Raw genomic sequence first — 285,267 nt, 5'->3', positions numbered from 1 at the left:
GAAGAGCTAGAGATGGAGAAATACTGACAACAGCATTGCAGTTGCTGGATCAAACTGTACCTGAAGCCAAACATCCCCTGGACTTTTCAGTTACATAAGCCAATAAATTCCCTTCTTCTGCTTAAACCAATTGAGGCTGGGTTTTCTGTCACTTGCAATCAAAAGAGTCCTGACTAATATGTCTATCAAACACATTTATCTTTGTATTCAGGAGATATACTCCATGTGCAGCAAAGAGCTGATCATTGTGATGTCTAAGAGCATGAACTAGGAAACCAGATCTCATATGGAGCCATCAGAGACCAACCAGAGAAGCAGAAATCCCATTAGGTATTCAAATAGAGGGAATATAATACAAGGAACTGGTCACACAGATGATGGAAGTGAGAAGCCAAACGGCATGTTAGACAACTCAGTGCTGAACCAAGGCAGGAAGACGCTGCCATCTTCGTTGGGGGAGGAGCAGAGAACAGTTGGTGCTGCCATGCTGTGCAGTTGAAGCTGGGCCACCTGGTGGGAGACAGAATCTTGATGGCCTGCCCAGCCAGGGCCAGGATCACCAAGGGAAGGACTGTACAGCTGGATCTGCAGCCACAGATGAGGCACAGCAGCTGCTGCTGATGCCACTGGAGGCACAGAGAGAGCCAGCAAGAGAAAATACCCTGGATTCTCCCCTTCTTTCACCCTTTGGTCGACTGCAGTGTCTCTAAACTAGCCAAACCCACCCAGAAACCAGTGAGATTATATGTGTACCACAATCCCTCCCAGAGTCCTGGCACATAACAGGCCCTTCCTTGGGACGTATTGGTTGAATGTGAATGTGAAGAAGAGAAAGATGTTTACAGTTTCTTAATCTATGTAGGGAGGATGAGGGTAGAAACACCATGTGGGATGGGCTATGGGAGGAGGGGAGCTGATGCATGAAAGCATGAGCACGGCCACTGGCATCTAGTAAATGCTCAAGAAACGCCCTGGCTAGGTACAGGAGCTCACACCTGTAATCCCAGGGCTTTCGGAGGCTGAAGAAGGAGGAGGATGGAATGAGGCTGGGAGTTCGAGACCACCCTGGGCAACATAGTGAGACGCTCATCTCTACAAAAACATTTTTTAAAAATTAGCTGGGCATGGTGGCACGTGCTTGTAGTCTCGGCTACTCAGGAGGGTGAAGCAAGAGGATCGTGTGAACCCAGGAGGTCGAGGGTGCAGTGAGCCGTGATTGCACTACTGCACTCCAGCCTGGGTGACAAAGTGAGACCCTGTCTCTAAAAGTAAAGAAAGAAAGAGAAAAGGAAGGAAGGATGGAAGGAAGGAAGGAAGGAAGGAAGGAAGGAAGGAAGGAAGGAAGGAAGGCAGGCAGGCAGGCAAGCAGGCAGGCAGGCAATCCTCACAGCCACCATACAAGGCAGTATTACTATCATTGTTATCCCAATTTGACCAGGAAGGCTTAATTAGATTTAAAGCTGTAGTTCTCAACAGGGGATGATTTTGTGCCCCTGGGAACACTTGGCAATGTCTGAGGACGTTTTTTTAGTTGTCACAACTTGTGGGGAGGAGCTGCTCCTGACATCTAGTGTGTAGAGACTGTGCACACTGCTAAACATCCTGCAATACCCAGGACAGCCCCCACTGCAAACAGTGATCTGGCTCTCACTGTCCATAGAGCCATGGCTGAGAAGCTGTGCTTCAGAGACTTGCTCCAAGCCTGAGGCTCATAAGGGGCTTGAGCCAGCCAGGTCTGTCGGTGTCCCAGGCTATGTTCTTTTCAGTGCCCTATACCACTGCACACACCAGCACCTTGTTTTCCCGGCAAGGTGCGTCATCCCCAGCAGGCAGGAGTCTTCCCTGGGGAGAGCCCAGCACACTTCGCAGATGCAACTGAACAAAGCTTGTGTTTCCTTTGCCCCTTCAAGTCCCTTCTTCTTCTCACCCAACTCCAGATACTGCTTTCAATTCCCAACTGGTTTCTGGGAAGCACTTCTCCTTCTCCTCCTCCTCCTCCTCCTCCTTCTCCTCCTCCTCCTCCTCCTCCTCTTCCTCCTCCTCTTCCTCCTCCTCTTCCTCCTCCTCTTCCTCCTCCTCTTCCTCCTCCTTCTTCTTCCTTCTTCCTCTTCTTCTTCTTCCTCTTCTTCTTCTTCCTCCTCTTCCTCTTCCTCCTCTTCTTCCTTCTTCTTCCTTCTTCTTTCCTCCTCCTCCTCCTCCTCCTTCTTCTTCTTTCTTCTTTCTTCTTTTTTTTCAGATGCAGTTTTGCTGTCACCCAGGCTGGAGTGCAGTAGCATGATCTCGGCTCACTGCAACCTCCACCTCCCAGGTTCAAGCGACTCTCCTGCCTCAGCCTTCTGAATAGCTGGGATTACAGCCACGTGCTACCACGCCCGGCTAATTTTTGTATTTTTAGTAGAGACAGGGTTTCTTCATGTTGACCAGGCTGGTCTCGAACTGCTGACCTCAAGTGATCCACCTCGGCCTCCCAAAGTGCTGGGATTACAAGCATGAGCCACCGCACCTGGCCACATTTCTCCTTATTTATAGAATCTCAAGATTCCTGGGAGGGGCCTATTCAAGTGGCTTTGCTAGCAAGGCCCTTTGCAGGGAGCTTTGAAGATGCCATCTCAATTAATCCTTGCAACAACCCTGCAAGGCTCGTGCTGTTATTCCCTGCCCTTTACAAAGGTGGAGACAGAGGCTCACAATGGTTAAGTGAATTCCCACAGGCACACAGGTAGGAAGTGCTTGAGCTGGGATTCGAACCTAGGGCTATGTGATTGCAGAGGCTGGAGTCAATATCACCTGGCCAAGGACCAGGTGATATTTGCAATATCTCTTGAACACTTCCAGGAGATGGAGAACCAACCAACAAGAACGATCTCTTTCTCCGTTGCTGGCCACCAGACCAATAAGGAGAGTCAGTTTCCCGCACAGCCCAACTGGTAGATATTCTGGGATGCTGAGGGATTCAGCACCAAAGGGGCTGCAGAATTGGTTTCCTAAGTGCTGACGGGAGTTTGAGATTTTGGAGGGAATGGATCCAGAAGGCTTTGGATTGAGGGGTCAGAGTGCAGGGAGGAAATATGATATCGGATAAGGGAGAGTTTATCATTCGGGAACACTGTCCAGGGATACAGGCTCAAACACCCTGGCATTTCCCCAGGAGATGATGCTCACACGCTCCCAGGAGGGCAGCTTGGAAAAACGCTGGTGCAGACCAAGTGTGGTAGAAATGTCAGATCTGCCCCTGAAGCCCATGGACGAAGGAAGCAAAGACCCAGAGAGGCAGGTCTGCAAGAGTGAAGTGAAAAAATCCATCCAGCAAGTCCATTCTGCCAAAGAGCCCAGAAGATGCTCTATTTACCAAACCCGTAAGACGTGTGTGGGTGACAATTTCAGGGATGGGAGCTGGCCTCTGTAGACCTGGGCGAATGATGGGAGATGCTGCTATTGGCCTGGCTGGGCTCCCAGATAGGAAAAAGACTGCCATGGTTGGCTGAGAACCTAGTGTGGTTCCTTCCCTGGCATGGGGCACAGTGCCCCCCAGACAAAGTTGGGAATTATTAGCAAAGAAGAAGGCAATGACTGTTGGATAGTCGGCCAGTGAGAACTTCTTCAGTACTATTTTTTTTTCCTGGTTGTTTTTGCAAGCACAAGTGGCAATACACAGTGCATATGGCTCTACCACTTGCTTTTACACCCCAAAATTAATAGCATGATCTACCTTAAAAATAAACCCTGTAGCTTTTACTTCATAGAATATACTGTGGTTTATTGATCAGTTCCCTTTTTGAGGGGCATTTAGGGTGTTTCCAACTTGCTGCCATTCAGAGCAAAGTTTTGATAAATATCCTCATGCACATGCGTACATGTTCCTCTGGGGCAGACAAAAGTGGAATAGCTCAGCCAGTGAGTGTGTGCAATTTCAGTTTAATAGAGATCCTGAATTTCCCTCCAAAAAGGCTGTATCAGTTTATAATCAGTTTATAATCCCATTTCCTTACACTCTTACCAACCCTTGATAACATCACACTTCCAAATGTGTATTTCATAACCAGTGAGGCTGAAGTTTTTTTCATATGTTTACTGACCATCTGTTTTTCCTCTTTGGTGAACTGCCCATTTCTGTCCTTTGCCTGCTGTTGTATTGGGTAGTTTGTCTTTTTAAAAATGAATCTGTAGGAGTTCTTTATATATTTTGAGCACCAATCTTTTGCCTGTATAAGCTACAAATATTTTCTCCTGTCCTGTCACTTGCTTTTCAACTTGGTTTCTGATTTCTCTTCTTCTTGTTGTTGAGGCGACATGTATTTATAAAACTTTTAACAGCAATTCTTGGCATACAGTTAGCGTTCAACAAGTAGTGGGATGACAATAGCTAGTGTGTATTAAAGCCTTCCCCCATGCAAAGCAGGGCCAGGACTAGGGTGAAGCAAGCCAGGCAAAATATAAGGGAGCGTTAACAAACTTGGTAATTAAGATACAATATTTGTAATGCAATATTTACCAAAATCGAAATGAATACAAAAATCCATGATGAACAAAATGACATTTTTTTTTTTTTTTTTAGACAGGGTCTCACTCTGTTGCCCAGGCTGGAGTGTGATGGTGTGATCTCGGCTCACTTCAACCTCTGCCTCCTGGGTTCAAGAGATCCTCCCACCTCAGCCTCCCAAATAGTTGAGACTACAAGCATGTGCCACCATGCTTGGCTTTTTTTTTTTTTTTTTTTTTTTGAGATGGAGTTTCGCTCTGTCGCCTGACTGGAGTGCAGTGCTGCGGTCTTGGTTCACTGCAAACTCCACCTCCCAGCAAGCAATTATCTTGCCTCAGCTTTCTGAGTGGCTGAGACTACAGGAGCATGCCACCATGGCCAGCTAATTTTTGTATTTTTTTAGTAGCGATGGGATTTCACCATGTTGTCCAGGCTGATCTCAAACTCCTGGACTCAAGCTATCCACCTGCCTTAGCCTTCCAGAGTGTTGGGATTACAGTGTGATACGGTTTGGCTGTGTTCCCACCCAAATCTCAACTTGAATTGTATCTCCCAGAATTCCCACGTGTTGTGGGAGGGACCCAGAGGGAGGTAATTGAATCATGGGGGCCAGTCTTTCCTGTGCTATTCTCATGGTAGTGAATACGTCCCATGAGATCTCCTGGGTTTATCAGGGGTTTCTGCTTTTGCTTCTTCTCTCATTCTCTCTTGCTGCCACCATGTAAGAAGTGCCTTTTGCCCTCCGCTATGATTATGAGACCTTCTCCAGCCATGTGGAACTGTAAGTCCAATTAAACTGCTTTTTGTTCCCAGTTTTGGGTATGTCTTTATGAGCAGTGTGAAAATTAACTAATATAGCAAATTGGTACCAGTAGGGTGGGGCATTGCTGAAAAGATACCCAAAAATGTGGAAGCAACTTTGGAACTGGGTAACAGGCAGAGGTTGGAACAGTTTGGAGGGCTCAGAATAAGACAGGAAAATGTGGGAAAGTTTGGAACCTCCTAGAGATTCGTTGAATGGCTTTGACAAAAATGCTGATAAGTGATATGAACAACAAGATCCAGGCTGAGGTGGTCTCAGATGGAGATGAGGAACTTGTTGGGAACTGGAGCAAAGGTGTCTCTTGTTATGTTTTAGCAGAGAGACTGGTGGCGTTTTGCCCCTACCCTAGAGATTTGTGGAACTTTGAACTTGAGAGAGATGATTTAGGGTATCTGGTGGAATAAATTTCTAAGCAGCAAAACTTTCAAAATGTGACTTGGGTGCTGTTAAAAAGCATTCTGTTTTAAAAGGAAACAGAGCATAAAAATTCAGAAAATTTGCAGCTTGCTGATGCAGTAGAAAAGAAAAACCCATTTTTTGAGGAGAAGTTCAAGCCAGCTGTAGAAATTTGCATAAGCAGCAAGGAACCGAATGTTAATCCCCAAAGCCATGGGGAAAATGTCTCTAGGCCATGTCAGAGACCTTCATGGCAGCCCCTCCCATCACAGGCCCGGAGGCCCAGGAGGAAAAAGTGGTTTCGTGGGGTTGGCCCAGGGTCCCCATGCTGTGTGCAGCCTAGGGACTTGGTGCCCTGTGTCACAGCTGCTCCAGCCGTGGCTGAAAGGGGTCAATGTAGAGCTCAGGTTGTGGTGTCAGAGGGTGGAAGCCCGAAGCTTTGGCAGCTTCCATGTGGTGTTGAGCCTATGGGTGTACAGAAGTCAAGAATTGAGGTTTGGGAACCTCTGCCTAGATTTCGGAAGATACATGGAAATGCCTGGATGCCCAGGCAAAAGTTTGCTGCAGGGGTAGGGCCCTCATGGAGAACCCCTGCTAAGGCAATGTAGAAGGAAAACGTGGGGTCAGAGCCCCCACATAGAGTCCCTACTGAGGCACTGCCTAGTGGAGCTGTGAGAAGAGGGTTACCATCCTCCAGACCCCAGAATGGTAGATCCACTGGCAGCTTGTACCGTGTGCCTGGAAAAGCTGCAGACACTCAATGCCTAGGAGGATGTTGACCTCCTGACTGCCAGTACATGAAAGCAGTCAGGAGGGAGGCTGTACCCAGCAAAGCCACAGGGGCAGAGCTACCAAAGACTATGCAAACCCACCTTTTGCATCAGTGTGACCTGGATGTGAGACCTGGAGTCAAAGGAGATCATTTTAGAGTTTTAAAATTTGACTGCCCTGCTGGATTTCAGACTTGCACAGGCCCTGCAACCCCTTTGTTTTGGCCAATTTCTCCAGTGTGGAATGACTGTATTTACCCAATACGTGTACCCACATTGTATCTAGGAAGTAACTAGCTTGCTTTCGATTTTACAGGCTCATAGGCGGAAAGGATTTGCCTTGTCTCGGATGAGACTTTGGACTGTGGACTTCTGGGCTAATGCTGAAATGAGTTAAGACTTTGGGGGACTGTTGGGAAGGCATGATTGGTTTTGAAATGTGAGGACATGAGATTTGGAGGGACTGGGGCAGAATGATATGATTTGGCTGTGTCCCCCACCCAAATCCCAACTTGAATTGTATTTCCCAGAATCCCTACATATTGTGGGAGGGATCCAGAGGGAGGTGATTGAATCATGGGGGCAAGTCTTTCCCATGCTATTCTCGTGATAGTGAATAAGTCTCATGAGATCTGATGGGTTTATCAGGGGTTTCTGCTTTTGTTTCTTCTCTCATTCTTTCTTGCCGCCACCATGTAGAAAGTGCCTTTTGCCCTGCACCATAATTGTGAGAAATTCCCTAGCCATGTGGAACTGTAAGTCCAATTACAGTCCAGAACAACTCTTTTTGTTCCCAGTTTCAAGTATGTCTTTATCAGCAGTGTGAAAACAAACTAATACAACAGGCGTGACCCATAGTGCTTGGCCCGAAATACCAACATTTTATTATTTATTTATTTATTTTATTTATTTATTTTTTTGAGACAGAGTCTCACTCTGTCACCCAGGCTGAAGTGCAGTGGCATGATCTCAGCTCACTGCAAGCTCTGACTCCTGGGTTTACGCCATTCTCCCGCCTCAGCTTCCCCAGGAACTGGGACTACAGGCGCCTGCCACCAAGTCCGGCTAATTTTGTTTTTGTATTTTTAGTAGAGATGGAGTTTCACTGTGTTAGCCAGGATGGTCTCAATCTCCTGACATCGTGATCTGCCCACCTTGGCCTCCCAAAGTGCTGGGATTACAGGCGTGAACTACCTTGCCTGGCAAACAACATTTTATTTTTATTTATTTATACGTTTATTTATTATTTTGAGTTGGGGGTCTCACTCTGTCGCCCAGGCTGGAGTGCAGTGGTGTGATCTTGGCTCACTGCAACCTCTGCTTCCTGGGCTCAAGCGGTCTTTCAGCCTCAGTCTCCTAAGCAGCTGGGACCACAGGTGTGAGCCACCATGCCTGGCTAATTTTTGTATATTGTGTAGAGACAGGGTTTTGTCACGTTGGCCAGGTTTTGCCATGTTTTCCATGTTGACCAGTCTCCAACTCCTGAGCTCAAAGTGATCCGCATGCCTTGGCCTCCCAAAGTGCTGGGATTACAGGCATGACCCGCTGCTCCTGGCCACCAACATTTTAAATAAAGTGCTTTCCATGTATTGACTTGCTTAATCCTCATAAGAACTCTAAGAGAGAAGGGGAAACTGAGGCACAGATGTATGTATTAACTTGTTCAAGATTATGAGGCTGGTAAGTAATAGCTGGGATTTGAACCTATGCCACCTGCCTCCAGAGCCTTTGCTGTTTATTATGCAACTTTGGGCAAATCACCTACCTTCTCCGGGCTTCACCTTCCTTACTTGCTGTTCCCTCATTCCCTCATCTCTTAAAGATGGTGATACCTGTCCTACCTACCTCCAATGGTTGTTGTGAGGCTTAAATGAGATACTATATTGCTAAAGGGATTTTGCAAACTGTAAAGTATTGTGTACATGGAAGGGAGAACAACAGATGGATCAACTGGGTCTTGGAGCCAGCCTTCTTGGATTCACAACCCAGCTCTGACATCTTAACAGATTGATCGGTTTTATGGCTACTGACTTAGCCTTTCTGTGCCTCAATTTCTTCATCTGTAACATGGTGATAATACTAGTCCCTACCTTGTGGGATTGTGGCGAAAGTTAAGTGAACTTATGTTTGCAAAAGCTAAGAAGAGTGCAGACACAAACTAAATGCAATATAAATGTTTGCTCCTGTTTTTGTCATTTACTTACTTGTGAGACTGAGCGCCTTTGTCCCTTTGGGAACTGATTTTGTCTGGGCCTAGCTTCTGGGGGCTTTCTTTAAAAACGCCACCACAAGGCCTGGGGAGATTAGGCGTCTGGTCACACATAGAGGCAGAGAGTTTGTAAGTGCTTCTGGGTGGCCAGACCCAGCTGAGCAGTGGTTCCATGGGCGGGGGTTATTTGGCTCACTTAGGGTGGCCTGGCCAGTGCCTGGGGGTGTGCCAGGCTTCTGTTCTTAGTTTTGGCTGTGCAAGCGGCCCACTGCCAGGAGAAGGATGTGAGAAGCTCAATCTCTGGATGACCAGTGCTAGGGCACATCAGAGCACCTCCGTGTGACTGGCCTTACCACGGAGGCTTCCAGAATTTCTTCCACTAATGAATAAACTTTATTTTTAAGAGCAGTTTTAAATGCACAATAGAATTGGGTGGAAAGTAGAATTTCTGTAGAAATTTTCAACATACCCCCATCCCTACATATTACAACCTCCCCTACTACTGACACCCTGCACCACAATGATGTATTTGTTACAACTGGTGAACCTACATTGACATATTATTAACACCCGTCATTATCAGTTGAAGTCCATGGTTTACATTAAGGTTCGGGATTGCACATTCTATGGGTTTTGACAAATGTGTAATGACATGTATCCACCATTATGGTATCACACAGAACAATTTCACTGCCTTAAAAATCCTCTGTGCTCCACCTATTCATCTCTCCCTTTTCTCTAACCCTTGGCAACTACTGACCTTTTTACAGTCCCCATAGTTTTGCCTTTTCCAAAATGTCATATTGTTGAAATCAGACAGGATGTAACCTTTCAAACTGAAAGACTTCTTTTGCTTAGTAATATGCATTTAAGTTTCCTCCATGTCTTTTCATGGCTTGATAGTGTCCCCCCAGCCCACCCCCGTTTTTTAAGCTTCTGGTCTGAAGGTGTCACAGTTTATTCATCCATTCGCCTATTAGAGGACATCTTAGTTGCTTCCAAGATTTTGGCAACTATGAATAAAGCTGCTATAAACATTATGTACCAGTTTTTGTGTGGAAATATGTTTTCAATTCCTTTGGGTAAATACCAAAGAGTGTGATTGCTGGATCATATGGTAAGAGTAGGTTTAGTTTTGTAAGAAACTGCCAACCTGTCTTCAGAAGTGGCCGTGCCATTTTGTGTTACTACTAGCAGTGAATGAGAGTTTCTGTTGCTCAACATCCTTGCCAGCATTTGGTGTTGTCATCTTCCACTTTTAAACCAAAGCTCTACTGTACTCGTATTGTCTTCATCCATTCATTCACGTATTTGCTATCATGTACTTATTCAAGAGCTATTTATTAAGCACCTGCAATATGCCAAACATACTCTTTTAGGTGCTAGAGCTACGACAGTGAAACAGGACAATGTTTGTACCAGGGCTGTATCTATTAGATCCAAATGACCTATAGTGATGGTGATGATGATGATAGTGACTAGTGTTAGACTCCTTATTATGCTCTTCTTTATATGCATTAACTCTTTTACTCCTCAAACATCCCTAAAAGAGGTACTACTATAATTGTTTATAGATGAGATAACAAAAGCAGAGAGAGGTTGAGTAATTTGCCTGAGGTCACACAGCTAGGTATAATGGACCTGGGGGGTCCAACACAGGTGGTCAGGCTTTTTCATGCATGGCCATTATCCAGGTTTAAAACCCAAGATTTGGGCCGGGCATAGTGGTGTTGAACCCCTGGCCTCAAATGATCCATCCACCTCAGCCTCCCAAAGTGCTAGGATTACAGGCATGAGCCATCACACCCGGCCGGTTTATTTGTCTTTTTACTGTAGGGTTGTATTCTTTAGATATGCTGGATACAAGCCCTTTATCACATATGATTTGCAAATATTTCCTCCATTCTGTTGCTTGTCTTTTAACTTTCTTGATAGTTCTTTTGAAACACAAGTATTTAATTTTGATGAAGTCCAATGTATCTATTGTTTTTCTTTAGTCACTTGTGTTTTTTGGCATCATATGTAACAAGGCCTTGCTTTACCCAGAGTCACAAATATTTACTCCAATGTTTTCTTCTAAGAAGTTTATAGTTTTAGTTCTCATCCTCAGGTCTGTGACCCACTTTTAGTTATTGTTTGCATATGATGTGATGGAGTCCAAACTCATCGTTTGCATGTGACCACTTATTGAAAATATTATATTGTCACATCAAACTATTTTGGTTCCATTGTAGTAAGTCAACTGACTATAAATGTGTAAGTGTTTATTTCTGTCCTCTCAATCTGTTCCACTTATCTGTCTATCCTTATGCCAGCACCACACTGTCTTGATTATTGTGACTTTATAGTAAGTTTTTAAATCAGGAATTGTGAGTTCTCAAATTTTGTTCTTTGTCAAGGTTGTCTTGACTGTTCTGGGTTGCTTATATTTCCACAAGAATTTTAGGGTCAGCCAACTAAAAAGAAACCAGTGGGATTTTTTTTTTTTTTTTTTTTTTTGAGATGGAGTCTCGCTCTGTCCTCCAGGCTGGAGTGCAGTGACCTCGGCTCACTGCATGCTCTGCCTCCTGGGTTCACGCCATTCTCCTGCCTCAGCCTCCTGAGTAGCTGGGACTATAGGTGCCTGCCACCATGCCCGGCTATTTTTTTTGTATTTTTAGTAGAGACCGAGTTTCACCGTGTTAGCCAGGATGGTCTCGATCTTCCGACCTCATGATCCACTCGCCTTGGCCTCCCAAAGTGCTAGAATTACAGGTGTGAGCCACTGCACCTGGCCCCAGCTGGGATTTTTATAGGAATTGCTTAAAACCTGTAGATCAGTTTGGGGAATATAGCTGCATTGATAATATTAAGTCTCTCGGTCCATGAAAATGCAATGACTTTCCTTTTATTTCAGTCTTCTTTAATATTTCAACAGTGTTTTCAAGTCTTCACAGTACAAGTTTTGTACTTCTGTAAATTTATTCCTAAGTATTTTATCCTTTTTGATGCTATTGTAAAAGGAATTGTTTACTTAATTTTATTTTCAGATTTTTAATTGACACTTCGTAGAGATACATTTTTGTATGTTGATCTTATATCCTGCAACTTTGCTAAACTTGTTTATTAATTCTAACAATTTTTAGTGGATTCACTACTATTTATAATATACAGGATCATGCCATCTGAAAGTAGAATAAAATTTTATGTCTTCCTTTCTAAACTGGACGCCTTTTCACCCCCCTTATCTAATTGCCCTGGCTAGAATGTCCAGTACAATAGTTAATAGATGCAATGAGAGCAGACATCCTTGTCTTGTTGCTGATTTTAGGGGGAAAGCATTCATTCACCAAGGTGGACAGATCACCTGAGGTCAGGAGTTCAAGACCAGCCTGGCCAATATGGTGAAACCCCGTCTCCACTAAAAAAATACAAAAATTAGCTTGGTGTGGTGGCATGTGCCTGTAATCCCAGCTATCTGGGAGGCTGAGGGAAGAGAGTCGCTTGAACCTGGGGGGTTGAGAGGTTGCAGTGAGCTGAGATCACATCACCGCACTTTAGCCTAGGCGACAGAGCAAGACTTCATCTAAAAAAAAAAAAAGACAAACCAACTGAAGGGTGGACAAAGAATTTGAATAGACATTCCTTTAAAGAAGATATACAAATGACAATAAGCTTAAGAAAAGATGATTAAATTTATTCATCACTGGGAAAATGCAAATTAAAGCCACAATGAAATACCAGTCCATACCCACTAATGTGGATAAAATAAAAGACAGATAATAACAAGTATCGGTGAGGCTATGGAGAAGTTGCCATCCTTATATATTGCTGGCAAGAATGTAAGATACTGCAGCCACTTTGGAAAACAGTTTGGCAATTCCTCAAAATATTAGGCACAGAATTGCCATTTAACCCAGCAATTCTACTCCTAGGTATATATACCCAAGAGACACAAAAATATACATCCACATAGAAACTTGTACTTGTGCTCTCATTGCATCTATTAACTATTGTACTGGACATTCTAGCCAGGGCAATTAGATAAGGGGGGTGAAAAGGCGTCCAGTTTAGAAAGGAAGACATAAAATTTTATTCTACTTTCAGATGGCATGATCCTGTATATTATAAATAGTAGTGAATCCACTAAAAATGAAGATTCCTTTTTTTTTTTTTTTTTTTTGAGACGGAGTCTCGCTCTGTCGCCCAGGCTGGAGTGCAGTGGCGCGATCTCGGCTCACTGCAAGCTCCGCCTCCCGGGTTCACGCCATTCTCCTGCCTCAGCCTCCCGAGTAGCTGGGACTACAGGCGCCCACAACCGCGCCCGGCTAATTTTTTGTATTTTTAGTAGAGACGGGGTTTCACCGTGGTCTCGATCTCCTGACCTTGTGATCCGCCCGCCTCGGCCTCCCAAAGTGCTGGGATTACAGGCGTGAGCCACCGCGCCCGGCAAAATGAAGATTCTTAACAACATTATTCATAATACCCCAAACCTGGAAGCAATGCAAATGTCCCCCAATTGATGGTTGGATAATCAAAATGTATATAAAAATAACAGAATATTCTTTAGCTGTAAAAAGTTATAAAGAACTGATACATGCTGTAACATGGATGAAGCTTGAAGGCATCATGTTAAGTGGAAGAAGCGCATCACAAAAACATACTGTATGATGATCTGTATGATATATACAGAACAGGGGAATGCATAGAGACAGAAAGTAGATTAGTAGTTGCCTAGGGCTGGGGGTGGGGGTGGGGAAAAGAGCATGGGTAGAGATGGAGACGGAGTTTCTTTTGAGAGTGATGAAAACATTCCGAAATTAGATTGTAGTGATGGTTGCACAACTATGAGAAACCATTGAATTGTATTGTACACTTAAAGATGAATTGCAGGCCAGGTGCAGTGGCTCACGCCTATAATCCCAGCACTTTGGGATGCCAAGGCAGGCAGATCATAAGGTCAGGAGTTGGAGACCAGCCTGGCCAATAGGTTGAAACCTCATGTCTACTAAAAGTACAAAAATTAGCTGGGCATGGTGGTGGGTGCCTGTAGACCCAGCTACTCAGGAGTCTGAGGCAGGAGAATTTCTTGAACCTGGGAGGCAGAGGTTGCAGTGAGCTGAAATCGCACCACTGCATTCCAGTCTGGGTGACAGAGTGAAACCCCGTCTCAAAAAAAACAACAAAAAAAGATGAATTGTATAGTATGTAAATTCTATCTCAATAAAACTATTAAAAGTAAATTACTAAATAAGGAAAGTAGATACAAAGGCCAAAAATATGAGGGAGGAGTTATGATAAAAACCACTGGTCAATTGAACTTAAAAGCAAGTTTATTAAAAGGAGCATTTAAAAAAGGAATTGTTGGAAAGGATTTATTGCTGGGTTTAAATTCTTTTTTTATTATGGAAAAATGTTAAATATACACCACAGTAAAGGGAAACATATAACAAAGCAGTCTCCATCACCCAGTCCAACAACTATCAACTCATGGCCCATCTGGTTTTCGCTATACTCCTACCCACTCCCCCACGCTGAATATTTGAAGCAAATCCCAGAATCATGTTGTTTCATTATTGCAGAAATATTGTGAGGATATCGTCCACATGTCCCATGTCTTCCTCACAAAGACCTGTGAGTAGAGTTGCTTTTCAATCTCTGTATTGACAAAATAAGCTTTCTTTCTTTTTTTTTTTTTTTTTTGAGTAATGGTTGGCTTTCTTTGCTTAGATATTACACTTAGTATTTAGTCATGGATTCCCCTTCTGCTATCATTACTAGGATTGTCAGAGACAATTTGGCAGCTGGACACCTTAAATAAAGATCATTACAGTAGGCAGTTTTGTGAACCAGCTAAATGTCTCACATTATGTAGCAGAAATTACTAGTGGCCTACATATTATCCATTCGCCCCTCTTTCCTAGTAAACAAGCCCTGACTTTATTTAGGGTGGCATCAGAGACAGCTAAAAGATTACATTTGTCAGCCTCCTTTGTAGCTAGGACTACATTCTGGCCAATTATCTGTAAGCTGAAGTTTGGGGCTGGAAATTCCAAAATGATCCTTAAAGAAAACTGGGATTACAGGATTTTTTCCTTTCCTTCTTCTTGCTGCCTGAAATGCGGCTGCAATAGCTGGAGCTCCTGCAGTCATCTTGGAGCACGAGGTGGCCTTTAGGATGGAGGCCACATTCTAAGGATAGTGTGGCAGGATGATAGAAAGAGATCATATCCTCAATTTTGTGGAGCTACCACATCAGCCCTGGGTTTCCTCTCTCTAGATTTCATTTGTGTAAGAGAAAAATAAACATCTGTGGTGTTTATGCCACTGTTATTCCTGGTCTCTCTCACTGGCAGCTGAATACAATACCAATCAGATACACTACTCCTTATTTTTCCTTCTCCCTGACCGCCTCATGTATTGATTTCAAGGTGTATATGTTTGTATAAACCACTTTGAGTCCTTTATGGACTTAGAATCAGAATAAATAATTTATTAAACTACAACATTACACAATTGAGCACATGGGTTCTTATTTCAAAGAGCAGCAACAAAAAACATTTGCAGACAAAAAGTTAAACTGTGTCTTGTGATTCACAAAACTGAAGTCTGAATCAGGAAGGAAATCCGTGGCTTATTACCAGAAAGATGGGCACCACATGGAAATTCAATTTCCAGCAGAGTGAGTTTTTAACATTTGAAAAGCTGAACAAAAATGGACCATATGTCCCACCATGGAGGAAGGGTTAGGCCAGCCATAGTGTATTAAAACAAAGGAATATCAGATTGCGACTAGGAACGACAAATATGACCATGATGTAGAAATAAGGGTAGAGGCTCTGTAAAGTAACAGGAAGGGGAAAGATAGGACTTGGCCTGTTGCCCATGCCTGCTTTGTCACCACTGTGCATAATAATGGCGCTGGTATTTTCAGGATCAGAAGAGGTTACATAAGTTATCAATAATTGGTGATTTGGAGGGGAATAAGGGTCTTATTTCATGGAGCTATTGATAATTTAGTGTTTCCACTTAATACAGGCATATTGAGGAGTTGATAGATGTACCCAGAGGTGATATTAAAAATATGTAGCATGAATGAGACGCTAATCATAAACAGAGTACAAGAGGCCCTGCTAGACCTGGTGTTAACCTTTTAGGTGCTGGACTGCAGAATGGGCTAGAGAGTTCCAAGAGACGGGTTGGGTGCATTCTGGAGAGCCGGAGAGCACACGAGAGATTCAGAACAGTGCTGTTTATCAACTATTATGGATGTATTTCAGTATTTAAATAACCAGTATGGCCACACTGGTCCCAAGTGAATACCAGCTTTGATTATACATACGTTTAAACATTTTTTTCTTAAGTAAAAAATATAAAAGGGAAACCAGATTTAAATATGTGTATGGAAGATGAAACCATAAAATAATAATGACTTCTTCTTTTGGAGCACGTATTATACTAAACACTTCATATAATTCACCATCTCATTTAATCCTAGCAACAGCAGCCCTTCAAAATGGTCTCTTGGTTACAAGTGACTGCAATCCAAGTCTTATTGGCTTGAGCAAAGAAGGGTACCTACTACAATATGTAACTGAACAGTCTAGTGGGATTCAGGCATGGCTGAATCCAGGGGCTCAACGATATCACCGGAACTCAGTTTTCCTCTTCCTGCTTCACTGCTCTGCTTTCCCTGGCACTGATTTCACTCACAAGTGAGTTTTCTCTCCAGTGAGTGGCTCGGGAGCCTCAATACTTCCATTATCCTTCTAACAATATCAACATGCAGAAAGCTTTTTATTTCTAATCATCCCAGTAAAGGTTCAGGATTGAATCTCATTAGATTGAGTTGGGTCACATGCCCATCCCTGAACCACATGCTGTGAGTGGTTCTGAAACGCTGTTGTCACGAGGTCAGTAGATCGAGACCATCCTGGCTAACACGGTGAAACTCATCACTACTGAAAATACAAAAATTTAGCTGGGTGTGGTGGTGGGCGCCTGTAATCCCAGCTACTTGGGAGGCTGAGGCAGGAGAATCGCTTGAACCAGAGAGGCAGAGGTTGCAGTGAGCCAAGATCCGCCACTGTACTCCGGACACCATGATTCAGACACCATGATGGTTCTGACTGGGTCCTGGTTCCCAAAGAGCTCACGGTTAAGTGATAGAAATAGATAAAGACCCTGTAAAAATAAAATATGGTAAATATTGTGCCTCTTTACCTGCCTCCATTTATAGACTTGTTTTGAGCAATGATAGTCTTTTCCCGTTTTCATCTTCCCAAGAACATTTAGGCCACAATGGAGCTATTTGGGGAGTGCTCCCTAAATAGTGCCTAAGCATTTGCTTGAGGATGTGACTTCCAACAAGAAAATGTTAAAAATCCAGGGTGGCTGGGAAACCTACCTGCCTGCCAGGCCAGATTACACATCCAAGAGTCGTCCACAACCACCACCCATCCCACAGACCCCTTGGTGGCAATTAATCAGGAAGGAAAAAGAGAGAAAACAAGCAAAGCTCTATTCCCTTTCTTTGGTTCCAAGGAGCAGTTTGTTCGATAAGATAAGCAGTTGGCCACCTCTTGCCATCTTTTATGTTGCATTGGGTTTCGTTTGTGGCCTCCAAAGGGCGGATCCCACAGCCAGAACTGTCTCCAGAGGGCTCTGGTTGGCTTCCGTCCCGCCCACCTGAGGCCGGGTGCATGAGAAAAATACTTCTCCAGCCTCAGTCTTAACAGCAGGCTTGGGTGGGAGCCTGCCAGGGAAAGAACTTCCTGACCCCTGGATTGGAGATAGGATTACAGGATCTGTCACCCCCATCTGCCACCGTGGCCTCCCCAAAAGGCGTGTCTTTGTGTGGAGGGAGAGGGGGAAGGGCCCCAGTGACTCACTCAGGTCCCTTGGGGTGAGAGAGCACAGGAGGTGAATCTGCCATGTTATTTCGAACCATCTGATCGGGCCACTCCCTGGTTCCTATGTCAGGCATTGGAGGCTCTGCACAGCCAACCCCCAGGTGAATGGTCCAGCATTCCCCTATGCCTTTCTCCTCCAGGAGCCTGAGCTGGGATCCTTCCCACTCTCTTCTCCACACCAGCTGGGCATGTTCCAAACACCCCACCTTGGCCTTTGCTGTGCCCTCTGCCTGTCATCCCTTTCTTCCCAGCCTTGCTTAGCAATGTCCTATTTATTCAGCTCACCTGTCACCTTGTGACACCCTCCAAACCCAATCCCTCCCCACTTCTTCCCCTACCCTGCATTGAAACACGTCAGACTTCTCTCTTGTGCCTTTTTCAAACTCCATTAAAGGGCTTCTCAAGTTTTGCTATTTGAAACACGCTTTCGAGACCTTGAGGGTTTAGCTGCAGACTCAGACAGATTCCGTCCCCTCCAGAGTCATCACACAGTGTACACAATGCTGACCCCAGCCCTGCTTCTAAGCCACTTACTGTCCTGACTGTGCCCTCTTAGATGCCCAGGAAGCCACTCTTCTGTGGTCACTCTGGCACCAGCTTGTGGTCATGTCATACTTTTCCCTAAACAGCTTAGCTCAAGTCCCTCCATAGCCCAGGGCCTGCCAGCCGCTCAGCCTTCTCCTTCCCTCCCCACCGTCACCCTTACCCTGCTGGCCTCTTTGTGTGTCTACAATGCCCAGCCTTCTCCAGCTTCAAGGCTTTCGCACCTGCCGTTCCCTCTGCGGGGATCTCTCTTCCTCTGTTCTTCAGCTGCTTCCCACTCGGCCTTCAGGTTTTGGCTGGAATGTTCGTTCCCCAAGCAACTTTCCCCGACACCCAGTCTGAATGAAGCCCCCTGAGCGCACACTCATGTCACACCAGTTGCTGCTGGAAACTGTAGTATTTGTCACTGTTCCCACTTCATGTGAGAGTATGTTGTTTCTCCTTTCCCTCAGTCTTACCCATTTTCTGGGAAGATGGCTAAGACCTGTGTCCTCCCCAAACTCTGAGCAGGGATACTAGCTCCTGGCTGAGCTCTCTGTCAAGGGACAGCTTTGAGACAGACAGATAATAAAACTTCACATGGGTACCCAAGGCTTAAACTAGCACATCTTGCCATCTTTCCTTTCCTTTTCTTTCTTTTTTTTTTTTTTAGACACGGTTTCACTCCTGTTACCCAGGCTGGAGTACAGTGGTGTGATCTCGGCTCACTACAACCTCCCCCTCCCGGGTTCAAGTGATCCTCCTGCCTCAGCCTCCCCTGTAGCTGGGACTATAGCTGTGTGCCACCATGCCCAGCTAATTTTTGCATTTTTAGTAGAGACAGGGTTTTACCATGTTGGTCAGGCTGGTCTCGAACTCCTGACCTCAAGTGATCCGCCTACGTTGGCCTCCCAAAGTGCTGGGATTATAGGCGTGAGCCGCCATGCCTGGCCACATCCTGCCATCTTATTAAACTGTTTCAAGAGAGGCTCCTGGTTTCTTTGGCTTGAGGACTTGAGGGTGAGGGTCTTTCCTCCTCTTCATCGTGTCTCCCAAACTCCTGCCACAACACTGGTCATAGTGAACACTCTCCTAAATCACACGCCACCATCCACCCCCTAGAGACACACACACACACACACACACACACCCCTTCTCTGTGGTCCCAAAGGATAAATATAGGGGGCTGATAACAGCTTTTGTGGTGCAACTTCTTGTGCTTTTATAGAGGTAGTTCATTGTAAATCAAAAGAATATTTGGAAAGTTGTGGGTTTGAATTCTGGTTCAGCTATGTAAGAGGTGGGTGATCTTGGATAAGCATTTTAACCCCAGATTCCTCATTTATACAATGGTGACCCCAAATGCCTAATCGTAGAGTCCATATAATTAAATGACTAGGTGCTTATAATTGTCAGGTGCAAATACATGTAGAATGATCTCATTGTACAAAGTAAAAGTTTCTGAGCTGGGCTGGTGGCATGCCTGTAGTCCCAGCTACTCGGGAGGCTAAGATGGGAGGATTGCTTGAGCCTGGGAGGTAGAGGCTGCATGGGCTGTCGTTGCCTCACTGTAATCCAGCCTGGGTGATAGAGCAAGACTGTCTTGGCACCAAGGGGGCAAAAAAAAGCTTTCTCTGTGTGTAAATGCCTGGGAAAAGTGTTTACCTGTAGGGAGTGGGGGGAAGATGGTGGGATGAGAAGCATGGTAAAGTATTTTCTGCTGTTGTTGTGCTTTTATATATTCTTGCTGGAATTTTTTTTTTTTTTTTTTGAGACAGAGTGTCGCTTTTGTCATCCAGGCTGGAGTGCAGTGGCACAATCTTGGCTCACTGCAACGTCCACCTCCAATGTTCAAGCGATTCTCCTGCCTCAGCCTCCCAAGTAGCTAGGATTATATGCACCCGCCACCACACTGGCTAATTTTTTTTTTTTTTTTTTTTTTTGTATTTTTAGTAGAGACGGGGTTTCACCATGTTGGCCAGGCTGGTCTTGAACTCCTGACCTCAGGTGACCTGCCCATCTTGGCCTCCCAAAGTGCTGGGATTACAGGAGTGAGCCACTGCGCCCAGCCTCTTGCTTGAATTTTTAATAAGACCGCACTCCTGTGTTACGTTTGCTGTAGATTAGACTGCCGTAGAGCAAACATTTCCCTTTTCCCCTTCCATTTCCCTGGAATGAATGGACTTCTCCATCTCTTGTCTTTGGTCTTGGCCATGTGACTTGTTTTGGCCACTGAGATAGTAGTGGACATGAACTAAACAAAGCCTTGAAATGTACAGTGGAGTTGAACTTCTCCCTTGTATGCCTGGCTTTCATGATACTGAGAACATGCTGAGTAGCCCACAAGTCCCAAAGGATGAGTGACACGCAGGGCAGATCAGAGCCCAGTCCAGTGGCCAGAGGCCCTCCTGAGCTCATGAGACCAACAGCATCTCCTCAGAAAATCCACAGATCATGAGCAAGAAATAAATGAGAGTTTGTTATGTAGCCAAAGCTGATTGGTACACGGTGTTATTTTGAAAAGAGAAAAAAAATTAAACAGAAAAAAATAAAATCAGGAAACAGAGTGCCCAAATCGCTATTGAGTAAATGTTGCTTCCTCTTTCATCCTCTTACCCTCCTGAAAGGGCTGACTCAGGAGCCTCCAGAAACACACTTCTGGGGCTCCATTTGAATAGGATGTCCTTCCTCATGGCACTTTGTACCCATTGCTTATTTATTTATTTATTTATTTATTTATTTATTTATTGAGGCAGAGTCTCTCTCTGTTGTCCAGGCTGGAGTGCAATGACGTGATCTTGGCTCACTGCAACCTCTGCCTCCCAGGTTCAAGTGATTCTTCTGCCTCAGCCTCCTGAATAGTTGGAATTACAGGGCAGGGACCACGCCTGGCTAATTTTTTATATTTTTTAGTAGAGACGGGATTTCACCATGTTAGCGAGGCTGGTCTTGAACTCCTGACCTCTAGTGATCCACCTGCCTCGGCCTCCCCAAGTGCTGAGATTACAGGCATGAGCCACCAATCCCGGCCGCTTATCTTGTTCTATCTTGTAAAATACTTAGTTGATCTCAAGCCTGTCTTGCCAACTGGAAGACAATCCCCTCCTTCAAGGAGCGTACAATCTAGTTGCATGAACATAGCAAATATAGAAAGGAATTGCTTTACATGTGTATTCAGCTTACACATATCCTATGTGCTCAGTGAAAAAAAACCACACCATGGTGTAACGCGCATGGATGATTCTGCCTGCTGCTCTTGTCTCAATGAAGGTATGTCATGGAGGAGAACAAGTGAGAGAGGCGCCCTGCATCTTGTTGGTCTTTCATAGCCTGAGTAATGGTGAGCTGGACCTGACTCTAATGTTTAAAGGTATATATTTTGTGTCTGCTGTGATTACAAGCACAATTCACAGAAGAGACTGTTATTATCTCCATATTATAGTTGAGAAAACTGAAGCTTAAGAGGGACAAGTAAATTACCCCAAATCATACAGCTTGCAGGAGGTTGAGCCAGGACTGAGGCTCCAAGTCTGTCTGAATCCTAAGCTTCTTCAAGCACTTAGATGAAAGAACAGAAGTAAATATGATTTTTTTTTTTGAGACGGACTCTCACTCTGTCGCCCAGGCTAGAGTGCAGTGGCACAATCTCGGCTTGTTGCAACCTCTGCCGCTTGGGTTCAAGCGATTATCAGGCTTCAGTCTCCTGAGTAGCTGGGATTATAGGCACCTGCCACTGTACCCAGCTAATTTTTGTATTTTTCATAGTAGAGACAGGGTTTTGCCATGTTGCCCAGGCAGGTCTCGAATTCCTGACCTCAAGTGACCTGCCTGCCTTGGCCTCCCAAAGTACTGGGATCACAGGCGTGAGCCACCGTGCCCTGCCTAAATATGATTTTTATGGTTAGTTGTTACACAACACAAGCTGACATCTGAGAGCAGGGCACTTGTTGGATGCAGGGTGGCCCCATCCACAGGCACCACCCTCAAGTAAGATTGGAACTTTTTCAACCTTTTGAACTGACAAAGCCTCCACATGACTTTGCAGAAGCCACAGTTTCTCACTGCCAAAGTTGAGGGATCCCAGAAGTTAGTAGTCAGCTGGGAAGTGGATCAGGTGCAGCCATAGAAATCAGACAGTGCAGATTCAAGTCCTGGGTAACTTGAGGCGAGTCACTCAACATTCTGGGCTTTGAAGGGTTGGAGTTGGGAAAGCTGGGACCTACTGGCTTGATGTGGCCCACTGGCATGTTTGTTTGTATTGCACATTATTTTCATTTTGTTTTGTTTTAGTTTTTTTTTAATCAATATTAAGACAATAAGGTGTTTAATTGTGAAAAAAACAGTCCCTCATACATGGCTGTGGGAATGGATCTAGGTATAACCACTATGAGGGGACAAGTAGGCAAATTCCTTACGTATTAGAAATTCACAGGCCGGGCGCGGTGGCTCAAGCCTGTAATCCCAGCACTTTGGGAGGCCGAGATGGGCGGATCACGAGGTCAGGGGTTCGAGACCATCCTGGCTAACACGGTGAAACCCCGTCTCTACTAAAAAATACAAAAAACTAGCCGGGCGAGGTGGTGGGCGCCTGTAGTCCCGGCTACTCGGGAGGCTGAGGCAGGAGAATGGCGTAAAAACCCGGGAGGCAGAGCTTGCAGTGAGCTGAGATCCAGCCACTGCACTCCAGCCTGGGCGACACAGCGAGACTCCGTCTCAAAAAAAAAAAAAAAAAAAAAAAAAAAAAGAAATTCACATACAGAAATTCTAATTCGGAGAATTTAGTTACAGATACATTTGCATATGTGAAAAATATATATGTAGGAGGTTATTCAGGCACCATTGTTTATTTTATTCAACTTTTAAATTTTACATTAAGTTCTGGGATACATGTGCAGAGTGTGCGGGTTTGTTACATAGGTATACATGTGCCATCGTGGTTTGCTGCACCTATCAACCTGTCATCTAGGTTTTAAGCCCAGCACGCATTAGGTATTTGTCCTAATGCTCTCCCTCCCCTTACCCCACAACTCCCAAAGGGCCCTGGTGTGTGTTGTTCGCCTCCTGTATCCATGTGTTCTCGTTGTTCAACTCCCACTTATGAGTGAGAACATGCAGTGTTTGGTTTTTTGCGTTAGTTTGCTGTTTTCAGCAAACTAACTAGTTTTCAGTTTTCCTGCGTTAGTTTGCTGAGGATGATGGCTTCTAGCTTCAACCATGTCCCTGCAAAGGACATGATCTCATTCTTTTTTATGGCTGCATAGTATTCCATGGTGTATATGTGCCACCTTTTCTTTATCCTGTCTATCATTGATGGGCATTTGGGTTGGTTCCATGCCTTTGCTATTGTAAATAGTGCTCAACACTATCAATACCTATGCAGCATTGTTTAAAATGCAACAGTCTAGAAAAGCAATCTAAATGCGGGTGGGTTAAATCAAATATGGGTCATCCAACCAGGCAGGGTAGCTCACGCCTGTAATCCCAGCACTTTGGGAAGCTAAAGTAGGAGGATAGCTTGAGCCCAGGAGTTTAAGACTGCATTGAGCCATAATCACACCACTGCACTCCAGCCTGGGCAACAGAGTGAGATGCTGTCTAAAAAAAACAAAAAACAAAAAAAAAAACAAAAAAAAAAACACTGCAAAAAAAATAGATCATCCATATGGTGGAATACAGTTGTGCAACTGTAAAAATAATGAGGATACTGTCTATGTACTAATAAAGAAAATTCTCGGCTAGGTATGGTGGCTCACACCTGTAATTCCAGCATTTTAGGAGGCCAAAGCAGGAGGATCACCTGAGCCCAGCAGTTTGAGATCAGCCTGAGTGACATAGTGAGACCCCCATCTCTACAAATAAAAAAAATAGCCAGACACGATGGCACGTGCCTGTAGTCCCAGCTACTTGGGAGGCTGAGGTGAGAGGATCGCTTGAACCCCAGAGGTCGAGGCTGCAATGAGCTGTGTTTGCACCACTGCCCTCTGGCCTGGGTGACAGTGCAAAACTCTGTCTCAAAGAGAAAAAAAGAAAAAAAAAAAAGAATATTTAGGATAGGTTAATTAAAAAGCAAGGTGTAAAACAATGTGTTTGTTATGTTCTATTTTATGTAAAATGGGATAAAACACGGAAAAAAGGTATGTTTATGTTGCTATTTGTTTGTATAATTATAAAGACACTTTATCCACAATAAATCAGTAATTGTGGTTACCTGTGGAGTGAGAAACTGTAGTAGGAGGGAGACATTTTCTGTACCTTTTCAAGTGTTTTGAATTTTGAGTATTGAAAAGTTAAGTTTAAAAAATCAGGTTTTCCTTACTTTGGGAGGCTGAGGCGGGTGGATCACTTGAGGTCAGGAGTTTGAGACCAGCCTGACCAACATATTGAAACCCCGTCTCTACTAAAAATACACACACAAAAAAATTAGCCAGATATGGTGACACACACCTGTAATCCCAGCTACTTTGGATTTGGAGGCTGAGGCAGGACAATCCCTTGAACCCGGGAGGCGGAGGTTGCAGTGAGCCAAGATGACACCCATTGCACTCCAGCCTGGGTAACAAGAGTGAAACTCCGTCTCAAAAAAAAAAAAAAAATTGAGTGTTTTCATATATAGATGATGTAGCATTCCTGCAGGCAAAAGCAGATTGGAGCTGGTTAGTGACTGTCTCCTAGAAGGGGTTTGGGCTTTCCTGTTTGCCATAGTTTCCACCACTCCCTCTTGTCTCCCTGGCCCCAAGAACCAGTGTCTGTTACCATTTATCACTTTGTTCACTGTTGTTTTTCTTAGACAGGAGTATAAGACATGTTTCAGGAAACTTATGTTCATGACAGTGTGAACGTACTTAACGCTATTAAACTGTACACTTCAAACGGGTTAATGAATGGGCAGAGTGGCTCACGCCTGCAATCCCAGCACTTTGGGAGGCCAAGGTGGGAGGATCACTTGAGGCAAGGACTTCCAGACTAGCCTGGGCAACATGGTGAGACTCTGTCTGTACAGGAAAAAAAAAAAAAAAAAGTTAAGATGGTAAATTTTAGGTTATATGTATTGTATACAATTGTTTTTATTTATGTATTTGTTTGTTTGTTTGTTTGAGACAGAGTCTCGCTCTGTCACCCAGGCAGGAGTGCAGTGGCACAATCTTGGCTTACTGCAACCTCCACCTCCCCGGTTCAAGCGATTCTCCTGCCTCAGCCTCTCAAGCGATTCTCCTGCCTCAGCCTCTCAAGTAACTGGGATTACAGGCGCACGCCAACATGCCCAGCTAATTTTGTATACAATTATTTTTAAAAAGTGGCAGACTCTACACCTGTGGAGAGATGCAAAGATGGATGGCTCCTTTGACCAACAGAAGTTCTAGAATGGCTTCTCATCCGCCCAGCTTGGCTCAGGTGCCTGGCCCGTGGCCAGTGGAGAGGGAATAGCTGATCTGCGCCTCTTCTAGACATTCCCTGGGGGCCTGTGAGGGTGTAACTCTGAGGTAGGTGCTTTCAAGGTCTCTCCTGCCTCTAGGATTCTGGCCCTGCTTCTGCCCCTAACTTGCTGGGTGGCCTTGGACAAACCATGTCCGCTCTCCGAGCCTCTATTTTCTCACCTGTTATATGAGAAGCTTGAAGTGGATTGTCTTGCAGGCTCTTCAGCTCCAAGAGCTTCCCACTTGACTTTTCCTTGAACAATTCCTCTGTTGCTGTCTCCAAAGAGAGAATTAAGTGGGCTTGGGGCTGGGCTGGGGAGCAGGAGGCCTCCTTTTCTTGCTGGGGTTTTGTGGGTTGCAGTGGGAGGTTCCCTTTTCTTCCTTACTTTCCTTTTTAAAATTTCAACCAGAAAGTTATTTTAAACCCTAAGTGGGGAGCTGCTAAAAGTCACACTCCTAGATCTCATGTGCTCCAACCTCTTATGGAGGAAGAGCAAGCGATTCTTTTTTTTTTTTTTTTAGACAGGATCTCCCTCTGTTTCCCAGGCTGGAGTACAGTGGGGTGATCTTGGCTAACTGCAACCTCCACATCCCAGGCTCAAGTGATCCTCCCACCTTCGCCTCCTGAGTAGCCAGGACCATATGCACGTGCCACCATACCCAGCTAATTTTGTATTTTGGGGGGTAGAGATGGGTTTTGCCATGTTGCCCAGGCTGGTCTGTAGCACCCAGACTCAAGCGACCCGCCCACCTCTGCCTTCCAAAGTGCTGGGATTCCAGGTGTGAGCCACTGTGCCTGGCCAAGCAGTTCTTAATTCTTGCTGTTCTCTCTTCTCCCCGACCCCCACCCCATGGGAGGGGCAACCCATCCCATTCATCCTCTGCTGAGCTGAGTCAAAAAAACCGAAAAACACTCTGGTGGCCTCTATGACTGCAGTCCTCAGACCAGTACCTCTCCAACTTGCACCTGCTTGTGGCTCACCTGGACGGCACGTTAATACAGATTCTGCTCCAGGGGCCCTGGGCTGGGGTCCTGCACTTCTAACGGTCTCCTAGACAATGCCTGTGAGCAGCCAGGCCTTGAGCCATGGGGCCCAGGTTGCTGTTAGCTCAGAAAATCCATCTGGAAAATGGCCTAAAAATCGCTTACCTGCTCTTTCTCATTTTGATTTGGCCCCGCTACCCTATTTTAAATAATACTTTTTAAAAAACATTAAAACATGCACAAAGTGAAAAATTAAAAGTTTAGCCAGAGGATCCCTTGAGGCCAGAAGTTTGAGAGCAGCTTGGGCAACACAAAGAGAAGACCTTGTCTCTACAAAAACTTTAATAATTAGCCAGGTAGGGTGGCACACACTTGCAGTCCCAGCTTCTCAGGAGGCTGAGGTGGGAGAATTGCTTGAGCCCGGGAAGTTGAGGCTTTAGTGAATTACGATCTCACCATTGCACCCCAGAGGGACAACAGAGTGAGATCCTGTCTCAAAAAAAAAGTTTAACACTTCGAAAAGGGCATACACTGAAAAATTGGTCACCCCTTGTCCTATCTCCCAGTCTTCCCAGTGCCCAGATGTAATAGCCCATTATCCATGTTTTTGTGCCTTCTTCCAGGGAGAGTTTGTGCAGAATGATAATTATTATACAGCTATTCCTTATTGACCATTTCCTACATCCTAGGCACTGAGAAATGCCTCTTGTGTAGATGACTTTATTTAATTTTTCCATCAAGCCCAATTTTACAGTTGAGGAAACTGGAGCACAGAGAGGTTGAATACTTTGATCTTCATTGCACAGCAAGGGAGGGCCAGTACTGGGATGCCAGGTCTCAGGATGCTACAAGCTCTTGTGGAGGAACTCCCAGTTCAACACCTCTACAGACAGAGCCCCTGCCCACCTCTGTTTCTTTAATTTTGTTACCATCAGGACAGCATATAATGTTCCGGACCTTTCTTTTTCCCCCTTAACAGTTTATCTTGAAGAGGGCTCAATTGCAGTACGTGGAGACCCGTCTTCCTTTGAAGAGCTGCCGAAGATTTCTTTGCAAGCAAGGACCTGGTTTCTTTAACCAGGGACCTGTGTGGTGGGGGAGGGTAGAAGAAAGGGGTCATTCCAGTTCTTTCTACAAATTGATGTCAAGTGTAGCATTGCACATATCTCATTTTACACATGTGTGAAGTTATCTGTAGGATGAACCCCTAGGCCTGAAACTGCTGGTCAAAGGCTGTGTTTCTTTAAAACTAGGTAGCTGATGACAATTGTTTTCTAAAACTGCTCTGGCAGCTTCCACTCCCCAGGGGTGTATGGGCGTACCTATTTCCTCAGAGACTCCCCAGTACCATTTTATAAGCTTATGGCTTTTTCTGCTGCTGATTAGAATGATCCCACAGGAAGCAGGGTTAGGTAAGACCCCCCCACCCGACCTCCTTGCCTGATTGTCAAAAACTTTGCCTGAGGTGTGTGGCTTCTCTCTGCCCAGTGACTGTTCCCCTGGTCAGGTCAGCCTGCTCCTCTGAAGGGTAGCATGTGTCATCAGGGATTTCATGGCTTAAAAATAAAGGTGATCTGATTGCACACAGGTTTCTGGCCAGCCATGAGCTCCAAGCCCTTCCCCCTGGTCCCCAGGGACCACAGCTAAGCAACTGGAAGAAGCCACAAAGAACAATGAAGTTTGGCTTCTCAGAAACCTGAAAAACAAGTGTCCGACACAAAGGCGTAAGAAGGTGAAGGTCAGGGTTTTCCTGGGCTCTGTCCCCAACCCTCCATCCGAAATGATCTTCCCATATTTTAGAGCAGTGGTTAAGTGCATAGATGGGAGCGCCACGACCTGGGTTCAAATCTTGCTCCTCCAACTTCGATGAGCGATATGACCTTAGGTTCATGATTTCATCTCTCCGAAGTGTACGTTTCTTTCTGATCTGCAAAACTGAGATAACAGGCTTACTTCCCAGTGTGTTTGTGAAGACCAAATATCATAAAGTACACAAAGTTTTTCGAACAACGTTTGGCACAAAGAAAGCACACAATAAATATTAGCTGTGATTTCGTTACAAATATGATTCATTTATTTACTTGGTTATTGTCTGCCTGGAATACCAATCCCAGTAACAGACGTCTCTCTTGTTCCGAGTGGTGTCTCCTGTCCCAGCACAGTGCCTGAAGGTAATAGATTCTCTGTAAATATTCACTGGAGGAAGAAGTGAATGCATGAATGAATGAACAAGGGGAACCTGTCATTTCCTCTCCCTCAGCCTCAGTTTCTTTCCTTGTGAAATGGGAGATTGAAATTTCATTCTCTGTGTCCTCTTGTATTTTCCTAATCTGTAGTGATCTCATGTCATTGCTTTTTCCAATGGCAAGAAAAATTATGAAAAACATATGAGCCTTGGTTCATAATTGCCAAAACGTGGAAGCAATCAAGATATCCTTCAACAGATGAATGAAAAAGCAAACTGTGGTATGTCCAGACAAAGGAATACTATTCATTGATTAGAAAAAAAAGACCTATCAAGCCATGAAAAGACATGGAAGAATTTTAAATGCATATTGCTAAGTGAAATAAGACAGTATGGGCTGGGAGCAGTGGCTCACGCCTGTAATCTCAGCACTTTGGGAAGCCAAGGCAGGCAGATCTCCTGAGGTCAGGAGTTCGAGACCAGCCTGGCCAATAAAACCCCATCTCTACTAAAAATACAAAAATTAGCTGGACGTGGTGGTGTGCACCTGTAGTCGCAGCTACTCAGGAGGCTGAGACAGGAGAATGGCTTGAACCCGGAAGGTGGAGGTTGTAGTGAGCCAAGATCGTGCCACTGCACCCCAGCCTGATCAACAGAGCGAGACTGTCTCAAAAAAAAAAAAAAAAAAAGGACAATATGAAAAGGCTACACACCATATGGCTCCAACTATATGGTATTCTGGATAAACCAAAACTATAGAGAAAGTAAACAAAACAAAACAAACAAGAAAACCGTGGTTGCCAGGGGTTTGTGGAGAGCAAGCAGGGAGGGATGAAAAGGTGAAGCACAGGAGAATTTTGGGCAGTGATGTTCTGCATAATAAGGTAATGGCAGATGTATGTCATACCTTTGCCAAGACCTGCACACTACATAACACAGAGTCAACTCTAATATAAACTATGGGCCTTAGTTAATAATAAGGTACCCATATCAGCTCATCAATTGTAACAAATGTACTGCACTAATATAAGATTTAATAATGGGGAAAAGTAGGGGAGGGAGAGAGGGAGTATAAGGGAACTCTCCATACTTTCCTTTCAATTTTTCTGTAAACCTAAAATGCTCTGAAAAAATAAAGTTTAGCCAAGCACAGTGGCTTACGCCTGTAATCCTAGCACTTTGGGAGGCTAAGGTGGGAGGATCACTTGAGGTCAGGAGTTTGAGATCAGCCCAGGCAACATGGTGAGACCCCATCTCTACAAAGAAAAAATAAAAAATGAGTTGGGTGTGATGGTGTGTGCCTGTAGTCCCAGCTGTTACTCAGGAGGCTGAGGTGGGAGGATCATTTGAGCCTAGAAGATTGAGGCTGCAGTGTACTGTGCTCTAGCCTAGGCAACACAGTGAGGCCCTGTCTCAAAAAAATAAAATAATAATGTTTATTAGTTTATATATATATTTAGCCTTGGCTTTTAAAGTTTCACTAGTTGGCTTTTCAACCACACCCCCCCCCCCATACAGGTAGTGTTGTTTCCAATTTTTCATTCTTTTTTTTTTTGAGACGGAGTCTCACTCTGTCGCCCAGGTTGGAGAGCAGTGGCGCGATCTCAGCTCGCTGCAAGCTCTGCCTCCTGGGTTCTCGCCATTCTCCTGCCTCAGCCTCCCGAGTAGCTGGGACTACAGGAGCCTGCCACCATGCCCGGCTACTTTTTTGTATTTTTAGTAGTGACGGGGTTTCACCGTGTTAGCCAGGATGGTCTCAATCTCCTGACCTCGTGATCCCCCCACCTTGGCCTCCCAAAGTGCTGGGATTACAGGCGTGAGCCACTGTACCCGAACTTCTTCTTTTTTTTTTTTTTTAGTGTATGCTTTGATTTTTAGGAAAAGAGTTCAAAGACTAACAAGCTATTTAGACCAGAATGATGACCTTGTACAACTTAGAGATTGAAGCCTGGAGAGAGAAAGTGGCTTGTCCAAGGTCACGTGATGAGAGATGAGAAAGCTAAACTCTATCTCAGGCCTTCTCACCACCAATGTGCAGGTTCTGCCTCAGTTTTCTTCTCTGTAAAATGGGTTATAATAGTGCCTATCTCCTTGGATTGCTATGAGGATTCAATGAAATAATATGCATGGTGCTTAGAAGAAGGCATGGTACACAGTAAATGCTCAATAAAAGCTATCTTTGATTAGTATCAAATTATAGTGAGGAGGAGTTGGAAGGGATGATAATGTCAGTTCCTGTCTTTCCTGTCTGGGTTGTCATGAAGAATCACAAGGTTTTAATAAGGGCCTTTTTGGTTTTTGCTTTTTTATTTTGTTTTATTTTTTCTTTCGTTGAGACAGAGTCTCGCTCCATTGCCCAGAACAGAGTGCAGTGGGGCAATCTCGGCTCACTGCAACCTCCGCCTCCTGGGTTCAAGCAATTCTACTGCCTCAGCCTCCAGAGTAGCTGGGGCTATAGGAGTGTGCCACCACGCTTGGCTAACTTTTGTATTTTTAGTAGAGACAGGGTTTTGCCATGTTGGTCAGGCTGGTCTCAAACTCCTGACCTCAGGTAATCTGCCTGCCTCGGCCTCTCACAGTGCTGGGATTACAGGTGTGAGCCATCGCGCCCGGCCTGCTTTTTCATGTTGTCTATTTTTCAAGGGGAGGCAAGGGGGAGATTATCGTATGGAAGCCCCGCAAGCAGGCCTGGAGACTTCCTTTCCTGCTGGGAATCTCAACAAATTGAGAGGAAGTCATGTTGTGGGGTGCCGGTGGGGTTTACAGAGCCTCTTGTGGGGTCTCTCTATTTGGGAAACTGGTCTGAGGAATCCAGGGTTGGAGTTAAATAAGGAGAGGTCTCAGAGACGGTATGTCCCATGATTGAAAACCCCAAAATTTAGAAGAAATCTTCACCCACAAAACTCTGACCCAGCCGTCACTGAAGTTTGAGGCCCCTCCACTGTCATTTTGTCCAGGCTTTGCAAACTCAGCTGCCTGCAGAGTCCTGGCAGGGAAGGGTTGCGCCCGCGGCAGGGGGTGGAACTGAGGAGCATTGGCCCCATCCAAGGGGGAACCCCTCCAGACAGTGCACTTCCAGACTATGGTGACCTCGGAAAAACATAGCCCCAGGTGGCCGGACCTTCTAATGGGATATCTCTCAGCTTTTAAATCTTGTGATGGCCAAACACGTCTGGGGTCAGATATAATTCCTGGACAACTTCCAAAGTCCAACCTCCTCACTTGGAAAGATTGGGGAAACTGAGGTCCAGGGAGGTGGAGTGAATTGTTTAGGGTTCCCCAAAGTCAATGTCAGAACTCCAGCTCCGGCCGGGCGCGGTGGCTCAAGCCTGTAATCCCAGCACTTTGGGAGGCCGAGACGGGCGGATCACGAGGTCGGGAGATCGAGACCATCCTGGCTAACACGGTGAAACCCCGTCTCTACTAAAAAATACAAAAAACTAGCCGGGCGAAGTGGCGGGCGCCTGTAGTCCCAGCTACTTGGGAGGCTGAGGCAGGAGAATGGCGTGAACCTGGGAGGCAGAGCTTGCAGTGAGCTGAGATCCGGCCACTGCACTCCAGCCTGGGCGACAGAGCATGACTCCGTCTCAAAAAAAAAAAAAAGAACTCCAGCTCCATCTCACTCGACCTCCTTTCACTGTGATGATGTTCTGGGGCTAAAGAGTGTCACTAAAAGTCTGAGATGGCTTGTTTTGGGGTCACAAATATCTGCTCCAGGCCGTTAACATCTATAAAAGGAGCTGGGTGTGACTACAATGCTGCTGGGGGCCCAACCAAACCCTTTCCTTCTCATCAGAAAGTGAGATCTCTTTCTGGGCCCCAGGAAGGAGGCAGCGGCATCTTATTTTTTCTTATTAAATTTTTTTTTCTTTTCTTTTGTAGAGACATGGTTTGACTATGTTGACCAGAATGGTTTCAAACTCCTGGCCTCAAGCAATCCCAAAGTGCTGGAATTGCAGGCATGAGCCACTGCTGCACCTGGCCTTGTTTCTTTTTTCTTTTTTCTTTTTTTTTTTTTTGAGACAGAGTCTCACTTTGTCGCCCAGGCCGGAGTGCAGTGATGAGATCTCGGCTCACTGCAACCTCTGCCTCCCAGGTTCAAGCTGTTCTCCTGCTTCAGCCTCCCAAGTAGCTGGGACTACAGGCACATGCCACCACACCTGGCTAATTTTTTGTATTTTTATTAGAGATGGGGTTTCACCATGTCAGCCAGGATGGTCTCCATCTCCTGGCCTCGTGATCCACCTGCCTCGGCCTCCCAAAGTGCTAGGATTACAGGTGTGGCGCCTGGCCTTTTAAGGAATTTTTAATTGTGGTAAAATATACATAACATAAAATGTAACATCTTAACTGTTTCTGAATGTATGGTTCAGTGGCATAAAGTACATCCACATTGTTGCGCAACCTTCACCACCATCCAGCTCCAGAATTCTTTTCATCTTGCAAAGCTGAACTCCATGCCCATTAAACAACTCCCCATTCTGCCCTCCAGCCCCTGGCAGCTGCCATTTTACCTTCTGTCTCTATGATTTTGACTACTCTAGGGACCTCATCTCAGTGTAATTGTACAGTATTTGTCTTTTGGTGACTGGCTTGTTTCATTAGCGTAATATCCTCAAGATTCACCCATGTTGTGGCATACATCAGAATATCCTTCATTTTTAAGGCTGAAATCTATTTCGCTGTATGTAGATGCCACACTTGGTTAATCTATTCATCTGTGGTTGGACACTCGCATTGCGAATAATGTGAATATTGTGAATAATGCTGCTATGAACACTGGTACACAAATATCTGTTCAAGACCTTGACTTCTTTCTTTCTTTCTTTTCCTTTCTTTCTTTCTCTCTCTTTCTTTCTCTCTCCTTCCTTCCTTCCTTCCTTCCTTCCTTCCTTTCTTCCTTCCTTCCTTCCTTCCTTCCTTCTTTTCTTTCTTTTCTTTTTGTCGACAGAGTAATGCTGCTATGAACACTGGTACACAAATATCTGGTCAAGACCTTCGCTTCTTTCCTTCCTTCCTTTCTTCCTTCCCTCCCTCCCTCCCTCCCTCCTTCTTTCTTTCTTTCTTTTTTTTTTTTGACAGAGTCTCACTCTGTTGCCCAGGCTGGAATGCAGTGGCACGATCTCAGCTCACTGCAACCTCCACCTCCCGGGTTCAAACCATTCTCCTTCCTCAGCCCCTTGAGTAGCTGGGATTACAAGCGTGCGCCACCATGCCCAGCCAATTTTTGTATTTTTAGTAGAGACAGGGTTTCGCCACGTTAGCCAGGCTGGTCTCAAACTCCTGACCTCAGGTGATCTGTCCACCTAGGCCTCCCAAAGTGCTGGGATTACAGCCGTGAGCCACCGCGCCCGGTCAAGACCTTGCTTTCCATTCTTTTGGTTACATACCCAGAAGTGGAATTACTGGGTCATATGGTAATCCTATTTTTAATTTTTTGAGGAACTGCCATTCTGTTGTCCACAGCAGCTGTACCATTTTACATTCCCACCAATAATGCGTACAGGTTTGAATTTTTCCCACATCCTCACCAGCACTTGTTATTTTCTGTGTATTTTTGTTTTGTTTTACTTTTTGATAGTAGTCATCCTGATGGGTGTGAGGTGAGGCAGGAGCTTCCTGATTCGTGTCTGGAAGTTGTTCCTCAAGGGTAGCTCTAGAAGAGTCACATGGGAGAATCTTCACGGGGCATTTCGTGGGACTTGACTGGGTTTGTATTAAAGCAGCGTTGGCAGACAAACTCACTGGTTCTGTTTCTGGTATTGTTACAAGGTAGCCAGCCTGTTAACATTCACAGGAATCACCAAGTTTTCTAAGAACTTTTTTTTTTCCCATTTGATGTAGATGTATAAATGAGTTAAAATTCTAAAGTACTGGCCAAGTGCTGTGGCTCCCACCTGTAATCCTAGCACTTTGGGAGTTTGAGACAGGAGGATCGCTTGAGGTCAGGAGTTCAAAATCAGCCTGGGCAACATGACAAGACCTTGCTTCTACAAAAATATAAAAAAATAATTAGCTGGGTAGGGTGGCACAAGCCTGTAGTCTGGGCTACTCAGGAGGCTGAGCTGGGAGGATCGGTTGAGCCAAAGAGTTGGAGGTTGCAGCGAGCTATGATTCCACCACCCCACTCCAGCCTCGGTGGCAAAGCTAGACCCTATCTCTAAAAATAAATAAATTAATTAATTAAATTAAATACTCAGTACAGTGAGTAGCACACAGTAAGTGCTCAATAACAGTGAATTATTATTGTTAATCTCAGGACTTCAGCTGCCTACAATAAAGAAAGATAACACCAAGGAGCGTGGTCTGATGGTGATTTGGTGGTAGAGTTAGAACCTGCAAAGGACCACTAGAGGCTGCCCCTGCTGCCTATTTTCAGCCAGACTGACCCTGGGATCCTGTCTGTCACCTCTTAACACAGGAGTGAGGCCAGAGGAGAGAGCTCAGACCTGTGGGAGCCTGCACCCCAGGACAGAACTGATAAGCTCCTCAGGTTGTGTCTGGCCTGTGTTCTCTCTGCCTTCCTATCCAGTTTGCAGACTGATTTGCTCCTGAAAGGCCTCTCTGTTCTCTCTTTTCCCCATCCCCAATTTCTGCTGCTGTTGGAGATGGTGGGGGGAGATGCAAATTCATTTGCTAGGGCAAGGCTCCCAGAGAGTGTGACCTGGAGAAGCCGAGGAGAAGATCGGCCTGTGTGTGAGATGAGATTGATGCTGAGTGAGTTTGTGGGAAATCAGGGCTGTGGGAGTCACTTGACAGCCCAAGGCGGACATGACAGAGTCACATGTCCGGAGTATAACCAGGAACTTCCAGGGTTGACAGAGGAAGTACTGGGACGCATAGAAGGCCAAGGGGAGTTGCAGGCATGTAAGCCTTGGCTCTGAAGAATTAGATCTGGGTTTTAAGGCCCAGCTTTCCCACCAACCATGGAGGCCTCGACTGGCAGCCACTGCCCTTAGGATTAAATCCACATTTCTTACAGTGGCCAGGAAGGCCTGCGACATGGCTCCTGCTGCTGCCATCGGCCCGTACCCTCCCCAGGTCAGCTCTGCTCTGCTCCAGCCCCACTGGCCTTTCCTTTTTGCTGCTCCAAGGTCAAGCTTGCCCCTGCCGCAGGGCCTTTGTATTTGCCACCCCTTGGCCCAGACCCCTCTTTTATCTGGCTCTGGGCATGGCTGCTTATTTCTCAAGCTACAGGACCCACTCATATGTCAACTCCCCCAGGACCCTTCACTGATCACCCCTAAAGTAGTCCTGCCAGTCCTACTTTTTTTTTGTTTTGTTTTGACACGGGGTCTTACTCTGTCACCCAGGCTGGAGTGCAGTGGCGAAATCACAGCTCACTGCAACCTCCACCTTCTAGGTTCAAGTGATCCTGCCACCTCAGCCTCCTGAGAAGTTGGGAACACAGGCATGCACCACCACGCTTTGCTAATTTTTGAATTTTTGTAGAGATGAGGCAAGAGTTTTGCTATGTTGCCCAGGCTGGTCTCAAACTCCTGAGCTCAAGGCTGTTTTTTTTTCTGATTAATTAATTAATTAATTTTTTTATTTTTTATTTTTAGACAGGGTCTCACGCTGTCTCCCAGGCTGGAGTGCAGTGGTGTGATCATAGCTCATTGCAGCTTCAAACTCCTGGGCTCAAGTGATTTTCCTGCCATGGCATCTCAAAGGGCTGGGATTACAGGCACGAGCCACTGTGCCCAGCCGAGCTCTCTGGTTTATTTCATCCATAGCTGTTGGTGTCCTCTGAAATTGCCTTTCTCATTATGTTATCTTATACGGTTTATAGTCACTTCTTTCACAGAGAAGGTCAGCTCCTCACTGTGGAGCCTGTATGTCTCAGATGAGGTGTGTTTCACTACTCTGGGCCTCAGTTTCCTCATCTGTGGAAAGGGGCCAAAGAGCCTAATACCTTCTCTGACTCTTATGCACCATGGGCGGCAAGGACCTAAGAAATTTAGGGGTAGGCTGGGCACCATGGCTCATGCCTATAATCTCAGCCCTTGGGGAGGCCAAGGTGGGTGGATCACCTGAGGTTGGGAGTTCCAGACCAGCCTGGCCAACATGGTGAAACCCCATCTCTACTAAAATGCAAAAATTAGCCAGGCATGGTGGCGGGTGCCTGCAATCCCAGCTACTCAGGAGGCTGAGGCAGGAGAATTGCTTGAACCTGGTAGGCGGGGGTTGCAGTGAACCGAGATCACGCTACTGCATTCCCACCTGGGTGATAAAGCAAGACTCCATCACGAAACAAAACAAAAAAAGAAATTTAGGGGAATGTTTTGAAAACCACAAAGGAGAAGTTAAGAAGTCACTTGATGAGGGCAAAGAGACCCAACTGTGGGAGAAACTGGCCATTTAACGCATTTAATTGGCTTTGCCAACTGTTGTTCTTCCCAGCCCCACCACCCAGCAAAGAGTCTCATTCCCCCCTGGGGAAGTAACAATCTCTTAGGAAGGAAAGAAAAGTGATTTGACTTACTCTCATGTCACCTGGGAATGGGATGGTTCAGTATTTGCTCTGTCTTGAGCCTGATCCTGACCCTGGGACTCTGGCAGGAACTTGCAACGCGACCTTGGATGGTTCTCCTGCCCTCTCTAGGCCCTTCTTTTTCCATTCCTTGAAGGAGAGGATGGTAATGTTTGAAGCTTGGGCTCTCTCAGTGCTGGTATTTATGATAACAGGGACTCACCAGGAGGGAGGAGAAACCACTTTGTCCTATAGTGCCTCTGGCATGGGCCTCGTCCAGTGCCTCCATTAATAACGCTCCTACCGGACCCTGTGCAGCCTCTCAGAGCAATTTCCCATCCATTACCTCCCAGCAGCTCTGGGATGGATGTGGGCCAGCAGGCCGCTGTCCTCACCCTAGTTTGGCAGATAAGAAAGGAGGAGACAGCAGGGCCTTGTCTGCCGCTCCAGACTCATGCCCTACCACTGTCTCCCTTGGTTCTGCCTCAAAGCCTCTGCGCCTGCCACTCCCTGTCTCCACCTGCAATACTCTTTCCCCAGTTACATGCATTTCATTAGCTCTCCTCTGTCACGTCTCCAAGAGGCCTTCTCTGATCACCTTGGTTAAAACAACAGCCACTCCCTCGTCATTCTCCATCCCTTTACTCTGTTTTATTTTTCTTCATGGCATTTTTTGAAACTTAACATTAGATTATTTATTTATTTATTTAGAGACAGAGTCTGTCACTCTGTCGCCCAGGCTGGAGGGCAGTGGCGTGATCTTGGCTCACTGCAACAACCTCTGCCTCCTGGGTTCAAGTGATTCTCCTGCTTCAGCCTCCCGAGTAACTGGGATTACAGGCGCGTGCCACCACAACCGGCTAATTTTGTAGTTTTGGTAGAGATGGGGTTATGCCATGTTGGCCAGGCTGGTGTCGAACTCCTGTCCTCAAGTGATCCACCCTCCTCGGCCTCCCAAAGTGCTGGGATTACAGGCGTGAACCACCGCGCCTGGCCTCTTTCTTTACTTATTTTCTGTCTCCTCTGCCAGAGTGTCAGCTCCATGAGATGAAGAATGTCGTCTGCCTTGTTTGGTGCTGTGTCCCCAGTGCCTAATAGATGACTGGAACAGAGTGTGTGTTCACTAAATAATTGTGGGATTGAATGAGTCTCCCAAGGATGTGGAAGTGGAAGCAACTTTCAAAGAGAAATTTCATCAGTCCCCTGCCACCAGGATGGACTTGGTGCCTGCGTGGGTCTCTCTTCTGTGAGCGTCTCTCAGCAGAAATCAAGATTACTAAAACCAAAACCAAAATATAAAGTGGTTGAAATGATGACCAAGATATACGCACTTTCTTTTCTAGCCCTATCTTGCTTTCTTAGAAGGGTTGATGGAAACAGGAAGAAAAGGCAAGATATGTTGGTTACATGTCACTGATGAATGATATGGACAAACTGCTTAAGAAAGAGATTTTGATTCCTTCTTGCCCAGGATTAGGGGTTTTCTAGCTGTTTTTTACACCTTGCTCACTAGTACTGGGTAATAATCGGTATGATAATCATATTAACAAGGACTTGTGTGGAGGACGTTAAGTACCTTATTACTAACCCCTAAAACAGCCCTGAGAGGTGGATATGGTTGTGATGATCCTCATTTTAGGGGAGGAAAGTGAGGCTCTAAAATGTGAAGCACAGGAGGGAATCAGTTTGCCCAGGGTCACATAGCCAGGTGCAAACACGGTGGACTGTTTCCATCATTTCACTCACTGCGCTAGGCCGAATGACCTCTGGACACCCCCTTCAAGGAATGAAATTCCCTGTGGCTGAGAGGTTAAGAGCGGAGGCTCTGGAATCAGACCGTCTCTGAACCTGGGCTATATGACTGACCTTGGTAAAATTCATTACCTGTTTTGGGCCTCGGCCTCTTCATCTGGAGAGTGAGGATGATGATGATGGTGATGGTGATACTAGTATCAATGGAGATTCCATAAGTTTAATCTTCGAGGTGCTCAGGATAGAGGTTGGCATGTGGTAAGTGCTTAGTACATGTGGTTTTTTTAGTTTTTATTTTTTAGAGAGGGTGTCTCGCTCTGTTGCCCAGGCTGGAGTGCAGTGGTGTCATCATAGCTCACTATAGTCTCAAACTCCTGGGCTCAAGTGATCCTTCCACCTCAGCATCCCAAGTAGCAGGGATTATAGGCATGAGCCACAGGTGCCTGGCTAGTTATTTTTAGTATCATTCTTTTGTACACTCTCTGCCCCTCCCTCTGTCAGACACGCACACACATATACACATCCAGTGGACTTCCCGGAGGAAGAATTCTTCCAGACAGGCCAGGCAGCCACTTGAGTTCCGACCTAGAGTCAGGCTTAGATCTCCTCCCCTGGAGGGGAAATTTCCTACTAAGTGGGGAGTAATCACCTCCTGTGGTCTTTACTACCCTCCCCCAACCACTACACTCACACCAGCTCCACACACAAGTCATGTGCCTGTCCCTCGGCCTGCGTGTGACTCAGCCCAGCAGCTGGACCCGATGGTGGGAGGAGAGTTGGAGATTAGCACTGCCAGGGGTTGTTCGGAGCAGCTGCCTGGCTGCAAAGGTCAAGGGATTGGGTTTCCACCTCGCAGTGACATCCTGAGAGGTGTGCACGGGACCCCATGGAGACAAGGCTGGGGGTTGCCCCATCCGGCTCACCCACCCAGGTTCATATTATAATGAGTTTTTCATGTGTATGCTTGACAGCTTATGAAGTGTTTTCTCACCACCTAAGGTCTGCAGGGCAGCCAGGACTATTTTGATCATCCCCATTGAGGCTGAGTGTCTTGCTTGATGTCACTCAGCTGGTGGAGCTGGGATCCAGCTGAGGCTTGCAGAGTTTAAGCTCAGCAGGCTTTCAACACACTACTGACTGTCCTTAAAGGTATAGGCAAGTGTGTGTGTGTTCGTACGTGTGCATGTATATGGGATGTATGTGTGCATGGTGTACCAAGGCAGAAGGTAACCTACTGATATGGTTTGGCTCTGTGTCCCCATCCAAATCTCACCTTGAATTGTAATCTTCATAATCCCCACACGTCAAGGGCAGGACCAGGTGGAGGTAATTGAATCATGGGGGTGGCTCCCCCCAGGCTATCTCATGATAATGAGTGAGTCTCCTGAGATCTGATGGTTGTATAAGCCTCTGGCATTTCCCCTGCTTGCACGCACTCTCTCTCCTAATATCCTATGAAGAGGTGCCTTCCGCCACGATTGTAAGTTTCCTGAGGCTTCCTCAGCCACACAGAACTGTGAGTCAATTAAATCTCTTTTCTTTTTAAATTACCCAGTCTCGGGTATTCCTTCATAGCAGCATGAGAATGGAATAATACACCTACCATGTTACCTGCAGCTCAGCTTTTCTGATGGTCTAAATTAATGTCTGAGCATTAGAAGTATGTGGTGAGTCTTTCTATTTATGTATAATTATAATTTAAAATTTTTGCTTATTTTTAAACAGGTATCATATTCACGTAGTTCAAAATTCAAATGGGTACAGTAAAATGTCACCCTCCCTTCCCTGTCACCCATCCACTCAGTTTCCCTTTCCAGTTACTAGTGTCTCCTACCAGGCAATTCTGTGCATTTACAAGTGAATATAAACATAGATATCCCCCACGTACCCACCCAGCCAACACTCTTTATGTAAGTGGTTACCCACTCCACTCATTATTCTCCTCCTTGCTTTTTAAATAATATGCCCTGGAGATCATTCCATACCAGTACCTAAAGCACCGCCTTGATACTTTTCAAGGCTGTATAATGCTCCTCCTTTCTGGGATGCACCATAATTTATTTGGCTAGTCTCCTATTGATGAACAATTGGGTTATTTCGCATACTTGCAATTACATACTATGATACAATGCATCAACTTGTACATACGTCACTGGGTATGTGTGTGGGAGATCTAGGGCCTTGCTACTCAGAATGTTCCAGGACCATCAGCTGGGCATCAAATGGGAGCTTTGTTAGAACTGCAGCATTACAGGCTCCATCCCAGATCTGCTGCATCGAGATCTACATTTTAAAAAGATGACCGGAGGTGTGTATGCCCATTAAAGTTTAAAAAGCATTGGTTTAGAAGACAGATTCCCAGAAATGGAATTGCTAGGTCAAGAGATAGGTGCATTTATAATTTTGACAGGTCCAGCCAAATTGATATCTGCAGATATTGATTCAATACATATTCCCGTAATGGATAAGCATTTTAGGAGGATCTTGAAAAAAATTCCACTTCCAGCACCATGACCTATGGGAGAGTAGGTTTTGGTGGGTCTAGGTGGGTCTAGGGATCTGTGTTTTATACATTGCTTGAGTCATTTGATTTCACCAGGTTTTGGAACAACTGACCTAAATATATCCTTAACCTTTGACTGTAGAACCATTTTTGGGGTTCCTGGGTGACATGGTTGTAATGGTCTTTAACTCTCCATCCAGGAGTGGCAAACTCAAATGCCTGAAAGGGGCAGATAGATAGTACTGGTGACTAAAGTAGGCTGGGTTGCGTTTACATTGACATCTAAGTTAAAAAAAAAAAAAAAAAAAAAAAAAAAAAAAGGTGCAGACCCAGCAAAACACATTTGGGCTAAAACTTGGCCCACAGTCTGTGAATTTGTGGCTTATGGAATTCTCGAAAAGTCCTTTTAAATATTTTTGGCAAATAATCCCATACTGCCTGGTGAGGTCTTGGGTATCCTTCCTCCACACACTATTAGAAATCATAGGGACCAAGTTCAAGGCTCTCACAGATGAGAAAACTAGACTCAGAGTGATGAACGGGCGGCCTTCAATATTTAAATATTTAAAATATTTAAATCAATATTTACTGCCAATCAGGCAGTGTGCCCCAGGCTGGGGGACTGAAGCCTATGGGGCAAGGTTCAGGTCCTTCAGGACAGTGGGGACAAATGCATAACAAACAAGTGACAGCCAACCAGCACGCACCATGCCATACTATGACTTGGTTCTCAGTGCCAAAGGGGCTCACAGGACCAAGGGACGGTCATAAAGACAGAGGTAGTTTTTGTTCCTCTCAAGTAGAAATTTATTTATTTATTTATTTTTATTTATTTTGAGATGGAGTCTTGCTCTCTCACCCATGCTGGAATGCAATGGCGTGATCTGGTCTCACTGCAACCTCCACCTCTCAGGTTCAAGCAATTATCCTGCCTCAGCCTCCCACATAGCTGGGATTACAGGCACTTGCCACCATGCCCGGGTAATTTTTGTCATTTTAGTAGAGATGGGGTTTCACCATGTTGGCCAGGCTGGTCTTGAACTTCTAACCTCAAGAGATCCGCCCGCCTCAGCCTCCCAAAGTGCTGGGATTACAGGTGTGAACCAACATGCCCGGCCTCAAGTAGCGATTTAGACCAGGGATCAGCAAACGTTTCCTGTAAAAGGCCAGATAGGGAATTTTTCAGACTTTGCAGGATCCATGGTCTGTCACAACTGTTCCACTTTGCCACTGTAGCAAGAAAGCAGCCACAGACGATAGGTAAACAAAGGGGTGTGGCTGTGTGCCAATAAAACTTTATTTATGGAAGCTGAAATTTGAATTTCATATAATGTTCATGTGTCACGAAATAGTCTTCTTTTCATTCCCCCCGCCCCAGCCATTTAAAAATGTGAAAACCATTCTTAGCTCACAAGCTGTACAAAAGCAGGCGGGGGGCAGGGGGCCAGATTTGGCTGGTGGCTGGAGTTTGTCGACCCCTGATTTAGAAGATGAAGAGGAGGTTGCCAGGCAGACAGGGGAAGGGTGCTCCTGGCAGGGAGGTTGGCAGGTGCAGAGGCACGGAGGTGGCGGGGAAGAAAAGATTCAACAGAGACGTCAGGATCAAAATGCCGGGCTCTTGGCTCCCATTCCAGCCCCAGCTCCCCTCCTCTCAGATCCTGTAGTCATGGCTCTTGAAATAAGTTTCCCCTCTTAAACCTGCTCAGAGCTTCTTATCCTTAAAAAATCAAAATATTTTCTCTCTCTTTCAACATACAGTCCAATCTGGCCAGGTTTCTCAGAAGAGCAGTTGGCAGCTCCTGGATGACTCCCCAGCCCCGGCTCAGGCTCTGTCCCTGTCCCCGTCCCTCTGAAGCTGGCTTCTGCCCCAGTGTTTCCCCCAAAGGTCACCAGTGACTTCCCCGCTGCCAAACTGCAACCGCCTAATCTGGGTCCACACAGTTACTCCTCTGCTGGAGCTTTCGTTACTGTTTACCAGCCCCGGCTTCTGGAAACTCCTTTCTCTCTTGGTTCCTATAAAGCTGCTCCTCCCTGGGTTTCCTCCTCTCGGCCCTCCGCTTGCCCCGGATCACTCTCTACTCTGCAATAAAGGTTCTAGCTCAGTGGATGGGAAAGAACCTACCCGGGCCAGAAAGGTACAAAAAATGACTGAAGGGAGCTGGATATGTTCCTTAGACACAAACACCCTTTGGTTGTTGAATAATAACAGTAGATAACACTTGAAGAGTATTTAACAAGTGCCCATTGATGCTCGATAGACTTTTAATTCTCATCACAACCCTTGGAGGTTACTGTTATTATTCCCATCTTTCAGATGGAAAACTGATGCACAGAGAAGTTGAGTAACTTGTCCAAGGTCACACAGCATGACAGTGGTGGTCATGATTCGAACCCAGGACATCTGGCTCCAGAGTGAGCATAACCACCCCACTACAACTTTGATGCTACCTTTCTCCCCACTACCATCCCCACTTGCCAAATCATAAAGATTCTACCCACTTACTATGATTCCCCACCCGACCCCACCCCTGCCCCCGCCCCAAGTGGACAATGTGTTGAGCTCCTTGCAGTATGTGGTGGTAGAAATCCTGACCCTTTGGCTGATTTTACTAAAACCTACAGGCAGAGGGATGTAAAAGACATTTTTCACATTCCTATCACAGAATATGCTATGCGGCAGTTTACAGAGGGAAATAGAGCTGTTAAGTGCTGATGTGGAAAGTTCTATGAGTTATATTTATAGAGTGAAGCCAGCAAGTTGCAGAACAATACGTCCACTATCCTTTCATTCCACAGATACTGATGCAGCAGCCACTCTATGCTGGACACTGGGAATCCAGCAGTGAACGAAACAAACTCCCTGCCCCAGCTGAGCTAACATCCTAGGCAGGGAATCAGACAATACGGCCTGGGTGGTAAGTACCATGAAGAAACATATAATGCAAGATTTTTGTAGAAAGAATCACCACAAAACAATACTACATATATATCCGTAGAAGACATCTAGTATTGTTTTGTTTCTGGTATTGTATTTGTTTCTAGTATTGTTTTGTTTATTTCTATGGGGATATATGCATACATAATCACACATATATAGTGATGTGTACACATATATATATATATATATATCTCCATAGAAAACAGAGGAATACTCTCACATGTTAAGGGTGTTTATCTCTACATGGTGGAAATGGAGGTGATTTTCATTTTCTTCTATATGCTCCTCTGGGTTTCCAAGGTTTCAGCAATGCACAAACATTCCTTTTTTATTTTTATTTTTTGAGACAGAGTCTTCTTCTGTTTCCCAGGCTGGAGTGCAGTGGCACAGTCAATATATCACGCCAGGCACAGTGGCTCACGCCTGTAATCCCAGCACTTGTGGGAGGCCGAGGCAGGCGGATCACCTGAGATCAGGAGTTCGAGACCAGCCTGACCAATATGGAGAAACCCCGTCTCTACTAAAAATACAAAAATTAGCTGGGCATAGTGGTGTGCGCCTGTAGTCCCAGCTACTCAGGAGGGTGAGGCAGGAGAATTCCTTGAACCCCGGAGGTGGAGGTTGCAGTGAGCCAAGATCCTGCCACTGCACTCCAGCCTGAGCGATGGAGTGAGACTCCAACTCAAAAAAAAAAAGTTATATATCTATACATATAAATGCACAAGAAAAGGTCTGCAAAGGTCTGTGAAGCAGCATCCCAAACTGCTGATGGTAGTTATTCTGAGGGGGACCAGTGGGTCCCAGGTGGTTATCCAAAGGTATTTTAGCCTTGCAGGAGACTACTCATGTATTACTTGTGTAATTAATAAGTAATAATAGGCCGGGTGTGGTGGCCCACACCTGTAATCCTAGAACTTTGGGAGGCTGAGGTGGGCAGATTGCTTCAGGCCAGGAGACCAGCCTGCGCAACATGGCAAAATGCTGTCTCTACAAAAATATATATATATAAACTAGCTGGGCGTAATAGTGTATGCCTGTGGTCTCAGCTACTCGGGAGGCTGAGGTGGAAGGATCAATTGAACCTGGAAGGTCGAGGGTGCAGTGAGCCATGATTTTGCCACTGCACTCCAGCCTGGATGACAGAACGAAAGCTTGTCTCAAAAAGAAACAAAAAAAGAAGAAGAAGAAGAAGAAAAGTAATGATATCGAGAAATTGGAACCCTCATACAGTACTGGTGGAAATATAAAATGGTACAACCACCTTGGAAAACTGTTGACAATTTCTCATAAAAGTTAATCATATGACTCAGTTATCCCACTCTTAAGTATTTGCTCAGGAAAAATGAAAACCTACATCCATGCATAGACTTGACCAATATTTATAAGTGGCTCTTTCATAATAGCCCCAAAGTTCAGACAACCCAAAAGATTCTTGCAGGATGAACACATTGTGATTTACCCACACAATGGGACACTACTCAACAATGAAAAAGAACATGCTACTGATACATGGAGAAATCTAAAACCATTATTTATGTTGAGTGAAAGAAACCAGACACAAAAAAGCACATAGCACATGATTCCAATTACATGGCAGGCAAAACTAATTTATAGAAATCAGAAGGATGGGGGCTGACTGGAAGGGGACCCGAGGGAAATTTCTGGGGTGATGGGAATGTTCTAGATCTCGATTGGAAGGGTGTACACATTGGTGTAGACATTCGTCAAAATGCATTGAGTCATATATTCCAGACATGTGCATTTCACTGCAAGTAAATTTCACCTTAATAATAACATGAAAAAACACCACCAAAGCCTGGAAAGGAATACTCTGGTTGACATGTTAAGAGTGTTTTATCTCTACATGGTGGAAACAGAAGCAATTTTCATTTTTTTCTATATGTTCCTCTGGGTTTTCCAAAGTTTCCGTGATGCACACACATTCCTTTAGAGAGCAGAAAAGAGTTTCAAAAACAACACGGCCTCTACATTCATAGATAAAGAATATGTATCTCTTTTGTGTGTCTTTTATTTATTATTAGTCATTTGGGGAGGGTTTTTTTGGTTGTTTTGGTTTTTTTTTTAAGAAGAAAAAGAAGAGGGAGGGCAGGGCAAAAAAGGAATCCTCTCAGTTCTTTCAGAGCACTCTAAAAGGCCCCCTCCTCCACGAAGTATTCCTTGATCTCTCCCTCAAACCTCAAACCTCTACCTCTCCGTAACTCATCTTAACTCTGCTTTGACCCAGAAGGACAGGGTGCTTTCCTATTCTCTGAAAGCCTACAGCACAGAGCTTTGCACAAAGTGTCTTCTTGGTCTGGAATCCTAGCACTGACTTCTTAAGAAAGCCCCAAAGCAGGCCCCGGGCGTGGGTAGGTCCCTTACTGGTCATATTTTCCACCCACCGCTGAACCTATCCCAGGCTGATAAGGAACTGAGAGGGTGACCTCCTAGCCCCTGGAGGGTGGGAACACATACTTAGGGGACTCCCAGAGGCTTTGTAGAAACTCCTGCCTCCCCTTGAAAGGTCAAGCAGCCATCTCTGGCCTGTCCTCTCCTACTTTTGGGTTTTCTTCGCCTGGAGTGAGGCACGTGGGTGGGTGGGGGCTGCCGCCGGCTGCAGACAGGAGTGTCCAGCCGGCACATGTTGCTTCTCTCCTGGCCCTGTGGTCCCCGAGGGAGCTCTGTTAACACCCCCAGGCGCCCCATCCATGGGGCTGGGAGACTGTTTACTGGGGCCACATTTGGCCAGGGAGCAACTGGGCCACTGGCATTGTTTCTGTCTCCAGCAACACAATAGAAGTTTTGCTGGGGTCCAGGGAGCGTCTACAAAGTGCTCTCCTTTGACCGCCAGGAGCGGCTACCTGGCTTTAATCTCTGGTGTGGAGTGGGCAGGGCAAGACCAAGGTGGAGACTGTTGCACTGTAGCAGGGTCGGGCTGTTCTCAAGGAAAGGTGGTTGTGTGAGATGAACGAGGTGCCAGACAGCAGGATGGCGCAGGAGGGGACAGCAAGGACATCCTCATCTATTAATGTAAGGTGGGCTGGGAGACCACCAAGTCAGAAGTCAAGTTCAAAGACCTGCTGGAGAAAGGAGTGAGAATGGACAGAGGATACAGACCACCTGCAAGTTCTTTCCTCTCCACCGTGAAATTATATGTGGGATCCTCCCTTGTACTTCTCCCCTGGGCCAATGCAAGCCCCGCTGCCTGCAGCCCCCTTTCTGGACATGCACCATAGCCTGTAGCTAGTCTCCCTGTTTCCTCTAGGCCAGGCTCTGATTTATTGGCTATGTGACCCTAGGCAAGTTTCTATAATTCTCTGTGCCTCAGTTTCTTCATCAATAAAATGGGAATGATGATGGTGCTGACTTCATGGGGTTGTTGGGAGCACTTAATGAGTTAATATATATGGAATATGCTTAGAACAATGCCTGGCACACAATATCTACCATCAAAGTTTAACTGATCATTTTTATTATTATGGGCCATCATACACCCAATAGCCTATGAGACCATTTAAAAACCTAAGTCACGGCCAGGCGCGGTGGCTCAAGCCTGTAATCCCAGTACTTTGGGAGGCCGAGATGGGCGGACCACGAGGTCAGGAGATCGAGACCATCCTGGCTAACACGGTGAAACCCCGTCTCTACTAAAAAATACAAAAAACTAGCCGGGCGAGGTGGCAGGCGCCTGTAGTCCCAGCTACTCGGGAGGCTGAGGCAGGAGAATGGCGTGAACCCGGGAGGCGGAGCTTGCAGTGAGCTGAGATCCCGCCACTGCACTCCAGCCCCGGCCACAGAACCAGACGCCGTCTCAAAAAAAAAAAAAAAAAAAAAAAAAAACCTAAGTCACATCATGTTACATCCTTGTTTAAATTCCTCCGCTGGCTGCCCACTGCACTTAGCATAAAATCCACACATCACTTTTGAGACCCCACTGGATCTGCCTGTCTCCACATTACCATCTCACTGGCCTCCTGGCGACTTTTGGAAAGTTCAAGTTTGGTCCAGCCTCGGGGCCTTTGCACTTGCTATTTCCTCTGCCTAGAAAGCTCTTTTTTTTTTTTTTTTGAAAACAAGGTCTTGCTCTGTCACCAAGGCTGGAGTACAGTGGCACAATCATGGCTCATTACAACCTCAGCCTCCTGGGCTCAAGTCATCCTTCCACCTCAGCCTCCAGAGTAGCTGGGACTAAAGGCATGGACCATCACACCTGGCTAATTTTTTGTATTTTGTAGAGACAGTTTTCGTCATGTTGCTCAGGCTGGTCACAAACTCCTGGCCCCAAGCAGTCTTCCTGCCTTGGCCTCCCAAATTGCTGAGATTACAGCATGAGCCACTGTTCCCAGCCTAGAAAACTCTTCTCATGCTTTGCAGAGTTGGTTTTGGCTGTGCATTTAGATCTCAGCTTATTACCTCCCTATGGGAGCCTCCCCTGATCACCTTATTTAGGTGTGTGCCTCCCTGTATTTCTCTATGAGAACACCCTGTTTATTTCTTAGCTGCTGTCAGTTATGTGTTGTTTAATACCTCCCTCTAACCGGAATATAAGCTTCATGAGGGATGGAACTTTGTCTTAGTCACTGTGCCATCCCCTACATCTTGCATAATGCCGAGTGTATAGAGGAGCTTAGTAAATGAGAGTTGGTTACATGAATAAATAAAGGAATGGAAAAAAGACTTGAAGATCACTCATGACAGAAATCACATAGATGGCAATGCCCTTTATCTGGTGAATAAAAGTATTTTGGGGAATGTGGCAGACAATTGATTCAAGTTGGGACACATTTTTAAGATGCTTGTAGGACTGCTTGGGAAGATGTCCATTAAACATCCCACGTAGGTCTGGAGTGATGTGAGAAGGAAGGTTCTGGCTGGAGTCATGTTTCTGGAAGTTTTACCATACAAGTGGTATATCCATCAAGATGACTTTTGCTATAAGTAAATGAAGACTGAACTCAATGTGGTTTATGCAATGTGTCCTGAGATAGGACAGTCCCAGGGTTGGGTAATTCAGCTTAAGAGCAGCATTGAAGATCCAGGTTCCTTGCATCTTTCCATCTACCATGATGGCACAGTCTCCCCTCATGGGTCCAAGTTGCCTGCCATAGCCCTAGACGTTGTGCTGTCACAACAACATCCACAAGCCAGAAGGGCAGAACAAGTCACTTTCCGTTCCTGTATCTTGTTTTGAGAAGGAAGAAGACCTTCCCTGAAGCCTCCAACAGACATCTATCAAATCTTATTGGTTAGAAATGAGTCACACGCCTCTTCATGATTGGCTGAGTTTCATTATGATTTGCCTGCTGGGGGTGAGGAGGGGTTCATTCTCTCCAGAAGCCTATGGTGGCCAAACTTGGGGGTTCGATCGGGAGAAGGGGAAAATATTGCTGGTTTGCAACCAATGGTGTCTTCAATGGGTGTAGAAGATAGAGTCTGAGCACATATCTGCTGCCAGAGAAGGCCAGTAGAAAGTGGCTGTGCAAGGGAATGCGGGGGACAGGGCATCCCAAATATTTCCTGCAAAAAGCATGTTTTAAGAAGGAGAGAAATATCACTGTGCTGAGTGCTACTGAATAATTGAATAAGATAAGGATGGAGACACAGCTACTAGATTTTTTTTTGAGACAGGGTCTTGCTGTGTTGCCTAGGCTGGAGTGCAGTGGTGCAATCACAGTTCACTGCAGCCTCGACCTCCCAGGCTCAAGTGATCCTTCTACCTCAGCCTCTCAAGTAGCTGGGACTACAGTTGCATGCCACCATGCCTGGCTAACTTTTTTTAAATTAATTTTTTAGATAATATGTTGCCCAGGCTGGTCTTGAACTCCTAGTCTCAAGCAATCCTCCTGCCATGGCCTCCCAAAGTGCTGGGATTACAGGTATGAGCCACCATGCCAGGTCACAGTTACTAGATTTGGATGTGGCAGTCCAAATTTTTGACCTCAATGAGGGCAGTTTCAGTGAAATTACGGATTTCTCTGAAATCCACATCTGCATCCCCAGTCTTGCTGTCCAAACTCCATGCCTCACCATTGCTTGTCCAGATTCTTAGAACAGCTTTCTCACTGATCCCTCAGCCTGGAGAAGACAGGTATATTGCAAAGCACTTTCCATGCCACGCTGAGCAAACTATAATTACTTCAGTCAACAGCAGGGAGCCAGTGAAGGTGCTTGAGCACAGGGATAAGTAATTTGATTATGTTGATTATGCTTGCCCTTTATAGCATTAACCTGGCAGAGTGTGCAGGAGGGAATGTAGACTGGTGAGTCTGGAGGAGCCTCTCTCAATTCTTTGTTATTGCCTAGCCAGCATCTATTTCTCTTCTTGTAGTACTCGGGCTCCAGTTAACCTTTGGGGACCATTCCTCCCTTCCTTTCTAGTAGAAAATACATGACTCAGGCCTGGCCATTCAGAGTCATAGTGATTGAACACATAACCCAATCCTGACCAATCAGAGACAGCTTTCTGAGTTAGACTCTTGGGAAAGAAGCAGTCTTTGAGCACCTGGATTGAGCCATGCCCCAAGTTAGATAGGCTTAGATGACCCAATATATTCCCTATTTTCCCTGAACTGGTGTGAATTGGATTTCTGTCACTTACATCTTTAGGATCATTTAGTAATATGGAAACTAAGCAATTTGAGGAATTAGAATTCTAGAAACAGATAATACAAGAGTCAAGGTTGACCTTGGAGTCTCTTCCTGGGAGGATGGTGAGGTATCTTAAGATTAGGCAAGTATGGGAAAAATCCATTAATTCATTTATTCAAAAAATGTTTGTTGATTATCTACATGGTGCCAGGCTCTGTGCTAGCCCCGACCATACAGTAATGAGCAAAGTAGATGAAAAACCCTTGTTTATATTGAGCATATATTATGACTAGCGGCTCAGGAAACATTACCTACCTTTATTCTGTTATTATGATTATCATCATTTTCATCCTTATTTATAGATGCAAAAACTGAGGCCCCCAAGAAGTGAAGTCACATAGCCAGTGAGGGGCCAAGTGGAGGTTTCACTTCATCTCTTCATAATTCCCAAATCAAGTCTGTCTGATTTGGTGCAAAAAGCATATTTCAAGAAGGAGAGAGAGATCACTGTGCTGAGAACTACCAAATAATTGAATATGATAAGTATGGAGACACGGCTACTAGATTTTTATTTTGAGACAGTGTCTTGCTGTGTTGCCCAGGCTGGAGTGCAGTGGCGCAATCACGGTTCATAGCACTGTGCTAGACAGAGAGAACATACCCACGTGGAAATGACTTCACACTCCAGAAAGAAAGCTACAAATTTATCGAAAGGGGTAGAATAGGAATTTTCTACACAAAGGCTGCAGGAATACAGTGCAAGATAGAAATGAGATCAGAAGAGGGTGAGAATTCATTTGCAAATCATAGTGGTTTTAGAACTGCTCTGAGAGCTGGTCTTTGAGATTAATCAAGCTTTTCTGAAAGAAGAGGTGTGGCAGGGTCTTAAAAAATGGAAACGGTATTGGTAGGAAAATGTAGAAGTGTGTGGCTGTCTAAATCACTCTATGTGCCACATTCTTAATCAGACACTAAGTCCATTGTTTTTCTTTCCTTTTTATTTCTTTCATGCTGACAGGCATGGGGGAAAGAAGTCCTGGTTAGCATGACTTGACAGCTTTTGTTGTTGCTGCTGAAATTATTAGCTCCCTGTCAACAGTGCAGGCCGGAGATATACACACAATGATGCATTAAAAAAAATTCTCCAACAAGAGCTGTGACTCACACACATTTCTGCTGGGACAAATAAAAATACTGGGAATGAAAGATGGATTAGTCACTGGAACACTTTGCTGTTAAGAACTGAACCCCCCACCGTTGCCCTTGTTCCTCATTATCTTCTGAAATTCCGAAACTGAGCCCCTAAATGGATGCCCACTAGGGATGTGGGATAAAGCCAGGTAGGGTGGGCGGGGGGTTAGTTGTGAAGAAGGTAGTCTCCATGCAACAGCTGAAGGACAAAGAATGATACTCTGTACTCCCCTGGTTCTGTGGCACAGGTTGTCTACAGCCGGCTGCTGTTCTGATTGCTCTCTGCCTGGGTTGTTCATTGAGACCACCTCTGAATTAAGGCCATTCATTCATTCACTCATTCATTTATTCATTCAATCAGTCTATTGCAGGCAAGGTAATGTGTGGGGACCCCTCTGTGTGGATGAGAACAGGAGTTTACCAAGGAACTAAGATGAGGAAACATGGTGTAAATGTCTACATAGAGATTTAGAGAAAGGAGATGTTTCATTTTTATCTAGCTCAGGGATTAACAAGTTATGTCTTGTGGGCCATTGTTTTTATAAATAAAGTTTTATTGGAACACAGCCACACCCATTCATTTATATTGTCTTTGGCTGCTTTATTGCTACAATAGCAGAATTGAGAAGTTGAGAGGATACTGTATGACTTTCAAAGTCAAAACTATTTACTATTTGGCTCTTTACAGAAGAAGTTTGCCATCCCCTGAATCTAGCATATAAAAAGGGATTTACAGGCCTGGCGAGGTGGCTCCCATCTCCCAAGGACGAGGTGACTCCCCAAGTCCTTGGGGAGGCTGAGGCGTGGAAGATCCCTTGAGGCCAGGAGTTTGGGACCAGCCTGGGCAACATAGTGAAATCCCATATCTACAAAAAATAAAATTAGCTGGATGTGGTGGCATGTGCCTGTAGTCCTAGCTACTCAGGAGGCTAAGGCTTGAGCCTAGGAGTTCGAGACCAGTCTGGGCAACACAGTGAGACCTCCCTCTGCACAAATTTTTTTTTTCTTAATCAGCTACTAGCTACTTGGGAGGCTGAGGTGTGAGGATCATTTGAGCCCAGGAGTTTGAGGTCTCAGTGAGCCATGATCATGCCACTCACTCCAGCCTGGGCTACAGTGTGAGACCCTGTCTTTAAATGAATAAATACATAAGGGGATTTGCAATTGTAAGCAACAGAACTTGCTCTAATTTTATTAACAGCTGTGGGAGCTCACAGAATCTCAAGGATGCTTAGAAGGCCAGCCTTAAAGGCTGTGCCAAAAACAATGCCCAAAACACTCGGTGGGGTTCACCTAGCAATGAACCCTTGGTAGCCCCATTAAGCCTGCCCACCCCAACCAGCCATGCTGACTCTGGGTAGCTCAATACAAACATCTCTGCTGTCACTGCCTCACAAATCTGAATGTCTCTGCCATTGCTTTAGTAAGTTAAACAAAATATGTACAAACCCCATGGCGCAGGCATTCCATTTCTGTTAGATACCCTGAAAACGCTGGCTCACAGATGCATATGGAAATGTGTATGAGGAGGTTCATCATGGCATTGCTTCAAGGAGTTTGGACCAACAGTGTCTAGCACTAGGAAATTGATAAGTAGAATATGCTTTTTTTTTTTTTTTTTTTATTTAGGTTAATATTTGCCATTGTGGTCAGGAACGGTGGCTCACACCTGTAATCCTAGCACTTTGGGAGACCAAGGCAGGAAGATAACCTGAGCCCAGGAAATTGAGACCAGCATAGGGAACATAGTGAAACCCTGTCTTTACAAAAAATACAAAAATTAGCCTGATGTGGTGGCAAGCACCTGTAGTCTCAGTTACTCGAGAGGCTGAGGTGGGAGGATGGCTTGAGTCTGGGAGGTCAAGGCTGCAGTGAGCCATGATTGTGCCACTATACTCCAGCCTGGGCAACAGAATGAGACTCTGTCTCAAACACTAACAAATAAAAATAATTGCAATTGTAATAAAAAGGCCTTAAAGCATATAAAGGGTCAAATGTAATGGAAGTTTTATGACTCATAATAATCCAAGGGGACTGTTAGTGATCAGTAGTCTGGCTTTCCTCCAGGCAGACATTCAGATCCAGACTGAGAGTTGCTCTGCCACCTTCAACCGTGGCTTCCAAGGTCACTGTGGGGGACATCATCCCTATCAGCTATAAGGGAAAGGAACAAGGAGGAGCAGGTGTGGGAGAAGTTTCATGGGTCAGCACTGGAGGTGATGATGCACATCTCACCTAACAGCACCCACGAGTTAAAACTCAGTTACGGGGCTCTACCCACCTGCAAGAGGCCTGGAAAATGTAGTTCGCAGCCTCGACCAGGTAGCGCAAGCATGCGATGGAACACTGAGCATGAAGTTATATCTACAAAGAGCAACAAGGCACAATCTCAGAAACAGGATATTGAGTGAAAAAGGTAACATAGTATGAGATGCGTAACTCTGTACCACTTACGTAAACATTTGAAAACACACATAAAACACTACGTCTTTATCTCTGTATATATTTTCTACTATGCCTGTTTGAATACCCATAGATCCAAACAAAGGTATGGCAGATGGATCGAAAGAACAAACTTTAAATATATCCTAGTGGGTGTCTGTGGAGGAGAGGGAAACGGGAGGAGTAGAAGATGGGTGACAGAGGCAAAAATAAGAAGTGAAAATAAAACAAAACCTAGGCCATAGTCTAATGCAGTTGACGGTCAAATGGCCCAAGGGGTGCGATCAACTGATTCTGTGCATCTGGGGTTCAAATCAAAAGAGGGGGAAAAGCAGTGTAGTAAGGAATTAAAGCCATATACATCCATGGCAGAAAATGGGGGAAATGTGAAAAAAGTATGAAGAAAACAAACACTCATAATTCCACTCCCCAGATGTAACTACTCTTGTTATTTTAAAATATATTTCCTTGCTATCTTTTTTTTTTTTTTTTTTTTTTTTTGAGACAGAGTCTTGCTCTGTCACTCATGCTGGAGTGCCGTGGCGCGATCTTGGCTCACTGCAACCTCCGCCTCCTGGTTTCAAGCAATTCTCATGCCTCAGCCTCCCAAGTAGCTGGGATTACAGGCACCTGCCACCACACCCAGCTAATTTTTGTATTTTTAGTAGAGATGGGGTTTCACCATGTTGGCCAGGATGGTTGATGGTTCTGAACTCGACTTCAAGTGATCTGCCAGCCTCCACCTCCCAAAGTTCTGGGATTACAGGTGTGAGGCACTGTGCCTGGCCCTTGCTGTCATTTTCCTATGAATATGTAATACATGTTGACAATATTGGGATCCAGTCTGCATATAATTTATTTATTTATTGGAGGTACATGTTTAACTATCACATATAATTTATTTTCTGCTCTTTTCCTCCCCATTTATCTATCATGAGCATTTGTTTCTATTCTATTAAATATTCTTTGACATCAGACTTTTCAATGACTGAATAATTTTCTAAATTGTGGACATACTATATTTAACTATTTACTTACTTGTGAGAATTTAGGTTCTTTCAAATACAGGGCTATTATAAATGATGCTCCAATGCACATCTTTGTGCATCAAAGTTTCAGTGTGTGATTCTTCTCTGTGGTTTAGATGAACAGAATGGGAATAACTTGGTTAAAGGCTGTGAATGTAGGTGTATATATATTTATTTTTAAGGTTTTTGATGCATCTTTAAATTGGGAAACAGAGAACACATAGGGAAAGGTGCATAAGACATCAATGTAAAAAACAAATGATTACAGAGTGAATTCCTGTGAAGTCACCATGTGGGTTAAGAAATAGAACGTTTCGGCGGGGCGCGGTGGCTCAAGCCTGTAATCCCAGCACTTTGGGAGGCCGAGATGGGCGGATCACAAGGTCAGGAGATGGAGACCATCCTGGCTAACACGGTGAAACCCCGTCTCTACTAAAAAATAAAAAAAAAAAAACAAAACTAGCCGGGCGAGGTGGCAGGCGCCTGTAGTCCCAGCTACTCGGGAGGCTGAGGCAGGAGAATGGCGTGAACCCGGGAGGCGGAGCTTGCAGTGAGCTGAGATCCGGCCACTGCACTCCAGCCTGGGTGACAGAGCGAGACTCCGTCTCAAAAAAAAAAAAAAAAAAGAAATAGAACATTTGCAGCCCCGCTCAGGCTTTTGTGCCGCTCATCTGAATCCCAGACCCTTCCCAACCAGAGAGGAAACCGCTGCCTCACTTCTTTGTAGCTTTGCCATCCAGTGCTATATTCACACTGCATCCTCTGAGCACTGTAGTTCAATACTGCTTGCTTTTGAGCTCTGTATAAATGGAATCATACATACATCATGTATAATACTTTTTTGTATCTGGCTTCGTTGGCTCAATATCATGTTTCTAAAATTCATCCATATTATTGCATGGAGTTGTAAGTAGTTCTTTCTCTGCCACCACTCTTTTGTTTTTTCAATTTTTAAATTTCTTTCTCTCTCTCTGTCATTAAACTTTTATTTTAGGTTCAGCGGTACCTCTGCAGGTTTGTTATATAGGTAAACTTGTGTCACAGGGGTTTGTTGTGCAGACAACTTTATCACCCATAAACTAAGCCTAGTACCCAATAGTTATTTTTTCTACTCTTCTCCCTCCTCCCAATCTTCACCTTCAAGTAGGCCCTAGTGTCTGATACTCCCCTCTTTGTGTCCAAGTGTTCTCATCATTTAGCTCCCACTTATAAGTGAGAACATGAGGTATTTGGTTTTCTGTTCCTGCTTTAGATTGCTAAGGATAATGGCCTACAGCTCCGTTCATGTTCCTGCCAAGGACATGGTCTTGTTATTTTTTATGGCTTCGTGGTATTCACGGCAAATATGTGCCACATTGTCTTTATCCAGTCTGCCACTGATGGGCGTTCAGGTTGACTCCACGTCCTTGCTATTGTGAACAGTGCTGCAATGAACATGCATGTGCATGCGTCTTTATGGTGGAATGATTTATATTCCTTTGGGTAGTACCCCAGTAATGGCATTGCTGGGTCTAATGGTAGTTCTGTTTTTAGGTCTTTGAGGAATCGCCACACTGCTTCCCACAGTGGTCGAACTAATTTACGCTCTCACCAGCAGTGTATATGCATTCCCTTTTCTTCGCAACCTCACGGCATCGGTGATTTTTTTTGGCTTTTTAGTAACAGTCATTCTGATCAGTATGAGATGATATCTCATCGGCCACTACTTCTCTTTGGGTTTCTCTGAATCTATGTAAGTTTTTTCCTCTGCTTCAGTTTCACATTTCTGAGAGATTAAGGTTAGATGGTGGGAGAAGGAACTCCTTTTCACTTTTTCTAGCATTTTTGGGTCTGTAAGGTCTTTTTATGTCGCTGTGTCCCTCAGAGAGCTGGCAGAGCGAGATTCTCTTTTATTTTTATTTATTTTTATTTTTTGAGACAGAGTCTCACTCTGTCGCCCAGGTAGAATGCAGTGGTGCACTCTCGCTCCGCCTCCTGGGTTCAAGCGATTCTCCTGCCTTAGCCTCCAGAGCAGTTGGAATTACAAGCGTGTGCCACCACGACCTATTAATTTTTGTATTTATAGTAGAGATGGAGTTTCACCATGTTGACCAGGCTGGTCTTGAACTCCTGACCTCAAGTGATCTGCCCACCTTGGCCTCCCAAAGTGCTGGGATTACAGGCGTGAGCCACTGAGCCCAGCCAGAGTGGGGTTCTTAATGTCCTCATTTAGCAAAATAAGAAACCGAGGCTCAGGGCTCTGGAGGAAATGACAGAGCCATGGTCATGCCACTGCACTCCAGACTTTGCCCTCTGCCTATTTCACAGGGGAACATGAGATCACAGGAGAGTCCGTTGCTATGTCTAGTCTTAAAGGAGTCAGGAAACACATGTGAACAATTGGAACTGGGCTGTCCCTCACCTCTGTTCCAGCCTCCGTTCACTGGCTGCCCCACTCTGAATGCTGGTGTGACCCAGAGCTCTGTCCTTGTCCTGTTCTCCATCCACATACCCTCCCTGGGTGATCTCGCCTGACCCCAATGCTTTAACTATCACTTATATCCTGACAATGGCTACATTTCTATCTCCAGCCTGACTTCTCCCTGGAACCTCAGGATTGTGGATGTGACTGCCCACTCAACATCTGACCTGGGTATTTAATTTGACATTGAACATGGCCAAAACCAAACGCTCCATCTTCTCCACCAAAGCAGCCCCACCGACCCCGCCATCTTTCCCATCGCGGTTAATGCCAACTCCAAAAATCGTAGATTATAGGCGTGAGCCACGAACAGAGTAGTCATGTTTAACACTCTATTTCACCCCTAGTTCTTCTGCAAATCCTGCTGGCTCCATCTTTACAGCATATCCAGAATCAACTGTTTCTCTCCATCTCCTCTGGTATTACCCTGGCCCAAGTCATCAATGTCTCTTGCCTGGACTAGTGCAGTATCCTCCTCATAGGTCTTACTGCTTCTGACCTCACCCCCCTGTTCGTTTACTTCCCATAGAATGTCAGAGGGATCCTATTAGAACCTAAGTTAGGTCATAGCTCTTCTCTGTTTAGAACCTTCCATGGCTCCCAGTTCATTCAAAGAAGAAGCCAAAGTCCTGTGGTCAACTATATGGCTCATATATCTGGTTTTCCTCTCCTTTCTAACTGCATCTCAACTACCCTACCCCCTTGCTGTTCCTTGAACAAGCGGACGCACTCCTACCTCCAAGCCTTTGCACTTGCTGTTCCTGCTGCCTGGAACATAGGTGGGGCCCACTCCCTCACTTCTTTCAGCTCTTTGCTAAAATGTCACCTTCTCAGGGAGGCCTTCACCCGCTCCAGGCATGTGCTGGCCCCAGTGCTCCCTGTTGTTTAACCCATTTTGATTTTCTCCATAACTCTTACCACAATCTGGCAGACTCTGTCTTCAACTTATTGGGGGTCTTTATTTATTGTCTTTTCTGTCCCTAGAACACAAGCAACAGGAGGACACAGAGTTTCTCTTTGTTCACTATTCTAGTCCCAGTACCTAGAACAGTCCCAGGCATTCACGGTGAGGTTTCTTTCAACCTGGAGTCCAAAACATACTGGAGATATTGATTCATTCAACGATTATTTACATGTGCCTGGTGTTGTTTCAGCACAAGAAACCAAGACTCCCACAGCCCACCTGCAACACCTGGGCAGTGGCTTGGCATGACTTGGCAAAGAATCACAGAGCCATCTGGGTGGCAAGATCTGGCCAGTAGGGTGGGAGCAGAAGTGATGTATAAAATTTCCATCTCAGGGCCAGGCAGTGGCTCACGCCTGTAATCCCAGCACTTTGGGAGGCCGAGGCTGGTGGATCACCTAAGGTCAAGAGTTCAAGACCAGCCTGGCCAACATGGTGAAACCCCATCTCTACTAAAAAGACAAAAATTATCCGGGCATGGTGGCAGGTGCCTGTAATCCAACAGCGCCTGTCACAGAGTGAGCACTCAAAACATGGGTGTGGTGCCTCACACCTGTAATCCCAGAACTTTGGGAGGCCGAGGTGGGAGGGCTGCTTGAGGCCAGGAGTACAAGACCAGCCTGGCCAACATGGTGAAACCCCATCTCTACTAAAAAGACAAAAATTATCCGGGCATGGTGGCAGGTGCCTGTAATCCAACAGTGCCTGTCACAGAGTGAGCACTCAAAACATGGGTGTGGTGCCTCACACCTGTAATCCCAGCACTTTGGGAGGCCGAGGTAGGAGGACTGCTTGAGGCCAGGAGTTCAAGACCAGCCTGGCCAACATAATGGGATCCCCATCTCTACAAAAAAAATAATAATAAAATTAGTCAGTTATGGTGGCGTATTCCTGGGGTCCCAGCTACTTGGGAGGCGGAGATGGGAGGAGTGTTTGAGCCTGGAAGGCTGAGGCTGCAGTGAGCTGTGATTGCACCACTGCACTGTAGCCTGGGTGACAGAGTGAGACCCCGTCTCAAAAAAAAAAAAAAAAAAAGCCCAAGCTTTCCCCCTTCTCAACAAAGCCTCCAGGAATGGAATTTGCCCTGGAAATTTGGAAGGCAGGCAGCGGCTTAAATGGCATTTGGAGAGGGTGTGGCTGTTTGTGTTTCTGCTGGCTACAGAGGAAACCGACAGCTTTCAGTAAAAGTTACCACTGGGGTTGCCAGGTGTCTGGATTTGGACTGGGCAGCTTTATTTTCGAGCCTTCAGTTCTGGGGGAAAAAAAATAACCCAGACATATAAATGTGTGTCCAGTATGTCTGTTGAAACCATCTGGCATTCCTGGCTGCAAAATTTCAAGATATTTCATCCAGGTCGATCTCTGGCCTTGACGAAACTGCAGAATTTACCTTCTATGTACCAATCTCTTTCTGAATGCTTTTCTCAAGTTTTACTCCCAAACCAGCCTTCATGTTATAAACCTTAGGTCTCTGCTCCATTAGGAAAGCAATAGGGTGAAGATCAGCGCCCTTCTGAGGCATTTGCATTTAAAAAGTAGCAAGAAGTCAGGTCAATGCTTATTTGAAAGGATAGGGTCGACCAGGCCTGGGGCAGTGCTCATGCCTGTAATCCCAGCACTTTGGGAGGCCGAGGCGGGTGGATCATCTGAGATCAGGAGTTTGAGACCAGCCTGGCCAACATGGTGAAATCTTGTCTCTACTTAAAACACAAAAATTAGCTGGGCGTGGTGGCAGGCGCCTGTAATCCCAGCTACTTGGGAGGCTGAGGCAGGAGAATCACTTGAACTCAGGAGGCAGAGGTTGCAGTGAGCTGAGATCGTAGCATTGCATTCCAGCCTGGAATTCCAACTCAAAAAAAAGAAAAAAAAAAAAAAAAAAAAGAAATAGAAAGAAAAGATAGGGTGATCATATGGTCCAAAATGGGATGTTATACATTTTATTATCTTTCAATACAAGAAGTCTAGAGGAAGGGCGGTTCTGTGGTTGGTTAATTCAGGATCTCAATGACATCAAAGATCCAGATTCTTTCCATTTGTCATTCTGCACCTTCAGTTAGTCAGAAGTGTCCTCTGTCAGGGTCTCAAGATGGCTGCCATAGCTCCAGGCATCATGGCTTCATCCACTTACAGTAGCAAACACCCATCCAAGGATCAGACAGCATACTATGCACTTTGGATCTATTAAATATTTTAATCTGCACAACAACTCTGTGAGGTAGAAGCTCTTACTGACCCCATTTTACAGATACAGATATTGAAGCCCAGAGAGGTTAAGTCACTTCACAAAGTGACACAACTAGGAAGCAACAGGACTGGGATTTCAAGCCGAGAAGCTGGTCTCTGGTGCTACAGCAATGTCCAAAGGTTGGAGAAGAAGTCCTGCATGTTGGTGGCAGAGTGGGATTGGAACTGAGGGTCCTAGATGTTTTCCGCTCTGCTTCCTCAAAGCAGTGTCTCCAATGCCTCCTGGCACAAGTATGATTTGGCCAAGCTGTGGAGCCCTGACTTACTCTGATACCTATTATGCTTGAATCAGACCTTGAACCAGAGCCCTCTGGAGAATGTGCTTCCAACAGCAAGGCTTCCCTTGGAGACGTTTTGACTTGGGCAGCTGCGGGTAGCTCCACTATTAGGAAGACAATTATATTTTGGTCGGAAGAAGGGAACCCTGGGCTGTGTGTCCGGCGTTGGTTTGGGTTGTCCGGCTGCTCTAATTCCAAGGGTGGAGAGGCCTCCCTCTTCTTCTCAGACAGCTGCTCTTGGTTCTCAGAATGAGGAACAGCCCGGCTCTGGGCTGCTGGTCTGACTTTTGAGAACTCATTTGCATGTGGGAGATGATGGCACCCCCGGACAGTGCAGTAACTCACTTCTCGACTGGCTCATTCAACTTGGGACGGGGAAAAAAAATCACTTGTTGTTTTTCCTTGCTTTATCTTAATTAGTTTTCCTTTTAAACAGAGCTTGGGAAGGCGCCTTCAAATCCTCAGCCTGCAGAAGCTGACAGGGGCTTGTCAGGGAATAAGAAACTCTGATGTTTCCAAGCAGCAGAATCTTCTCCCCCGCAACCGTGAAACTTATGCAACAGAAACGAAATGGTATTTCCCACTATTTGCGAAGTACATGGCAACGGAAACTCTAAAATTGTCCCTGCAAAAGAGAATTTCCCTATCATTATCATCACTTTTTTTTTCCTTCCCCCTGAACTGCAGGTTTTTTTTTTTCTTCTTCTTCCTCCCTGTTCTTTTCGAGAATGTTACCCAGCTACCGGCTGCTTTAGGCCCTGCCCTGGCACATACGTGGGACACATGGGCTCCCCACTAGATATCCTGGACGGATGATGGGGAAGAAGGGAGCGGAGGTCAAAGTTGAAATGGGGATAGGAAGAGATCTTCTCCAGCCTGACTGCTTAGTCATGTTTGGTTCAGGGAGTTGTCTGTGCCAGGATTAGCTGGGAGCCAGCCAGGTTTTGAAGAGAGGGAGTCCCCACTAATCCCGCCAAGGCTGAGGCGCCTGGCTGAATCCTGACACCGGGGTAGTGACCTGAGGCAGAGTCCTGGAGGTGCCACCAGCCAATGGTGCTTCCCCAGGCCCATCCCTTGCAGGCCTTAAAGAAGCTGAAAGGATCTTGTTTATTCATTGTCCTTCTCTCCACGCTCTTGACTGGACACACCAGGAGGTCAGGGACCTTATCTGTTCTGTTCACTGCTGTAGCCCTGCCTGGCGCATAGGAGGCCCTCAGTATATACTTGTTGAATGAATGAGGGGTGGAACTTGTTGCCTTTATCCTTGTCCGTCCCCCTTGCTGGAATAATGCTGTCCCCCTTGCTGGAATAATGCTGTCCCCCTTGCTGAAATAATGCTGTCCCCCTTGCTGGAATAATGCCATCCCCCCTTGCTGGAATAATGCCATCCCCCCTTGCTGGAATAATGCTGGCACCACAAGGTCCTAAATTGTTGGGGTGCTCAGTGCTGCAATCTCAGGACCTTGCCCAATGCCCAGTGTGTAGCAGATGCTTGTGGCCAACACTTTTAGATGCCCACCTGTGCTAGCTCTTCTCTCGTGACAACAGATCCCCAAGTTGGCCGGGCAGCCTTGTGCCAGGGGACGAAGCAGGTCTTTTCTAAGTTGATAGTGACAATCTTGGTCAGGGGCTTTTCAAGGGTGACCAATGGTTTCCGTGTTGACCTGCTGGGAGCTTATGTTTATTCCCCCAAAGAGAGAAGCAGAGAGGAGACAGGGTCTTCTTCGTACTTTTCTTTCCTGCATTGGAGGTGTGTGAGGAGGCAATGTTGCTGTTTCAGCAGCCATTTTGTGCCTTTGAGGCCCTAAAGCTTGGGAGAAAAAGCTACCATGCTGAGGATAGGAGGGTCAAAGGTGCCATGATCCTTGATGGCATCATGAAGTCCTACACCAGCCTCAGGAACCAATTGCCTCTGGACCTCTTGCTAAATAAATAATGTCCTTATGCTTTAAGTCATCAATAGCCCAGTTTTCTTCTCCTTGCAGCCAAATGCATCCTATTAGATTCAGCACTCAATCCACGCATCGTAAAAGACTTTACTTATTGAGCACTTACTGTGTGCTCTAAGCACTCTCCACGTATGCACTCAGGAGCCTTGCAATGACTTTATGATGTAGGTACTGGTATTATTCTTAGTTCACAGATGAGGAAAGCAAGGCACAGAGAGCTTATGTATGTTACTAAAAGCTGTATCATCTTTTAGTGTCATAATCACCACTAGGGATGGGGATGGAAGGGGAAAAAGATTCCAGTAGAATCTGAGGAAGTAACGAAGTATAAAACATTGGGGTGGGCCAGGGATGGGACCGATCCACAATGTGGAAATGTTTTTTGGCAGTGTGGGCCAATTCTTGGGTGAAGTGTGGGATTTGTGTGTGAACTTGAGGCTAACCTTCCTTGGTCATGGGCTGAGAAGGGAATTAACATTTGTTGAGCACCTACTGTGTGCCAGCTATCTGTGTCAGGTACTTCACATGAATGGTTCTCAACAAGGGGCAATTCTGTCCCCAGGGATATCTGGCAATGTCTGGAGACATTGTTTCTGTTTGTTCATTTTTGAGGCAAGCATTATTCTGTTGTCCAGGTTGGAGTACAGTGGTGCCATCACAGCTCACTTGCAGCCCCCACCTCGTGGGCTCAAGCAAGCTTCCCACCTCAGCCACCCCAGTAGCTGGTACTACAGGTGTGCGCCACCATGCCCAGCTAATTTTTAAAAATTTTTTGTAGGGTCTTGCTATGTTGCCCAGGCTGGTCTTGAACTTCTGGGATCAAAAAATCCTTCCACTTGGGCCTCCTAAAATGCTGGGATTAGAGGCCTGAGCCACTGTGCCCAGCCTGGAGACATTTTCTGTTCTCAGATTGGGGAGGGAGAGGTACTGGCATCTAGTGGGTAGGGATGCTGCTAAACGTCCTGAAATGCACAGGACACGCCCCTCCCCCAACAAAGAGTTATCTGACTCCAAATGTCAATAGTCCCAAGGTTGAGAAAGTCTGTATTGCATAGATTTTGCTCTCACAAAGACTCCCCTTTTACAGATTAGACAACTGAGGCCCAGAGAAATGACGTATCTTGGCCAAGGTTACCTTGCCAGTTGGATTTGGACTGGGATACAAATGCAAGCCCGCTTCATTCCATGGTCCATTATGTTCCCACTATGTTCTCCCCTCGTGGTAGACAGAATTAATTTAAAGATGAGGAAACAGAGGCTGAGAGAGGTACTGTGACCAGTTTAAGGTCACAAAGCAGAGCTACTCCAGAGGCCTTTATTAGGAATAAAAATATAAATAAAAAACCAGCTACCTTTGGACACAAATGACTCCACTACCCAAGTGTGACAGGCTCACCTACCTCATGTCTTTTACTCCCTGCCCTGGGGAACTTCACTCAGCCCAAGGCCCAGATCAAATGCTACCTTACCCATGATCCCAAAGAAAGAAGTAAGAGAGGGCAGAAGCCACCTCATTCTCTTCCTGTGTCCTTAGGCACTTACAGTATTGAGAGGCCAGTATCCTAGGCTTTTGGAACAGCGATAAATAAGCAATAATGTTTCTGTCCATAAAATGACTATAGAAGCAGATACTATGTGAATCACTTCCTGCAGAGACAATACAATCTCTGCTCCGGAAATACAGGTGATTAGGGATTGTATGGGCCATTCGAGAGTGGGGCCAGGCCTAGAGGGCCATTCACACATGCAATAATAGTAAGAACAAACATTTACAGAGAACTTTCCAGGTGTTGGGCGTGTGCTAAGTACTTCCCATGGAACCCCGGGAAGGACCTTGGAGCTAGGTACCATGATCATTCCCATTATACTGATGAAAACACTGAGGATCTTGAGGCAAGGAAACCAGCCCAAGGCCACCCGGCCAGCAAGTGGGGAGCTAGGATTTGAACCTGAGCAGCTGACTCTAGGCCCCAGAGCTTCCTCCCGTCTCCATACCTTCCGATAAGGCGGGTGAGGACATTTGCCAAGCGGTTTGATGATGATCGACATCACCCAGAGCAACCTGACAAGAAGCTGGGTTTCCCAAGGCCTTATCCCAGAGGGTGGGTGGATGGAAGTGGGAGCAGGCAGGGTACCTGCCACTTGATCAATAACTCGGGAGCAGGTAATAATTTCTTCTGGGAAAGGTGGAAAGGGCAGGGTCGGGGGCAAAGAAGTTCAGAAAGGAAAGGAAGGAAGGAAAGAGATGGGAAAGGGAACGGGAAAGAGAAAAGTGAGAGCGAGCGCGCGCCACGCATATTCCTTCCCAAGGTCGTGGCAGCGCCGAGGGCACCGCGAGGGCCCGGCGCTCCCGGGAAGGGCCTTCACTGCCCAGGCAGCGGCCGCCCCCTCTTCCCGGGGCCGCGGGGGCGCGCGTGGCGGGGCTGGCTTGCCCCCCAGCGGCTCCGCCGCGAGCTTTCCCAGCCGGGTGTTTACTCCGCGCCGCTGCCGGACCTGCAAGCGGGAGCCTGCGCGCGGCGGGTGTCGCGTGTGCCGGGTGGGAGTGGCGTAGCCCGCGGTGGCGGCGGGCTGGGGGGCGCCACGCGTCCGGGTGCGGAGTTGGTGAACTCGGCTCGGCGTGCGCGCGGCCTGGGACTCCGGGCTCCGCGGGTCCCTTCCGGAGGTTCCCGCCAGACTCCCGAGCTTCCGACGGAGGCGCCGAGCGCCGCGCCGCGTCCCCAGGGGCCCCGTGCACGCGCAGAGCGCCTCTGCGGCCGAGCGCGGCGTGGCACTTGGCAGACGCTCCCTGGCGCGGGGGCGGGGGGCCCGCCGTCTGGGAGCCCCGAGGGCCGCCTCCTCCCGCCCCTCGCCCGGCCCCGCGCGCTGCCTCCGCCCCCGGCCCAGCCGCCCGGCCCCCAGTCCCGCCCGCCGCTCCGGGAGCCCGGCCCGCCGCTGAGCCCGGCCCGCCGGCGCGCCCCGTCCGGGATGGGGCGCCTGGACGCCTGAGCTGCCGCTCGGCGCGACCTCCGCGCGGGGGAAGGAGCCGGCGCCGCGCGGCCGCGCGAGAATGGAGGCGCCCAGCGGCAGCGAGCCCGGCGGTGACGGGGCCGGGGACTGCGCCCACCCGGACCCCAGGACCCCTGGCGCCGCGGCGCCCAGCTCCGGCCCCGGCCCCGGCCCGTGCTCGGCCGCCCGGGAGTCGGAGCGCCAGCTGCGCCTCCGCCTCTGCGTCCTCAACGAGATCTTGGGCACCGAGAGGGACTACGTGGGCACCTTGCGCTTCTTGCAGTCGGTTAGTGTCGCCCAGGAGCGCGGGGACAGCTTTCCCTCCAGCCGCTCGCCCCACTGTGTTCCCCACAACCTGTGGCTGTGGTCCCCGTGGGTGGAGAGAGTAGCCTCGGGGGCGCCCCGCGGGGCGCGCGGAAAGCGAGGGGGATCCAAGCTCCTCCAGAGCTGTCCCGTCGCCTCCTTCCCTGGGCGGCGCACGGTCCTGCTCCGACGGGGGCTCTCCCGCACTCCACTTCCCCGCGGCGCGCGCTGTCCTTTTGTCTTTTCTTGCCCCTCCTCGCCTTTCAAATAGTTTTAAAATTAGTTACATCCGCGATGCAGGGGCTTGGGGACTCCGGCGCCGGGAGCTGGTGCTCCTGCGTCTTTTTCCCAGGAATAACTTCGCGCCCGGTGCACCACTCGTCTAGGACAGACCATAGGAGCCCCAGAGCCCAGCGTCCCTGCGCGTTGATGGAGTAGGATATAACCTGAAGCTCAGAGGAGGGACGGGGATTGACAGAACCCCAGAGTAGAACCCGCCATGCACAGGTTTTTGCTGGAGTTCAGGGAGAGTGGGTTTCGAACTCACGACTCGGCAGTCCAGGCTCCCTAACTGCATCCACCCCCCAACTCCCCACCTCCAAGTGCAAAACCACGGCCTCAGACTTAGTAAAATAACAACCGAGCACTTACTATGTGCCAGGCACCTTAAATGTGTCATTAATTAGCAGGTTTAACCTTCACAGGCGTCCTATGAAGTAGGGATGAATATTTCCCCCATTTTTAATAAAAAAAAAATTTTTTTTTGAGACGGAGTCTCCCTCAGTCCCCCAGGCCAGAGTGCAGTGGCGCAATCTTGGTTCACTGCACCCTCCTCCTCCCGGGTTCAAGCAATTCTCGTGCCTCAGCCTCCGGAGTAGCTGGGATTACAGGCACGCGTCAGCTACCACTGCCGGCTAATTTTTGTGTTTTTAGCAGAGAGGGGGTTTCACCATGTTGGCCATGCTGGTGTCGGACGCCTGGCCTCAAGTGATCCGCCGACCTCTGCCTCCAAAGTGCTGGGATTACAGGCGTGAGCTACTGGGCCCTGCCTCCTTCTGTTTTTAAGATTGGGAAAGTTTAGCTCCAGAGAGGCCGAGTAGCTTGCCTGGGATCGCACAGCTGATTAAGTGGGGGTACTGGGCTTTGAACTGGGACGATCCCAGCTAGTGTTTTAAACCCCTATTCTATGCTGCCTTTTGCTTTTGCTTTTTTTTCTGTGAGAGGGAGGAAGGGGCCACTTCCCTACTCTCCTAGGAAGTGAGAAAAGTGGCCAGGGGGTGGAGGGGGTGGATGGGGGTGGGACAGGGCAGAGCCTTGGATGGAAGTTAGGAGACTATAAAGGCTTTAATCTCCGTGCCTCCTGCTGGGGCCTCATTTACTCCCCTTCTCTGCTCTAGGAAGTCTTTTAATCCTGGTTCAGGAAGGGCTGGTGTGGGGGTGGCTCTTTCAAAGACCCTAGAGCCAGGCTCTGTAGCTCCCAGTCTTTGGGAGAAAGAGGGAGACTCTGGGGTCCTCTGGGGCTCCCCATGGCTTAGGGGTGCAGCTGAGGCTGTGTGAGATCAGAGTTCCACCTCAGGAGGAAGAAAGCCCTAGACTAGAGCCCTTCTGCCTGTGAAAGGAGATGTACTGGGGGAAGGGAGGTGTGGGAGAGGGGGTTGTGCAGAAGCATTGAAAACCATTTGGCCAAAGGACGCTTCTAGAAAGGGCTGTAAGAATAAGGCAAGATTGGCTTTCTTTTCCATCCCTTCTTCTCTCATAGTTTCGGGGGCTGGGGCGGGGGGAAGAATTTGTTCAGTTAGAAGCTGGCAGTTTCTGAATTAAACGTGTAGATAACCCTGGTGTCTATGAGCAATGTCAAATTCTAGGGAACTCCTGACTTCTCCTTCTGAGCCACTCCCTGCTCCTCTGCTTGGAAGAGAAACAGGAAATACAAACCAATTTTTATATTAATGGGAAAGAAAATATACCTCTCCCTCCCACGCCCCTGCCCTAGATGGTTTATTTCATTTTAGAACAGATCTAGATTGTGTTTGAGTTAACTGTGGTTTTAAATCGTCCACGTGTAGAGTCGGAGGAAGCTGGAATAATGGAAATTGATTGGAGCCAACCATTCTTATTATTCAAGAAACAGGAAAAAAAAAGATTTCTCTACTTTCACATGATCTCTTTGACACTTTATATTTGCTGACTTCGTCACATTTTTCTTTTTGTATCTGATATGTTAGTTCTGAGATGAATTGATTCTGACTTGGATGTGTGTCTTGGACCAGTCATGCTACCTGTCCCGACCTCAGTTTCCACACCTGTGAAACAAGGAGGGGGAATCCGGGCTTCCTTTCTGCCTTGTCCTTCTGTGTGTCCCCAAGCTGGTGCCAGAAACAGACGGATTGTGTAACCTGACCAGCCATACGTTGTTTGTGAGCCACCAGGAATCCTTTCTCATCTTGGCCCGTCAGGAATGGCCCCTAAACATCCCAAGGCATTTTCGTTTTCAAAACTAACCTGGGGCTTAGAGCTTCTGGAACTGCTAATTACCAAGGCTTTCCATGGCTACAAGGCTGGCAGCCTCAGGTTGTGATTCTCTTCTGTCTTCCCACTCTCTCTTCTCAGCCTTTATATTTGCTAAGGGATTTTCTCCGCTGTCTCCTGGCTTGGAAGAATGCACGGTAATCCCTCCCTGCTTTTATTTCCATGTGGTTAGAGGCAGGCCTTAAAGGACCACCCTGGCCTCCGTGTGTCCCTGGTGTGAAGGCCCCATCAGCTCATGGAAACCGTGGAAACTAACCCCCGTGATAGGGGCCATGTGTGACTTCTGTCCTCAAGGAGAGGACAGTGTAATGGAGGTGGCCAAATGGGTGTTTTTAAAAAAGCAATCTAAGTACAAGGCTCTGGAGCCAGACTGCTTGAGGTTAAGTCCTTGGACTTGTGACCTTGGGCAAACACCTTAACCTGTTTGAGCCTTATTTGTAAAAAGAGGGATGGTAATAGGTACTATTTTATAGGTTTTTTAAAGAAGATAAATGAGTTATAGAAATTGATGTAAAGCACTTAGAACAGTGTCTGGCAGTAGGGTATATAAATATTTGTTATTATTGTTGTTATAGGAAAATTAAATAGTACAGATAGTTAGGGTTATGGAACTTCAGCATCCAGAGAGCAGAGGTGATCAGGGAGGGCTTCCTGGAGGAAGTGAGGTCTGAGTTAAGTCAGCACTGAGAGGAGGATGGGGGCTGTGAGTGAGTTTCCTTTTGACCCCCTAAACTCTGGCCACAGGAACCAGTGGTTTTGTTTGGTTCCAGGCTGAGGGCTTTGTGGTTCCTCCAGAATCTCTCCATCTTTCCCCATCTCCTTCAGGAACTGGGTTGCACTCCCTCCCTCATCTCCAGGGGGTCCTCTGAGTTTGGTGTTTTGTGTGTGTTTATTAAAGAATCATGAAGCGGCAAGGACAGCCCTTTCATAGAGATGCTGGATCAGTCTTGGGGGAAACAGTGCCCGGGGTTTTGACTCAGAACCTTGGCTCGAATCGTTTCGAAGCCCTGGCTATGTGGGGTACTCCCCGTGTGCTTTGGGCAACGTTAGTCATGATGAAAACAATGATAGTCATTGCTATGACTGCTTTGATTCATCACTTGCCATTCTAAGCACTTTGCGTGTGTCAGCTCATTTAATTTTCTCTATGAAGGGGATGCTGTTTTTATCCCCATTGAGAGGTGAGGAAACCGAGGCAAAGTGAATCTAAGTGAGCTGCCCTGGGTTAGGTGGACACCATTGCCAGGATTTGATCCTAGGCTGCCTGCCCCAGAACTCATGTGCCCAGCCACTTCATAGACTGCCTTTGGCTCATCCAAGAAGGGCTTGGCACATGATTTATTAAGGTGGCAGAACTGGGATTTGAACCCAGGTCTGTGTGATGTTTCACCTCTGCCTGCGCTTCCTCCTGTTATTTCCCCTCTGTCACCCCGTTCTTTTCTCCACTGAATGGGCAGAACTGTGGACGGATAGAAATGGCGGGCTGCCGAGTTCTTGCTCTGGGCTCCGGGTCTGTGCATGGCATGAGGGTTGAGTGAAGCTCTGAAGTCATGCTGCTGGTGTTCAAATGCAGGCTTTCCCCCACTGGGACTGTAGGTGACCTTGGGCTGATCACTGACTTGCTCGGTGTCTCAGTTCCCCATCTGTCCAATGGGCACAGTGTAGCATCTGCGTCACAGGGATGTGGTGAAGCTTGGATGAGCCTGAGGTCAAAGCTGTTAGAACAGTGCCGGGCGCACTGGGTGTTTGGAATGCTGTGCGGGTATTTTGGGGGATATGCAGCTCTTTGGAGCTCAAAGGCCCCCCCCACTCCGCTAGAAGAGGCTGAGTAGGCCTTGGGCCCACCTGCCAAGGGGAGGCACCTCAGGGGCAGGTGCCAGTCACTCCCATGATGGATGTATCAGCTGGGCAGTGGTCGGAAGAGAAGAGAGGGCCTGGGGGGGTGGGCAGAGGCCTGTGGGTGGGAGTCGGTCAGCAGCTCCTCAAAGGTCTCCCCGTGGCTGAGGACAGAGAGCTATAGAGACATAGAGGGTCTGCCCGGAACCGACCGGGATGGGGTCTCTGAGGAACAGGGATTGTGGGCAGAAAGCTCCCAGAACGCTTTCTGTGGTTCCGCTTTTTGGAGGGAGGAGACCAAAGTTTTTCTCTCATTGGAGCTCCGCTTGCCAAACAAGAAACTGTGGTTTTTTGTTGTCACTATTTTTTTCTGTTTTAAAAGATTCTGTACTCCTAGTCTTACACTGGGGAGAAATGCCACGGGTTGGGGGGGGTAGGGGCAGGTCTTTGATTCCACAGTCATTGAGGCAGAGGGATCTCCCCAGTGACTTGGGGGGATTTCCGCGTGGTCTTCGTATGAAAAGTAGGATGCTGAGAGGTATATGTAACACAGTTCTTTTGGAAAATAAACAATAACCATAATATACACATGCGTGTTGTATGTATAAGGTGACAGCAGGTTGGAGAAAAGGATGGAAGAATGCGTATCTTAGGGAGAAAGGCAACCAGGAAGATAAGGAAGTAAAATCCTGTTTATAATACCCTTTTCATATAAAATTATACATATGTATGTGAATATATTTTTTAAGAAGCTGACAGGAAGAATTGTATTTTCAACATGGTTTTTAGATTAATGCAATAGTAATAGTGGTAACAATTTGCTAATATTTATATACTTGCAAGCCCTGCTTATAGTTCCTTATGGATTAACTCAAAAGTTGCAGGTATTCTTATGCTTCCTGTTTTACAAATGAAACAGAGACACAGAGAGGCCGAGTCAGTTTCCCAGGGTTACACAGCCTGACAGAGCTGGCAGTTGGACCCAGGGAATGAGGCTGCCTGGCCCACATTCTTCACCACTATCCTGAATTGTGCCAACATGAGGCTGTGTTCATGAGCAAACTTACCAGCCCTGTGAGACCTCCGGGCTGCCCAGGTGGGCAAGAATTAAGTCAAAAAGTCCACCTTATTTCAGTTTTCAGATGCCAGAGAGCCTGGGACAGGCCACCTTGTGTTGGACTCATCATCGTCAGGAAGTCAGTGAAAAATCTTTTGATGATAAAAACCTGAGTGTCAGCAGGATTTAGATGGGTTACATTTTTTTTTAATGTATGGCAGACAGAGAGCTCTGTACAGGTAAAACCGTGAAGATATGAGACTGCTTTTCTCTGCGTGCAGGTATGTGTGGAGCATCTGCTGTATATCCTGGGCAGTGTTCTGGGTCACGAGAATGAAGTCATCAACAGGTCCTTGTCCTTATAAGAAGGACAACCCCATGGGGATTCTATGACTCATTCTTCAGACAAGCCTTCTGGAAGCCTACCTACTTTTATTCGGGTGTTTGCCCTGGTAGCAATTTAACTGTCACTTTAAGAAGAGGTGAATGGGGTTGGTGTCTCTGGCTTTTGAGACTTCAGGGCACCCCCTTCTTGGAGAGAAAGATACTCCTTTATCAGGCCAGAGAGCTGAGACCTGTTGGGCTTGGGGCCACTCCCTTTGATAAAGAAACCCACATCCTATTTGCTTCACAGCCACTCTCCCTTAAAGGTTTTGCAAGAGTTAAGTGTTTGAAGCAGGTCATGCCTGGCTGCAGGAGAACCTGACCTCTCAGATTTTGGGGGCGTCTTTTCCTTTTTTCCAACAGACGCAGGCGTGCTGGCTGGAACACTGGAGGGAGGTGGGCGACAGGGCGGGCTGCCCCTCAGACCGGTGTGCTGTGTCCCACAGCATCATTCCCCAGACATGGGGCCAGGTCAGAGCTGATTCCTGCCCTGCATTTCGGAGATCTTGAACAGAAGCCAGGTGGGTCATTGGGTCTCCTTGTTTTGCAGGTGACGTGAGTTGCATCCCCAGAGGGGAGGTGAGCTCCAGTTAAGGGCAGTAGCCACTCCGTTTGTTAGAGTTCCATCCCCAGAGACCTGGGAAGAGAGCTTGGTGGCCTACATCCTTTTTTGGGGTTTGTGTTTTAGCCGGGATCAAAAATCCCTCTTTTTTTTTTTTTTTTTAAAGATGGAGTCTTGCACTGTTGCCCAGGCTGGAGTGCAGTGGCATGATCTTGGCTCACTTCAACCTCTACCTCCCGGGTTCAAGCTGTTCTCTTGCCTCATCCTCCCAAGTAGCTGGGACTACAGGCACGTGCCACCATGCCCGGCTAATTTTTGTATTTTTTAGTAGAGACAGGGTTTCACCATGTTGGCCAGGCTGGTATCGAACTCCTGACCTCAAGTGTTCTGCCCGCCTTGGCCTCCCAAAGTGCTGGAATTATGGGCGTGAGCCACCGTGCCTGGCCAGAAGTCCCCCTTGAAGAGGTTTCACAGGGGTCATTTGTGGCCCTAGCAGTTGGTCTGGAGTAAATCCCACTAGTCTCTAAGCCTTCAGCACTATCGACGTACGGGGCTGATCATTCTTTGCTGTGGGGTTGGGGGGGGCTGTCCTGTGCATTGTAAGATGCTTAGCAGCATCCCTGGCCTCTACGTACCAGATGCCAGTAGGACCCCTCTTCCCCAGCTGTGATAACCACAGAAGTCTCCAGATATTCCAAGTATCCATTAGAGGTGGTTGGGCGTGAAGAATAGCCCCCAGTTGAGAACCACTGGGCTAAAAGCTCCTTTGACTACCACCTGTGCTCCCAGACTGTATGGGGGCATTAGCATGCCTGCGTGGAAATACGTGAGATGTGTTTACGTAAGTAGCATAATACGGTTTGCCCTTTTCACCCAGCAGAGTGTCTGGGAGGCTCCCTCTCTTGCGGTTCATGGTTTAGAGCGCAGACTCTTGAGCCACCTGGCCTGGGTTCAGTTCCTGGCTCTTCCCCTGTGTGACCTTGGGGATGTTGCTTTGCCTCTCTGAGCCCCGGTTTCCCCATCTGCGAAATGGGGATGACCCCAGACCTCCTAGGGTTCCTCTAGGGAGCGAGTGCAGTGATTGTGTGCGGGCTCACCCCTCCTCCCGGAGGAAGTCCCAAGGCAGAAGCGGAGCCCTGCAGCCTCCCAGCCCTGTGTGGATTTTTAAGCTTATTTTTATTTTCTTGGCTCCTTGAGGACCAGAAGGGTCTGTCTGCTCTTCTTTTGTCTTGTGGTTGGACACTCAATCTGTGTTTACCCGCTTGGTTCCTTCCCCAGGGTGGAACTGACAGACGATCCCTTGATTCTGGGCCAGGGGAGGCGAGGCTATTTCAGGCTGGCGGGACTGGGGCTGCTGAAAGCTGGTGCAGGCAGGTGGCCATCGGCCGTCAGGACCCAGGGTCTTGTGCTTCCCCGCTTGCCGGGAGGGTGGGTGGCTTCTGTAAGGAGCATCTCTCAGGAGGAGTGAGGCCAGGGTCGGGGTGTGGGCAGTTGATGCTTGCGTCCACTAATCGACTTATTCATTCAATAAATGGCTATTCAGCACCACTGTGTGCCAGGCACTGTGCTAGGTGCTGGCATGTGGCTGGAACAAGACAAGGTCCCTGCCCTCAGGGAATCTTCAGACATCGCAAAAAGAAATCCCTTGAGAAAAGGACCAGAGTTGTCATAATAAGGACACCCACTGAGGCCTTGCTGTGTTCCAGGTACCGTGCCACATGCTTCTTGAGCCCTTGCAACAACTCCCTGAGGTCAATTTTGCAGATGGGGAAACTAAAGCTGGGAGAGGTTGAGTAACTTGCTCAAGTCCACACAGCTGGGGAGTGGATGCAGACAGAAGGAAATAAAATGAGGTTATGTTTGTGACAGGGATGGTCGCATCTACTTTAGAGGGGATGGACAAGGAAGGCTTTTCTAGGGAGATGACATTTGACCAAGTCCTGAAGGAGGAGAAAGAGTCCCTGGTGGAAAGAGTGGAGAAAAGTGTGTTCCAGGCAGCGGGGGCAGCAGATGCAAAGGCCCTGAGGCAGGACTGTGCCAGGCTTGTTTGAGGAACAGAAAGAGGCCAGGGTGGCTGGAGGGGAGAGTAGGGGAGATGAGATTGGCATGTTACAGGGTCCAGGTTGCATGGGCCTCAGATGCATGGTGAGCAGTTTGGGTTTTATTCCTGGTGGTGTGAGGAGCCACCAGACTGCTTTCAGTTGGATATGGCATAGGTCATTTGGTGACGTGGAAACCAAGACTGTACAATGGTCTTACTAAGGTCTCAGAGGGGAATGGGTGTACCTTCCCCTCCCACAGCAGATCCCCTGCCTGTTTCCAGGCTGTTCTGTGACCTACGGCTGGTTCTGTCCTCTCTTTGGATGTCAGCTTTCCTGTGGGTACTGTGTCACCAAGTAACCAGGGCAGGCTTCCTGGAGGAGGCCAGTGGAGCCAACCATACCCAGAGAGGAGTCTGGGCCCCCATCTATGGCCAGAATGTGGATGAGATGTGAAGGCAGCTGCCTCTGGGCTGGGAGAGCTGTTGATGCGAGATGAACCTCTGCTTCCTGAGACAGAGGAAGGTGCCCCTTGTTTTCTGTTCAGGAAACTCATTTGCATAATTAACAACTGTTTGGCGGGATCGGTACTCCACCCTCCGGGCATAGGCATCTTAACAGCACTTCATCATCTGTTAGCTCTCTCACCTCTGCCCTGTGGGGGAGGGATTTTTCAGGCCCACTTCTTGGGTGAGGAAAACAGCTGCAGAGAGGGGAAGTGGCGTACCTGAGGACACGCAGCCGGGAATGGCCAGGACCATTGCAGTTGACTATTTTGATCTCTCCCTCGCCTCCCACATTCTGTTCTCCTTACGCAGTCAGAGGGATCCAGTGAGACCTTAATCAGTTACATCTCACTCAGTAAAAGCAGCCCTTAGTCTGGCCTGGAATGTCACACAAAACCTGCCTCTCGGCTCTCCCAGCTCTTCTTTCATTACTTCATTACTCCTTTTTCCCCATACAGTTTTAAAAACTGAGATATGATTCACACATCATAAACCTCACCCTTTCAAAGTGTACGATTCAGTGGTTGTGAGTATATTCACCAAGTTGCGCAGTCATCCCCACTATCCAATCCCAGAATCTTCTGGATAGCTCTTAACCCCCACGTCCACTTCCTCCAGGCGCATTTCCCTTTTCTCAAATGCACCAAGCATGCACCTGCCTCAGGGCCCTCGCACCTGTGCTATCTGGAATGTGCTCCCCTCCACCCCCCAGTGTCCCTGTGGCTCAACCCTCCCCCTCCTTCAGGCCTTTGCTGAAAATCCTGTTCTTGACTGGGACTTTTCTGACACCGCACATCCCCACCTCACCATTTCTTCCTTTTCTTGCATTGCTTTTTTCCTGCTAGCTAACACACTAGACAGTTTACTTATTTATTGCTTATCGTCTGCCTCCCTCACCAGCGTGTCATGCCACGGGCATGCCAAGAGGATAGAGATTTTGATCTCCAGCACCAGCAACAATGCCTGCCACATAGTAGATGCTCATTAAATATTTTTTGAATGAAAAAATTGCTTCTATACGTGCCTGTGTTTTGTTACATGATGTGATTGTTTTGAATTATGTAACTGCTAAGCATTTTTGTGCAGACTTCTGGGGACTAAGATGGCCTGGTGTCTTTTGACCATGTGGGTATGTGTGAGCTGGAGGATTTGGCACAGGAGAATTTTTTACTGTGTGGCATTGTGCTCAAGTGCCAGGGGCCTAGCCAGATTGTCTGGGTCTGAATCTTATCTCTGCCCCTCAGCAGCTCTGTGACCCTGGGCAAGAGACTTTCCCTCTCTGAACCTTGGTTTCCTCATCTATAAAATATATTGAGACACTTGGCTCACTGCCTGGCACCTGAGTAGGCCCCAGTAATTAGTAGAGGTTATTTTTAAGCATTCTGTTTTAGAATCTTAGTATTTCCCTACTTTTTGCACAGGGACAGTTATAGCATCTCATCTTGAGCACACTGCCTGAGATCCTTCCTGGGACTTGAAATAAGTAACTGAATTTATTTTGACCAAGTGGTCCCTTGCCCTGGACGTTGGTCTCTGCACTCTGAAGGCAGTTGGGAGTAACTGGGATGGCTGTAAGTTGGAGCTAGAAGATGCTGTTCACTCTTTTCTCCAAACAACCCATTCGAAGATTGAAAAAACAGATTGATGTCTCAAAAACACGACAGCACCTTCCATTCCCCTGCTGTGAAATCCCTCCATGAAGCTGAAAGGGCACAGAACATACTGCTCCCCACTTTCTGGGTGAGGCTGTTGCACATCCTGTTTCATTTACAGCCTTGCAGTTTTGCAGATGAGGAAACTGAGGCCCAGAGAGGGTGAGGTCACTTGCCTGGGATCACACAGAGATGGCATATTAGTTATCTGTTGCTGCCAAACAAGTTACCACACATTTAGTGGCTTAAAATAACACCTGTTAATTACCTCGAAGTTTCTGTGGGCCAGAAGTCTGGGTGCAGTGTAACTGGGTTTTCTGCTCAAGGTCTCTTGAGGCTGCCATCAGGGTGTTGACACGGGCTGTGATCTCATCTGATGCTTGGAGTGAGGAGGGGATGGGGGCATGGGAGGCATCTGCATGGGGTTGTTGGCAGAATTTAGTTCCACATGTTATGGAGCCGGGGTCACCATTTTTTGCAGGGTATTGGCTGGTGATCACCCTCACCTCCTAGAGGTGCCCTTGAGTCTTAGGGGTGTGGTCCTCCCACAACATAGCCACATCATGGCCAGCAGGTGAATCACTTGCTTTGAATCTCTTCCTTTAGGAAGGGCCTAGAAGTGTGCTTGTACTCTTCTCCCTGCTTTATCCCCCACAGGCATCTTTTAAGCCTTTGCCTGATTAGGTCAGGCCCGCTCAGTCAGCTGATTTTGGATCCTAATTATATCTGCAAAATCCCTTCGCCTCTTCATTTACCAAACACTCGCACTAACAGTCCCACTTACATGACTGTTAATGGGAAAGGATCCTCCAGGGCGCAGACACAGGGGACAGTAATCCTGGGGCCATCTCAGGGTTCCACACACCAGTGATGGTCAGTGGTGGGTTTGAACTCAGGATTATTCTACTCCAAAGCCCATATTCGTGACCACTGTGCTTTACTTTATTTACTCCTTCTCTGGCCCTGCCCAGAGTGACCCTTGAGTAAGGTGAACTGATTGGCTGTTGGCCTCATTCTGGCTCATTCTGAGTGAGGCAGGGCAGGTGGGCTGTATTCTGTGGTATGGTTTCCTCTTTGGTAAGACCTGGTCTCTCCAACACAGTACACAGACCCCCACCATCTCTCTTTTTTCTTTTTTTTTTCTTTTTTTTTTTTTTGAGACAGAGTCTTGCTCTGCCGCCCAGGCTGGAGTGCAGTGGCCGGATCTCTGCTCACTGCAAGCTCCGCCTCCCGGGTTCACGCCATTCTCCTGCCTCAGCCTCCCGAGTAGCTGGGATTACAGGCGCCCGCCACCGCGCCCGGCTAGTTTTTTGTATTTTTTAGTAGAGACGGGGTTTCACCATGTTAGCCAGGATGGTCTCGATCTCCTGACCTCGTGATCCGCCCGCCTCGGCCTCCCAAAGTGCTGGGATTACAGGCTTGAGCCACCGCGCCCGGCCCTCTTTTTTCTTTTTCTTGTTTTCTTTTTTTTGAGACAGAGTCTTACTCTGTTGCCAAGGCTGGAGTGCAGTGGTGCAATCTTGGCTCACTGCAGCCTCCGCCTCCCAGGTTCAAGCGATTCTCCTGCGTCAGCCTCCCGAGTAGCTGGGATTACAGGCGCATGCCAACATGTCTGGCTAATTTCTGTAATTTTAGTAGAGACAGTGTTTTGCCACATTGGCCAGGCTGGTCTCAAACCCCTGACCTCAGGTGATTTTGTCCACTCGGCCGACTCCCAAAGTGCGAGATTACAGGCATGAGCCACTGTGCCCGGCCGCCCCAGCATCTCTTGAAATGATTTGCCAGTTGGGTTGTTGAGGTTGAAGCCAGAGCATCTACTCCATCCTGGTACCCCCTTTACCTAGGAGTGTGGGCTTAGACCTGGCCATGAGACAGATGCCTAACTGCTTTCTCCCAGGGGACTTTTGCGCCAGATGTTGTCTGCGCTGTTTACTCTGAGGGTGGGGTGGGGAGTGAGGAAGCCATCTGATTGCATTGATCTCCACATTTTAGGGCTTTTCCAAATAACTCATTGTTTAGTGATTTCCAATTTAATTCTATTGTGCTCAGAGAATATATTCTGTGGGTTTTCAATCCTTTGAAATTGATTAAGACTTGGTTTATGACCCAGCAGGTAGTCTACCTTAGGGACCATTTCATGTACATTTGAAAAGAATGTGTCTTCTGCTATTTTGGGGTGCAGTGTTCTACACATGTCATTTGGATCAAGGTGGTTGGTAGTGTTGTTCAGATCTGTATATGCTTACTGATGCTTGGTCTCCTTGTTCTGGTAGTTATTGAGAGAAGGCTCTGGAAGTCTCCATCTGTGACTGTAGATTTATGTTTTTCTCCTTTGAGTTCTGTCAGTTATTACTTTTTGCATTTTAAAGTTCTGTTGCTGGAAATACGTGTTTATGATTATGTCTTCCTGGCGAATTGACCCTTTTATCATTATGAAATATTCCTTTTTATCTCTGATAATGCTCCTTGTCTTGAAGCCTATTTTGTCTGATATTGCTATAGCCATGTCACCTTTCTTCTGCTTACCGTTTTCCATTTTTTTCCTTTCTGCCTCTGTGTCTTTATATTCCAAGTGCATCTTTTACAGGCATCATATAGTTCGGTCTTGCTTTTCTAAATCCATTCTGACAGTCCCAGCCTTTTAATTAGACTGTTTAGCTTATGTATATTTAATGTAATTACTGACAGGGTTGGGTTTAGCTCCAACACCCTGCCATTTCATTCTGGTTTGTTTGCTGGGGACATGAACAAGCACAAGGAGTCCTCTTCCTCCCCCATCCTCGCTCTGCTGGAGGTGGAATTTGGAGGTTAATCGAATCCCAGCTCCTTATGATGGCTTAGAAGGTATCATGTGATCCAGCTTCAGCTCACTGTGTAGACCTTGTCTCCCTGCCTAGCTCGTTCTGTCCTGCCCCGACCAGATTTTTTTCTGTTCTTGCACTGTATTCAGCTGGTTCTAGCCTCTAAGCCTTTTCCTTTGCTGTTCCTATTACCTGGAGCTCTTGGAACCCTGATTTGTACCAAGGGCCCCCCTTTCTCTTTCAGCTCTCAGCTCAAGTGCCACCTCCTCAGATAACCTTCTAGTCCCTTTCTCTACACCACTGCACTGATTTTCTTCTTGACCCGTCACATCCTGGAATTATCTTGTTGATTTATTTGTTTAGTATCTCTCTCCCATTAGAATATAAGTCGCATGAGGTCACAGCCCTTGTCTGCTGTGTTCATGGCCAAGTCCCTGACGATTTTAATGGGGACTTTGTTAGCATTTGTGGAAGAAATGAATGCATGAGCAAAAGGGGCTGAATGGGGCCCACTCTGTGGCAGAGGCCTTCCTGGGCTTGACTCTGTCTTGGGAGCGTGAACCCCCGTGTGGGGGCAGCCACAGCCTGGGCTCCTTGGCCTCCTGCCCTTACCACACCAGCGAGGGCAGAGGGATTGGAAAGTTTTATTTGCCACGTCAGGGAGCTCTGGGTGGTCTCAGCCACCAGCCAGTGGCCCACCAGGATGTTGATTGGGTGGTTTTAAAGATTTATTTCCCCTTGAACACAAAGGTAGTAAATACAGTGGAAGTGTGAGTGTCAAAAGCACATTCCCTTATGTCTATTCAGCTACAGGCGCTCTTATGGAACTCAGTATGGTAAAATGATATTTTGTGTATATACCTGGCTGCATATATTATTCATTTCTACATACATATGGTGCTCTAGGCACAAAACCAAACATGTTGTATTTCTGGGCAATTTAATACATTTTTTTGGAGTTAAATTTTTTTTTTTTTTTTTTTTTTTTTGAGACGGAGTCTCGCTCTGTCGCCCAGGCTGGAGTGCAGTGGCCAGATCTCAGCTCACTGCAAGCTCCGCCTCCCGGGTTCCCGCCATTCTCCTGCCTCAGCCTCCCGAGTAGCTGGGACCACAGGCGCCGCCACCTCGCCCAGCTAATTTTTTGTGTTAACCCCGCGAGACGGGGTTTCGCGGTGTTAGCCAGGATGGTCTCGATCTCCTGACCTTGTGATCCGCCCGTCTCGGCCTCCCAAAGTGCTGGGATTACAGGCTTGAGCCACCGCGCCCGGCCTGGAGTTAAATTTTTGATAACTTTTTATTTGATCACTCCCCCTCTCCCTTTCCTTTCTTTTCCCCTCTCCCCTCATGCACACATGCATTATTATTATTTTGATCCATTTGAGAGTAATTGCAGAGAGGATGCCCCTACAAACTTTGGCATGCATCACTTAGGAAGACAGACATTCTCTTGTGTAACAACAGTGCCTTGAACAAAATCAGGCAAGTCAACGTTTATACTAAATGATACAATGCACAGTCTATATTCAGATTTCACCAGTTTCTCCCCAAGTGTTCCCCGTACCCATCTCCTCACCCATCCCCACCACCAGTCCAGGATCTAGTCCTGGATCACGTATTGTATTTGGTGGTCCAGCTCTGGTGATTTTGATTGTCCTTGGTAGAAAGTCTCCACTGAGATGTGCTCATGCTTGTCCCAGATCCAAGCTCCGTGACCAGCTCTGTGACCTTGGGAAGCTGATTCTTGGACATCAGTTTCTTCAGCTATAAAATGGGGAAATCTCTGTTCCTACCTCATAGACACGTTCCCTTGTTCCAACACATTGTATTAAGCACCTACTGTGTGCCTGGCCCAGATGCTGGGATACAGCAGGATGCAGGGCAGGCTGACATCTGGGCCCTTGGGGGTGGAGTAGAGTAGGTGAGTGCTGGGTGCGGAGCCGGCTCCCTGGGACGCCTGCCACGTCTGGCTGTGTTCGCAGTTACTGCGCTCATTTTAGAAAATTTGGGAAATAAAGATGAGTAAAAAGATCTCACCCTTCCAAATAGCTGTTTCACCTTTGGGTGTATTTCCTCTTTGTTCCTTGCATTTGGTTTGAGCCTGGTACACGACAGCAGATACTGCTTGTGCGTACTTCCTCGTGTCACTGCTAAACACTCTCCATCAGCAAGCCTTTGATGGCTTCGGAATGAAATGTGGGGGCTGTGTGATGGCCACTGTCCAGTTGAAATCCTGACTGCCTACCTGCTGTGTGGTGAGTGGCCAGCTGCTCCATCTGTGTGTGCCTCAGTTTCCTCATCTCCTAAAATAGCACCCCCATCTTAGATTGATGGGGAAATTAGGTGAATTAGGACCTGCAAAGCTATCAGAACAATGCGAGGTACATAGTAAGCATTCCATATATATTAGCTATACTTATAAGAATTATTATACCAATACATAATTTCATAATAGCATTCTAGTAAAATTATTATTACTTACCCGTTCCTCTTGTATTGGGGCATTTAGGTAGTTTGCAGTTTTTCACAATGACGGTCCATGTGCATCTTTGTTGATTGCTACCGGTTCTTTTGTCAGTTTAGTAACTGAGGGCTGAAGAAACCTGGGTTTAGGACCCTTTGGTCCTTTCTAGCCCAAATAAATTATTGGCACTAGAATCCTGGAAACAGGCTGTTAGAGCTGGAAGACACCGAGACATCATCTCATCCAATCATCTCACTTTTCAGAAAGGGGACATTGAGGCACAGAGCTGTTCAGTCACTTGGCCTGGGGTTCCCAAGTGAGTTTGTGGTTGAGATGGAACTGAAGCCCAGGTTTTCTGACTCCTATCCCATGATAGTCTGCTTTTATCCAACAGCTGAGACTCCTTGGAGGACAGGGAGGGAGGTTTAAGTTGTATCCAAATGAGTTGGATGAATCTTTTGTCCTAGGGGATTCCCTTGTCTCTGGGAAACTTTGCTTTCAGATTCTTTGACTTCAGTGATCAGTAGCGTGAGGGGTGTGTGTGTGTATCCAGGTCTGGTCAGTAGTGTGCATACACACGTGTGTGTGTGTGTGTGTATATCAGACTCTGGTCAGAAGTCATTGATTGCACCCTTGCTATGGGCCAGGCCTTGTACAAGCTACTGAGGCCACAGATGTGATGAAAGCAGAACCCCTCACTTTACTTATGATCAAAACCACTGGTTCAAAACCCGGGGGTCCTAAGGCCAGGTTAGGCCCATACGTGGGTTTTGTCAGCCTGCACAGGATAGGATTGTTTTAAAATTTTTTGTTTAGGCTGGGTATGGTGGCTCAGGTCTGTAATCCCAGCACTTTGGGAAGCCAAGGTGGGTGGATCATCTGAGGTCAGGAGTTCGTGACCAGCCTGGCAAACACGGTGAAATCCCATGTTTAATAAAAAACTAAAAATTGTTATTTAGCTGCCAACAATGAAAAATGAAGACATTTCATACAAAAATCTATTATTTCTGGCTTCTTAGTAATCAGAAGATGTGTCACTTGCACTTCTCCAGGCAATGCTTGGTTTGGCTGGACCTGAAGAGCAGCTGCCCCTTCTGCAGGGCACAGGGCTTCACTCTTCATTTAGCCACAGTCTCCACCCCTCCATAACATGTTCCTAGCACTGAGACCAAACATTGGTTGCCATTTATTATGGCACTTGCCCTATTGGTTCTTAATTTTTTTCTTTTTTTTTTTTTTTTTGAGGAGTCTGGCCCTGTTGTCCAGGCTGGAGTGCAGTGGTGCGATCTTGGCTCACTGCAGCCTCCGCCTCCTGAGTTCAAGTGATTCTTCTCCCTCAGCCTCCTGAGTAGCTGGGACTACAGGTGTGCACCACCACGCCTGGCTAATTTTTGTATTTTTAGTAGAGATGGGGTTTTGCCATGTTGGCTGGGCTGATCGCAAACTCTTGACCTCGGGTAATTCACCCACTTCGGCCTCCCAAAGTGCTGGGATTACAAGAGTGAACAACACCGCCCCTGCCTTTTTTTTTTTTTTTTAATTGAGGTGAGATCTTGCCTTGCTGCCCAGGCTGGAGTGCAGTGGTGTGATCATAGCTCACTACAGTCTCCAACCCCTGGGCTCATGTGACCTTCTCACCTCAGCCTCCTGAGTAGCTGTAACTACAGTTGTATGTCACCATGCCCAGCTAATTTAAAAAAAAGGTTTTTTTTTTTTAGAGATGGGGTCTCACTATGTTGCCCAGGCTGGTCTCGAACTCCTGGGCTTAAGTGATCCTCCTGCCTCAACCTCCCAAAGTGTTGGGATTACAGGCATGAGCCACTGTGCTAGGCCTGGTTTTTAATTTTTTTAAATTGTAGAGTTAAGAGGACAGAGGAATGTTTCTTCTAACCCTTGCGTATATCAGATGGAAAACTGAAAGACCAAGAGAATTACGTGTTTTAAGGCGAGTGGAGGGTAGCAGGTTTCTCTTTGGAAGAGAGGAGTATTCCTGTGTGTTTACTAGACAAATACACTCTCCTCTGTTAAAAGGATACAATAGTCATTGCTTTTGCTAAGGAGACACACACAGCATCCCCTGTCACCTGCCCAGCTCCTATAGGGGTTTTAAGTTGGAGACTTGTTTTTCAGTTTGTGGGTGGTCCTTCTTGTTCTTTGAGATGAAAAGGCGAGAAGGTGGGTCTCTCTTAGAGGGTGCGATTCTGTTACCCAGACTTCCACTTCCTGTGGCCTGTGGGCAATGGCTCCCTTCTCTTTTCTGCAACATCAGCTATTAAACAGGAGGTTCCCACATGGTCCGTCCTACTTCCTGCACTCATGCCACTTTGGGAGACCCTGGGAGGAAGTAGTGGGTTCCTCCAGGGGCGTAAGAGGGTCCCTGCCTGGGCCTCTTCTTGGGTTGCAGGACCCTGATACCATCCCGCTCGGGCTTGGTGTCTTCTGGCTGTTGGTGGCCTCTCCCCTGGCCTCGTTTGTCTCTCCTCTTGAAGATTCTGAAATAACAAGAACAATAATAAAGACAATGGCGTTGCTGCCGCTGCTGAGATCGGCAAGGGCCGGCTGGTTGTCAGGATCCTTTGGTTGCAAGTGACAGAAAACCCATCTCAGACCACCTTCAGTAAGAACGAGAATTACTCTGTTTCCCTGGGGTGGCTGCCTCCTGGGTGAGGGACCTAGCTCTGCCACATGGTAGTCAGGAGGGGAGTGGTTCCCAGAAGGAAGCCCCCAGAGTATTGGGACCAGAAGACAGGGAGGGATGCCAGGTGGGAGCATCTCTTCTCCCCTCTGCTGGTGCGTCGGTCCCAGATTGGAAGGCTTTGCCTTCCCCCAAGTCTTGGGCTCCCTCCCAGGGGAGCCCTGTTGGCCCATGGCCTGCTTGCAGTGGCTCTTGGCCTTTCCACGTCTGACCTCAGAATCCTTGCTCCTATCCTACCTCCTTGGGAGGCCTTCCTTGGCTATTCCAGCTCTCCCTGTGGATGTCATTATAACACTGGTGCCCACATGTGTGAGGAACTGTGCCCAGTGGAGACTTTCCAAGCACCATAGTCCCCAGGAACCTGGTGGGGAAGGTGTTCCTGCGTTGTCTGTTCATTGTGTCGATGCGGAAATAGAGGCTCCGAAAGGTTCCCTGACCTGCCCAGAGTCACACAGCATCCTTCTCTCTTATTGAAGACTCAGCTGTGTGCATTCTGTCTTCTCTGAATCCAGGCTCTGCCTCTTCTAGGGGTGTCACATCAGGAAAAGGACTTTGCCTCTGCCTTTATAGGGAGAGAATTCCAAGCATGGGAAATAGCAAGTGCCCTGAGGCAGGAGCCTGTTTCAGGATGCACAGGGAGGCTGGAGTGGCCAGGGGCAGAGCAATAGGAGATCAAGTCAGAGAGGTGGCAGTAGGAGTAGGGAGGCTGGTGGGCAGATCGCACAGGACCTTGAGGGCCATTATAAGGGCTTTGCTTTCTACGCTGAGTGAGGTGGTCGCCCTTGGAGCGTTTCAGCAGAGGAGGGGCAGATCTGACTCAGTTTTTGCAGGATCCCTCTGGCTACTTGTGGGGAGTAGATGATAGGAGATGGGGTGGAGGCTGAGGAGGAGGCCGCCACAGCAGCCTGGGCAGGAGAGCCTGTTCTGCAGGTGGCTAGATGGCAGTCCGCCGCCCTTGCTTTGTGCACGTGTGCTGCTCACGAGCTGTGTGACCTCGAGTCCTGGCTGCTTTTCTTGGAGGCTCTGTTTTCTCGTCTGCACAGTGGTGTTAACGATGTGACCTCGCTGATGGGGCTGTAGGGATGAACTGTGTGAGCTGATAAATGTAAAGTGCTCCCGGAGCGCCTGGCACAGCCCGAGCTCTCGGCAAATGTTTGCGGAGTGCGCCAGTGAGGGGATGGCAGGGAATTTGGGGCCGCTCCAGCTCTGCCCACAGTGCCTGTGCCTGAGGTCAGCCCCGGAGCAGGAAGCACCCCGTTGTTCCCCAACTCTGCCCTCCCCATCCCCACACACAGAGCTTTGAATGAACAGGATCCAGAATGTTCCAGCAACAGTGCCCCCCTCCCCTTTCCTACTGACAAAGCCATCTTTGTTACGCCCGGGTGTGAAATCCATTTCAGAAATGAGGATGGTGCAGGCTCAGGGGTTGGCTTGCAAGGCCAAGGATGGGGAGGAGCTTGGGAAGAAGTTGTCCCCATCTTGCTCAGGGCCTCCTAGGTGGACAGCCTGCTCCCCCACACCCCTCCAGCCTCATTTGGGTCCAGAATGCTCTGGAATTGGCAGTGTTTTTTGGAACCGTGTGGAGCTGCATTTCTGCTGAGAAACCATGTCAGTCAACATCACCTTCCATCCCTTACCATTGTCACATGTACACAAGAGGCACAATGCCCAGCGCTGGCATGGCTGCAGGCAAGCGAGCAGTCCCAGAGGACGCTGGTGGGAGTGTTCATGATGGCTCCCTTGGGGGAAAAATACATTGGCAATGTCTTTAAAAATGAAAACCCACGATACCCTTTGATTCAGTTCCTTTAGGAACTTCTCCTATAGAAATAAGAAAAAAGAAGTAGGTAAAGATGTTAGTTACAAAGATGTTTATTCCAGTTTTGTTTCTAATAGCAAAATAAATTGGCAACCCTGTGAGTGGCGATTAACAGGGGAAAGTCTCACTAGGATGGTTGTTGAGCCACATGTTGGGGTATCGGACAGCTGTTGGAGAGAATGAGGTTGGTCTCTATGGATGTGAGGGGCTGTACGTGCTTTACCTTTAAGAAAGGCTAAGTTGCTGAGTGAAATGTAGAGTGGGACCCCAATTTTGTAGGGAAAGAAACACAAAAAAGGCTCTGTCAGTGGGTATTTATGAGCGTGGAGAAAGATACTGCAGGATGCGCACCAGATGTTAGCCTTGGTAGCCTCAGGCTGAGAATGGGGAGGAGTGTAGAGAAAGATTTTTCACTTTATCTTTGTATACTTTTTTTGCATTGCTACATGAGTTCTAATTAACACAGTATTTTTTGAATTAATATAGACTAACAATAATTTAAAAAAGACAATTCCCTGCCAGTTGTCTTTTCCCTCATGTCAGCATGGCTCACTTCCATCTTCAGCCATGCTCTGTTGAGATGTTGCCTCCTTTAAGAGGCCTTCCCCTTTGGGAGGCCGAGACGGGCGGATCACGAGGTCAGGAGATCGAGACCATCCTGGCTAACACGGTGAAACCCCGTCTCTACTAAAAAATACAAAAAACTAGCCGGGCGAGGTGGTGGGCGCCTGTAGTCCCAGCTACTCGGGAGGCTGAGGCAGGAGAATGGCGTAAACAGGGAGGCGGAGCTTGCAGTGAGCTGAGATCCGGCCGCTGCACTCCAGCCCGGACAACAGAGTGAGACTCCATCTCAAAAAAAAAAAAAAAAAAAAGAGGCCTTCCCTGACTGTTCCATGAATGAATGGATATTGAATTCCTTTGAGCTGTCCCTCTACCTCCTCTGAGAAGCCATTCCTGCTACTCTCACGCATCTCTGACTTCCTTTCCCCCAGCCCCAGCCCTCCATGCTGGCACTGAGCGCGCTCCACCTTCTGCTTGCTGTTGGAGCTGCTTGGGGGCCACCTTGACCTTGGTATCCCTGATGCTGAGCCCAGTGCCTGGCACACAGTCAGTGCTCATTAAATGCTTGCTGCTTGCTTGTCAGGGAACTTACCAATCTGAAAGCCCAAAGTCTGAGAGGCCCTGGTATATTATCTTTCAGTCCCGGCTCCTCCTCTCATTGGGAGTGTGATCTGGGGCAAGTCATTTAACATGTTTGAACCTTAGTTTCGCCCTCAATAAAGTGTGAGTAATAGTAATCCCTTCCTTCTAGGATCATTGTACATCTGAAATGAGCCATGGTGTGCAAAAGACGTTTCATTTGGTACCTGGCACATAATAAATGCTTAATTAATGTTAGCTGTTATTAATAATAATGAAACAAGTCTGGAGTTTAGAATACACAAACAAAAATGACCATTTAGAGACACCTACTGTGGGCCAGACTTGTATGTAATATTGGGTCACGTAAACCCTCCCGTAGGCCTTTGAGAATCAGGATAGCAGGTGTCTGAGCAAATTGTGAAACCAGGTCCCTTAAGTTCAAATCCAGGCCCTAGATTTGATGAATGGACAAAGATTTTTGTCCTCCTGGAGCTGACGTTCTGGTGGTCGTAGAACAGTGGTTCTCAAGCAAGGGCAGTTTGCCCCTCCCCCAAAGGGGATATATGGCAATGTCTGGAGATATTTTTGGTTGTCACAACCGGGGCGGAAGAATGTCTGGACTCTTACCTGCTACTGTCATGTAGGGAGAAGTCCTGGTCTAGAGCAGTGTCTGGCACATCCTGAGAGCTCAGCACATGTTCACTGCTTTGACGACAGTGATGACGGAAGTGTTTCTGTATTTGCCACCTGTGTTACAGGTGAGGACATTGAAGCTTGGAGAGGTGTCACAGCTGGTTCTAAGTCTCATTGTCAGTTGGCATTGGAGCTGGGATTTGAACCTGGGTTTTGATCCCCGAGGCTGAGCCCTGTGGCCGAGGTGGGAGAAGGATGCCCCATCCCTGGTGTCTTTCTCGAGAGTTGGCGGCTGCTGGGGGGCACAGAGGGGTGAGGTGGGATTCTGGGCTTGGGGCTGGCCTGTAAGTCCAGAAAGAAGGGAGTCCCCCGTGCTGAGGGGACCCTGCAGAGCCAGCCCTGTGTGTGGTGCTGGCTGCCCCTCCTGGCTCCCTAGCTCGCTGCCAGCTCTTGTTGTCTGCCAGTCACTGCAACACTTTGGGCCAAGACATGTTCTCAGCCCCTCCCCATGTGTCAGGTCTTTGGCAGCCGCAGAAGGCAAGGTGGAGGGGGGTCTCTCTGTTTCTGCTCCTGAAGATCTGCACTTGGCAGAGAGCACATGGTGTCTGCAGCCTGGCCTTGGCCGGGTGGCTCAGCCAGCTGAGTTAGCCTGGATCACCGTGCACCCGCCTGCCCTTCTCTGACTGCGCCTCAGTTTCTTATCTGGGTGTTGGGGTGGGGTGAGGAATGCTCATTCCTGCCCTACATACCTCTTTGGAGCAGGCTAGACGGTGGATGTGAAACTCCATTGTCCACAGCAAGCTGTTCTAGAACAAGGAACTGATGTTCTGTTGCTGCTTATCACCCTTTCTTCTCCCCGGCACATAGCCAGGAGGCTGGTGGGCACTGGCAGCCCGGTGGTAAGGAGATGGGGACCATTTCTTCCCTCTCGTCCTCTGGTCACTTCATTATCATTCTGTGGTTGAGCTCATCTTGCTCAGTCATTTAAAATGCCCTCCCTTTGCCAACATTTCTCACATTTATATTCCTTGCCCTGACCTCTATCCTGACCTCTAGATCATGGCCTGACATCTCCATGAGGGCATTCAGCAGGCATCACAAACTCGCTGTCTCCTCCCCGCCACTCCTCTTGCAGCCCCCTCCTTCCAGTCACTCTGGCACCTCCTTGGGCCATCTCGACGCCACTCTTCCTCTTACATCCCACATCCAACCCATCAGGAAATCCTGTCCGCTCCAACTTGGACAAGCAGCCAGGATCTGGCCACTTCTCACCTCCCATGGGTAGCCCCAGGTCTCAGCCACCATGGCCTCCTGCTGGGACTCTTGCAGTCGCCTCCTCCCTGGTTCCATGCTTCCACCCTTGCCCCGATGGTTGGTTCTCCACATGAACCCTGTGTAAGTCAGGTCACATACCTCCTATCTGAGCCCCCGCTGGCTCCCACCTCACTCAGAGGAAATCCCAAGGCCCTGTAGTCTGTGGTCTTCTGACTCCATCCTCATATACGCCCAGCAGACTCTTGCCTCAGGGCCTTTGCACATGCTGTCCTGTTGGTCGGGAACATTCGCCAGGTATTCGTGTGCTCATGACCTCTTCAGGTCTCTGGCCTCTCCCTCTCAGCCCAGCCTTCCCTGGCCTCCCGTCGAAAGTCACCCTTCCTCCCATGCTCCCCCTCTCTCTGCCTGTTCTCCATGGCACTTGTATTTGATTCACTCCTCTGCTTATTGCCTGTTCTTCCGTCTCTAGAATTTAAGCTCCCAGAGGGCAGGGGGTTTTGTCTCTTGTTCCCTGTTGTGTCCCCACACCTAGAACAGTGCCTGGCACATAGTGGGTGCTCAGTAGATATTTGCAGAGTGAAAGAAGGATGAGCTATCCAGTCATTGTCGTGTATTTCCTGAAGATTTTATTATAACCCAGGCCTTCTTCTGGGCGTCAAAAATGCAGATGACTCAAATAGTGGTGTGTCCTCAAGGGCTCCAGTCCAGGGGAGAAAATGGGCACGTAAGTGAGACATTACAGGGTGATAGGTGCTGTAACAGATGTGTCACTCAGGACTGTTTGGGTTGTAAGTGACAGAAACCCTAACTTGAAGAGTCTGAAGCAAACAGACAAACAAAAAAAGACTTTCTGGGCTTACTTGACTCTGGAGTAATGGCCTCAGGCACAGTTGGATCCAGGTGCTCCCTGGCCTGACCCTGAGGTCATGGACCCATCCATGAACCAAGTATCACCTATGGAGAGGGCCCCAGAGCTCTTATTGCCCACGCCTGGGTCACAGGTTCGTCAGTGTAGGTGGGGTGAGATGCCGGCTACTCCACAACCGCATGCACCCAGAGCAGGACTCCAAGCGTGACCTCCAGGAGATCAGACCTCGGGAAGCCGCAGAAGGGGTGATGCTGTGTGGATCACAAGCCGTTTTTGGGGTGTGGGCCTGTGTGTTGCAGGTGGTGGGGAGGTGGAATTGGGGAGCTGCTGGTCTTGGTGACAGGTGGCCCTCCCTCTCCCTATACACACCTCTTTTGCCCCCTTACCCCACTCCTTGAAAATACTCCTGGCTCTCCCTCTATTCCCCTTCCCTTTATCACAGAGGGACTCCAGATGGCGCGGCTCTCGGGGAGTCTGCCACGCAAATCTGTTGGGTTCATCTCCCCGTTCTCCCTCCCCTACCCGCATATGCTGGCTCTGAGCTTCTTGGATCCCATTTTGGGTCTGAGGGAGGAAGGATGCTTGGGGTCCCTGGATGGGCCTCGATGGTCTGGCCTGTGCTGCTGGGAAGCCACGTTTTGCATGAGATTGGCCTCGTGGGCCTGCCATGAGCCTTTTGGTTCCCAGGGATGCCCTGAACCAGCCATGCCTGCTGTTACCTACTTATCTGGGGGTTTGAACCAGGATATCGCAAATCTGACTATACCTCTGAACTACCCGCGGATCTAGTTCCAATGCAGGTTTTGGATCAGCAGGTCTGGAGTGGGGCCTGAGATGCTGCGTTTCTAAGCAAGCTCCCAGGAGATGAGATACTGATGCCGTTGGTCCAGGGAGCACGCTGGGTGGTGGGGGTCTAAGGCACCTTCTCAGGAAAGCCCCCCTTGGCTTGCCCACTCCTCACTCCCCAGCTTGGGCCAGAGCCCCTGTTACAAGCTCGCAAAATGGCCTGGCTTTTCTCAGAGCCCTTGTTGCAAAGGGCATGTGGGATTCCCACACTGTGTCAGGCATGCTTAGAGCTCCAGGAATCTTGTTTTCTGCTGTCTTCATGCTGTCAGCAGATACTGACTAAGGTCCTACTGTGTGCCAGGCGTGGGGGAAACAGCAGTGATCAAAACAGACACAATCCCTGCTGTCATATCTCTGACCTTTGGGTCGGGGGAGATGAATAATGAACAAATAACAAATGAGAAAAATCTTGCAAGTGACAGGTGCTACGCAGACAGTAACGCAGAGATATGAATTAGAGTCGGGGGTGTTTTGGATCTGATGATCAGGGAAGGCCTGACTGTCTGATGAGGTGGCCTTTGAGCTGGGACCTGGATGCTGAGAAGACAGTCATGGGAATTAAGGCAGGAAGAGTAGCCTGTGCAAAGGCCCCGAGGCAGGGATGAGCTTGGCCAGTTTCAGCATCATCAAGGAGGCTGGTGTGTCTGGGTAGAGTGAGTGAGGGGTGAATGGGTGGGAGAAGAGGTCTGAGCACCATGTAGGGCCTGCCTTGGGCGGGGTCTTGGAGGCCACGGCAAGAGGTTGGGCTTTTATTGTAAGAGGTAGAGAAGCTGCAGGAGCTTAGGCCAGACAGTGACAGTGAATGACTTACCTTTTAAAAGAACCCCTCTGGGCCGGGCGCGGTGGCTCAAGCCTGTAATCCCAGCATTTTGGGAGGCCGAGACGGGTGGATCACGAGGTCAGGAGATCGAGACCATCCTGGCTAACACAGTGAAACCCCGTCTCTACTAAAAAAAAATACAAAAAACTAGCCGGGCGAGGTGGTGGGCACCTGTAGTCCCAGCTACTCGGGAGGCTGAGGCAGGAGAATGGCGTAAACCTGGGAGGTGGAGCTTGCAGTGAGCTGAGATCCGGCCACTGCACTCCAGCCTGGGCGACAGAGCGAGACTCCGTCTCAAAAAAAAAAAAAAGAACCCCTCTGGCTACTGTGAAGAAAGTAGACGGGATTGCCGGTGGGGTGGGGGTGGGCTTAGTTTTTTTTCTGCTGCTTATAACAGAACACCTGAAGCTGGGTAATTTACAAAGAAAAAAGATTGATTAGCTCACAGTTGCACAGGCTGGGAAGTTCAAGGGCATGGCCATGGTGTCTGATGAGGGCCTTCACGCTGCATCATGGCACGCCAGAGAAGGCCAAGGAGAAAGCAGACATGAGTGAAGAGACAAAACCCGAGGGGCATCCCGGCTTTATAACAACCCACTCTCGGGGAACTAATCCAGACTTCCCAGAGTGAGAGCTCACTACTGTGAGGACGGCACCAGCCCATTCATGAGGGGTCCGCCTCCATAACTCAGACACCTCCCACTCGACCCCGTCTCTCAACACCCCCTCACTGGGGACCAGATTTCAACATGAGTTTTGGTGGGGACAAATAAGCCATAGCTAAACCATAGCAGGGGACAAAGATAGGTGGGGAGACCAGTGAGGAGGTGACTGCAACAGCCCTGGGGAGAGACACGGGTGGCCTGGCCCAGGGTGGTGGTGGGAGGAGAGGAGTGGCCGGATGCAGGATGCAGGATGCAGGATGCAGGCTGGTTTCTCAACAAAAAGCCTGTTTCCACGGAGGTGAAACTGTGCCTTGGCCCTTACCTACTGAAGGATGGTGCTTTGGCCAGAAGGGACTCCATTACAGGATGGTTTTGGGAGGCTCCTTGGGTGTCTCCGCATGGTAGGGCTGGGCTTGCTTCAGGATGACTTAGGGCAGGCAGGTGTGTGGGTGTCAGGCCTGGTGTGGTCTCATTTTCTCAGCAAGAGGGAGAGCCCGGCTGGCCAACTTCTCAGAATTAGACCTTCAAGTGTCACTGATGCCTGAGGCATGGAGAGTTGCGGAAAGAGGAGATGTTCTTTGGTTCTTAGCCAGCTTCCTTGGTTTCCACAAAAGACCATGTTGCCTGTGATGGCGTAGATGCTAATGCCAGCGTGAATACTGCTGCTAGTAGCTGGTTTTTCACACAAGCTAGACCATGTCTTAAGCTCTTCAGTTGCACAGTCCTGTGGGATACTCACTGCAACCTGTGAGGGAAGGATTCTTATTATCCCCATTTTATCCTGGTGACAGGCAGGAACTCTCCAAAGATTACCCAGCTAGTAGCTGGCAGATTTTAAGCTAACATATTTTTAGAAATCCCATAATTATTTGCATCCACAGGCTGAGTGCAGTGGCCCACACCTGTAATCCCTGCACTTTGGGAGGCCGAGGCGGGAGGATTGCTTGAGGTTAAGAGTTCAAGACCAGCCTGGGCAACACAGTGAGATCCTGTCACTACAAAAAAAAAAAGAAAAAAAAAAATGAGATATTTGCATCCAGAGTGGTTTGATCATGTGTCATGTATGTTAAAGGCATTGGTCTCATTATAAAGGCCCATGTTCAGTATGTATCATGGTTCTTGGGGCCTTGTTTTAGCCCTGCCCGAGAGCCTCAGAACATGGACAGCTGGCTGCTCTTGCCATCTGAGAGGCTGTGCTTCCTTTTACGCTGTGTAGGTAAGTTCTGCAGCTTATGAGGAAACTGGTCCTCAGTTTCCTCGTCTGTGACATGAGGGAGGGAAAGAGGGAACAAAAACTCCTACCTCACAGGACCACTGTGTGGTGAGGCTTTGGGGTTTGCATGGAGCTGGGCACACATTGTAAGTGCTCAGGGATTGTTGACTGCTGTCACTATTATTATTATCATCTTTATTCTCACTGATAAGTCGAGTGGTAAATAGAGTGACCAAGTGCCCCGGTTTGCTTAGAACTGTCCTGGTTTTAAAATTAAGTCCCACATCTCAGGAAACCCCTCAGACCTCAGTAAACTGGGGCTGTTGGTTGTCCTGCTGATAATGGGCTTATCAATAAATCCAGGCCCTTAATGTCAGCTCAGCCTGCATTTGAATTAGCCCTGCCACTTCCCAGCGGTGTGACCATGAGCAGGCTACTTAGGCTCTCTGTGCCTCAGTTTCCCACTTGTAAAACGTGGGGTAATTATAGTACCTACCTTAAAGGTTGTTGTGAAGTTTGAAGGAGTATAAAGTTTGGTGAAATAGCTTTATTCAAATTGTCCAGAGTCCCACATGGATGGGAGAGAAGCTTAGACTGTTTTGACTGTTTTGAAGCCCCTCGGGCTCTCCCCTCCCCCACAGCTGGCCCACAAGTCAGACTGGCTCCATCCTCTACCACATCAAAGCCCCCCTTTATGGCAGGGGTCTGCTGGCCCCTGGCGCAGAGGCAGATTAGAGTAAGATCCTATCTGGATGGGTGGAGGTGCCCAGCCGGGGAGAGGCACTGGTGGCCACTGATAAGCAGGGCCCTGGTGCCCACAGCCCCTGCCCCCTCACCCAGGAGAACACTGCTCTCTTCCTGGGTTTCAGCCCAGCTGGCCCCTCTCTGGCCCTGTTGTGGGGGGACAGAAGCCTGCTTGCCTGCAGGACAACCTCTCTGTATCCCATTTTCTACCTATCTAAAATGGGGGTGGAAAACCCTCACCCATGGGGTGCACAGGAGGCCAAGGCCCCTCCAGTCTTGGGCTGTATTATTAACAAAATGCATGTAGGATAAGACTGGGGCCCCGGAGGGTGGCTTTTGAAATATTTAACTTTGAACCAGCTAACGCTTTTAGCACATGCAATCTCCAGGGTGATAGACGGTGCTGCTCGGGGCAGGGCCACAGGGTTTGTAGGAGTCGCTCTTCATTTTAGGATGCTACTGACAGTGTGCTTGAGTGGACACAGGCTCAGAGGGATGGCGTGCTTGAGTGGACACAGGCTCAGAGTGACAGCGTGCTTGGGTGGACACAGGCTCAGAGGGACAGCGTGCTTGAGTGGACACAGGCTCAGAGCGACAGCGTGCTTGGGTGGACACAGGCTCAGAGGGACATCTCGAACGTTTTCCTCTTCCAGGCCTGTCTGTGTGTCCTTGTGGTGGGCAGTGGGGATCTCACTTGGGGACTGTGAGGGGCTTCCATGCAGCAAGCCCCTGCCACCCTCAGCCAAGTATACAGGAGAGTCTTGAGAATCAAATGAAAGAAAACATGTGGGCACTCAAGAAATGATAGCTGTTATATTTTAAATTAAAATGCTATTTATTCAGGGCCAGGTGGGGTGGCTTAGGCCTGTAATTTCAGCGCTCTGGGAGGCTGAGGTAGGCGGATCACTTGATCAGGAGTTCAAGACCAGCCTGGCCAACATGATGAAACCCAGTCTCTACTAAAAATATAAAAATTAGCTGTGGGTGGTGGCGCATGCCTGTAATCTCAGCTACTCAGGAGAATTGCTTGAACTTGGGAGGTGGAGGTTTCAGTGAGCCGAGATCTCGCCATTGCACTCCAGCCTGGGTGACAGAGTGAGACTCTGTTTCAAAAAAAAAAGTTATTTAATTCATATTTACAGATTTAAGTCAGGGTCTTGCACGGATCTGAAGCGATGCCAATTTAATCCCAACAGGAGGGTCAGATACACAGTTCCTTATAAATTTAGCAGATGACTGTAACACCAGGAGATGAATTTTACTGAGCACCTGCTGCATTCCAAAGCTCCTCCAAGTGTGCTCCAGGGACTTGGCAGTATCACCGTGGGAGCTTGGGCTCACCCCACATCCACTGCAGCAGAATCTGCTTTTGACAAGGCCCCCAGGTGATTGACAGGTACACTTCAGTTTGCAAGTGCACAGGCTGGGAGGTGGGAAAGGACTTGGCAGAGTTTAAGTGCAGCGGGGAGGCTGGTGTGGAGGGAGGGAAGGCTGTGGGGTAAGGAGGGTAATGGGACACAGCATGCAGGGCCTTGCAGGAAGAGGTGAGGAGCAGGGACTTCCTCCTCGTGTGGCAGGGTGCCGGGGAGGGCTTTAAGCAGGGCAGAAGAGTGGTCTGATGGATGCTTTAAAAGGGACCCCCAGGTGCAGGTATGGAGGCTGGACCATAGGAGGAGCAAGATTGGTTAGGTGGCTGCCTCAGTGTCCAGTGAGGGTTGGTCGTGGCTTGGACCAGGAGGTGGATGGAGATAGAGCTGGGTTGGACTTGAATTGATAGTGGAGGAATGTGGGTGATGAGCTTTTTCAGTGGAGGTGGGGAAACTAGACCTTGACCCATATAACCTAGAAGGCTTCCTGGAGGAGGTGGAGACTTTCAGGATAGATGCAGCAGACTTGAGGACATTCCAGAGGTGGGAACCCTATGGGCAAGGGCAAAAGTGAGTTCATGCAAAAGGCAGGAGATTGACTTGTGTGACTTCTTCCCAACCCTTAAAGGTTACAGATGAGCTCAGCGTCATCCCTGGAATTGCAAAGTTAAGAGAAGAGATTAAGGGTCAAAGGCTTTGGGCACCCCCTTGAATGGGGACAAGAAGGCAGCTTAGGGAAAGTCACAGAATCCAGGCTGAGGGATCTTTAGGGTCTGAGCACTGGCTCTGTTAGGACTACAGGCCTGTCATCGACTCTCCCGGGCCTCAGCGTTCTCAGGCATCAGTGGGGTTACAGCGGGGTGCAAAGTGGGTGTGCTGCTGGCCTGGAAAGTCGGAACAGAGCTGCCATTGCAGGCCTGGCGCCCTGTGCCAGGGCCACGAGCAGCTTGCTTTGCCAGACTGTGCTTTCTGGGTGAGAACAGGGTTGTTTGAGGAAGGTGACAAGCGGGGACCGAAGGGGGTGTCGTTCTCTTTCTCTCTGGGGAAGATCATTGAGAAAGAGCGGGCACACAGAGGGGCAGTGAACAGAGACAGCGCTGTGGGCCTCTTTTTTGGGGGGATGGGGTGGGGAGAGAGAGCTAGGTCAGCTGTATGAGCCACTTAATACCCATGAACTTGCAATTAAATGCGGAAGTGAGAGACAAGAGGGGTGGTCAAAGGGTATATTGTTCCCAGCTCCTGAGGGGAGGGGGCTGGAGCCCTGGGGAAATGGCCAGCCTCCAACATGAATGGGCTTCAGTGTCCTGGGGGGGCCTGGGGGGAGCAGGGGGCCGGCATTTGGCCCTTTGTCCTGCTCTGCTGGACTCAACCACAAAGGCCAGCTTGATTCCCATTTGGCTTTTTTCTGGGGAAGAAGTTGAGAGAGGGGCTGGACCCTAGCTTGGCCATCTCTCGGGGACCCAAGCAAAGAGCTCCCTCTGGGAAAGGGTGGATGATATAATTTAGATAATTTCTGGAAATGCTTTCCACCATGATCAGTCCTTTTTCTTCCATTAAAAATTTTAAATCGTAATTATTTTAGGTATGTCTTATATGCAAAATGTACGATACACCAAGTATATGGCTTGGTGAGCTTATAATAAGATATATCTGAGTAACTGGCACTCAGACCAGATATTGCCAGCACCCTAGAGGGTGTCTTCTCCCAGGCAGTATCCCAAAAAGTCACCACTGTTCTGATTTCTATCTGCGAAGATTAGTTTTGCCTGTTTTTGAACTTTATGTAAAATGGAATTATATAGTATATGATCTTTTGTGTCTTTTAGATTAGTTTAAAATGTTACAACTATACATGTGTATATAACTATATATGTATATAACTGTATGTGTAACTATATATGTATGTATAACTAGGCATATGCATAAACTTTTATATACATTTTATATCACATCTGTTATATATACTGTATATGATATATGATACATATAACTGGATATGTATATATACTGCATATATGTGTCTGCATATATAGATATATAAATATACAAATGTGTAATCATTTTCATGGTTCAAATTAAAAAGCATACAGTGATGTAGAATGAAATGTCGGCCTCCAGATTCCCTCCCCAGAGGCAGCCACTGGCCCTGGTTTCATATAGGCCCCTTCAGATAGTCTGGGTGTACCCCTTTTGTTATACAAGTGGGGCCCACTGTACACATGTTTCTGCATTTTGCTTTGTGCCTGTATCATGGAGGTTGTTCCGTGATAGTACATGGAATTGCCTCATTTCAAAAACGATAGCTGCATAGAATTCTGTTGAATGGAAGTACTGTTTTTTTTTTTTTAATTATTATTAAATTAGTCCCCTGTTGATGGACACTGAGGTTGTACCCATCTTTTGCCATTACAAATCATGGTGGGACAGACACAGGCCACTTCATACCTGTAAGTTTATTCATTTCTGGGAATGGAATTTCTGGGTTAAAGAGTATATGTGTTTGTAATTTTTCGTTAATGTTTCATAACATGACAAATACAAATGCATTCTTCTTGTAGAAAATTAAAGTGTTGTGGATGAGGTAACCTAACCCTTGGTGTTCCTGGTTGCCTCCAGCCCCAGTTGCTCTTGTTACTAGGCTGGTGTGTAGCTTTCCAGATCTTTCCCTGTGTGTTGCTCATGTCGTTGCCATACGTCAATGTGAACCGGCAGCAATAACATAGCATACTTTCGAGCGTGTGCTTTTGTTTTGGTAAAAGATACAGAGCAGAGGCCGGTGGAGCAGGTGGTTACATCTGTAGGCTTGGGGCTGAGCCGCTGGGTTTGAATTCTAGGTCCTTGAGGGTCAACGTAGGATCACCTAGCATTCTGAGCTGGCTTTGCTCCTGGAATATGCATGTCTGGATAATCTTGTTATGTTGTTTTACACAGTTTCAGGCCCTTCTTTCTCACTTCTGTCTACCATTTTGCAGGGCGATTCTGCTGGGGTTTATGCATTCATTCCCTTCTTGATGGGCATCTTGGTGGTTCCTGCCTTTTTCTTTTTCTTCTGGATTTCTCAGCCTCAGCTCTAGTGACATTTGGAACTTTGTTGTGGGGGACTATCCTATCCTGTGCATTGTAGGATGTTTAGGAGCGTCCCTGGGTCTACCCACCAGCCCAAAACACCCTCCTCCTCAGTTGTGGCAACCAAAAATGTCTCCAGACAATGCCATATGTCCTCAGGGGTGGGGGGTGGGGGAAGCAAAATTGCGCTCATTTGAAAGTCACTGGTCTGTACTAAGCAGTGCTGCAGGGAGCATCCTTCTCTGAGCCTCTCTGTATGTGGGCAGGGTCATCATCGTTGTATTCCCATTCCACAGATAAGGACATGGAGGCTTGGAGAGGTTGAGTCATTTGCCTTGGGTCACACAGCAAATATGTGGCAGAACCAGCATCCCAGCTCACACTTCTTCCCATTTGTTGGGTACCCACCAACTGCCAGGTACAGTTCTAGGCTGAGCTGTTTAGTGGGAGATGGAACAGACTTGAGCCCCTGTCCTTATGGATCTAACCCTCTGGTAAGGGGCAGACAGTAAGCCAGTCATCAGATACATACATGACACATCAGGTGTCATGTTAGTGGGTGAGGATAAGGATACAAGAGAATTACATTAACAGTGTCACCTGACATTGTTACATTTTGCGATATGTTACATTTGCGATATTATCACCATTTTGCGATAATAGTTGACACGTGAGGGTTTCAGTACATTGGGAACTGTACTAAAGAGTTGCACTGGATCAACTCATAGACTAGTCACAAAAGCCCCTGTGAGATACTGCGGGGGCTCGCTTCTGTGCCTCAGTTTCTTCATCTGTAAAACAGCTTCCCCACAGGACTGGTGTCTCGCACCCAGCAAGCACTCGATAAATGTTAACTAGCACTGCTGTCTCCCCAGCATCCACGGCCCAGTCCCCAGGGACTGTAGGCAGCCGGGGCCCCTCTTAGGGACCCTGTCCCTGGGCCTCTCATCAGCCCCTCTCTTTGTCTCCGTGGCCATGGCAACCTGGCTCGGTGCTTGGCACTTCCCGGCCCAGCCCCCAGCCTGACCAGCGGGCTTCCTCCTCTGCGGAGGCTGCCCTGGCAGGCTCCGGCCTGGCTGGGAAGCCACCCCTCCACCCACTGGTGGGGGCTCCTGGGCAGTGCTGGGGCTGCCCTGCAGTGTGGGAAGGACCTCTAGCAAAGGCCCCTGCTGGGCCTCCTCTCTGCCTCCTGGCCTCTTTCCTTCTGGAGTGGAGAGCGAGCTCTTGTTTTCGTTGTCCTGGTTAGCTCTCTCTTCCCGGCTCTGCCTCCAGCTTCCTTTGGGACTCTCCGTCTGCCCCTTCCCTCTCTCTGGTTTTCTATCTCGGTCTCATTCTCTGTGCCCCTCTCTTCCTCTGTTTCTCCCTCTCACTGTCTGCCTTCTGATACTTCATGCACAGGCCGGTCCCTGCATCTGAGAATGAGGTGCAGGGCACCTTGAGGTCCCTTCCATGCTCAGAGACAGGGCCTTGGTTTAGAGGGGCTCGTTTGCAGCTCCCGGTAGCTCAGGGAGAGCCTGCTGCTCCAAATTATGGGGGTGTTCATAAGGGTTCCTCCCACTCTGTGGGGTGGGGGTCCTCTTGTCCCATGGGGGCTCCTAGTGAGTGAGGGGATGTCATCTTCTGCCTGGCGAGTAAGGGGTCCTCCTGGCCAGACACTTGGGAGGAGATGGGCTACTGAACCCCTTGCTCTGACATCTGAGCCAGCCATGTGAAGGGCTTGGGCCTAGAAAACCCAGAATGGTTTCTTCCCATTCCCCTGGGAGTGGACCACTGTGAGTCGTTAAAATCATCATTTATTAATGGCCAGAACTGACCCTATACATATGAATAAGTAATGCTTCCATGTAATGCTCCAGACTTGTAGGGTCCTTGGGGGACCTGAGAGGATCTAGATTAAGAAAAAAGCCACTCCTGTCTGGCCTTTGCCTCGGGCTCAGGGAGAGTAAATGATTTGCCCCGATAAGGGCTGCAATTCCAGATCCCTGTGGCTGTGACCAGTAAAGCAGCCAGGTGCAAGAAAAATCACTGAATCCTCTCCCCCGACTTTATCTCTCTACATAGACATGGATATAGAAGAACATCTCTTTACTCTTAATCGCTCTGTGCCTTGGTTTTCTCATTTGTAAAATGGGGATAACAAGTATACCTATCTCATAGGTGTTTCTCTTTTTAATTTTTTAATTGACATATAATTCACATGTCATAGATAATTCCCCAAAAGTGTCCACTCCAGTAGCTTTTAGTATATTCACAAGGTTGTGTAACTGTCACTATCTTCTAATTTCAGAACGTTTTAATCATGCCTGAAAAACAACCCAAACCCACTGGTAGTCACTCCCCATTATTCCACTCCCCCAACCCCTGGAACCATTAATCTATTTATTTATTTATTTGGAGACAGTGTCTTGCTCTGTTACCCAGGATGGAGTGCAGTGGCACATTATCAGCTCACTGTAGCCTCTGCCTCCTGGTTCAAGCAATTCTCGCCCTTCAGCCTTCCAAGTAGCTGGAACTCTAGGTGCATACTACCATGCTCGGCTAATTTTCATATTTTTAGTAGATACGGAGTTTTGCCATGTTGGCCAGGCTGATCTTGAACTCCTGACCTCAAGGGATCCACCCAACTTGGTCTCTCAAAGTGCTGGGATTACACGTGTGAGCTACCATGCCTGGCCCACTAATGTACTTGCTATCTCTACAGATTTGGACATTTCATATAAATGGAATCATACTATATATGGAATCATACTCTCTCTCTCTCTATATATATATTTTGTATCTGGCTTCTTCCACTTAGCATGACGTTTTCAGGGCTTATCCACATTGTAGCATGTGTCAGAATTTCATTCCTTTTTTATGGCTGTATCATATTCCATTATATGGATATACCACATTTTGTTTATCCATTCATTAGCTGATGGACATTTGGGTTTTGACTGTTTGGCTACTATGAATAATACTGCTATGCACATATTATTGTGTACAAGTTTTTGTATGGAGGTGGGTTTTTATTTCTCTTGGGCATTTACCTAGGAATGGTCTGACAGGTTTCTTGGGAAGATTGAGTGAGATCATGAGGTACCACTCTCAGAACAGAGCCTGGCACAGTGCGGGCGCTAGATGTGTGTTAGCTCTTGTTTTTTTGAGATGGAGTTTCGCTCTTGTTGCCCAGGCTGGAGTACAATGGCGCGATCTCGGCTCACAGCAACCTGTGCCTCCTGGGTTCACGTGATTCTCCTGCCTCAGCCTCCTGAGTAGCTGGGATTACAGGCATGCACCACCATGCCTGGCTAATTTTGTATTTTTAGTAAAGACCGGGTTTCTCCATATTGGCCAGGCTGGTCTTGAACTCCCGACCTCAGGTGATCCATCCACCTGGGCCTCCAAAAGTGCTGGGATTACAGGCACAAGCCACTGCGCCCAGACTTAGCTCTTATTTTTACAAAACAATGTCTCGAGCCCTGGGCCTTGGATGCTGGGGAGACAGCAGTGCTATTTAACATTTATTGAGTGCTTGCTGGGTGCCAGACACCAGTCCTGTGGGGAAGCTGTTTTACAGATGAAGAAACTGAGGCGCAGAAGTGAGCCCCTGCAGTGAGTCCCCTGACCCCAAAGCCTTCTGGAGCATATGTCCCATGTCAAGCGAGCAGCCGCCTCTCAGCCCCAGGCAGCAGTCCCCGTGCGGGAACTTGAGCCCCGTATTGCCAGATCTCTTGACTTCTTAAAGACATTTTCCAACAGCCGGAAATGTGGAGTTTTCGGTATGAAATCACTCGATTTTTAAAAGTTGGCAACTCAGTCACATTTTTAACAAACACTTCATGGGCCAAACCAAACATGACTGTGGGCCAAACCTGTGGGTTGCCAGTTTGCACGCTTTGCGCCCGGGTTGACTTGTTGCTGGTGGCGAGGGCTTTGCTGGACACTGAACTTGATTTCAGACATTTCTGAACCTTGGGCACCCCTCTTCCCTGGGGAGTTCTGGCTCATGTTCATTTCAGTCGTGCTGAAACCTGACCCGCCATTGGGACAGTGGGCTTGTTGAGGACCCCCATGGCAGCTGGTCATCTTGGGATTCCTCCCTGTCACTTCCCAGGGTCATAAAATGTGACTTGCTCAGGTTGGGTGCTTACTCTGTAGTCCTTGACTTTACCCCTCACCAACAGTGTGACCTTGGGGCAAATGACCTCTGTGCCTTGGTTTCCCCAGCTATGAAACAGGGGTGATAATAACACCTCCTCTGGGTTTGATGCAGCACTTAGGACAGCGTCCAGCACATGGTAGGAGCTCAGTAATGTCAGCCACCGTTATTATTACACACAAATGCACAGACGTGCAGACGCGGCAATTGCCAGGCTCTGCCATCTGGCAGCAACAGCGCTAAGGTAACAATTTATTTCTGTGTGCTTTGTCTCTCTGTGTTTACTGAAGGGAGTGATATTAATGTGTGTGTGTGTGCATGAATCTGAACAGTTCCAAGCCAGCTAGCTGGGTTGCTGTTTTCTGCATGCATACCTCCCTACATAGAGTGTATGCATTATTCGTGCACATGCGCACACTCTCACCCTCTCACACATTTCCAGGAATAAATACACGTTGAGGTTCTCGGGTGGTGACAGCAGCCACCTGAGCAGCCAGTAATGTTTCAACTGACTGAGGAGGGTGGGAGCTGATGGGGACAGGGTGGGTAGAGGTAGCAGATGTTCTGGAGAATCTGGGTGGTTGCTGCTGGGGACGTTGGGATGTGGCAGGGAAAGTGTTGAGTGCACTGAGGGCTGGGCTGTGGACTTGGATGCAACCCACAGCTTGTGGCTGTGGGGAAAGGTGCTGGGATTTGACTTTCACCGTCTTGGCATTCAGTGTTGGGGTGGACAGAACAGCCAGGCTTCCTCTAGGGTGTGCCTAACGGGCCGCTGATCCTTCCTCTGCCTCCCTTCACCTTCCCTTTCTTCTCTTCAGCATATTGCAGGCTCTAATTTAGGCAGAAACTCCTCAGTGTCTAAGAAAAGCTGAAGCATGCAGAATGAGCACAACAGAATTTAGCTATCTCGAGAGGTAGCCTGGACCATTGAATTTATCTTTTTTTTCCCCCCACTCCTGTTGAAGACTTTTTTCCCCTGTTAAACTTCTCACATTACCTCGCAGCCCTCCACCCTCTTTTTCCCGTAGAGCCTGGGGAAAGTGGAGCCTTTTGTTCCTCTGTTTCCTCTCTTCCCTTCCTACTGTCAGGGGAGGTCCGTGGAACTTGAGGTTGCTTCTGAAATAGAAAGGGGGTTAGACTGGGTCAGCCCTAGAATGGATTTAACAACTTACTCATCATACTGTTAGCTGACACTTATCAAGCACTTAGGATGCATCTGGCGGTGTCCCGAGCGTTCTGCATACATTAACTCACTTATTTCTTCTGGCTGCCTTGATGGAGGTGTTCCTATTGTCCCGTTTCACAGTCCAGGAGACTGGGGCCCAGAGAGGTTTTGTCACAAGCCTAGGGTTCCTCAGCAAGGAAAGGCTGAGCCAAGTCATGAACCAGCAGTCTGACTTCAAGACCCATACACTTAACTACAGCACTCTACTGCTTCTTTGCTAATGGGTTCATTCAGCATATTTGTTGAGCACCTACTACACGCCAGGCCCATTTTTCTCCTTCTTTCCTCCCCTTCAGTTCATTCTTTTTCTCCCTTCTTCTTTCCTCCTTATCCATCTGACCATCTACCCATCCATCCATCTACCTACCCACCCATCCGTCCATCCATCTGTCCATCCATGTGTTTGTCCGTCCGTCCATCTGTCCGTCCAGTGTTTCCTGCAATATACTTATTTCAGTATCAGTCTTATGTTTTGTGTCATATTCAAATCAAATACCAGTCACAACATTGTCTATTTAATATTTTTACTCAATCTGAACCTCCTCCCTTTTTAAAAACTTTATAGTCTCAGCTTAATAATGTTCATATATCATATCAAATCATGGATTTGATATGATAGCCATAGTTATTCATACCAACATAAAAATACTCATTTCAGGTGGCTGCGTGGGGGCTGGCTGATAGCCTGGCCCTGCCACAGACAAGCTGTGTGACTCTGGGCAGGTGACTCCGCTCCCTTATCTGTAGCATGGGGATACCCACTGCTAAGGTGTTGTATTAAATGAGATACCATATGAACGTGCTTAGAGCAAGCCCACTGGCCCATCCTGAGCTCTCAGGAAGCCCTGACTGTTGATGTTATTATTACCATCGTTATTATTCAGAAAAGCTCTGTGGTGAGGAGCAGAGTCAGGGCCTGAGGCTCTGCAGGTTGTCCTGTGATGAAGGTGGATGGAGATGTTGAGGAAGCAGATGGTAGATCGCACTGTGAGGTTGGGTGAAGCTGGGAACCTTCCATGACATTGGAGGAACTTGTTCCATTCTGAATTGGTGGTTATTTGGAAGGTGTAGACATGGCCGAACTTAGAAGGTTCTAGCTAAAATCAGGGTTTTATTTAATCCTTGCATGGTGGGCTCCCTGTGTGAATGAGTGTCTTAGTCTGTCTTCTGTTGCTCATAACAGAATACCCGAAACCGGGTAATTTGTAAAGAAAAGAAACTTTCTTCTTACAGTTATGGAAGCTGAGAAGTCCCAGGTGGAGGGGCCACGTCAGGTGAGAACGTTCTTGGAGGTTCTAAAGAGACTCGAGGCAGTTTAGGGAATCACGTGGCAGGGGGGCTGAGCACGCTAACATGCCAGCTCAGGTTTCTCTTCCTCTTCTTATAAAGCCACCAGTTCCACTCCCGTGTTACCCCATTCATCCATTAGCCCATTAATCCATGAATACATTAATTCATTCGTGAGGGCAGAGCCCCTTATGATCCAGTCACCTCTTACAGGCCCCACCTCTCAATCTTGCCACAGTGGGTATTTGTTTCCAACACGTGAATTGTGGGAGATACCTTCAAACCATAGCAGTGTGACTGAAAACCCAAACCAGTCAGACTCATATAAGAGAAGAAGTATAATAGCCCATGAAGCTAGACCTTCAGCTTCAGGTAGAGTTTGATCTAGGGGCTCCATGTACAAAGAATTGGCTTCATCCTGTGCTCTGTGTGCCTCAGGTCGGGGATGAGCAACACCTTTCAAGCAGCATCAGGGTGCTTTACTGTAAAATGAAGGAGTAGAAGCTGGTGGTCAAAGAGCTGAAGCCTGCCATCATCATCAGGGCCAGAGCTTCTTGGAGAGAGGGGAGCTTCCTGTCTGAGGGTGGTAGGTGGGCATTTGGGTCCAAGCTCTGTGTTCTGCCACTGAGATTTCTGAAGGACATTTGAGGGCTGCTTTCATGACTCATCGTTGAATGAATTCACTTCACCCAGGTTACATCATATCTCCAAACATCTGCCTGTATCCTGCAGAAGGCTCGAGGACACTGCCCGCCTGTTCCCTGGGTGGCGGGGCTTTCTTAGCAGCAAAATGTTCCCGGCTTACAGAAAACTTCCCACAGGCCTTTTAAATCCATCAAGTGAATTACAAGTTCAATTTGGGTTTGCACACATTCTCTCATGGTTCCCCGCTCTATGGCTAGATGTGGCTGATTCCTGGGTGTGTTCATCTCAAAGCCTCTGCCATCTGCAAGTGAAGTTTAGCCCCCCAGTCGGCAGTTTTCCTGCCTTGCCTTTGCTTGTGTATATGTGACTTCCCTAATTTTGAGGTTTCTTAAAAACAAAGAAAATAAAACAAACCACAGCCGTATTTCCCTCCTCCAGCATCTGGTGGCCACTTGTAATTTGTAATGTTTGGGGGAAAAAAAGTGTTTTGATCATTTTTCAAAATTAGACTTAAAAAAATGTATTATTGGGTGTTCCTGTGTTAAAAGTTTGTTTTTTCTTTTTAGAACATTTTGCAACCAGACTTCTTTAGGGGTTTCCTTAGACCTTCTCCTGTTCTCCAGGTCTGCTTTTAAAATTCTTTGCAAAAATGTTTTTTTTGTTTTGTTTTGTTTTTTGTTTTATGGTTGCTTTTATTTTTAATGTAAGGGGGACCCTCAAGTCTTCCCCCTTACATAAATCCATAATGTGGGGAGCAGCAGAAAGAGGAAATGAGCTCGAGAGTGCTCAGGCCTCTGAAACATTCTCTCGTGGACCCCGGCTGGGCGGGGGCTGTTTGCTACCAGTGGGCATTCGCTGTTCCTTCAAACACTTGGAACGTGTGATGTTTTGCAATCAGCCTATTTTCTTTCTTTCTTTTTTTTTTTTTGTTTATAAAGGACCTTTATGATGTCTTTGAACAGAAATCACTAGACAGAGCCAGCTTTTACATGATTATGAGATTTATGTATTCATAAGTGCTGTGTCGTCCTGGGATTGGGCGAAGCAGACACGAGTGTCAGGGTCTGTTTCTAGGGCTAGAAGGAAGAATCCTCCCCAGGCCTCCTCAGGGAGGGCCAGGGCTGAGGGGCGGTGGGCACCGGCACCCGTCACCATGGTGAGGAAGGAGGGTGTCAGGAATGGCCTTCCAGCCTGCTTCTTGCAGCCTTTGCTGGACATTTCTGGCCACCAGTGAGGGCGAGAGAATGTGTCCCCAGAGGGTCATCAGCATCTTATTCTCAAGGGGGCTCCTGAGAGGTTCTTGGAGTGTGTCGTGGTGGTGGTGGTGGGTGGCTGGGAGGGTCAGGAGTCGTATCCCTGTGACCTCTTGTCCTTCCCACACCTCTTGCTCTTTCCCTCCCCTCCACCTCTCCCTTTCCTCTCCTCCCCATCCTCTTTTCCTTTCTCTTTTCTTTTTTCTTTTCTTTTCCTTAGAGACAGAGTCTCACTTTGTGACCCAGGCTGGAGTGCAGTGGCATGATCTTGGCTCACTGCAACCTCTGCCTCCCGGGTTCAAGCGATTTTCCCACCCCAGCCTCCCGAGTAGCTGGGATTACAGGTGCCTGCCACCACACCCAGCTAATTTTTGTATTTTTAGTAGAGGTGGGGTTTTGCCATGTTGCCCAGGCTGGTCTCAAACTCCTGACCTCAGGTGATCCACCTGCCTCGGCCTCCCAAAGTGCTGGGATTATAGGTGTGAACCACCCTGCCCGGCCCCCACCCTCCTTTTTCTACCCAATCCCATTTCTCCCCCACTTTCTTTCTCTCCTGCTCTCCCTCTCTCCCCCTCCGCTTCCCGAGTCTCCCTGTTGGTCATGTCTTGGGCCCAGCTGCTAGGGTCTCTGTAGGATGGGTCCCCAAGGGGTAGGTTTGCCTCACCCTTTAGAAAGTCTGAAACCTCCATGCCCTGAAAGAAGGCAAATAGATTTGTTGCTTATTTGTCCTCCAAGGGGGTCCAGCTGCTTACCAGTCCCCAGCGCCCCCAGCATGGCACCAGGACCCTCCCAGGGAGTTTTGTTCAGGCCTAGATTCCAGGTTCAACCTCGCCTCCCTGACTCACCCCCTTTCTCTGCCCAGAGCCATCCTGGTCCCCTGGCTGCTCCTCAGATGCTCGGGTCCAGCCCAGCCCAGCCCCATTCTCTTCCTGCTGTGATCCGTGAGCCCGCTCAGGCCTCACTGTCTTCATGGACCCTCCTCATGGCCTTTCCTGACCCCCCATGCCGGAAGGCACCGGCCTGTCTATCCCGGCTCTTTCTGCCCTGTGGCTTTGCCTACTGGTGTGTTGTCTGTCTCCCTTTGCTAGATGTAAGCTCTGTCTTCCTGTGCCCTCTGTCTCCACCACCTGCCCCATGATGGGGCTCGTCAGTATTTGTGGAATGACATTGGTGCACTTTTTTTTTTCCCGCTGATGCCTTGGATCAGAACCCTCTGAGTGTGCAGGCTTTCTGAGGGAACGCAGAGGGGCTGCTGGCACTAGTGGAGGTGGTGACATCTTGAAGATTGGAGGTAAAAGCCCAAAGAGACTGGCCAGCTGGAACAGGCACTTCTGTGGGGTGAGAGGAGGTGTCCCCGGAATCCGAACATCAGCAGTGAGGCCTGAGTTCAACCCTGCCTGGCCACTCTGCTATCTGGTGCCAGGCTTTGTGGACGACTTTGGGGAGCCTTGGGTGGTAACAGTGGCTGGAACCAAGCCTCGGCACCACCAGGGGGTCCCACCCAAAGCCAGTTTCTTGGGTAGAGTGGACAGCAGTGGAGGCACCAGTGGCGCTCAGCGTCTCTGCAGCTTTGATGAGTGGGCCCTAAAGGTGCCCTCTGGGCTGGTGTTGGCCCCCACCCATCACAGTTGTGGGGGCAGGGAAGCCACTGCTGGTAACCCTCCTGCGGGCTTGTCAGAGGAGACCCCAGGCAGGAAGTAGGCTGACAGGCAGGTCAACACTTTAAAAAAATACGCTTCATCGAAATAGAAATTATATGTGGCTGGGTGTGGTGGCTCACGCCTGTAATCCCAGCACTTTGGGAGGCTGAGGCAGGCGAATCACCTGAAGTCAGGAGTTCCAGAGCAGCCTGGCCAACATGGTAAAACCCCGTCTCTACTAAAAATACAGAAATCTTAAAGTATAATAATAAAAAAAAATAAAAAAAAATACAGAAATTAGGTGGGCATGGTGGCAGGTGCCTGTAATCCCAGCTACTCGGGAGGCTGAAGGAGGAGAATCGTTTGAACCTGTGAGATGGAGGTTGCAGTGAGCTGTGATCATGCCATTGCACTCCAGCCTGGGCAACAAGAGTGAAACTCCATCTCAAAAAAAACCCACAGAAAAATAGAAATGATATCTAGAAAAACCTACCCGTTTTACGTATATACCTCGATGAGATTGCACAAGGGCAGGTCTGCTGGCTACACACGGGGAGCTGTGGCCGCTTCTGCCCAGCCAGTGGGGTGGGAAGGAGCTGCTGTGGGCTCAGGTGGGGTCAGGAGGACCCAGGACATTTCATTCCCAAGGTTTCATGCCCAGTCACCCACTTGCCTTTCTCTTCTGATGGGCTCCCAGTTCCTGTGGGCAGGTCAGCTTCATGCCCCCCAGAAGAGGGGCTTCTTTAGGGAAGAGGGGGAGGCCTTTCGGTCCAGTAATGTGCAGATCAGGACCGCCTCACTGTCACAGAATAATTGTCACCAAAACGAGGCCTGCTGCTGAGAACTCATTGAAAATGGGCCCTAATGTAGCAATATTGAGAATGTGGGGTGGCGGGGGTAGAGGCTAGATGAAGCCTTCACTTTGAAGAAGAAAACCACAATTCTAAAAATAGGTGGAATTTTATCCTGTCAGTAACTGTATTTAGAATGTAATAACAACATTATATGAATTCTTAGAATCAACAAGGAGGGAACCAAGTGTTATTTTTTACTATTGGGGGTATGTGTAATTTTTCTGATAAAATTAAATGATTACACGGTGCCACGTCATTCATGTAAGGTTTCACTTTATAGCATGATGATAAACAGTCATTTTGCAAAACCCCTGGAGCCTGTTTCTGGACTTCTTGTGCACTCTCTGATGGTCAGAGAAGTTCCTTTGGAACTTCTTATGTGGTCTTCCTGGGCTTTCTTCACTCTCATTGTGAGCCAGTGACTCCTGGGTCTTCATTTGTTTACAGCTTTGCCTGGCACCCAGCTGTGGTTCTCCAGCATCACTTTCGCCGATGTCATAAAACCCTGCATCTTTTGCAGGATTTGCACTTTCCCTTTGCAAGTGATTTGCTTTCCGTTCACCTTGTGTTATGACTGTGGTATGTTGAGGAGCGTGAGATCCATAAAGACATGGAGGGGTCATTAGCAGGTGAGCTGTTTGAGCAGGAATCACTTTAGAAGTGGCCAGCTTGTTTGGGGTATTTTGAAGACAATGGCTTTTCTTCCTTGGGGTACTTGGGTAACAGGTAGTGGTGAAGTGGATACTGAAGAAACATTTTAGGATGTGTCTTTGTTCTGGGAGACGTTGCTGAGTAGTCGAGACCAATCTCACTCCTGAGACAAGGGATGATTGAGACATGGTGCCAGGGTGCTGTGGGCTCTCGGTTTTCCTCCCGTGCCTCTGCTTAGTTCCTTTGTTATTTCTCCTCTGCCTCCTGGGCTCCGATGGTTTGGGGGTGCCAGCCCCCACCTGTGGGCCTCTTCTCTTCCTGGTGATGTCACTTGTGTCCTTTGTACCATCCCCAACTCTGGATTGCACCTGGGTATGGCCACTGTCTCTTTGCCATTGTTACTTGGATCTAAAATAACACCTGAAACTACACATACGCTGAACCAAATTCCTCATCTTGCCCCTGTAACTGGTTCCTCCCTATCTCTCCCATCTCAGCTAATGGCACCTCTGTTCTTCCACTTGCTCAGGCCAAAAACTTCAGAGTCACTTTCCATCCTCTGTTTCTGTCTCACCATCCCATCCAGTGGCCAGTCTCATTGGTCTGCCTTCCAAGCCGCTAATCCTCAGTACCCTCTCTGCCACCACCCCATCTAACAGACATTTCCTCTTTCACGCACTTTACAAATGGTATTTTCTTTAGTCTTCCTTCAACCATACCAGGCATGTATCCTTCTTTTTCATTTCACAAATGAGGATGTTGAAGTTCGGAGAGGTGAAGCCTCTTGCCCAAGATCACACAGCTGGTGAGTGGCAGTGCTGTGTAAACCCAGGCCACCTGGTTCCAGAGGCTGTGCTGTTAACCAGCACTCCGGTTTAAGGCCTTCTCCTCGTTTGCTTGGCCCGTTGCTATAGCCCCATCACCTCCTACAGTCCTTTTTGTCCACAGCAACCAGAGGGATCTTGCTAACCCCACCTTAGACTATGACACTCGCCTGCTCACCTCTTCTCCTTTGTGATGCCCCTCCTGGGGCTCCTCGTCACACCGCGGTGAGAGCGAGAATCCTTTATTGAGCCTGCTGCTCCATGGACCCTCTAAACACGACCCGGCCTGTAGGCTCTTGCCTGTGCTGTTTCCTCTACCTGGAAAGTCCTTTCCCCAGATCTGCCTATGGCTTGGTCTCCTCATCATGCTTTCAGTTCTGTGCTCAAATTTTCCCTTCTCAGAAGACCTTCCCTGGCCAGATATGATTTTAAGCCAGATCATCCCAAACCTACCCTCTATGTTTAATGAGACTTCCTCACCACTTTAACGGGATATGTTCATAGAAATGGATATATGGGTGTATGAGTCCATTTTCACGCTGCTGATAAAGACATACTCGAGACTGGGGAATTTATGAAGGTAAAGAGGTTTAATGGACTCATAGTTTCACGTGGCTGGGAAGGTCTCGCAATCATGGTGGAAGGCAAAAAGCATGTCTTAGGCGGGCAAGAGACAATGAGAACCAAGCAAAAGGGGTTTCCCCTTATGGATCTTGTAAGACTTATTCAATACCATGAGAACAGTATGGGGGAAACTGGCCCCATGATTTAATTATCTCCCACTGGATCCCTCCCACAATGCATGGGAATTATGAGAGCTACAATTCAAGATGAGATTTGGGTGGGGAAGCCAAACCATGTCAGTGAGCCAGCCTGACTTTCTCCTTTGCTAATTGTTGACTGAGTCACCTATGAGGACCCTGAGACTCAGCAGGAGAGGGGCTTGCCAGACATCTGTGGCCAGGTAAGGCACAGGTGGTCCCAGAGTCCAAATCTCCTGAGCATTGGCCCCCTTGATTTTTGTATAGTACGAATTCATCACCATCTATAATAGGGTAAGTCATTTCCTCAATTGTAACATGTTGCTATGGTTTGAATGTGTCCCCCAAGGTTCAATTGTTGGAAACTTAATCCCTCATGCAACAGTTTTGGGAGGTAGGGCCTAATAGGAGGTGACTGGGTCATGAGGGCATGCAAATTCGTAGCAAATTCACAGCCAGACATTCTCATCTGAGCTTCGTAGTAGCCCCTGGAGGTGGACCCTTACCCTGTTTTCAGAAGAGGAAGGGGGAGTCCCTTACCCAGGATTCCACAGTGAGTTTGTGGCAGGGCCTGGGTTCAAACCAGGCTGTGTCTTTTTCTCGATGTAGACTCTTGGTGTGGCCATGAAAAACAGATTAGGGGATGAGACATGGGTATCTGACTTGGGGACTCTTCTCTGCACCAAGTTCAAGGTGCTTCTTGAGTCTCCTTTGGGGAGGAGTGGGGTGTCAGCTGTAGACCAGGGGCTGCTTACTTGTGTCCCGTGAGTCACATTCCTCGTGTAGCTGTGCATTGTCTGGCCAGTAGGTGATTTGGCTTGGTCAGCACAGGGCTTTAAGAAACTTTTTTTTTTTTTTTTTTGAGACGGAGTCTCGCTGTGTCGCCCAGGCTGGAGTACAGTGGCCGGATCTCAGCTCACCGCAAGCCCCACCTCCCGGGTTTACGCCATTCTCCTGCCTCAGCCTCCCGAGTAGCTGGGACTACAGGCGCCCGCCACCTCGCCTGGCTAGTTTTTTGTATTTTTTAGTAGAGACGGGGTTTCACCGTGTTAGCCAGGATGGTCTCGATCTCCTGACCTCGTGATCCGCCCGTCTCGGCCTTCCAAAGTGCTGGGATTACAGGCTTGAGCCACCGCGCCTGGCCAAGAAACTTTTTACTTTGAAATAATTGTAGACTTACAGAAAACTTGCAGATATAGTACAGAGTTCCTGTGCATCCTTCACCCAGCTTCCCCTTACGTTGACATTTTATATTACTGTAGTATAATTACCTAAGTGCAAAGTACTTCTTTGTAGTAGAAAAAACTTAATCTTGATACAGTACTATTAAATAAACTATAAAATTCAGTAGAATTTTGTTAGTTTCCCTACAAATGTTCTTTTTGTTTTCAGGATCCAACCTAGGGCACCGTGTTGCGTTTAGTTAGATAGCATGGTTCCTGGGTCTCCTGTAATCTGTGAGAGTTCCTCAGTCTTTCTTTGCCTTTCATGATCTTGACACTGTTTTGAAGAGTCCTGGTCGGGTATTTTGTAGACTGTCTGCCACTTTGGACTTGAGCTTATGTGTGATTAGGAGGGGTACCCTAGGAGCGATGTGTCCCTCTCTGTGCGTTTTAATCAGGGAGCATGTGATATTGATATGTTCCAGGGGAGGTGTTAACACTTGGTTAAGATGGTGAAAGCCAGGATACTCCATGGTAAGGTTGCTGATTTTCCTTTGTAATTACTAGACATTTTGGGGGAGATTCTTTGAGACTATGGAAATACCCTGTTTTTGTTTGAACCTTTGCCCACTAGTTTTAGCATCCACTGGTGGGTCTGGCCTGTGGTAACTCTTACTGTGGTCTTCCAGTCGTGGCTTTCTATTTCTTTCACTCCTCCTACTTTTATTAACTAAAATCCTTGTGTAAAAACAAGTCTCCCTTATTCATTCCATTATTTTTATTATCATAAACCAGTATTGTCATTATTTATTTTGTTGTTCAAGTTGTCTCAACCTTGGCCACCAGGAATTCTTTCTGGTTGACCCTGTGCCCTTTTGACATGCCTTCTCTTTTTTTTTTTTTTTTAATTTCTTTCCCTTTTTTATGAACATTTAAAAAAAGTATTTTGTAGAGATGGTAGAGATGGGTCTCACTGTGTTGCCCAGGCTGGTCTTGAACTGTTGGCCTCAAGCAGTCTTCCTGCTTTGACCTCCCAAAGTGCTGGGATTATAGGTGTGAGCCACTGCACCTGGTCTCTTTTGAGCATTTCTTTACTAGTTGAAATCTTACCACAAGATATTCTGGCTCATCTTGTGTCTTCTCTGCCCCAGCCCTGAAATCAACCAGTTCTTTAAGGACCGCTAGCTCTTTTAATTGGAGATGGTATTTAGAAACCTAATCTGGGCACTAGTTATGCTCATTGTTACTGGATGCCATGGTATTCAGGAATAGATGTATAGATACTTATACACATCTATGTTTATTTCTGTATCTTTCTATCTGCACATATATTTAAAAAACCCAGTGTCCATACTGATACCCAGTGTGAAATTTTTCAAAGATTTAATTTGTCTTTTGAAGCTTACACAGAGTAAAAATGACTTTTTGGGGGTTTAGGGTTTTATGAATTTTAACACATATGTAGAGGTATATACTTACCACTACAATCTGGATAGAGAAGACTTCCATCACCCAAAACACACTCTCATGCCTCCTCTTAGAAGTCACACCCTCCCCCATCGTTACCCCTGACAACCACTCACCCGTTTTTTTTGTCCCTATATTTTTGCCTTTTCTGAAACATACACATTCCGTATACATGGAATCGTGCTGTACGCAGCCTTTTGAGACTGGCTTCTTTCAGTCAACATAAAGCCTTTGAGATTCATCTGCATTGCTGTGTGTATCAACAGTTCATTCCTTTTCATTACCGAGTAGTACTCCATTGTTTGGATGTACCACAATTTGTTTATCCATTCACATGTTGAATTGCTTGTTTCCAGTTTTTGGTGATTTTGAGTAGAGCTGCTATATAAATATTTATGTATGTTTTTTTGTGTGAACATACGTTTTCGTTTCTCTAGGGTAAACACCCAGGAGCAGGGTTGTTGGGCCATATGGTAAATAGATATTTGACTTTATGGGAAGCTGCCCAAAATCTTTGTGGGAAGTTTTCCAAAGATACTGCACTGATTTACTTTCCCCACAGCAGTATAGGAGAGATTCTGTGGTTCCGCATCCTCATCAGCACTTGGTATTGTCAGGTTTTTCAAAAGCCATTTAAGTAGAAGCATAGAGGTATCCCTTTGTTGTTTTAACTTACATTCTTCTAATCGCTAATAATGCCGCGTGTCTTTTCATGTGCATATTTACCATTTATGTACTTCTTGGGTGCAGAAAATGTTCAAGTTTTTTAATCCATTAAAAATTTTGGTTTGTTTCCTTTGTTAATTTAGGGTTGTATTCTGAATATAAATCCTTTGTCAGACATGTCATTTGTAAATGTTTTCCCCCCATCCATAGCTTGTCTTTTCATTCTCAGGACAGTGTATTTTGCATAGCAAAAGTTTTCATTTTTGGTCTAATTTATCCCTTTTCTTCTTTTACGGATCTTGCTTTTTTTAATGTCACATCTAAGAACTCTGCTTAATCTCAGGTCACAAGGATTTTCTCCTGTTTTCTTCTAAAATTTTATGTTTTGAATTTAGATCTGTGATCCATTTTGAGTTAACATTTGTGTAAAGTGTGTAGTTTGGGTTGAGGTTCATTAATTTGCATATTGTGTGTGGTTGTTCCAGGATCGTTTGTTTAAAGGACTATCCTTTCTCTCTGGAATTGCCTTTGCATCCTTGTTAAAAGTCAAATGGCCGTGCTTGTGTGGGTCAATTCCTGTACTATCTTTTCTGTTCCATTGATCCGTGTGTCTCCCCTTTCACCAGTACTATATCATCATAATTGTTGTAACTTTATAACAATTCTTTTTTTTTTTTTGAGATGGAGTCTCACTCTGTCACCCAGGCTGGAGTGCAGTGGCACCATCTCGGCTCACTGCAACCTCTGCGTCCCGGGTTCAAGCGATTGTCCCACCTCAGCCTCTGGAGTAGCTGGGATTACAGGCATGTGCTGCCATCCATGGTTAATTTTTTTTTTCAAATTTTTTGTTTTTAGTAGAGACGGGATTTCACCATGTTGGCCAGGCTGATCTTGAACTCCTGACCTCAAGTGATCTGCCCACCTTGACCTCCCAAAGTGCTGGGATTACAGGCATGAACCACTGTGCCTAGCTCTAATAATTCTCAAAACTGAATAATGTGAATCCTCCAACACTGTTCTTTTACAGAATTATTTTGGCTATTCTAGTTTCTTTGCCTTACCATGAACATATTAGAATTAACTAGCACAGGGTTTTAAAAGTAGAAAATTTTTTTGCCAAAGTATGGCTTTCCAATTTCTCTAGGGAAACAGAGATCTGGCCGTACTTTTGCCTGGCAACATTTGATTGGAGCACAGTCACAGCTTACCCTTTAGATGGATGTCTGCTCTCCAGTTTGCCACAGTCCCCACCCCTCCCTTTTGTGCTACTCCTGGCTCGCTTCAGTCACTCACTTTCCTTGCATGGCTTCTGTTGGCATTGTTGTTTGTAGCTCCTGGTGTAGACGTCTTGGGCACCTCTGGCTGTGGCATCTGAAATACTGATAATCCTGATGCTGCTGCTGCTGATGATGATAGCAACCCCAGTTCCAGTCAGAGCTGTGTTTTTGGCATTGATCTTAGTCCTTGATCCACAGCCTCTCTGCGGGTCTTTGTCACTACCGACTACTGCTGTCATTATACCCATTTTACAGATGTGGATGCAGAGTCTCAGAGTGGTACAATTGCTGGCCCCAGGCCATACAGCTTGGCTTAGCTGTGACCCTTAAGTCTTGTGGTCTTTATATCAGAGTCCATTATGTGTGGTTGTGGCTACCTTGAGACTGTTAACCTCTTGAGGGCAACAGCATTTCAGGTTCTTACCTCCCTGCCTGACTACTCCAGCTGTCAAGTTTTGTTCTCAGATATTTGTGATGTGACATTAGGGAGCCTTGGATTCCCCTGGAGGCCCTATCTGTAGGCACTTCTTGGTGGTAGGCATGGGATCACCATCAACCGTAATGGTCAGTTCTGAGGGTTGCTGGGGTTGAACAGCCTTCCGTTGACTGTCTGGGTTTGGGATTTGAGCCAAAGCCTTCACACCCTCAAGAGAATGGTGGTGTGTGGCCGGGGCCTCCTGGGCCTCACGCTGGAGGCTGGAGAGTTAGAGAATTGGGGGCATGACCAACTCATGTTGTTCAGACCTGGTCTGGTGATTGTGCTGGTGTGGTGTGGTGTTTTAGCATCAGAAAGCCTGTATTTGGGCTGCACTTCCCCCCTCCCCAGTGTGCCTTTGTGGGCCCCTTACCTCACTTCCTCATTGCTCATAAAAGTTAGCTCACTTCCCAGTTGCTAAATAGTTGCCAATAAACATTAGCAACTATTATTATTCATATTGATGAGTGGAAATACTTGTTGACTGGACCAAGGGGTGAGAGGAACCCCTCGGGCCCTTCCCACATCACAGGGTGATGGAGTGGTTACGGGCCGGAGCGGAGGTCAGTCTCTGGCTCTGACACTCGCTGTGTGTGATGCTTTACCTGTGAGTGTACCTCAGTTTTCTCATCTGTAAAATGGGATTAACAGTAATACCACTGACTCTAGGAGGAATACATAGCACAGAACCTGGCATGGGGTAGCTGCTTCCTGAATGCCTGCTGTTCTGATTTTTTGTGTTTAACACTGAATCCTCACTTGTGCCCACATGGTAGGCATTGGTCTCCCTTCCGGAGAGAAGATCGAGTGGCCATGGGAGCAAATCCCTCAGTGACTGGATGCTAAGTAGTTTCCAGGCAGAGAGCAAAGCAGAGGCCTCTAGCCCTACAAGCGGTGTTCTGGAATTCAGGGGCCTGCTGGGTTTTCTGAGGGCCTGTGAGTCATGTGCTTTAGAAAGGAGCCTGAGAAACTCTGTCCCCAGCCCCTCCCCTGTGGACTCCCCCTCTGAAGTGATGCCTGGCCTCCAGGCTCCAGCGGCTGGTTGCCAAGGAGTCCAGCTGCCATCCCCTCCCACAGCTGCTAGGCAGGCATCTGGTTGCCAGGTGCCACCTCCTCGGACACCTTGGCTCTCAGAGCGCCTGTCTCAGCTGTCTGAGGGGGGCTAGGTCTGTGGGGGACGTTGGACTTTAGAACCTGGGAGGCTCTTGGGGTGTAGGGGCCAGAGCAGCCCTGAGGTTGTGGTCCGGGATGACCCAGACTCCAGCTTCACTCTTTTAGCCATGTTCCTCATTAGACGCCCCTGCAGGAGGCTGGGCAGGACTTGTGTCCACATTTTATAGAGGGAGAAAATAAGCTTCAGGGGGTGAAGGGAGGGTCCGGCTGGGCCTTGGAGTCCTTTACGGTCCAGGGGAAAGGGCCCTGTGCTCACCTCCATTGGTGAGGATGTGATGCTTGTCTCTTCCCCCTGCTTGTCAGATGTGAGAGCCCTCCTTCCTGAGGGCCTTGCCTGCTGCGCTCACAACAGAACTCTGTCTCCTTACCTGCACCTCTGGCCCCTGCCTACCTTCTTGCCCAGATTTCCAAAACCCTTTGTAGTAGTCCATTTTCACACTGCTAATAAAGACATACCTGACACTGGGCAATTTACAAAAGAGGTTTAATGGACTTACAGTTCCACGTGGCTGGAGAGGCCTCACAATCGTGGTGGAAGGCAAGCAGGAGCAAGTCACATTTTTTTTTTTTGAGACGGAGTCTGGCTCTGTCGCCCGGGCTGGAGTGCAGTGGCCGGATCTCAGCTCACTGCAAGCTCCGCCCCCCGGGTTCCCGCCATTCTCCTGACTCAGCCTCCCGAGTAGCTGGGACTACAGGCGCCGCCACCACGCCCGGCTAGTTTTTTGTATTTTTTTTAGTAGAGACGGGGTTTCACCGTGTTCGCCAGGATGGTCTCGATCTCCTAACCTCGTGATCCGCCCGTCTCGGCCTCCCAAAGTGCTGGGATTACAGGCTTGAGCCACCGCGCCCGGCCGCAAGTCACATTTTACATGGATGGCGGTAGGCAAAGAGAGAGCTTGCGCAGGGAAACTCCACCTTATAAAGCCATCTGATCTCGTGAGACTTATTCACTATCACGAGAACAGCGTGGGAAAGACCTGCCCCCACTTAATTACCTCCCATCGTATCCCTCCTACAACGTGTGGGAACTCAAGATGAGATTTGGGTGGGGACACAGCCAAACCATATCACCCCCTGCCTGGGTTCCCTTTCCCAGTCCTTACTCTCACCTGTTCACTCTGCTTCAGCCACGGTGGTCTCCTTGTCCCTGTGCACCAAGCAGGCCCCTACTGCCAGGCCTTTGCACCTGCTGCCCCACTGCCCATGCTGTGCTCTCCCTTGGTAACCCATGACTCACCCCCTTACCTCATCTGGGTCTCATCTGGACATCTTCTTATCAGGGAGGCTTTCCCTGGCCACCACATTTAAAATAGCACCCGTCTCCTCGTTTCTGTCTCCCTTTCCTGCTTGATTTCCTCGTAAGGCTTCCGCAGTCTATTCTGGTGAATCTTCCTGGCTCCAGCCCTCACCCCTGTAGAATATCAGCTCCATGAGGGCAGGAACTTCGTCTCTTTTGTTCACGCTCGTCCCCAGGGCCTACAGCAGCGCCTGTCCTTCAGGATGTGCTGCATGCGTCATTTGCTGAGAGAACGAATGAGTGCCTGGCGTGGTCGGGATGCAGGAGCAGTGTGTGCAGTGGTGGAAACCGTGTGAGCAAGGGTGTGGTTCAGGTGTCTGTCTCCCCAAAGCTGAGGCCAGAAGCAGGTTCCTGTCTCCCACTGGCCAGTCTCCGCTTCTCTTTTCAGAGGGTAGTTGCCCCTGCCAGCCCGCAGAGCCATTTAACGCTGAATCCAGCCTGGCTCTGTGGAAAAACTCCTTGCCCCATGGCAGGCCGAGGCTGTGCGTTTCCATGCAGTTCCTGTTTTGACCTGATGGAAAATCTCTGTGAGCCACCGTGTGCCTGGCCAGGGCACCAGAGGGGCTGGAGACTCGCCTGGACCCGTGGCCTCAGCCAGTGGTTTCAGCCCTGCGGGTCCAGCCACTCCCTGCCCTGTCTCCTTCCAGCTTCCCTGACAAAGCAGCTTCTCACTGAGGCTGGAAGGAGGTGCCCAGGTTGGGGGAAGAGAGGTGGGCATCTTTATCTGGGTTTCTAGAGCCTGACACATCCGGAAAACGTGGCAGAATCACCCTCTTTTATGGATGTAGAAACTGAGGCAGGGAGTGGTGAAGGCACCAACTTCAGGCCATGCAACAAGAAAAGGGTAGGTCTGGAATTTGAACCTAGCTGTTTCTGACCCCAGAGCTCTGAACCCCAGAAACCACACTGCCTTCATTCTTGGGCTCTGTCCCCACTGGATGTGAAGTGGGACGTGAAGTGGCGAGGAAAGTGGAAGACCCACAGAGGTAGCAGCTTTCAACCCCTCCCTCGTGTGTCCCCAGCTCCTCAGCCTTCAGGCCTCCTCTCTGGTGTCCTCCTCCAGGCAGCCTTCCCTGAATGCCTCCACCTGGGTCACCCCGCCCAGCACTCAGCATGATTGTAGTTGAATCCACATTGTGCAAGGATTTGCTGACGGACGGTCTGTCTCCTTCACCAGACTGCCTTGCGTGAGGGCAGACTTAAAATGTCCCAGATTGAACTCTCTACCCCGCCCCCCAAACCACAGTCTTCCTGTCTCAATAAAAGTGGACTTCATCCTTGCCAGTGGTACAGGCCAGAAACCAGGGAGTCGGCCTCGACTTCCCTCTCTCTCATCCCCCATATCCCACCTCTCAGCAAATCCTGTGGGCTCTGTCTTGGAATACCTCTGGATTCTGACCACAGCTCACCACCACCCTGGTCAAATCTTCCATCACCTCCCTCCTGGACGATTGCGGGAGCCTCCTCCTGAGCTCCCCACTACAGTCTGTTGTTGACACACAGCCAGATGGCCCTTTAAAAACTCAGGTCAGATCCTGCCCCTCCCCTGCTCAGTGTGGCCCACGAGGCACTGCACGTTCTGGCTCCTGGTTAAGTCTCTCACCTCATTTCTTCCTGCTCTCGCCTCGCCCCCTCTCTGCTTTCCTTGTTGTTCTTTGAACACACCGGGCTCACTCCTGCCTCAGTTCCTCTGCAGGTGGTATTCTCGCTGTCTGGAACAATCTCCCCTAGATAGCCACATGTCCCCTCCACTTCATGTCAGTCTCAGCTCATCTGCTTCTCAGTAAGTACCTGCTGAATGAATGAATGAGCACCCAGAGATTCTGTCCTGAGACAGTTCCTTGCTGCTCTGTGTGGTGCATTGCTGGTACATCACATGCTTAGCGGTGATCAGGAAAGGGGCTGGTGTGGGGCATTTGGAGGCCAGAGGTGCCTCTGGTGGATGTGGTAGCTAGATGCCAGGATGAGAAGCTTGAACTTAATAATTGGTACGGACATTTCTTTTTCTTTCCTTTTTTGAGACCAAGTCTCACTGTGTCACCCAGGCTGGAGTGCAATGGTGTGATCTGGGCTCACTACAACCTTTGCCTCCAGGGTTCAAGCAATTCTTCTGCCTCAGCCTCCCGAGTAGCTGAGATTACAGGCACCTGCCACCTTGCACAGATAATTTTTGTGTTTTTAGTAGAGATGAGGTTTTGCCATGTTGGCGAGGCCAGTCTCGAACTCCTGACCTCAGGTGATTTGCCCGCCTTGGCCTCCTAAAGTGCTGGGATTACAGGCATGAGCTGCTGCACCTGACCAGTTATGGACATTTCTTGAGCACCTACTGTGTGCTGGGCCTTGTGCTGGTAAGCACTTTACAGGTCCTCTCTTACTTAAATCTTTTTAGTAGCTCTTGATGTGGATCCTGTTTTGCCCATTTTACAGATGAGTAAAACTGAGGTCAGCGAAGGTAGTGACCTGCCCAGGGATATGTGGTCCCTGAATACTTTTGTTTGGATTTCTCCAGACAACTTCACTGTCGGCCTTGGCGTTCAGCCATGCGGCCATCCTGGCTGGATGGCAGTGGACAGAGCGAGCCCTAGCCCAGCCTGCGCTGCCCCTTCCTCCTTCCTCTGCCCTCAGTTTCAGGGCAGTGAATTTCCTCAGCAGACATGAAGCGTTTTGTGTACTGTCGCCTTTCCTCCCGCTGAGCTGCCGACTTCCTTTTCAGCTTGATGTGGTGGGAAGTTCCGCAAAGAGAAAAAGGGAACTGCTGGGTCTGTGTTCTGTAATTGGTGGCTGGGGCAGCATTTGGGGCATTGGGGTGCTATCCTCCTATGGCACTGCTTGGGCTGTGGCATCTCTTCTGCAGGCATGGCCATGGACACGCCTCACCCAGTGTCACAGGGACAAGGGCTGGCCTGATCCACCAGAAACAGGGCTGCCACGGGCTGCGCACCTGAGCCTTCTTTGGGGCATGGGCACCCTGCTGGGCCATACCTGTGCCACCCAAGAAACCTGGCTCAGCTTTCTGGAACCCCAGTTTTGCTCAGTGATATGGCTGGACACATCATTTTAATTTTTTTAGTTTTTATTTATTTTATTTATTTATTTTGTGACAGAATCTCGCTCTGTCAACCAGGCTGGAATGCAGTGGCTTGATCTCAGCTCACTGCAACCTCCGCCTCCCAGGTTCGAACGATTCTCTTGCCTCAACTTCCTAAGTAGCTGGGACTACAGGTGCGTGCCACTACGCCTAGCTAATTTTTGTATTTTTAGTAGAGATGGGATTTCACCATGTTGGCCAGGCTGGTCTCGAACTCCTGAACTCAGGTGATCCGCCCACCTCAGCCTCCCAAAGTGCTGGGATTATAGATGTGAGCCACCGCACCCAGCCCTAGACACATCATTTTTAGAGGAAAATCAAATGCAAGTAATAATACTAGTAAAATGCGTGTGCTGAATGCTTCCTCTATGCTAGTGTGTGGCGTCACACCCTGCCCACAGGGCTGTGCTGAGGATTTATGGCTTTCTGTTGAGAAAGCACTTGGAACAGTGTCCAGCATGAAGGAATTCTTAAGTCGTCAGCTGGGCCTCGCCTTCCTCCTCTGCATGGTGATGGGGCTGCACGGCTGATAAGGCTTGAACTTGTTGCTTTTTTTTATTTTGAGGTGGAGTTTTGCTCTTGTCGCCCAGACTGGAGTGTGGTGGCACAATCTCGGCTCACTGTAACTTCTGCCTTCTGGGTTCAAGCCATTCACCTGCCTTGGCCTCCCAAAGTGTTGGGATTACAGGCGTGAGCCATCACACCCGGGTAGAACTTGTTGCCTTTGGCATCATTTTAGAGCAATAAATTGGTGCAAACCCTCTGGCAAAACACTTAGCAGAGACAGCAAGAGACTTCCCAACAGTGATTCCCCTGGAATTGCAGGGGATCCCACTGCTGAAAAAAATCCTAAGCATAGTGGGGGAATACCCCAGATACTTTTATGTACCAGGTTCCTCATTGAAACACCACTTTGAGTACTCAAAATCGGCAACAACCTAAAGGTCGGATAGGGAAATGGTTAGGGACATGAGCCACACCCATTTCCTTAGTCACTGTGGACCACTGGAAAGGTGACATGCAAAATTATGTGCAACCTGTAATGACAGCCATGCCTAAAAACTGCAGGAGACGCCATGGAAGGTGACATGTTGAAATATCGACAGTGGGCACTGTCAGAATGTGTGATTTCCAGTTTTCTTCCTGTGATTTTATTAATTTTCCTGATGAAAGGCAACGGTAGGTACTGAAACCAGAAGACTCAACCAGCACCTTCTAAACCTGGTGCCCCATCGCAGGCGCCTGGGGAAGCATGTTAACAATGCAGATGCCCAGGCTTCTCCCTGTCCCACTGCATTGGAGCCTCTCAGTCTTCAGGGCCCAGGAATCAGCATTTCTACTGAGTGCCCCAGGTGATTCCGACGCCTGCTGTAGTTACCTGAGAGGTCATGGATTAGGGGTTGCCATGGGGTTGCCTTGTAACTCCAAAGGTTTGCAAATCTGAGTCTCCAGTTTCCCTTCCTTCCTCACTTCTGCATGGCCAGATCTTTTTTTTTTTTTTTGAGATGGAGTCTTACTTTGTCACCCAGGCTGGAGTGCAGTGGAACAATCTTGGCTCACCGCAACCTCTGCATCCCAGGTTTAAGTGATTATCCTGCCTCACCCTCCCGAGTAGCTGGGATTACAGGCATGCACCACCGTGTCCGTCTAATTTTTGTATTTTTAGTAGAGACGAGGTTTTGCCATGTTGGCCAGGCTGGTCTCGAACTCATGACCTCAGGTAATCCACCCGCCTGGGCCTTCCAGAGTGCTGGGATTACAGCTGTGAGCCACCATGCCTGGCTGGCCAGATCTTGCCTGTTTGTCAAGGTCATGCTCAGGGTCCTCCCTGACCTCCTCCAGCTGCTTTTCTTGCCCTGCTGCCCATTCTTGGGTTCGTATACTTCCTGGAGCCCTTCAGGATTATCTGGGAGCTTTGGAAAAAATGCAGATTTCCTGACTTTTCCAGACCTGTTGAGTCAGACTAACATTTCCTGCTACACCTCCTGGGCAAAACATGTTTTTTGAAAAGCTTGACAGGTAATTCTTATGCCTGCTTCCTGGGCGTTGGACCCACTGACCTAGAGATGGCTCCCACCTGGCTTTTAAAACCAGATTTCTAATTGTGCTTTTTAATTGGTAAAGATAGCACACGTTCTTAGCAGATAATTGAAATCCTGAAGAAAATTGTAGAAAGTCCATTCCATAATAAACCTCACGTTTACCTCCTTGGGCTTACAAGTGATTTGTGGAGCACCTGCTGTGTACCGGGTGTCCAGGCTGCAGCAGTGCACAGTACAGACAAAAGCCCTCCCCCTCACCGTGTGTGCAGTGAAGACAGACAATGAAGGTGTCAGCCAAGGAAAATTCGTAGTGTTCTCAGGTGGTAAGTGCTATGGAAAAACATGAAGCAAAACTAGAGGTTGGGCTGCTGAGAAGATGTGGCAGTTTTCAATGGTGTGGGCAGGGCAGGCTTCACTGAGGAGGTGACGTTTGAGCAGAGACCTGAAGGAGCAGAGTGAATGAACCATGTGGTTACCTGGTGACAGGCGTTCCAGGCAGACGGGACAGCCAGTGCAAAGGTCCTGTGGCAAGAACATATCTCATGTGTTTCTGCACCTTCAAGGGTGCCAGTGTGGGAGGAGTTGAGGGAGAAGGGAGTTGGGTAGGAGGTGAGGTCACGGAGTGTGAGCTCATTCTGACAGCGCAGCCTCTGTTGGAGGGTTTTAAGCAGAAAGGCAACATGCAAAGGCTCTTTGAAGTATGAGTCCGGCCCCATGCCTGGTGGGTGCTGGGGCTCCTAGAGATACCTCATCGATGACTGCAGAGCAGATGTTTGTGGATGTCCCTGTGCCTGTGGTAGGCGGGGGGACACCTGTCACACACCCGGAGAGGATCCCCTCAGGATTCGAGGCATGTCTCATTCAATGGGGGAGCCCCCCGCCTCCCCTCCCCCGCACTACCAACCCTGGCCTCTTTGCTCTTTGCTTCAGAACCTGAGAGCAGACACAGGCTTCCTGTTGCCGAATCTTCTCAGAAGCAGGGTTGGGAGGCAGCGAGGGTGTGTGGGTGGAGGGTGGCTCGTCTCTTTGGCAGCGGACCTCACAGAAGCCAGGGCTTTGTGGATGTACGGTTGTAGAAGGAATGGGGATGGGGTCTGGCTCTGCCTGAAGCCAGAACAATGTATTGACCCTCAGGGCTTGAGCCGGAACAACCCATGCGTGGACAGTAGACAAACCAGGGTGGACGGTGACAATCTCCTTTTAAACCCTTTGCCGAAGAGAAATGGGAATAGTTTCTGTTGCAATAGAGTTACAAACAGTGAAGTGTACAAGCTTAAGTGCACAGCTCCATTAGTGATTATCTATGCATCACCACCAGGTGAAGATCTAGAACATTCTTTTTTTTTTTTTTTTTTGAGACGGAGTCTCGCTCTGTCGCCCAGGCTGGAGTGCGGTGGCAGTATCTCGGCTCACTGCAAGCTCTGCCTCCCGGGTTCATGCCATTCTCCTGCCTCAGCCTCCCGAGTAGCTGGGACTACAGGCGCCCGCCACCACACCTGGCTAATTTTTTGTATTTTTAGTAGAGACGGGGTTTCACCATGTTAGCCAGGATGGTCTCGATCTTCTGACCTCATGAACCGCCTGCCTCGGCTTCCCAAAGTGCTGGGATTACAGATGTGAGCCAGCGCGCCTGGCCTCTCTAGAACATTCTTTGCTTCCAGAGTCCCCTTGAGCCCCTTGCCAGTCATTATCCGGCCTTGAGTGACTACTTTTCTTTTTTTTTTTTTGAGACTGAGTCTCACTTTGTCACCCAGGCTGGAGTGCAGTGGCACGATCTCAGCTCACTGCAACCTCTGTCTCCTGGGTTCAAGCAATTCTCCTGCCTCAGCCTCCTGAGTAGCAACCACGCCTGGCTAATTTTTGTATTTTTAGCAAAGACAGGGTTTCATCATGTTGGCCAGGTTGGTCTCGAACTCCTGAGCTCAAGTGATCGCCCACCTCGGCCTCTCAAAGTGCTGGTACTACAGGTGTGAGCCACCACGCCTGGCCGAGTGAGGACTTTTCTGACCTCTGTCATCAAAGAAGGGTCTTGCCAGTCTTGGGACTTTGTAGATGTGGAATCCCACAGGTTGCTGCACCCTTTTGTGTCTGGCTTCTTTCCCTTGGGCCATGTTTTCGACGTGCGTCCAGTTTGCTGTGTGTGTGAGCAATTTTCTTTTGATTGTGGAATCATGTTCTATTGTGTGAAGACGCCACCATTTGTTCATCCATTCTCCTGTTGATGGACATTGGTGATTTTTAAAATTTGAGTTTTTATTGTGTGCCATTCTCTGTGCTAAGCACTTTATGTTTTGAGTAATGTTTCCTTGAATCCTCAAAAGAACCCTGAGAGACAGAGGCTCTGTGTTACATCCTGTGTTACAGATGTAGAAATGGAAGCTTGGAGGCTTATGGAACTCTCCCTCCTTTCCCCTCTTAACCAGTATTCATTCAGCATCTTGTGTCTACCTCAACCCGTGCTGTGGATTCAGCAGGAACCAAGCAGCCAGAGATCCCCGCCCTCATGGAGCTGGCAGTGCAGGGAGAGGAGGACTCTAAATTAGTGAAATGCACAAAAGAACTCTCTGTGTTACCTGCGTTACAGGGAATTAAAACAGATCGTTGAGGGTAGAGGGTGACTTGGGGGTGACTTGCAGCTTGGTGGAGGCCGCTTCAGCCAGGATGGTCAGGGGAGGCTCTCCATGGAAGTGATATTTGAGCATCCTGTGCGGTGACAATGAGGGACAGGGGGACAGCACGTGCAAAGTGCCTGAGGTAGGAAAGAGCCTGGGGTGACCTAGGAAGGGCAGATTAGGCAGTGGGGCTGCAGTGGAGTGAGACACATGACTCTGGGGAAATGTCAGGAAAGTACAGTGTGGTCTGTATGTTGGAGGGGGTTCTTTTATCTCGACGCACTGACAGATAAGAACCCCATCAGTGATGGTAACGTAAGTGTTGGCATTTCAGTCTGGTGCGACTCTGAAGTTGGGGTTCGTTATCTGTTTCCTCCTCTGAGTTAGGTGGAAACTGAGGTTCAGAGGCCCGCGTACTCTCCCTCGCTGACAGGTGGGGACATGAACCAGCTCTGTGTGACACCAGAACCTCCACCTTCCAGCTCTCAGCCATCCCCTCTTTGGGGCCCTCATTTGAGGGGGCTTCTCCTTGCCTCTCTGGTCCCATCATCTCCCCTCCCTCCTCGGGAGCTCTGTCCCATAGTCAGGTCCCCCAGGGAAGGAGCCATTGAAAGACTCCCTTGCAGAATCCCTGGTGGCCTATCTGTGGTGTGGCTGACTGTCACTGGTCTGGCTGGAAGGCAGGGCGTCGAGGTGGTTAGAATGTGTGGGCCTGACCCCCTAGCCCCAGAGCTGGGGGGCCCTTTGAGATCCTCTCATCTGACCACGGTTCCCTGTTTCACGGAAGAGGGAACAGAGTGTGGGAACAACTTCCTCCGGGTCCCACAGAGTCTGTGGCAGGGCTACATTTGGCAACCAGGTCAGCAGGTCCTGAGTGGTGGGCACTGTGCAGCTGGGGAAACTGAGGCCCAGAGAGGAGGACTCAGTCATCCGAAATCATCCAGCTAGTGTGCAGCATTTCTTGTACTCCTTATGGTAATCCATGAAGCTGGCAGTGTTATTACACAGTGTCTATTTTACAGATGAGGAACTTGCCCCAGAGAAAGGGGTCTCCCTCCGTCTAACCATCCATCCAGTCACTCTCCAGAAATGAGCATATATGAAAGAAGATGGAAACTGGGACTAAGTGGGGCCTCTGAGAGGTCTCAGGCTGGTGGGCAAGCCTCCTGTTAATTGAATCATCACATAAATCAAGGTTAAGTTATAGCCATGGTGGCACTAAGTATGGGAGCCTATGCATGGGTTTCCTGGGCCCTGACTGACCTTGGACCTCACTGGGGAGGGCAGGGAATGTGAGACTTGAAGCACCTGGCAGGAGGGAGATGAGTGTTGCAGGTGGAGGGAGTACCTGTGCTGAGGCCTAGGGGCAGGAGCAAGCTGGGTGTGTTTGAGGAACAGCTGAGGAGCCTGGAGGCTGGGCTGGCTGCAGCACAGCTTGGTAGGGGCTGAGGTCAGGTCTTGCAGAGCCCTTCTGGAGGGGGTTTTCAGAGAAGTGGGGAGCGGCTGATGGGCTGGGCAGGGCAGTGGGTGACCACATTTGCATTTTGTGACGATCCCTTGGTGTCACTCCACCCAGGGATGCCTAAGTGATCTAGGCCAGGGGTCCCCAGCCGTTTTGGCACCAGGGACTGGTTTCAAGGAAGACATTTTTTTCCCACGGACCTAGGGGTGGGGAAGGGATGATTTCAGGATGATTCAAGCTCATTACATTTATTGTGTACTTTGTTTCTATTATTATTACATTGTAACATATAATGAAATAATTGTTCAACTCACTATGATGTAGAACCAGTGGGAACCCTGAGCTTGTTTTCCTGCAACTAGATAGTCCCATCTGGGGTTGATGGGAGACAGTGACAGATCATCAGGCATTAGATTCTCATAAGGAGGGCGCAACCTAGATCCCTGGCCTGGGCAGTTTGCAGTAGGGTTTGTGCTTCTATGAGAATCTGATGCTGCTGCTGATGTGACAGGAGGCGGAGCTCAGGTGGTCATGCGGGCAATGGGGAGTGGCTGTAAATACAGATGAAGCTTTGCTTCTTGACAGCTGCTCACCTCCTGCTGTGCGGCCCGATTCCTAACAGCCCACTGCCCAGGGATTGGGAACCCTGATCTAGACCTCCCAACTCCTGGTCTTCCCACGAGGCTACGCTGTTCTCCTTCCCCTAATTCAATTCTCCCAATTTTTGAACTGAAGAAGCAGTATAGTCCCGTGGGAAAGAGACTTGGCTCTGAAGCCCCTGGGGCCTGCACTTAGATCTGGCTCCATCCTCCTTCTCTGCATGACTTTGAGCAAATAACTCTGTTCCTTGTCTGTGAAATGGGGATATAGGAGTTGCTTCCTCCTATACGCATGGTATTGGCATGCAGTAAGCACTTAATATGTGTTATGGCTGGTTGTCGTGCCCACGCTCCATTGGAAATGCAGGCATTATCTAGTTCTGACAACTTAGTATCCCAAGGTTTCCCTTATCTGATCTTTCTAAATGGCTTCTTGCTTTCTAAACTCAGGAACTGAATAGATCTGAATAGTGAAAGATACTTGATGTTGCTGTAATTATTATAGTAATTACTGTTATTAGACCATTTGTCCTTAATGAATATTTGTTTGTAGAGATTTGTGGGTGGGGAAAGAAAGCATTTTGCAGCTTACTAAACATATGCCAATGTATGAAATGTATAGCTAGACTGTATGATAATATCTGTTTTGTAGTAATCATAATAACAGAGTATTAGGATTGTGCTTGGCCATGATTAATGGAGATGCGACAGGTTTGCTTTTTTCTTCGTGTACATATTTCAAGCTAGCAGTCCTATTAGTTTCTTGTGACTTCTGTAATAAATCGCCACATATTTGGTGGCTTTAAACAGCACAGATTTATTATCTTACACTTCTGGAGGTCAGGAGTCCGAACTCGGTCTTACGGGGCTGAAATCAAGGTACCAGCAGGGCTGTGCTCCTTCTGGGGGATCTGGGGAGAATACGTTTCCTTGCCTTTTCTGGCTTCCAGAGTCCCCTGCATTCCTTGACTTGTGGCCTTGTCCATCTCCCAGCCAGCAGCATAGCATCTTCCAGTCTTCTTGTGACCCCTGACACTCACTCTCCTACCTCCCACTTTTTCTATTTTTTTTTTTTTTGAGACAGAGTCTTACTCTGTCTTCTCCCAAGTTGGAGTGCAGTGGCACGCTCTCGGCTCAGTGCAACCTCTGCTTCCTGTGTTCAAGCAATTTTCATGCCTCAGCCTTCCAAGAGCTGGGACCACAGGTGTGCACCACCATGTCTGGCTAATTTTTTTATTTTTACTAGAGATGGGGTTTTGCTTTGTTGGCCAGGCTGGTCTCAAAATCCTGACCTCAAGCGATCCACCCACCTTGGCCTCCCAAAGTGCTGGGATTACAGGCTTGAGCCACTGCACCCAGCCCCTCTTTTCCTTTTAAGGATCCTTGTGATTATGTTGGGCCCACCTCAGTAGCCCAGGATAATCCCCCCCCCGATTCCAAGATCCCTACCTTAATCACGTCTGTGGAGTCCCTTTTGCCATGGAAGGTGATGTATTCACAGGTTCCATGGATTAGGGCGTAGACATCTTTGAGGGATTATTGTTCAGCGCACCACAGTGGTCAAGGGCTGTTGGGGCCTCTCTGAGAGTCCTTTGATGTCTGCAAGCTCTGGGTCCCTTCTGTTGTGCAAGTTTTCCGTCCTTTCACGTTGGACCAGAAGGCCTGGCACTGTATTGGGCCCCAGGGACAGAGGTTTCTTCCCTTGTGGAGCTTGGGGGTCACAACTTCAATGATGTGGCCCCATCACTAGTGGGAAGTGAGTGGGTGGTCAGCGAAGCTGAGATGGCAAGAGAGGGTCAGAGTGGATGTGGCAGAAAGTCAGAGCCTGGACTCTGATGGCCCCGAGGTCAGAGGCCAACTTTGTCTGCTTAGCTGCATGCTCTGAGGCTGCCGCGTCAGCCACAGAGAACCTCCGTCTCCTTTTTTGTAAAATGGAGATGGGATTGTCGAGGATGAGGCAATTGTGGGAAGCATTGGGTACATAGTTGACCCGCCCTAAACTGAAGTCCCTAAGCTGCAGCCAAGCAGCAAGTGTCTGTGCTCCTAAGACTGGCCCTTCTGTTGCCAGAATTCCCTCCCTGGGGCCCGAGCAGGCGCTGGGAAAAATCAATGGGAGGAAACCTCCATGGCTGCACCTCCCTCCCCCAGGCCCAGGCCCTGAATGCCACTGTTTTTACATTCTCTCACTTTTGTGCATTGTTTCCTGACTCTGCAAATACAATCCTTCACCAGCTAAGGGGGGGACTGCTCACCCTCCAGCCCCAGGAACAATTGTTTGGGAAGATGGAAACAAAATAGTTGGACTGAGGAAAAAACAAAACCTCTCGAAAGTCATTGTCTTCAGATGTCAAGTGTCAGCCCCACAGAGAGGAGACCGCATTCCACTCATTGTCCTGCTGCAGACAGGCCCAAGGACCCCAGGACGTCCAGCCACCCCGCCCTGCATCCTGGGGCCCCGAGTGGCTTGGTTCTCTTTGTCCAGGACATTCCTGCGGGAAATGCCACCCAAAGCAGGGCCTGTTCCCAGCCACCACTGTCTCCGTCACTTGAGGCTTTTCCTTCCAGCCACACGCCCTTGCAGGCCCCAGATGGGCGAGGGCTGGTGCTGAGGATAAGGGCTACGGTTCGTACAGTGCTTCCTAGTGTCCTTTATCCTAACCCATCAGATTCTCACCATGCCTCTGTGATGCAGGTATCTATTTTTTTTTCTTCTTTTGGTGTAATAGTGTGACATATAATTCAGGTATCACTATATAGTTTACCCATTTGAAGTGTGCAGTTGAATGGTTTTAGGTATATTCATAGAGTTGTGCCACCATCTAATTTTAGGATCATTTCATCACCTCAGAAAGAAACTTTATATCGACTGGCCACGATGGCTTACGCCTGTAATCCCAGCACTTTGGGAAGCCAAGGCAGGTGCATCACCTGAGTCAGGAGTTCGAGACCAACCTGGCGAACATAGTGAAACCCTTTCTCTACTAAAAATACAAAAATTAGCCAGGTGTGGAGGCAAGTGCCTGTAATCCCAGCTACTTGGGAGGTTGAGGCAGAAGAATCACTTGAACCCAGGAGGCAGAGGTTGCAGTGAGCTGAGATTGTGCCACTGCACTCCAGCCTGGGTGACAGAGCGAGACTTGGTCTCAAGAAAAAAAGAAAAAGAAAAATAGAAAGAAACTTCATACTATTAGCAGTCAGGTACCATTTTTATATCCCTGTTTCATCGAGAAGGAAGCTGAGGCACAGAGAGGCTGCTTAGGGGCCACACGGCCAGCAAATGTCCAAACTAGGATTTGAACCCAGATACTTGGCTCTGTCTAGAGTCCATTTTCTTAGCTTTGCCATAATGCAGTGGTTCTTAACCAAGGATGATTTTGCCTCCAGGGGGACATGGGCAATGTCTGCAGACATTTTTGATTGTCACAACTGAGGAGAGGAGAGTTGTTATTTGTATCTAGAGGGTAGAAGGCAGGGAAGCTGCTGAGTGTCTTATAATACGCAGGACATCCCTCACAGCAAAGAACTATCCGCTTAACTGTCAAAGTACCAAGGTTGAGAATCTCTGCTGGAATCCCACTCTGATGAGCCCATTCTTCAGGAAAAAAATCAACAACTGAGGAGCCCAAAGGAGTAGGGAGAAGCTGGGATTTGAATGGGAAGGATTTTAGACCGTTTCTGACAACAGTGAAGGGAGATAAATTCTGAACGGTGTGGAGAAGGCTCAGCAGGAAAAAGATCTGCACTCCATTAGTGATGTCTGCCCTGGGTGAGGGTAAAGGTGAAGCAGCAGGTTTCAGGTTTGCCTTGCCTGTGTCTAGGACAGAGGTCTCATACTCGGGTGCTCACAGGATGCAGCAGTGGGTTGGGTGGTGGGAAATTGAGGAGCACTTGTCCTGGGTGAAGGTGATGGCTGTGTCTCTGCTCTATAGCACCTGCAGCCCTGTGGGCATTTGAGACCCATGTGTCAGTTTTTTCAAAAGAAGCAGGGCATTTGGATTTTAATGGGAAATCTGATATTCAAACTTAGGCCCAAGTTTCTCAAACTCCTGCAGGCCAAATGAACGATGCCTGTGAGTTACCAGTTTGTGACCCATGAGGTAGCCCTATCATGTAGAAGAGGCTCTGCATAAATCTCTGTTGAAGGAAGGATGGGTTGTTGGTGAACTCAGGGAAGATTGTAGGCCAGACCCCAGCCCCTCGATGGGGGCTGCAGGAAGAAAAGCGTTGGGTTCCTCTCAGTGTCCCCCACTGCCTTCCCCCGCTGTTGCATCAGACCTCTTCGTGACAGGTTATTGCAACTTGTTTTTTGCATCAACTTCCTCCCCCAATGTGGTGGGGAATGGGGCGGAGTGGAGTGAGAACTGGGCACCTTTTACCAGGGCCTAGAAGCTGGGTGGGGGTGGGAGTAGTCTACTCTAGATGATTGATTGACTAATTAATTAAACACATCATTTTCGAGGGTTTGCTGTGTGCTGGGTCTGATCCTGGGCTCTGGGTCACCACAGTGACCTAGACACACAAACATCCTTGCCTTCCTGGAGGTGAGATTCAGGTGGGCTAGATGGATAATAGACTGATAATGAACACACGTAATGTCCGTGGTGACACGTGCTGTGAGGAAAGCAGAACAAGGTTAGACGTTTTTGGTAAGATTGTCTTGGAAAGACTGAATGTGCCTCGGGGCCTTTGCCCCGGCTGTTGACCCTGCCCATGATGCTGTGTCCTCAGATACACGCAATGCTGTTTGCTGCTTGTGTCTGCTCAAATGCCATCTTCTCAGAATGACTTTCTCTGAACATCTTCTTGAAATAGCTTTCCCACCCTATCCTTCTCTGTTTTCTTACCCTGCTTTATGTTTCTCTGTAGCAATCATTCCTACCTGCCATTTTATTTTAAAATCAGTGTATAGTCTATCTCTGCCACTGCTTTGTGAAGATGTGGAGTTAGCCTGATTTGTTCATTCACTGATGTGTCATTGGCTGTTAGCACAGTGCCTGGCACCTAATAGGTGTGCAGTAAGTATTTGCTGACTAAATAGGTGAATGTAAGAATGCATAAGCCCTTCCATGGCACGGTCATGGCTTATATCTGTGTCTCTAGCACCCAGCTGGGTGCCTGGTGCATGGCAGGCCCTGGTTAACACTTGCTGGGATGGTTGGTACTTGGAGAGGGCTTGTCCACCTAGAAATCATCATAAGCAACTTCCTGCCCCCTTTCCTAGTCCAGCCTCCCTCTCCTGGCTAACCCTCTGTCACTTTTTCCAGGAAGCCTTTGTAGTTATGAAGTGTTCACCTGCATCATTTCACTTAAACCTCAACAACTCCTCCTCCCCCCTTTTTTGTTTGGTCCAGGAAATTGACTCAGAAGTGCGGTGACTTGCTGAGGTCATGTGGTTGGCAGTCAGCAAAGAGGATGGGGCAGGGCGGAGGGGCGCGCTGGTGGTAATGAGGATGTGGGGGGCTTTGCAGTTTATAAAGCCTTCCCCTTCTCATCTCACCTCAGGAGACTCGGAAGCAGTCCGTCTATAATAATAGAGCTGTTTGCAGGATGGAAAAAACTAACAACAATAAGTAAAAATAGTGTGGGATAAATGTGAGTGTGCTTGGTGCATGTACAAGCCCTACAGTTGTGGTTGATTCAAATCCAGGTTTCCTTAGGAAGCACCGTGGGTTCTGTCTGCCTACACCAGGGCTTGGACTCCCTGCAGACACTCTAGAAACTCAAGATGGGGAGATCATAATAGCCAATGCCTTTTTTTTTTTTTTTTTGGAGGCAGGGTCTCACTTTGTCATTCAGGCTGAAGTACAGTGGCGCGATCTCGGCTCACTGCAACATCTTCCTCTTGGGCTGAAGTGATCCTCTCACCTCAGCCTCCCAAGTAGCTTGCACTACAGGTGCGTGCCACCACACCTGGCTATTTATTTTTTATTTTTAGTAGAGAAGGGGTTTTGCCATGTTGGTTGATTGTTTGAACTCCTGGGGTCAAGCAGTCAGCCTGCTTCGGCCTACCACAGTGTTAGGATTATAGGTGTGAGCCACCGTGCCTGGCCAATAGTAGCGAATGTTTTTGAGCACCTACCATGCACCAGGGACCATTCAGGTGCTGGTTATGTGTGTTAGCTTCTGTAATTCTCATTGTAATCCTGTGTACTCATTTTGTCCCCTGCTATAGAGGAGGAAATGGAGGCAGAGAGAATAAATAATTTACTTCAGGTCTTACAGCTTGTAAGCAGCAGAGCTGGGATTTGAGCCCACTTAAATGCTTTACCTGTAGTATTTCTTTTTTTCTTTCTTTCTTTTTTCTTTTCTTTTCTTTTTTTTGAGATGGAGTCTTACTCTGTCGCCCAGGCTGGAGTGCAGTGGCGTAATTTCAGCTCACTGCAACCTCTGCCTCCCAAATTCAAATGATTCTCCTGTCTCAGCCTCCTGAGTAAGTGGGATTACAGATGTGAGCCACCATGCCTGGCTAATTTTTGTATTTTTAGTGGAGACAGGGTTTCACTATGTTGGTCAGGCCGGTCGCGAACCCCTGACCTCAGGTGATCCACCCATCTCAGCCTCCCAAAGTGCTGGGATTATCACTGCGCCTGGCCTGCCTGCAGTATTTCATATCAGCCTCACAGTAGTCCATGAAGTCAGCAGTTTTATGGTCCCTATCCATGTTATAGATGAGGCCCAGAGAGATGGAGTCAGTTGTCTAGGTCACAGAGCAGTAGGTGGCAGGGGCAGGATTTGAACCAGGTGGCTGGTTCTAGCCTTTGAGTCTCGTCTACTCTTACATTCTGCTTGCTTAGGAGATACAGTGCCCTTCTAGCAAGGAGAAGGGAGAGTTTCTAAGGGCAGGGAAGGCTTCTGAGAGTTAGGGCATGGGAGGAGGAGGTGGAATGCTGGCCATGTCTTTGGCCTCTGCAGGGGAGCGTGTGCGGGTTCCCCGCAGATGCAGCCTGGATTCAGGTAGGCTAAATGGATAATAGACTGATAATGCGCACACATAATGTCCATGGTGACAGGTGCTGTGAGGAAAACAGAACAGGGATAGACGTTTTCAATAGGATTGTCTTGGAGAGACTGAATGTGCCTCTGGGCCTTTGCCCTGGCTATTGACCCTGCCCATGATGCCGTATCCTCAGATACACGCAATGCTGTTTGCTCCCTGTGCCTGCTCGACGTGAAGCCTGTCTCCGTGTCTGACCGGGGACTGCCTGTGGTTCCACAGCCACCTCCGCTGACCTTCAGCCCTGTCCGTGTAGAGATTTTTCCCCATCAGCTCAGAAGTATTTTGGTGTTTTCACAGGCAGCGAGGTCGTCCTGGTGTGTATTAGGAGAACATCTGCTGGAGTGCCTGGCCTGTATGGCTGCAGTGCTGCAAAGCCCTGCCTTTCACCCCCCATGCTCGGGGGGCCCTACACCCTCTTTCTTTTTGAGGCTGCATTGCGACACCTCAACTACTCCAGGGCACACCAGATGGACGCTCCACTGCCAGCACCTGTGCTCCTCTGCCTGATGGCTTTGTCTGCTCTGAGCTGCTCTGTCACTTTCAGGGAAGATGGGGAGTGCCAGGATCACCCTCACTGCGCTTAAACCAGTGACAGACAGGACCGGTGTACAGACTCCCCGGCCTCCTTACTCTCTGAGGGTGGCTCTGAGGTGTGCATTTGACACTGTCTGGGGCCTCATGGTGGTAACTTGGTTGGTCTCATACCCTTCGTGGGCTGCCTCCCCTTCTTGGTTCCACCTCCCTGCTGGTGTTTCCAGGAACCATCTCCCACCTCCCACCTCCCACCTCCCGAAGAAACTACTTGTACTCCACTTCTTGCCTCAGGGTCTGCTGCATCTGGGGAACCACCCCAAGGCTCCTGTCATGGTAGACCTGCTAAGATGCACCCACGGCACATACTCCCTGCATTCTCTGTGCACATAACCACGGGCAGAGTTGATTGGTAATTTTGTAGACATTTAAATCAAGATTTATTCATTTTGACAATACAGTTTTCATTTTGTATTTGGAGCCAGTGCACATATTTTTAAAGGCCTCCAACATTTCTGTAGGTCCAAGGAATGTGCCCAGGGAAGGGGCCTGGTCTAAGCTGGTCCGGGGGCTACATGGAATTAAAAGTGCCCACCCCTTCACTGGACATTTACTGAGGACTTATGGGGCACCTTCTGTGATCCTGGCTGGATCCTGGGGGCTGGGCGCTCCCACCGTGGGGCAGAGGCAACAAGCGATTTACAAGCAGTGTCAGATTTAATCCTCGTGTCAGCAACTTGCAAGGTGAGGCTCCATTACACAGATTTTATAGATGAGGCAACTGAGGTGCGAGGCTGGGCTGACTCCAGAGCCGATCATGTGATTCATGCCTTGTTTTCCTCTTTCCTAAAAAGGGAATGCAGTAACCTGCCTCATGGGGTTGTTATGCAGGACAAACAAGCTGACCATCAGTCAGCTGCTGAACCCATTGTTACTGAGCATCTGCTCTGTGTCCAGCACGGATCTAGGTCCAGTGGGTGGACGCTGCCCAAACAAGCTGCCACCCTCCCGGGACTGACATTGTAGGGGACACAGGAACCATAAGTGAAGAAACAGCTCAGTGCAGGTGGAGGGCAGTGCTGTAGGGGATGGAGGAGGGTGAGATAGAGCGTGCAGGCGAATGGGTGTCTCTTTCAAATAGGGCAGTGGGGGAGGGCCTCAGAAGAACTGGCATTTGATTCTAGAGGGGCATTGATATGGTTTGGGTGTGTCCCCACCTAAATCTCATCTTGAATTGTAGCTCCCATAATTCCCATGTGTCATGGGAGGGACCTGGTGGGAGGTAATTGAATCATAGGGGTGGGTCTTTCCCATGCCATTCTCGTGATAGTGAATAAGTCTCACGAGATCCGATGGTTTTATAAAGGGGAGTTCCCCTACAGAAACTCTCTTGCCTGCTGCCATATAAGACATTACTTCTCATTTGCCTTCTGCCATGATCGTGAGGCCTCCTCAGCCATGTGGAACTGTGAGTCAATTAAACCTCTTTATAAATTACCCAGTCTCTGGTATATCTTTATTAGCAGCGTGAGAACAGACTGATACAGGAATGAATTGAGGTCAGGGCCCTGCAGATATCTGGAGAAAGAGTCTTCCAGGCAAAGGGAACAGCAAGTGCAAAGGCCCCGGGGTGGGTGGTGCCTTGGTATGTTCCCAGGGGATCTCAGTTGTAGGTTCTTTGTATGCTTTCAGGAAGACATTAGCCTGTTAAAGGTACAATTCAAAGCAATGTGTTTGTGCTATGGACTATATAATGACACGAATAATAGATACATATATGGACTTTGTAAAAGTGCCATGGGAGTAAAGAAGTAGTAAGTCTGACTTTGTTTAAAAAAAAAAGCTCTCTCTTCCCAGTCCTCTCAGAGTATGTCTGTGACTGAATGAGTCAGCAGTGGAATCCTTGGAGAGGATGTTTCAAATCCAAAATTTGGGCCTTTTGGGAAAGTCTCAGTTGGTTCTGAGCCAATGGCTCTCAGCTCCTAGCACGGACCTGATGAAGGAATGCTAGGTGGGAACACAGTGGAGAGGGTTTTAATCTCAGCCTGGGCAGTGGTGTGGGCTCTGGGTGGTGGACATTCTTGTGTTCTGGCCTAGGCTATGGAAGCTCCAGGCCAGCTTGTGGGGGTCCCCAAGTTTCCAGAGTTGACACAGAGAAGGAGGGCTGGTCAGCAGCTCAGAGGCTCTTCTGCAGAAGGAAAACCTTTCCGTCTCATATTTGCCTGGCCCCTGCTCTGTTCCCCACTGGCGGGTACTGCCTTCCCTGCATAGGGATACACATGCCCAAGGAGGAGAAGGGAGAAGCCGGGGGTCCTGATGATTGGGGTGGGCGATGGGGTGGGTGATGGGGTGGGCAAGAGAGAGCCTGGTGTGTTTAGTACCCCTCCCCTCCAGAAAAATAAAAACATGCATTTATGTTAAAAATGACTTTTGCTTAAAAAGTAGCATGTTCATTGTAGAAATCTGGAAAGGGAAATAAATGAAGAAAGAACATGGAAATTCTTTAGAATTCCCCTCTGTCAGTTAGGATTAGGTTCAGTGGCTTGTGATAAAACCCAAATAACAGTGTCTTAAATGTGATGAAAGTTTGTTTCCTTCTTCGGTAATTATAGGCGACCCAGGGCGGATATGTTGGCTGCACCATCACTAGGAACATAAGTGCCTACTGAATGCTGCTCTGTCTTCCCCAACATGTGGCTTCTACCTCATGGTACAAGATGTCTTCTTCACTTCCAGGCATCGCATTTGTGATCCAGTCAGTAGGAAGAGGGAATAGCAGAAGAGAATCCCTACCCATTCCTCCCCCAGCCCACAAGGATACTTCCAAGATGTCGTACATAATATGCCATGTATGCCGTACTGGCCTGAACTTAGTTGCGTGGCCACACATAGCTGCAAGGGATGCTGGGACATACAGTCCTTATTTTTAAATCGGGAGTTCTGGTTTCTAAAGGAAAAAGAGAGAACGATATTGGGAGACAGCTAGTAATTTTGGCTACATTCCTACATAGTTTAGGGTATTTCCTTCCATACTTCATTTTTCTATGCCTAGGGAGAGAGAATTTATTTAACCAAAGATGAGATTATATTTTACGTACTTGTCTGTAACTTGATTTTTTTCCTAGTTAAGGATACATCAATAGCCCTTTTCCATCTTATTAAATAGACTTCTGCAAACTATTTTTAGCATGATCATTCCTTGTTGAGCTGGATGGTAATTTATTTAACTAAACCCCCAGTGAATGGAATTGTAAATCAGATATTGAAGGTAAAGCTTCATGACGCGTATGAGATTTATTTTTCCCTGTAGGATAAATGCCCAGAACTTGGATGGATGGAGCATAGGATTTGGGCATTTGAAGGGGTCATTGGGCAATTGGGGAGCTCCCCAGACTCTGGGCTATGTGGGGCGGCTTGCAGCAGGCTGTGTAAGCCCCCTTCTGCTGTTACTATAGTGATTATTTTATCATCACTCCGATTCCAAGGCCCTTGCTGTTCCATGACACTTTGCTTCTGACTCCCCGCCACCCAGATCATGTTGGGGATGGGGTCCTCAGGGCACCCCCTTTTCTTTGTCTTTGCTGTGTTCTGAAGCTCCCTCCCACCTCCCCCCAAATCATCACTTCCCTTTGCTCCCAGCCCATCCCCTGGCCCTCTCAAGTTTCACCATATGTCTGGTGAGGTCACCCCAGCCAAGGCAGAGGTGTCCTTGGGGGCAGTCGGGCCCCTCCCCAAGCAGATCAGGTTGCCGGCATCAGTCTCAAGGAGTGACTTCAAGACCTCTTTCTGTCCTTTTTATCTCCAGGGAGAGATTTATCCTCCCCAGGCGACAGCAGCCATGGGTTCCAGGCAGATGGCAGCTCCCCAGGGGCACCCCTAAGGGCAGCTGCTACTTGTTTTAAAGGCTGATATGGTTCACTGTCCACAGTCTCTAACTGATGGTGTGTGACTGGGTGTGCTGGGGACACGTTACCAGGCCAGACTGTCTGGGTTCAAGGCCCAGCTCCTTCACTTACCAGCTGTGTGGCTTTAGATAAGGTCTTTACTGCGCTGGGCCTCAGGCTCCTCTGTGGAATGGACATCGTGATAACAATGCCTGCCTCCTGGAGTTTGAGGATTAAAACACCTAGAGCAGCACCTGCACATAAGGCCCAAAGATGTAGATAGTGAGTTTAAAAAAGTGTTCTTCTTCTAGTGGCCTCTCTCAGCTCGGTATCAGTTTACTTTGTGGAGCCTGTTCTCAGTTTCTCCCTGTCTCTCCCATCCTTCCTCCACAGACCAGTCTCTCTTGAGCACCGGCTGTGTGCCAGCCTCTGTTCTAGGCACTGCGTAGATGGCCAAGGAAACTGTCTTCTGCCCTGAGGGAGCTGATACTTTAGTGAGGGAGATGATGCTGAATGATCAAACCTATCCATACTTAATTGATAAGAGCACAGCCAATAGCGGTGACGTCTGTGAAGGGTAACGGGTTCAGGTGGCTATGTAGTGGGTGAGATCCTCTCTTATATGGGTCCAGAGGTGGCCTGTGAGAGGAGGGACCTCCCCTGCCAATTGAATGTCTTGGGAAAAGCTCTATAGGTAAAGAACAGCATGTGCCAAGGCCTGGATGATGGGGTCCTGGTATGTTCAAGAAATAAAAAGGAGACCAGTGTGCCTGTGGCTGAGCCAGTGGGGTGAGAAGAGCCCGCATTAGACAGTCTTTGGGCTGTGGAAGAGGTTGAATTTTTTCTAGGTTTTAATCAGAGCCTCTTCTAAGGCAAGGATTTCTTGACCTTGGCACAGTTGTTTGCGGTCAGCTGTGTCTTTGTGGGGCTGCCCTGTGCACTGGAGGGTGTTGAGCAGCATCCCTGGCCTCTGCATACTAGATGCCAGGAGCACCCCGTCCTCAGTTGTGACAACCCAAAATGTCTCTAGACATTGGCACATGTCTTCTAGGGGGCAAAATCGCCCCCAAGTTGAGAACCACTGGGCTCAGGCTAGGTGGGACTGGGGTGGGACTAGCCTGGCATTGGGAGACCTGGTTCTAATCTGTGTTTTGTCACCAGTTTGCTGTTTGACCTCAGACCAGTGTCTCATACTCTTGGTTTCTCCATCAACTGGGAGCTTGTTGGAGATGGCAAACTCATAATCCTTCCAACCCTCTCCCTGCCACATCCATGGCAGACATCACTAATCAATCATGATGTGGCTTCCTGCTAAGTCTAGAGCTCTGGGGACCATGGAGACACTCAGGCCGGGAGCTGAGTAAACAGCCCCTCTGGTCCTTCTCTTATGCCCCAGAAGACCTGGGTATATACTTAGAGGAACTTGAACGCCTGGGCTCGAGGAAACCTGTGCATCACCTAGAGGAACTTACCCCAGTCGACGTAAGTGTACAGCTGAAAGAACTTACACCTGAGCGCCATTGTTTACAGTAGGGATGCTTGAAACAAGTGTCTGCAGCATGGTAGTGATTACCTTATGCTATAATTTTGACTAGTAAGCAATGAAATGAACAACTTGAGGTCTGTCTTATTGTGGATTCTCCAAAGAACACGTCCTGAGGGCATGACCTCCCAAGTACGCTATTTCAAGGGCAAGTAGCGTACATGGGAGGTCACCCAGAAGGCATCAATAGGAGAGTCAGGGAGTGAGGCAGGGAGGAGAAGGCAGCCAAGAAGGGTGTGTCATCAAGCGGGTTACCATGGGGGCTGCCGGAGCTGAATCCTATCAAGGCACTCGGGGAGATAGTGTCCATCGAGTGCCTCGGTTTCCTCATCTTTCTTTTCATGCCAGGCCCTGCTGACCATCACTGAGGGCTGCTCCCAGGCAGTCTTACTTCTTCAGCACTTCCGGCCTGCCCTGTGCATGAGAGTGGGGCCGTCAGGCCCAGAGATGCGGGCACTGGCAGCTGGATATGGTGTGGGGTAAGGGTGGGGTCTGGATGGCAGATGCTGCCCGGTGTACATATCAACATGGGTAAATGTGGAAGACGTGATGTTGAGTGAGAAAATCAAGTTGTGGAAAGCAGGCTACTTATAAAAATGTTGTGAACATGCAAAGCAGTATTCTCCCTTGCTTATAGATGCACACGGGCTTGGTAAGTGGGCAGAGGCATGTGTGGGAATGAGGAGCACCAGCTCCAAGTACCTTGCAGGGAGAGAAGGTGCCTAGTGGCTCACGTCTCTCTGTAACAAGTCTTTTCTGCTTTTTCTATTTAATACATTGAGGTTTGATATTTGCATGGTACTGTGGGTCAACTGAACTAATCTCAAGTGCATACTGCTGGGGCTTTGCATATGCAGTGACCTGTGTCACCACTGCTCAGATCAAGATACGGAACGTTTCCAGCACCCCCGAGAGCCTCCTCATCCCCTTTCCAGTCTGTGCCTCCCCCAGACTTGCTGAATTTCTTTTTGCAAATGGTTTCAAGCAAATTTGGTGTAGTGTTAAGATTTGCCACAGCTGGGTAGTGATGAGTTTGTGGGTGTTTGTTGTTTCTCTCTATTCTCTATTCTTTTCTGTATCCTTGACGTACTTCATCATCATATTCATAAAATGAAGAGGAGGACTTGGGCAGATGTGAGGACAAGTGGTCCAGGCACGGGCAAAGCTTCTGAGGCTGAAGGAGTTTCTCAGGCAGCCCTGGAAATCCTGAGAACAGTATTGTGTCTAAGGGAGTCTTCGGAGATGAGAGCTGCTTTTGACCTGACTGTTTCAAAGCTGTCAAGCCTTGGACAAAGGAAGAGTCACCCTGGAGGGTCCCTTTCACCATTCCTGCCAGTGCAGGGGACGCCGGTGCTGCCTGGAAAAGCCAGTCGTGCCTTGGGCAGCAGGAGGGCTGGACCCAGAGCCCCTGCTGCCCATTCTTTCCAGGTCACGAGCTGCCCATTGTGGCCTTCACACCGGCTTGTTTGCAGTTCCTCAGTGGGTGGCCTGAGCCTCCCATTGTTGCGGCACAATAGCGGTGGCAGAGCTCGTGTGAAGAAACCAGGACAGGAAGCCCCAATCTAGGCCAGCAGAGTGTGGCACTCCCAGCTTCCTGCCCTCCTTGGCTGTGCTGGGCGAGGCTGTCTTTGTCTCCCTCTAGTCTGGGGAGGCTGGAGACATGACTTCCTGTCAGTATCCCAGGCCCTGTTAAAACATCCTCTAGGAACCTTGTCCCTGTCCCCCCCGCCCATTGTCATTTAAAAAACAGGATCCGCAGACTTCCAAGGAGCCTGAGTCCAGGTCTCTGCCATGTGTCAGGCACTGTGCCAGGCACATTCCATACCTTCCTTTGATTTTCAAGCACCTGCTATTTGCTGAGCACTACATTTGGCCCTGAAGACGTAGCTGTAAACAAGACAGGCAGGGTCCCTGCCTTCAGGGAGCTTCCATTCACTTTATCCCATGACATTCTAAAAGGTGCTGTATTCCTATGATCTCCACTGGCAAGAGTAAATGAAGACTCAGAGAGGCTAGTGCACTTTCCTGAAGTCACACAGCAGGAAGGACCCGTGGTTGAAACTCAAACTCACCAGTTTCCAAACCTGGCCTCTGTTGTTGGATTGGGGGTTATGGTTTCATCCCAGCCATGATCCCTGCTTGTCCTGGCCTTTCCCTTAGGATCTTGTATAGATTGCTTAACCTCAGTTTCCTCATCTGTCAAATGAGCTCTTAACGCAAGATGGGAAGATAGGAGTTTGCATTAAGAAGAGGAGGGCCTCTTGGTGGAGATGGCGTTTGAACTAAGGCCAGATGGATAAGGAGGCTGCTCAGGGCAGAATGGGGGAGAACATCTTGCCAATAGGAACAGCATATGCAAAGGTCGTGAGGCAGGAGTGTATTTGGCAGGTGGATAGAATCTAGAATGACAGTGTGGCTGAAGATTATTTATATTGAATTATGTGGGAGGATGAAGTACTAGAAGATGAGATCGGAGAGGTTAACAAGGACAAGGTCATGGGGACCATGGAAGGATTTGGATTTTAAGTGCAGTGGGAAGCCATGGAGCTTTTAAAGGCATGGATTAACTGATCTCTTGTACATATTTAAAGGGATCTCCCTGGCTGTGTGTGTAGAGAACAGACTTTTGGGAGGGTGAAGGGGACCAGGAGGGAAATGGCTGTGTTAGTCCAGGCAGGAGATGATGATGGCTTGGACTGGGGGGATGGCTATGGAGATGGGGACCAGTGGTTGTAGTGTTCAGGTAAAGCTGGTAACATTTGATGTACTGGAAATGGAGTGTCAGACAAGAGAGTTCTGTGGGTCAACTGGCTGGTGGGTTTTGGCTAGAGCCCTTGAAAGGCAGAGGTGCCATTAATCAAGTGGGGAAGAGCTTGGTATGAGTTTGGGGAAGGTCAGGAATTAAGTGTTGGACAGGCAGAGTTTGGACATCCCGGTGGAGACATTGAATCAGCAGCTGGAGATAACAGTCTGGGGTTTCAGGGGAGAAGTCCAGGCTGGGGATATAAACATGGGGGTCATCAAAAAAAGGGAATTTAACCCATTTATGCCAGAGGTTGCAATTTTTTTTTTAATAAAAAATCAGACCTTGGCAATGACCTTGAAGAGTAGGATATAAATAACTCCCACAAGCTTAGTGTTCCAGTAATGGAACTCTAGGCATAGATGGGTGAAAGCCCCAAGACTAGCTGAGATGGCTCTGCACTCTGTGTGGACAGAGACAAAGCTGCCTTCCTACGTCTTGCCTTTTTCTGTGACTCACCTTGTGGACTGTCATTGCGCCCCCTCCCAAGAGGCTTGAGTCTGGGCAGGTGGCCGGGCTCCTGGGGGCAGGCATGGACGTGTTGTGTCTCCGGGTGATGGAAAGGATCTGACAGCCGTGTGCGGAGGGTCACCCTCCTCTCTGCTTACCTGCCCCGCTTACCCTGACCCCAGCGCTATCTTGGGCTGTCCCCGCCATCTCTCAGAGATCTCCCCAGACAAGCGTGTGGGTGAGACAGGCTCTCGCAGCCCCTGTCTTAATCAGCCTGCACCTGGGTTCTGTGACAGGCAGACCATGTGCTCACCTGGACCAGCCCCCCTGGGGAGCCCCAAGCTGTCATCTGTCTTGGCAGGGCAGGTGACTGATAGGTCCCACAGCTCCCCATGGCCCTGCGGGTGTAACACCATGAATTCCTTTTCCCAGGGGTCTCCGTGTGGCTGCTTCCAGGTTAGGCTACAGCCAGATCCCACATCCTGGAGTTGGGGCAAACCAGGTGGAGGTGGCTGTGGGTACTGGGCCTCGGTCTCCCGTAGGTGCTGACTCTGCGTCTCTCCTTCCCCCAGCATTGATCGCTGTGACTCTCTCAGCCCATCCGTGTGAGCCCTTGGCAGCTCTTCTTTCTGCCACTTTTCCACCCACACCACCTGGTGCCAGGCCACCGTCATCTCTTGTTGGCACCACTGCACCCTACTGCCCTGGTCTCCCCACTTTTACACGCAACCCCTGAAATCTAGTTCCTTGCAATAACAGAGAGCTCTTTCACCAACATTTCAAAACTGGGAGACTTCTCTTTTTTAAAAAATTCTAATTTCTGGCTTCATTAAAAAAAAAAAACACCACCCCCCAAATCTGAACCTCTGGTGATCCCAGGCCTGCGGCCTCCCCACGTGGCCCCACGTGAATGGTGCACCCTCAGCTCCTGCAGCCCCTGTTGCTCCTGCCCTGGTATAGTCACACTCATCTGCTGCGTCTCATAGAGGAGAGACGTGATTTGTCTGTTCCAGGCTCCCGAAAGGGTGGTAGAAGGACTGTGGTCCATTCAAACAGTAGATTCCTGGCATCTGCAAGGAGGCTGTTTGTGAGATGATCTGGAAGGATCTCTGAGCTATATTAAGTAGAAAATCCAGGTGCAGGTCATCCGGTGTATGTTGCTATTTTTTGGTGTGTAGAGAAGTAAAAAAAAAAAAAAAAAGGAATAGATGTGTGTGTGTGTGTTTTTGCATAGATTTTTTGGAAAGATACCCAAGAAACTAGTAGCTGGGGTTCCTGTAGGGGTTGGAGAGGTGCTCGATGGTTTGGGACTGGGGTAAGGAGAGAGACTTTCTGTGTTTTTGCCATTTTATAGTTTTGACTTTTGAACCATGTGACTGTGTTATTATTCAGAAGTTAAATTGTAAAGCAAAGTAAAAAAAATTGAAAAGGGAAATGAATTAGAGTCTGGGAGCTGCCCCTGGGTGAGGAAGCAGGTGTGTATCTGTTGGGGCCGAAGGTTCCTCGAGGGCAGGGGCTTTGAGATTTTCTCTGCTGTTTCTTCAGGGCCCAGCGCGGGGCCTGGCGTCATAGGTGCACGGTACACCCCTGGTTTCCGTATGGGAGGGAGGGCTGTTCCGGTGTGTTTAAGGTGTAAGCAGAGCATGTTTTTCCTCATCCCCTGCCTGGGTCCCTGGACCCATGGTACCTCCCAGATCCTAGTTGGCATTTGAACTTGAGAGCCTTCTGTAGGGCCGTCCATGGGAGAGCTGGAGACGCAGACACTCACCTCTCTCTGCTTCTCTCCTCCAGGCATTCCTGCATCGCATCCGGCAGAACGTGGCTGACTCAGTGGAGAAGGGCCTCACGGAGGAGAATGTCAAGGTGTGGATGCTCGGACTGGCCCCTTTTCTAGAGCATCTGTGTTGCTCTATGCCTTGCTCTTCCCGTGTGGCAGTAGTCAGAGGGTGTGCATGCCGGCGGAGGCGTGTCACCCGCTGACTGCTGACCACCAGCTTTGCCCTGCCCCAGCTTGCTCCCTGTAGCCCCTGGAGGCCTCTTGTCCTGTGAGCAAGCTGTGCTTGGTGGACGTCAGCAGGAATCAGCCCTGGGCCCCACTTTCCAGCCCAAGACTTCCCCTCTGTGCTCAGTGTGACCCGCCCCCCGTCTTCCGGGCTCCTTGTGTCAGGCCCTCGGGCTTGGAGCCAGTGGAAAATCCTCTCCCAAGTGCCCCCGGGAGCCTGGCACCTCCAGTACCTCTTCTGGCAGCCCCAGCCCCCGCTCCTGCCCTGGGCATCCAGTGTCCAGGCAGGGCTGATGAGTAATTGGGTCCAGTTTGGCCTTGGCCGTGGCTCTGGGGAGTTTGAGGAGGAGATCAATAGGCCTTCTGTGTGCATGGCTCAGCTCCAGCCTGGCTCTCCAGGCCTGGTTTTCTGTGTGACCTCACTCTCTGAGCGCCTTTCAGGCTTCGGGGCTCTAAGGGTCCTGGTGTCCAAGGTGCCCAGTATTTACAGCACACAAAGGACTCGGTCATAGAAGACATTCCCCCCAAACGCCCTGGTTAATCTGGACGGTGGCCTTGCATGTTGACAACTCTACACCGAATTATTTGCATAAGAAAACTGAGTCTTAGAGATGTCAAGGACTTGCTCAAGGTCTCTGCATGGCTCGTCCTGGGGGTGGGGGGTGTGTGTTCACGCACTGGGATCCTGGGATCTAAACTCTACGCCTGCATTCATTTGTTCACTCATTCATTCGGCAAATATGACTGAGCACCTACTGTTGATTCCACTTCTTTATTATACTATTTATTATAGTTTAAAAATTATTCATTATAATTGTAAACTGCGACTTAGTACAGTTTTTAAAAAATTACCTTTCTTTTTTTAATGAGGTCGAAATGTCATACAGTAAAGGGTGCAAATCCTTAGTGCTGAATGCAGTGCGTGTCTCCATACACATGCACCAGTGTTAACCGTGACCCAAATGAAGGCAGAGAGCATTTCCCAGCTCCAGCTGCCCACTCTGGGCCCCCCTCAGTCAGTCTTCCCTCCCTAAAGGTAATCCCTGGTTTCTAGTACCATAGATTGATTTTGCCTGTTCTTGAAATTTATGTTAAAGTGAGCTCTTTTGAGTCCCTGCCTGCCTGTGGGATTTGCCCGTGATGTTGTGTGTAGCTGTGGTTCACTCTTTTTCCTTGCTGTATGCTGTATGGTGTTCCATTGTATGAATGCAACACAATTTACTGATCCATTCTCCTGGGGATGGATATTTGAGTTATTTCCAGTTTTTGGCTGTTACAACTATTCTTAAAAAAAAAAATAAATAAATAAAACGATCATGAGGGCTGGGCGAGGTGGCTCACGCCTGTAATCCTAGCACTTTGGGAGGCCAAGGCGGGCAGATTGCCTGAGCTCAGGAGTTCAAAACCAGCCTGGGAAACACGGTGAAACCTTGTCTCTACTAAAATACAAAAAAAGTTAGCAAGGCATGGCGGCATGCATCTGTATTCCCAGCTACTCGGGAGGCTGAGGCAGGAGAATTGCTTGAACCCTGGAGGTGGAGGTTACAGTGAGCCGAGTTCGCGCCACTGCACTTCACACTCCATCCTGGGCAACAGAGTGAGATTCCATCTCTAAAAAAGAAAATAATAATTAAAAAAATACAATCATATTGTATTTTTAAATAATTGCTCATTGCGGGGTCTGTCCTGTACATTGCAGGAAGGGTTAATAGTATCCCTGGCCTCTGTCTATGAAACACCCCTTTTCCTCCCAATTTGTGACAACCAAAAATGTCCCTTGACATTGGGACATATCCCATGTGTGTGTGGTGGGGGTGGTGGGTAAAATTGCCCCTAGTTGGGAACAACTGATCAGAAAGTTAAATTCTAAAATGTAGGATTGCTGGGTCAAATTGTACAGTGTTTTACACTTTCAGATTGATGTGGGGAAACAGGGAATCTCATATATTATCTGTGAGAGTTTAGGCAGCGTATTTCTAACCTCCTTCCTTATTGTGTTTTCTTCTACCACGTTGTTTTAATGGGTGCATGGAAATCTACTCGTAATTTCAACATCCATCCTGTGGCTGGACACAGCAGTTGTGTCTGACTGTGATGAATGCCTGCATACTGAATGTGGAACTGCTCGCAAGACTTCGACCTTGGGAATATTCTTTTATCTGAGCCTTACTTCTTCATCTGTAAACTGGGGATAATAATAGTTTCTATCTCATGGATTTACAGTGGGGATTAGATTCCGTGAATGCATGTAAAGTTCTTAACACAGGATTAGTCACTAATCCCGATGATAGTAAATAAATGTTGGCAATATTTCTGTGATTACGATGATTTCTATTAGTGGTAAACCAGTTCCGGTGGTTGAGAGTTCTTCTTTGACTACAGTGTCACCTGCACCGAGGTTTGTATTTTTTCAGTGCTTGGCTTTGCTCTCCCTCCGAGCCTTGATTCACGCTGTCCTCTGGCCCGTCTTTTCCTCACAGATCCTATTCTCGAACATCGAAGACATCCTGGAAGTTCATAAGGATTTCTTGGCCGCCTTGGAGTATTGTTTACACCCGGAACCACAGTCTCAGCATGAACTTGGGAACGTTTTCTTAAAATTCGTGAGTACCATGCCACTGCTCCTGGTGGACTCTAGCTTTTGAGAAGTGGGCTTCTCCCTGGATCCCTGCCCCATCCCCTTTCACCAGCTTCCTCTGTAGGTCTGTCTGGGAGATGGGGTAGCAAGTTGGGCAGGTGGGCCCAGTCTGCATCCCCAGAACTATGGGAGGTGGGTCAGGCCCAGCAGACTGTGGGCATTTTTAGTGGCTCTCCTTTCCCTCAGTTTCACATAGAGGGTGGGCCCTCACTGAATGCATGTGTCCTGGAGTCCTGTGACCTCCTGGCCTGGCGGGGCCCCTCTGCCACAGTGACCATCAGAGGTAGCTAGTGGCCAAGACTTGGCATCAGACAGACCTGGGTTTGAGCAGCTCAGGCGCCCACTGGTCAGTAAGGGTGTCTGATCCTCGGGTGCACCATTGGGCTGTTGGTCAGAGAGGCTGACGCTTGTTGCAGTAGCCTCTGTCTTCCTGCAGGATTACTAACGCATTTGGAATTGTGGGTGGTAGGCTGGAAGAAGGAAGGCAACTGCTTTTCCATAGCCTCTTTTTCTGTACTACCTGGGACCCCCCTCACAGATAGAAGAACTAGCCTCACGGGCACGAGATGTGAGCCAAACTCCTTTGCCCCTCTGAGCCTCTATTTCCTCCTGTGATTGCGAAGTAGGGATATTCCGCCTACCTCCTAGGGTTGATGGCAAGACTCAGAGGTAAAGCAATAGGATAGAGAGCCTAGAGCAGAACTTCTCAGCTGGGGCGATTCTGGCCCCAGGGGACATTGGACAATGTCCAGACACATTTTTGGTTGTACCAGTTCTGCGGTGCTACTGGTTTCTAGTAGGTAGAGGCCAGGGATGCCACCAAACATCCTGTAATGCACAGGACAGCCCCCACAACAGAGAATCATTTAACCTCAAATATCAATGGTGCTGAGGTGGAGAAACTTTGGTGTATCAGCACTCGGTCACTGTTCAAACTGTCATCACCATCATGATCATGATCGTCATCATCACTAACTCACTTCTCCAGGGGATCACATCTGAGTGACCAGAGCCTAAGATGATGGAGCTGTGTGACTCTGCCCTTAGAGGGCAGTGGGGGGCAAGTCTCATGTGCGATCAGGCATGCAGAGTACCCCAGGATGCAGTCATTCAGCCAAGGGCCAGCCTCTCTCTACGTGGAAGTGAGGGCAAGGAGAGCTTCTGGCCAGGCTGCTGAGCAACTGATGAACTGTGGTCCTCTCAGCAAGTTGACTGAACTTGTCTGTGCCTCAGTTTCCTTTTACCCATAAACGGGGTGTAAATCCGTGACATTGTGAGGATTAAGTGAGATAATACAAGGAGGCTGCTTGGTGCAGCGCCTGGCACAGTAAGTGCTCAATAAAGGTTGACATTATCTTCCTGTTCACATAGCGGATGCTCCTCCATCTTTGGAACTGGACAAATACGAGCACAGTGGGGCGCAGGTGGGCTGGGTGCTAGCGGAGGGCATTGGGCAGAGGAGGGACGCGGTCCACTTTGGGTTGCAGGGACCCTTTGGCTGCTATGAGGGGGAGCAGGTGTGGAGGGAGAGCCGGAAGCAAGGAGACATCTAAGAGGTTACCCTGCGAAGTGAGGTGACGGTGCCTCGGACCAGCATGGTAGCAGTGGAGGTGGTGAGAAGGGGCAGGTGGCCACAGTGGCTCAGTAAAGGTGTTTGAATAGGGAAATGAAAAGAATGGGAGGGACAGTCTCCCCTTCGGGTTCAGAGGAGACAGGAAGTGCTTTTTTCTCTGGAGCCAACAGCCAACGTTCAAATCCCTGTTCTACTGCTCACCAGCCCAGTGACCTTGGGCAAGTCCTTTCACCTCTCAGGGCCGCAGTCTCCAACTCTATAAAATGGGGGTAATGACAATACCTGCTGCAGGGGGCTGTCATGAGGATGAATGACCTGACTCAGCACCGAGCTAATGCTGCGTGTCAGCTGTGGGTGTTATTCCGGCCTGCTTCCTGGAGGGGGTGGCCTTGGGGCTGGCTGTGACGTGATGATCTGAGCTTGGGCAGGATTGTCTGTACTTAGCAAAAGTGGGAGAAAGGGTCCTCAAGATGCACTATCCAGTTTGCCAAAAGCCCCGGCCCTCCTCAGTCCTTTTGGCTTCTCTGCCTGAGTCCCAGAGGCTGTGGGGAAGTGGGTTTAACTCGCTTGTCAGCGAGGAGCCCTGGACCTTAGGACACAGTGGGGCTATTCTCACCTCTCTCTGCAGGATCCCTGCCTTGCTCAGAGATACAGCAGAGGGCTGGGGGGCTGGGGGTGGGAAGTTCAGTGTGCATGAAGCAACCTCTTTTCCATGTCCTCTCTTCTGCTACCTGGGACCTTCCTTATGTAGCCTCATCAAACTAGGTACCTGGTGAAGGCTGCACTTGCCATCAGAGTCGTGACATGTGGAAGGTGGACATTTAGGCCTTTGTGGGAGGTTGTTCTGGGCTGGGGCCTTGCTGGCGTCCTCCCTGGGCCTGGGAGATCAAGCATTCTAGAGCCCAGCTACCCGACTTTGCATCCTAGCTCTGCTACTTCCTTGCTCTGTAATCCTGGGAGAATGACCTTACCTTTCTGTGCCTCAGTTTTCTCATCTGTAAAGTGGGTATCACAAAACTCACCTTCTAGGGCGGTTGAGAGAATGAATGACGTTGGTAGAGCCTGGCACATAATAAGTGCTCAGGAATTGTTTCTCACTTGGGTTATGTGCACATCTGTTCATGTGATCCAGCGCTTTCTGGAACCTCCCAGTCTTCTCTGGAGTGTGACTTTGTGCAGGGTCCCCAGGCCTGGGATCACTGGACCCCATTCCAGGCGATTTATCGTGAGCCCCCCTGTACCTCAGCGGGGCTCCTGTCCTTCCAGCCTCACAAAGCTATGATGCCCAGGTGCAAGGATGCATGTAGGAGGCTTTGACAGAGATGAAGTATTTTGGAGATTGGTTCTCCCCTGAGCCACCAGAGAGACCTGCTGGAAACATCAATCAGGTCTCTTCAGCCCCCCTCCCGGCACCCTCCAAAGGTTCCTGCCTCATTGGAATAAAATCCCCACACCCCGCCATGCCCTGTCCGTTCCTTGGAACTCAGTCCCCTGGCTCCAGCCACACAGGACTCCTCGCTGTTCCAGAACATGGAGCCCATTCCCTCCCCAGGCCACTTCCTCTGCTGGAGCAGTTCCCTCAGACATCCCTGCGGCTCTCTCCCTCCTTGCCTTGAAAGCTTTTCAGAAATGCCATCTTCTCCGCGAAGGCCTCCATGCCCTCCTGTTTAAGTTGCTGCACTCCTGTCCTTCCGCGCCCCTCCCCTGCTCTTGTCATTCTCAACAGAATGGTCCGCACTGCCCTTTGACACGTCGGATCTTTTGCTCCTTTTTGCTTATTGTCTGTCTCTCCCTAGAATGTAAACAACACGAGGACAGGGACTCTGTCATGCCTGCTGTTCTGTCTCTGCATCAGAAATAGTCCAGCCCCTTAGCCGGGCATGGTGATGTGTGCCTGTGGTTCTGGGTACTTGGGAGGCTGCGGTGGGAGGATCCCTTGAGCCCAAGAGGTTGAGGCTGCAGTGAGTCGAGATCATGCCACTGCACTCCAGCCTGGGTGACAGGGTGAGACATTGTCTGAAAACAAAGAAAACAAAACAAAACAAAAAAAATCCAGCCCTGAGCTCACTTGTCCTCTGGACATGCGAGCAAACTGAGAGAAAGGTTAAGCTCAAGGTCACAACTGTGCCAGCCGCAGAAGTGGGCTTTCGACCTTCCTAAGGGCTAAGCCAGTGTTCCTCAGTTCATTAGCTTACGTGCTAAGTTTGGAATTTCAGCTATATCTGAGTATCCTTTGTAGTAGTATTTGTTTAATGCTTTAAAAAATTGATTCACTTAACAAAACTTCAATAAACTTATTTAAAAAGAGAAGTTTGCATCATCATTGAAAATAGAAAATGAGTGTGTAAATAGAAGGTCATTGTCAAAATAAATGCGGTAGAAACCAAACGGTGTTACCGCATTCTATCTAGAAACTCTTAACTACTTGAGCCTCTCAGCCTGAGGCTGGTTACATCACACCAGCTAAGACCCTCCTTGAGCTAACTGGACCTATTGAAAAAGGAGCCAGCGTTCTCAGTGTGTGATCCAGTGTTTTTTAATTTAAAATCATCTTTTTAATTAAAAATTAAAATCATCACACCTCTTCCTGCCTGCTCACGGAGGACAGGCTGAGTCAGTCTGTCTCAGGAGTTTTAGGGCCACCCCTCTGTAAGTTGGGTTTCTGGAAGCTGGCGATTTGCACACAGGTGGCCTTTTGGAAGCAGCTAAAGGAGAGGTTGCGGAGACTCCACCCCAGCTGCTGATAGTCCCATCTGGAAGGAACTCTGGAACTAGGATAGCTCTTCAGATTACGCACAATTGTAGCAAGTGGGCAAGGCCTTTGCACCCTCATTGCCCGGTGGGCTGTCCTTAGGAGTGGGTGTATCACCACAGACAGGCGGCCCTCTTAGGCTGAAGGCAACTCCAGGGGAGGGCCTTAGCTGAGGGCCATTGTCAGCCCCCACTCCCAGCACCTGGGGTAAGGGGCGTCTCTCTCTCTGAGACAGGCATTTGAGGAGTGCACCATGGCATCTACTGCAACCCCAAAGGAAAGGCACGTCTCAATTTTTCCTTTCCACTCTCCTTCCCAGGCTTGTTTACTCCATTTATTCCCTGCCTGGAAACGTTTTCCCATGGCCATGGCAGCATCTGGGCTGGTGAGATGCTAATTGGGAACAGAGCTCTGCAGACAGCCTCTCCAGGAGAGGAAGGGGCCCTGGCCCACAGTCCAGCCCACTCATGCCACCTAACTGAACAGATGGAGGAAGAGTCCCTTACCCGCTTTCCCCAAAACCCAACCAGTAACTACTGAGTTTATCATAAACTAGCACTGAGTGGACATTTTCTTTGCACTGGGACCTGTTCTCTGTGCCTTACAGATATGCATTCATTAAAACTTCACAACAGTCTTTAAAGGTGGTTACTATTATTGTACCCATTTTACAGATGAGGAAACCAAGGCCCAGAGAGATTAAGTTATAGTGCAAGCTTACCGAGCTAGGAAGCATCAGAGCCAAGATTTGAGCTGACACATTCAGGCTGTAGAGTCTGTGTTTTTCACTGTCTTATGTGATAAGGTCTCCTGAAATACATACTAAGCATCTCCTGTGTGCCAGGCACTGCGCTAGACCCTGTACTAAATAAGACAGACTTGCTCCCTGCTGCCACACTGCCTGTAGGTGGGAGAAACAGAGGGTAATTTAACTGATTAGGTCATTTCAGATGCCAGTGCAGACTGTGAAGAACATAAAATGCAGATGTGGTGAAGAGTGACTCTGCCTGAGGTTGCTTTCAATTGGGAGGTCAGGGCCAGGGCTGCCACATTTAGCAAATGAAAACAAAGGACACCCAGGGAAATCGGAATTTCAGGTAAACATCAAGTAATTTTTTAGTGGAAGCATGTCTTATGGAATATCTGAGACATACTAAAACAAACATGTATCTGAAATGAGCATTCACCTGGGTGTCCTGGGTTCTATTTTGTATCTGGCAACCCAAGGGTGGGATGGCCTTTCTGAGGCGGTGAAATGGGATGATTTTGGGGAGGGTGATCTGGACTGAGGGGAGAAAGGGCAGAAGCCTTGAGCTAGGAGCAAGCTTAGCTCATTTGAGAGAAGAAGGGAGACCAGTGTGACCAGAGCAGAGTGAGTGATGGAGAGAGTTTGAGGGTGTCATAGTGGGGGCAGGACAGATCCTGTAGGGCTTTGCGTGCCAAGGTGAGGACCATAGATCTTATTCTGAGTCAGTGGAAGCCATTGCAGGTTTTAAGCACAGAAGTAGTGTGGTCTGATTTATGTTTTAACCCCTCTCTCCCCGCAGCTGTGTGGATGGGTAAATAAGTTGGGGAGACTGTTGAAAAATTGAGACCTGACTCTCACTTCTCCCCTCCCCGCTGGAGGATATGTTTGCATGGGCCAGCTCCTTCCCTATTCTGGGTCTCAGTCTTGCTGGCTGTGAAATGAGTGGTTTGGAGCTGATGGTCCCTGTGGAACCACTGTCACCTGGGTATCGTGGACAGCAGCTGCCACCTCTCACAATCCTTGAGTCCTTCCTGGGGGAGAGCTCCCCTCCCCTGGCTGTCTCCAGCTGGCAGTTGTCCCCTTCTCCCCCTTCTCACCCCAAACCCACAACCACATGTTGCCCACCCACTACATCTGTGTATGCACAACTATTTGTCCGTTTCTTCCTGGCAAAGCAATCAGAGCCCCATGTGGGGCCCCTAGGAGGAAATGGAACACTTGGACTCTGAGCTGTCAAGAGCAGCGTTTCCATATTTGCAGAGTCTCGGGCCTGAGATGCAGCTGGGGTCAGGCCGGATGAAAGGACACAGGTGTGATTCAACTGGGCACGGTGCTGCAGAGGGGATGTTGTCCTTTGCTAAATTTAACTTCTCCAAGCCTCAAGCCCTGGGCCCCTGCTCTTCCCACAGGCTGAAGGAGAGGAAAACACTGCAGACTGTGTTGTAGAAGGAGCTCAGGGGATGAGGAATGACAAACCGGTGGTGAGCTTGTTACTTACTCCCTTTCCTGCACCTGTGGCAGACATCGCTAATCAATCACAGCATTCTGCCTCTGGGCTTCCTGTGGGACCCCAGAATCCTCCTCACTAGTGTTCCAGCTGGCACTGCCCAGTGACTGGGGTTGGCATGTGGGAAGAAACCAATTTGTCCCTGCTTTCTGGCCCAGTCCCTTCCCTTCATCTCTGTGGAGATGGACAGAGAGACCCTGTCACCTCACCAAGATTTGGGTCTATGTATTTCATTTTCTCCCTTTCAGAATGTGCACGTATCAAAACTGTCTTTGCTGTACGTCACAGAAACACCAGTTCAGATAGGCTTAAACAAATCAAGGACTTTACTGATGCATGTCAGTGAAATTGTTCAGGAGTGTAGGTCAGCTTCAGACATAGCTAGATCCAGGACTCCGTATGATGATTTCAGGACCAGGTCTTTCTCTGATCTCAGGCTCTGCTTTTATCTGTGCGGTGCTGATTTCACTCTTGGAGAATGGGAGGGGCTTATGGGGTGCGTGCCTCACATGGTGGCAGGGGTTCAATAGCAACTCAAAGAGAGTTTCTCTTCCCAGTGATTCTAGCACGAGTCCTTGCGGACTCTCGCGGCCCAGCTTGGGTCACATGGCCGCTGTTATTAGGACGGGGAATTCTGATTGGTTTTGCCTGGGTCATGTGCTCACTTGTGGTCCCTGGGGTGGGGTGGGACCAGCCTGGGAAGAAGCACGGAGCTGGTCTGAGGGGCCTTTGGCCTCTCTCAGTTCCTCCTTCTGTTTTCTTGCTTTCATTCATCAAATAGTCATGATACCTGCTCTCTGCCAGTGGCTGCTGACCCCATTGACATCACAGCAGTGACCTCAACAGATGCAAACGCTGTCCCCATGGAGCTGACAGTCCCAGGAGATTCAGGGGAGAAGGACAGTGCACAAATGAGAAGTAAAACATCCTGGGGTCAGGGACCATCATAATTCCCAAAATCTGCCTGGGACCCTCCCAAGGCTTTCCCTAAACCCAGAAGTCTATCCGCTGCCACCTTCCTCCTGACTCTGCCTGTCTTTTTTTTTTTTTTTTTTGCCGTCAAAACCTTCCCACCTACTGCCCTACCCTGTCACAGACCAGTTCAATGAAAAAGATAATGAATTTTCTGAAATAATCATGCTGGTGATAATAGCAACAACATTAATAAGCAATAATGATACTAATTAATATTTAGTGAACACTTACTATGCACCGTTGCAAGCACTTTAATATAAATTCACCTGCCAATCCCCACAACACCATTATGGTAATGATATCATTGTTGTCCGTACTTTATAGATGAGAATGCAGAGGCCAAGAAATGTTACTTGTCTTGACCAAGAGCTGGTGACCAGGAGACTTGGGCTATGAACCTAGATGGTCTGGCTGCAGAACTTCTCCTTGGCACTTACAAGGTTGATGCTGATAGTGGTTGGTGAGAGTGGTCATGGGGGCTTTAAACGTCAGCGCAGGTCTTCTCTGCAGGAGCAGGTTTCCAGACAGGCCAGTTCCTGTCACCTACAACAAAATAGTTGTTCTCTTTCTTCCTCTTCCTCTTCCCTGCAGCCTGCATCACCACAGTCTGCAGCTGAAACCCTGATTCCAGATGTGTCCAGCAGACCCTACTCACAAGGTTTTACCTATGGCTGGGTGATCCCCTGCAGCTCAGATGCCTCCTCACCCAGCCCTTTTGGCCTTGATGGCCCCTTAGACTCATTTGAGACAAATGGAAGTAGAAAAAGGTCTGCTTGGGCAGTGTTGGGGGTGCTGGGGGTCCCCTCTTCTCCTTCCTTGCCTTGTGTGTGTGTGTGTGTCTTTGTGTGTGTGTGTTGGCATCTCAGTGGACTGCAGATATTTGATGAGTGAATTGTGCTTTGTGACTCAGTGCATGTGTCCATGTGCATGCTGACATTGGTGGTGGTGTTTGGAGCCTGTAGCTTGCGTGCTGTGATGCTTGAGATCATTGGGTGGTTTCTTGGAGTATGCATCAAGATTGTTTGTCTTGTGGTATGTGTGTGTGTATGGGGGTGCACTGTGGGTAATTGTAACATGATTTGTCTGATATTTTCCCCCATTGATCCATGTTTGTTGAGTGTGTTTATGTTTGTAGTAATACTTGTAGAGTACTTTGAAGTATTGTATGGCGCTTATTGTGTGCCAGACACCGTTCTACTCATTTCACATATATTATTTAATCCTCCAGCAGCGTAAGTGTTGAAGGTCAGTTATGATGTCCGTTTTGCAGATGAGGAAACGAAGGCCTAGGGAGGTGAAGCACTTGCCCAAGGTCACCCTCTACTTAGGGAACATGGAACTGGGTTTCTGGAGTCACTCTGTGCCCTTCAGTATTCTGGTGCAGTACCCTTGGGATGCAGCTTAGTCCAGATTTGTGGCTTGAGATTTGTACCCTGGGTATTTGCCTCCCACTCCCATCCCTACCCTGTGCCATGACCTTGAGCTGACATTGTCACTGGGGTTAAGGGAGTTTGAGTCCTGGTTCTGCCACTGCACTAGCGGCGAGACCCTGGGGAAGTGACTTTTCCTTGGTTTTTTCATGGCTATGTGGGTTTCTTACAGTAGTTACCATGTAAGGCTGTCGTGGGGAGTGAGTAAGTTAACCCCCATTCCAGGAGAGCAGCGTGCAGCTTGTACTACGTGCTGGGCAGTCTGTGCTACGTGCTGGGTATGCATTCTGTGTTAGCCATCAGCACTGACCTGGGCACTTTGTGGCTCAGAGTGTCTGCTCAGACGATGCACAGGGAGCCCCCAGAGTGAGCTGGGGTGGGCTGGGGATGCCCGTTAATTCTAAACCCATCCTACCTTCTCTTTGGTTTCCTATTTCCTGCAGCCTCCCATCGGAAGGCCATCTGGGGGCTTGTTTAGAAACAAGATGAGCTGCTTGCTGTGCGGACCCACCTCTTCCTTCCTTAGCTTGTTCAGGTCTCTTGCACACTCCCACCCCTAGCCCAGGGTTGAGGCCTTGCAACCCTTCCTCCTCCAGTGACCTCACCCACGGCATCCTTGTTTAGGGTTTGGCGGGTTCCGTGAACCATTTGGAACCAAGAATGCTCAGTTGAGAGCTTCCTGCTAAGAAGGCTCCTGTCTCTTCCAGTTCCGGAAACCCTGACTGATGTTTCTGGAACTGGTGACCCACAGGTGACCTTTAGGCTGGAAAGAGTCCATCTTTGGGCTCAGGGGTGTCTGGAGGTCAACAGAGTTAGCCCCCAGCCATAACAACTCTGACTTAAGGACTTTCATTAATTCTACCTTACAGATGAGGAAACTGAGGCACTGGGAAGTCAGGTAACCTGCCCAGGTTCACGGGAAATACAGAGCCATGGTGCAAGCCCAGGCCACTCTTCTTGAGTCTATGCTCTTGACCCCCAAGCCACACTGCTTCCCAAAAGGTTATTCAGGCTCCTGGGTGCAGACCTGGGGCAAGAGTGGAGACTGGGAAGCTGGTAGTGAGTGAAGCCGCTTTACCCGAGATTCCTCTTGCTGTAGCCTCTCCTCGGTCAGGGTAGCCCTTTCCCACTACCCTGCCAGCCCAGCGGTAGGCACATGTCAGGGAACCTGCCTTCTACCATGACCTGCCTCCCACAGGCTCTGTCCTTGTCTTGCAGAAGGACAAGTTCTGCGTGTACGAGGAGTATTGCAGCAACCATGAGAAAGCGCTGAGGCTGCTGGTGGAGCTGAACAAGATCCCCACCGTGCGTGCCTTCCTTTTGGTAAGTTGACCCATCAGCCCTGGTGCTCCCTTGCACTCGGCCTCAGCCTTGGGCATCTGGGCACAAGGGGACTTCATGCTGCCCCATGGTGCCAAATCCCTTCCTTGGCTGGGGTGATCTCCTGCCTAAAGCAGGGATCGCCAAGCCTTTTCCATAAAGGGCCAGCTGGGGAATATTTTTGGCTCTGCGTACCATACAGTTCCTGTCACCACGACTCAGCCCATGCTGTTGTAGCATGAAAACAGCCATAGAGAATGTGTAGAGGAGTGGGTGTGGCTGTGTGGCAATAAAACTTTATTTATAGAAACAAGCAGAGGGCTGTATTAGGGTTGACTTTGCCCATTCCTGGTCTAAAGTAAGGGTTCTAATAAAAATGGCAGCAAGAGTAGTAATTATTAATACTATTGTCATTATTACAATGATTATTATTAGGATTACTAGTATTTTAAGGATTATTTAATTATAAGTGAAAGAAAATCCAATTAAAACTGGCTTAAGCGGCCAGGTACGGTGGCTCACGCCTGTAATCTCAGCACTTTGGGAGGCCGAGGTGGCTGGATCACTTGAGACCAGGAGTTTAAGACCAGCCTGGCCAACATGGTAAAACCCTGTCTCTGCTAAAAATACAAAAATAATTAGCTGGACATGGTGGCACGTGCCTCTAGTCCCAGCTGTTCAGCAGGCTGAAGCAGGAGAATTGCTTGAACCTGAGAAGCAGAGATTGCAATGAGCTGAGATCGTACCACTGTACTCCAGCCTGGGAGACAGAGCGAGATTTTGTCTCAAAAAAAACAAAAAACAAAACCTCAAAAACTGGCTGAAGCAAAACAACAAACAACAACAACAACACAAACTGAGGGATTCACTTTTCTGGGAAGTTTAAGACCTGAGAGGGCTGCAGACATGGCAGAGTCTGGGTGTTCAAATGATGTCATCAGGAATGTGTGTTGCTTGACTCTCCTTTTCTCTGCTGTGGCTTCATTCCGAGGCAGGCTCTCCCCAAGTGGTAACAGGGTGGTCCCTGGCAGCTCCAGGCTTATACCTCCAGGCTTATAGCTGAGCAGCTCCAGGATAGCTGAGAGACCTTCCCTTTCCCTATAGTAACAGCAAAAATCCTAGGTCTGATGCTCATTGGCTCAAAACCTTATCCCTGAACCAATTGCTGTAGACAGAGTAATTGGTGGTGGTGTTCTGATTGGTCACTTCTGGAGATGGAGGATGGGGTCAGGTCTACCCATACAGTAGAGCCTAAGGGTAGAGTGGATCCCTAAAGCAGTTGGTTTGCATTTGTGGGAATGCAGGTAAGTTGGGAATGGATGTTAGTCAGGAAAAACTGTAGACATCCATGATGGTGTTCCCTATACTTGTAGAGAGTCTTGCTTATGTGTAAAACGGATTCTTATTTGTGACCTCCTTTGAGCCTTTTAGACCACTATCTGTTGTGTATGAGTCAAGATAAACATTTGTCTGCTTTGTAGACATCTCAAAGGACAGTGATTTAAACAAGGTGGACTCTTACTTCTCCCTCTTGTTAACAGTGTGGGTGCAGACTGTCTGGGGCTGGTATAGTGGCTCCAGTGTCAGGGGCTAAGGCCCTAGGGTATGGTGCTCATTGACCTGGTCTCAGATGACCTTTGACTACATCCCAATTCCAGGTGGCGGGGTGGAGGGAGGGCGGGAAGGAGAGCATACCCTTCTCATTTTCAGGGTGCCACAGGAAGCTGCACACATCTCCTCCCCTCACGTCCCATTGGCCAGCACTCAGCCACACGGCCACCCCTAGATCCAAGGAACACTGGGAAATATAGGCTTTATTCTGGGCAGCCATGTGCCCAGCTAGAAATGTGATTGCTGTGGAAGAAGAATACATTAGGGGACACTGCATAGCCTTTGTCACAGGTGATTCTGATGACTTCACAATATTAAGTGACTTTCTAGGGGTCCATACTAGAAAAGTGGTTGAGCTTATCCTGGGTTTCAGTCCCAGTCTTTCACCTCTGAATCCCTTCTCATTTGGTCACAGACATCTCTTCCCCCATACCGTTTGTTCTCCCAACAGCACACAGCGAATTCAGCACATAAAAGTAGAACAATTAGCTAACATAGCGTACAGAGTGTGAACCACATTCCTATAGTGCTAAACTATAAAATAATATCCCTAATTGCACTTCTCCTTCACGCACAGTATCCAACAAAGTGTTTCCAGAATTTCGATTCCAAATGTATGTTTCCTTCACAAGTGAGTTCATGTTGCTTGGCCCAGCTCCAGTGAACATCTGAGGAAGGGCAAATTGGCGGACTGATTTACTGATTTCCATCTTTCTCTCAAGTGAATTAAGCTTTCAGCACTGTTGCTTTTCATAGCCGGTATCTACATCTTCACATTTCTGTGTTTGCACTTACATTCATAAAATAGTCTGGGCAGAATGCAAAGATGAAGTCATGTTAGTGCAAACCCCACATGGACAGAAATGGCCATGTCTGCAGTGACCTGTTGGCTTGCAGGCAGCACGACCCTGCGACAGTCCCTGCTGCCCAGGCTCTGGGCTCCCTGGCTGAGGGTCCCACCCTCTGAGGGTATTCCCTTAGGTTCAGCTGGGTCCTGGGAAGCAGGAAGATGTGGGAAGGGTGTGGGAAGGGAAGGGCTGAATTTTCTTTCTCTTTCTCTTGCTTTTCTTTTCTTTCTTTCTTTCTTTCTTTCTTTCTTTCTTTCTTTCTTTCTTTCTTTCTTTCTTTTTCTTTCTTTCTTTCGCTGAATTTTCTTTTTCTTTCTCTTTCTTTCTCTCTCTTCTTTCTTTCTTTCTTTCTTTCTTTCTTTCTTTCTTTCTTTCTTTCTCTTTCTTTCTTTCTCTCTCTCTCTCTCTCTCTCTCTCTCTCTCTCTTTTCTCTTTCCTTCCCCTCCCCTCCCCTCCCCTTCCTTCTTTCCTTTTTTTCCTTTCTTTCCTCCTCCCTCCCTCCCTCCCTCCCTCTCTCAAGCAGTCTTTCTGGTGGGTCACACTGCCCTGTTCGTAGCGGCAGCTGGGTGGGCCGGGCTGGGCAGGGGAGGATGCGTGGGGTGCCAGCACATGTGCCATCTGTCTCCCTCCTTACTGGCGTCTCCCAGCTTTTGGCCACCTGCAGAAGAGCTGTCTTGAGTCTGTTATGGGACATTAAGGCTTTGGAAACAGACAGAATCTGGCTTTCTATCCATGTTGTGCTGGGCACCAGCTGAGTGATGGAGACTAGTGGAGCAGTGACTTTCTTTTTCTCTGCCTCAGTTTTCTTGTGTGTAAAATGGGGATGATTTATTCATTTACTCATCCAACAACTTCTTACTAAGCACCTATCCTGTGGTAGGGATCATTCTAAGGTCTAAAGATCCGACAGTGAACAAGGCAAGAAAAGTCCCTGTTCTCATAGAGTGGCTATTCTAGTTGGGGGAACTTCAATGATAATGTGATGTTAAATTCTCTGGAGGATGTAAAATAAGGGTGACAGGATGTTTTGAGGGAGTTAGGGTGGTGGCTGCTGTTTTAGATTGGTCTTTGGGAAAACTGCATCTTATGTGACATGTAAGCAGAGACGTGGATGAAGTAAAGGAGAGAGAGAGGCAGGAGCTATGTAGCATTTCAGAGAGATAGACGACCTGCATGTGCAAAGGCCCTGCGGTAGGGTTGTGTTTGAAGAATTGCAGGAAAGCCAAGGGAGACCAGAATGAAGGCCGTAAGAGAAAAAGCAGGAGGAGATGAGGTCAGAGAGATTGAAAGAAGCCAGATGATGAAGGAGCATCTAGTCAATGGAAAGAGTCTGACATTTTTTGTTTTGTTTTGTTTTTGTTTTTTGAGATAGGATCTCACTGCATCACCCAGGCTGGAGTGCAATGGCACCATCATGGCCCACTGCAGCCTCGACCTCCTAGACTCAAGCCATCCTCCCATCTTAGCCTCCTGAGAAGCTGGGACTATAGTGTGCACCACCATGCCCAGCTAATTTTTAAAATTTTTTTGTGGAGATGGGGTCTTGCTATGCTACCCAGGCTGGTGTTGAACTCCTGGGCTAAAGTGCTTTGGCCTCCCAAAGTGCTGGGAGTATACTCCCAGGTGTGAGTCACTCTGCCCAGTCCAAGTATGAGATTTTAAAGAAGCTTTTTAATTAAAGTGTAGCATCCATGCAGTAAGTGCACCCCCAGGGTGACGAATGCTTACATATGTCTATAGCATGGAACCACCAAGATCGAAGAACATTCCCATCACTCCAGAAGGTTCCCTCTTGCCCCTTTCCAGTCATGGCCCCCAGACCTCCAGAATCTCTCTGCTGATTTCTCTTACCAAAGCTTAGTTTTGCCTATTCTAGCATCGTCTGTGAACGGCATCATTCAGGATACGTGTGTGTGTGGCTGCTTTTGTGCAGCGTGATGTCTGTGGGATCGCTCTGTGGGATCCCTTCATGTTGGAGCTCATGGCATTGCATTGCCTTACAGAATGTTCCGTTTTATTCTCAGTGGGTTGGGAAGCCGTGGGAGGGTTTTGAGCAGAGGCATGACTGGAACTAATTTGCATGGTGAAAGACCCCCCTGTCAGTATCTGGGTAGAAGTGCAGGTCCAGGGAGGGGCTTGTTTGCATTTCCTAGGGGACCGGGACAATTGCCACAGATGGGGTTGTTTAAAACAACAAAATTGATTCTCTCTCAGTTTTGGAGGCCAGAAGTCCGAAATCAAGGTGTCGGTGGGTGTTCCCTCTTGGGGCTCCAGGGAAGGATCCTGTCTAGCGGCTGCCAGTGCTCCTTGGCTTGTGGCAGCATCGCTCCAGTCTCTGCCTCTGTCTTCACATGGCCGCCTTTTGTGTCTTTCTCCCCTCATAAGGACATGAGTCATTGGATTTAGGGCTCCCCTCTAATCCAGCATCGCCTTATTTTAACTAATTACCATACATCTGTAAAGACCCAATTTCCAAATAAGGTTGCATTCTGAGGTTTTGTTGGGGGCCTGGCATTTTGGGGAACACCATTCAACCGACTGCAGGGCTATTGCAATGTCCGGGCAGGAAGCAATGGTGTCTGAGAACAGTGTGGTCATGGTGGGAAAGGTGGTTGGATTCACATAGAGCTTGAAGGCCTGAGCTGACACAATTTGCCTGATCATTGACTTTGGATATAAATGAATGAAAGGAGTCAAATGTGACTTGAGAGTTTTGTGCCCGAGCAGCTGGAAGAATGGAGTTGCATTTTCCCAAGAGGGTGCAGGCTAGGGTAGGACAGGGAAATAAACATTCCCTTTTGGATGCGTGAGGTTTAAGATACCTGCAGTACATCCAGGCAGGGTGTTGGGTGGGCAGCAGAGATTCTAGTCTGGAGTTTAGGGGCTGGAGAGATGAAACCTGAGTGTTTCCAATATAAGGAAAGATGGTGTTTAAAGCCAAGTCAGGCCAGGCACGGTGGCTCACACCTGTAATCCTAGTACTTTGGGAGGCCGAGGCAGGCAGATCACCTGAGGTCAGGAGTTCAAGACCAGCCTGGACAACATGGTGAAACCCTGTTTCTACTAAAAATACAAAAATTCGCTGGGTGTGGTGGTGGGCACCTGTAATCCCCGCTACTCAGGAGACTGAGGCAGGAGAATTGCTTGAACCTAGGAGGCGGAGGTTGTAGTGAGCTGAGATTGCACCAATGCACTCCAGCCTAGGCGACAGAATGAGATTCTGTCCAGGAAAAGAAAGAAAAAAAGCTGAGTCAGGGTGGGATCAGCCGGGGGGCAGCGTGGACAGAAAGGAGGACTCAGGACAGTCCAGGAACATGCTGCCATTAGGAGGTTGGGAAGACCATGAGGTTGACGCCTCACCTGAATCACTTCTGTGAATTTTGGGCATTTAAGGACTTCTCAGAAGTTCTTCCCATAGTGCCTGAAATGTAATGAGAATAGTGAATGCTAGCTCTGTGTGTGTTTGCCAGTTTTTTTTTTTTTTTTAAAGAAAATAAAGTGAAACAACAATCTAGAGTGTTTGTGGGGAAGTGTCATTGGTGGCTGTGAAAATCTTGTGAAAATTCCTTGATCCTGGACCCTTCTCCCGCCAAGCCCTGGGGGCTTCTAGAAAGCACTTCCCCACCCCCAGGCACCCTGCACTCTGTCCAGAGCTGACATCACCAGGGCAGCTTGTGGCAAGTGCTGGCTCCTAGGACAAAGGCCTGAGTGTGAGCAGCGTGGGGCCCGGCATCTCCCAGCTGCCGCAGCCTCAATCCCCCATCTGTGCCAGGGGTAAACACGGGTGGGGGCCATTCAGCTCAGCTAGAGCTGGGACCTGGGGTCCCCAGAATTCTGCTTTTCCAGGCAGGGCCTATTGTGATCCCTAAGAGGCAGTGGAGGTAGCTCTGAGACTTGGGCCAGCTCTTTGTGCCATGATTTCCCCGTGTGTGGTAGGGGACAGTGGTCCATGCTTATTTCCTTAGGCTTTTGGCATGAACTTTATGTGTATGTGAAGCACGAGGCACAGTGCCTGGCACATGGTGGGCACACGGTATGGGTTCTTATGGTCTTGTTTTCACTTGAATATAAGCAGGGAATTTGTTTCGTTGGGCAGTCCCCCGGTGCTTGGAGCTGTGCACAGCACACAATGTGTGTTTGTTGAATGAATGAATAAATGATAGGATGGGAATCCCTTTTCCTAAGAGTCTGGATTCATTTCCACTTTGCCAGGGTGGTGTCGAGGAGGAATGGCTAGATGTGCTGGTGGGTTGTTCCTTCATTAGTTAGTTGGTTAGTTCATTCACTTACACATCATGGGCACATAGTGAGCCCGAGGGACCCAGGACTGTGAGGGGCATGGCAGGGAAACACCGCAGAACTCATGGTTCCTGCCAAACAAAAACGGATTCTTCAGTTGGAGCAACAGTGCCTGTAATGTGATTGAGAGCCCCGTGGAACAAATAGCCACCTATGGAGGCTCCAGGAGGAAGAAGTCAGGTTGGGTGGCTGGGCTGGCCTTGGTGCATGGGTGGGCTTGGGGTAAGGGCACACGGGCATCATGATTTCAATCCCAGACTCTGTGTCAACCTGCCTGGCTCTAGGTCCCAGTGACTCACTTTTCTGGGGTCCTCTCATGCCCCAGGGGTCTAAGCTGTGAGAGGAGAATAATCATAGTTTTCAGTTCACAGGGTGGTTGGTGGTCGGGAGCCCTAGAGGCCTGCTGGAAACATGATTAGCTCTTGGTCAGTGTTCGTGATGGATGATGGCAGTATTATTATTATTATTTTTATTATTGGGGAAGAGAACACATTCCAGACAAGAGGCATGGAATGAGCCGAGAGAGGCAAGGGGGCTGCAGGGCAGAAGTACTGACATGGACGACACTGAATTGATTCATGCGGACAGGAGCTTGGGGGTGAGCGTGGGAGTTAGGGTAATGGTACTCCATTCCTAAGAGAGCTGCACTTTTTAACTCTGCAAGCCAGATTAGAGGTATGCATATGACAGAATCACGTACACTCCTCCCAGGTAAAGAACTAGAACATTTTCAGTAACAGTTGAAGATTCCCAGTTCTTTCCAACCCGAAACTCTCCCTCCACAGAGGGAACCCCCACTGGAATTGGGTGCATTCCTTTAACACGCATGTCTTTATATTTGACCTCATACATGCTTTCTATAAACAGCACCTAGTTTTATGTCTTTAAAATATTTCTATAAATGGTTTCATACTGTACATATCCTTCTTTCTTTTGCACAAGAGTACATTTTTGGGGTTCGCCCGTGTTGCTACTTGTGGCCCTGGTTATCTCATTTTCACTGCTGTATAGCTAGCTACCATTGTATAAATCTGCACAAACAGACTGAAACAAAAATACAGATGTTTCCATTCTCAGGTGATGGATATTTAGGTTGAGTCCCATTTTTTACTGTTGTAAACAAGGCATTTTTGAGTCTCCTGGTGTGTATATGTGAAAGCTTCTCTAGAAAAGGAATGGGTGAATTTTTCTGCAAAAGGCCAGATAGTCAATATTTTAGGTTTCGCCACTATACGGCCTTTTTTTCAACAACTCAGCTCTGCCTTTGTAGCTTGTAGGGGGCCACAGACAATGTGATGGATGTGACTGTGTTTCTAATAAAACTTTACCAAAATGGGGAGTAGGCAAGATTTGGCCCACTAGGCTTTGTGTTGCTTATAAATGATACACATTTTCACTTATCCTAGGGGGTGCTAAATCGCTTCCCAAGTGATTGTTGCCGTGCTCTGAGAGCGTTTCCCATGGTTGAGGGTGGCCATGTCCCTGTGCTCTCCTTGGTGGGTTTCATGAAGGTCTCCTGTCCCTTTGCAGAGCTGCATGCTTCTGGGAGGCCGGAAGACTACGGACATCCCTTTGGAAGGCTACCTGTTGTCTCCGATCCAGAGGATCTGCAAGTACCCGCTCCTCCTTAAGGTGAGACTTTCCCATATTTGAAGTGACAGAAAACGCGTTGACTTCAGCATAACATAAAATTTGTTAGTTCAAGTATCTGAGAAGTCTCGCAGCAGTGTCAGCTTTGGACTGGGCTGGATTTAAACCAGGACCCTGCCTCTTTCTCTCTTGTTCACTCTGCTTTCCACCGTTCAGGCTTATTTTCAGTGTGGCAGCAGATAGGTGGCTGTGGTTCTCCTGGCCTCACATCCTCTCAAGTTTAAGGTCAGTGGGGAAGAGTGAACCTCTCTACTAAGAGCTGAGGAAAGTGCTCAGATTCGTTCTGTCTTTGGCCATCTGCGGCCAGGGGAAGGTCATATGCCAAATGGTTTGGGCCCGAGTCATGTGCTTTGACCTGGACCAATCACATGAAGCCTTTGCATGTACCATTTATCATCCTCCAGTCAGCTTAGACCCGTGCTTTACCCCTGAACCAATCACTATTGCTGTGCTCTGATTAGCTGAGACATGTCCCACACTCCACTCTGATCCAATGACAGTGAGCAGGGCAATGTTGTGTTCTGATTGGCTGAAACCTGGGTCAGGTGCTGCACTCTTGAACCAATGATTCTGAGCAAGAGAATTCTAATTGGCTCAGACTTGGGTCATGTGCTCCAACCTTGAACCAATTACTGGGTCCCACAGGCCATGAGTGAGGACAGATGAACCCCACCTGCCCAACCTCTGAGCTGTTTGTGGAAGGCAGGGTGAGGGCAGGCATAGGCATTGACTGGGCAAATGCAGCCATCCATACACCTGCTGTTTCCTTCCCTGCCACCAGCCCTGGCTTCGTCTTGGCTCGGCAAAGCACGGAAGGTTTGCTGCTTGTGTGGGAATGGAGAAGTCTTGATTCTAGGCTTCGTGCTGGCTGCTGGACAGATCCTGAGCCCAGGGAATGGCTCTTCCACCTTCCTCTGTTCTCAGCCCGGAGTTTCAGGCCTTGGAAATGGCTGAACAAAATGGCTGTTGGCTGGAGCCTGTCCTGGCTCTGTCCTGAAGGCAGCTGTGTCTCGGGTTCCCCGGGGGATTAATTTGGCTGGTGGGGCCTCATTCACACACCTTCTCACAGGGGCCTGTGTATTTTTGCTCCATGAACTGGAAGCAAAAGGGGAGGGGAAGAGTACCAGGGCATTCTTCATCTTGGTTTTCTGCTGGAGAAGGTGGGTGATGCTGGAGCCTCTGAGCTGGGCCAGACCCTGGGGCCATCAGCTCTGCCCACGAACACACACCTTTGCCGTGCACAGCCACGGGGGTGGGCCAGACGCAGCTCTCCCATGCCTCTTGTGGTCTGCTCCTGCTGTTGATCTCCAGCAAACTCGAAAGGAGCTTCAGCACTTGTTCTTGCCATGGGTTTGATCCCTAAATAGGTCTTGGAAATGCTGTAGCTCAGGTCTTCACCTGGGTGTGGAAGAAGCTTCGGGTGAAACTTGTAAACTGGTAGCCTGTGGACCAAATCGGGCCTGCAGATGTGCTTCGTGTGATCTGTGTGGTGTGTCTTTCAAACTCGGATTAGCTGCCAGCATTAAGAGACAGTGTACTGTAGTGGTTAGAGACAGGGTTGACAAAACTGTGGCCTATGGGCCAAATACAGCCCATGGCCTGTTTTTGTACAGCCTGTGAGCTAAGAATGGTGTTTACTCTTTTTTAAAAAGGGTTGTTCAAACAAACAAGCAAAACCCCAGAAGAATATGTAGCAGAGAGTGGATGTGGCCAGCAGAGCCTACACTATTTACTATCTGGCCCTTTACAGCAAAAATGTGCTGACCCCTGGATGAGAGCCAGGCGTTGTAGCCGTAAGCAGTCTGGGTTTGGATTTCTCTGTCATTTACGAGTGTGTGACCTTGGGCAAGTCACTATCCTTTCCTGTGCCTCAGTTTCTCACTGAAACATAGGGTTTGTATTAATGGTACTTATGGGGTTGTTATGATAAGTAATCATGGACTTAGTTCTAACAGCAACTCAGCCAGGTAGGCACTGTGATTAGCCCCCTTTTGGAGATGGGGCAACTGAGGCACAGAGAAAGGAAGTGGCCTGTCCAAGGCCACATAGTAGATAAGCAGCAGAATCATGATTAGAACCCGGGCGTTCTGATTCCAGAGGGCCACCCCTACCCATATGGCTCTACTGCCTGTTGAGAGCATTTTGGGAAGTTAAACTGCCAAAGTGCTGGAGTATCAGCGATGCTGCCCCTTCTCAGTTCCCTAAATGGGGTCTAAGGTCGGTGGCCCTTTGTTTTGAGACTGGTCTCCTTCTTCTCTGGATTTCAAAATCTTGAACATCTGACCCATGAGAAGAACCAGCAGCCATAGTCCAGAGCCCGAACTGAGGTTTGGTTTCTGGATCTTGCGAAAGTCTGGGTTCCAGCAGGGACTTGGAACTGCAGCTTCTGTGACATATTTTAACACACGGTGTGGCTGGACCTGTGTGTACTGTGGACTCTAAGCTCGATGTGAGGCCCGGGCATTTCTGAGGCCTGTTCCCATCTCCCCAGGCGCCAGAGTTTGGTCTGGTGGGATTCCTGGGCTCTGGATTCCCGGGAGAACAGAGAGAGAGCAGGGGCAGAACCGCCCGGCGACCCGCGGAGGAAATGGCCCGCAGGAAATGGCGATGGGGTGGCCGCGGTTCGCTGTCCTGGCCAGATGGCTGTTTACACTGCCCACTTGCGCTCCGTGGGGGCATGCCTTGTTTCCTTGGTCTCTAGCTGTGTTTATCAAGTAGGAGATTGCAGGGTGGGGGGTGCTGTTTAGGAGAGAACAAGCAAGGCCTTAGACTCCCGTTGGGGCCATGCCTTGCTCCCTGCCTGACAGAACTGCTCAGTGTGCCCGGCGTTTGGCACCAGAGCGGGAATATTTGCATCAGCAAACACCCAGGGCTGAGGGGAGCGCTGTCCCCCGGCCTCCGGAGTTCCTCCTTTCTGTCACATTTTCCAGTGGATTTTCAAAGATGATCCCATGAACTTGAAGCAGCTGAGCTCAACCCCCCAGCCCACCCCCTCTGGCTTCTCCAGATTCCGACACCCTTGCAGGGGTCCCCGTGGCCCTCTGAGCCCCCTTGTTTGAGCTGAACTCCCACTTGGGGTGGGCACTCAAGGTTGAGGAGCCTGGGTAGGAAGAGGGAAGAGGCGAGAATAAAAGCCTTTTTGGGAACAGCCCCCAAATGCTGAACTTGAACGTTGCCTAAGAATAGCCGGAACATTCTATCTCGACTCTTCAGCCCAGGCGCGGGATAGACAGTTGGCATTTCAGGCTTTGTTGACTTTTCCATTCATGTTGCCAGGGAAATGATTCAGGTTTGGGGTGATGCCCCTGGTGCACAGCTGGCAGGTGCCCGGTGGGGGGCCCAACTGTCACTGATCCTCTTAGTTATTTCCTGGTGATGCGCACATCTGTGTTGCTGCTCGCTCTTCACAGCTGTGAACAAGACAGACCCGGACCCTGCCCCTTGGAGCTTCCAGCCTTGGGCTGGGCCCTGCAGGGACTTGGAGTGTGTGGCAGGGGCAGGGGCCATCCTGGGGCCGACTGCAGGGGACACATCCTGTCTCGGGGGCAGCTGCCACCTTTGCCCCCAGCTCTCTGGCCACTTGATCTTGGTCTCCTCTACTGCTTCCTCGTCTCTGGGGCCTCTGAGGAGAGATGGGCCCCAGGCTTAGTCCTTTGGCCGTTTACCCATCTAGACTTGCTCCTGTGGTGGCCTTATCCACTCTGTGGCCTTTTTAAAAAAAAGTATACTCAAGGGTTGCGCAACCATTACCACAATAATTTTAGAACATTTCCGTCACCCCCAAAAGAAACCCCAGACCTATAAACGCTCACGGCTCATCTGCCCCTCCTCTGGCCCCTGCTGACCACTCGTCTGCTTTGTGCCTCTGTCAGTTCTTCGCCTGTTCTGGATATTTCCTCCAAGTGGAATCACACAGTGCTGCTCTTTCGTGCCTGGCTGGCTTCACTTAGACTCATGTCCTCAAGGCTCAGCCACATTGGAGTGTGTCGGTGCCTCCTTCCTTTTTGTGGCTGAATCATCTTCCGTTGTGTGGCTGGACCACGTTGTGTTTATCCACTCATTAGCTGACGGACATTTGGGTCGTTTCCACTTTCTGGCTGTTGTGAGTCACGCTGCTCTGAAGGTTCATGTACGGGATTTGTGTGGATGTTCCCATGGCCTTAAAGTCCGTCTGCATGTGGATGACTTCAGCCTGGACCTCTCCTCTAGACCCTGGACTTGTCTTCCTGCCCGTTGAGTTTCTGCATTTGAGTGTCTGGCAGGCATCTCTTGTCGAGCATACTCATGCCTTTCCCCAGACCACCTCCCCACCCACCTTTCCATCCCCAGCTCAGCAGACAGTCCCTCTGTCCTTCTGGTTGCTCAGGCGAAACCTTGGGATTACGTTTGGTGTCCCTCTTTCCCTGCCCCCATGTCTCGCCATGAGGAGGTCCTGTCGGCTCTGCTCTCAGACTCTGTCCAGAGTCCAGCTGCTTCCGAATGCCTTCAGTCCCTACGTGCTGGGCCACTGCCACAGCCCCAGCCCCAGCGGGCCTCCCTGCCTCTTCTTGTCCTCTGCAGGCTGCTCCCAGCTCAGCAGCTAAACCGAAGTCAGTTCATGTCACTTCTCCCCAGACGACCCTCCCGGGGCTCTCTGCTCACTCCAGATAAGGTCCAAGTTCTTTGCCATTGCCATCTGCAAGGTCCTACACGGTCTCACCCATGATCCTCTCTGACCGTCTCTGCTCAGCCAGGCTTGCTTCCTGAAGCTCTGTGAACACAGCAAGCAGGTTTCTGCCTAAGGGCCTTGGCACTTGCCCTTTCTTCTGCCGGGACATTTTACCCCATGTCTCCTGAGACTCGTTCCTCATCTTTGTCAGGCTTCTGCTGCTCCAGTGCCTCCCGCCCGAGCCCTTTCCTGGCCACCTCTGCGATAGAGGAGCTGCCTCTGCCATTCTCTGTCCCCTTCACCTTGCTTTTATCTTTCTTCACAGCTGGCTCACATTCTGTCCTGGGACGCTTGGTGTCCTGATTGGTTTTGTGACGTCAGCTCCCCAAAGGCAGGGATTTGGGCCTGTTTCTCCAGTGCCTGGAATGGTGCCTGCACACGGTAGATACCCCTGGTCACTTAGTGAATGTGTGGAAAGGCCACCCCTGTCTTCTTGCCAACTGTTTCTGAATCCAGAAATTGGGACTTTTATGGTGAAAGTTACTTATGTCCAAGTATCAGCTTGATTCAGAACTTGTTAAACATTGTGGGCCCCAACAGGGCACATCCTGGGACCTGTCCGTTCAGAACAGCTGCTGTAGTGGGGTTGCGTCCAGGGATGTTTTCCGCAGAATAGCTGCTTGGGGTACAGCCTTGGGTCTGGTGCACAGCCGCTGGTGTCTCCTGCACCTCCCATGTCTGTCTGTGGGTGATGCAGCTGTCACCCAAGTGCAGCGCAAGGACCTTGTCATTCAGCTGCTACCTCTGTCTACTTAGCTGGGAGGAAAGTGGCCGATACTGAGGTCAGCACTCTTGGGATGGTGCTGCACTCAGGGAGGTGTTGACCTCAATTCTCAGTGAAGGGGGACAGCTGGGAGTGACATGTTTCGCAGAGCATGGACGTGTGCTACTCATAGCTTTCCAGAAGATTTTAGGTGGCACCAGAGCAAACTTTATGTGGGGTGGGTGGAGGAGGGAGGGGAGAAGCCAACATTAAAAAACAGTGACTCACGCACTAGAATACTACTCTGTTAGCAAATGCCTTTCTATCTTCCTAGTGTCCTCCAAGAGAGAGCCACAGTTGGTGCTGCAGTGTTTAGGGTTTTTGAAGCCATTCATTCATTCACCACCTATTTATTGAGCAACTATTATGTGTCAGGCACTGCTTGAGGTGCTAGGGGTACAAAGTGAACAAAACCAGCTTGAACCCCTGTCCCCTTGGAACGGGACATTCTTCTTGGGGGAGATGGTGGCAAATGAGTAAGAAATGTGTATGCTTGTTTAGATGGAATATTTGGATGCTGTGGAAAAAATAAATATCAGGTTCAGAAGATCACTAAGGACCAGGAGTCACTCAGGGGGTTGCAGGTTTAGATAATGTGGTCGGGGAAGGCTGGACTGAGAAGGAAACATTTGAGCAAAGACCTGAAAGAGGTGAGGGAGGAAGTCAAGCAGGTACTTCGGGGAAAATTGTTCCAGAGGGAACAGCCAGTTCAAAGGTCCTGGGGCAGAACTGTTCCTGGTGTGTCTGGGGAACAGTGAGGAGGCCAGGGTGACTGGAGAGGAGAGGATAGGGAGAGAGCGAGGGAGGAAGGTTAGAGAGGTAATGGAGCCAGGTCAGGGCCTTTGTGAGGTCTTTATTTTCCATCTGGGTAAGGCGGGAGCCATGGGAAGGTTCTGAGCAGGGAGGAACAGGATCTGCCTTAGTTCTAACAGGGTCCCTTTGGCTGGGTGTGGAGGATGGACCGTGGGGTGGTCAGGGTGGAGTCAGGGAGACCAGGAAGTACTTGGCTTCAGTGGTTCGGGTAGGAGATGTCTGGACCTGGTGGTGGCAGTGGAGGTGGGTGCATTTCATGAGAGTTGCCTTTTCACATCCTTTGCCAGTTTGCTATTGGACAGTTGTCCTTTTGATTTCCCAGAGTCCTTCTATTATTCTGGATACTTTGGGTTCTCTCTTTGGAGTTTTTGTCTGACTGATGTTACACAGTGAGCTCCTCATCTGCTGGGGATTGGGCATTGTCACCGTCCTGCTGAGAAAGTACAGGAAGTCAGAGATCTCTTCACTGCAGCCCCCTCTACCCTGACCCCATCCTTCCCCAACCACAGTGCCCACCCCTTCATCCTGTCTCTCGGGCCAAGCACCAACACCTCGCCCACAGCTGCTCCAGAGACTCAACCTGTGTCAGCCTGTGCTCAGGCTCTTTCCTGTGTGGTGAGCACTAACCTCGGGACACCCCTTGTTGGGGAGTTGGTCGGGGGGTGGTCCTGCCATCACCTCTTCCTTTCGAAGCCGTGCTCAGATGCCCCATCTTCGAAGGAGCCTTCCCAGATCACCTTTTGTGGGGTCCAGCCTGGATTCTAATTTCTCCTACACTGTGTGTGGTTAAGAGTGAATACAGAAATCCAAGTCTACCTCTTCTTAGCTGTGTGACCAAGAGCAAGTTGCTGAACCTCTCTGTGTTGTCTCCATTTTCCCATCTGTAAAATGGGCATGGTAGTTACCTCCTAGGCTTGCTGTGAAGATCAGATGAGACAATGCATGAGAAAACTCATGAAAGCATTTTGCATATTACTGAGTAAATGGTCATGTTTGTTCAATGTTGGTGACTCAAATATTGTAATGGTTTTTATGCTTATCAATCCTAGCTCCTGACCTTATTAGCATTGCCTCTTTGAAATCTGACTTAAACTCTGTATGCCTCAGTTTTCTCCTGTGAAATACTGCCCTAGTTACTGGTTATTATAACGATGAAATGAAAAATGTCTGTAAAAAGGTGAGATGTGCTTAATATTAGCTACTTTTATTGTTTCAGCGTCTGTTTTTTCCAATATTAATGTAGCTACATTAAGTTTCTTTTGACTAGTGTTTTCCTGAAATATCTTGTTTCTCCTTTTGTGGTTGACCTATCTGAATCCTTAGGCTCCAGGTGCTTTTTTTGTTAACTCCATAGAGTTCAATTTAAAATCTGATCTAATAATATCTTCTAACAGGAGCATTTAGTCCACTTATATTTATTGTGTTTATTAATATATTTGAACTTGGTTCTGCCGTCCTTCTTTTTGATTTCTATGTATCCTCTTTTTTTGATGCTTTTGCCTCTTTCCATGTTTTATTTTGGATTGTTTTAGTTTTTTGGGGCTTAGTTGCTCTTTTTCCTTTATTTCTTCTATTTTTATTTATTTTTGCTTCCACTAAGTTGGAATTTATAGCTGTCATCACCACTACCACCACCACCATTACCATCACCATCAATCACCACCATCTCTTACCATTTTACCCTTTTCTCTAGAGAAATGCCTGTATAGAGCCTGGAAGTGGGAACAAGAGGTATAGAACTTTATGGTGAGCCATGCTAGGGCCTCTTTGAAAGGTTGGATATAGAGCTCCTGAATGTCAGAGCCTGGAGGGTCAGTAGAGACCTACCAACCTAGGGTCACAAACACAGATACCTGCAGGGCAGGTGCAGGAAACAAGTGAGTAGCTTGGTTGTAATTTAGCGAGGTGGGTGGGAACTGTGGCAGACTAGAGGGCACTCGTCCCTTCTAAGGAGCAGCCACCGCTCAGCCCAGCCAACTGTTACTGTAAGGTGGAAACGCAAGCCCAGGGTGGCCAGAGCTTCTGCTTTGTTGACAGAGGCTGGCGATAGCATTTAGCTTAGTCTCATCACTACCTTGCATAGCCAGGAGGCATAGACACAGAAAGGGGAGGCAACTTGTCCAAGATCACACAGCACATCCTCATCAAAGCCAGAACAGGAACTTCCTGATAGAAGCCCACTTCCCACTCTACCCACCTTTCCTCTGAATAGAAGAAAGGAGTTTTTAAAACCCACAAGCATTGTTTCCTTTCTCCTGCTAATTCCTAATTGGTGGGACTACAGTTTCCTAGACATGCAGCAGAAGCTGAAATTGTTAAAATTGGAAATACATTTACATGAAATCTGCATATTATTTGCATGCATGGAGGGTGTTTGTGGTTTTTTTTGCAATGCTGGGCAGCTCTTCACTTCTGGGTTCTCTTGGACTTTTTTGGACAGATGTTTTTCGCTTCTTGTTTTCTTTTCCTTTTTTTTTTTTTTTTTTTTAAGTGGTGGTGGGTATCCTTAGCACCTCTTCATTTGCATTCTGCTGTCACCCTAGGTATGGCCGCAGGGGACTTCAGCACTGTGGGTACAGGAGCAAGCCAGGCTTCCTGAGCTTAGATGGCAGAGCCTTGGGCAGGCCTGTGTGACTGGAGGCAAGTCACTGAGTGTAGGATCAGCCCCTTCCTGGAGCTGGCTGAGGTGTCCCCAGAAAGTGGGTATTGTTCTGCTTGACACCACCTCCCTGCCTCCATGAGATGCCTTTTTCTGTTTGTGGAGAGGACAGTATGGCTTTCCAACCCCCACCAACCCCAACTCACAGGGAATGGTGGGTATTGTCACGTCTTCCAGTGACAGTCGCAGCTTTGTTTTCACACTGTGGGTTTATGGATTCATTTTCTGACAATTTCGCTTGCCAGTGACTGAAAATCTACTTTATTGTTTTTATGAACTTATTAATTAAACTTGCGTTTTAAAAAAGAATAGAAAACAGAAAAGACCGACGGTAGGTCTGACTTCAGGCACAGCTGCATCCAGGGCTCAGGCGATACTGTCCTGGCTCCATTTCTCCATGTCCTGCTGTGTTTCCCTCAGTGCCAGCCTTGTGCTCAGGAGGCTGCTTTCTCACAGTGGCATCGTTGGTCACCAGCAGCCTCAGGCCTGTGTGTGACCAGCGTGCCCACCCAGGAAGAGGAGAGCATGCCTTTCCCAGCATTTGCATAGGAAGTCCCAGCCTGAGGCCCACTGGCTCAGCATGGATCCCACACCCTCCTTGTGTGGCTGGGAGAATGGAAGGTCAGGCTTTAGTCACAGATCCGCACTGGGAGCTGGCTGGGGTGGCCTCTCCTGGACTCCATGGCCCAAGAGAGGAGCAGGTGGAAGCAGTAGGCCTCTGCAGCTCGTCCTCCTCGCTCCTTGCCACCTCCTCTTCCTCTGAGCCCTTTGTTCTTCTCCCAGTCCTCTCCTGGGCCTTGGGTTGAGGCTGAGTGATCTGGGCCTTGGGTGAGGCTGAGTGAGCCAGTAGGAGCTGGCCTTAGCCACGCTTGTTTTGTTGCCCTGGAATTTGAGGCCCTGCACCTCAGGCTGCCTCTTATGGCCATGCTGGGAGCTGAGTACACAGTTTTGGGGACATGAAGGGGCTGCTCAGAGCGGACACCTTTGGACATCCTTTGAGTAAATGTGATTGCAGGGGTGAGAGGGAGGTGAGGCATCTCGCGGAAGCCCAGGCTTCTCTGCGCCGACATCCTCTCTTCTAGGAAGCCTTTGCCTGGGGCCTCACTCGTGAAACCACATAGGGCTCGAGGGGCGGATGCTGGGGAAGGCAACTCAGCCTGGGTCCTGGAGGGGTTAATGCTGCTGGTTCACAGGGTAGCCCTGGCACACCCCTCCCTTCCCCACTCTCAGTTTTTCTGAAGGATCCCCAGGACCTGCCCTGCTCAGACATTTTGTATTCTAAGAGTCTGATTTGGGGGTGTTCATTTCCAGCTATTACTGTTTCTAGAGGGGCCTGTAGATGTGGTTGGCATCTGCCAAGTTCACTTCCGGTCTCTGTGGCCTTGGGCAAGAGGCTTTTAACCTCTCTGTGCCTCAGTTTCCTCATATATAGAGTTGGATGATAATAGTACCTACCTCACTGGGATGATTTGAGGATGAAATGACTTAATACACTTAAATTTCGAGCAGTGCTTGGTGCACAGTAAGTACTCGGTAGATGCTAGCTATTAGGACTATTACCACGACTTCTGTTTTCACTATTACTCCTTCTATACAGAAATCATAAGAAATAGTCACTATTACCACAGACATAACGATGATGATGATGATAAATATTGTGTCCTTTCTGGGTACCAAGATTTTTACATTCATCACTCCATTGGATCTTTACATTAGCCTTAGGGGGTGAGTCTTAGCCTCTTTCACGGATGTGCACACTTGGCTTTAGAGAAGTGAGGTCACTTGTGCAAGGCCACCCAGCTGAGATGTGGTGGAGGCGAAGTGGAGACCACGCCTCCCTTTTCCCAGCACCCATTCTCTTGACCACAGGGCTTTCCAATTTCATGATCTGATACTGGGTTTGAGCTAGAATAAAGCATTAGTGGGCGTGAATCTATCATTGATACCTCTATTGATGGGGAACTTACTACCTTACAAGGTAGCCCCCTCTCTTGTGAGAAAGCTCCAAGTGGTGTAAGAATGGGTTAATCCAAACAGTGGTCTCTTGCACAGATCCCGTAGGACTCCTTGAGGTCTTACAGATCCACTGGGCCTCTTCATCATGTAGTTCTCCCAAGATGCTTAGCGAGCAAGCAAGCATCTCTTGGGTTCCTTCCAGAAATACTCTTCTCTGGGCCAAGTCCTGGAAGTTCACGTATCTGTTCCACTTTGGATATGGATTCTGGGGTTTTCAGTACCATAGTATGTCTCTTTTGAACGTGACTCTATTCTAATTTATTAGGACAGTCTGTTCAGTTCTGAATTGGGCAGGAGCTCCTCACCTCCCTCCTTTCGCATGTTAGACCTTTGTTAGTATCGCTCAAGCTCTCGTTAGCTTTGAAGATACCCACATTTTATGCCTGTCTGAGACTAACTGGGACACCTTCGAGATTCCATATCTGTGCACTCTCTCTGAGACTCTGAAACAGTAGCAACGTTTTCAAATAAGAGATGGAAAAACTAGCCCACGCTGACTTACACAACATATATATGTAAAATATAAATAGGCTCACATAACTGAAAAGCCATGGATAGATGGCTTCAGGTATGGCTGGATCATGGTGTCGCAAGGGAATTGCCCAACTGCTTTCCTAAGCTGCTGCACCATTTTATATTTTTACCAGCAATGTAGGAGGGCTCTGTTTTTTTCATATCCCCACCGACAGTTGTTATTCATGTTTTGGATTATAGCTGTTCCAGTAGATGTGAAGTGGTATCTCAGTTTGGTTTTGTTTTGCATTTTCCCAAATGATGTTGAACATCTTTTCGTCTGCTTATTGGACATTTGTATATCTTCTTTGGAGAAATGTCTGTTCAAGTCCTACGCCTGTTTTTTACTTGTATTATTCATCTTTTTGTTGTTAAGTTGTAAGGGTTCTTTATATATTCTGGGTACAAGTTCCTCATCAGATGTGTAATTGATACTATTTTCCTGCATTATGCGGATTGTCTTTTCCCTTCCTTTTTAATTTTATTTATTTTTTGGCTTTCACAGTGGGATAGTATCATTTGAAGCACAAAAGTTTAAATTGTAATGAAATTCACTTTATCTATGTTTTTTTAAGTTGCTTGTGCATTTGGTCGTATCTCAGAGCACTTTGCCTACTAACCTGTGGTCACAAGTTTACCTCTATGTTTTCTCTGACAGTTTTGTAGTTTCAGCTCTTAACATTTAGGTCTGTGATCCATTTTTAGTCCATTTTTGTGTGTGCCGTGAGGAAGGGGCCAGCCTAATTTTGTTGCACATGGATATTCAGTTACATCACTTGTTGAAAAGATGGTTCTTTTGGCCATTTAATTGCCTTGGCATCCTTGTGGAAAATTAACTGACCATAAACATAAGGATTTATTTCTGGACTCTTATTTTTTTTTTGATATGCATTGATTTTTACTTTTGATTTTCTTTTTTTTTTAAGTTCTGGGCTACATGTGCAGAATGTGCAGGTTTGTTACATAGGTCTACATGTGCCGTGGTGGTTTGCTGCACCTATCAACCTCCCCCCTTTTTTTTTTTTAATTTAAAGAGATAATAGAGACAGGTTTGTTCTGTCTCTCAGGCTGGAGTGCAGTGGCCCGATTATAATTCACTGTAACCTGGAACTCCTGGGCCCAAGTGATCCTCCCTCCTCAGCCTCCCAAAAGCTGGAACTACAGGTACACATCACTGTGTCCGGCTAAGTTTTTAAAATTTTTTCGTAGAGATGGTGTCTTTCTGTGTTGCCCAGGCTGGTCTGGAACTGCTGCCCACCGGCTACAATTCTTTTCCATTGATCTCTAGGCCTATCTTTATACAGTACTATGTTGCCTCTTTTTTATTTTTATTTTTATTTTTATTTTTATGATGGAGTCTCACTGTATTGCCCAGGCTGGAGTGCAGGGGCATGATCTTGGCTCACTGCAACCTCTGCCTCCCGGGTTCAAGCGATTCTCCTGCCTCAGCCTCCCAAGTAGCTGAGATTACAGGTGTGCACCACCATGCCTGGGTAATTTTTATATTTTTAGTAGAAACGGGGTTTCACCGTGCTGGTCAGGCTGGTCTCGAATTCCTGATCTCGTGATCCACCCGCCTGGGCCTCCCAAAGTGCTGAGATTACAGGTATGAGCCACCATGCTTGGCTGTTACTTCTTCAGATCTTGAGAAGGAGTGTGCCGGGAGAGGAAGCAGCAAGTCCAAAGGCCTGGAGGCAGGAATGGGCCCTCATTTTTTGAAGCTCAACAGAGTGGAGCCAACACACCCCTGTGAACCAAGACACCAAAGCTAACACTTCCCTTGCGGGTTTGGTCCAGCCTTGGGCCTGGCCAGGCCTTGCTTGGTTTCAATTCCCTACCCCTACCACTGACCTAGAGCAAGAATAGAGATAGAGGCAGCCAGACAGAAAAGGGAAGCAGCCTTTTTTTTCACTTTTACTAACTACTGGGTGTCGGCAGCCCCACGGGGAACCCCTGGAGGAGAATCACTGAGATTCCAACATCCAGGGTTTGGGAGGAGCCGATGTGGTGGCAGTGCCCATCAGAGGGGTGCCGTGGGCCCGTCAGGTTTTAGTTTCAAGAATAAAAGTGGTGAGGGCTTCCTATTTGTTGGGGGAGGTGGGAAGTGGCCCAGGGCCTCAGGCTGGAGAATCACAGAATAGTGATTCAGAAATGTGAGCTCTGGAGCTGGACCGTGTAGCCATTTAGCTGTCCCTGACCTTGGGCAGTAGACCTTGCCTCTGTGTGAGCCTCAGCTTCCTCATCTGTCAGGTGGGGATAGTAGAAGCACCTGCCTGCTAGGGCCATTGGGAGGCAAAGTAATTTCACTGATGGCCAAGCTAAACAGAGCCAGCAGAAGGAAGAACGCGGTTTCGTGGTGAATTTATCCCAAGTGCCACAACACAGTGGGGTCTTTTGTGATAGGATATGTTGTAGCTGCAGTGGCAGAGCTCCGAAGCAACAGTGGCTTAAACAACCTAAGCTTCTTTTTGTCAAGGCAGTCCAGGGCAGTATGGTGGCTCCATGCTGACAGCGCCAAGTTCTGCCAGCCCTGAGGAGTGGCCCTCACCACCGGGGTTGCAGGTGCTTACACCATGCCCACATTCCAGCCAAGGAAGAGGGAAAGGAGAAGGGAAACTGCACCTGGCACTTCTGCTCACACTCCATCCACGAGAACCTAGTGTCCAGGCAGACTGGGCGTGTGGCCTTTATTCCAGGTGCCCTTATGCTCAACTAAGAATCAGTTCTGTTGCTTTTAACGAAGGGCCAGCAAACTTTTCCATTAAAGGACCAGCTAGTAAATATTTTAGGCCTTGGGATCCATACAGTCTGTCATTGTAGTGTAAAAGCAACCACTGACAATATGTCAATGAATGAGGATGCTGGGTTCCGATACAAGTTTTTTTTACAAAAACAAGTGATGGGCTGGACTGGGTCCTCGGACTGTCATTTGACCGCTGCTTTGGATGAAAGGGATGATGGGTAGAACCTGGGGCGGGGGTCTCACTAATTGGCAGCCTCTGTTCCTGCCCACCGGGAGCTGACTGGCCACATTCACTCCCTGGCCTTGGCTGGCCTCACAAAGGTCCAGATGCCAAAAACCACTTCAGGGAACCCGGGTCTGGGGTAGCTTTGCTGAATCGAATGGAATTACTGAATACGGTCATAAGATCGCGGTCTAGTATTGTAACTTTGTTGACATGCCTACAAGCAGGCTGACCACTCCAGGAGGGCTTAGGGGAGTGTCTGCCGTCATCTGTGCACAACAGAGAGCCCACATGGGGCCAGGTACACTGGAGCCTGGCTGAGTGGACACATGTGTGCACGGAGTGAATGAGGCACAGAGCTTCTGTGCCACCCTCTGCTCTTGCCTGGAAGTTGGCAGTAGCCATAACTGGTCTTCCCACTTTATATTCACTGCACATTCCATCCCGTGCATCTTCCTGTCAGCAGCCAGGGAGGTCCTTTAAAGGGTGAGAGGATGGTGTTAGGTCTCTGCTCATCCCCCCATCACCTCCCTGTGCTCATGGGAGGAAACCCAAACACCCCACTACGGCCTAACGTTATCTGGCCTTAGCATGCTTGTCTGAATCCATGGTCCATCCCTCTCTCTTGCTCGCTCCACTGCAGCTCCGCTGGCCTCCCTGCTGCTTCTCGCTGCCTCAAGGCCCTCGCACGTGCTCTTCTCCTTCCTGGAGTGCTATTCCTGCAGACGCGGTGCAGCCTGTGGCCTCACCTCATTCAAGCTTTGCTCGCAAGCCTGTCTTTCCAGAGAGATCTTCTCAGACCATGGCACTTCCCTCACTCATTGTCCCTTTAATTCATATAAATTATACATTTATTTGAGAGGAAAGTATTCATACTTCACTGTCTAAAAGTTGTAAATAGCGTGGGAATTTAGAGCACAAACTCTGGAGTTAGACTGGGTGGGCTCAGATGTGCTGTGTGACGTGTGACCTTGAACAAACAGCCTGACCTCTCTGTGCCTCAGGTCTTGGATCTGTCAAATGAGAAGAATAACGGTGCCTACCTAATAGGGTTGATGTGAGGATCAAACGAGCTTGACAGGTGCGTGAGGGCTCGCTGAATATTAGCTGTTGTTACTGTTGGTAGTAGTAATAGTCATTACCTTGTTGACTGGTCTACTCTTGACCATGAGCTCCCAGTGGACCGTCTTGTTCTCTCCCCAGCCTCCATGGCTCAGGCTCGCACCAGTTGCTCAGCCAGTATTTGCTGAGTGAAGAATGAGTTGAAATACACTCCGCATTAGCAGAGCTGGCCCTGGGTGCCCTGCCGGCTTTCGTGTTGCTTCCTCCTGAAGCCTTCCGGGCTTGCTTCTCTGATTGACCACTAGCGTTTTCAGCATATGGCGCTGCTGTCTGGGCCTCTCTCAAGCCCCCGGGGAAGTGCCTTTCCAGCCTCATTGCTGGGGCCTCCAGAGGAAGAGCAGGGCTCCATCTCCCTTGTTTTGCATCCTTTGGGCACATTGCCTGGGTGCATGGCAAGAGCTCAGCAAAGTCCCAGGGGCCTGATGATGCAGACCAGCTGGGCCTTGGGAATCTTAGGGCCTGGTCTTCAGAAAGGAGGACGTTTGTTTTCAGGCAGGGCAGAAAAGAAGTGAATGGAGAAGGGATGTGTTTGGAGTTTGTTTTCTCCAGGGAGTGCTCAGAACAACACCCTTTTGTGGCAGTTTGCTGCTCACAGTTACAGCTAGCCTGTTGTCATACGGCAAGGAGAATGCTAATGGCTCGCATATATTGAGTGCTTACTATATGTGTACTTGGTGCTTTTCCTATAGTGCCTCATTTATCCCTTACCACAACCATGAGAAGTACCAGACAGCCTGGGTTCAAAACCCAGTTCCTCCTTGTAGTTCTTGGAGGCCTAAGGCTTTCTTGCTGTGCCTCAAAACGGAAGCTACCTTAAAAACGTGGAGCAAAGGCTCAGTAGACATTAATTGCTGCCTTCGTCATCACCATCATCCTCATCATCACGGGTTTGCAGATAATGAAGCCGAGGCCCAGGATGGAGAGGGGACTGGCCCAAGGTCACCCAGACAGTGAGGGGTAGGGTCAGCACTTGAACCTACGTTTGTGCTCATAACTACGATATAAGAGTGTCACATCTGCGGGGACGTTATCTGGATCGTCAAGGGAGCAGAGAGAGAGGGCATAGGAGAGAGACTGGAGCTGTTAGGCGTGTTTCTGGGTCAGATGATTAAAGAAACTTATCTCTGCCAGCACAGTTCGGGATGAAAGGCTGGCAGGGGTGGTTGGGTGATTTGGGTAATTTGGCCTGAAAAATCTTCCCTGATATCTCAAGTCCCAGCTAATCCCTTCCTCCTCAGTTCCTCTCCCATCACACTTAGTAGCTGGAATCTTTGATTAAGACTGGCCTGGCCTTTGCAATGTCCCAGCCTGTGTCTGAATTTGGGGGTGAGCTGGCAGTGCGAAATGGTGGGGGCAGGGGGCTTCTCATGGATTAAGAGCCACTTTACATGCTCAGTCCCATATCCTTGTGAAGGTGGGGTATTTTTTATACCCATCTTACAGATAAGAAAACCGGGCCTGGGAAGGGGCAGTGTTGGGGCCACCTCTATGACCGTGGATCTCTGTTTTTCTCTCTCTCATTTACTCCACCCCAGACACACTGCCTCCTTTCTGTTCCTCATTACATACCAGACTTGTGCCCACCCTGGACTCTTTGCAGCACGGTGCCCCCTGCCCGTCAGGCCCTCCCCTCGGGTTTTTGCAGGGCTCTCTCTCTTGCTCTATCCAGGGTCTCTGCTCAAACATCACCTCCAGAGAGAGGCCTCCCCTGACCTCCCTGTGAAACAGTGCTTCCCTCTCCGTCATTCTGATTTGTCTTTCTAGTGTTTACCACTGCTTGACACTAGATTCCATACCTGAGTTTTCTTTGGCTCATCTCCTTTGCTAGAATATAATGTCCACCAGGCAGGGAGTTTTTGTCTGTTTTCTTGGGTTCAGCTCTGGCCTGGGTCTCCTCTGGACTGATGTCTTGCTTTCTTCTCCCCACCTCTGTTCTACCCCAGGAGCTGGCCAAGAGGACTCCTGGCAAGCACCCAGACCACCCTGCGGTCCAGAGTGCCCTGCAGGCCATGAAGACCGTTTGCTCCAACATCAATGAGACCAAGCGGCAGATGGAGAAGCTGGAAGCCCTGGAGCAGCTGCAGTCCCACATTGAAGGCTGGGAGGTGTGTACAGGACAGGAGGGGGCCTCCTGGGCTGCAGGAGGACAGGAGGGTGCCTCCTGGGCTGCAGGGGGCCAGGAGGTGCACAGCTGCAGGCATGAACTGAGGCCTGAGCACCTAGTTCAGTCTGCAGTGTATTTTGTTTGGCCTACAGAGTGTTTGCAAAAGATTGCTTAATTATTTTTCAATTAAATCCAAATAAAAAATCGCATTTCAAGTTTCTCTTAAAAACTTGGTGACACTGGGCCCCTATATCTCATGGAAATAGTCACTTTAGCTTCTAGTTTCCTTCAGTCCCCACTATCCCCTGTTATCTCCCTACCCCTTCTCTTTCATGCATTGCCTGGTATGTGGAGGCCTTTGAACTATTGATGCCTACGTCAAGGGTAGTGTTTTAGCGTCCACTCCAGGACAGAATTCTGGCTTTGACACTCGTTTGCTGGGTGACTTTAGGCAAATGGCATCACTTCTCTGAGCTTCAGTATCCTCATCTGTACTTGGTACATAGTAGGTACTCAATGAATGGTAGCTGTTGGTATTACTGTCATGATTATTAGGGGATAGGGTTCTTGAGATCATTGGATTTAAGTCCCCATGCCTTCCTTAGATTATTAGAGGTTTCCTGTGACTCCGTAGAAGGAAATGGAAAAATATGAATAAATGAAAAAATCTGTATCAGAGTAAATACAGCTGGAACGGGAGATTAAGAGGGAAGATGAAAGGCTCTCGGGCAGGGGTTGTTACGTGAATCATACGCCTCAGGCCCTTTGGATTTTCTGGCCTTTGGAGGCACTTGCCATATTTGGGATTTCTGGTTCTTTTCTCTGTGCTGGGGAATCCTAAATGTGAGGCTGTATTGCTGTGAGGTTATGGGTTTGGTTGCAGAGAGGAGAGGGGCTGTGTTCAGGGAGGGGTGGGCATTGTGGATCGGCCAATCCACTTGCCATGTCCCCCGCTCTCCTTCTGCTGGGCCTTCCTGCCCAGCTGAGGCTGGAGAGTAAAGAGCTCTATTTCCCAGCTTCAGTTTGGGATATGATTTGGGGTCTGGCCAAGAACAGATCCAGCTGCTTGAGATTTGGAAGGTGGAAGTGGGGCGGAGGCCACCCCTGTGCTATTTTTGCAGCAAAGCACAGCCATGGTTGTGTCTGGCTTTCCGTGGTAACATTAGGAGAGGGCCCGGGCGCCAGCTTCCTGCATGTCAGATGCATGGCATAGGCATTCCTTTTTTACTGTTGGTGGGACAGCAGCCATGGGACGGCTTTGCAGTTGACAGTTGAGGCAACAACTACTGAATCCTCAGTGCTGCCTGGGCCACCTTTTCCTGGAGCCTGAGCTTGGACAGGTGATGTTCTGATTTTCCTTTCCCACCTGAGGCAGGGGCAGTGGCTCCCCTGGTGGGTCAGTTCTGCAGTGAGGTTGGTTTTCTAGGGCCCTCGGCCTGGATTCCTGGCTCCCCTAGCCCCTTCAGTGAGTAAGTAAAGCCCCTCCTTCCTTTTTGCTTAAAAGTACACGGCTTGGTTTCTGTTTCCTGCATCTGAAAGTTGCCTGATCCTCAGGTGCGTCAGTTAGGATGCATCCTCTAAGACTCTCATCGCAGCCTCATGATGGCAGAGCTCTGATTTGGTCTCTGGTGATCCTCTTCTTCCCCTCCTGCTTCCATGAAGGCAGCAGCTCCAGGCACCATGTGTTCAAAACCGGAGGAGACAGGGGCATGGCCAGGGTAGTTAGTGGGGAGCTCTCTTCCCTGGTGGAGGAAAGCCTTTTCTAGAAGCCCCATGCAGGTGTCCCCTTTCATTACATTGGCCAGAAATGGGTCACATGGCCACTTTGAACCTCAAGAGCAAACAGAGGTGACTAATTTAAACATCTGTCTATTTGGGCTTTGAGTTTCCTGGAAGCCAAGGTGAAAAGAGCAACACACATAAGTTACCTAATATTGTCCAAAAAGGAAGAAGCAAAGCAGTTCTTCTGGGAGACAGAGTTTCCTGGCACTCAGTTGGAAAAGAAATTTCTCACATGGGCCCCGGAGGAGAGGGTATTGAGCAAGCTCTTTGGCAGCTGCACCAGAAGTGATTTCCAGATGCCTTTTTTTTCTGGTAAGGGCCTAGGGAAATGGGAACCAAGGGTCTTTAAAACCCTTTGTGACCCTGAACATGGACAGTTTGAGAACTCAGTGGCCCTCAGTGGCCGCTGTTTCTGGATGCAATAGGAAATAAAGTGACTTAAAATAAGAATTGCTGGCAGTTATTTAGCACCTGTTGTGAGCTTCCAACCCTACAAGGGAGGTGCTATCATCCCCATTTTACAGATGAGGCGGCTCAGGCACGGGGACTTGGTTTTGAGGCCCAGCCCTGTAACTTACAGACTGCCCTGCCTCAGGTAAGTTTGTCTTGCCTGGTGGGCCTTATTTTCTCCTATTTGTTTAATTTTAGTGATAATATCTCTGAAGTTATTTTTTGGTTTCATTTGGAAGATAAAGTGAGGTATAGAATATGAATGTCCTTTGAAAAACGTGAAATTGTTTCCTATGAAGTAGAAAGGTTTTTAAAATACAGTTTGTTCCTCAAGGTGACTTGTGAAAATAATACATTGTAGCTAGACAAATTAATATCTAATAGTGGAGCTGCTTCCATGCTATCTGTTAGTTGTTATAGTCTCTGAGGACAACATGACTTAGGGGGCAGTTCATGTTAATGACAGTGATTGCACGTCTTTATTTCAGATATTCTTCTTGGTTATTTCCCATCTTTCTGTGTGACCTCTTACTGATCTGATCCGATGGCTGTCATCTCTCTCTTGAAATATGTCTGACAAGGGGCTTGTTTTTGGAGCAAGGGGAGTCTTTTTTTTTTTTTTTTTTTTTTTTTTTGAGACAGAGTCTTGCTCTGTCGCCCAGGCTGGGGTGCAGTGGCCGGATCTCAGCTCACTGCAAGCTCCACCTCCCGGGTTTAGACCATTCTCCTGCCTCAGCCTCCCGAGTAGCTGGGACTACAGGCGCCCGCCACCTCGCCCGGCTAGTTTTTTGTATTTTTTAGTAGAGACGGGGTTTCACCGTGTTAGCCAGGATGGTCTCGATCTCCTGACCTCGTGATCCGCCCGTCTTGGCCTCCCAAAGTGCTGGGATTACAGGCTTGAGCCACCGCGCCCGGCCTAGGGGAGTCTTGTCTTGGCCACTTTCTTGCTGTTTGCTTGAGGTTGCATCATTCATGAGTTCGATCTCCCATATGTGTGTTTTTTAGCCCCTGATCCTTTGTGAGCCACTGTTTGTTGTGAGACTGGTTTAGTTAAAACCAGATAAGTTAATCTGCGAATCCATTTTGCTGAGCACAAGGAAATGGCAGTGTCACAAAACCTTGCAAGTGAGTGAATGAGACAACTGCCTCTGTGGGGAGAGATTTCTTTGCCTCAGTTTCCTCATCTGCGAAGTCGGGATCATGGGAGTACCCCCGTCATGGGTCACTTGAGGACGGGGGAGTTGATGCTTACAGAGTCCTCGGCAGTGGCTGGCTCAGAGAAAACGCCCAATACATGTCAGGAGGAGCCCCGGCAGCAAAGTGGGATCTCTTTATTTATTTATTTTAGATGGAAAAAGCATCCAAGAGCTTTGACTAGAACTTGTGCCCAGTGTGGGCTGCGCCTCCTCAGAGGCACACTGCAGATACAGCGTCATGGACTTCTCACAGTGATGAGAAGAAACTGTGTGCTCTCTTAATAAGAAAGAAACAGTCCTGGTGCAGTGGCTCACACCTGTAATCTCAGCACTGTAGGAGGCCGAGACGGGTGGATGACCTGAAGCCAGGAGTTTGAGACCAGCCTGGCCAACACGGCGAAAACCCATCTCTACTAAACAGAAAAATTAGCCAGGTGTGGTGGAGCACGCCTGTTAATTCCAGTTACTCGGGAGACTGAGGCTGGAGAATCGCTTGAACCCAGGAGGCGGAGGTTGCAGTGAGCTGAGATGGTGCCACTGCACTCCAGCCTGGTCGACAGAGTGAGACTCCATCAAAAAAAAAGAAAGGGAGGGAGGGAGGGAGGCAGGCAGGCAGGCGGGCACTCCACTTTCTGGCTCTGGATCTGGAAGCCCTGGTTTAGGAGATGATCAACTGTTCACTCACCCACATGGGGAGAGAAGGAAACAGGAGTGAGGAAACAAAATCACTACAAAGCTCTTACAGTTTTTTCCTACCCTCCCTGGGGTGCTTTGGGCTCCCAGTGGGACAGGGTCTCTCCCCTTGGGGACTCCTGCTGTAGACTAACGATTGCAAAGAAAACTCTTCAGGTTGTCCTCGAAGAGCGGCCTGAGTTAGAGGTGAGCGGGTGGGGGAGTAGAGGCTGCTTGTCTGGGTTCAAGTTCCACCTCACTGCCTTACCACCTATGCGACCATGAACAAGTCACTTTACCACGCTGTGCCTCAGTTTCCTCATCTGTAAAATGAGAATTGTCCTGAGGATTAGCCGAGTTTGTGCAAGATATTTAGAACAGTGCGTGGCATGTGGCCACCCCATGCATGTATTGGCTTTGCGTGTATAAGGTTTTGTCATCTCCATCTCCATCATGGTTGAGTGTGCATGTCTGGAAGGAAGGAGGTCTTGAGTCCTGACTGGTCCACATCTCTTGGTGCTTAGCCTCTTCCCTGTGCATCCAACCCCTAGCATCACCCTTGACCTGGATTCAAAGATTTCAGGGAGATTGAGAGTGCGGCTAGGCTTCTCAGCAGGGCTGGGATGGAGGGGGTATCGCCCTGTAGTGTGCTTGGCATTTCAGCTGCAGTTGGCTGGGTGGTGATTAGCCAAGGCTGGAGAGGCAGCTTCCCAGGCTGGGCGCACTTCCTCTCCTAGGACCCCCGAGATGGCCTTGGCAGCAGGGTTCAGGTCTAGGGCTGTGTGACCTTGGGGTTTGGCAGCTGGGCCAGGTACCAGATTCTTCTTCAACTGCCCCTTTGGAGCCTAGAAGGGTTGGTGGGTGGGCATGAGGGAGCCAAGGCAAAAGGAAGGGGAGGCACGTGGGCTCCAGGGACTACCGAACTGGTGTCTGCTCTGTGCTGCCCATGGGCCATGATGAAGCTCCAGGGAGTCCCTGTCACCCTGTTTGCGAGGATGCCTGGGGTCCCAGGGGCGCTTCCTCATGACAGCCCTGAGTCTTGGTGCAGCAGGCTGCTGCCTCGGTGGAAACCTGAGATCTGTCTGTGGGCATGCAGTCGTCCGTGCCCACCTGGCCCCTAGCCAAGCTGAAGGCCGTGATGTGTGATAATGAGTGCAGGCTCCTGTCCCGGCTGCACAGCTCTTCACCACAAGGAAGCTGCTTTCCCGGTCTCCAGAGGGGTCTCTGGCACTGTTGAGTGAAAGGGTTTGTTGTACCCAACTGGACCATGGGCACAGAGCAGACCAGCTCTAACACCAGCGAGAGAGTCCCTTGTAGGCCGTTAGCAGACAGCCTGGCTTCTCGGCTGCCAGAACCAGTTCCCCTTACTGGGTCTCAGAAAGAATTGAGTCAGCAGGTCCCAGTGGGGTAGGAACTCCATGTTGGTTCTGGGTGTTCAGTGTTTGGGGAAGGAGATTCTGTGAATAATTATTCCTCTCTCCCCAAGTTCATTTCCAGGCAGGGACAACATCACTTCTTGTTTCTTTCTTCAGTGTAATCTGCCGGTCTGTCACATGAAACTCCCTTAAAACACTGCTTTTGCATAATATTCCTTGGGCCTAAATGTCCGTGGCACCCTGTTGTCTGTACCTTATTGTATTAATTAAAGTCCGCGGTTGACTGCTATAGGGAAGCGATGCAGCGGCCTCAGGGAGGTGGCTCATTAGCATTGCACCGCAGTTCTCATTAGCAGCGCAGAGGTGGACAGCCAGGCTGGGGTGGGCAGCTCTGCTCTGCCGGGACCCAGTTTCCCTCCAGCTCCTTACCCCACCATCTGCTGCAGTGTATCCCACTACCCCAGCCTGTGGAAAGAGGAAAGGGAGGGAAGCCATTTTCTTTCAAGGATGTGCCCTGGCAGTGAGGCACATTGGTGATCGCTTAGTCATGTGACCACACCTGGCACAAGGGAGACTGGGAGATGTAGTCTGTGGCTGGGCAGCCAAGTACCAGGCAAGACTCCATTCCCCAAAATGACAGAAGAGGGACGTGGATTGAGGGGCTGCCTCATTTGGCATTCGGTGCCCACCAAGGTTTCTTTTCTTCTCTCTTTGGACTTTGGGATCTCTCTGCCCTTGCCTGGGTCCTCTCGGCTTCAGGGAGACCTATGTGATCCCAGGCTCTGAGGATCCCTCCCAACCAGGACCTTCCCATCCCTGCCCTCAGCCTCTTTTCCTATTTTTTTTTTTTTTTTTTTTAAGATAAGAGTTCTGCTCTGTCACCCAGGCTGGAGTGCAATGGTGTGATCTCGGCTCACTGCAACCTCTGCCTCCCAGGTTCAAGCGATTCTCTGCCTCACCCTCCTGAGTATCTAGGATTACAGGCACCCGCCATCATGCCCGGCTAATTTTTGTATTTTTGTAGAGATGGGGTTTCACCATGTTGGCCAGGCTGGTCTTGAACTCCTGACCTCAGGTAATCCTCCTGCCTCAGCCTCCCAAAGGATTACAGGCATGAGCCACCACGCCCAGCCAGCCTCTTTATGTTAATTTTTGTCTTCCAAGGTCTGCTGGCTCCTCCCTGATGCCTTTCCCAGCCACTCTGCCCGGATGCTCACTGATGTTCAGTGAACTTCATGCATTCAGTGAACTTTGTCACCCCTTCCCCTGCCTCTCAGCATAGGTGACCAGGTTTAGGATTGACATGTACATCTTTAACTTAGCTAGGTGGAATGCCCACAGGATCCTGCCCCTGATGTTTTACATATTGCATTTGTTGAGCACCTACTGTGTGCCAGAGAATGTTGTGGGTGCTGGGCATACACAGGGCACATAGTTGATTCAGGCCCTGTCCTTACAGAAGGGGCATTCAGATGAGGGATATATAGTAACAAGTCAAGACATAAATAGTGGGGAAGGAATAGGTGAAAAAAAAACCCACAATAAAAACTGAATGAGGTCAGGCGTGGTGGCTCATGTCTGTAATCCCTGCACTTTGGGAGGCCGAGGCGGTTGGATCACTTGAGGTCAGGAGTTCAAGACCAGCCTGACCAACATGGTGAAACCCTGTCTCTACTAAAAAAATACAAAATTAGCTGAGCATGGTAGTGCATGCCTGTAATTCCAGCTACTTGGGAGGCTGAGGCAGGAAGAATCCCTTGAACCCAAGAGGCGGAGCTTGCAGTGAGCTGAGATTGCGCCATTGCACTCCAGCCTGGGCGACAGAGTGAGACTCCGTCTCAAGAAAAAAAAAAAAAAAAAAAAAAAAAAATCCAAAAAACAAAACCTGAACCAAAACATACCCAGATGCTGACTAGGACCTATTAGCTGTATGAGCTGGATGAGTCATTCCTTCCTGAGCCCCAAGTCCCTCTCCTGTAAAAGGGACATGTGGTCACATCAGTGTGCCCTCCCCAGGATTTTCCTGGCATGCTCAGCAGATGGAAACCACTAATCACATCGTATTGATTTTCTGTCCATTGACAGGCTTGCTGGTGGAATTTTTGGCGTGCGGCAGGTGGTAGTGTAGTAGGTTCTATCTCTGGGAAAGGAAGGGGATGTTCCTGGGTAGGCTCATTCACTGCATCCTCATTGCTCTCCCAGGGTTCCAACCTCACCGACATCTGCACTCAGCTCCTCCTGCAAGGGACTTTGTTAAAGATCTCGGCGGGCAACATCCAGGAAAGGGCCTTCTTCCTCTTCGACAACCTCCTTGTCTACTGCAAGCGGAAATCCAGGTAAGTGGCCAGGACACTGAGATGGGGTCTAGCCTGCTACCTTCTCCAGGTGATGCCCTGGGCTTGTCACTCCCCTCTCTGGGCCTCCCTTTCCTGTGAGGTGAGGGATTTGTTCTAAATCAGTGCTGCTAGTAGAAATACGATGCGAGCCACATGTTATGTTAAATGTTCTAGTAGCCTTTAAAAAATGTAACAAGTCAAGACGTAAATAAAACAGTAAAAAAGTAAAAAAAAAAAAGTGAAAAAAATTTACTTTTTTACCTTTAAAAAGGTAAAAAGAAACAGGTAAAATGAATTTAAATAATATATTTTATTTAACCTAATAGATCCCCAAATACTGGAATATTATATTCGATTATAATTATACAAGTAATTATTATTTAAAAAATTATTAAAGAGATATTTTGTGTGGTGGGTTTTTTTTTTTTACACTAAGTCCTCAAAATCTGGTGTGTATGTCATACTCACAAAACACCTGAATTTGTCCTGGGCACGTTTGAAGTGCTCAGTAGCTGCCTGTGGCTCGTGGCTACCATATTGGATAGTGTAGGTCTAGATGACTGTGGAAACTGGGAGGTTCTTTGTGACACCAACATCCTGTAATTCTAAGATCTAAAAGTTGAGGGTTAGAGAGGAGTGAAGCTCTTTCACTGTTCAGTTTTCGGAGGGTCGGGATAGTTTCTTCAGCTTCTTTGTGTCTCTCACTGGTGCTTCTTGCAATCTGTAGAGTCTAGGAGTAAGTGGATGGATGACTGAGTAGGTAGACAGAGGCAGGTGTATGTGTGATGGAAAGTGTGGTGACGGGTTGTGTGGGCACACGGGATGAGGCACAGATGGTGGAGGTTTGGGAGGTGAATAGATGGTAGATAGGAGGAGGCAGGGAGGGAAGGAAGGAATGTGGATGGATGTTGGAATTGACGTGTGGGTGAGTGAATGAGTGTTTGAATGCTTGGAGGTTTAGGAGACTGCTGGATGGAAGAATAGATGGAAAGCTGGGGGCATGTGTGGATGTTCAGGCAGTTAGAGAAATGGATATGAAGATTGGCGGATATGTGTCTAGATGAATGGTAGATTGGGGTCTTCTGGTATGGTGTATTGAGTGATTGGGTAGATGGATGGATGGATGGGTGGTTATATAATTGGGAAGGTGGGTGGGTGACAGAGGTTTGGAGATTAGTGGATGGATGGCCAGTTGGTTGGCATGTTGGTGGATGGGTAGGTGTTTAGTTGATAGCTGCTGAGGTGGTTGGGCTCTGGAAGGGAAAGTGGGACAGTTGGATTACTGAGTGGATGGATGGGTGAATGATTGGAGAGAGGGGAAATTAGGAGGTGGATGCGGCCGGTGGATGCCTGTAGTAGTTGGTGGGAACTGATGGTTGGATGTGTGGGTGGGTGGGTGGATTGGCACAGAGAGATTCCTGACTTTACGTTTTCATGTTCAGCAGTTATAGGATGGTCTCAGCTGACCCCTGCAGCACTTTTCAGAATCTCTTTGCTGTTACTTTGTGTTAGGGACAAAATAGTGATGTTTCAGAGGCTTCTTAACTTCTCTCTCTCGCAAAGACTAGAGCTGAGGCCTGAGGTCCAGGCCCTAAGCCCTACCTTCAGCATTTCCTATAACTTGCTTTGTGGTCCAGGCCATGCCACTGATCATCTCTGAGCCTCAGTTTCCTTGTCTGTCTGTGCTGGGCTCCTAAGGTATAGTGAGAAACCTTACCACTGGATGAATAATGGATGCTCCATACCCATGTGTGGGCTTCCCAATGTCCTCCTCTTCCAGTGGGCCTCTCTGAGCCTTCGTTTTCTCTTCTGTAAAGTGGGGACGATCAGACCCTTCTTGTGGTAGTTTGGTTAAGAGCTAGGCCCCCCCCATTGGATCCCTGTTTAGCCGCCTTTGCAGCTCTGTGACTTTGCCTCTCTCTGTGCCTCAGTTTCCTCTTTGTAACACAGAGTCAATGATCGTATGTACCTCTTAGGACCGTTGAAGATCAGATATGTGAGTGTGCCTGGCATATAGTGGGTGCACAGCATAGTAGCTGCCAGCACCATTGTTGTTAACTTGGCTCTGGTGTGGTCACACAGGTACAGCTCCTGGTGCACAGGAGGCTCTGAAACCACGGGCCCTTCCCCACTGCCCTTTCCCCCCTGTTCTGGGCTTGGCCCTCCCTGTGAGGGCCTGGGCCTCCTGCTTCTGCTGTCTCCCAGTGGCTGGCTCAGCATGGCCCTTTCTCATTTGCTCCTTCATTCCCGTCCACTCCTTGAGGTCTGTCTGTCTCATGTCCTGCTGTCTGCTCATGAACGCCCCCTTCTCCTCTTTCCCTGCCTTCTCTGGGGCTGTCCTCAGAGTCCTCCTTGGTTAGTTTCAGGGCTGCTGCCAATGTCCGTCCTGAGCCCTGCCCCACCACTCTGCCCCGAGCAGTCTGGAGCAGGCACTTTTCCCAGAACACTGGGGTTTGGAAAACAGAACGTCCCTTTAGGCCTCTGTGACCTGCTCCCAACTTTTAGCTGAGTTTACTCAGCCTTTGGCTTCTGGGTGCAGGCTCTGCCTCCTCTGAGGCAGTCTCACCTGTGCAGGGACAGCAGCTGATTCTGATAGTACTGGATTCCAAGTGGGCTCCCTAGGGCCTTCCTTGTGGGTGCCCTGAGCCTTTCAAGGCCATTCCCCACCTCACTTCCACAAGCGAGCCAGGCTGGCTGCAGGGAAAGGGCGCATCTATCTGTCTCTTGAGAGAAGCTGGCAGGTGGCCAGCATTCCTGCTTTTGGATGGAGAGCCAAAGGGCTGAGCTCTGAGAGGCCCAGGAGATTGGGCAATGGTGAGTGGATCTCCCGGCCTGAGTCCGATGTGGGTGCAGGCAATGCCTGGAGTGGCTTGGTGACTGCTGCCTGTGTTTGTCTTTGTCTGGGTCATGCAGGGCACCACCCGTCCAGGACATGGGTCAGGGGAGGTCTCTGACTCACAGTGCTTCTGGGCGAATTCAAAAGCAGAGGCTCCTTGGGTGTCTGAAGTGGAAAATGGGAAGGAGTGTTTTAAAAACCCACCTCCCATCCTCCAGAAGGGGAAACCAAGACCCAGAAGAGCAAAGTTGCATGCATCTCAGCCCCCTGCTTAGCATCTTAGAGGCAGCAGTAGTGTGTCGCCGTTAAGAACACAGAGGGCCGGGCGCAGTGACTCACGCCTGTAATCCCAGCACTTTGGGAGACCGAGGCGGGCGGATCACAAGGTCAGAAGATCGAGGCCATCCAGGCTAACACGGTGAAAACCTGTCTCTACTGAAAATGCAAAGAAATTAGCCGGGTGTGGTGGCATGCGCATGTGATCCCAGCTACTCCGGCGGCTGAGGCAGGAGAATCACTTGAATCAGGGAGGTGGAGGTTGCAGTGAGCTGAGATGGCGCCACTGCACTCCAGCCTGGGGGACAGAGCGAGACTCTGTCTCAAAAAAAAAATAAGAAAAAGAAAAAAAGAACATAGGGGCTGTGCTTACTATCTGTGTGACCTTGAGCAAATTATGTCAGCTGTGTGTGCCTCTGTTTTCCTACCCGTTATATGGGGATAAAAGTAGTCCTCATTTCATGGGGTTGTTTTTACAGAGTAAAACATGTAAAGGGTAGACGTGTAATGTGGTTAGAATAAGGCCTGGTACGTGGTCAAGTGGAAGAAATAGAAATATGTATCTTTATTTGGGTGTCTCACACGTAGCTCACACTTCAGTTGTGTCTGAAAAGGGTTCTTCTTTTTTATCTTACTTCTGCCCCTTGGATCTTCCTCATTACCAGTAAATGGTACCAAAATTCGTATTAAGTCAAGGTTCTCCAGAGCGACAGACTCAATAGGGTGTGTGTGTGTGTGTGTGTGTGTGTGTGTGTGTGTGTGTGTGTGTGTAAAGAGATTTAAATAAGCAATTGACTCATGTGATTATGGAGGCTGACAGGTCCCAAGTTCTGTCGTCCACAAGCTGAAGACAAGCCAATAGTGTCGTTCTGATCCTAGGATTGGCAGGCTCAGGACCCAGGAAGAACGGGTATCTGCTTGAGTCTGGAGGCAGGAGAAGAAATTTGCTCAGGAGCTGAAGACAGAATCTTCTTGATTTTGAGCTAAACTTATCCCCATACCTACTTCATCAGCAAGTCCTTTCCATCCTGTCATCAAACTTTGTCCAGAACCTCAGTGCAATTCCAATAAACTCTAGGAGGGGGTTTGTGTACGTGTGTATGTATGTATGTGTGTGTGTGTATGATCAGCTGACGGTAAAATTTACAGGAAAATCCAGAGACAGAAATAGCAAAGACAATTATGAAGAAGGTCAAAGCTAAGGGACCATTATTACCAGATTCCAAGTCCTGCTGTAAGGTCATAGTAATTAAGATAGTGTGGTATTGGTATGAAAACAGATACGTAGAGTAATGGAATCAAATAATGAGTTAGAAATAGACCCACATGTAAGCAGTCATTTGAATTTCAACAAAAGCACTAATGCAGTACAATAAATGGTGCTTGGTCAGTTTGATATCCAGTGGGGGAAAAGGTGATTCTTGACCCTTACCTCATACCAAACACAAAAATCAACTTCAGCTGGATCATAGATTTAAATGTAAACGGTAGAACAATAAGGCTTCTAGAAGAAAGCAAAGGAGAGTATCTTCATGAGCTAGGGGTAAGCAAATGTCTTAAATAGGACAAAGAGTATAGTTGTGAAGGAGAACTAAATTCATTAGACTATGTTAAAATTAAGAATTTCATTTAAAAATACTGTGAGGAGAGTGAAAAGACAAGCCACAGACTGGGAAAAGGTTTTTATAGTCCGTATAATGGCTAGAGTGTTCACATCCAGAATATATAAAGAGGCCCTGTAGCCAGATTTGGCCCTGTGCCCATTTTTGTCAATAAAGTTTTATTGGAACACAGTTATACCCATTTGTTTATATACAGTCTTAGCTGCTTTGATGCCATAAGGGCAGAGTTGAGTAGTTGTAAAGAGACCGTATGGCCTACGAAACTGAAAATGTGTACTATTTGGCCCTTTTCAGAAAAAAACAATTGCCAACCTCTGCTTTAAATAATTAAGAAAATTCAACAATAAATGACAAGGGACAGTCATTTCACAAAAGAAGGCACCAGATCACTAATAAACATGCAGTGGTGTTTGAGGTTATTTACTTATCAGGGAACTACAGATGAAATGTTAATGAGCTACTACTATATACGTACCATAATGGCCAAAATGAGAAATAAAATACCAGTTATAGAGGATATGGAACAACCGGAATGTTCCTACACTGTTAGGCATGGGAAAATCGGTACAACTATTTTGGAAAACAGCTTGGCAGTATCTCCTAAAGCTAATCATGCACATTCCTTATCACTCAGTAATTCAGCTCCTCAGGTATCTAACCCAAAGAAATGTCTTTGTCAGGCACGTGCAGGAATCTCACAGCAGCACCACACTGGAAAGAAGCCCAGTGTGTGGCCACGTCACTCCACCCGGCAGCATCGGTAACTCTCACAGCCGTGAGGCTGAGTGAAGGAAGCTGAACACAAAAGCACACACTTATGATTCCATTTGTGTAAAGTTCAAAAACAGGCGAAGCAAATCTATGGGGTTAGACGTCAGGACAGTGGTTACCCTTGTCAGGGGAAGAGGGCAGGGATGGGAAAGGGGTGTAAGGGGGTGCTTATGGGGAGCTAAACATGTTGATACAGGTGTGTTCCCTTGCAAAAATTAATTGAGCCATATTAATGCTGCTTTGGGCATTTTTTTCTGTGTAGATTTTATACTTTAATACCAAGTTTACAAAAATATATGCACATATGTATGTATATGTTTATATGTATGTGTATACACACACAAACGCACACATACGCACTCTCATCCTTATCTCATCTTGATGATTGCAGTGGTCTCCTCTCTGGTTCTAGTCCCTTCTACACCAGCAGACAGAGGGAGTCTCTTGAAACCGAAGTCCATCCCATTCCGCCTGTGCTCCAACCCTCCATGGCTCCCATCTCACACACACAGCAGAAGCCCACATCTTCGCCCCTTACAACTTAGTTTTCAGAGAGATAAGTCTCTTCCACATTCCCGAATCCTCAGCTTATCTCGTATTTCATTTACCCACTTAGAGTAACAAGTACACATCAGCCAAGTCGGTGTGGGAACACACCCACTGGCTCTTGGTGAGCATACAGCCCACCTGCTGGAGCAGAGGCCTGTGCACACCACCAAGTGGCCGTTGAGCTCTGGGAGTTCATTTTCTGCCCTATCTTCACCAGAGCATTTATCTTCACCAGAGCCCTATCTTCCACCAGAGCCTCTGATCTAACATATGGTTTACCTTACTTAGGGACTGTCTCTGTGTCCCGCCTCCAACCCTACATTAGAAGTTGAGTTCCCAGAGATGTTGCTTTGTTCAGCCATGCAGCCCCAGTACCTAAAACAGTGCCTGGCACATTCTCCACGTGGCTTGTTGGTTACACAGATGAGTGACTCCCCATGGCTTCTGACTTGGTATCCTCCTCATAGGAAGCTCTGGCCAAATGTTTGTTGAGTGACTGTTTTAGTCCCTTCAGGCTGCTATAACAAAATACCAGAAACTGGAGGTTTTAAACAACAGAAATTCGGGCTGGGCGTGGTGGCTCATACCTGTAATCCCAACACTTTGGGAGGCCGAGGCGGGTGGATCACTTGAGGTCAGGAATTCAAGACCAGCCTGGCCAATGTAGTGAAACCCCGTCTCTACAAAAAATACAAAAATTAGCCGAGTGTGGTGGCACATGCCTGTAGTCCCACCTACTTGGGAGGCTGAGGCAGGAGAATCATTTGAACCTGGGAGGCAGAGGCTGCAGTGAGCTGAGATCATACTACTGCACTCCAGCCTGGACGTCAGAGCGAGGCTCCATCTCAAAAAAAAAAAATAAATAAATAAAATAAGGCCGGCACGGTGGCTCACACCTGTAATCCCAGCACTTTGGGAGGCCGAGGTGGGTGGATCATGAGGTCAGGAGATGGATGGAGACCTTCCTGGCTAACACAGTGAAACCCTGTCTCTACTAAAAATACAAAAAATTATCTGGGCATGGTGAGACATGCCTGTAGTCCCAGCTACTTGGGAGGCTGAGGCAGGAGAATCACTTGAAGCCGGGAGGCGGAGGTTGCAGTGAGCTAAGATCACGCCAGTGCACTCCAGCCAGGGCGACAGAGCGAGACTCTGTCTTAAAAATAATAAAAAAATAAATAAAATGAAATAAAGTAAAAACAGAAATGTATTTTGTACAGTTCTAGAGGCTGTGAAGTCCAAGATTAAAGGTGCTGGTAGACTCGGTGCTGGCAAGGGCCTGCTTTCTGCTTCATAGATGGTGCCTTCTTGCTGTGTCCTGCCACGGCAGAAGGGGCGAGCAAGCTCTCTGAGGCCTCTTTTATAAGGGCCTAATCTCATTCATGAGGTCCTTTTCCCCCTGACCTCATCATCTCTCAAAGGCTCTACCTCCTAATACCATTACCTTGGGGGTTAGGATATAACTTATGAATTTTGGAGGGACACCAACATTTAGACTATAGGAATGGGTGAATGATAGAATTCACTTGAGTGAATGATTGAACCATGGGAAGGTGGATGATGGATAGATGGATGGATGGATGAATGGACCACCAATTCCAAGCCTCCTTCCATTCTGGTCCTATTTCAGGAAGTTCCTGTCTTTGAGAAATTTAATAGGCCTGTCCCCATTTTCTAGCCAAGAAGATTGGGTTTCTGTTACCTCCTGTTGGTCTCCCATGTCTCCTCTTGGCTGAAAAGTAGCTCTGTGGAGTCAGGAAGGCTATTAGCCTGTTTTCCAGATGAGGAAGCTGTGGCTGGAAGAGAAGAGACTTGTTCAGGTTACCCCAGCACCAGCCAAACACGCCCGCTCCTGAACCCTGCCTGGGGCTCCTCTCTGTCTCCTGGTCTCCCCTCAGTGTTGCGTTCCCCTTTGTGCTATTGAAAACAGTTGCATCTGGGAGGTGACGTGCAGGGGACACTGACTTCTCACTGTCTTTCAGGGTCACCGGGAGCAAGAAGTCCACTAAGAGGACCAAATCCATCAATGGCTCCCTCTACATCTTCAGGGGCCGAATCAACACTGAAGTCATGGAGGTCGAGAACGTGGAAGATGGGACAGGTAGCCCCTCCCCCAGCCCTGCCTGCGCCCTCCCTGCTCCCTCGCACTCTCTCTGTTTCATTTAAATATATCTTTTTCTTTTATCATGGTACAGAAAAGTACCCAGAGCACAGATGCGTGAAGCGAGTATCTAGGTGGTTAGCATTCAAGTTAAGAAATAAAACACTGTACCCCAAATCCTTCCTCCTTGCAATACCTTCTTCCCCCTAAAAGTAACCACTGTCTGAATTTTGTGATGATCATTTTCTTGCTTTTTAAAAACATTTTTATCTCCTAAGCATTTATGACTAAACATTTTAATTAAAATTTGTTTTTGAACCTTATATAAGTGGTTATATGATTACATGTGTTTAAGTGGCTTTACATATAGTGATTATATATATATGTGTATATATATATATATATATACAACCCACCTGGTCATATAATGGTCATGACCATTTTACTTAAATCGTCATAAAATATGGTGGCTGGGTGTGGTGGCTCACGCCTGTAATCCTAGCACTTTGAGAGGTTGAGGTGGGCAGACTGCTTGAGCCCAGGAATTTGAGACCAGCCTGGGCAACATGGAGAAAACCTGTCTCTACAAAAAATACAAAAACTAGCCGGACATGGTGGCATGCAACTGTGGTCCCAGCTGCTGGGGAGGCTGAGGTGGGAGGATTGTCTGAACCCAGGAGGTCGAGGCTGCAGTGAGCCATGATTTCACCACTGCACTCCAGCCTGGGCGACAGAGTGACATCTTGTCTCCCCACCCCAAAAATATGGTCTACATTTTTTTAACAAACTGTTTATTTCACTCAGCACCACGTTGGTGGGGTTCATCCATGTCTCTGCACGTAGCTGTTTGCAGCCTGTTGGTTTCCGTTGCTGCAGAGTGTTCCACCACGTGAACGTTCCACGCTTCATGCATTCTTTGGGTGGTGGACATTTGGCCTGTTTCCACCGCTCACGGTCACGTACAGTGACGCTGTGAGGGCTCATGTGAGCATCTCCTAGTATGTGTGCTTTTGAGCTTGTCCAGAGCGGGGGTTCTTGCTTGGTTTTGAGCCATAAGCCCCTTTGGCAGTCTCATGAAGCCTGTGGAGCCCTCCTCAGATTCAGGCTTTCGCTTCCCTAGATCATGCTAACCTGTTTGAGCGGTTTTCCAGGTCCCATCCCAGCCAGCGTTGGGTAGGGGTCCCATGTTTAACTTGGCTTGTCAGTCTGGCACTAAAAGTTTTAAGTAACCTCAGTGCCCGAGTGAGATGGGAGGAGCCCAGGAAGCATTTTGGGGCTCCAGGTAAGTGTCTCCCCATGAGTCACTGCTGTGTTTGTGCCTAGAGACAAAGTCTTAAAATGAAGTCCTCTGTCATTGAGTGGTTGAGAGGGGTCTTTGTTTGCATAAGATCTTTCTTGTCCACTGGACAAGGATAAGAAGTGAGCGTTTGAAGGGCTGGAAGTCCAGTTCCCCATCCTGATGCAGGCGAGGACCCTGCCCTGTGCTGGGGTGGAAAGGCTTGGTAATGGGGAGTGTTGAGAGTCACGCGGCTGAGTGTCTGCTGTACCTTTGCCTCCTGCCCCCACCAGCGGATTACCACAGCAACGGCTATACCGTCACCAATGGCTGGAAGATCCACAACACGGCCAAGAACAAGTGGTTTGTCTGCATGGCCAAGACGGCAGAGGAGAAGCAGAAGTGGCTGGACGCCATCATCCGCGAGCGGGAGCAGCGCGAGAGTGAGCGGCAGCTTTGGGGGGCTCGCTTGGGACCCCTGAGCTATGCGTGGCTTCTTCTGAGTGGGGGCTGTGTCTAGGGAAGAGGCATAGGGTCCTTTTCAGGAGGATCGGAGCTGCAAGAAGCAGGTATTTGAAGGGACAGGGAGCTCTGGGACTGTTCCAACTCGGTAGTACCTCAGAGGTTGCCCACTAGACAAATGGGGAAACTGAGGCCCAATAGAAGGGTCTTCCCCTCAACTTCTGCATATCAGTCAGTGGCTCCTCCCTTTGCCCGACAGTTCCGAGTCAAACTGTGCATATCATCCCTGGTCTCCCCTGCAACACCTGCTCCCCAAATTCAATAGATCAACAAGTCCCTTTAACTCTGCCTTTCGCGTGTATATCATACCCATCCGCTTCTCCTCTCCTCTCCCTACTTCCACCCAAGACAAGCCGCCATCCTCTCTCAGGAATATGGGCCCAGCGGGGCCAAATCCATGGATTGTTTGTCTAGAGAAGCTAGACATCTGGATTTTTAGGTGACATTTTCTGATCCTAAATGTTGCATCAACATTTATTAAAATGATATTAGGCCAGATAAACCACTGAACTGGGGGCCTGGTTAGGCAGGGTTGTGACCTCTGAAATTGATCAGGGCTGAGTGTGTGTGTGGTCAGGACTGGGATGGGGTTCAGGGATGTGGCCTAGCTGAGGCCGATCAGTATCTCCGTGGTCTTTGTTGGGCACGTGGGATCATGGGTGGGGGTGTGGCGCAGGTGGGTCTTGGTGGTGAGAATTGGTTGTTGTCCACATCCTGAACTCAGGGCTGGGTTCACAGTGGTCACGAGCACGAATCTGGAACCAACTTCCTGGGTCTAAATTCTGGTTTCACCACTTCCAATTGGGCAACCTTAGGCAGAGAACTGAACTTCTCTGGACCTCAGTTTCTTCATCTGTAAAATGGGGATAATTATGGCACCTTATTACTATGGGTTTCTCATGAGGAGTACTGTCATGTAGTAGGTGCTATAAAAGCATTTGCTGTTGTCAACATTAGATGGGAGTCAAAATAGAAACATGTGGGCAGAGATTAGGGTCAGGTCCTGTGAGCGCTGGCTGGAAGAATGACCAGGCTTTTATCACTGGGCTGGAATGAAGATCCTGACAAGTTTTCTGATAACCTGTGAATCTGGAGACCCACCCTCGGGTTGGGGAGGCAGCATAGGAAAGTGATTAAGAACATAGCTGTAGAGCTTGTTTCCTGGGTTGAAGGCATGACCCCCTGTTATCCCAGGACTTAACCTCTGTGGGTCTCAGCTTTGCTGTCTGTAAAATGGTTGTTTTGAGGTGTCATTGGCAGGTGCCTAGGGCAGTAACAGTCGGTGCCTTCTAGCTGCCGCTGGCGTGGTGGTGGTGGTGGGGGGCAGGTTGGGGGGCAGGTGGCAGGCCGGCTTTTAGGAGCTGTGGGCCTGCCCCTTGTCTCCCCCCGACCCCTCCCTGCCCTGGGTCTGGTGCTCTCTCCAGTGCTGACCGTGCCCCTGTGCAGGCCTGAAGCTGGGCATGGAGCGTGACGCCTACGTCATGATTGCGGAGAAGGGGGAGAAGCTGTACCACATGATGATGAACAAGAAGGTGAACCTCATCAAGGACCGCCGGAGAAAGCTGAGCACTGTCCCCAAGTGCTTTCTTGGCAAGTGAGTGGCCTCACCCTGAACTCCCTGGTTCCCCGGGCTCTCAGCTGGAGGTGGGGCAGATCATCCCCATCCACCCATGCAGCCTGGCCCTGCCCAGGGGCCGTCCTGGCCAGAGCCCCAAAAGGACCTGAATCCTCATGGAGCAGCCCTCAGAGGTCAAGAAGGCTAGTGGGGTCCCTGAATCAGGTCTTTCAACCCACTGCCAGACATAAGTTTTCCACTGTGACCTGGTACAGCCATTCATATAATACTTGATTGAAGCGGAGGTTTCACAGAGCTTACTGTGCTTGATCCCACTCTGAGAATATCTGTTTCTATTCTGTTCTATTCCTTCTATTCTATTCAAGTTGCTTCTTCATTCATTTCAAAATTAATGCTGGCAAGACCCATGACATTGTTTCATAAAGCACTAACGGTTTGAAAAATGCTGCTTAGCACTTGGGAAAAGAGAAGCCACTCTAGGTATTTCAGGCAGGGAGGTATTGAACACAGGTAATTGATTACAAAGGTGTTTTAAGGGCTGGAAGAATAAAGGTAGGCACCCCCACCCCATTTTTTTTTGGCTGGGGCTGCCATGACAAAGTCGCACAAAACTGTGTGGCTTAAACAACAGAAATGTATTGCTTCGCAGTTCTGGAGGCTGGCAGTCCCAGGTCAGGGTGTCGGCAGGGAGGGTGTCTGGTGAGGCCTCTCTTCCTGAGTTACGTGTGAGGGGCAAGGGAAGCTTCTATAACCTTCTCAGTGCTCAGAGCCTCCACTTCCTCTGTTTGGGAAATACAGCCCCATTTTATAACTGGGGTTCAAAGGGGTTAGAACACAGGTGTGATAGGCTGGCTCTTACACTCAGGTCACCTGAGGGTGAGGGCTGGGGCACAGGAGAGGCAGAAGAAATCCAGTCCTTGTAAAATGACCAGGCTGTTTTGAGGCCCTACAACGTGCTAGACACTCCGGAAAGGACAGTGCCAAGGACTTGCAACCTCATGAAACTTGTGGTGCAGCTGGGGAGAGAAGTTTGCCGGCAATGCGGGAACTTTATTTAGAATGTAAGGACTTAAGCTGCCTCCACTTCCTAAAGCCTTTGCAGAGGCCTAGGGTAAAAGCTGCCGTGTTATCACAGTGTTGCGGACCAGGTGAGAGGTTGCGTGGGCCATGCTTGAGCCAGGATGGTCATTGTGGAGGCAGGGAGCAGTGGCTGTGTTTTGGATAACTTGGAAGGCAACAGCATTTGCTGATGGGGTGGAAAAATAAAGGGAGTTCAGGACTGCGAGGCGCTGGAAAGCTAGAGTTGCTCCTTTGAGAAGGGGAAGAAGACGGCGGGAGGAGCAGGCTGCAGGGGGCAGCGGGAAGCCCACCAGTGCAATTGTGGACGGGTTACGGTCAGACTGGTAGACACCCACGTGGAGATGTGGGCTTGTTGGTTGGATGCAAAATCTTGACTTGGGGAGAAAGGTCTGCACTGGGGACCTACACATGGGATATGGCGTTAAATGGTCTTTACAGCCACAAGATGGCCTGAACTGCGCAAGGGCACCTGGAGGGAGAGAAGAGGCAGGCCTGAGCCCTGGGGCCCGATGATGGCATTGGAAGGAGGAGGAGGCAGAGACCTCTGAGTGGAGCTGCTGGCGAGAAGGTGGTGCTCCTCCAGAAGACAGGGGGAGGAAGAGGCGGGGAGGCAGGAGCAGGTCCCTGGGAAGGAGCAGGAGCCCGGTGGAGACTGAAATGCTGATAGACATTCAGGGTGCAGTATGGATGTTGCGCAGGCCACGGAGGCCGAGTGTGGACTTGGGGACAGCTGCACTCATGGCCTGAGGTTTGTGGAGGGGCAGCAGGTGGGAGGGTTCAGACCCGCAGGGTGCCTTGGACTCAGTGCCCTGTTGCCCTCAAGGGTCGGGAACTCCAGCTCTGAGCTTCCATGGAGAGGAGAGTTTGGGCCCTGGAGTTCTGCTGGCTGGGGCGGGTGGGGCGGGGCGGCCTGGCTGGCCTTTTCAGCCAACTCCTAATCCCACAGGAAAGGAGGTTTTTCTCTCAGGAGGGCCTGCTTCCGGGCCCCCTGGGGCCGGAGAACCTTCCCATCTTCTGCCAAACTGCCCAGTCCGGACCGATGAGACAGCCTGTCTGTGATCAGAACTTCAGGAGTGTTCTGCCTCCTCAGGAAGGATTAGAGAGATTTCTTTTACTGCCCATTTGAAATGGAGCCAGGATTGCGGCTTGTTTTGTAACTGCAGGTCTGAAAGGGCCAGCCTTTCTGCAGGAGATTGTTCTGATAAACGCTTCTTCCTGCACGGCTTTGCTGTACGCACAGCCCTAGGGTTTGTGATCCTGCTACCCCCGCCAGGGTTCCACTACTGAGTCTTCTTGTCCAAAATGCCCCCCGGTCCTCCGGGGTGGAAGGACTTGGTAGCCACCGAGATATTGATCAAGCCCTTTGCTGCATGTAATGGCATTCAGCCCTGTCTTTTAATCCCCACACAACACCGTGAAACAGGCACTGCCATTTTCCCCATTTTAAAAGTGAGGAAACTGAGGCACAGAGAGGGGAAGGGTTCTGTACAAGATCACAAAGCCACACTGGTGCTGTCTCCCACTGTACTCTGCCTCGTCTATGCATTTTTATTTCTACTCAGCACATTTTATTTTTCCCTAGCAGTTCCTCTCTCTACATCTCTCTCCACCATTAGGGAACTGCATGAATATAAAAAGTGTCTGATTTATCTTTTGGTTTTTAGAGACAGGGTCTCGCTCTGTTGCCCAGGCTGGAGTACAGTGGTGTGATCATAACTTACTGCAGCCTCAAACTCCTGGGCTCAAGCGATCTTCCTGCCTCCTGAGTAGCTGAGACTACAGGTGCGTGCCACTGCGCCAGGCTTCTATAGCAAATTTTTTTTATTTTTTTTTGTACAGATGGGGGTCTTGCTTTGTTGCCCAGGCTGGTTTCAAACCCCTGGCTTCAAGCAATCCTCTTGCCTTGGCTTCCCAAGGTGCTGGGATTACAGGCCTGAACCACTGCACCCGGCCTGATTTGTCTTTATCACCCTCAAGGGTTGGGCCTTGAGTTAGATTTAGACTCAAGTTTTGGTTCTCTCACTTTCTAGCTGTGTGACATTGGGCAAGTTTCTTAACCTCTCTGAGCCTCAGTGAATGATCAGTTAAAGGAAGATAATAAAACGTGCCTCTGAGGACTGTCAGAGGATGCAGTGAGAGAACACACGTGACTTGTGCAGCACAGTGCTGGCGAGACACGTGGGAATTGTACTGGCTGTGCATGATGAGTGTATGAAGGAGGGGCCTCTCTGCCCTGCTCAGAGAAAAAACTCTTAGACGCCACATTTAAAAATCAAGGAAGAAAATCTGTGTATTAATGTGGAGGGTGTCCTGCGGGGGGCATGGCCTGTGCCCTCTGGTATCCTCAGATTAGCAGGGGAGACAAAACAGATTCACTCATTCATTCACCACTCAGTGTTACTGAGTCCCCGCTATGTGCCAGTTGGGAATAGGACAGATGAAGTTCCTGCCCTCATAGAGGTAAGTATCCAGTGGGGGAAATCAGACAACAGAAAAGGAGACAGATAGAAAGAAGGGAATTTCAGCCACTTGCTGAATACGCTAAGGAAATACTTAGAGTGAAGTCAGGACAAGAGGAAATGGGGCTAGTTCAGCAGGGTGGGCAGTCAGGACCTCTCAGGGGAAGTGACATTTAACCACGATCTGAAAGACAAGCAAGAGCCAGCCATGAGAGGGTGTGGGGAACGACATTCCTGGCTTAGGAAGCAGTAGGTGCAAAAGCCCTGAGGCTGGGGTGAGCTGTGAGTGATGGCGGAACAGCAGGAGGCCATTGTGGCTGGAGGTGAGTGGTCAGAGGGGCAGGAGATGTGGCCCCAGCAGTTAAAGGGGGTCACCTCAGGCAGGGCCTTGGCAAGCAGCTCACATTTCCTTCCTGGTGCTCTGGGAAGCCACTAGAGGAGTCTCGGTAGTGGAGTGAGTTGAGGATGTCACTTGTCACCCTGGCCTGGATTGAGGGTGCTGGTGGAGCTGTCGGAGCTCAGGGTGACCAGGTGTGGCAAGGCGTGTCTGGCAGGGGCCGTCAGGAAAAGCTTCTTGGAAAAAGAAGGCCTTGGGTTTCACCCTTGGCATAGATTAGATGCTGTTCGGTTATGGATGTCTGCCAGAGGGAAGGCTCCAAGGTGGAAGGGGCCTTGGTGTCTTGGTCACCTGTCCGCACAGGTGCAGGGTGTTAGCATGCAGAGAGGGTCGGTCAGGATTTGTCCAACATTGTCATCTCCAGGAGGCATCCCTGAGCTGTGGAGTCACAGGGATGGTTATTCCAGTGGGTACCCCCCAGTCCCTACCCTCTTGGAGCCCACAGCCCATGGAGGGATCAGGCAAGGAAAAGGGGATTCTTGTGCTGGGTCGTAAGTGGTACCTTGGGCCTGAGCTCAGGCAGCTTTGTTAGGAAGACTGCAGAGACATTTCCCTGTGCATTCCCTGTGCCTCGCCCTGGCCGTGGCCCATGGTAGGCTAAGTAGATGTTTACTGGGTGAATGATTCTAGGAGGAGGTAGGAAGGAAGGAGGGATGAAAGCTGACATATCCTAACTCTCAACTCACCCCGCCATCCCTGACTCTCAAACTCCCCATCAAGCTAGATTGCCTTCTCCCTGTGTCTCCAGCTCTCCTCACATTGTCCCGAGCTGCGTCTTTCTGGGAGCTTGGACCTAGCTGCCCTTTGCACTCCAGCGCCCCTCCTCACTGGCAGATCACTGGTTTCCTGACCTTACTTCTCAGGGCCTCTCTGCACACTGATCCCCCTGCCCAGAACACTCCCCTGTACCCCAGAGGTGGCTAGCGGTGCCCCACTGACCTGATACAGTTAGCAGACGTGTGTTCCTCAGCCCATGTAGTGCTTTCAGGAAATATTGGACTCAACATGAACATTTAATGATGGGGAGATTTCACAGGAAATGCTGGATTTCCTCACTCGCCTGAGAAGCTGTTAGATGCGTTCATCTTCTAACATAATGGGCCACGATGGGCTACACTGAAGAGTGACTGCCAGCTTTAGACACAGCAGGTGCTGGCTGGTTCCGCACAGTCTCCTCTTGGCCTGTTTTGCCCGTTTACAAGTTTGAGACCCCTGCCCTAGAGATGAATTTGATTGGGTTTTTGCATACTGCCTCCCAGCTCAGGATTTCATATGACTAGAAATTTTGCCTGCTAAATCATCCAGAAGGTGACTGAGCGAGCCACTTGCCAGGTGAGCCCTGATGAGGCCCAGAGAGATACAAGGACCTGCCCAGCTTTGCCCACCTCCTTGATCCACCAGAAGGTGGCACGACCCAGTTTGGGCGGAAACATAGGGCAGAGTTGCTGTCCTCTGGGCCGTCTTCTTCTGTCCCAGCAGCTGCTGTGGGATACTTCCTGGCCCCTAACCCTGGCCACAGAGTTGCTAATCAGTGCCAGATGCGGCCCCCAATTAGACAGCTGGTGGGCCACCGGACGCCGGGTCTCCAGCTTCCGAGAGTGGGCACTCAAACCTCTGTTCCCCTCCTTCAGCTGCTGGCAACATTCTCCCTGTCTCTGAGTTCCAAGACTTTGAGAATGGAACTGGGGGTGGACAGGACCCAGAACAATCCCTTCCCCACCCGGGGCCCCTGTCCCACAAAGCAGATGCATTTCTTCTGCACCCCACTCTGCCTCCAGCCAGGGCATTCTGAATGCTCCAGCACACACCGCTACCTACACACCCAGGCAGGTCTTTGCTCTGCCAAACGCTAGGAAGCTAAAAATAGCCCTGCCCCCCTCTGGCCCTGTAATTGGAGGCAGGACAGCTGGTTTCGATAAGCAGGGTGCTCAGGCTCTGGCCAGCTGCCACCTGCTTTCATTGAACACAGATTGCTTCGGCGGAAACAGTCCCATTCCAGGCTCTCCCTTTTCCTGCTGAGTTTTTGAGTGGATTGAGCTCTGGGCTGAGCCTGAGAAGCACCGGCAAGAACTAGGACCTGGGGCCCTGGCTGAGCCTCTCCCCACCGGGCAGTCATGTGGGAATTGGAAAAGCTGCCTATCTTCCTCTGGCCTGGGAGCACTTCTGTCTCCCCGAGAGCTTCTTGCTGACCTCAGAACATTGCTTTCTTTTTCTTTTTTTTTTGAGACAGAGTCTTGCTCTGTCGCCCAAGCTGGAGTGCAGTGGCTCAATCTCGGCTCACTGCAAGCTCTGCCTCCTGGGTTCACGCCATTCTCCTGCGTCAGCCTCCCGAGTAGCTGGGACTGCAGGCGCCCGCCACCACGCCTGGCTAATTTTTGTGTTTTTAGTAGAGACCTTGTTAGCCAGGATAGTCTTGATCTCCTGACCGCCTCGGCCTCCCAAAGTGCTGTGATTACAGGTGTGAGCCACCGCGCCTGGCCCAGAGCATTCCTTTCTGTTGGATGGTTTGTTCCTTCATTTGTTCCATAAATGATCATTGAGTCCCACTCTGCATCAGGCCCTCTGGTAGGTGCTGGGATAGTGCCATGAATAAGACAGAGAAAACGTTCTGTTCATGTCATTACATTCTGGTTGGGGGAGATGAAATAAATCTGTAAACAAGACCACTTCAGACAGTGAAAAGTGCGAAAAAGGAAGCAACACAGAGATGTGATGGATGGGATAGGGGTCGGGGACCATTTTAAATGAGGTAGTCAGAGAAGGCTTCTCTGAGGAGGTGGTGTTTGTGCTGAGACCTGAAGGATGAGAAGGAACAGTTGCATGAAGAGCTGAGGAAGGGCGTTTCCAGGCAGAAGGAACAGCAAGTGCAACAGCCCCGAGGCAGGGAGGAGTCTGGTATTTTTGAATAAGGGAAAGATGGTAGGTGTGGCTAAGGCGTAACTAGTGAGAGGTATTGGGGTTGAGATCAGTGGGTCATGCTGGGCCTTGTTTATGTCCATGTGGGAAGAGTTGGGATTTTTTTCTGAATAATGTGCCTGTGGGAGGCTTTTGAATATGGAAATGACATGGTTTCATCACTGTTAGCTCTCCTGACTCCCCACCATCATCTTTCTGGCCCCCCTATTATTTCTTCCTGCATGTTTGTCCATTCCCTCTGTTCATCTGTCCAGCCACCACCCCATCCAGCCATCTGTGCCTGTCCATCCATCCCTGACCCATCCACCCATCTACTCACTCTTCTTCTTCATCCACCCCATATCAAGTCATCTGTCTGTTCAATCATCCACTTACCCACTTAACTACCTGCCCATGTGCTGGGTGTCTGGCCAGACATCCATCCATCCATCCATCCATCCATCCATCCATCCAGTAATCCGTCTATCTAGTCACTCATTCACCAACCTGCCTATCCAGCCTCCCTCCCTCCTTCTCTCCCTCCCATCCATCCATCCATCTATCCATCCATCCATGCATCCATCCAGTGAGCCTGAGGCAGACCTGGAATCTGGTCACACTCTTCTCTCTGCTCTTGGTAATAAGAGAAGCATGAAGCCTCAGTACAACCCCAAGGGCTATAGACTCCTAAGCTCGGCTTCCCTGTGGGAAGGTCTAGCTGTCATTCCCAGGGGTGGATGTGGCCAGGCCAGCTTAGTGCTTGTCCCTGTGATCCCAGCATTGGGGAAATCCTCTCAACCACATATTGTGTTCCTGGCAGTGAGTTCGTTGCCTGGCTCCTAGAAATTGGCGAAATCAGCAAGACGGAAGAAGGAGTCAACTTGGGCCAAGCCCTGTTGGAGAATGGCATCATCCACCATGGTGAGTGGAGGACTGGGCCCAGCTGGGCCAAGGGGTAGGAACAGGTCCGACCCCAACTGTGCCACGTTTCCAATAACTCAGGCGGCTCCTACCCTTTCGTGCAGCCACCTTGTTTTCTGGGCACAGTGTGGCCCACAGGAACGTGGATGCCCTTGTAAAATTGCCTCTTAGGCACCAGCAAATCAGGGACACCTCAAAAAGCTGGGGACAGGGGAGTAGAATCTTTTATCTGTCCTTTCAAGAAATGTCAAGAACCTTTTGGTTAAGTTTTAGTTATTCAGCAAATATTTATTGAGTGCCTATAATGTGGCAGGCACTGTTCACACCACAGAATGGGAGGAGGACGTGCCTGTCATCATGGAGCCGACCTTGTAGTTGGAGGGGACGATAGGATCTTTACAAAGCAAGATAGTAAAACATGATAGGTGCTAGGGAAGGAGGGTAAAGAGTGTGGTGTTGGGGTTCACATTTGAATAGGGGAGATGGGGGAGGCCTCACTGAGAAGGTGACATTGGAACCAGGACCTGAGCCACCAGTGAGGGAGGGACCCAGGTGGGCAGCATGGTTCCAGGCAGAGGGAACAGCCAGTGCAAAGTCCTTAGGCAGAGTCTAAGTGGGTTGTGCAGGGAATAGCAGGGAGGGAGTGTGGCTGCCTCATAGTGAGGAGGGGGCATGGTAGGAGACGAGGTCAGAGGGCACAGGACTGATGGGAGAGTCCAGGAGGTGAGAGCAGATCCTATAGAAAATCGTAGGGTCTTTGGCTTTTACTCTGAGTGAGCTGTGAAGCTGTTGCTGACCTCTGCATAGAGGAAAGTCCTGCTCGGATGAACATGTTAACAGAATCCCTCTGGCTGCCCTGTGGAGACTGTTGGGACCAAGGGCGACAGCAGGGAGCCCAGCAGAGAGGCTGCTGTGATAGTCCAGGTGGGAGGCAGAGGCGGTTCGGGCCAGTGTAGGAGTGAGGTGATTGATATCTTGAGGGTTAGGGCCTTATAGGCATTGCTAATGGATCTGAAGCATCAAGGATGACTTTGTGGGATAGAGATGGCTCCCTAAATCTCAGCAGTGTGGTCTCAGGCCCCAGCACGCTTGTCCCCACCCATCCATTGGTGATCTAGATCCAAGGACATGCTCAGCCAGAGGGGTCCCAGTGCAGGCTGGATCAGGGGCATTTCTGGGTCCCTCAGCCCTGCAGATGCCCCATCCCAAGCTGTGAGTCTCAGCAGGGCCCTGCACGTAGCAGGAGGATGGGGTATCCTCATGTGCAAAATGGGGAAGTCATAGCGCCCACCTCGTGGGGTTTCGGTGAAACTGTGCCCAGCATAAAGCCTGGCCAGCAGTGAAGGCTGAGGCTGGTGGTTGTGGCTGGGAGGGGCCGAGGGTGCGTGGCCCGCTGTGAAGGCTGATGCTGGTAGGCGTGGCCGGGAGGGGCAGAGGGGGCGTGGCCGATAGAGTGAAGGCTGATTACTGGTGGGCGTGGCCAGGAGGGGCCGAGGGGGCGTGCCCGGCCTCACAGGTGCTCCTGTCTCTCCAGTTTCCGACAAGCACCAGTTCAAGAATGAACAGGTGATGTATCGTTTCCGCTACGACGATGGCACCTACAAGGCCCGAAGTGAGCTGGAGGATATCATGTCCAAGGTAGGGGCCCTCCGCCCCCATGACCCTGACTCAGCTGGCCTCGTTTACCTCCACCCCGAGTTCGCCTCGGAGCAGGACTGTGCCCCTTGGCTTGTTTGCCGCCTCCACTGGCCCCACCTCACCCTTGCCCTCATCACCCTGCCCTGCCCCGTCCTGGAAGCCATCTCTCCCATCAGCCTGGATTTGGAGGCTCATGAAGGATGTGGCCTGATCCCAGAATTCCTCCCCTTTTTTCTTTCAGGGTGTGAGGCTTTACTGCCGTCTTCACAGCCTCTACACCCCGGTGATCAAGTAAGTTACTCTTTCCAAGCTCCACTTTCACCTCTACCTCTTCACAGCTGTGTGGCCTTGGGCCGGCAACTTAACCTCTCAGAACTGCAGTCTCCTTCTCCATTAAATGGGGCTTGCAATGGCACCTATCCTTTAGGTTTGTCATTAGGATTAAGTGAATTAAATTATAGGAAGCACTGCAGTGCAGTGATGCAGGGTATCAGTTCTGGAGCCAGACAGACTGAACTTGAACCTGCCTCCTAGTTAGCAGCTGTGTGACCTTGGGCAGAGTTACGTAACCTCTCTGTGCCTCAACTGTTTCCTCTGTGAAATGGGGATAATAATGGGCTCCACCTCAGGGCCTTTGTGCCTGCTGTTCCCTCTGCTCAGGATGCTTTTCCTCTGCATACCTTCATGTTCATTCCCTCACTTCCTTCAAATGCCTGCATATCACAGGGGTCTTCCCTGCCCACCTTCATAAAGTGTCACCAACCTGGTACTTTATGTCCTCTGTGTTAGTCTGTTTTCATGCTGCTGATAGACATACCCAAGACTGGGTAATTTATGAAGAAAAAGAGGTTTAATGGATTCACAGTCCCACGTGGCTGGGGAGGCCTCTCAGTCATGGAGGTATGTGAAAGGCACGTCCTCCATGGCAGGCAAAAGGAAAATGACAGCCAAGTGAAAGAGGTTTCCTCTTATGAAACCATCAGATCTTGTGAGACTTACTACCACAGGAACAGTATGGGGGTTCTGCCCCCATGATTCAGTTGTTTCCCACTGGGTCCCTCCCACAATATGTGGGAATTATGAGAGCTGCAATTCAAGATGAGATTTGGGTGGGGACACAGTCAAACCATATCAGCTCCCTTTCTTCACTTTAATTTTCTTCTTTTTTCTTCTTCCTTCTTCTTCCTCCTCCTCCTCCTCTTCCTTCTTCTTCTTTTTTCTTTCTTCTTTCTTCTTCTTTTTTTTTTTTTTTTTTTGACAGGATCTTGCTCCCCAGGCTGGAATGCAGTGGTGCAATCACAGCTCACTGCAGCCTCAACCTCCGGGCTCAGGCAGTCCACCCACCTGAGCCTCCCAGGTAGCTGGGACTACAGGCATGCACCACCATGCCTAGCTAATTTTTTTTTTTTGGAGACAGAGCCTTGTTCTGTCCCCCAGGTTGGAGTGCAGTGGTGCAATCTTGGCTCACTGCAACTCCCACCTCCCGGGTTCAAGCAATTCTCATGCCTCAGCTGCGTGAGTGGCTGGGATTACAGGTGCCTGCCACCAGGCCTGGCTAATTTTTGTATTTTTAGTAGAGATTGGGTTTTGCCATGTTGACCAGGCTAGTCTCGAACTCCTGACTTGAAGTCATCCACCTGCCTTGGCCTCCCAAAGTGCTGAAATTATAGGCGTGAACCACTGCACCTGACACACACACACATATATATATATATATAATATATGTGTATGTATGTATGTATGTGTATATATATTTTTATATTTATATTTATATATACATATATTTATATATATGTATATATATATTTTTTGAAATGGAATCTTGCTCTGTTGCCCAGGCTGGCGTGCAGTGGCATGATCTTGGCTCACTGCAAACTCTGCCTCCTGAATTCAAGCGATTCTCCTACCTCAGCCTCCCAAGTAGCTGGGATTACAGGCGTGCACCACCATGCCTGGGTAATTTCCTTATTGTTAGTAGAGATGGGGTTTTACCATGTTGTCCAGGCTGGTCTCGAACTCCTGATCTCAAGTGATCTGCCTGCCTCAGCCTCCCAGAGTGCTGGGATTACAGGTGTGAGCCCCTGTGCCTGGCCTAATTGATTGAAATTTAAATTAAAATGGCTACCTATTGGAGAGTGGAGGCCTAGGGACTCAGTAAAAGCTTGTCAGTGAATGTTGAAAGATGATTAACTTCTTTTGCTTCTGTTTCTGCATCTGTTAAGTGGACATAAGAATAGCTCTCACCTCTTGGGTTGTTGTGAGGATTAAATTCACGGAAGGTGCTTTGAATGGCTCTTGGCATTGTATAATGAACGCCAGTGATTGGTTATTCTCTTTACCACAAAGCTCGTGGTTGTGGATGAAGGGAGAGAGGGTGACCTGATTCTTACCCAGCTGCAGATTTTTCTGTCCCTCTGACCTGATAGCTCTTATCACCTCTCAGAAGAGTGGAGAGGAAGGACCATTTCCTGGCATTTGCTGGCCCCGTGGGAGGTCAGGCCCTGGGAACCACTTTCATCTGCCATCCTGCCTCAACCCTCCCGGGCTCCTCTGCTGCTGCTCTTATGCAAGCCCCGGAAGGCAGGTGGGGCTCCTCTGCCAGCCTCAAAGAAGGGAGCGGCTGGGGAAGGTAGCAGACACCCACCAACTGCACGCGGGGCCTGTCCGACCCCCCCCAAGTCCTAAAGCCTGAGAGAAATCCTCCAACAAGACTTTATTAGCCTTGACATGGACTGGCCACAGAAGCTCGTTTTTGTCAGCTTCAGAGGCTGAGAAGTTGTTGCAGTTTGGCTGCAAGGTTAGCGGAACCCATGGGACCCAGGCTCGGCAGGGATTCAGATGCTGTCACAGGCCAGGGCAGTTACCTCAGGAAAGAACCGTGAAACTCACAGGCTTGTGCGCTGCTCGGCCCTGATAGACCACACCAGCCCCTTGCAGGGGCTTTCCATGTCGGTTTGGTTTAAACACATCAATGCCAAGCACAGAACAAAAGGAAAAAAGAAAAGGAAAGAATGGAGGGTCTCCCCTGCCACTCTGTGAGAGTCAACATGGCTCCCCAGCCTCGGCGCCGGTGGTATCTTAACCAGGATAAGTCTCTGTTGGGGGCTGTCCTGGCTTTGTAGGATCTTCAGCAGCATCCCCGGCCTCTGCACACGCACGGGATGCCAGCAGCACCCCTGCCCGAGCCCCTCCAGGTCATGACAGCCAAAAATGTCTCCAGACATACCCTGAGGGCAAAATCACCCCCAGCTGAGATCGCCTGGGCTAGAGACAGAAAGTTTCCGGAGCCCTGCGGCTGCTGCCTCCTGCCTCCCACTCTGTAGGTGGAAGGAGGCCTGGTTTGGAAGAGCCCTGCCCTCGGTCACACTGCAAGTGACGTGTGAAGTCTGGGCTGAGACTCGGACCCCTGCCCAGTGCCTAGAGAATCTGGAGATCCTTGATTCGTGGGCACGTCCAGCAGGGAAGTCGGGACCACCCCCACCTCTGTCCTCCCCGCCCTGCCCTGCTCACTGTGCGCTCACCTTCTCCACAGGGACCGTGATTACCACCTGAAGACCTACAAGTCGGTACTTCCCGGGAGCAAACTGGTGGACTGGCTGCTGGCTCAGGTGAGGGGCCTCCTCAGGGGTGTGTGACCAATGTTCTGCTTTGTCTGTCAGTGTGGGGCTTTTTGTTTTGTTTAAAAATTTTCTATTACTGCTTTTAATTGTGGCAAACTGCACAGAACATAAAATTTACCATCTTGATCTTTTTTTTTTTTCTTGAGACAGTCTTGCTCTGGCACCCAGGCTGGAGTGCAGTAGTGCAGTCTTAGCTCACTGCAACCTCTGCCTCCCAGGTTCAAGCAATTCTCCTGCCTCAGCCTCCCAAGTAGCTGATATTACAGGCGCCCACCACACTCAGCTGATTTTTGTATTTTTAGAGAGACGGGGTTTCACCATGTTGGCCAGGCTGGTCTCGAACTCCTGACCTCGTCATCCGCCCGCCTTGGTCTCCCAAAGTGCTGGGATTACAGGCGTGAGCCACCGCGCCCGGCCATCTTGATTGTTTTTAAGTGGATAGTTCATTGGCATTAAATTCACTGATAACATTGTGCAAGCGTCACCACCACCCATCCACGGAGCTCTTTTAATCTTCCCACACTGAAGTTCTGTTCCCATTCAACTCCCTACCCCCCCTCCTCCAGTCCTGATGCGTACCGTTCTACTTTCTGTCTCTATGAACTTGACTACTCTGGTTACCTCATATCAGTGGAATTGTGCAGTATTTGTCCTTTTGTGCCTGGCTCATTTTACTTAGCATTCATCCTAAAGGCTCATCCACGTTGTAGCGTATGTTGGAATCTCCTTCCTTTTTCAGGTTGAATAATATTCCATTGATTGTATGTTAGTCCATTTGTGCTGCTATAACAAAATACCTGAGACTGGGTAATTTATAAAGAACAGAAACTTACTTCTCACAGTTCGGGAGGTTGGGAGTTCCAGACCAAGGTGCCGGCAGGTTTGGCGTCTGTCAGAGGCTGCTGTCTGCTTCCAAGATGCTGCCTTGCTGCTGTGTCCTCCCGTGGGGAAAGGGATGGGAGGGGCAGACTCCCTGCCTCACACCCATTTCTAAGGGATGCCTAATGCCCTCCTGACTCAGTCCCCTCCTCATGGCCATACCTCTCAATACTGTTGCATTGGAAACAGTATCCCATTGGAAAGGGATGGGAGGGGCAGACTCCCTGCCTCACACCCATTTCTAAGGGATGCCTAATGCCCTCCTGACTCAGTCCCCTCCTCATGGCCATACCTCTCAATACTGTTGCATTGGGGATCACGTTTCAACATGAATTTTGGAAGGGGCAAAAACCATTCAAACCGTAGCAGTATGTCTGTACCACATTTTGTTTATCCATTCATCCCTCAGTAGACCCCAGCGTTGCTTCCACGCTAGGGCTTTCTTTCAGTTTTAAAACTGGGATGGTCTTGGGCAAACTAGGCCAAGATGGTTTTATCCTGATACCAAACTGGAGCCTCTGTTTGGAGTTGGCCAGGTTATTCCTTTCAAAAAAGTTCCCAGTGGGTAAGGGCTGACCAGAAGCTTAGAAAATCTATGCGTTAATTTTGGTGCAATATCCCAAAGGTGTTTGCTCCCTTCAGGTGCCGCATACAGGCCTGTTGCCTGTCTCTTCTCCTTTATTGCTCAGGATCATGGATGCTTACCTGGATAAGGCCCCAGCAGGCATTGTGCGTTATCCTATTGGGTCCTCTAACCTACTTGCAGATGGGGAACTGGGCCCAGAGAGGCAGAGTGCCTGGTCCAAGGGTGCACAGCTTCATGGTGGCGAAGCTGGGACTCACCCACTGTGCCTCGGTTCTGTGAAGTTTTCAGGGAGTCCTCAAGAATGTCCATTCGTGGGCTGTAAAAAGAACACATTGGCTCCCAAAGTTGAGAAGAAACCTGTGAAATAAAAATGGATAAATGTTTAAACATCTACAGAGTGCAGCTTTATGTTGGCCTCAATTGTTAAATTAAGCATTCGTAAAAACTTCATTCGAAAACAATTTGCTGACTGGATTTTCTCGTGTTGCACAAATTCCCGATATGTCTGATAAATCACAGCCAATTTTTAAAGTGAATGTTTTTCGGCACCAAATACCTTCAAAAGAAAGTTGAGAAACATCCTTGAAAATAAGTTGTCTAGCCCAAAGAGTATATCAAATGTGAAATATGGGTACATTTTAATATGTTTGCTATGATATGGGACCCTGTGTCCTGAGAGGTCTTGAAATATCTGGATTTGAATTCCAGTTTGCATGTCCGTGAAGCACAGAGCTGCTAACCATTGTACTGCACTCCCCAGCCCTCCTGAGAATCACATGCAGTCAGCCCAGAGCTCATGCTTTTAGAGCCGGACAGATGTGGGTTCAAGTCCTAGCCCTGCTACTTCCTAGCTCAGTGACCTTGGACAAGTTGCTCAGCCTCTCTGGGCCTCAGTTGTAGAATGAAGCTAAAACCAATACCTTCCCCTTTAGATTGTTTTGAGGTTTCGATGAGATAATTGTGTAAGCACTTAGAATGGTGCCTGGCAGAGAGTAATTGCTCAATAAACGTAACTATTGCTATGATTCCTCATCTCTTTCACAAAAGATTCAAGGTGGCCCATGATTACATGCAATATAGAAGACTAAAGAAATTGTGCAAGGATTCGGGGGCCACCAGACCAGTAAGACCAGGAAACAAACAGAGGTGGGGGGGGGTTGGCGACCTGCACAGAGTCCCGCCTTCTGAATGTGCTGCAAACAGGTGGCAGGGGTGCCACGTGGGAGTTTCATGGTTTAGGTGCTTCAGTCAGAGCCCAGAGGAGCCTGGGTTTCAGGGCTCTCAGAGCTGCCCACTTCTCACTGCTGTGGATGTCTCTGAGGCCTCTTATTTCTCAAGCTCCTTCAGTGCCCAGAGCTGCCTGTTGGTGTCAAAGCACAGGGGAGGCTTTGCTCCTGGGGTGAATCCCGTGCCTAACTCAGGGCGGGTGGGCTCACAGAGACAACAGGACATTGGGTCTGAGAGGTATTTGGAGATGGAAGAGACGGGCTGCACTGCTATAGGAGTGGCTGGGAATCAAGGATGAGCCCTGGGATTTGGGTGCAGTAGGCCGATGGAAATACTGTTTGTGGAGATGGGAAGATGGGCAAGAGTGTGTGGGGAAAATGACTTTCTCCTTGGGCACGCGAGATGCCGTGGGGATTTCCAGCGGATGGGCGGGGAAGAGGGTGGGCTTTATACACACACCCAGACCTCAGGCGGCCCCCACTGCAGAGTCCACTCCTTGTCAGCTTTTGGGTGACATTTGAAACAGGTTAGAAGAGAGTGTAGGGAAATTAGACAAGAAAGCTCATTAGTTAACTTTTTCTTTTTTTTTTTTTTAAATTATTTTTGAGCACCTGCCATGTATCAGGGGCTGTTTTTGGTTCTAGAGACACAGCAGGGAACAGGATAGACAAAAGCTCGTGTTCTCCCAGATCTTACATTCTTGTGAGGATAGGAGAGACACTTAATAAATAAGAAGTGGAATACATCACATGCCCACTCGTGCTACGTGCAGTGTGGTGGAGGGGACGGTGTGGGAGCGGGGGCAGGGGATCGCCCCCTCACATGGGCATGGTGGTGCAGTTCACGCAGAAGGTCAGGGACGGCTGTACTGAGCAGGGACATTTGAGCAGAGGGCTAAGGGAGGTGAGGAGCGAGCCCGGGCCACATCTGGGGAGCAGCAGCTCAGAAGCTCTGAGGCAGAGCGAACCGGGTATGTCTGGGGAGCAGAGAGAGGGCCAGGATGACTGGATGGAGTGAGAGGGGAGAGGAGTGGTGAGGAAGCCGCGTGGGCAGACCATGCCAGGCCGTGTCCACCCCTGGAAGGGTCCGGACCCCTGCAGGGCTCTGAGCACAGGAGCAGTGCATGTGGCTTTGGTTCATACAGACCCCCTGGCTCTGTGTGGAGACTTTAGGGATGAGGCTGGCAGCAGGGAGGGCAGGAGGAGGCAATGCTAGAATTTCAGGCAGGGGAGGATGCTGGCTGAGAACAGGGTGGTGGGGGTGGCGGGAGAAGTGATCAGATTCTGGATGTTTTGAAGGTGGACAAATGGGTTGCTCGTGGGTGAGTAGGGCGTTGGAGGTGAGAGACAGAAAGGAGCGGAGAATAACTCCAAAGCCTTTGGCTTGAGCTGCCGTTGAATGAGCTGGGAGGCTGTGAAAGAGGCAGGTATGCGAGAGGCTCAGGCCTTCACCCTGGAACACTCCAGCATTTAGAGACTAGAGGAGGAGGAACCAGTAAAAGCCACTTCCAGTGTTGGCGGCTGGTGCTGGGCATGTGGGGGGGCTTTCTCGGGGCCTGTGCTGACTGAGGAATTGTGGGCTTGGCCAAAGCACCCTCGGAGTAGCGTATCTCACTGTCACTGTCCTGAGCCTCCCAACCCCAGGCACCTGCATCTTGTTGCTAGTGGAGGCAGGGAGAGGATGTGTGGATCAAAGGCTGTAGCTGACCATGGAATGTGTCCATCCACTTCAGCAGCCTGTCTGTGGCTTGGCCTGGTGTGGGGACACAGGATGGGTAACTGGAGCCCACGCAGGTGGATGACTTCCAGGAGATGGTTGGAAAGGCAGCTGACCTTTGGCTTGGGTCAGGGAAAGGGGCGGAGGGTGTGCCTGTGTGGGTGTCTCTGTGCGGGAGAGATCTGTGACAAGGATGTGACCTTGGAGCATGGTGACAGCCTGTCTTGACTTCAGGAGGCACCCCCACCTTGTACCTTAGCAGGAAAGCAGGAAGAACCCATAATTGTGTACGGCAGGAGGGTATTTTTGCTTTGGACATGTCTTCATTTCTAACTCTAGGTTTTTCTACCCCTTAAAATAAAATGTGGATTGAATCCCTGCTGAATCAGTTACACATGCGTTCGGCTGCACATAACGGGAAATCTGACTTATTAATAAGATATTCTTCTCTCACATAATTCATTGTCTGGAGTTTGTGGTCCTAGAGCTCAACAATGCTGTCTGTACCCAGGCATCTCCTGCCTTTTTCTTTTGCTATCCTCGTATTTTCTCGTGAGTTGCCTCACAGTCACAGGTGGCAGCCATGGCTCCAGACATCACATCTGCACAGAACTATGGCCAAAGGCTGTCCTGTTGGAGAACATTTATTCTTTCTGTGTATTGGGGAGGAAAGTTCCTGCAGTCCTCCCTTCCCCTGCATGGTCTTTTCCTTAGGTCTCATTGGCCAGATGGGTCTGACATATACCCCTAAACCAGCCCTTGGGGAAGAGAACCGGGATTGCTGATAGTGGCTTAGAGTTCCTCAGGATTCATTTCTTGTGACTTCAGGAGGGAGCTTGCTAGGCATTATTCAGACAATCAGAGTTCTTTAAACGCTGAGGATGAGGTGGGCATTGGCCCTTGGAGAGACAACTTGCACTCTCTTATCAGCTCCGGATCGACTTGGTGCGTTATCTTATTTGATCCTCAGAACAACTTGAGACAAATGCAGTTGTTCCCATTTTACTGATGAGGAAACTGAGGCTTGGGTTATGTAACTTGCCCCAGGGCACACAGCCGTCAGGATCCTCTGTGTGTATGTGTGTTGTCCTGATGCCTTCATAGTCAGTAACGATCATAACGCTCTGTATTAATGATTGCTGATTGAGTCTGAGCAGAGACCACCTCTCAGGGGTGTCAGAGGCCTGGGAGAGTCCAGGGCAAATCTGAGAATGAAATAAAAATATGGATGAGGAAAGGAAGCTCAGAGAGCCTGAGGGATTGCCCAAGGACATGGCCAGGGCAGAGCGGGGCTTTGAACCGGGGGAAGCCAGTTCTGGAGTTTGCTCTCTTCACCTCTCCACTGGGTGATTTCTGGGTCTGTGTCACTTGGGCTCCAGGACGCCCCAGGCTGTGACTGTCACATGCAGGGCAGGGGGTCAGAGTGGGAGAGAGCAGAGGTGGGCCAAGGAGCCAGGTGTGGGGCGGGCACAGATTTGCAAGCTTCCATGCTGGCTCTGCAGAAATGTGCCTGGAATGCCCACCACGTGGACTTCTACGACCAGGCAGATGGCAGGTACTGATGGCAGCAGGGTTCTCAGCAGGGGCAGGGGCAGAGAGGGGTCGGGATAGGAGAGGCGGGGGTCAGGCTGGCAGCTTGAGGTACTGGGAGAAGAGACGCAGGAGAAATGGGAACAGGAAACTTGGCTGCAACCCTAGACAACTAACGTCCCCTGTCAGCCTCGGTTCCCCTCTCCATGGCATGGTGGTGGGGAGTGTCCAGCTCTGAGCGGCCTCCACTGTTACTGGGTAAGCTTGAGCAACTGCCAAGTCTGTCTGTGCCTCTGTTTCCTCCTCTGTCGAGTGGAGTTAATAAGAGTGATTGTCTCCAGGTCAACCGTACAGTCTGAGTGAAATCTCGCAGCGCCTTGCACGTGGTAGGTCAGTGAGAGGCATCCTTGGGCGGGCATCTTTATGGGGTCTTGGAATTCATGGGTAAAGAGGCTGTCTGGGGTCCTGTGTAACTCACACCTGTCTCCCCCATTACTCTGTCTCTCCTCCCCACTTTGCCTCCTCCATCTTCATTCCTCAGTGGTTCTCTCCAGTGAAAAAATAACTAATCAGGAACAGCTGACGTTTATCAAATGCTGCCTGTGTGCCAGGCTTTGGGCCGAGGGTCTTGCACAGAGCGTCTCACTCAATCCTCACGAGAACTCGGTGGGGTGGAGACCCTCTCCCCGCCACTTTAGAGAGACAGAGGCCGAGACGGGGAGGTGAGTTCAGAATCCGTTTCCAAACTAGGTCCTCTCTTCTCCCTTCTTTCTGTCCCTCCTCCCTTCTCCCATCAATCCCTTTTCTTCCCTTCCTTCCACTTTTTGTGACCCACCAAGTACTAGACTTTGGGTTTTGATGTGGGATGATGATGTGAACATGGCAGGCAGCGTCCCTGCCCGCATGGAGCTTACACCCGGTGGACAACAGACCTTAAGCAAAATGGATACATGGGTGAGGTAATTTCAGACTGCGACAGGTTGGCACAGATGCCTTGCCTGAGTGCGTGTGACCGGTGAACGTTTATTGAGAGGACGGGTGGAGGAAGGTTTGGGCGCTACTTTCGGGTAGTTAAGAATGGGACTCTCTGAGGAAGTGGCACGGCCCTGAGACCTGCAAAGCCGGGACAGGGCATTCCAGGTGTGCAGGAAAGGATGAGTGCAAAGGCCTTGAGGTGTGCAGAGGGCACCTGGGGGCGGGTGGGCAGGTGGGGGTGTCAAGGCAGGGAGGCATAGCGGTGGAGGTTGCAGGGGTCTTGTGTACGGTGGCTTCCTCTGAGGAGGGGAGAAATTGTATCCTTCCGAGAGGGCTGCAGGGAGGCTGCAGGGAGGTGGCAGGGCTTCCTGTTCAGGTGGCACTTCCAGGCCTTCTGTATCTCTGTTGACCTGAGAGTCCCTACTGGCCTTGCTCTAGGAACTCCAGGACCCTGTGGGGAGGCTGGGACTGTGAGCGCCTCAGAAGGCCAGGTGGCTCCAGCTGCCTGCCGGGCCTCCCATCTGCGGAGCTAGGCCTGCCTCTCTGCTCCCCCACCGCCCCCCTTCCCCCACCCCCGGGGCTGGCCCCTCACAGCGGGGGGGCGGCTGCTCTGGATATGGCCTGTCATAGCCACCTCCCCTGGCAGGGTTCCGAACCACTGGCTTGGGGTCCTGTGGGAGAAATGTGTCTTAATGGAGTCAGCCAGGGCAGGCAGTATGGTGAAATGCCAAGGCCAGAGGCCCTGCCCCAGGCCTTCTGCCCAGGGTCGGGTCCTACTGCCTCTGAATAGCACCCCTGTCTCCTCTGGTTGGAAAATCCCCTCTGACTGTGGACGGGAGGGGACAGGCGGGGCCTCTCAGGACTTCTCATTCTGGGAGGCATTTCAGTGAGAAGAGGTGGTGCCTGTGGCTGTCTCTCTGGAGTTCAAGCTCATTGACTTGGCTGCGAGCTCCTACACGATCTGGCCCCTGCTGACCACTCCTTTGTTCAATCAGCAGACAGCTACTGAGCAGGGACTCTAGGTCTACCCCGTTCCCAGCACTTAGGATTGAGCGGGGACACAGCAGTGCCGGCTCCTGGCCCTCATGGGCCTGACTCAGCTTGTCCTCCCCAGGCCGGCCATGCTGCCTTCTGGTTTTTCTGCGCTCCAAGCTTCTGCCCATTTCCAGACCTTTGCCCCTGCTGTTTCCTCTGCTTGACAATCCCTCCCACCTGCACATGCGTGTGCACACGCACAACACACGTGTCACACACTTGGTCTGGATGTGTTGAGAGTATTTGGTTTGCTAGCAACAGAAACAGGCCCTGGCTAATTGATGGGGGAATAAAAAAGATGACTCACTGAAGGGGGGTGGGGCACTCACAAAGTCAGGGCAGGCCTAGGAGGCCTTAGGAAGAACTGGCACCTGGAAATGCTGAGAAGCTAGCACGTGGGGGCTCTGTCCAGCACACCACTGTGGGGGACAATCAGCGCTGCTGTTCCTTGTCCTTGGGATCCTCCACTGAATTGTCATGTTCCTGGGGCAGGGAGCATCCCGTTGGCCTCAGCCTGACCTAGGAGGGCCGCAAACCTTGATCGACTGCCCCACCAAGATGATATCCCACCTGGGAGAGTTGGCCCCAAAGGCCAAACCTGCAGGGTCCAGCACATGGGCCGTGCCTGTTCATTCTTCATGTTTCAGGTTGGATGTCACTTCCTTGGGGAAGTCCTGAGATGAGTCAGATCACCTTGGTTCAGATTGAATCAGTTTGGAATATTTTCATTTGCCAGGATAACAAACCCAACTGAACAGTGGCTTACACAGACGCCATCTATCAGGAAGCATGGAGCTAGATGGTTCCAGGGCTGGTGTATGGGCTCAGTAGCAGACAGAAGAACCTTCCGTTCTTCACCCCACCATCCTCAGCATCTCAGCAGTGTCACTATCTTGCTTATCAGGGAGCCACTGCAGCCCCCAGCATCACTTCCTCATACGACTTCATCCCAGGCAGGGAGGGGTGGTGCTGCTTTTCCCTTTTACCTGGAGAGTGGGGGAAGGTGTTTTTCAGAAGCCCCTGGTAGGCTTCCCCAGTTGTCTTATTAACTGGTGCTTGGTCAGTTAGCAATTGAACTTGATTTCTAGTATTAGAGACACAATTATGGAGGCTGAGCCTAATTAGAGTTTGTGTTTCTGTGGCATGAGAGAAGTCCAGAGGTGGGTGGTTTTTGCTGCCAGAGTGTCTCCTGATATCTTTGGGGACCACACTCTGTGTGTCTTTCTGCTCTGCCTTCCTTAGTGAGTTTCCAGCCACCAGGGCGCCTTGTAGTCTAAAGTGACTGCAAGAATTCCAGCCATCACATCTTTGTTCCAGGCAGGAGGAAGAGAAAGAAAGGGCCAGGGACAAGGGGTTTTGCCAGAGCATCCCACCAGTGATTTCTGCTTATAGCTCATTGGCCACCTGTAGCTGCAAGGGAGGCTGGAGATGGATGAGGGCCTCCCATTCTCAGGGAGGAATGGGAAAGGTGTTGCTAGGCAACCAACATTGTCTGCCACTTAAAATCTCCGTGTTTTCTTTGCGGTGTTGATCACAGTACAATAAAATAGTCTTGTTTGGAGTTAATAATCACAAACGGGGCCGGATGTGGTGACTCAAGCCTGTAATCCCAGCACTTTGGGAGGCCAAGGTGGACGGATCACGAGGTCAGGAGATCAAAACCATTCTGGCTAACACGGTGAAATACCATCTCTACTAAAAAATACAAAAAATTAGCCAGGCGTGGTGGTGGGCGCCTGTAGTCCCAGCTACTCGGGAGGCTGAAGCAGGAGAATGGCGTGAACCTGGGAGGCGGAGCTTGCAGTGAGCTGAGATTGCACCACTGCACTCCAGCCTGGGCGACAGAGCGAGACTCTGTCTCAAAAATAATAATAATAATAAAAAAAAAAATCACAAACATGTTTTGGGGTTACTGCAGTAAACAAAACAGACAAACCCTGGCCCTCATGGAGCCTAGTTTCTTGGGTGGTCGTGGGCTTCTCGCTGGCCGTGCATGGCCTCTCGGATACTGCCCACCTAACAACCACCCCTTCTTGTTCCATTCCAGGGAGACTGCCAGACTCGGGAGGAGGCAGTGGCGCTCGGCGTGGGTCTGTGCAACAATGGCTTCATGCACCACGGTAACCGCCCCCACCTGCAGCCCAGCCCCCGGGACCTTGTTCCCTGGAGCTGATGGTTTTGGGGAGTACGGGAGGACTGAAGCCAGGTCTATGGCTCTCTAGACCCCCGGGGGTTTGGGGTGGCTCACGAATCCCACCTCCCTCCCCTTCTCGTTCTGAACCGATTGAGAAATGGTTTCTGGTGTCCACTGGGGACCAAAATGGCTGGAAGGACATGGGCTAGATTTGAAGTCCAATCCATGGATTTCCTGTGCCCTTCTTCCTGGGTGGGATGTGGCCTTCCAGGGTAGACAGCGAGGCCAGATGAGGCAGGCCTGGCCCGAAGGCCTCCGTGGGGAAGGAGGAGCTGTGCCCCTGTGGGACAGTGGGCAGGTGGGTTGTGAATGTGAGAGGCAGGAAGCCCTTCCTGGGATGTCTGCCTCTTTCCCCAGCCTCCTCCCTCAGATAAGTGGCCTTTCTTTCCACTGGGAGAGAGGCAGGTATTGTGGAGTGGGTTCTGAGATGTTCCTGAAGCAGGAAGGTGGCAAGAAGGAGGACGAAGTGGCTCCATGGACACTGGTTTAAATTACAACAAAAGTTAGTGTTCTGTGTGCCTGGGCTCTTTCTAGACACTTCACGTATATTTATTAGTTTAATACTTACAGCAACCCTTTGATACGGGTATTAACATCCTCCCCATTTTATAGATGAGGGGATAGAAGCTCAGATAGTTAAGAAACTTTCTCAAGGTTACATGGCAAGTAGAAGCCAGGATTAGAAGCAAAGCTATCTGGAGCCAGGATTAGAACTCAGGCTGTCTGGAGCCGGGATTAGAACCCAGGTCATCTGGCTTTACAGGCTACACACTCAACTGCTGTGCTATGTAGCATCTCCCCTTGAGGGCCCTGGGGGAGTCCTGAGTCTCCTGTCCTTTCAGCAGGACAGGTAAACCTTTAACCCCTGCCAAGGTGCCATTTTCCTGTTTCTAGAACATTCCTCAGAGCCTTTGCACTTGCAGTTTCTCTTGCCAGGGTGCCCTGCCTGCCTCATCCCTGCAGGTGACTCAGTGTTTCTGCTCAGTCAGCTCCTCCCCGGTGAGGGCCTCCCCACAACCCTGGCTAAAATAGTTCCTCCCCGCCATCACTCTGCTCCTAGCTCGGATTCTCTCTCTCCGTCTTTTTTTTTTTAGACGGAGTCTCGCTCTGTCGCCCGGGCTGGAGTGCAGTGGTGCGATCTCGGCTCACTGCAAGCTCTGCCTCCTGGGTTCATGCCATTCTTCTGCCTCAGCCTCCCAAGTAGCTGGGACTACAGGCGCCCTCCACCATGCCTGGCTAATTTTTTGGATTTTTTAGTAGAGATGGGGTTTCACCGTGTTAGCCAGGATGGTCTCGATCTCCTGACCTCGTGATCTGCCCGCCTTGGCCTCCCAAAGTGCTGGGATTACAGGCGTAAGCCACCACGCCCGGCCGGATTCTCTTTTTTTTAAGGGGCTGTTCTCTCCCTGTTAGGCGAATCCTATCCCTCCTTTCTGTCTTTGTTCATTCTGACATCATGTGTGGTGTCTTTGGTGTTCCAGGCACCGTGCCAGGCTCTGGGAGCAGAGTGATGACCAGGACAGATAACAGTCCTGTGTGTGTGTGTGTGTGTGTGTGTGTGTGCGCGCGCACGCACATGCATGTGCATGTAGTGTGTGCAGGGGAAGGAAACAGGGATGCCAGCGAGGAGGTGGTCATGATAGTCCAGGAGAAGGAGGATATGGTTGGGATCTGGTGGTTGCAAGGGGTTAGAAGTGGTCAGATTCAGAAAACCCTGAGCCACAGGAAGGCCTTTTGGCCATTTCTCCTTTCTGATGTTGGCTTTTTTAGTTCTAACTCAGAGATCTACAAACTCTGTCACAGCTGCTTAACTGTAAGCACAAAAGCAGCTACAGACAGTATGTAACAAATGGGCATGGTTCTGTGCCAATAAAACTTTATTTAGAAAAGCCGGTGGTGAGCCATAGTTTGTTTTTTGAGACAAAGTCTCAAAATCTCTCGCTTTTGTCACCCAGGCTGGAGTGCAATGGCGTGATCTCGGCTCACCGCAACCTCTGTCTCCTGGGTTCAAGTGATTCTCCTGCCTCAGCCTCCTGAGTAGCTAGGATTACAGGCATGGGCCACCACACCCAGCCGGGCCATAGTTTTTTGAGCCCTGGTTGGCCTGCTGGATTTACGGTTCCCTTGGCAGAGTGAGCCACGTGCTGGAGAGCTGAGAGGCCTTTGGGTCTATCCCCTGCCTTGTGGCCAGCAGGTCCCTGACTCAACTGACTCCCAATAGGCCCATGTGTCTCTCTGGGTCTCAGTTTCTCCAGTTTTCCATTGGAGGCCTTGCATTCCCCTCCTCTGCACTCAGCATGCCTAGTGTTCTGTGGGAATAGGACTCACTCTTTAGCTTTCAGTTTCCCCAGCTGAGGTGGGCAGGGCAGGGCCAGTGTGGACGGCTGAGGGCATTTTCACGCATCTACCTCATCTCACCAAAGTCCTTCATTCCCAGAAGCCGCTCTGTTTCCCTCGGGGCCCTCTGACAGCCCCGAGCCTCCCTCCAGTCAGCTGGGCACAACCTCTCATTTGTGGGTGAGGGTAATTAGGGGGTCCTCCCCAGCTGCTATTCCAGGAAGGCTGCTGGCTGTGGACATTCTGCTGGGTGGTGACTCCCAGGCAATCCTGATGTCCTCAAGGCCTCTGAGGGAGAGAAATTGCAGGGCGTGACCCTGCTCCTCTGTTCCCTGCCACGAACTCAAAAATAGGCTAAAATAGGAAAGGGCCAATTCCAGGGTTGTGCCTTCAGCAAAATACAGGGTGAGGTGCAGGATGGGCGACAGGGAGGGGCCTCTGTGGCACCTTTTGAGGCACCTCGAACTGGGGCCGAACTGAGCCCACAGACCATAAGGTATTCCCACCTTAGGGCTGGCGTGGGGTCCGGCCCTCTTGCTTTAGGCACATATGGGGAAACTGAGGCTTGCTATTTAATCTCCACAGCCACCCCAGCATGTTGGTCCTGTTATTATTCTTGTAGATGAGGAAACTGAGGCTCGGAGAGGCTAAAGGGCATGAAGACAGGAAGGGGCTGAGCAGGGATTTGAACCCAGATCTGAGAGTATCCTATAAAGCCGGACCAGCAGCCTTGAGGGAAAGGTATTGAGGTCGGTAGCTCGCTTGGCTGAGCTTGTGGACTTGAGGGATTCCACGCTGTTTTCCACAAATATTTTGGTCAATATGCAACATTGCAATTCTTCCTCCCACTCCTGGAATCTTCTAACTTAATGTTTATAGTGGAGTCGAAGCCAGCGGTCCCCTGGGGCCTGGCTCCCCAGCTCTGGGGAAAGTGGCAATTTGTGTGTCTGTTTTCTTAAAAAGGTAACAGGAGTGGCCTGAGAAAGGGGCTCACAAACAGGTAGAGTTCCAGGTGAAATGTCCCGGAGAACTAAGGAGAAAGAAACGCCCCCGGCTGCTTTCCACTGAGTCACCACATCCAGAAAAAGCCTCTGTCTTCAGGGACAAGGGGGATGTCTCATGGCTAAGGCAGCTGGTTTCCCTTGTTTCAGGCACCCACTGGTCTCCGACAGCTGCCTTTACCTCTCCGAGCCTTGATTTCCACCTTTGTGCACTGTTTATACTCAACCCTGCCTCATCTAACAGGCCTGGCTGGGCAGTGTGGGGAGAGGAGGAGGAGAAGAAGGAGGCTCGATGAGAGCCCTTTTGCTGCCTACTGCCTGCTGGCTCTGTGACCTAGGGGCCTGAGTCTTAGTCTCCCCGTCTATGAAAGGGGCACAGCAATTCTTTCCTTGTCCAAGGAGTGGATGAACTTGGCATGCCTCCCCAGTGTGCCTGGCGCTGGGAGGTGCCTAGTTAAGTTGTGAGTTACAGAGATCAGATCACCAATTGGTTGATACTGGTTATTTTTATTCATTTTCCTGGCTTGTCCTAGAAAGGTGTGTGTGTGTGTGTGTGTGTGTGTGTGTGTGTGTGTATACACATAATATATATATTATATATAATATACATGCTATATATTATACATATATAAAATATATATATGTATATATTTTTTGAGATGGAGTTTCACTCTTGTTGCCCATGCTGGAGTGCAATGGCGTGATCTCAGCTCACTGCAACCTCCACCTCCTGGGTTCAAGCAGTTCTCCTGCCTCAGCCTCCCAAGTAGCTGGGATTACAGGCATATGCCACCACGCCTAGCTAATTTTGTATTTTTAGTAGAGACAGGGTTTCCTTCATGTTGGTCAGGCTGGTCTCAGACTCCCGACCTCGCGTAATCTGCCTGCCTTGGCCTCTCAAAGTGCTGGGATTACAGGCGGAGCCACCGTGCCTGGTCAGGGTCAGTATATTTTTGTATGTAAAGGGCCACTTAGTAACAATTTAGGCTTTGTGGGCCATACAGCTTCTGTCACAGTATTCAGCTTTGTCCTTGTGGCTCAAAAGCAGTCACAGATAATGTAAGTACAAATACAAATAGCTGTAGCTGTGTGCCAATAAAACTTTATTCATAAGACCAGGTAGTGGAGCAGATTTGGCGTGTGGGGACTGAGTTTGCCAACTTTTGGTCTAAAGTGTCTCAGCATCATTTCATTCTGAGAGGTCTGAGTGCCTTTTCACAAATTGCTGCTCATTGGAGTTTGCTTATGTTAACTGACTGTTCATATCCTTTGCCCATTTATCTGTGAGCTTCTGGGCTTTTTCTGGTTGATTTGTTAGAGGTTTTATATGTTCTAGGTATTTATTCCTATTGGTTTTGGACACTATAGTTATCTTCACATCTGCCATCTACCTATGGAGTTGTTATCGAATGGAGGTCCTTAATTTTAGTCTAGTACAAGAGGGTCTTATACACAGACTTCTTTTCTTTTCTAGGACAAAGATGTCATCCTATTTTTTAGTTTTGTTAGCTTTAGTTTTACTGTTCATATGTAGGTCTTTAATCCATTAGGAGTTTATTGTTGTATATGGTGTGAGGTAGGGATTCAATTTCCTCCCCCTGGGCAAGTCAGTTTTCCATGCATCATCTGCAGAATACCCTGTGATCATGTATCATCATTACAGACTAAGTTCCTGCAAACACTTAGTCCTCTTATGTGATTTCTATTTCCTTCAACTGGTTATTGATCTGTTTCTACTGCAGTTCCACACTGTGTTTGTTACTATGGCTTTGTAACATATTAATATCTTTTTATAGCAGGGGAGGCAAGTTCAGACTTTTCAAGAGAAGTCAGAAAGCCAGATCACTTTGTGAAATATCCTAATATGTTAGTGTTGGCATTTGATTCCATTTTAATAGAATAGTGTTTGCCAAACCAAACGTGTCCATGGCCTAGTTCCAGCCTGTGCCTGCCAGTTGGCAAACATGGCTGAAACTTTCCCATGTGAATCTGACCACTGAGTGCACATCTGTGGATCTGCAGTGCTGGAGAAGAGCGAGTTCAGGGATGAGTCCCAGTACTTCCGCTTCCATGCTGACGAGGAGATGGAGGGGACCAGCAGCAAGAACAAACAGCTTCGCAATGACTTCAAGCTGGTGGAGAACATTCTGGCCAAGCGCCTGCTGGTAGGAGCACAGCTGAGCTGCTGTCCCTTCCTTGCCAGAGCCCCCTGCAGGCATGGGAGCTGGGTGACCTTCTGGCTATGCACAGAGAAGGGGGCTCAGTTTGGAGTACCAGAATAGGTGGATTCTAGGTGTTAGGGGGCAACTCTGCAAAGAGGCCAGGCTGCATCACTGGCTGAGACTACCCTCCTAACAAAAGAGATTGGGCTTTCAGGTCTCCCTTCCTGTTCTCTTGCCTCTCCTGTCCCCTCCCCGTACATTGTATAGAGAGGTTGGCCTCCTGAAGCAACTCATCCCGCATACCCCACAGCAGCCCCCATCTTAACACGTGGCCTGCGGCAGGCAGTCAAGACAGACGCTTAGAGAAGTTAGGTCTCTGGCCACTGCCAGGATTGGAGCTGAAACCTGACTCATATGAAGATGGCTCCATTAACTTCTATCCCATAGTACTGCAGGGACTGCTGTTCCCTCTGATTTCATTCCTCTCACTGTAAAGTCCCCCAGTGCTTCCTGTCACACTTAGGATAAAATTCAACCCCTCCCCTCCCCTTCCCTCTTTCCTCTTTCCCTCTCTTCCTGCTTTCTTCCTTTCTCTTCTTTTCTCTTTTCTTTTCTTCTTTCTCTCTGTCTCTCTTGTGCCCTTCTTCCCTCCCTCCCTCCCTCCCTCCCTTCCTTCCCTTTCTTTCTCCCCTCCCCTTTCTTTCTCCCCTCCCCTCCCCTCCATTCCCCTCTCTCCCCTCCCCTCTCTCCTCTCTCCTCTCCTCCACCTCCCCAGTAGCTAGGACAACAGGCCTGCGCCACCACACCCAGCTAATTTTTGTATTTTTTATAAAGACAGGGTTTTGCTATGTTGCCCAGTCTAGTCTTGAACTCCTGGGATCAAGTGATCAACCTATCTTGGCCTCCCAAAGTGCTGGGATTACAAGCATGAGCCATTGTGGCTGGCCCTTTTCTTACTCTCCAGTGCCTTGGGGCCTCCCTTTGTATGTGTTGTGCCTGCTGCCTGGAGCATGTTCCTCCACTCTTTATGAAGTTTTGTTTTTCATTTCTTTCAGGCCTCAGCTCCAATAGCACCTCCTCTGCCTGCTTGCCATGCCCTATCCCATTAAGTGCTTTAATTGCAACTACACTCCCTGCATCACATCCTATGTTTCTTTGTTTATTCGTTTATAGTCTGCCTCCCCCACTAAGCAGGGCTGGGCCTGTTTGTCTTGTTCTAGATGGTGTCTCCAGCATCCATGAGAACTGCCTGGCCCATGTGATGGGCAGCGTCTCAGTCAATCTCTGTTGACAGAATGAGTGCCTTTCCCTGTATCCCTCCCACTGAGAAACCCCCAGACCTGTTTCCAGCATGCCTGCCATCCTGCCCTCGAGTGGGACCGCTGCTCCCTAAATTCCCTAACTCCACGTTCTTGGTGGCTGGACACCTTTGGATCTGTGTGATTCGTTAAGCCAGTGGCATGCACAGAGTGAGCACCGGCTCTGTGCCAGGTGCTGTTTGCATTTTGCTCTGTCTTGCCTGGCCTGGATCCAGCTGCTTCCCTACTAGACCTGGGACAAGGTCATGGTCCTGTGGGGGCCATGGTGGGGCTGGCTGCAGGCCCGCCTCGCTCCCCAACCGGGTTCCTTTTGTCCTGGGCCCCCAGATCCTGCCCCAGGAGGAGGACTATGGCTTCGACATCGAGGAGAAGAACAAAGCTGTGGTGGTGAAGACCGTCCAGAGAGGCTCGCTGGCTGAGGTGAGGCCCTCGGGGGTGCTGGCAGGGAACGTGTGCAGGTGGCAGGGCGGAGTGTCTGTCTTCACTGTCCTTGAGGCAGCCAAGCCCAGGAGATTCTAGAATGATCGCTGGCTCCTCTTCTCTTACTGCCCACATGGATAAACTGAGTCTATTACCTACTGTCTGTAGTGGCTGCAGGAGCTGGGAGTGAGTGCAGAGGCCCAGGGCCCTGGTGTGTTCCACCACTGCCCTCTGCTGGATGCTGTGGGGAGGTACAGCAAAAAAGCAGGTTTCTCAGTTTTCTGCAACAAGTCACAGAGGCTCGAATAAGATAAGCCTGTTGCTGTCCTGTGCAAAGCCTAGAGGAGGATAGGTTAGGAGGGTGAGGGTGTGGCTGACCAAGGATTCAGCCCTGGGGCCTTCCAACTTCTCCTGGGGCGTGTGGAGGTGGGTGGGGGAGATGCACCTGCCGTGCTGGCTGGAGCCCAGCTTGCCCCTGTGGCAATTAGGAATGCTTTGGGCTGCAAGTAGCCACATACCCATGGCCGGAGCGGCTGAGCTGACCTTGCCAGTGATGTCAGCGGTTGGAAGGAGGTGGTTGTGAATCTTGGTTCAGGTCAGCATGTCTTCATGTTTCTTGGCCAGGCCCTCACAGACACAAGGTGGCCACCCTGGTGTGACTCGTGTCCCCACACAACAGGGTCAGGCCCCAGCAGAGTTTCCCCTCAGAAGGAACACCTTTCCCAGCTGCCTTCCCATGAGCTTCCCTTTGTGGCTCGTGAGGCAGAACCAGGTCCCTTGTGCCCCTCAACTGCTTACCACAGACAGCACACAGTCACCCAGTCCTGCCGGATCCCTTGGGCCAGCACCTTTCTGCCGAACACATTTGAGCTTCCTTGGTGAAGAGGGAAGGAGCTTAGTGACCAGTGTGCACGTCTGTCCCCGCCACCCCTGCCCAGGTGGCCGGCCTGCAGGTGGGGAGGAAGATCTACTCCATCAATGAGGACCTGGTGTTCCTGCGGCCCTTTTCGGAGGTGGAGTCCATCCTCAACCAGTCCTTCTGCTCCCGCCGCCCTCTGCGCCTCCTGGTGGCCACTAAGGCCAAAGAGTGAGTATCCTGGGGCAGGGTGTCCAGCAGCCCTGCCTCTCAGGCTGAGTGGTGGCACTGTCCTGGTCCCCCATGGCTGGGACCCATTGCTAGAGGCACATGACGCAAGCTGAACATTCATTCAGCAGATGTTTATAGAGTGCCACTCTGTGCTGGTGACACTTTGGGCCCTGGGAATCCAGCCATGTGGGGATGCATGTAGTTCCTGCCATTCATAGATCTCAGATCTAGTTGCGGGAGGGAACAGGAGACAGACGATGTGCAGATAGAGAAATAAGACACACGCTGAGCCTGTGCTGGTGAGCGTGGTGCAGATAAGTTTCTATAAACCCGGGAAAGGGGCCAGAGTGTGCAGAGGGATGTTCGTCAGGGAGACTTCACTGCGAGTTGAGGTGAAGACCCGAAGCAGATCATAGGGGAGCCCAGGGGATTTCTGGATGAACAGAGCTCCAGGCAGGGGAAGCAGCCAGGGCAGAGGCCCTGAAGCGGGACTGTGTCTGGCACACTGGAGGAGCAGAAGGAAGCTGATGGAGCCGGAGCAGTGAGTGAGAGGGAGGGCTGGGCAGTGAGGTCTGTGGGGCAATGGGGTCCAGGCCCTGGAGGCTCCTGGCAAGGACCCATGGGGAGTCATTGGAAGCTTCTGATTGAAGTCCTGTGGCTGCAAGTGGAGCTCAGATTGTCAGGGGCAAAGGTGGCACTGGGGGGAGCTGAGGAGGCGGTGGCTCAGCAGAGTGCACCAGCAGGGGCAAGAGGAGCAGAGCCATGCTAGGGGTAGGTACCGGGAAGCAAAGCATTTTCTCTTTGAAAAATTATGCATCTGAGTTTTCACTTCTCCCTTTTATTTAAGACAGATCTTCTCTTGTCAGGAGGCATGGAAAGTTTTAAATACAATTATTTGAGTAAAAAGGCGAGCTGACTTAGGGAAAATATGGTTGATAGATGGGTTGGTATGTGGAAGTGGCAGAAAGCACCAAGGTGGACTGTGTCTGCTTAAAGCCGTGGAAACACCTGGGTTCGAGAGCAGGCTCCCAGCTCGGCTTTATCTGCAGGGGCGAATGGGAGGGACAATTGTGCAGCACAGGGTTGGAGACATGCCCTAGACGGGGATGTGGGCAGGGCACTGATGCTCCAGAAGCAGTGACACTCACTGCCCTCCCTGGTAGGTGCTGCCTCTCTGCTTTGGGGATTGATCCACAGAATGGCCCAGTCCTGCCTTCCTGGGGACTTGCGTGGGTGTTTCTCTAGGTTCGGCACCGAGATGTACCACCAGGTCATTTCACACCCTCCCACCTGCGAATCTTTAGCTATTGCCTGGCTGGAGTGGTGGTCCCACCTCCAAGGGCCTTAGGACAGGAGAACGATGGAGAAGGTGTGGGAGGATGGTCTGGAATTGCTGTGCGAGGACAGAAGCTCCAAGGGCAGGCCAGTGGGTTGTGCTTAATCAAGGATCCTGGTCAATCTGCCTGATTGACATTTCTCTCCATATTTGGGAGCTGGAAAGCCTGTGTTGCTACTACTATTTTGGGCTGAATTTTCCCAGTGTTTCCAAGGCAGAAACTCTCTGGGTCGGCCCCGGGATTATTGGGAGTGATGCCAGTTTTCTTCATGGCCTTTTTCCTTGCCTCTTCTACCTGGTGCAGGATCATCAAAATCCCTGACCAGCCGGACACACTGTGCTTCCAGATTCATGGAGCTGCCCCGCCGTACGTCTATGCTGTGGGGAGAGGTGAGTGGGAGCCTAGGGAGGGAGGGGAAAGGTGCAGGAGATGGTTGGTCTGTCTGTGTGGCAGGCGTTCAGAGCCTTCTGAACTCTAGGCTTCTGCCAGCCAATGTACCATCAGCACTTATTTTCTTGGCCTGATGCCAAGACTTGCAAACGCAAATGCCTCTTGGCGTCAGGCAGGCTACAGGTGGGTAGCGATCCCAGTGGAAGACAGTGGGGAGTGCTGGGGACTATGGCAAGGTGAAAAATACATGTTCACTCTGGAAGGAGCAGTGGCTCTTCAGCTGGAGCTCCTTATTGCCAGACTGCAATGGGAGCCCACTCTCCCCAGACCTGATTTTCTAAGAGAAGCCGGAAATGCAAATCTGGCGGCTCTGCCTCAATACTTCTGTGGCCAGATCCAGCCGAAAGGCCACCAGTTCAAGACCTCTGCTTTCTGCATTGCCTATTCCTTGTGTGCTATTAAGGGTGTCACTATGTCTTGGAGATGGAAGCAAGTAGGTCTATGATACTGGGCCCCCAAACTTTTCTGCACCTAAGTGCCTCCCTTTTTAAAGTTTAAACATACATTTTTCACTTGTGTGGTCATAGTTGTGGGTTTACTAGGCATTCATTAAGAAAATGCATACCATGACTAAAGGCTACTGAGAATTTGATAATATTTTAAAGTAGGTTTTCATTTTGTCCTTAAAGCAGTGATTCTCACCTTGGGGCAACTTCGCCTCCTCTCCAGAGGACATCGGCCCTGTCTGGAGACATTTTTGTTTGTCATAACTGGGGAGGGGGTGTTTCTGGCAGTTAGTGGGTAGACCAGGGATCCTGCTAACTATGCTGCAGTGCACAGGACAGCCCCGGAGAATCACACAGAATTATCTCACCCAAAACGTCAGCAGTGCCTTGGTGAGAAATCCTGCTTCAAAACATCTGCAGAGAGATTGATAATAGGTAGTAATAAGTGTTCATAGGCAAAGAAGGTGAAAAGAATAAAACAGGTGCTATTTCTTGAGCACTCACTGAGTGCCAGGCATGATGCTCCACGCTGCATGTTTTAACTCATCGGCTCTCCCCAGGACCCTCCGAGTAGGGGTTATGAGCGTTCCCATTTCACAGATGAGGAAGCCGAGCTCCAGAGAGTGAAGCTGGTTGCTGAAGGTTCCAGGGTCGGTCTGTGGCAGAGCCAGGGTTTGAAGCCACGCGAGTCCCCCGGGGCTGTACTTGGTACCACCACACCGTTCGGGCCTGGTATTGCCCCATGTCTGGGCAAAGGTTGGCATTTGTTTGCACTTCCAGACCTTTCACATGAACTAGAAAAAACCCTGGGTTCAAGACCTACGGTTTGGGGATTGTGGAGCAGCTGAAAAACCTTGCCCTTGGAGTGCGGTAGGCCTAGTTTGAATCCTGGCTTCTGGTCATTTGACCGAGAGAGCATGGCTTTGCCTCTCTAAGCCCGTCACCCTATCTGCCAAATGAGGCCGGTCCTGGCTCAGTAGCACAAGGCGGCTGCAGGACTTTAAAGGAGATGAGGCTCTAGAGTGAAACGGACCCGAATCGGATCCCATTTACCTTGCTGCGTGACCTTGGGCCAGCTACTACTTCTCTGAACCTCAGTTTCTTCTTCTGCAAAATGGGAATGTCAGTCCATTCTTTGCACTGGAGTGGGTCAGAGGGCGACTCTGGGGTGGGAGGGCTGGAGGCGGAGTCTTTGAGTGTGTCTTGTGGGGGAACAGTGTTCAGCGGGCTGCCTGTCCTTGCCTGGCATCCAGCCTCACGCTCTCCTGTTCCCCTTAGGCTCCGAGGCCATGGCTGCAGGGCTCTGTGCTGGTCAGTGCATTCTGAAGGTCAATGGCAGCAACGTGATGAACGACGGTGCCCCTGAGGTCCTGGATCACTTCCAGGCATTCCGGAGTCGGCGCGAAGAGGCCCTGGTGAGTCGACCAGCAGCTGGGGCCATCAGGGAAGTCCTGCTGGGTTGGGGTGGGCGGCTGAGGGCTGTCCTCTCTTCTCTGGAGAAAAACCTGCATGTGCCACTGGTTGTGAGTTGGGTGGGGCTGCTGACCCGACAGGGTGGAGCTGGGCCTGAACTCTGTGCTCCCGCTGCCTCCTTAAACCAGAGGAGCTGAGCCGTGATACCTGGGGGTCTCAGTTTTCACAGCTGTGAAATGGGTGTGACCAGACCCTCTCTCCTCACCACATAGGCATGTTGGGCACATCGTCAAGCGGATGGTGAAAGTGGATACTCCATTTGGTTGGGGGTCAGGGTTCTGGTGGAGGGCGAGATTCCCTCACTGATTCATTCACTGGCTCACTCAGTGTGTGTGTTTTGGGCACCTGCTGTGCACCAGGCACGTTTGTAGACCCTGGGGACACAGGAGAGACAACGCGTCTGCATCCATGGCCCTGCTTCATGTTGTCACATCCCCTGGCCTCTGTAGGGAGCGTAGACTGTGCACGGTGGGGGCTGAGTGTGACTGGTGGTCAGGGAGTTTCCAGAGCTCTGGAACCCAGGGGCAGTTTGCACCTCGGCCCCATCCCCTCCTCCTTACCTGCTGGCACCATGGCTGTCCCTGACTCTGGCTTCTGGCAGGGCCTGTACCAGTGGATATACCACACCCATGAGGATGCCCAGGAAGCACGAGCCAGCCAGGAGGCCGCCAGTGAGGACCCCAGTGGCGAGCAGGCCCAGGAGGAAGACCAACCTGACTCAGGTAACAGACGTGACATGGTGTGACGGGAGCTTCCAGAGGGACTGAGGCTCCAGAGGGGTTGGGTCCTCTCCTGTGTCCCCTCACCTCCTCTCCTCCCAGCCAGTCCACCTCCATGCCAGCAGGTTTGTTTTTTTTTCTTTTTGGAGACAGGGTCTGGCTCTGTCACCCAGATTGGAGCGTAGTGGTGTGACCATAGCTCACTGCAGCCCCGGCCGCCCAGGTTCCAGTGATCCTCCTACCTCAGCCTCCCGAGTAGCTGGGATCACAGGCGTGCCCCACCACACTTGACTAATTTTTTAATTTTTGGAACTTTTTTTTAGAGGTGAGGTCTCCCTATGTTGCCCAGGCTGGTCTCTAAATCCTGCGCTAAAGCGATCTTCTTGCCTTGGCCTCGCAAAATGCTGGGATTACAGGTGTGCACCACTGCACACGGTCGCGATGCCCGCGATGTTATGTCAGTTTCTGATGGCTGCTATAGCAAAGTGCCACAAACCCAGCAGCTTAAACAACACACAGTTACTACTTACAATTTTGGAGGTCAGAAGTCTGAGTCCCACTGGGCTGAAATGAAGGTGTCCACAGGGCTGTGGTCCTCCTTGGGGCTCTCGGGGAGAATCCGTTTCCTTGCTCGTTTCAGCTGCCTGGACCAAGCCACCATTATTTCTTACCAGGATGGTGGCAGTAGCCTGCTCACGGCTCTCCCTGTCCTGACTGACTCTCCTCCCAGGGGCTATTCCCCCAGATGAGAAGAGAACTTTCCGATGGCTCCCTCCATCTTCAGGGCCAGGCCTTTGATGGCTTGTGTATCTTGTCCAGACTGTCTCTCCAACACCTTCCATCACTTCCCCCTGCTCCTCCCTGCTCCGGCTACTCTGGCTGGATGTACTCCTGCCTCGGGGCCTTTGCACTTGCTGTTCCCACTGCCTGGAAGGCTTCCTCCAGAATCCTCCTGGCCTTGCCTTGCCTTCCTCCCTCTGATCTCTGCTCAGATGTCACCTCTTTTGGCTTCCAGCCTTCCCACTGCTGTCCCTGGGTCCCCGGCTGAGCCTGTGTGAGGACAGCCCCATGGTCAGCCTGACGGTGGACAACGTGCACCTGGAACACGGCGTGGTGTATGAGTACGTGAGCACGGCAGGCGTCAGGTGCCACGTGCTGGAGAAGATCGTAGAGCCCCGCGGCTGCTTCGGCCTCGCTGCCAAGGTCTCCTTGGGCACTGCCTGGCCCTGCCCTACCCTGGGGGATTGAAGCCGGTGTCTCTTATCAGAGGTTGGGAGAAGGAGTTGGGTGAGACACCTGAATCCCATTTCCTCAGGCTAAGCCTGGAGCCCTGAATTCTGGTCCTTGTCCTACCACTAGGTAGCGTGGGACTGTGGAGAGTGGCTTGTCCCTTTAGCCTCAGTTTACTCCTGTGCAATAAGGGCCAGCAGACCTGACTTCCTGGGGGGTATTATGAGTAGTACGGGAGTCACTGCGGGTGAACAGACCTGACTTCCTGGGGGATATTACGAGTAGTACAGGAGTCACTGCGGGTGAACCGCTTAAGATCTTCCTGGCACACAGGGAGTGCTCAGTAGCCGTTGACATTTCTGCAGATCCTCGAGGCCTTTGCTGCCGATGACAGTGTCTTTGTGGAGAACTGCGGGCGGCTCATGGCCCTGAGCAGCGCCATTGTGACCATGCCCCACTTTGAGTTCCGCAACATCTGCGACACCAAGCTGGAGAGCATCGGCCAGAGGATTGCCTGCTACCAGGAGGTGCCTGCCTGCTCCCTCCGGGGTCTCTGCCGCGGGTCCCAGACGTAGCATCTCAGTCTGGGATATTTGGGTTGTCAATGTCAAAGCCCAGCCCAACTCAGCTGAAACAAACAGGAGAATGTATGGTGTGCATTACTGAAAAGGACGGAGGTGAACTTATCACATCATAGCAGCGTGGCCTCTCTGCATCTCCTGGCTTCGTTTTCCTTTGTGTTGGGTTCACGCTCAGGCAGGCCCTTCTTGTGTGGTGGGGACACATTGGCCCTTGATAGCTCTAGCCTTAGTGAGCCCAGGAAAAAATGAACTCCGAGGGAGCTCTGTTGGCTTGGCTTAGGTCACGTGCCTCACCCGGTTCCAGTTGCCATAGGGATGGAGAGGCACGTTGACCCTGAACCTCATGAACTGAGGGTGGGGCAGAGACAATGCCTCAAGGATGGCTCAGGGGCAGCCAAAATGGAGCCATGCATGAGGTGGGCACCCGGAGGCCTGGGGTTCTTCCAGGCTTTCCCTGCAGTCTGGAGCCATGAAACACGGTCCAGGGGTTCCCCTTCTCATTTGGAGCTACTGGCATTGTGTCCCACTGTGAGGCATCTGGCCTAGGCCAGGATAAAGTGGGTACTGGGTGTGGGCTATTATTTCCAGATCCTGCCCTGTGACTCACGACTTTACGGCCTCCACTTTCTCAGTTTGCAGCCCAGCTGAAGAGCAGGGTCAGCCCACCCTTCAAACAAGCCCCCCTGGAGCCCCACCCGCTGTGTGGCCTGGACTTCTGCCCCACCAATTGCCACATCAACCTCATGGAAGTGTCCTACCCCAAGACCACCCCCTCAGTGGGCAGGTCCTTCAGCATCCGCTTTGGACGCAAACCCTCCCTCATCGGCCTTGACCCGGAGCAAGGTACCTGCGTGTGTCTGTTAGAAACTGTGTTCAGATGTTGCACTCCAGATACTTAAACAGAAACTTGTCTGAAGGTCAGCTGTCCAGGGCTGGAATGGTGGCTCCATGGTCATCAGGGATGACCTTCTCTGTGGGGCAGCAGCTCTAGATGTGGCTTTATGCCTCGTGGATGATGATGTCTGCTGGGATACCAGCCATCATGTCTGCATTGCAGGCAGCAAGAAGATCACAGTAGTTAAGAGCATATTAGCATCAGCCTGGAACATTCTTCTTGAAGTAACCAAATGGATTAAGAGTATTTAAAAGGGAAATTTTTCTCCTTCATTGGGATCCTTGAAATGGGTTTGTATTGTTCCGCCCAGAGGCCCCGTGGATGCTGGGGGCTGTTTTGCAGTGAGCTCTCCCTTCCTCCACTGTAGGCCACTTGAACCCCATGTCCTACACCCAGCACTGCATCACCACCATGGCTGCCCCCTCCTGGAAGTGCTTGCCTGCTGAAGAGGGTGATCCCCAAGGCCAGGGTCTCCACGATGGCAGCTTCGGGCCAGCCAGTGGGACCCTTGGCCAGGAAGACCGGGGCCTGAGCTTCCTGCTCAAGCAGGAGGACCGTGAGATCCAGGATGCCTACCTGCAGCTCTTCACCAAGCTGGATGTAGCCCTGAAGGAGATGAAGCAGTACGTCACCCAGATCAACAGGTGAGTGCTGGCCGGGGGTGTCCGGAGTACGCGGGGGCAAGTGTTTTCAGTCGTGGCCTTATTGACACGTGGGTAGCATCATTCTTTGTAGTGGCTGGTGGGAGGGGGACTGCTGTCCTGGACATTATATAGACTGTTTAGCAGTATCTTTGTCATCTATCCACTAGATGCCGGTAGCACCCCTCCCCCGATTGTGACAACCAAAAATGTCTTCAGACATTGCTAAATACTCCCTGCAGGGAAAATCATCCCTGACTGAGAACCACGGTACTAATGAAATACCATGGATGTAGGCAGCACTCATCAGCGAGGCTAAAACTGTCTGCTGAAAGATTCTGGGGGGAGCTTTATGATTTTAACATCACAGAAAGTGAGGACAAGCTGTCCTTTTGCTGCAATACACCAGGACACACACGCAGCCCCGCCCACGAGGCTCTTGCCCGCAGATACGGAGCTGTCATCTCACAGAGGCTCGAGGTCTCCCTACTCAGCTCTAGGATGTGGTGCAGAGGGTGGTTCATTGGCACCTTGGGGAGGCATCCGGCCGAATCCGGAGGGTGGGTGATTCTGTGTGGCAAATGACCTGGCTTCTTCAACGAATGATGGGGAAGCAGGTGTGGGGAAGAGGAACTGTTAGAGATGAAAGAGACTCGAGACGGACCCGCCAGATGCAGCGTCTGAACCTACTTAGGGATCTGTTTCTAGCTCGTCCATGTGAGGAGGCATTTTGAGACAATCAGGGATGTTTGTCCACAGACTGGGTGCTCGATGGTATTGAGGACTCCTCCATTCTCTTAGGCACAGTCGAGCAGTGTGGTCCTGTGTAAAACAGTGTCTCTCACCCTTGACACTGGTGACATTTGGGGCTGGATTATTCCTGGTTGGGGAGCTGTCCTGGGCGTCGGAGGATGTTCAGCAGCATCTGGGGTCTCTACCTACGAGATACTGGTAGCAAAATTCCTCTTTAGTTGAAGCAAGTAGCAGTGTCTTTGGACATAGCTAAAGGTTTCCTAGGGGGCAAAATTGCCCCCAGTTGAGAACCACATGTTTAAAAGGAAGTCTGTATGTATTAGAGACATCCGTGGAAGTAGGTATGGGGGAATTACATGCTATCTTGGACTTGTTTTAAACACTCCATTGAGCAGGGCACAGTGGCTCATGCCTGTAATTTCAGCACTTTGGGAAGCTGACTTGGAAGGATTGCTTGAGCCCAGGAGTTTGAGACCAGCCTGGGCAGCATAATGAAACCCTATCTCTCAAAAAAAATTCTAAAATTAGCCAGGTGTGGTGGCATACACCTGTTGTCCCAGCTCCTCAGGGTACTGGGACAGGATGACTCGAGCCCAGGAGATCGAGGCTGTAGTGATCCGTGATTGCACCACTGCACTCCAGCCTGGGTGAAAGAACGAGACCTTGTCTCAAAACAAAACAAAACAAAACAAGATGCTCCAGGGAAATAAAAAGTGATGGGGATAATGGAGGAAACAAGGTGGACCCTGAGTGGCTGTTGTTGAAGCTGCCTGTTGGATAGCTGGGTTCATCGTGTACTCTCTACTTTTGTGTATGATGGAAATGTTCCATGATAAGGGGAAAAAAGAATGTAGGCTCTGGAGCCAGGAGACCTGGGTTCAAATCCTGGCCCTGCTACTTATCCACTGTGCAAACTTAGGCAAGTCACTTAACCTCTCTGAGCCTTGGTTTCCTCGTTTGTCAAGTGAGGCTAATCATGCTACTGACTTTGTGGAGACATGGTGGGATTACATCCGGCCAGGACTTACTGATCACTGCTCACTTAGAAGGCACGAGACACTGTTCTTTTTTTTTTTTTTTTTTTTTGAGATGTTGTCTTGCTCTGTCACCAGGCTGGAGTACAGTGGTGTGATCTTCACTCACTGCAACCTCTGTCTCCCGGGTTCAAACGATTCTCCTGCCTCAGCCTCCTGAGTAGCTGGGACTACAGGCATGCACCACCACCCCTGGCTAGTTGTTCTATTTTTAGTAGAGATGAGGTTTCCCCATGTTGGCCAGGATGGTCTCGATCTCTTGACCTCGTGATCCACCTGCCTTGGCCTCCTGAAGTGCTGGGATTACAGATGTGAGCTACCGCGCCCAGCAGAGACACTGTTCTGAGTACTTTATCCAACTGTCACCCAGGCTAGAGTGTGATGGTGTGATCATATCTCACCACAGCCTCGAACTCCTGGGCTCAAGTGATCCTCCTGCCTCAACCTCCGAAGTAACTAGGACTACAAGTACATGCCACCATGCCTGGCTAATTTTTGTATTTCTTACAGAGAGGTAGTCTCACAGCTGGTATTGAAGTGTTGAGCTAAAGAGACCTTCCTGCCTCAGCCTCCCAAAGTGCTGGGATTACAGACGTGAGCCACTGGGCCTAGCCTGTTTACACGTTTTAGCTTCCTTAATTGTCACAGAAGCCTAAGATACAGATGCTGATATGATCCCATTTTACATATGAGGGAACTGAGTCTCCAAGAGTTTAAATAATTTGCTTTAGGTCTCTAAGCTAGGAAATGGTAATATTGGGATTTGAATCCGGGAGTTTAGCTAACTTCAAAACCTGTGCTCTTAACCATCACACCCTACAGTGGGGATTGATGAACTATGGCCCAGAGGCCCAGTCTAGACTTCGGCTTGTGGTTTTCTTTCTTTTCTTTTTTTTTTTTTTTGAGATGGAGTCTTGCTCTGTCTCCCAGGCTGGAATCCTGTGGTGCAATCTTGGTTAACTGGAACCTCTGCTTCCTGGGTTCAAGTGACTCTCCTACCTCAGCCTCCTGAGTAGCTGGGATTACAGGCACCCACCACCACACCCAGCTAATTTTTGTTTTTTAGTAGAGATGACGTTTCACCATGTTGACCAGGCTGGTCTCAAACTCCTGACCTCAGGTGATCAGCCTGCTTCGGCCTCCCAAAGTGCTGGGATTACAGGCGTGAGCCACTGCGCACAGCCAGCTGTTTTCATTTTTAAACAAGGTGTCATTGGAACACAGCCACGCCCATTTGCTTCCACACTGTCCAGGTCTTTCCCACTGCAACAGCAGGTTGAGTGGTTGTCATGAGACCATGCAGCCTATCGAGCTGGAAGGATTTGCTCCCAGGGTCTCTAGAGCAAAAGCTTCCTGGCCCACGTTCTGGGAGAGCCTTGTGTAGGTTGGCTGTGAAAGAACTTGCATGTCTCCCACCCCCAGCAGGAGGGCCAGTGCTCACACCTGCAGCTGCTGGTGGGATTTTCAGGAAAGTGACACAAAGGGCCACACCTGTATCTCTGACTTCAAGGTCTTTGCTCCCGTAGGCTGCTGTCCACCATCACAGAGCCCACCTCGGGTGGGTCCTGCGATGCGTCCTTGGCTGAGGAGGCCTCCTCCCTGCCCCTGGTCAGTGAAGAGAGCGAGATGGACAGGAGTGACCATGGAGGCATCAAGAAGGTGTGCTTCAAGGTGGCTGAGGAGGACCAGGAGGACTCAGGTCACGACACCATGAGTTACCGCGACTCCTACAGGTGGGTGTCACTGTCGGGGGGCTGGGGTTAGATGAAGATGTCCGCAGAGAGGTGAGGCCACAACGTGAGAATCAGTGGACACTTCCCAGGGTGCAGTGGGCTCAGGGTGCTGTTGCTCATAGCGTGGTTCTGGGGGATTATCTGAGCCCCCTGAAACCCAAAAACCCATTTAGGCTCCCCAGTCACAAAGCTGACATTTTAGGATCCGTCCTGCGTGGACCCATCTGTTCTGCCTCGGTGTCACCCCACACATGCTGACACGATGTTGTCAGGCTCAAGGGCAAGATTCCGTGGTGTGTTTGAAGACTCAGTGTGAGACGTGTGGTTTCTGAAACAAACACTATTTGTGTTTATTTGGTCCAAGGAGGAAGAACGCAGGTCTTTTCCCTCCTAACCTGAGAAGATCTAAATTTTCTACTGGTTAATTATAACAAGATCAGTGAGGTCCTAATTAGTGGGTTAAATAGACTAAAACTCAGATTCTTGTAGGAAGCCATATAATGGGTAGGTTTAATTCCTTCCTACAGATAAACAGACACTGTGGTCCCAGTGAATGGTGACCTCACATTTGCCCACGGTGGTTACAGTGGAATCTTAGAAGGGTGCTTCAGTGGGCATAAATCAGAACTGATACAGTTTGAGAAGACAGACTTTCCCCCCAGTTCTCCCAGTGTAGATGTTCTTTCGGTCGTCAAGGGATCTGCCTGACCCGCCGTTTCTGGCTTACCTGGTGTCTGTAGAATGAGATGCTCTGGCTGCTGCGGCACTGTGTGTCCTCAGAGCCTCATATCCATAGTCTCAGATTTCGCTGTCTCTCTGGGATTTCATTCTTACATTTTTGGGTCCTCCAGTTTTTCCTTTAATTTTCAAAAAGGTGAAGGAAAAAATGTCAGGATCGTGAGTTTTAATCTCCCACACCTTCCGAGTTCCTGGGCTGTAGCGAATCTGATCCAGTCAGTGTTGTCATGAGGTTTCCAGCCAGGCTGGGGGCTGGGGAGATGGAAGACAGAGCCATGTGGAATGGGCAGGTGTCTCAGGGCAAGGCTGTCCCTTGGGGACACTGGACAGAGTGACACCTGAGTGAAAAGGATTCACCATCCTCCTCCTATTTCTGTGTTTCTGTGCTAGAGCCTAGAAACGTTTCCCAGCCCGCAGGCAAGGAAAACCACCAGGCCGGCCTTCCCTGCCTTTGGGCCCCGGGACCGGTGCTCGATGCCCCCTCTGGGCTGTGTGCCCACCCGAGGGCCCAGGGATTTTGTCTACACTGTAGAAAGTGGGTTTCGGGTGCCAGGATCAGATGGCCTGAGCTCAGGGTGACTCAGCCCCTTCTCTGGGCCCCTTTGCAGCGAGTGTAACAGCAATCGGGACTCGGTCCTGTCCTACACCAGCGTAAGAAGTAACAGCTCCTACCTGGGCAGCGACGAGATGGGGTCTGGTGAGTGGAGCGGCAGCAGCCCGTGCTCAGGGAGAGAGGTTCCTCCCCATGAGATTTAGTTTTAGTTTATTTTATTATACTTTCCCTTGCGTTATGTTGTTTTGTATTTTATTTACATGGTCCTGTACTTGACTTCCTTCCATTCACTCATTCAGCAAGTATTTCTTGAGCCCGTATTATGTGCCAGGCGCTGGGAATGCGGCAGTGAATGAAACAAACATCTCAGCCCTCTTGGAGCTGATGTTCTCCGTGAATGTCATGGAGATGGAGCAAATAGAGGCATGCATGGTGCAATTCTGTATGCTTCATGTATGATGAGTGTTGTGATGAGTGAGCTGACAACTAAACAGGGTGACCTCATAGTTTATGTAAAAACAATATGTGTGCAAACCAAAAATCCAAACGACACGGAGCAGTTCAAAGAAGTATCTAAGCCCGGGCGCGGTGGCTCACGCCTGTAATCCCAGCGCTTTGGGAGGCCGAGGCTGGTGGATCATTTGAGGTCAGGAGTTTGAGACCAGCCTGGCCAACATGGTGAAACCCCGTCTCTACTAAAAATACAAAAATTAACTGGGTGTGTTGGTGCACGCCTGTAACGCCAGCTACCCGGGAGGCTGAGGCAGGAGAATCACTTGAACCTGGGAGAGGGAGGTTGCAGTGGGCTGAGATCGCGCCACTGCACTCCAGCCTAGGTGGCAGAGTGAGACTCCATCAAACAAGCAAACAAAGAAACAACAAAAAGAAGTCCATAAAAATGAATGAGAGTCTCATCATCTCCCCTGGAAATGACCCTCACCAGCATTTGGAGCTCATTGGTGGGGCCTGTGAATGCACAGATGAACAGGTGGGTGGATGGATGGACGGACAGACAGACAGAGACAATATTTTATAAATTAGATCATACTGTACTTACAACTTTTTAATTTTTATTTTTTTGAGACAGAGTCTCACTCTGTCGCCAGGCTGGAGTGCAGTGGCACAATCTCAGCTCACTGCAACCTCCGCCTCCCAGGTTCAAGTGATTCTCCTGCCTCAGCCTCCTGAGTAACTGGGACTGCAGGCGCCTGCCACCACATTCAGATAATTTTTATATTTTTAGTAGAGATGGGGTTTCACCATGTTGGCCAGAATGGTCTCGATCTCTTGACCTTGTGATCCACCTGCGCCAGCCTCCCAAATTGCTGGGATTAAAGGCGTTACTGAAAGCCTGAAATTGTTTTTTATTTTAGTCTTGTTTACTTCAGACTTCAAAGCAGTTCATTTTGCAAGTTGGGTTGTGTATCCACATGGTGCATAATTCAGAAGGCCCCAGAGGGTGCACGGTGACAAGTCTCCCCCAAAACCCTTGGTTCTCAGGCTGTCACTGCTGTTCCCACTGTCACTACAGTCTTGCGTGTCCTTTCAGAGATAGTCTGTGCATAACAATTTAATTTTAATTATACTTCAATGAACAGAAGAAAAAGAAGCTCAAGTACAATGGAAGAAATTGCTGAACTTTTAGATACGTATTTCATCACCTAAGACAGTCAGCTGCACAAACTGGCCCCAGGAGCCTCTAGGAAGGAGTTGGGTGTGACAGCTGATGTAACTGAACCAACTGGGCAAGGAATCAGGACACGCGGCATCCAGTTCCTTCTGTCTGTTCCTCAGTCCCTCATTTGCAGAATGGAAACAGTGCTTTACAAAAAGCAGTGCTTTACAATCTTGTCATGCATTAGTTAGTGCCTGTTGGAGGCTCAGAGAGGTCAGGCGATTTTCCCTGTGGTTCACAGCCAGGACCTGGTCTTTAGACTCCAGATCCCCTGTGGGTTTGGAGTTCTGTAGCTGTATCCCCTTCTTGGGAAAGTGCTGGGGATGGTGTGAGGTGGGGCAGGAATGACTGATGGCTGTTACTTCTACCTCCCGCCAAGGAGATGAGCTGCCCTGTGACATGCGAATCCCATCTGACAAGCAGGACAAGCTTCATGGCTGCCTGGAGCACCTCTTTAACCAGGTAGGAACTTTGCCCCACTCCTGGTGCAACTTTGGGTTCCTCCTGTCACACCTGGGGAGGGCCTGTGACCCGGGGGCTATGGGTCCCAGACATCTGCAATGTGTAGGGCCATGGGGCCCAAACCGACCCGGGGCTTCTTGCCACCCAGGTGGACTCCATCAATGCTCTCCTCAAGGGACCAGTCATGAGCCGGGCTTTTGAAGAAACCAAGCATTTCCCCATGAACCACAGCTTACAAGGTGAGGGGATAGCCAGCATCCAAGGAGACAGCCTGCGATGGGGAAGGGTGTTAGACGGGGGCGGGGCAGGGGATGCCTGGGCTCATGCTCAGCTCTGCCCCTCTACTGCTGAACGACTGTGGGGATCATCCAGGGGACAGTGATTTTAGCCCTTGGGGCACATCCAGCCCGTGGCCTGTTTTTGTAGACTCTGAGCCAAGAATGGTTCTTTTCCTTTTTCTTTTGGTTTTCTTTCCTTTCCTTTCCTTTCCGTTCCGTTCCCTTCCTTTCCGTCTTGTTTTTTGGAGAAAGGGTCTCACTCTGTCACTCAGGCTGGAGTGCAATAGTGTGATCACAGCTCACTGCAGCGTTGACCTCCCAGGCTCAAGTTTTCCTCACAACTCAGCCTCCTATCCTAAGTAGCTGGGACTACAGGTGCACGCCACTTCTCCTGGCTAATTTTTTATTTTTTATTATTTTATTTTATTTATTTATTTCTTTTTTGTAGAGGCATGGTTTTGCCATGTAGCCAAGGCTGGTTCTGAACTCCTGGTATCAAGTGATCCTCCTGCCTTGACCTCCCAAAGTGCTGGGATTCCAGGCATGAGCCACTGTGCCCAGTCTTCCTTCATGTCTTTTAAACCATACTCATTTTTTTCTTATTATTGACATCACTTTTCAAAAAGTATCGCTCTTAATTTTGAAAGGACCTTGTTGAACTCCCTATATATGAAAAGCCAGTATAATATGCCAAAAATTTGTGATAAACCATAATGATAAATTAAATGCGAACAACAGCAACAAAATATCATTATACTGCAGCTAGGCACTGTTGCCTGCCAAGGGCTCCTTGTTCTTCATTTAAGAGAGGGATTTGTGAATTAAAGAAGTGTTAAGGGCTTACCAGCACCAAATTGAGACTGTCTTCTTGAAATGATTGAGAGAAAAGGATCGAAATTTCTTATGTTCTCCCACCTACCTTTCCTCCCATTTACCCACCTACCCACCCTACTCATCCACCCAACATACTATCGATCCATCCAGCCATCTACCCTCCCACTATCGATCCATCCATCCATCCATCCATCCATCTCTCCACCCACCCACCCATCCATCCACTCATCCATTTATCATCCAGCCATCCATCCATCCATTCACCCACCCACCCATTGATCCATCCATCCATCCATCCACCATCCACCCAGCTACCCACTCACCATCTATCCATCCATCCACCCACCCATCCATCCACCCTCCCATCCATCCACCCACCTATCCATCCATCCATCTATCCATCCATCCACCCACCCATCCGCCCAACTACCCACTCACCATCTATCCATCCATCCACCCACCTACCCACCCATCCAACCATCCACCCACCCACCCATTCATCCACCCACCTATCCATCCATCCATCCATCCATCCGCTTGTCTGTCCGTCCATCCATCCATCCTTCCCTCCTTCCATCCATGTGCCCACTCTTTCACTGTTCTACCCATCCATTCACCCATCCGCCTGTCTATTCATGTTTCTGTACATCCAGTAAATAATTTCCGAGAACCAGCTTGTGCCAGGCCTTGTACTGGGCACTGGAGACCCTGAGATGAATTTGATACTGCCCTGACCTCAAGGAGCTCCCAGTGAGATTGTAGGAGATAGAAATGCAGATGGGCACCCTTTCTTGCCACCAAAAAAGGGTGGGAAGTGGTGAGGACTTGGGGCTCCCCAGCTCAGCTGCACGTTCTGCTGTCTCAGGATCAGCTTTCAGGGATGGACCTCAGAAAGCAGAAACAGCAAACCCACAAATATCTCAGAAACTGGGACCTTGCAGGAGGAAAGAGGCCTTTGTCTTTTGCAGGGGCCTTTGTCTTCCTGGCGTCTGAATGGTGGGGCCAGAGGCAAGTCCCAGCGCTATCACTGCCCAGTTGTGTGACTTAAGGCTTGTCACTTTCCCACTCTATATGTGGGCTTCCTCCTCTGTGTGGGGAAAGGGTTAGAACTCATGTGCCATCTCAACTGGTTGTGGCTGTGAGGAGGTAGTTCCTGAGAATCCTTCTGTGGCTACAACATCCAGGTTTAGATGAAAGGAAAGCCATGATTGATTTGTGAGGTCTGCACTGGATTGGAGGTAGCTGTGGGGAGTCCTGGTCTCAGAGAGCAGGAAGGAATGCTGAGATTGATGAGTGATGTCTGCCATGGGTGTGATACCATGACATAGTAGCACAGTTACCCTCTGTGGACCAGATAATGTCCAGGAGTCCTGCCAGCTCCCTTGATCTAGGATTATGAGCTCTGGGATCTGTGATGGGACATAGGCCTTTGTGCCACCATTCTCCAAAGCTACCTCCGTCCCTTCCCTGGCCCTCATGCCACTTTCCTGCCCCAGAGTTTAAACAGAAAGAAGAGTGTACAATCCGTGGCCGGAGCCTGATCCAGATCAGCATCCAGGAGGACCCCTGGAACCTCCCCAACTCCATCAAGACCCTGGTGGACAACATTCAGAGATACGTGGAAGGTCGGTGGGCAGGGAGGGTGCATCATGGTGGGGAGGGAGCCGTGGCCTTTGATGTGGAACGAGAGAATCAAGAATGGATCCAGCTCTGCGACCCCTGTTTCTCCATGCCCAGGGAGAGGACAAGAGAAGTGATGCCCTCTGTCAGCTGAGTGTCCTGCCCTGGGCAGGACATGACTTGAGCCCAGGAGTTTGAGACCAGCCTGGGCAACATAGACCCTATCTCTACCAAAACAAAAAGCAGACACAAAACCAAACTAAACAAAGCCCTGATTTTGGAGGCTGAAAAGGCTGAACCTGGTCTTTCTCAGCTTCCAAAACAGTGGATGTGTGTGTTCCTGTTATTATCAGGGTATGAGGGACACAGGCTGGCAGCCCACTGACCAGATTCAGGCCCACAGATAGGTTTCGATGCTGCAGCAGCAAAAACTGTGACTCTGCTGCCAGCTTGACAGAGGTTCTCACATAAAAACTTGGATTTCCGGCTACTCTTGAATAACCAGAAGATCTGGTGATTCCAGGCCCAGTCTGCCATCCTACCTTGGTGGAGAGGAGTGGCGGCCGCTCTCTGTACGTGGGGCCAAGGTGCTTTCTAGTGCACCCCAGTCTGCACCGCTCCCTGTGGCTTGGCGTCTGCTCCACGCATCTTCTGTCACCTGCCTGGCCCTTGCCGGCTTTTGTGTCTGAGACTCCTGGGTTAGAAGGATGCGGACGAGGGATATGTTTGACCAGGACAGTGGGAGATTAGAGGACTCTGGGCTGTTCCCCCAGGGAACAGCAGCCTCTGAGTTGGAGTCTCTGCTGCTTCTGATCTGTCCTGTTCTCCAAAAGTGTAACTGGTGAAGAACATCGACTCTGGGTCCAGACCACTAGGGCTTGAATCCCAGCTCACCCACTTACTGGCTGTGCGATCATGGCGAGTTCTTTGAAGCCTCTGGCCTTAGCTCCTTCCTGTGTCAAATGTGCCCACAGTGCCACCTCCCTCCTGTGTGGTCGGGAGGATTAAGTGAGTCAGCACAGGTCATGTGCTCAGTGCCCTGGCTGCCTGGCGTGGTGAGTCCTGACAAGCATGCACCACCACACCTGCTCTCATTCTTACCCTGCCCAGCCCTGAGTCCTGCAGTCCTCCCTGGGAAGAAGGCACCCCAAGAAACCAAATCCAAAGCCCTTCCACATCTTTCTAAGCCCTTTCTGGGTCAAGGAGCATCTTTGGAAGAAAAGAGACCAGGATGTTCGGCCTGGAAGAAATGAACTTTCTTTTGCAGGACAGACTGTACCCATGTAGGATGAGAATATGTATGTGAGGCTATTAGGAGTGTGTGTCTGTGTCTTATGTGTGTACTTGTGTGTCTGTTGTTTGTGTGTCTGTGTGGATGCATGTGTACCTGTGTGTGTACATATGTATGTGAGTCTGCATATGAGTGCACGTGTGTGGTGTGTGCTTGGGTGTCTGCTGTGTGTGCTTGTGTGGGTGCATGTGTGCCTGTGTGTACATATATGAGTCTGTGTATGAGTATATGTGTCTCTGTGTGTGGCATGCACTTGGTTGTGTGTTGATGTGTATGTCTGGATACGTGTGTACCTAGGTTGTACATGTGAGTGTGCCCATACTTATGTGAACAAGCTGTGGGGCAGGGACGGTGGCCCAGGGTTAAAGGGGCTGGTTCCGCCTGTGTCTGCAGCTTGCATGTACAGATGGGCCTTATGGTTGGGGTTCCACTGCCTGAGGTCAGGGGTTCCTGGAGTTCACCTAACAAGCAATAAAACCTCCTTGAGCACAGCCTTGGGTGCCAGGGCTCTGCTGTGAAGGGTCAGGGCACCTTGGGAGGTGCCATGGGGAGGGGCTGGGTCCTGCCCTCACCTCTTGCTGCCCCGTCCCAGCCTGTCCCCGTTTCTCTCTCCCTTCTTCCAGATGGGAAGAACCAGCTGCTCCTGGCCTTGCTGAAGTGCACAGGTGAGGGCGTTAAAGGTGTGTGTGGGGCACATGCCCGGCCCTCTTCCACCGCCCAAAGCTGACCATCCATGCCGTCAGGGCCTGGACTCGGGGAGGCAACGCTTTGGCCTGGAGCCCCTCCAAGATCTACTTGAAACTTGCTTCTTCCTCATGTGTCCAAGGGACAAGTCTCAGGGCACTGGAGCCAGGAGCCCTGTCCTGTGGCACTGCCCAGGCCTGGGTGGATGTTGACAGGGCCCTGGGATAGAGGACAATGTTAGGGGGGCCTGTGCCAGTAGAGCCTTCAGCCCCAGCCTGGGGGCTTCCACCCAGCAGAGAGTGGGGAAGAGGAAGCGGGAGAAGGTAGTGGAGAATCTTGGAGACCTTCTCTATCCCTCTCTTCTTTCCAGAAATTCTCAGCCAAGGGGGTGCTACTGTAGGATCTGGGTCAAATTTGGTCACTGAAAACTCACTGGCCAGAAGCCGGCCAGGGAAATAATTCCTTCCAGAAGATTGGGACGCTGAGAGAGCAATTGCTTGAAACTGGCCAGTTCCTCAAACCATGGCAAGGCCGAGGACAGGGGCAAGGGCAGAGCTGGGGGGAGGAAGAGAGCATAGTTCTCCAATGTAGAGAAAATGCTAAATTGCATTTCTGAACACGTGGAGCTTGGCAGAAGAGCTTGGCACCATTGGCATTCTACTGGCCAAGGCCAAGGAAGCCCGTAATGAGAGGAGAAATGGCTGAGGGTGAGGGTCTTGGGAAACCCTTAGGAAAATCACAAGGTGTTTCTTTGGTTGGTTGGTTTTCAAAGCAGGCAGATGAGTCACTGAGAGAACAGTTTTGGCCAATGGGCTTGCATGTTGGAGAACTGATTTTTGTGGAATTGGCTTTTGGTGACTGGGATGTCCACCAAAAAGTAATTTCTGACCTATTGTTCGCCCTTTGCTGGGGGTTCCATGAGGGGTCCTGGACCCAGGGCTTTGGGGGGTGGGCCTCCTGGTGGCGCGGGAGCACCCCTCCAGCGAGGCCCCTGCCCTCTGCCCTCTGCCCTCTGCCCTCTGCCCTCTGCCCCCAGACACAGAGCTGCAGCTGCGCAGAGACGCGATCTTCTGCCAGGCCCTGGTGGCCGCCGTGTGCACCTTCTCCGAGCAGCTGCTGGCGGCCCTGGGCTACCGCTACAACAACAACGGCGAGTACGAGGAGAGCAGCCGCGACGCCAGCCGCAAGTGGCTGGAGCAGGTGGCGGCCACGGGCGTCCTGCTGCACTGCCAGTCCCTGCTCTCGCCGGCCGCAGTGGTGAGTGGGGCGGCAGGGCGGCCCCGCTGGCCCACCTGCTGGTGCCCGCCCAGGCCGGGGCGAGGGAGCGCCTGCCCACTCACTCAGGCTCCCCCAGATCTCGTCACTCCCGCAGCAGCGATTCGTTGAGCACCTGTGTGCTGTTTTATGGGCACTGAAGGTGCAGCAGTGAACAAAACAGTCCCTGTGCCTAGGGATCTTCTCTCCCAGTGGGAGGGCAGGGGGCACACACAGATAATAGAATCCATGCTACATACCAGCAGGTGTCAGCCCAGGGCAGTTTCACCACTAGGGGACACTTGGCAATGTCTGGAGACATTTTTGGTTGTGACAACTGAGGGCCTGAGGTGGGAGTGGTGTGGTGGAAGCCAGAGATGCTCCTGCACATCCAGCCAGGGCCCCGAGAGTCACCAGTGCCTCTGAGGTTGGCTCCTGGAGCCCCTGCCACTGGCTAGTGGGGAGGCCTGGCCTTGGAGCGTCCTCTGCCGGCTGCTGCTGCACAAGGTGCCTGCCTGGTGGGAGATTGGCTGTCACTTGATTCCCAGAATGCACAAGCTGGGGTCCAGGGAGGTAGCAAGGAACACTCAGCCCTCCCCTTCCTCTTCTCACATGGGGAAGCTGGGCCCAGTTCGTTCATTCTCCAAACACTATGATGTACTAGGCCCTGCACTGGCCCTGGGGGCCTGAAGCTGACTTTCTAGTTGGGGGAAGCAGCTTGAGAAGAAGAAAGGACGGAGGAGGGAAGGGAGGTGGAGAGAAGGGAAGCTCTGCAGGAAGCTTTGCGGGTGCTGTTCCCTAGATTAGGTGGTTTCAGAGACAGGCTGTGTAAGGCGGTGATGCTTGAGCTGAGACCTCAGCCAGCCAGGCAGACAGTGTGAGGAGGATTGTGCGGGGCAGAGGGACCAGCATGTACCAAGGCCCCAAAGAGCGGCCAGTGTGGCCAGAGGGGAGCGGCAGGGGACTGGGCAGATGGGGGGACCTGATCTGTAGGGCCTGAGACTTTATTCTGGAAGCAGAGGAGCTGTTCAGAGGCTTTGAGCTGGGCGAGTGATATAATTTGGGTTAAGTTTTCAAAACAGGACATGTAGGATGTATTGTTTGTGAGCAGAGAGTGGCAAAAGGGAAACCTGGTGTCATCTTGGTGAGAGACGGTGGACCCTTGAACCCAGGTGGTGGCCGGGAAGCTGGAGGGAGGTGGGTGGGTCTGGAGGATGTTTTAGTGTTGACCCATCAGACTGGGTGATGGACCAGGCCCAGGGTGAGCAGGAGAGAAACTGAGAAGTCACAGGTTTGGATCTTGGATGACTGAGTGAATGCTGCTGCTATTTGCTGACATGGGACTAACTGGGGGAGGTTGAGGAAGGAATTGGGGATTTTTATGTGAGTGTGTTAGGTTTGAGAAGGTTAAGTTTAGAAGCCTGGTTGGTGGTCCAGGCAGGAGAGGCAGTGACTTTCCTAGGAGCACTCAGCGAATGAAGGCAGAGATGGGTTCTGTGACCCTTGAAGGTGCAGGACAAGCCACAGAGCACACCATGATTTCACATCCACTCTGGAGAGTCCTGCTCAGGACCTGGCACCCAGGGGGCCCACAGTCTGGAGTGCCAACTAGAGTTGAATTCAGCATCTTGGTAGGAAACCCTGGGGCAGGACTGGCATCTGAGACTCCTCCGCACTGTCTTCTTCCTGCAGAAGGAGGAACGGACCATGCTGGAGGACATCTGGGTGACCCTGTCAGAGCTGGACAATGTCACCTTCTCCTTTAAGCAGCTGGATGAGAACTATGTGGCCAGTGAGTGATTTCTGCCACCCCTCCACTGTGAGAGTTGGGGTCCTGGGGTGGAAGGGACAGCTCTCTGGGGTCGCACCTGGGGTTGAAGGGACAGCTCTGGGGTCACGCCTGGGGTGGAAGGGACAGCTCTCTGGGGTCACAGTGTCCTTCCCCTGCCTCGGGGCCAGCTGCCCAAGGTGAGCTCAGTACTCAGTGCTGTCAAATCTCATGCCTCCAACATGAGTGTGAGAGCTGAACTTTGGGGCACACACGGACAAAGAGGGGTTTCTTTCTGTATGAACCCAGCTATCTCCAACAGCTCTTAGAATGACACTACTGCTCAATTCTTAATAAAATTCTTCCCTAGAGATGTGAAGACTTGTTAAGATTTTTAAAGGGCTTAACTAAGTATAGTAATTAAGTTCCATCCTCCCTTCCTCCCTTGCTCTTGTCCTCTCCTCTCCTTCCTCTGCCTTTTCTCCCCTTTCTCTTTCTTTCTCTTTCCGTCTGTTAGTATTTTCCACTCATCCTTCCACGTGCCCACCCATTTATTTATCCATCCATCCATGCATCCATCCGTCCATCCATGCATCCATCCAACTGTCCATCCATCCACCCGTCCATCCGTCCATCCATGCATGCATGCATCAGTCCATCCACCCATGCATCCATCCAACCATCCATCCATCCATCCATCCATCCATCCATCCATCCATCCATCCATCCATCGATCCGTCCATGCATCCATGCATCCATGCATCCATCCATCCATGAATCCATCTATCCATGCATCTATCCATCTATCCATGAATCCATCCATTCATGCATCCATCCATCCATGCATCCATCCATGCATCCATCCATCCATGCGTTCATGCATCCATCCGTCCATCCATGCATCCATCCGTCCATCCATGCATCCATGCATCCATCCATGCCTCCATCCATTCCATCCATCCATCCATCCATCCATCCATCCATCCATCCATCCATGCATCTATCCATGCATCCATTCATCCATTGATCCATCCAAACATCCATCCATCCATCCATCCATGCATCTATTCATCCGTCGATCCATCCAAACAAACATCTATCCATCCAACTAACCATCATCCATCCATCCATTTACATGTCCATAATTATGAGCACATCGTATGTGTCAGGCTGCATTTGGGACCATGTAACACGGTCGTCATTCTTGCCCTCCTGGAGCTCATCGTCTAGCCCAGTGCATCTCAGCCCTGCTTGCACTCTGGAATCATTGGGGGAGCTTTGCAACGATCCCGGTGCCCTGGGCGCTAGTGATTCTGATCGGTTTGTGGGGCAGGGCCTGGGTGCTGGATAGCCTGGATGTGCAGCCAGGGCTGGGAACTGCTGGACTTGCTTCTGAGAGCAGGGGTTCTCCGAGCATAGCCCCTGGACCAGCAGTACCTGGGGGCTTGATAGAAAGGCAGATTCTCTGCCGCAACCGGAACTATGGCCTCAGAAACTCTGGAGGGGGAGCCCAGAGGCCTGTGTGCTGAAAGCCCTCCAGGGGCTTCTGAGGCGTGTGGGTTTAATCAGGAACCAGGCACTGGATTAGTGTTTCTCAATTTTTTCATTTCATTAAATTTCATTTAATTTCATAAAAAACCTTTTTAGTCAATTTTTCCTAATTGCTGCACCCCCATGAAATTTTAATACTATGGATATATCTTATGTCTGTTTATCTGTGCATCTGGTGCTCATTATACATTAAAAGAGGGAAGTGTTTTCACCTCCTTGGGGACAGTGTCTGTCCTGCTGAAAATGCATGGACTAGAGTCTAGAGGAAGGGCAGGTTCTCTTTGAGTAGCAATTGGAATTGATTGGCAGCAGCTGCTTGTCTCCAGGCTGAGATTGGCTCGGGCAGAGCTTTGATCGATGAGTGATGTCTGCCATGGGTGCAGATTGGGGTCTGGGTGCCATATTTTGCCCTCCCTGCCCTAAGTGCTTCCTTCTGGCTGTGAATCAGATGCATGCCCGTTTGAGGGCAGCTTTTCCCAGGCAGGGGCCCTGGGCTACCGTGTGAGGGTACAAGGAGCACTGGGGAAGCTGTGACCCCAAATGCTGTGGACCCCCTGGCTAGGCAGAGTCCACATCAGGTTCAAGAATTAAGCAGCGGAACTAGGAGCTGATGAAGCAGGCAAAAGGGAGGTGTCAGCTGCAGTTCTTTGGAGAGTGAGAGGGAAGGGCTGTTGGAGCCTGTCCCTAGAGGGCAGGAGGGCAGGGAGGTCTGAGGCTACCCCTGTAGAGTCGGGATTACAGGGAGGTCCCAGGGTGCTCCCCTGGACCTGAGGACAGCTGAGAGGTGCCAGCTGTTCTGGAGAGGTATGCCAGGGCTTCCCCTGGCCTGGGCCTCGGTGGTGAGTCACCCTGCCCCGTGTCCTCCCGCAGACACCAATGTCTTCTACCACATTGAGGGCAGCCGGCAGGCGCTGAAGGTCATCTTCTACCTCGACAGCTACCACTTCTCCAAGCTGCCCTCCCGCCTGGAGGGTGGGGCCAGCCTGAGGCTGCACACGGCGCTATTCACGAAAGGTGAGCTTCAGGCCTGGGGCAGGGAGGACCACGGGGGCTGGGCCAAGGCCACTAAGCACACCAGCTCCCAACCGCCTGCCCACCCGCCACATCTTCCCTCCCAGCGCTGGAGAACGTGGAGGGGCTGCCTTCTCCAGGCAGCCAGGCCGCGGAGGATTTGCAGCAGGAGATCAACGCGCAGTCCCTGGAGAAAGTTCAGCAGTATTACCGCAAACTCAGGTACCTGCCTTGGGGTCCCTGTTGGGAGCAAGAGTCAGGAAACCTCCACATGGAGTGGGCGTTAGCATGGAGGTGCCAGACGGACCCCCAGCATGGGCAGCGGGCCACACACCCTTTCTTGAGCGCCTACTGTGTGACAGGACTCTTGGCCTGCATGAGATTCTCATGGCAACAGGCTGTGGATCCCACTTCACAGAGGAGGCGAGGGAGGCCAAGAAAGCGTACACACTTGCCCAAGGCCACACAGCCAGGCAGTGGCGGAGCTTTGAACTGGGGTCTGTTTGGTTCCAAAGGGGGTCCTTCCTACTGAGAGGAGCCGGCTTCATTCTGCAGAGGGTGGGCGCTAGGACAGGGGACCTTGGGACTCTCGGGCCTGTGAGTAATGGGTGCAGCTTGCAGGGTCTTGGCTGCTTAGAAGAGAACCCCAAGGGAGAAGGGGTGAGAGCAGGGACCAGGTGGCACCAGGAGGAAGACAGTTCTGGGAGGCAGCTTCTAAGTTCTGCAGCTCCCACTCCTGCCACCCTCCCCCATGGCCCTTCCTGTGTGTGTCACACCACCTCCCTCTGTGACAGAGGCAGACTGAGAATTAAGAGCCCAAGGAGGCGAGTACGGGTCTGGGCTTCATCATTTGAAAGTGGGAAAATGAGGCTTCACTCGTTTGCTCAGAGAACGCATCCAGCCCAGTTACTGAAAACTGGCATCTGCTTGGATTGATCAGGGCTGTCACCAGTCTGTTCTGCGCCATCTGTGGAATATTCTGAGTCCTGCCTGTGTGGTGCTTTATTCGTCACTTCATTCAGCCCATGTTGAGGCCTCCTGTGGGCCGGGCCCTGTTCTGGGTGCTTGTTTGGGAATCTCTAGTGAGCAAAACAAAGTCCTGTTTTTCATGGAGCTCATACTCTAGAGCAAGGGCTGTCGGAATCCGGCCCACCTCGCCTCCCTGTTTTGTAAATCAAGTTTTATTAGCACACAGCTGCATTCCCTCATTTTTGCATCTTCTGTGGCTGCTTTCGTGCTGCAATGGCAGAGTTGAGTGGCTGCGATCGAGACTCTCTTGTTCACAAAGCCTAAAATATTTACCATTGGGCTCTTCACAGAAGAAGTTCGCTGACCCCTGGTCTGGAGGGGGAAACGAACGATAAACCAGTAAGCCCAGAGCCATGAGGCGCCAAGTGGTGAGAGATGCTCAGAAGAGAGAAAAAGCAGGACCAGGGCCTGAGGAGCAGAGGGCTGGGGGCTGCTGTGGACGGGCAGGCAGGGAGGGGTGGCATTGGAGGAGTGCCTGGGAGGCCCGTCTTTCCCCCTGGCTGTTGTGGGAACAGGTGCCTGTGGGTGAGCAAAGCCTACAGGTGCTCTCAGGGATTTCCTTCTGAGGGTCGGCAGAGGGCGGAGTCACAGTGGCTGCAGGAGTTGGGACCCGGGTAGGGGCAGGACGATGGTGGGTGTGGTGGCCCCCGCCTCATCCCTGTCTTTCTCTCACAGGGCATTTTACCTGGAGCGGTCTAATCTGCCCACGGATGCCAGCACCACGGCGGTAAAGATAGACCAGGTATGTCCACCTGCCCTCCTTCCGCTGCAGGGAGTTTGGGCAGGGTGGGGTGCTCAGGAGTCAGGACTCAGCCGACAGGCCCAGGGTTGTGCCCCAGCAGATTCTAGCCCAGAAGCCCTTGAGACCCTGCAGTCTCTCCTCCTCCAGGAAGTCTTCCGCGATAGCTTCCTCATCATTCCCCGACTTCCTGGGATGATTTATTTTCGCTGGCACCCGCCCATCTGTACCACTCCAGTCTCCCTTATTAACCACAGCATTTCTCTGAGGCTGGAGCCTGGACCTCATGACAGGTGTAACCTGTATGGCATTCTTTTCGTTTTGTCTGTTTCAAGTTTGCTGTCAACCTTTAGAAATCAAAAGATTTCCCATAACACGGAGGCTTCCAGCTTTGCTGGAGGAATGGGAAGATCTGGCTGTTGGGGACCATGTTGCCGTATGTCCCTGTTGGCCCAAGCCTGGAGCAGCTCCCTCTGAGGGGCCTTGATAGTTCGGCTCCTTGGGCTCCTTGCCTCTGACCCTCAGCGTATGTCTTTTGGCCTCGTGGTTTTCTAGGTTCGGGCAGGCCTCGAATGTGCTGATGATTTTGGGGTGCTGCCTTGGGGCTGTGAGCTGGGGGCTCTGGGAGGAGGGTGGGCACAGCCATTTGGGACTTAACACTCTGGCTGGCGGAACGTCCCCACATGTCCCCACAGCACAGCTCATTAGTGAACCACCACTTGCACGTGGGGGTCAGGGAATGCTGGGGCAGAAGGGAAGGCTCTTCCTGGAGAGGGGCACTTGTGTTGGTCTTGACGGGCTGGGAGAGGACACTCTCTTCAGGTTTTGCTGGGGACACACCTGGGCAGCTGAAGAGAGTTAGTGGGAAGGCGAGGCCTGAAATAGACGGTGAACACGGACTGCCAGCTTGCAGTGCAGTGGGGAGCCACACAGGGCTCTTGAGCAGAAGTTATAGAAGATCGAATTGCATTGTCATCCCCAGAGGGGGAGCTGGGAGGCAGCTGTAGGAACAGCTAGATTAGAAGGAGATGGTGGGGGAGGAGGGCCAGGTGGGGGCTGAGGGGCTATGGGGACCTCCTCCAACTCCCCGGGCCTGTGTGGTGCCCCCGCAGCTCATCCGCCCCATCAATGCCCTGGACGAGCTCTGCCGCCTCATGAAGTCCTTTGTCCACCCAAAGCCTGGTGCCGCTGGGAGCGTGGGCGCCGGCCTCATCCCCATCTCCTCGGAGCTCTGCTACCGCCTGGGGGCCTGCCAGATGGTCATGTGTGGCACGGGCATGCAGAGGTGAGCTGCTGCCCGCTGAGTCGGGGTGTGGGGAGGGGCTGGCCCAGCTTCTGGTCAGTTTGGGGGCCTGTGGCAAGGAGGCAGGAAGGCTGGGTTCCAATCCTGGTTCTGCCATTGCCTGTGGAGCCCCGACAAGGCCTTGGCTCTGTCTGCATCTCAGTTTGTCTGTCTGTGAAATGGGATGGCAGCAGCAGGTGGTCCTAGCAGGGCCGTGGAGCCACCTGCTGCTCTAACGCCGTGGTGAATGTGCATGACAGCTGTGCCCTGTGGTCCCGCTGGAAGCCTTGTTCAATATTAACAATAGCAATGGCCTGACTGGAGGCTCCCCTACCTCCTACCTCCATCCTTTGTCCCCACTGCTCATCCCAGGGAGGAAGAGGTCACCTTCTCCAGAGCCCTTCCTGACCTCCCGTTACAAACTGTGCTGCTCCCCATTCAGTGCCCTCCCAACCCTCTCTTCCTCTGCAGCCCACACCCCCTGCAAACAGCACCCTTCATTGGTGTATTCTTTTCCTCCCTGGTTCCCTCAGGGCAGGGCCTGATCTGGGAGGGCAGGGGCCCCTTTTGTTCTCTGCTGTTCCCCAGGGCCTAGAGCAGTGCCTGGCCTGAGGCAAATGCTCAAGAAACATTGGCTGAATAACTGTTTCTTGGGGCCAGTGCTCCCTGCCTCCTAGGTCGTTGATGTTCTATGCAGATTAACTCCTTCCCATCTTTCTCTACCAGTGCGGTAGCAGGGCCTATTTTAGGGGATCTCACCTAGAAGCAGTTTTACCCCCGGGGAACATTTGGCAACCTCTGGACACAGTTTTGGTTGTCACAACTTGGAGGAGGGAGGAGCTCCTGGCCTCTAGTGGGTGAAGGCCAGGATGCTGCTCAGCTTCCTGTGGTTCCCAGGACAGCCCCTCCAGCTGGGCTAGGGTCCTCTGTGCACCGCCGTGCTCCCTATTTCATAGTTACCTTATAGGGAAACTGAGGTTAACTTATCTACCCAGGGTCATGGAGGAGTTACATGGAGGGACCGGATTGGAATCCCAGAGGTCTTGCTATAGAATCCACTTTCTAGAACTGTTGAGAAACCCAGAGAGGTGGGAATCAATGTGTCCATCTCAAACCCCACTGAGCTGGCAAGTCGTGAGGCTTCCAGGGAGTCCCCCATTCACTCAGCGGATATTTACAAAGTTCTCCTCTGAGCGAGGCACTGGGAGAGTCACAGGGAACTCTGCAGGGCTTTTGTAGACGGGGAAGCACCAGAGCACCTGTGAGTGAGGGTGGCCGCTGCCTGGAGGAGGAGGAGCAAGCGGGGAGGGACAGCAGGAGGAGGTGCTGCCGTGATGGTCAGGACTGGGTCTGGGAGGCCTCGGAGGGATGGGAAGTTGCCCCAGCTCTCCCCCACTGTCCTCTGACTCCCGCTGTCCTCCCCCCACCACTGTCCCCCCTTCCCCTGCTGTCCTCCTTCCCCCACTGCAGGAGCACCCTGAGCGTGTCCCTGGAGCAGGCGGCCATCTTGGCACGGAGCCATGGGCTGCTGCCCAAGTGCATCATGCAGGCCACGGACATCATGCGGAAGCAGGTGAGACCACTTGGCCACAGGGTCCCCCAGCACCCTGGACTGAGGGCGTGGCATGCTTGCAGCCAGGGTGGGATGAGGGGCTATCTTGGGACTGTAGCCACCAGCCCCAGACCTGAGCCTTCTCTGAATCTGGAGGGGAGCAAGGATTTTAGCTTCTGGGTCCGTGGGCTTCTGGGCCCCAGCCCCACCCTGCAGTGTGCTTCCTCACGTGCCCTGAACCTGCAGAGGCCCCGGCCTGATGGTTCCTTCTTCCAGGGTCCGAGGGTGGAGATCCTGGCCAAAAACCTGCGAGTCAAGGACCAGATGCCCCAGGGTGCTCCGCGGTGAGTGGCTGCCTCGTCTGCCCCTTCATGTCCCCTCCCAGCTGGCCAGGACCCGGACCTGGGTTTGGCATCGTGTTCCTGGCCTAACCCCTAATGCTCAGATGGGGCTTCCCCTCTCATTTATGGGGAACCTCTTTGAGGAGCAATAGACACAACTTCGTCACCTCCTGAAGGAGCTCCTGCTTCCACCAGGAAGATGAGCAAGGCCCCCAGGTGTGCCATGGGCGGTGGCTCTGTGCCATCCTCCCACCTCACTGCCACTGTGCCCTCAGCCCCATGCCCCGTCAGCCCTGAGCCCCGCCCCATGCCCTCTACCCTGTGTCGTATGCCCTGTGCCCCCCACCCTGTGCCCCCTACCCTGAGTCCCTGACCCCTGAGCAGCTTGCTTTAACCTGGGGCGGAATTAAGAATGCTGTGATTTTAGCTGATCCAACCTAAGCTAACCTTTTAGTCATTTACAGAAATGCGAACTGAACAGCAGCCTGGGCCCGGGCCTGCGGTGCCTGATTTGCAGGGATGCTCTCTGTTCCTGCCGTCTTTGGCACTGGGGGTGCTGTTTCCTCCTGTCCTCCCATCCTGCTCTCTCCATGTGATTTTCAGGCTTCCTCTTGGTGCCACGTGCAGGCCCTTTAGGTTCATGAAGTCGTTTCCGTCTGATCCTCTCTCTGTCTCCACAGCCCTAGTTTGCTGTCGTCATCTGCCCACAAGTTTTAAATAACTCTTGTTTTGAAATAATGTGACTCCCAAGAAGTTGTAAAAATAGTCCACAGTTCCGTGGACCCTTCAGGCAGCTTTCCCCAGCAGCAAAGTCTTACGTAACTACAGAGTGCCGGCAACACCTGCTGCCAGTGGTGACGAGTCACTGCCGTGCTGTGGCGCTGGGAGCTCCACACACACCTTGTTTATGTCTCACGAGTGGCACGTGATCCCTTTCAATACCTTCACGGCCTTTGCTCTGTGCCAGGCACTGCCCAATCGCTTCCCCTCTGTAGACTCATTAATCCAAACAGCCGCCCTGTGAGCCAAGTCCGGCTGTCATCCCCACTTGGCAAGTGGGGATGCTGCGGCACAGAGAGGTTAAGTATCTTGTCCAACGTCACACAGCTAGTAAATGGCAAAGCTGGGATTCTGAACCCAGGCGGTCCAGGCCTGGAGCCCGAACTCTGACCACATCAGACCACATGAGACCACATGTGCAGCATTGCGGTCTGCTTGCCTGGACACCACGCAGCCTCCTGTCTGGTCCCCCAGCTCCAGAAGCATCTCTGCATACAGAGGTTCCCAGGATAGATGAAGTGAAACAGCGTAAGGGGTAGAGTGCTGTGGCCAACTGGCCCCCAGTAGTGTGGAATGTGCGCCCCACCCCCACGTAGCTGAACGCACAGGTGCACATGTAGACACGTCTTCATTTGTAAATGCCAGTCTCTGAGTGGGCAGAGACTGCCTGTGGGGAGGGACCTGGCAGCCGGCAGAAGGCGTGGGCGATATAGATATTTTCCTCTGCATCTTTCATACACCTGTGAGTTTGTGTTTCTGGGCATGAATTACACATCCAAGTAAAAATGGAAATAATACAAATAGGTCCTGGCCCGCCCCAGCCTCTCCTCATTCTCTTTGCCTCCATCCCCAGCCTCTACCGCCTCTGCCAGCCGCCGGTGGACGGGGACCTCTGAACGCCCACATGCCCCACGCTGGGCCGCAGCCTCTGGAGCTGGGATCTACCGCCTCTGCCAGCCGCCGGTGGACGGGGACCTCTGAACGCCCACATGCCCCACGCTGGGCCGCGGCCTCTGGAGCTGGGATTTGGGAGGACACAGTAGGGCAGCGCCGGCCTTCTCCAGAGATGGCCCAAGGCTTCCGTGGCTGCCCGTTCCGGGACCTGCCCAGCGTCCTCCACCGGCTCCTTCCAGGACAAGTCTGGCCACCCTCTCTGTGACGACGAGCTGGCTGATTGGCCCTGGGCCGGCCCATTCTCCACACGCCTGCCGGAAGCTGGAGGGGTGCTGGAGACCCATGGAGCTGATGGGAGCAGCTGGTGCCTGGGCTTCTGCTCCTGCGTCCCCAGAACCCAAGGGAACGTCATGGAGGCCACATGGGCCCCCCGGCTCCCTCGGGATGGTTCTGCCTGCACTTTTGCAATCCCGGTTTCCTTCACAGTCCACATTCCAGGTGACCACACGTGTCTCCTCCTCATCTTAGCTTCCAGGTGCACCCTAACCCTGTACTAACCTGCTTGGTGGACTCGGAAAAGACTTGGCTCTGTCGGGAAAGGAGAGACGGGGCCTCCATCACGCCTGTTACCAGAGGATCCCCGAGAACCACACCAGCTCTGGACATCGCCGCCCCTGGAACTGGGTCCACCAGCCCTGGGCACCAAATTTGCCCTGACTTTATTTATATGGCGTGAAATCTCTGGTTTATTTTGGGATTTTTTTGTTGTTGGTGTTGTCAAGATTTGTTTTTTTCTAAAGTTGTATGATTATATATTTGACATTTTAAATTTCAAAGAAAAGTATATTGTCTTAACAGGGGACCAAGAGAAGGTAGTATTGATAACTGTTCCCACCTCTACTAAAACAAGAGCAAAAAAGAAAAACTAAATTATTGAAAAATTTAAAAACGTCAGTGTTTCCTGTTTGTTAATATTAGGGTTGTAAGGTGTTGTTTTTAGGTATGGACTGTGATTCCTTCCCCCACCCTCCGTCCTCCAGCGGTTTCCCGGTGTTAGAACTCGCTCTCTTTGAGTGACTGGCTACAAGGGCCTGAGAGGTGGCCGGCCAGGGTTGGAGCCGGAGGGGACTGAGCCCCACCTGAGGTGCCATGTCATACAGGTAGAGGGCCGCTGGGAAACACCGGGCAGTGGCTTCTGTGATTTATTTTCTTGATGTTAACTTCTCAGAGCAGGGCGATTGGGACATCACCAGCCAGAGCGCAAGAAGCCACCCTGCCCACGGGGGAGGAGGGACCCACATGGGGCCCCCTTGGCAGTTTGTTCCCCCAGCTTCCATATGCCTTCAGGGAAAGGTCACAGCTGGGGGGGAAGGGAGGGGACACCTGTCACCCCTGGCAGGTGGCGAGATCAGATGGGGGCTCCCTGCTGCCCCCAGGCCGGGGAGCCTGAAGCCCTCAGCATCGGCATCTGAGCCTCCTGCCCTCCAGGGCACGCTTCCCCCTCTTGCGGCAGCATACAGGACGGCAGGCAGTGACCTTGTCACTGTACTTGCATCAGAGACAAAGGAGACCAGCTTTGGCCCCACTGCGGGAAACGGGGGAGGGCCCAGGGCCAGCGCATTGTGCACTGGTTTACTTTAAAATGTACAGATTCTTCTCGTTAAATTCATGATAGATTTTTTATTATTATTAAAAGTCAGTTTATAATACAAAGAACGAGGCTGTGATCTGCTTCCTCTGCGGTGGGTGGCATGGGGCGGGTGCGTCCAGGGTCACTGGGGGATGAGCTCGTGCTTTGAAAGCCTCACGGAGCACAGTGCTGATCTCTATCTCAGGGGCCTTGAACCAGTGACCCCGAAGTCAGTGATGTTTTCACTCTGTGCCTCAGTTTCCTCCTTGATAATGGGGCGACACAGCTTCTCTTGTGGGGTGATTGCTGAGGACTACCCGAGGTTGCACAGATTGCCTGCGACCCAGGTATACAGGAAAATAACAGGCCTTATCTGATATTTCAGCTTTTTTTCTCCCCCTGGATTCTGAGCTCCCATTTCATCGTGAAGGTAGGAAAAACTATTTTCCCAGGAATTCCGCACCCCTCCTGGTTGGCTTACTTACGCTGAGGGGACAGCATGGGTCCAAGGGGTGCCATAGAATCCTCCTCGCTCCAACCTGCAAGGCCCGTTGGATCCGAACAGGAGTGGAATTGAAAATCCCCACATCATGGTTATGCCGGGCCGCCAGTCAGCCAGAACTTAACGCTGGCCACGAACAGGCCGAGTGAACAGACGTGAAATGCACCAATGAGAACAGAGAGTCTGCGTGCACACCTGGGCCTGGTGGCTGCATCCCAGGCTGTCGGCAGGTTCTCCACCTGCCTGGGCCCAGGTGATCTTCATGAAGCTGCCTGGGTTTGTTTGCCCAGCCAGAGAAACCTCATTCCCTGGCCTGCAGACCTGTTCTGCTGTGCCTGCCCTGTGCCCCCTCCCTTCTTCTTCCCCTCCTTATCGCCTTTTTTTTTTTTTTTTTTTTTTTTTGAGACAGGGTCTTGCTCTGTCACCTAGGCTAGAGTGCAGTGGCGCAATCATGACTCACTTCAGCTTCGATCTCCAGGGCTCCATTGATCTCCCACCTCAGCATCCCAAGTAGATGGGACTACAGACACATGCCACCAAGCCTGGCTAATTTTTTAAATTTTTTATAGAGACCGGCTTTCAGTATGCTGCCTACCAAGTAGCTGGGACTACAGGCACACGCCACCATGCCTGGCTAATTTTTAACATTTGTTATAGAGACCGGGTTTCAGTATGTCGCCTACGCCTCTTCTTTATTCCATCTTTCCCCGATTTCCAACACGTTGGAAAATGCTGAAATCGGCAGTTTCCTTTGGGTCATGGCCACCCTTGGGACTCCCCTGAACCATGGTGCTGCACGCGCCCAGCCCTGCCATTTCACACTCGAGCTCCTTCTCTTTCAGTCTCTTTTCCTTCCAAACTAACCTGTCCCAGATTCCATTCTCTGAAGGCCCAGATTGGATCCCTCCCAGAGAGAGAGCCTCGCATCTCTGTTACAGGCTTCGAAGGACTCAATACTAACAGGCAAGAGCAAAACTCCTGGTGGGGTTTCAGGCAGTCGTGGATTGATGATTTAGAATTATCTGAGGCCAGTGTTTGGATCCAGGGAAAATCACTCCGAGGGAAGACCTGTTACCTCAATCTATATTTGAGGTCAATAGGGAGGATTTGATGTCTTTCTTCAGGCTGACACGTTTCTAGGAAGCATCCATTTCAGCCTCTCCTCCACCCTGAGGGCCAGCAGAGGGAACATACATTCTCCTGGCAGCTGTCGGCAGAGGCAGCTTGGGTTTCCAGCCGGCTCTCTGTGGCCTTCAAGTTGCATACTTCACAGGCTCAGAGCTGTGCCTACAGAGTTGGGAGGGAGAGCCGGGACCAGCTCCCTCTCCGGGATGTGTTTCTCCAAGTACAAAACTTAGCATGAAGGGCTTCTCAGAGCAAGGGGACATTTCTGCAGGAGACAAGAGGTTTCAAACTGATGGTTCCGGGCTGAAACTTGGAACCAGATGTGGGTTTTTGTTTTTCCTTCCTTCCTGATAAGGTGTTTTTAAAAATAGTTTTGAATTATATTTATGAACCAGCAAATTTCATCTCCGAATTCTGATTTTTAGTTTGTTTCAAAAATCAGAAGCTCTGAGCTGGGGTGGTGGCGCGTACCCCGTGCTCCCAGCTACTTGGAGGCAGAGGTGGGAGGATCGCTTGAGACCAGGATTTCAAACTGTCCTGCTCTGATCACACCTGTGAATAGCCACTGCACTCTGGCCTGGGCAATGTAGTGTGGTCCTGCCTCTGAAAAAAAAAAAAGGTTAAAGAGGCCAGGCACGGTGGTGCACGCCTGTAATCCCAGCACTTTGGGAGGCCGAGGTGGGTGGATCACGAGGTCAGGAGATGGAGACCATCCTGGTGAACACAGTGAAACCCCGTCTCTACTAAAAACACAAATTAACCGGGCATGGTGGCGGGTGCCTGTAGTCCCAGCAGCTCCGGAAGCTGAGGCAGGAGAATGGCGTGAACCTGGGAGGCGGAGCTTGCAGTGAGCCGTGATCGCGCCACTGCACTCCAGCCTGGGGGACAGAGCAAGACTCCGTCTCAAAAAAAAAAAAAAAAAGAGAAAATCAGAAAGTCTAGTCACTCTGGTCCACATTCCCACCTGGCTACATGTCAGCTGGAGCTGGGCTGTCTTCTTGAGGACAGTACCAGCTCTCCAGTTCCCTGGAGCCCATGTGGCCCCGAGCACTCATTTATCTGGCCTGCTCACTCCGACCTGACCTTCAGATCCTCAGCTCTGGAGTTGCCATGGCGATGTCAACTCGGGGAGGACCTGGTGACCTGGAGTCACTGTGCCGAAAAACGGAGAGTGAAGGGGCAGGCGCAGCCATGCACTGGCGTCTCTCGGAGGCTCTCCTTCCCCACTCCTCCAGGATGAGGGCAGGGCCCAGGTGCCTGAATTCCTCTGAGCCTCAGTTTCTTCATCTGTCAAATGGTGCTGACCCAGAGATGGCCCCTTGGTGTGGATTGCATCAGAGGCCACCCAGGAAGTGGAAGGTACGATGGGGTGTGTTGGCCGCTTTATGATTTTATCTAAATGTAACTGTTGATGTATTTCTTGTCCTCCTTCCCCACCGGTAAGAGCAGGAACCACACCCCTCCCATCCTCTAGCCCAGGGCCAGGCAGTGGTGAATCACCGCTAAATATTAATAGAAGAAAGAAGGGTCAGCACAGTGATCACAGCGGGTGGGCGCAAGCCGCACCCCTGTGTGTCCCAGCGGGCCCCTCTAACCTCTGTGTCTGCCACCTGGGTTCATTCATGGGGAGCTGGACTAGGACCTTTGAAGTCAGACACCCTTGCCTGCTCCTGAATCTGTCAACACCTGATACTTGCTGAGTGGCCATATCTGAGATTGTCTCTGCCTTTCTGGGAGCCTCAGCTTCCTTCTTTGAGAAATGAAGAGTTTATGCCCACTTGGCTGCCTTGCGGGGGTACCAGGAGTCTCCTCCAGGGCCCCAAAGTGTAACTTCCCGGGATAAGTGTAGTGCCCTGTCTGTCCAGCAGGTGGTGCTGGGGACCGCGCGGTGCCCAGAGGCTGCGTTTCCCGGGGCTCCAGCCCTCGGACCGAAGGTTGCCTCCTGAGTGCAGGTATTTGGGACAGAGCCAGCCTGGAGGCGGGGCCTGGAACCTGGACAATGGGCACTGGCCCTATCCCTCTCCTGGACTGGGCTTGCCACGAATATTTTCTCTTTTTCTCTCTCTCTCTTTTTAAAAACTTTTCTGTATTTCTCTCTCTCTTACTTTCATCCCCCTCATTTTCTTTCTCTCTTAGTTTTTTTCTCTTAGTATTTGTCTTTGTCCCATAACGTGTCTGTGAGCGTGACTCGATTTTTCAATTCTTTCCTTTTTGGGGGCTTTCCCTTCTCTTTTTTCTTTTTTCCGTTCTGTCTTCTAATTGAAGGAGAAGGATGTGAAAGGCCCTTATATACTGTAAAGCGGGGTGCTTACGAAGCTTGTGACCAGAAACCCTGTCACTGGTGCACCCGTGTGGAAGCGACGGCCACTAGGTGGCGCTGTGGGCCAGGCCGTCCCGACCCAGCCTTGAGGGCCTCCTGGGAGGCTCCCACTGTAAGCCTGGTGCTCAGGGTTTGCCGACAAGGGAGGCCGAAAGCCAGGCCTGAAGCTGCCTCCCTCTGGGCACTGGTGGTGTCCCCTGGAGGGTCGGAGTGGGGCAGGAGTGGTCAGGAGAGGGATGCAGGGCCCAAATTAGCATCTCCTGATATGCTGTGTGACCTCGGGGAGGTTCCTTGCCCCTCCACGCACCTCAGTTTCCCCACTTACAATGAGGGCGTGCAACTGAATTCCTCCACAGGGACTTCTTGTCCTCTGGCCAGCCTGGCCCTCTCCCTGATGTCCTTCAAGACCAGCAGCGGTGTTCAGAATCACATGCACTGAACCCCTAGGGTCTTCTGGGCCCTTTGCCGGTGGCTTGCAGGCACCATCTCATGCAATCCTCTCGCAAACCCCTCAAGGTCGGTGCTAAAGGCGCCTCCTTACAGAGGAGGAAATGGGCTCAGACAGTAGAAGTGACGTACTCAGGGTCACACAGCTGGCAGTCAAGCAGCTCAGGAATACCAGCCGCAGATGCAGTTCCAGGTCTGAAGTAGCAACGTGACACTTGGCAGGAGGGACATAGAGCAGCCCCAGGATCATGGGGACCCTTTGCCCTGAGGCCCCATGGGAGAATCTGGCTTCAGTCCCAGAACCTGGAAGAAGTGGGAGCAGGAGAGGAGAGGGGTGGAAGAGGTCCAGAGAAAGGACCACAGGCTCCAGTGGGAAAGCAGAAAGGTGCTTTGTTGCCTTCTTGCCACAGGAGCTACCCCAGGACCTTTGCACGTGCTGTTCCCGCAACACTCTTCCCCCATACGGCTTCTTGCCTTGCTCGTTCATTTTACTTGGGTCTACTCAATGTCACCATGTCACTCATCTATTCCTGTTACCCTCTCTCTCCCTTACTCTATTTTACTTTTCTTTAAACATTTTTACATTAAAAAAAGAGTTTTCGTTTCCATAAGCTCCAGGAATGATTTTACTTTTTCTTTGTAGCATTTCCCACTGCCCGGAAGGGTGCCTCATCTGTTTCTTGTCCATTGTCTTTACCCTGCAGTACCAGTGAGGCTCCATAAGGGCAGGGGTTTGTGCCCATCTCGTTTATTAGTGACTGCCCCCAGTATCAGAATACAGTGAGAAGGGCCCTGTCATGACAGGGCAGCCTCCTGGGTCCCCGGGTCCCCAGTCTTCCCTGTAGACATGGAGGCTACAGGCACTGGAAGGGGACTGGTGACCTCGATGCTGACAGCTGCCCTGGTTCTGGGTTGCACCCACTGTGTGTCTGGAACAGCACACCTGTTGCAGCAGTTGTGCCGTGAGCACCTTCAGTGTGCCCAGAACGCCAGCCATGAGCTGTGAGCACCTGCCGTGTGCCCTGAACACCTGCCTGTGTGGTGAGCACCTGCCATGTTCCGGGAGCACCTAATCTGTATGGGAGCAGCTGCTGTGTGTGGTGAACACCTGCTGTGTGCCGGGAGCACCTATCGTGTGCTGGGAGCACCTGCTGTGTGTGGGAGCACCTACTGTGTACAGGAACACCTGCTGTGTGTGCTGACATCTGCTGTGTGTGGTGACGCCTGCTGTGTGTGGTGAGCCCCTGCTGTGTGCTGGGAGCACCTACTGTGTGCTGTGAGCACCTGCTGTGTGCCAGGTGCTGCACTGGGCGTGTTAGTGTATTGCTCAGTCAGCATTTGTTGAGGTTCTCATTCTCTGTAGAATTTAGCCATCAGAACCTCATCACGTCTTGAAGTTCCTGATATTTGCGTAGGTGCTCTATCAGTACCTGTTGCCTTCGGTGGGAAGAATCATTGAATGAGCAAGTGGCTGCGGCAAGCAGGATGGCTCAGCCCCGCCGGAGAGAATTCCAGTGATTCACCTTTACCCATGCCTGTGGCAACTTCAAGAGAAAGACACAGGTATTTGTGCCATTTTACAGATGAGGAAACAGAGGCTGAGTTAAGTGACTGATACGGTTTTGCTGTGTTCCCGCCCAAAAGGGAGACCAGGTGGAGGTAATTGAATCATGGGGGCCGTTCCCCATGCTGTTCTCGTGATAGGGAGGGAATTCTCGCGAGATCTGATGGTTTTCTAAGTGTGGTAGTTTCTATGGCGTTCATTCGCTTTCCTGTCACCCTGTGAGGAGGGCAGTCTGCTTCCCCTGCGCCTTCTGCCGTGATTGTAGGTTTCCTGAGGCCTCCCCAGCCATGCAGAACTGTGAGTCAATTAAACCTCTTTCCTTTATACGTATTTTTATAAACTACCCCGTGTGGGGCAGTGGTTTGTAGCAGCGTGAAAACACGAATACAATGACCTGCTTGAAATCATGGCGCCTCGGGGCTGGTAGCCTTGAGGTTTGAACCCAGCTCACCTGATTGCAGCGCCCCGTAGTTTCCACGCCACAGTGGCCTGCTGGGTGAGCCTTGGGTGCTGGGTGAGCCTTGGGTACTGGGTGGAACAGCGGCGTGGAGGTTCTGGCCTTCTCAATCCTCCCCCACACCTGCCTCCTTCACTCACTGCCTGCCAGCCTCCAGGGCCGTTGTTCTGCTCCTCCGCCCTCCGTGCTCGTGCCCTGCTCCCATCTCAGGGTCTCTGCACTTGCACCTGCCGTTTACTCTGCCTGGAACCCTCTTCCTGCCCCGCGACGTCCGGTCATTTCATTCAGGTCACGGTTGGAACGCCGCCGCCTCCAAGAGGCCTTCCGGATAGGGTGAAGATGGCGTCACTGTTGACTCTAACACAGCCTGCTCTTGCCTTCTGCCGTGGCACAGATCCCAGTTTGTATCTGGTTTACTTTAGTGTTTGTTAACTCATGTAGGGCTGATCTACTCCGGTCAGGCTGCAGGCTCTGTGAGGGCAGGGGCCGGACCTGTCTGTTCACAGCTGTGTGCCCGGCTCCTAGCACAGCAGCTGGAACACAGGAGGTGCTCAGTCAATCCTTGGTGACTTTAGCGAACTGAATCAGCAGATGCGTGGCCGAGGCAGAAGAATCCTGATCATGAAGCAGCTCACCTTCGCGTGAGGTGTTCATGTTGATGGAATCTTCAAGTTTTGGAAAGCCCGTGATCCTGTGTCTCTGCTTTCCCTGGGTGGAACAGACCTGGCCCTGACCCAGCCTCCCTGGAAGCCTTTCTGCTCTATTTGTTTCCATCACTGGCGACCGAAAGCTGAGCCGCCACCCTCCTCGGAGGCTCACACCCCTTACAGGAAGTCAGGATGGAGCCGAATTGTCCCCAAGAGAATGTTCTTCCATCGGGCTGGGTCTGAGTCACTGGAGGCTGGGTCTGACTGGGAAGGAGGGTGCAGCCAATGGGGCAGGCCAGTGGGGGCTGAGGACACCCACCCTGTCCAGAATGTGTCCCCACCCAGTGTCCTGCTGGCAGGAGGTCTGCAGAAACCCAAACACAATTCTGGGGATCCTAGGTCTGGTCCAGCAGGCCATGTGGGCCCATTGGCATCACATAACACATATTTACGGAGGGCCTACTATGTGCCAGGCCCTGTTCTAGACCCAGAGTCACACATGTGAAGTCCTCGTGGAGCTTAAGATCTGCTGGAAGGAGGCAGGCAAAGAAGCCAATAAACATATGGGTGTGTAATATGTCAGATGGTATAAGAGCCAATCAGGAAAATCCAGCAGGTGAGAGGACAGGGACAGACATACGAGCTATTTTAATCAATGTCACAGAAGGCCTTTCTGGGAAAGACCCTTGACTGGACCTAAGGAGGAGGGATCCACGGAGATGCCTGGTTCCAGGCAAAAGACATGGCAGGTGCAAAGACCCCGGGGTGGGATCTTGCCTGGTAAGTTGGCAGAGGAGTGAGGGGGGCAGGGAGGGGATATCGGAGGGGGTGGGGACAAGGGCATAGAGGTGATGGGTGCACCCTGGATTTTATGTCCAGAAGCCATTTGTGGTTCTGAGCAAAGGACAAGCAGCTTTCTCATCTATGAACCGTAGCCACCATCGCCCCTGCCCACCAGGCCTGCCATTCAACTGCTTTCAGAAATAAGCTGGAAGCACTCTCCAGAGGCAAAGTGGAATTGCAAACGTTTTATTTCTATCATATGTTGTGCTTTTCCTCTTGTCTTTTATGAAATGTGTAGCATTATGATGACATATAATTATATTTCTGTCTGTTCTCCGCGGCAGCCTTTCTGATGAACTCCAAAGTAGGGGCTTCAAGGTGCTTTGGAGAAAAATCAAGTGACTGATGGGGGGAATTTCAGGCACTTGAACTGGTCTGTGTGTGGGAGGCAAGAGAAATTCTGCTGGAATCCTGGGGTTACAACTGTGTGGCACCAATAGGCTGGGAAGGAGGTGGACCTCGGTCCTAGAGGTAATAACGAGTGACGCTGTGCTAAGCATTTGATGTGCCTGGTCCACAACTTTCCAACAACTCCCTGGGGCATCGTCCCTATTGCAGGGATTGGCAAAGCCAGGCGTGCCACTCATGTTCCCTGGATCTCATGTTGCCAAGGCTGTGGCCACACAGGGTGGGGGTCCCCTCGCCACTGCCTGGGCCTCTTCCTGCTGCCTGATGCCCCATTCTTCCTGGGTAGCCACCTGCCCAACTCAGGACATGAGTGAGGGAGAGAGGGCTGGCCTCTTGGGTGTGCGCATAGGCAGCTGTACTCATAAGGGCCCCAGGCTTGGCTTAAGGTTCTGCTGTTGTTCATCTTGAAATTCCTAATACTTTTTGACAAGGGCCTCCACAAATTATGAATGTTCTTGGGCGGTGATGGAAGCCAATCGTGTGATCTTGCCCCTCTGCCTGTGATTGGTGATGCTGACACACTTCTGACCAATGAGGTGCAAGGGATGTGCTTGGGGGATTCTGGGAAAATCTTTTCTCTGTAAAGAGAGGGGGCTCCTGAGGAGCATGTTTTCTCCCCGAGCCTCATCCCCTCCTGTCCTGGGCGTTGTCACCTGACCCTCTTCCCCACCTCCACTGCCAGCACCCCAATCCAAACACAGCATCCTGTGCTCATTTGCCTGGAATATTCTGGTCTTCTCCTCCCTGGTCTCATGCAGCCCGAGGGTCCTGCTTGAATCCAAGTCAGGCCATGTCCCTCCTCTGCTTGGAGCCCTCCAGGGACTTTCCATCTCACACTGAGTCGAAGGCCAAGACCCCATCACGCCCCACAGGATCCCACTGACCCTTGCCTCTCCCCTCCCCCTCCTCTGCGTCTCTCCCCTCCACTCACTGTCCCAGCCACTCTGGTCTCCTTGCGGGCCCTCAACTTGCCTGGGCGGCTCCGTCTCAGGCCTCTGCATGAACTGCTCCCTGTGGAGGGAATGATCTACCCCAGAAGCCCCCACGGATCGCTCCATCCCCCAGGTCTCTGTTCACAAATCTCCATCTCCACGAGCCCTTCCTGACATCCGTGTCTAAAATGCAACCCTCCTCATGCCCTGGGCCCCCACCTCTTCCTGGTTTAGTTTCTGATACGCTGCCTGGTGCACTGAGCTATCTGGTTTGCTGTTCCTCTTGCCCAACCAGAACAGCAACTCTACAGTGGCTTTGTCTCCCTCATGGGCCCCCACTTGGGGCCTGGGGCAGTGCTGGCACCTGGTTGTCCCCAAATAAATAATGACTGAATAAGCGATTGAATAGACATGGGGGCCATGACAACATGTGACCGTGAGGGAAGCTTTGGTGACCACATGGCTTTTCTGGGGAAGAGCCAGAGGAGCCTGGACAGTGGTGTGGTGACTCTGTGAAGCCCCTGCCCGGCCATGCCCTTCTGCCTCCAGAGTTCTCCTAAGGGGCTAAGGAAATGCCTCCATTGCCGGTGCCTTCACCGGTTGCACCTCCCATTATTGTAACCAAAGTTTGCTCACGAGTACAGTGGCTGGATTTGAGCCCAGGCCGTGTGGCTCCAGACTCTGAGCCCAGGGCTCTGTCTGGGGGGTGGCCCAGGGGCAGGTCCTTGGGTGTGTGCGGGTGGCTTGACTCAGCTCCTCTCCCTGGGTCACTGCAGCGGTCCTGTGCTGTTCTGTTTCCCATCCAGAAGTCCTGAGGGTCTCAGCAGAGGGGCCCAGGATCCAAGTCCATCCACTCCCAGGGTGGGTCCCTAGCCAGCCTCTGCCCAGAATGTGGGGTGAGCGGTGCCCTGTCCTCCTGCTTCCTGCAATGTTTCCCTTCCAGCACTTTCCAGGCCCCAGTTCCCCATGTGGGGCTGCCCGAGCACCCTCACCCTGCAGCGGGCCCTGCTGCCCTGGCTTCCGCCTCTAGATCCTTTCTGCCATGTCCCCTCCAATCAGAGCCGACCCACCCTGTGCCCCTCCCAGTGACTCCGCTGCCCGCTGAACACGTGCGTCATCCCGCCATGGGGCTGATGGGTAACGGGAGATGCCCTCAGGTCCTGATTTGTGCTTCGCCAGAGCCCTCTTAGAGCTGCAGGTGACAGTGAGTGCTTTCCAGACACTGGCAGGGCTGAGATGAGCTGCTCCAGGAACAGGAGGGTCATAGACGAAAGCTAGAGGGGGGCCAGCCCTGTGGGGCACACAGACTTGCGTTTCTCTTTGCTGGCTTTTGGCCCAAACAACTCTTTGGAAAAGAGCACAGGAATGGCCCCAGTGGGTGGGACCTGTTTTCATGGTGTGTGGCTGACTTTGGAGGACGATGGACCCAGGGCTGCTGGACATCAGAGGAGGGAAGGGGGCCTGGGTGTGGGATGCAGGGCTGCCCTCCATCCCTCACAGCCCCTGCTGTCAGGAAGAGGGCAGGGGGTCCTGGGGCACTGAGGCTGGGGGCACATGAGGGCTGTCACATGTGTGTCCTAGTCAAGTCTGATCCATGTCCTGTTTGTAGAGTCTTGGCCATAAAAAGGGACTAGGAACACCCTGCCTCACCCTCACCCTCGCACCCTCCCCTGCTCCATCTGGGTCTGTCTGGATGGCAGAGGCTCCGAAGGTCTGACCCTACCTGATGGTGGATGCTCAGAATGTCTGAGCCAGAAAGGGCATCAGTGCAAGTCAGGGCCAGGTGCTCTGACTCACGCCTGTAATCCCAGCACTTTGGGAAGCTGAGGCCGGAGGATTGCTTGAGCGCAGGAATTTGAGACCAGCCTGGGGAACATAGTGAGACCCTGTCCCTATAAAAATTACAGAAAAAATTAGCCTGGCGGGGTGGTGGTGCAAGCCTGCGGTTCCAGGCTGAGGTGGGAGAATCACCCGAGCCTAGGGAGGTCGAGGCCTCAGCCATGATCAAGCCACTGTTCCACTCCAGCCTGGGTGACAGAGTGAGACCCTGACTCAGAAAAGGAAAGCCTTGCCTTCCTCCTCCTGATTGACAGGTGAGGCAGATCCCAGTGCCCCATACGGACTGTGGGGACACCAATGCTTGGTGCTGATTGAACCCCTACCGTGTGTCGCAGGCTGTGCACATCAGCTCACTGAATCCTCACAAGAGCCCTAGGGGGGTGCTGTGGTTGCAGCCGCCCTCCTGCTGTGGAGTTGAAGGCGCTGAACGGGGAAGGCGCTCCCCGAGGGGCACACAGTGAAGGAGCCCCCGAGCCGGGATTTGTCCTATCCCAGGTCCTCGGTCCACCCGCAGCTCCACCGGCTGCTGGCAGAAGCAGATCACCAAGGAAAGACCCAGGGGGCTTCCCTTTTGGGGTTCCTGGTGTATTAAAAGTGAAGGAATACTAAGACAGGGCTGTGGAAACCACGGGCTGGCTGAAATGTTGAAGGAACAAATGAACTCTTTATCGTGGTGCTGTTCAGAAAATAAGAACTACGTTGACTTTGTAAAAGTCCATTCATGCTAGGTACATCTGGGCATGAGGATGGGAAGGAGGGGACTGTGAAGATGGGAATTAGGGCTTGTGGGTCAGTGCCAGAGCTTTGTGGCTGGACTCCCTGGGTCCGAATTCCCAGGTTTGGATTCCCGGGCAAGTCACTTGACTCTTCTGTGTCTCAGTTTCCCCATCTGCAGCATGGGCTCCTAACAGCGTGTTTCTAGTGTGGGGATTGGAGGGGCAGGCAAAGCCTTTGATCAGTGCCAGGCTGTGGGTGACTGCCCTGAGGGCGTTACTGGGTCCTCACAGCCCTCATTTCTCTGAGACTCTAGATGCAGCCTCATTTGAAGGTGACTCCCACATTCAGGAATCCAGGCCTTCTGGGAAAGTGAGGCCCAGGGCCCATGTTAGGCTCAGGCACTGGGGACCAGCTGCATCCATTCAGTTTACAGAGAGGTGTGTTCACCTGTGTCTCCACCTCCCCGCTCCAGGGAGACCCGGCACGGAGGCTGCTCCCAGAGTAACTGGGGATTTCATATGAAGAGCTAATTAGGCAGAATCAGTAGGGTTTACTCAAAAGAGGAGACCATTCCAGACAAAGCTGGGAGATGAGAGGATGAAACCTGTGGCTGAGTGTGGGGAGGGGAAGGGTTCTGCCAATTCCACAGAACCTCTGCCCACGGGCGTCCCCTCCCCTCCAGCGGCCAGAACTGCAGGATTAAAGTCTATGCTGGGTTCTGACCCCGAACGGGCAGTCTGAGGGCTGGATGTGGCAGAGGGCACAGAGCCTACAGCTGCTGGGCCACTGCTCCCTGCACACCTGCCGCAGCCCTCAGTGTCACCACCAATGCCCCACAGTGGCTTCGGCCTGATCCCAGAATGAGGAGCCAGATGGGCCTCGGTTCAGATTCCAGCTCTGCCACTTGCCGGCTGTGTGTTCTTGGATGTGACCACTCTGAGCCTCAGTTTTTTCACCTGTCAAAGGGGAGTAAATGAAAGTACCTCCCTCCCAGGGTTTTCATAGGGCTTGGAGCAATCAACTGGTTCAACTGCTTAGTAAATGCCTGCTGCATTGTGAATGCACAGTGAGTGCCAACTGTTGTTATTATTTCCTCCCCTCTTAACCGGAGAGTAAACACACACACAGTCATCATATAGATTATGCATTGTATGGCCAGGTGCGGTGGCTCACACCTGTAATCCCAGCACCTTGGGAGGCCGAGGTAGGTGGATCACTTGAGGTGAGGCATTCGAGACCAGCCTGGCCAACATGGTGAAACCCCATCTCTACTAAAAATATAAAAATTAGCTGGCAGTGGTGGCGCACACCTGTAATCCCAGTTACTTGGGTGGCAGAGGCTTGAGAATTGCTTAAACCCGGGAGGCGGAGGTTGCAATGAGCTGAGATCGTGCCACTGCGCCTCCAGCCTGGCAAGACTCTGTCTAAAAAAAAAAAAAAACTCCCACAAACCAGGCACAGAATCCCAGACCCAGGATCTGCCCCGAGAGCAGAGGTGTTCACAGAGCCTGGGTGGAAGAATATTCCTTAGTCCTGTTGCTTTTGAGTGAACTCTTGAGTGTCTATCCTGCACACCAGGAAGTGGCACTGGGGCACAGAACATTCCAGGGCACAGAGTCCGGTCTGGCCCTGGGTCACTGGGTCTTCTGCCTCATCTGACAGTGCCCTCCTGAGTTTCCAGTCTCCCATAGAGTAAGGATTCGGGGTTTCTCTCTGGCCTCTTTCGATCCTGCTGCCTGCTCTGCGTGCCATCACCGTTCCCTCGTGCCAGGCTCCCCGGGCACAAGGGGCCACACTCACAGGCCC

The 285,267-nt window shown here is 49.8% G+C and overlaps 1 protein-coding gene and 1 long non-coding RNA gene across 8 annotated transcripts; one reads left to right on the top strand and one right to left on the bottom strand.

The window, feature by feature from the left end:
* Window positions 1–66,383: 66,383 nt before the first annotated feature.
* On the top strand, window positions 66,384–271,743 carry PREX1 (phosphatidylinositol-3,4,5-trisphosphate dependent Rac exchange factor 1). 5 transcript variants are annotated; one of them, XM_005569681.4, is made up of 40 exons: window positions 66,384–66,758; window positions 148,358–148,429; window positions 151,049–151,171; window positions 161,410–161,514; window positions 169,800–169,901; window positions 187,423–187,584; window positions 195,262–195,395; window positions 203,432–203,550; window positions 205,120–205,269; window positions 206,795–206,942; window positions 214,576–214,676; window positions 216,211–216,314; window positions 216,556–216,605; window positions 219,847–219,922; window positions 229,930–230,002; window positions 235,437–235,579; window positions 237,223–237,315; window positions 238,254–238,402; window positions 240,043–240,128; window positions 241,914–242,050; window positions 242,710–242,830; window positions 243,843–244,030; window positions 244,423–244,584; window positions 245,271–245,481; window positions 245,901–246,177; window positions 249,488–249,694; window positions 251,041–251,129; window positions 253,040–253,122; window positions 253,271–253,361; window positions 255,731–255,859; window positions 257,769–257,810; window positions 258,866–259,086; window positions 260,776–260,875; window positions 263,273–263,416; window positions 263,521–263,635; window positions 265,118–265,184; window positions 266,294–266,466; window positions 267,934–268,036; window positions 268,292–268,359; window positions 269,990–271,743. In XM_005569681.4, the coding sequence occupies exons 1-40, from the start codon at window positions 66,534–66,536 to the stop codon at window positions 270,030–270,032; spliced, it is 4,986 nt and encodes a 1,661-aa protein (XP_005569738.3). In that variant the 5' UTR covers window positions 66,384–66,533; the 3' UTR covers window positions 270,033–271,743. The 5 variants fall into 5 exon arrangements, with proteins under 5 accessions (XP_005569738.3, XP_065379346.1, XP_073861611.1 ...); XM_074005510.1 differs by lacking the exon at window positions 66,384–66,758 and adding an exon at window positions 72,834–73,102; XM_065523273.2 differs by lacking the exon at window positions 66,384–66,758 and adding an exon at window positions 140,578–140,596.
* LOC123567148 (uncharacterized) lies at window positions 138,302–148,652 on the bottom strand. 3 transcript variants are annotated; one of them, XR_006689921.3, is made up of 4 exons: window positions 148,335–148,426; window positions 141,903–142,024; window positions 140,724–140,833; window positions 139,455–139,590 (listed from the first exon to the last, which is right to left on the bottom strand). It is a non-coding gene; the product is annotated as an uncharacterized lncRNA (long non-coding RNA). The 3 variants fall into 3 exon arrangements; XR_012419516.1 differs by lacking the exon at window positions 140,724–140,833 and having other exon boundaries at window positions 138,302–139,590; window positions 148,335–148,652; XR_010578722.2 differs by lacking the exon at window positions 139,455–139,590 and having other exon boundaries at window positions 140,697–140,833.
* Window positions 271,744–285,267: the final 13,524 nt, after the last annotated feature.

The sequence above is a fragment of the Macaca fascicularis genome, chromosome 10 (assembly GCF_037993035.2).
Source record: "Macaca fascicularis isolate 582-1 chromosome 10, T2T-MFA8v1.1".
Taxonomy (NCBI): Eukaryota; Metazoa; Chordata; class Mammalia; order Primates; family Cercopithecidae; genus Macaca; species Macaca fascicularis.
Note: the sequence above shows the minus strand (reverse complement) of the source record. Positions and strands in the feature narration are given on the sequence as shown.

Excerpts from the sequence above, each read along its gene's own strand:
- PREX1 (XM_005569681.4), top strand. The coding sequence starts at position 66,534 with ATGGAGGCGCCCAGCGGCAGCGAGCCCGGCGGTGACGGGGCCGGGGAC. Across the intron at positions 151,172-161,409 it reads GGAACGTTTTCTTAAAATTC|AAGGACAAGTTCTGCGTGTA; the intron begins GTGAGTACCATG and ends CTTGTCTTGCAG. Across the intron at positions 253,123-253,270 it reads TGGAGCACCTCTTTAACCAG|GTGGACTCCATCAATGCTCT; the intron begins GTAGGAACTTTG and ends CTTGCCACCCAG.